The 288,358-nt window shown below is 37.2% G+C and overlaps 3 long non-coding RNA genes across 4 annotated transcripts; 2 read left to right on the top strand and 1 right to left on the bottom strand.

The window, feature by feature from the left end:
- Positions 1 to 108,350: 108,350 nt before the first annotated feature.
- Positions 108,351 to 197,639, bottom strand: LOC139357017 (uncharacterized). 2 transcript variants are annotated; one of them, XR_011609620.1, is made up of 3 exons: positions 197,489 to 197,639; positions 108,968 to 109,030; positions 108,351 to 108,679 (listed from the first exon to the last, which is right to left on the bottom strand). It is a non-coding gene; the product is annotated as an uncharacterized lncRNA (long non-coding RNA). The 2 variants fall into 2 exon arrangements; XR_011609621.1 differs by lacking the exon at positions 197,489 to 197,639 and adding an exon at positions 116,147 to 116,174.
- On the top strand, positions 129,561 to 255,265 carry LOC139357018 (uncharacterized). Its single transcript, XR_011609622.1, has 4 exons — positions 129,561 to 129,705; positions 233,709 to 233,892; positions 249,790 to 249,900; positions 255,039 to 255,265. It is a non-coding gene; the product is annotated as an uncharacterized lncRNA (long non-coding RNA).
- LOC139357016 (uncharacterized) lies at positions 157,989 to 168,550 on the top strand. Its single transcript, XR_011609619.1, has 4 exons — positions 157,989 to 158,092; positions 162,013 to 162,116; positions 163,114 to 163,195; positions 168,502 to 168,550. It is a non-coding gene; the product is annotated as an uncharacterized lncRNA (long non-coding RNA).
- Positions 255,266 to 288,358: the final 33,093 nt, after the last annotated feature.

Raw genomic sequence — 288,358 nt, 5'->3', positions numbered from 1 at the left:
TTTAGAGCAGCTTCTTCCAAAGTAAATATAGTCATGCAGTTGTTTTACTAAGGGAAAATGCTTTTCTCACAGTAAAAGTCATCCTTTATAATTATGGTGTGGAGAATAAGGGTGGTGGTATACTGATGTTTTTAAAACATCACAGGGCATTCTCCCTGTCTGTGCCAAGGACAATTACACTCTCTTCTACTAAATGAAAGAGATTCACTGGCAGAGAAAGATAACTTCATGTTATCTGAATATCATAGATAATGAATTAACTGTCTTCTCTGGTGTTTCAAAGTGGATATAATGACAGTTTGTTACTTTTCATGGTAAACTATATAATATTCTGGAGTACAAATAATGTTCAAATTATAAAAAGGCTATTTAGGCCGGGCGCGGTGGCTCAAGCCTGTAATCCCAGCACTTTGGGAGGCCGAGACGGGCGGATCACGAGGTCAGGAGATCAAGACCATGCTGGTTAACACGGTGAAACCCCGTCTCTACTAAAAAATACAAAAAATTAGCCGGGTGAGGTGGCGGGCGCCTGTAGTCCCAGCTACTCGGGAGGCTGAGGCAGGAGAATGGTGTGAACCCGGGAGGCGGAGCTTGCAGTGAGCTGAGATCCGGCCACTGCACTCCAGCCTGGGTGACAGCGAGAGACTCTGTCTCAAAAAAAAATAATAATAAAAATTAAAAAAAATAAAAAAAATAAAAATAAAAAGGCTATTTAAAACTTGCTGTAATATTTAAAATTAAATTATGTTTCACTGGTGTTATTTTTAAGTTTTTCACAGATGTAAGGGCTATACTTGCATATGTATCAATATCATGTTTCAATATACAAAAAACTTTCCATCAAAAACCATTAACATGTTTTATGTATATCAAATGCCCTATATATGTCACTTCTCCTCTCCTTTTTTGTATTCTTTTATGGTTCATATTTACGTTCACAAAAGTAACATTTATTGCCACTTATGGAATTTTATGTCTAACATATTAGAAAAAAATCTACTTAGAAAACTACTATAAGCCTTTACTTTTACATTTCGTCTTTCTAGTTTTTTGCCATGATACCTCACTCTCTCTCACCTGTCTCTACCATAACTAATGGCCTGAAAGCTTTTAATTAGAAACAGCTCTCCAACTTCCCCCTCCCTATGGCCTTCCTCAGTTGTGTGGAAAACAGTCTCTCTTTCGGAAACATACAACGGTGTACGTGCATCCTAGATTCTGAAAGAGATCAGCTTTGAATTCTAGAATTTTTATTTCACTTTAGTTAGCTTGGGGTCTGACAGAGTGGGAAAGATTATTTGTAAATCTTACTCAAAGTGGTCCCTGAAATCAAAACAAGCTTAATATTTAGAAGAAAAAAATAACTTAAAACTAGGAATGTGAAATGAGAATGAAAACTTACTGGAGTGTCCTGTGGAAGTACCCAGAATTATAGACAATTCAAAATGCTTTCAAAGTTCATTAAGAATGTGTGCATTCAAAATCTGGCAGGACATGTACTATAACGTATTTGCAGTTCCAATGATATTTTTATAAAAAACTTTGTTGGGGTGGGGTTCTCAAATTTTATAAGCAACAGAGTAAGAATTTCTTACATCTCCAATATGCAATCTCTCCAGTCCAAGAGTTATCCAAAATATTTAGGTAAATAAAATGTCTTCAAGAAATACGTAGTAAAATGTCAACCTGTACTACAATCAAGCAAAAGCCCTAAGAAAGATGAAATCACAGGACCATCACTTTTTCATGAGAACCAAACTGCAGAATTAATCTTAGACTCCAAGTAGGAACCAGGGAGCATCTAGAGCCCTGAGATCTCTGCTCGCCGGTTGCTTTCAAGACAATGAACATTTAGGTTTCTGGCTCCAAAATGGTGGCACGGAAACAAACTGGCTTCATTACCCACACCCTGCCACGAAAAGCAAAAACAAATATACAGCTCCAAGACTGTCACCAGAAATGTCCCAGAACTCAAATACGAAGAGGAGACAGTACCCAGGGCCAAAGAGAAATGAAAAAACTGAGCAGAGAGTAAGAGAGCAGGACTTCCACATCCATGGCATTGCCGCCGGTATCCTGCCTGATACCAAGTACATGGAAATTTTTTCCCCAAGTAGACGCTTTCTACACCAGAAAAAGTGAGATCAAGGTGGACAACCAACTTTCCCACCACCTTTAATTCCATGGTAAGAGCTCTGTTTCTGCCTTAAACCACAGGACACATCACAAGTGCCCAAAGGGAGAAATATCCCTGAGGACAGGCAGAGAAAAAGGAGGGAAGCAGGACTACTATCGTACCTCTGGAAAATCTTTGTAACTCAGCCATAAGAGATGCCTAATCAGAGTGGCTGTACAGCAGCACCACGCTCTAGAAGGTTCATCCCACAGGGCTTCTGAGCACAAACCCCTATCCAACCATTGCACACTGCAGAAATATCCGCTTTGGGGAAGGAAGGAAGGAAGGAAGGAAGGAAGGAAGGAAGGAAGGAAGGAAGGAAGGAAGGAAGGAAGGAAGGAAGGAAGGAAGGAAGGAAGGAGGGAGGGAGGGAGGGAGGGAGGGAGGGAGGGAGGGAGGGAGGGAAGGCAGGCAGGAGAGAGAGAAAGGAAGGAAGGAAGGAGAGAGAAAGGAAGGAAGGAAGAAAGGAAAGAAGAAAGAAAGAAAGAAGGAAAGAAAGAAAGAAAGAAAGAAAGAAAGAAAGAAAGAAAGAAAGAAAGAAAGAAAGAAAGAAAGAAAGAAAGAAAGAAAGAAAGAAAAGAAAGAAAGAGAGAGAAAGAGAGAGAAAGAGAAAGGAGAGAGAGAAAGGAGAGAGAGAAATAAAGGGCATTCAAGTTGGAATGCAAGAAGTCAAACTAGCTTTGTTTGCAGATGACATAATCTTATACTTAGAAAAACCTAGAGACTCTACCAAAAACCTGTTAGAATTAATAAAATAATTCAGCAAACTTGCAGGATACAAAATCAACACACAAAAATTAGTAGCATTTTATACACCAACAGTAAACAATCTGAAAAAAGAAATTGAGAAAGCAATCCCATTTACAATAGCTACAAAGAATATAAAATACCTAATAAATACCTGTAAAATAATGATGACAGAAAATTGAGAAGGACACAAATGGAAAGATATTTTATGCTCATGGATTAAAAGAAGTAATATTGTCAAAATGACAATAGTGCCCAAAATAATTTACAGATTCAATGCAATCCTTATAAAATATACCAATGACACTTTTCACAGAAATACAATTTTAAAATCCTAAAATTTATATTCAACAACAAAAGACACTGAATAGCCAAAGTAATCCTGAGTAAAATTAACAAAGCTGAAGGCACCACACTACCTGACTTCAACATTTACTACAAAGCTACAGTAACCAGATCAGCCTGGTATTGGCATAAAAACAGACACATAAACCCATGGAACAGAATAGGGATATAAGTCCAGATATAAGTCCACACATTTAGGGCCAACTCATCTTCAACAAAGGTGCCATAAGCATACAAAGAGGAAGGGACAGTCTTCAATAAATAGTGCTGGGAAAACTAAATCACTATTTACAGAAAAATGAAATTAGACCTCTCTCTCTTGCCATACACAAAAATCAAATCATAGACTTAAGCTTATGACCTAAAACTATGAAAACTACTGGAAGAAAACATTGGGGAAATGCTCCAGGACTTTGCTTTGGGCAAAGATTTGTGTGTTTGTGTAAGATTTCAAATGCACAGCCAACCAAAACAAACAACAGACAAGTGGGATTACATCAAGTGGAAAGCTTCCGCACAGTAAAGAAAATAATCAACAAAGTGAAGAGAAATCCACAGAATGGGAAGAAATTTTTGTGAACTATCCATCTGACAAGAGATGAATAACCAGAATACATAAGGAGCTCAAACAGCTCAGCAGCAAAAGTCCCAAGGAATCCAATTAAAAAATGGGCAAAATATCTGAATAGATATTTCTCAAAAGGAGAAATACAGATAACCAAAAATATATACAAATAATTAGAGAAATGTAAATTAAAACTACAATAAGATATCACCTCACATCAGTTACAATGGCTCTTATCAAAAAGACAGTCAATAACAGATGCTGGCAAGGATGCAGAGAAAGGGGAATCCTTATACACAGTTGGTGGGAATGTAAATTAGTAAAGCCACTATGCAGAACAGTATGAAAGTTCCACAAAAAAACTAAAAATAGAACTACCATATGATCTGGCAATTCCACTACTGAGCATATATTCAAAAGAAAGGACATCAACATATCGAAAAGACATTTGCACTTACATGTTTATTGTAGCACTATTCACAGTAGCCAAAATATGAGTCAACTTAAGTGCCCATCAACAGATTAATGGATAAAGAAAATGTGGTATAATATACAATGGGATATTATTTAGCAATAAAAAGTAAAGAAATTTTGTCATTTTCAGCAACATGAATAGAACTGGAGGTCATTTTGATAACTGAAATAAACCAAGTACAGAAGAGACAAATGTCACATGTTCTCACTCATATACAAGAGTTTAAAAAAAAAAAAGTGAATCTCGTGAAGATAGAGATTAGATTGGTGGTTACCAGAACCTGGGAAGGATAGGGATAAGAGGGATAAAGAGGTTGGTTAATGGGTATAAATATATGGTTTGATAGATCAGTAGGATGACAATAGTTTACAATAATCTATTGTATATTTCAAATAGCTAAAAGAAAATTCAAATGATGCTAGCATTAAAAAGATAAATATTTCAGATGATATAGTAAGTACATTGATCTGATCTTTACAAATTCTATAAATGTATCAAATTATAACATATACTCTGAAAAAATTTTCAAAATAAAATCTGAAAAGATACTTATTCATAATTCTATAATTTCTAGGATAAATTTATTTAAGTTTAACTTCTGGTTTCTATAAAATAAAGAACAGCAAAAGGGGTTCAATGGGAACTGTAAATAGCTTAGTTCAATGGGAAGTATAAATAGCTTAGTTCAATGGGAACTGTATTAATTAGGAGTCAAAAAATTGTGGAAGTAGAGATGGACAAGGTCTTTGATGCCAGAGGCAGGACATTTAACCCTGTCCTGTTCTCAAGTCACATGAAACCACCTTCCTTTCATATCCACAGTGATTAATTGTAAATAAATTTGGTTTCCTAGATGATATAAAATTTCCATTTTTACTAATTATTTTATTTCTTCTATGTTCTTGGTAAAGAAATTTTTTTAAAAAGTACCATCTCACAGTGGAATATGCAATATATTGCACAATTATTATATGAGATTAGGGTCTCTAATTTATGTTTGACATAAATGCTGACATTTTATAGTGAAATGGAGGGATATATTATATTTTTTCCAGTTAATTCTGGTCTAAATATGGGTGGGAAATTAAAATACACCACCCCAAAGTACATTTCTTTGGCATATTTTGAGATGGTTATTCACAGAAACTGCAGACACAGAATGAGCTCTGAAAAGCTGCCCTATTATAAAATAAATGTACACCTATAAAGAAAATCCACGTTAGTGAAGTAAACGGCTAATGCAAACTGGCTTTCTGTTAGGCTCCCCTTATCTGCAATTTATTTTTGTTTATAACACACACGATTTCCATCTTGCTAAATTTTGTAGCATAGAACTTACCTTCTCATTCACTATCCTAACCCCATTGTCCAGAAGAGAAGGCAGCACAGAAAGGAAACCATGCAACAAGTATTTGTTGAATGAATGAAATACAGAAATAAGAAAAGTATGGAAAAATTCTACACGCTATTCACTGGATAGTTCCTTATTGCTATAAAACCACTTTAGCTACCACTCTCTCAAGTCACTAGAACATCCATAATATTTCAGAAAAGCAAAAACATGTATAGGGGCAAAGATAATTTTTCTTTCTCTCCTTCTGAAGGTTTGATAATTTGAGTCTATAAAACACATTGACAATGGACAGATTAACAGAAGGAAAGCCATGCAAATTTAGTATGTGCATATGAGCACAAGAGCCATACAAAACACGGGATTCAAAGAAGGGCCTAAAGTTGTTACACTGTAGAGAAAGAGACAGGCTTTGGGGGTTCCTTGGAGGAAAGTGAGAACAAGCTTGGGATGCTGAGGGGAGAAAACGCAATGAGAACAAAGGTTGTTTTCTTGTTATGCAGACGAAGTCTCTCAAGTAATAGCTTTTAGAAGAATATATGACGTTCTGTGGCAATCTCTGGGGAGGGGGGAGGGTCTCGACATGATCTTTCCTAGATCCAGACAAGGCAGATAACCTACTTAAAATACAAGATTAATGTTTTAAATTTAGTTGGAACAGAGTTCATTTTTAGTTATGACTAAGTAGCTTGAATTAAACCAAGATTCCTAATGATACCATTACAAAATGTGGACATAATAGAAAAAACAACTTTTGAAGGCTCTCATGATTAATCATAGTAAATAAGAACTGGATGAACGGTAGACTGTAAAAGTAGGAGAGCATAAGATATGAGCTCCACATTTTCCCATCTTTTCCCTGAGAGTATTTTCTAGTTCATGACAGCAGGCGGAAATGGAATCCAAGCTGAAAATAGTCTGACTGGACTGAGGAGACACAGACATAGGTTGGACTGTCAGAGTATCCAAATTTTTTTTTTTTTTTTTTTTTTTTTTTTTTTTTTTGAGACGGAGTCTCGCTCTGTCACCCAGGCTGGAGTGCAGTGGCCGGATCTCAGCTCACTGCAAGCTCCGCCTCCCGGGTTCACGCCATTCTCCTGCCTCAGCCTCCCGAGTAGCTGGGACTACAGGCGCCCGCCACCTCGCCCAGCTAGTTTTTTGTATTTTTTAGTAGAGACGGGGTTTCACCGTGTTAACCAGCATGGTCTCGATCTCCTGACCTCGTGATCCGCCCGTCTCGGCCTCCCAAAGTGCTGGGATTACAGGCTTGAGCCACCGCGCCCGGCCAGAGTATCCAAATTTTAAGGAAGGAAGTCATGGATAGGAGGGTCTGGAGGGGTGGAACAGTGAAGACCAACTATATCAGCAAAAAAAAAAAATTATTTTCAAGCTAAGGATGGACTCCTAAGATATGCATATTAACAGGATAAGACTCCAGGAAATGCAATAGAAAGCAAAACTTGGAAAGCCATAGAGCTAAGCAGAAATTTTGCTAGCTGCCTGATGGTAGGGAATGAGAATTTAAGTCCATTTAAGATGATGGTATCTTAGTCTGCTTGGGCTGCCGTACAAAATACCATAGACTAGGTGGCTTGAACAACATAAATTTACTTTCTCACAGTTCTGGAGGCTGAAAGTCTAAGATCAGGGTGCCAACATGGTCAGGTTTCAGTGAGCTCTCTTTCTGACTTGAAGATTTCCACCTTCTCTTTGTGTTCCTACGTGACAAAGAGAAAGAGAGAGAGAGTAAGCTCTCTGGTGTCTCTTCTTACAAAGGCATTAATCCCATCATGAGGTTCTTATCTTCTTCATGGCCTCATGTAAACATCATTACTTCCCAAAGTCTCCATCTCCAAATACCATTACACTGGGGGTTACACTTCTAACAGGAATTTGGGCAGAGGGGCTACACAATGTACTCCATAGCAATGGTCTCAGTTTCTCACTGCTACTGTAACAAATTACCACAAATGTAGAGATGTAACACATTAAAAATCATCTTTTAGTTCTGGAGGTCTGAGGTCTAAAATGGGTTTCACTGAACTAAACTCAAGTTATCAGAAGGGCATCATTTCTTACTGGAGGCTCTAGGGAAAAATCCATCTTCCTTCATTTTCCAACTTCTAAAGGCTGTCTATATTATTCAAAACCAAAAATACCCAGTCAAATCTTTCTTGTGCTTCTCTCCATCTCTGTGGTCCCTTCTTCCCTGCTTCTCTCTTCCACTAGGAACCCCTGTGATTTCACTGAGCTTGCCCAGAAAATTTAAGATAATCTTTCCATCTTGAGGTCAGCCTATTAACAGACTTAATTTCTTTCTTTTTTTTTTTTTGGTTGTGACTTCCTTTATTATACTGTAAACATTTTTCACTGTTGCTACAGTTTTCATAATTATCATTTCAATGGTTGCATGAATTGGCCATTAAATTAATGTTCTTTAATTTATTTAAACATCGCCTTTTGTTAGAGGTTTAGATTGTTTTCTGTTTCTGGATATTATAAATCATGTTGAACATCTTTTGGAAGCAGTCATTTCTTTCTAAGGAATTATTTTCTCAGAAGAAGTGAGATTATTGGGTCAAGGAATGTGGGCATTTTTATGGTATTTGCAATGGTAATGCCAGACTGCTTTTGAAAAGATCATTTCCTGTCTGTGCGCAAGAAGATCGGTTTTACCACAACTCAACAAGCATTTGATGTGGCAATTAAGCCTTTGTTTTTCTTTTTCTGCTATTTTAATAAATGTGACTTTCCACTGGATTCCCAGAGAGGTGGATTCTCCTGCGTTTACTAACAGCACCTTCCCATGGGTGGATTTTCTGCCCAGCCTGTTCCTCCGCTGGCATCTGGGAGTTTTGTTTTGTATAACCATTTGTGTGAACTCCTTATATTATAGTTATCAATGCTGCCTGACACACTGCTACAAATGTTTTTCTTTTTTTATATATTTTTTATTTTTCTTTTTTATTATACTTTAAGTTCTAGGGTATATGTGCACAACGTGCAGGTTTGTCACATATATATACATGTGCCATGTTGGTGTGCTGCACCCATTAACTCGTCATTTACATTAGGTATATCTCCTAATGCTATCCCTCCCCCCTACCACCTCCCCACGATAGGACCCGGTGTGTGATGTTCCCCTTCCTGTGTCCAAGTGATCTCGTCCAGTTCCCATCTATGAGTGAGAATATGCATTTGGTTTTCTGTTCTCGTGATAGTTTGCTGAGAATGATGGTTTCCAGCTGCATCCATGTGCCTACAAAGGACACAAACTCATCCTTTTTTATGGTTGCTTAGTATTCCATGGTATATATGTGCCACAATTTCTTAATCCAGTCTGTCACTGATGGACATTTGGGTTGATTCCAAGTCTTTGCTATTGTGAATAGTGCTGCAATAAACATGCATGTGCATGTGTCTTTATAGCATCATGACTTATAATCCTTTGGGTATACACCCAGTAATGAGATGGCTAGGTCAAATGGTATTTCTAGTTATAGATCCTTGAGGAATCACTACACTGTTTTCTACAATGGTTGAACTACTAGTTTACAGTCCCACCAACAGTGTAAAAGTGTTCCTATTTCTCCACATCCTCTCCAGCACCTGTTTCCTGATTTTTTAATGACTGCCTTTCTAACTGGTGTGAGATGGTATCTCATTGTGGTTTTGATTTGCATTTCTCTGATGGTGAGTGATGATGAGCACTTTTTCACGTGTCTGTTGGCTATATGAATGTCTTCTTTTGAGAAGTGTCTGTTCGTATCCTTTGCCCACTTTTTGATGGGGTTGTTTGTTTTTTTCTTGCAAATTTGATTGAGTTCTTTGTAGGTTCTGGATATTAGCCCTTTGTCAGATGAGTAGATTGCAAAAATTTTCTCCCATTCTGTAGGTTGCCTGTTCACTCTGATGGTAGTTTCTTTTGCTGTGCAGAAGCTCTTTAGTTTAATTAGATCCCATTTGTCAATTTTGGCTTTTGTTGCCATTGCTTTTGGTGTTTTAGACATGAAGTTCTTGCCCATGCCTATGTTCTGAATGGTATTACCTAGGTTTTCTTCTAGGGTTTTTATGGTTTTAGGTCTAACATTAAAGTCTCTAATCCATCTTGAATTAATTTTCATATAAGGAGTAAGGAAAGGATCCAGTTTCAGCCTTCTACTTATGAGTAGCCAATTTTCACAGCACCATTTATTAAATAGGGAATCCTTTCCCCATTTCTTGTTTTTCTCAGGTTTGCCAAAGATCAGATAGCTGTAGATGTGTAGTATTATTTCTGAGGGCTCTGTTCTGTTCCATTGGTCTATATCTCTGTTTTGGTACCAGTACCATGCTGTTTTGGTTACTGTAGCCTTGTAGTATAGTTTGAAGTCAGGTAGTGTGATGCCTCCCCCTTTGTTCTTTTGGCTTACAATTGTCTTGGCAATGCAGGCTGTTTTTTGGTCCCATATGAACTTTAAAGCAGTTTTTTCCAATTCTGTGAAGAAAGTCATTGGTAGCTTAATGGGGATGGCATTGAATCTATAAATTACCTTGGGCAGTATGGCCATTTTCACAATATTGATTCTTCCTATCCATGAGCATGGTATGTTCTTCCATTTGTTTGTGTCCTCTTTTATTTCACTGAGCAGTGGTTTGTAGTTCTCCTTGAAGAGGTCCTTTACATCCCTTGTAAGTTGGATTCCTAAGTATTTTATTCTCTTTGAAGCTATTGTGAATGGGAGTTCATTCATGATTTGGCTCTCTGTCTGTTCCTGGTGTATAAGAATGCTTGTGACTTTTGCACATTGATTTTGTATCCTGAGACTTTGCTGAAGTTGCTTATCAGCTGAAGGAGATTTTGGGCTGAGATGACGGGGTTTTCTAAATATACAATCATGTCATCTGCAAACAGGGACAATTTGACTTCTTCTTTTTCTAACTGAATACCCTTGATTTCTTTCTCTTGCCTATTGCCCTAGCCAGAACTTCCAACACTATGTTGAATAGGAGTGGTGAGAGAGGACATCTCTGTCTTGTGCCAATTTTTAAAAGGAATGCTTCCAGTTTTTGCCCATTCAGTGTGATATTGGCTGTGGATTTGTCATAAATAGCTCTTATTATGTTGAGATACGTTCCATCAATACCGAATTTATTGAGAGTTCTTAGCATGAAGGGCTGTTGAGTTTTGTCAAAGGCCTTTTCTGCATCTATTGAGATAATCATGTGGTTTTTGTCTTTGGTTCTGTTTATTTGCTGGATTATGTTTATTGATTTGCATATGTTGAACCAGGCTTGCATCCCAGGGATGAAGCCCAATTTCAGAGCCTGTTATTGGTCTATTCAGGGATTCAACTTCTTCCTGGCTTAGTCTTGGGAGAGTGTAAGTGTCCAGGAAATTACCCATTTCTTCTAGGTTTTCTAGTTCAGTTGCGTAGAGGTGTCTATAGTATTCTCTGATGGTAGTTTGTATTTCTGTGGGGTTGGTGGTGATATCCCCTTTATCATTTTTATTGCATCTATTTGATTCTTCTCTCTTTTCTTCTTTATTTATTCTTGCTAGCGGTCTATCAATTTTGTTGATCTTTTCAGAAAAAACCAGCTCCTGGATTCATTGATTTTTTGGAGGGTTTTTTGTGTCTCTATCTCCTTCAGTTCTGCTCTGATCTTAGTTATTTCTTGCCTTCTGCTAGCTTTCGAATGTGTTTGCTCTTGCTTCTCTAGTTCTTTTAATTGCGATGTTAGAGTGTCAATTTTAGATCTTTCCTGCTTTCTCTTGTGGGCATTTAGTGTTATAAATTTTCCTCTACACACTGCTTTAAATCTGTCCCAGAGATTCTGGAATGTTGTATCTTTGTTCTCATTGGTTTCAAAGAACATCTTTATTTCTGCCTTTATTTTGTTATGTACCCAGTAGTCATTCAGGAGCAGGTTGTTCAGTTTCCATGTGGTTGAGCGGTTTTGATTGAGTTTCTTAGTCCTGAGTTCTAGTTTGATTGCACTGTGGTCTGAGAGACAGTTTGTTATAATTTCTGTTCTTGTACATTTGCTGAGGAGTGCTTTACTTCCAACTATGTGGTCAATTTTGGAATAAATGCGATGTGGTGCTGAGAAGAATGTATATTCTGTTGCTTTGGGGTGGAGAGTTCTGTGGATGTCGATTAGGTCTGCTTGGTGCAGAGTTGAGTTCAATTCCTGGATATCCTTGCTAACTTTCTGTCTTGTTGATCTGTCTAATGTTGACATTGGGGTGTTAAAGTCTCCCATTATTATTGTATGGGAGTCTAAGTCTCTTTTTAAGTCTCTAAGGACTTGCTTTATGAATCTGGGTGCTCCTGTCTTGGGTGCATATATATTTAGGATAGTTAGCTCTTCTGGATGAATTGATCCCTTTACCATTATGTAATGGCTTTCTTTGTCTCTTTTGATCTTTGATGGTTTAAAGTCTATTTTATCAGAGACTAGGATTGCAACCCCTGTTTTTTGTTTGTTTGTTTGTTTTCCATTTGCTTGGTAGATCTTCCTCCATCCCTTTATTTTGAGCCTATGTGTGTCTCTGCATGTGAGATGGGTCTCCTGAATACAGCAAACTGATGGGTCTTGACTCTTTATCCAATTTGCCAGTCTGTGTCTTTTAATCGGATCATTTAGTCCATTTACATTTAAGGTTAATATTGTTATGTGTGAACTTGATCCTGTCATTATGATATTAGCTGGTTATTTTGATTGTTAGTTGATGCAGTTTTTTTCCTAGCATCGATGATCTTTACATTCTGGCATGTTTTTGCAATGGCTGGTACCTGTTGTTCCTTTCCATGTTTAGTGCTTCCTTCAGGATCTCTTGTAGGGCAGGCCTGGTGGTAACAAAATCTCACAGCATTTGCTTGTCTGTAAAGGATTTTATTTCTCCTTCATTTATGAAACTTAGTTTGGCTGGATATGAAATTCTAGGTTGAAAATTATTTTCTTTAAGAATGTTGAATATTGGCCCCCACTCTCTTCTGGCTTGTAGAGTTTCTGCTGAGAGATCTGCTGTTGGTCTGATGGGCTTCCCTTTGTGGGTAACCCGACCTTTCTCTCTGGCTACCCTTAACATTTTTTCCTTCATTTCAACTTTGGTGAATCGGACAAATATGTGTCTTGGTGTTGCTCTTCTCGAGGAGTATCTTTGTGGTATTCTCTGTATTTCCTGAATTTGAATGTTGGCCTGCCTTACTAGGTTGGGGAATTTCTGCTGGATGATATCCTGCAAAGTGTTTTCCAACTTGCTTCCATTTTCCCCGTCACTTTCAGGCACACCAATCAGACATAGATTTGGTCTTTTCACATAATCTCATATTTCTTGGGGGCTTTGTTCATTTCTTTTTACACTTTTTTCTCTATACTTCTCTTCTCACTTCATTTCTTTCATTTGATCTTCAATCTCTGATACTCTTTCTTCCAGTTGATCGACTTGGTTACTGAAGCTTGTGCATTTGTCACATAGTTCTCGTGTTATGGTTTTCATCTCTATCAATTCTTTTAAGGACTTCTCTACATCGGTTATTCTAGTTAGCTATTCGTCAAATCTTTTTTCAAGGTTTTAGTTTCTTTGCGCTGGTCACATAGTTCCTCCTTTAGCTCTGAGAAGTTTGATCGACTGAAGCCTTCTTCTCTCAACTCATCAATCATCTGCAAACTTAATTTTCTTTTGCAGTGTAACCTAAAGTATTCATAGCTCCTTAGGGCATGGGTATATTTGGGGGCCATTATTCTGCCCCCCAGATATATATAATATTCTGCTTGGTAAACAATTCAAATTTTCTCTTGAGCCCTTAGAAGGGCCATACCCTAAGAAAAAGTAAAAACTAAAACAGCCTATTCCTACCCACACCTAAAACTAACCTTTCACAGGATCAAGTTGATTTACTAGATACTAGACTTATATTTACCATTCAACAGAAAATGAATAATTTTTGAAGGAATCACTATAATTTTTACTTGTTGTTTCCAGCATCTAAAAAAATATGAAATATGCTAAAATACAGAGCAACAAACTGGAGACAAAACAGAAGTAAATAGAAACAGATCCATATATGGTTTAGATATTGAAATTTTCAGATAGTATATTTAAAATAATTTGGATTAAGCTGTCAGGAAAATGGAAGAAAAGATGAAGAATTGCAGGAGAGACTCAGAATCCATCAAAAATTTCAAATGGAAATTTGAGAACTGATAAAAACAAGACTAAAATTAAGAATGTGTTAGATGGTTAATGTGTTAGATAACGAAGAAACATAAAGAGTATGGAAAGGACTAGTGAACTTGAGGACAAGTCTGCAGAAAGGGTGCATGGTGGATTAGATCAAGGAAACATGATACATATACACCATGGAATATTACATAGTCATATAAAATAATGAAAAAATGTCCTCTGAAGCAACATGGATGGAGCTGGAGGCTATAATCCTAAGCGAACTAACACAGGAACAGAAAACCAAATACTATGCATATTCTCACCTATAAGTGGGAGTTTAATATGGACATAAACATGGCAACAATAGACACTGTGAACTACTAGAAGTAGGGGGAATGGAGGAGAAATTGGTTGAAAATCTATCTGTTGGTCACTATATCAGTGTAACATACCCATGTAACAAACCTGCACATGTACCCCTACTACATATAAAAAGTTGAAATGTTAAGAAAAAAGCATATAGACACATCTGGGACACAATGAAAATGTCTAATAGATGTATAATAAGGATTATGTGAGAGAATGAATAGAATTAATATCTGAATCAGGAAAAGTGGCAAATCAAATACATAGAAAGTAAATGGAAAATGATAATAAATATAAGCAAAAATTATAGACAAAGCAAGCACACAATAGCAAAAAGAAATATTTTTAAAGATTAATAAATTTGTTAAATCTCTAGCAAGACTTATTAAGAAAAGAGAAGTCACAAATTAACCATATCACATACACTGCAAGCTAATTACAATTTTTTTGGTTCATTGGTTGACTGTTATAAAATAAACCATCTCAAAACTCAGTAGCTTAAACTAATATTTCTTTATTTTCTTTCACATGTCTGTGAGTTTGCTGGATCTCAACTAATTAGGCTGTGCTCAGTTAGGTGGCCAAGACAAACATATGTATTGAAAGAATTGGGACCATAATGCAATCTACCATAATTATCTGCAACTTTATGACAATAAGTTTTGTGACATAGAAGAAATGGACAAATCACTTGAAAAACACAGCTCAAAACTGAAAAAAAGAAGAAATAACAAATCAGTGTTCCTATACTATTAAAGAAAATGAATGTAAAATTAACAACTCTTTCACAAATTCCTGAAACGGCTTCACTGGCTAATTTTTTTTTTCAAATATTTAAAGAAAAAATAGCAGAAATGTTATAAAAACTCTTCCAGAAAATAAGATAAGATATAAGATGGCCCCATTCATTTTTGAGTTTTGCATGGCCTTGATAGTAAAATCAGAAAAGGACATTAAAAGAAAAATTGCAGGCTAATATTTCTTGCGTACACAGGCAAAACTCCTACACAACATTACAATAAATCAGATTCAATACTATATTTAATGGATAATACATCATGCTCAGTTTCATTTATATGAGGAAACTTTGAAAGATCAGTTTAACATTCAAAAATCAATAAATGTAGATCCCTACATTAACAGAATGCAGAAAAACACCATATGGCTATCTCAATAGAGATTCATATTAAAAATGAGCAAAGTAGAAACAGAAGGGAGCTTTTTCAATCTAATAAAGTATATCTACCCAAAACCTTTAGCGAATATCACATTCATTGTGGAAATACTAAACTCTTTCTCCTTAAGTTTGCAACCAAGTTGAAGATGTTCATGAGTAGTTCTATTCAGTATTGTCCTAAAAGGTTTTGCAGTGAAATTAAAAAAACACATAATGTGTCCCAAGCTTAGACCAGAAAACATAAAATAGCACTCACCAATGACATTGGAAGCATCAATATTTTAAATGTAAATTAAATGCAACCCAAATTTACATATTTTTGTGATATATAGATATACATATCTATATACATATCTATATATCACACAGTATAGAAATATTACATACAGACACATATGCCTATTTTAAGTGTGAGACAAATATAGACTTGACAAAATAGTATCAAAATCTTATCTTGAAAAATAAATGTGGGAATTGGTAGATTTCTAGGAGAAAGAAAAAGAATGAGAAAACAAATTATTGGTGACTAGATCTAATAGATACACTTTCAAGGTAAAATAATTAAAATGGTTTATGAATGGAAAGCTTTCCCAGATATATTATTAAATTTTAAAAGGTGCTCTTTCCTTTTTTTTAAAAAAAGATATGTTTTTGTCCCTATAAGCACATTCATACATGAATTAACTGTATTTGTATAGTGTTTCTTTTTTTAAGTGCACAATTCAGTATTGATAACTGTAATTCTCAGGCTGTATGTTCATCAAAATTGCTTACAGTGTTACTGTTGGAAAACAAGGATGGAAATGGATGGGAAGTTTCTCTACTTTGTACTTTACTGTGAAATGTTTGCATTTTCTAACAATGTACATGTTTTACTAATTTCATTGTTACTTTTAAGAAAGGTTCTTATTCTTACATAGTGAAATTATGAAGTATTATTTTATTTGCTTCCTTATACAACTCTAAAAAAATTACACATTTTATAATAAAAAGAGGGCCTAGAGAGCTGATCTGGAATGATCTTTAACTGACATGTCTGCTTAGTCTGTAATTACAAGGCTCTAGTAGCAGGTGTTAAAGACATATAAAAAACACTGAGTGAAATCAATGGCTTTTGTTTTGTTTTGACTTGACTTTTAGTTTTCATAAAAGGAATTTTATTCAAGGAATCTTTTATCGCTCCCCTAACCTGAGTCCTTTGAAAGCTTTTTTTCAGAAATTCTGCATTTTCCTTAAGTACTGGCAGCAGGAGCTGAGAGTTCTTTGCACCCAATGTGAATGTTCTTTTTTTTTTTGACTAGTGTGTAACTGGAAAACTTTTTGAGGTTTTTAATTTTTTAACAAAAAATATTAAATTACTTCATCGTTGGAAGGCCCCTGTATACTTTAATATTTCAACAAATAGCCTGGTAACCTCACAGAAGCAGGAAATGAATTAAAATAATAAAATGTAATAAACATTTTAAATGAGCTCACATCTCTGTGCTCAGCTTAAGGCAGTGTGGAACCCTGGCAGCTCATGCCAGAAGTTACATGACTCAACCAGCCTCCTGGCTACTAGGTAGGAAAGTTGCTGGAATGAGAGACTTCATGGAGTTCAAAACAAAAACTTTTGCAAATGGTTAGCAGAGAATTCTGGAAAGTATGCAAAGAATGCAGTTCTTTAGCTAAATTACCTAAATGGAAATTACTCACCAAGGAGCATCATTCTTCTAGAAATTCTTGGTCATTCCACTCTGTCAATTGTTTCCTTTGCTGTGGGAAAAAATTACAAATTTTGATGTTTCAATTATATTGATTTGTTGATTCATATTGCCCTGAAGTCTTGTCAGGGTTCATGGTGTATTTAAATATTGTGTCTAATTTTGGTATTCATACTTTTTAAAGGATACAGAGTAATAGAGACACCTTAGGAAGTATTCCACTGTACAGTAATTAAAAGAATAGAAAAATGTGTACCCTATTTTAAAAAGATGAAAGATACTTGTTGATGAGAATGTAGAAAAAGGAAATTTCTGCACATTGTTGACGGAAATGTGAAGTAGTTCAGCCATTATGGAAAACTGTATGAGGTTCCTCAAAAACTAAAAATGAATTATCCTACAATCCAGCAATCTCACCTCTGGGTATTTAAACAAAAGACTTGAAATCAGTACGTAGAAGAGATGTCTGCTCTCTCATGGACATTGCAAGCACTACTTGTAACCGCCCAATGAGTTTTTCGTGACCACTGCCCAGATACAGCCAATTTATCAAGACAGCGGAATTGCAATAGAAAAAGAGCTTAATGCAGACAGAGTTGGCTAGACAGGAGGCTTGAGTTTTATTACTTGAATCAATCTTCCTGAAAACTCAGAGACTGGAGATTTTTAAGAATAATTTGGTGGGTAGGGGGCTAGGGAGTGTGAAGTACTGATTGGTTGGATTGGAAATGAAATCACAGGGAGTCGAAGAGGATTGTTTTTTCTCTCTTCTTTACCTGGGTGGGAGAACATAACTGTTGAGTCAGATTACTGGTCTACATGGTGCTAGCTGGTCCTTCAGAATCCTGGATCTGAAAAAATATCTTGAACACCAATCTTAGGTTTTATAACAGCAATGTTACCCTTAAGAGGAATTGGGAGGTAAGGAATCTTGTGGTCTCTGGCTGCATGATGCCTAAACCATAATTTTAATCTTGTGGCTAATTTGTTAGTCTTACAAAGGTGATCTAGTCCCCAGGCAAGAAGGGGGTTTGTTTCAGGAAATGGTTGTTATTATCCTTGTTTCATACTTAAACTATAAACTAAATTCCTCCTATAGTTAGTTTGATCTACACCTAGTAAAGAACAAGGGCAGTTTGGAGGTTAAAGGCAAGATGGGGTAAGTTAGGTCAGATCTTATTCACTATCATAATTTTCTCGTTGTCATAATATGTGCAAGGTGGTTTCATACTCACAATAGCCGAGTCATGGAGTTAACCCAAGCATCCATCAACAAATGAATGGGTACATAAAATGTGGTATATATGCAAAATAGAATACTATTAGCCTGAAGAAGAAATAAATTTTTTCATTTGTGAGAACATGGATGAATGCAATAAGGAAACACTATGTTAAGTGAAATAAGCCAGGCACAGAAAGACAAATACTGCATGCTCTTACTTACAGATGTCATCTAAAATAATCAAACTCAAAGAAGCAGAGAGTAGAATGGTGTTTACAAAGGCTGGGGTTTGAAGAAATGGGGAGACTATGGTCAAAGATTACAAAATCTTATACAGAAGGAGTATATTTTTTGTTCTTTTAAATATATTGGCCAGCATGATTGTTATAGTAAATAATATTGTATTGCACATTTCAAAATTACTGACAGAATGAACTTCAAATGGGGTCACTAAAATAATAAGTGAGTTGATGGATTTATTAATTACTTTGATTTAATTATTTTACTTGTAGTACATTTACTCCCATAAATACATACAACTATAATTTATTAATTCACAATAAAAAATTAAAAAATAAAATGATAAATTCTTGTTCAATCTGTAAATAAATTAGTAATTACAAAAACAAAAACAAAAACAAAACTTCAGGCTGAACATTTTTTACTTCGCAAATGTTATTTTCATGAAACTAGAGGAAAAGAGTGGAGCAATCCTTCAAGAATTATAATAAATTTTTCTTTGCTTTTTTGTTTCCCTTTTACAAACATTTTCACTACCATTTTAAAAAGTTCTAGAAAAATATCAGTTGAGTCAGTCCAACATGGGCTTCCAGAGTAGGGATAGAAGCATTAGCTTTACTTCTGATGTCATTTATAAAGTAAAATGAAAAGTATTTGTGCTTGTTTAAAAGGGAAGCAGAAATAACAGTAAAAACAGGTAGTCTTCATATTTCAAAGACAAGTTCTGAAAAAATACATATGAGTCACTGAAACTTAAATCAGTTTTTCTTATAAAAGAATGTGAAGCTATGTGAAGATTCACAGAAAAAGCAGTGTTTTACTATTACCATTACCTATCTTGTATTTTAACATTTGGGAAAATATATCTTGGGAATCATAGTCAAGATTCTTTATGTGCAAGTAACAGAAACCAGCTAGCTCGCTGACTGTGAAATGGGAATTTGTTGAAAGGAAACAGGGTTTTCTCTCAGAACTCAGGGATGCAGACTGGCTGCCTAGGTGCTAGGGCTGGGCACTAACTATAAAACCGTCATGGTGACACCTCCGTCTATTGTCTCTGCCTCCCTGACCCCGCAGACGGGCTTCTGCTGCTCCCTCCACCCTGTAGGGCAGGCATCATTTGTTAGTCTTACCTAAAGCTTCTGAGGCTCATCTAGTCGCTTTGAAGAATCCATATCAGCCTGACCAGACTGACTGTCAGTTCTAATTCCAAATACCCATTTAATTGGCCTACTTTGGATCATGTATCCATCCAAAGTCCAGTTGGCTGTGAGGATATTTGTCCTATGGAGGATACTGTTCTTAGAGAAATAAAGAGTTAGGTAGTGTAAAAATCCAAACTAGCACAGCATCCAAAAATGCCACCACAGTCCAAGATGACTCCGGGTGATGCTGGTGCTGTCGGAATGGAGGGGAAATGTCAGGAGCGCTTGGGACAGCACTGTGTAACTACAGCAACACCTTGTTCACTCTTCCTGTTTACATCAGAGACAATATAATACCTCTCTACGCTGGTAGCCGCACAGGTCAGCCTAGCTGTGTTGAAGAACAAGGGACAGTTGTCCTACAGTCATGGGAAAACTGAAATGGTTTCTAATACCATCTCATTTGCTTGTGCGTATGTAGACATTCTCTTTAATAGCTGAATTCCGCTAAGGCTTTCATAAAAATCCTTTATATGTTTTCAGACTTTACTGAGCTAAGCGAGTTCATTGGAAGCCTATATCTATCTTACAATGGCAGCGATTTTTCTCCTCACTTTACAGGACAGAACACGGAGAGTCCGAGTTTACCGTGCCGAGATTCAGAAACCCTGATGATAGAATCACGACACTTTGTATAACTTCTGGGAAATCTCATATATGCTGAATTAGTATTTTCTTGCTTTAATGTGACAACCGTTTTGGGGAACAGCAAAGTGATATCAGAATGGCAGTTATTAACAATTTTTACAAGAAGCATACACCCAATAGAATGAGAAAGCAGTCCTGTGAAAGATGGCATTAGATAGTAAAAATCTAACGTTAGGCAAAGTTGGCTGTTAGTGTTCTTCCTCCTACTCCATACTCCTTATTCCTAAACCCTCATTCTTAATCCTTAGGTGTAGAACTTCTGCGGCAAGAGTTCTGGGGTGTGAAAGAAAAGTTCATAGAGTTTATAAAGGCTTCTCTAACTTGAAAACTCTTACTACTCCAGACTCAGTCTCCCCAGCATAGGTGACTAGTAAACTCTCTGATGTCCATTGTAGCCTACTATCTGCTCTTTCCTTCTATATATTTTTGACTCTCACCTTATATATCCATAGCTTAGAAAGCAGCCAACAATTTGAGTGGAGTATGTGTATAGATTTTACAGCAACTTTCTCTGTGATTCTCTTCTCTAAGAATGTTGGCTCTCAATTCCCAGCTTTCGGCCTGAGCTCCATTCTCTTACCCCAAAGCAAACCGAAATTTTAATTTCTGAAAATGTACGTTTAAAAAGAAAGCCTTCTGGATGATTTGTAGGTGAAGTAAAATTTTAGAACTACAGGCCTAGAGTCTAGACCTAGATATACTTTGTCCCAGTCTCATGGGAACCTACCCTGGCTCTATATTAAAACCCCATCTTTCCCAGTGAGTAAAGCAAGACTACAGTACCTTGGTGAGTGCTGGGACATGTACATTAAACATGCTGTTTTGTTCCACCCTTCACAGAATACACAGGTGCTTACTTCATATGATTAAGCTTCCAGGCTTTTCTCCTGGTTCCTACAAAGCTTTGTTCTGAATTTATGCCCCTATGGGAGCCTGGGGCTCTAACAAGCTGCTTATCCTGTATCAACTCCATTTACTTGAAAATATTAATTAGGTTGCTTCAATAAGAGTCACTCAACATTCCAGAAGCAAAATCCTCTCCTTTACTGACTACAAGAATTTCAACAGCCTAGAAACTCCTCCAGTTTTCCTTTAGATACCAATGGAATCCTGGACTAGACTTTAGTATATCCGACCAGATTGAAAATGGATGTGATTATTGACCATCCCTGCTGGGATGCTGCTCTGTAGCCAGGTCATTCTTCCCAACCAAGGCTCTCAAACTTTCTGTCTTGTCTTCTCTATTGTGATCTCAGAATACCCTGCTGCAAATTCATATATATATAGGAAAGAAGCATAAAGGAATATTGAATTTGAAGAAATTTTATCTAATCTCCTCATTTTATATATAAGAAATCTACATGCTTAGCAACTGACAGATTCAGAGCTAGAATAAAGTCCTCCTTTAGGGAAAAGGGAGTCTTTTCCACAGTCTCTGTATTCTATTACCTAGAAGGCCGCCTCTACTTCTATGGGGGTGTCTGCTCACACAATATGCCATCTGAGGGCTGAGGAACAATGAGAATGCAGTAAAAAGATAACCAACATTCCTACAACTTATGCCTTTAGAAAAAAAATTAAGACAGTGAGGACACAGGATGCTAAAGTAGAATAAAAATACAAATATGCTCTAGTTAAGTGTTTGTAAAATCTATGTCTCAGGGCTACAGTGGGTGGGTTGGGCTAAATGAGGACCCCAAGGCAGTGCTCCATTTCCTGCCACCCTGCTTCAATTGCAGTGGCTCCTCATTTTCTGTTGCTATTTATCTTATTATGGAGTTATTTATATCTACAGATGGTACAAAATAATAATATTAAGTTTGTGTATTTAATGCTTAACTTAAAAGTAGAATGGAAGTCCCCTAATGTACCTTTCCCTAATCTTTTCTCTCATCCTCTATCCTGATAAAACTCCATCCTTTACTTGGTGGCTACCATTCTCATTCATTGGCTCTACTTTATATGTACATATATAACTATATACACACACTTGAAGACCTAAATATATACATCTATATATGCATATATCCACATATAAGGTTATCCCTCAGTATGCATAGGGATTGGTTCTAGAAACTTCCAAGGATGTCAGAATCCAAGGATGCTCAAATCCCTGATGTAAAGTGGCATAGTATTTGCATATCACCTATGCACATCCTCCCATATTCTAAGATTTACAATGTCTTCCATCTCCTTAAGCTTCTGCCTATGTTCCATCTGTCTCACATAAATATTCTTCTCATTTTCTTCTGCCACATTTATTCTTACTCTACATTCAAGATCCAACATTTCTCCTCCATAATGGGTGGCAAAATTTTTCTTTAAGATTCAATGTAATCATTTTCTTATCTGTAAAGGTTTCCCTTAACTGCCTTAGGGACTGTTAGACATTTCTTCCAAAGGAATGAACTTACTTATTTTCAGGTCTGTCCTCCTCTAAATACTACAATACTGGAAAACAGAGTTTGTCTGGTTTGTTTTCCCAAGGACCAGGCATACGACAAGTTTGTAATAACTGTTTGTTGAATGATGGAATGATTGGTAAAATGATAGAAAAGTGGGGGGTTAGATTCTATTCAAATAGCTATATATTCCAGTATGATAAATGTGGTACATATGCTTTAGATTACAAAGCATGCTGCCCTATGCAAGTATAGATAAAGTTATTAATGGAATGATTGATTCTAATTTCAGAGCCTTGCAACTACCCCCTTCCCAGCTCCCATCGTGAACCTGTCACCTTTTAATATGTTTGGGACAGATTTATAATGACTAGATCTGTGACCTTTTGTCCTGTTGCCACCAATATAATATGGGAGACACTTAGCTCTGAAAGATAACCAATTACTTAAAACTTGCTTTCAATGTTAGCACTTAGTCTAATTTGACCAGAGGTCCTTTCAAAATGCCTTCTCAGCAAAAATGTTAAACACAGCCCTACTCCAGCTGAAGCCACTTACTCCAGCTGAAACTACATCTTCCAGATGTCTGGAATGGTAAGAAAAAAGTGAAATTCATTACTCAGCTTTCACAATTGTACTAGGTGAGAAAGTGACGAATAGACCCCCCAAAAGATTGTGACACTCTTGATACAGATAAACCTTTTTAGATTGCTTTTCTGGTTGAGAGGCATTCAGAGCATTCTGCTATCATTTATTGTAAGATCAGGAGTCACTCAATAACTTCAAGGCCAAATTTGCTTCAATTCATTTATTGCTTTCATTATATCTAGTTGAATGCTGCTGAGCATTTTAAGTAGTTTAGGAATTATAAGTGTTTCTACCAGAATATATTAACTGGAAATCATTTTCCCTCACTCCCTTCCTTGTCAAATTGTAGACATCACATAAACAATTCACTAAAATTAAAATAATTGATTTAAATACATTGTGCATCTAAGTATGAGTCAGAGCATCCTAATATATGAAGCTAGGACTTGCTTGCAAATTAAGCTCCTTAGCTTTTTCCCTGAGTAAAACTTAAACTCCAGAAGAAGTAGTATAGTATATACTGTTCTCTGCTGTATCCTTAGTACCTGAAACAAGGCTGAGAATTGTATGCAATATTTCAAGAGGCAAGAATATTATAAAACACACATTTGAGTGAAGAAAACAAAAGTCAGACAATTTAAGTAATGTGTACAGGGTCAACCCCTGAGATTTGTTTTATTAAGCCAAAACCTGCACACCTGCCAATCCTGCAATCTTTTGGGTTTCCTTTCATGGCTCCTTGAGGACATAGATTCTATTCTAGAGTAATCATCTTGGAGTGTTTTTCTTTTCTTAGAGATGGGGTCTGGCTCTGTTGCCTAGGCTGGAGTGAAGTGGCACATTCATGGCTCACTGCAGCCTCAACCTCCCGGGCTCAAGCTATGTCTCCCACCTCAGTCTCCTAAGTAGCGGGAACCACAGGAATATGCCATCATGTCCGGAAAAAAAAATTGTAGAGACAGGGTATCACTATGTTACCCAGGCTGGTCTGGAACTTCTGGGCTCAAGTGGTCTCCTGCCTCAGCCTCCCAAAGTGGTGGGATTACAGACGTGAGCCACTGCACCCAGCCTGGGAGTTGTATTTTAAAGGAACATCTTTTTGTACTTCCAGGTTATTTCTCATTGCTAAGACAGTGAGCAGTGACAAGCATTTACCTAATGTAAAGGGCCAACAAGTTGACATTAGTGTTCTAATTATTCAAAATAGCCACCAGACAGTTATGACTCCCAGAAAAGACAAGAATCAACTTGTTCATATTATATCACTCCTGTTTACTGTAGCGTAATGCTGGGGTTTCCTCCTGGGTATGTACCATCTTCATTAATTCTTGTAAATGCCTGTTTTTTGTTCTTCTCTGATAATTCTTATCACACTCATGCATTCTGCTTTGTCTTAACTGAAAACCATACACTGTTAAATATTTGGAGCTTAACAGGCAAAATTCAAATTATAGAATCACAGAAATTTCTATCTGGAAAGGAAGGGAAAACTATACATCTATATCTAGTCCAACCCTTTAATTTTACTTGCTTAGAACTGAGGCTTGAAGAGGCAAAGAGAGCTATGAAACAGTTGTATTTTAGAGTGTATTTAACTGTGTATTACGAGTTAACAAGTGCTAAGGTGGGAGGTGGTAGTATTTAATAGAAGAGGAAGGACTCATTGAGAAGGCAGGATGAGCAAAGACTTTAAACTGAGGAAGTTATGTTAGAGGTGATCATGGGTAAAGCAATGCAGGCAGAATTAACAGAGCAACGACCCTCAGCACCAGCAGGCCTGGGTACCTTTCAGGAACAGCAAGGAGAATTGTAAGTATAAGCCAAGTGAGCAGGACTAAGAGCTGTTGCAGAGGAGGTTGGAGAGATGAGCATGGGGTCGTAAGGAAGATCATCTAGAGCGTAAGTACTAAAGTAGTTAGAAAAAGGAACACAAAATATATTCTAAGAAACTGCAAGGTGAAAAAGGACTAGGCAGATCAACACAACCAAAAAGTTATTTCTTTTAATAGATTAGTAATAACCAAACCTCTGGTAAAACTTACTGAGAAAAAAGAAAAAAGTTACAAATATATAATATTATAAATGAAACATGAGAAAGAACTATGGATAAGGTGGACATATAAACTAAAACGTGAAAATATTACCAATAATTTTTAACTAATAAATATCAAACCACAGACAAAATAGATGAATTCCGAGAAAACATGTCTCTCCAAAGTTGGCACAGGAAGAAATAGAAAATCAAAATAATTTTAAAAACATTAAAGTAATTGAAAAAATAATATGGTTGTTCAAAATAAATGTCATGCCCCAGTGGTTTTATAAGTGTTTTCAAGTGACAGTTATAGGTTCAGATCATTCCCTTCTGGAAACAGAAAAGAGGAAATTCTTTCTATCTCTTTTGTCATTTTGTCATAACCTTGAATCCAATCCAGAGAATGTAGTTTGAGAAAGGGAAATTATCAACCCATGCAACTCTTGGATATAGCGATAAAATTCCTAAAAATAGAGCAAATCAAACAATGCCTACAAAATATAATAGCCAACCCCAAATTAGTTATGACTCAGAAGGTAAGACCAGGTTCAGTACTTTTCATTCATCTGTGACTTTTCCTTCCACTTTCAACCATGAAAATCTCTGAAGTCGTCTACACATGACCATTCACCAAATGATTCACCAATCTAATTCCCCAGCCCTCTCTTCTACTACTTAAAGGTGAAAGCTAACATTTATCTGGAGTCTTATAATATCAGAGTGCATGTATTACTTGACTTATTACTCTTAAAATCATGAGGCTGAAATTTCCCATTATTCCCAATTGCCAAATGTGAAAGGTGAGTAATTTGCCAAATGCCACAACTCTGGTAAGTGGCATGACCAAGAGGGAAACTCAGGCCATCTCATGCCAAATGCTCTTCTTTTTCCACTATCACATGATGATTTCTAGCAGCCTGCAGAGCTGCAGTCATGCTCCTCTATCTCCCCTTACAAATATTCTTACAGATGCACTACCTAGTAAAGCAAGTGCTATCTTAAGCCTCTTTTGAAATGATTCTCACAATCAATTATTTCCATAAAAAAATGTTCTCATCTCCAAATCTCAGATGGATTGATGACTGCATTATGCAGGTCCTTCTTCACTGAAGGAACCACTTCCTGTTGAATAAAGACAGCTCTGTCCACACTGCATTCCAGGAATATAGGACACATTTATGAAGGGTTATTTGGGACTTGACTCCATTCCTGTTGTAGTATTCAAGTTCAACTTTTGGAGCTCTTTATTTCCCACCGAAAAGAAATGTGTTGTAGAGCTTTGACCATTCCATATGCATAATAAATTTTTGTGGAAGAAACCACTACTTAATAGGCTTTCAGTTTCTCATTAAAATAGTTCAGAAGTTTTCATTTTTATGAAATATTTTAGACATGCAAAATGTATAAAATGATATAGTGCACTTCCTTCACCATGCTATTTAGCTTAGAAAATAAACATTACTGGCCGTGTGCAGTGACTCACACCTGTAATCCCAGCACTTTGGGAGGCCAAGGTGGGGGGTCAGGAGTTTGTGATCAGCCTGGCCAACTTGATGAAACCCTGTCTCTACTAAAAATACATGCAAATTAGCTGGGCATGGTGTTGGGTGCCTGTAATCCCAGTTACTCTGGAAGCTGAGGAAAGAGAATCACTTCAACCTGGGAGGCCAAGATTGCAGTGAGCCAAGATAGCGCCACTGCACTCCAGCCTGGGTGACAGAGTGAGACTCTGCCTCAAAAATAAATAAATAAAATAAACATTACCAACCAAAGTTCTTGTACATCCCTACCCATGCACCTACTCCATCATTCTGAATTTAAGGTCTCCCATTTTCATTCGCTTTGTTTTTATTTGTTCTGTTTATGAATGAATCCCTACATAGCCATACAAATACATTCCCTAGTTAAAAGCAGAAGCAGAAAGGCAGATGATACATTTTACTGACTCTTTTAGATCTGCAGTTAGATTTCCCTCAGGGTTTGTTGGACTAATATTCAATTGAAGCATCAGGCTAATATTTATTTTTAGTCTGGAAAAACATATATGGTCAGTATCTCAGTTCCCAAGAGGAAAAACAGGAAAATGTTTAGGTCGCCAGCTGTTTCATTGAGTCTGAGAAGGTTTACTTAGACTTCATTGCTTCTGTTTCTCACTAATATATTTTTATCCAGAAACGAAATATTCTATTGTCATTTCTTCCTCCCTGAGAAATTAAACAAGCTAAATACAATAAAACAAAAACTTTTTTTTCTTTTTTACTTTCAGGATAATTTTTAAAGACATGGGGATTTATTTCATGGAATTTAAAACACAATTTAAAAAATTAATTATAGTAATATTAAGACTTTGTGATATATAGAATATAATGTAATTTGAGATATACAATTCATCTCATCTAATATATATTATTTTATTATGTCTTTTATTATAATGTATAAGATAATACATATGAATTTATATAATTTATATAACAACGAGAATTTTAGATTTTGATGTTTTATTTATATAATTACTTTTATGTATTCCTTTTTCATTTAAAATATTTAAGGTCATTTTAAGGAAATATTTTAAAAAGAATAATAAAATGAGTATTCATGAACTAACTACTCAGCTTAAGAAATGATTGTTATAATATATCAATCTGTGAGTTTCTTCTATATGATATCTCTTTCTCACCCATATTTCTTGAATTTTTCATTAATATGTTTTCGTTTTTACAGTTTAATAACATTTGTATAAACTTCAAAATACTATATTGTGAAGTTTTGTTAGTTTGAGGTTTTACAGAAATGTTATACCGGCTAATTACAGTGGTTCACACTTGTAATCCCAACACTTTGGGAGGCCAAGGTGGGAGGATCACTTGCTGACAGGAGTTGGAAACCACCCTAGGTGAAATCTCTACAAAAATAAAAAAAAAAAATTAAAAAATTAGCTGGGCATGGTGGTTTGCGCTTGTAGTCTCAGCTACTCAGAAGCCAGAGGCTGGAGGATGGCTTGAGCCCAGAAGTTCTAGGATGACATCAGCTATGCTGGTACTGCTGCACTCCAGCCTAGGCAACAGAGCAAGACCCAATCTGAAAAAAATAAATAAATAAAAGTTATACTGTAGGATGTCATCTACAACTTCCTTTTGTCACTAAATGTTAAGTGCTATAATTCAATTATTATGGCCCTATAATATTTTACTTCATTTATATAATAACTCATTGCTTTATTATTTTGCATACTTTTTGATACAATTTTAATGTTTACGCTACAATTAGTATTTCTATGAAAATGCGTATAGATGTCTTCAAGTCCACATGTGTAAAAGTTTCCCGTGAGTATAAAGTAGAGATAGGTTACTGACCTATAAAGTATGAAACTATTTAAATTTACCATATAATGTATTCAAAAGTAGCTATACCATGTCATAACCTCAATAGAAATGTGAAAGAGTGTTTATCCACACCCTCATGAGTGTACACTAGTAGTATAGTATGGTTTAAATTTATAGTTTCTTTATTGTTAAAAGTAAGGCATAACTTCATTTATTTATGGGCAATTCACATTTCCTTTTCTGTGAAATATATGTTCATATCTTTTGACTCCTTTTCTGCTGGGTTGCTTGCTGTCTTTTCTTAATGATGTTTAGGAGTTCATTACACATTTTTGGCTCAATGACTTGTTAGTTTGAAGTGTTACAGTGGCTTCTCCCAATTTGTGAACTGCCTCTTTATAGTGTCCTTTGATTAATGGAAGTTCTTAATTTTAATATAATCACATTTATCAAATTGTGACTTCATGCCCCCAAGTCATAAATATTCTCCTGTATTTTCTTCTAAGAGCTTTGAAGTTTCCCTTTCATTTCTAAGTATTTATTACATCCATACATACATACATTCATTACTGTCTATGGTGTAAGAATGCTACTACATATTTTCCATGTATAATTAACTAATGTTCCCAGCAGAATTTATTAAATTTATGTTTTTTTCTCATACTCTCTAGTGCTACCTCAGTCATTCATCAACTTTACATATGTACTGGTCCTGTAGCCCCTCTCCTATTGTGCTGACCTCTCCTAATAGAGCTCCCAGTCAGGTTCCTATTAGGTAATTTGTTTCCTAAATAAGGTTGGCGTTTCCTCTGTTTCTGTTTTGGGATTTCTGTTTATTTGGTTGAACCACATAAAACTGCCAGTATGTGACTGTTTTTGATTCACAGAAATAACAATTTCATCTGGCTCAAACTATAATAGAATCCCTGCAACAGTCTATTCTAATATATTTAGATCTAATATCAGTATTGATCCACAAATATACAATTATTCCCTAATATTGCTTCTTAACTTTAAACCTAAATTTTCATTTTATTGCTGTAGGGTACACATAGGTGCCATGCTGGCATGTCATATACAATATGTTCAGGCTTTAACCCATTTTTTTTTACTCCTTTAGGGTTAGCCAATATACTTGTTTTCTTTTAAATACTCTCAGCTTGATCTGTACCAAGAAATTACTTGCTCTTTTAACTTAAAAAACAACTAGCTTCAGAATTATTCCTTAGCCTTTTGAAAATAAATTTTTGACAAATTCAATTGATTCTTTTTATATTTCCAATTTACCCATTGTTTTGTTCTTCTTGAGAATGTTTCAGCTCAATCCCATTCTCTCTTATAATTGTGACTCTATCTTAATATCTTATTTTAATGTACTACTCAAAAAGGATTAGAGAGATAGAGAAGCCAAGTAAATGGAGATCAAAATATCTGTCACTACAAAGAGTTTTCTCTTAATTTGGCCAAATAAATTCTTACCAGACTGATCCTACCACAGAGAAGAACCACAAACTCTAGAAATGAAATATTTTTAAAAAGCTTTCTGAATGCATGAGGGAGTGCACAAAAGTAGATAAATCCAAGAAGAGAGCCAATATGTGAAAGACATGGGATGCATTTCCCACTGTATGGCTTTGTTATTAACCTGAAGGCAGGCTACAATCAATTACATGTGGAGTAAAAAGAAATGTTTCTAAAAGAGCAATAATCTTTCTGGCCTGAAAAAACAGAGGATAAAGCTCAGATCCAACAACAGTGACTAATAAGTGAGTGAGGGATATCAGTAAGGAGCAAGCTGGAGAAAGGGAAGCTCAAACTTGGTGTATCAACTCCAGAAGAATTTGTGGGAGAATTTCACATACATGGAGCTCTTTCTTTATGTATGTGGGGACAGACATGGAGAAAACTCCAAGCAGCTCAGCTCAGGATGAAAGAACTGAACTGACATTGGAACTGTTAACTAAATGGCACATAATTCACATTTGAATCCAACAAAGTGAATTTCCTGATAAAACAAAACAAAACACTCTTGAAGATTATCGCAGAATTCAATGTCTGGATGCAATCCAAAATTATTTGAAATAGTAAGTCCTATGAAAATGCGAGTCATTCTCAAGGGGAAAGAGAATTAACAGAAACAACTACAAAGTGATTGAGATGCTGGAATTAGCATTTAAACATTTTATGCAGCTATTACAATTATATTAAATGAGTATAATATAGAATATACTGTCTAGGTGTGGTGGCTCACGCCTGTAATTCAAGTACTTTGGGAGGGTGAGGCAGGCAGATCACCTGAGGTCAGGAGTTTGAGACCAGCCTGGCCAACATGGCGAAACCCTGTCTCTACTAAAAATACAAAAATTAGCCAGGTGTGGTGGCACAGGCCTCTAATCCTCGTTACTCAGGAGGCTGAAGCAAAAGAATCACATAAACCTGGGAGGCAGAGGTTGCAGTGAGCCGAGATCACGCCACTGTACTCCAGCCTGGATGACAGAGCAAGACTTCATCTCAAAGAAAAAGAAAAAATGCTTATACTGAATAAAGAGACAAACTTTAGCGCAGAAACAAAACTATAAAAAGAATCAAATGGAAATCCTGGAACAGAAGAATAATAGAGTAGTCATTAAAACTTAGAATAGGCTTATCAGGAGAATGAAGTCAAAAGAAGAAAGATTAAAGTGAACCTGAAGTTGAGGAAATATAAATGATCACATCTAAAGATAACAGAGATAAAATATTGCAAAAAAAGTTGACATATTCTCTCAGATCTGTGGGGCAATATCTAGGTCTAACATACATATACAATTGCAGTTATTGAAAGGGACAAGAGAGAATGATGAAGGAATTATTTTAAAATATTAAGGCCAAAAAACTGCCATATATGGTGAAAGTAATAAATCTACAGATTCAAGAAGTTCAGTAAACACCAAGCAAGAAAATGGTAAAAAAAAGAACAAACATGCTTAGTTATGTCATATTTAAGTTGCTAAAAACTAAAAATAAAGAGGGATCTTGGAAAGAGCCAGAGAAAAGTGACACAGATATAGAAAACAATTTTTTAAATGAGTGCTGATTTTGCAAAAAACTACAATATTGAAATATTGTGGAATATATCTTTAAGTGTCGAAGGAACAAGTCTGTCAACTCAAAGTTCTACATCAAGCAAAAATATTTTTCACTATAAAGTTAAAACAAAAACATTTTTAGCTAAAAGAAAGCTAAATAAAATTTTCTTCAGCAGACATACACTACAAATATACCTAAGCAAGTTATTTGCACTGAAGGAAAATGATACAAAATGGATACTTAGGTATTCAGAAAGAGTAAATACCACCAAAAATTATAAAATTATGAATAAGTATAAAAGACTATTTTCTTTTCAATTTATTTAAAGGGCATGACTGTCTAAAAGGGAAAAATTAGAATATTGTCACATGGGATTATACGGTATGCATTTTAATACATGAGACAAAGATAGCATAAAGTATATGGTACCACATGGGCTTATGATCTTGTAAGATTCCCACATTTATTTTAGCATAATATAATATTAAGCCCAAATGGTCTCTGTAAAGCAAAGAATTAAACATCAAAAAGTAATCTAAAGGAGCATGACTAAAGAGCAAATTGGTTAAAGTAAAATTCTAAAAATGCTCAAATAATTTAAGAGGGAAAACCAAAAAAGAGAGAATCAAGAAATAGAGGGAGAAGCAGAACACACAAAAAAAGCAGTAGATCTATATCCAATCATGTCAGAAATGGCAATCATTGTTTTAGTCAAACAGTTCAATTAGAAGACAGGAATTGTCAGAACTATGTGCTGTCTATAAAAATACACTTTAAAGATAAACACAGGTAAGTTAAAAGTAAATGGATGGCAAAAAATGTAGCATGTAAACAGCTTAGGAAAGCTGAAATGGCCATATAAATTTCAGAGAAAACAGGCCTAGAGGACAAAAAGTATTTTCAGATATAAAGAGGGACACTTCATAATGACAAAAAAAAAAAAATTTATTTTTTTACATTTTTTTGAGATGGAGTCTTGCTCTGTCACCCAGGCTGGAATGCAGTGATGCGGTCTCAGCTCACTCAACCTCCACCTCCCGGGTTCAATCAGTTCTCCTTCCTCAGCCTCCCGAGTAACTGGGATTACAGGTGCACATCACCACTTCTGGTTAATTTTTGTATTTTTAGTACAGACAGGGTTTCATCATGTTGGCCAAATTGGTCTCAAACTTCTGACCTCAGGTGATCTACCCTCTTCAGTGTCCCAAAATGCTGGGATTACAGGCATGACCCACTGCACTCTGCCTAAAAAAAATTAATGTTTTAGGAACATATCATAATCATAAATATTTATGAACTTATGTATTATGTTTTCTTTTTTTTCCTTATGCCAGTTTGACAAGTGGTGTTCTTCAAGGAATGCGTTAATTTTTTGTAGATTTTCAAAATAATTTGAATGAACCTATGTATTAGGTTCATACATATTTATGCTCCAAAAATATGAAGCAAAAATTGACAGAATTCTGTGGAGAAATAGATAATATCACAAGAGACTTTAATTCCCCTATCCTGGCAACGGACAGAATAAATAGAAAAAATTAGATAAAATACAATAATCTGGATAATGCTATCAACTACTGTATCCTTGGTATTTATAGAACATTAAACAACAATTACAAAATATATTTATAAACCGAGCATGATATGTTCACCAATGTAGACCATATGCTGAACCATAAAGCATGCCTCATCAATTTAGAATAACTGACATCACCCCATCTCACATAATCTCTTAGCAAGATGAAATTATATTAGAAATATATAATAAGATATTCAGGAGAAACAATATTTTTATGTTGAATTATAAATGATATATATTGTTTGACTTAAAAAATAAGTCAGAAAAAAATCAGAAAGGAAATAAGAAAATATTTCTAACTGGATAATAGTGAACATACATTTTATTATTTGTGGGATGCAGCCAGCTAGCTACAAGGAAATGTATAGCTTTATTTGCCTGTAAGATAATATTATAAAGAACTTCATGCCAATAATTTTGAAAATCTAGAAAAAATTAACACATTTCTTGAAGAATACTACTTGTCAAACTGACATAAGTTAAAAAAAAGAAAACCTAAAATATCTCTGTATGTGTTGAAAAATTGAACTCATTAAAACCTTTATATAAATAAAATTCTAGACTGAGAAGTTTTCAAAAGTGAATTCTATCTAAGATTTCAGAGAGAACTTAATTTCGTTTAAAACACATAGGCAGAGGGAATGCTTTCCAAATCATTTTATGAAATTAGCATAATACCCACACCAAAATCTGACAGACATTACAGATACCCACTAAAATATCTCTCCTAAACATAGATACATGTAGTTTAGCGTGTAAATATTATATTTCATGACCAAGTAGAGTTTCTCAACACTGCAATGATGACATCAGTTTAAGCTACCATATCTAAAGCACAAAAAATAAAAACCATATGATTATGTCAATCATTGCAGAAAAACCATATGACAAAATTCAACACTCAATTTTGATAAAAACTTCCAGCAGACAAGAAATACAAGGAAACCTCCTCCCTCTGCAATAATAGCTATTAAAAATCTACAGCCAGCATCATGATTAATGATGAAACAGTGAATGTTCCTCCTAAATTTGGGAACAAAGCAAAGATCCACACTCTCACTATCTCTATTTAGCATTGTAATGGAAATCTAGCCAGTAATAAAACCCAAATAAATAAATAAATAACGTAAATATCAGAAAGAAAGAAATATATTTGTCTTTAGATGCAGATGACTTACTTGTATATGTATAAAATCCTAAGGTATCTATAAACTACTTCAGAAACTAATAAATGAATTTACTATAGATAATGTACAAAAATCATTTATGTATTTGTATACTAGCAACAAATGAATAATACAATTAATTACTGTATAATAGCATCAAAATATTAAAATTCTTAAGATTACATCTCACCAAGAACACACAAAATTTCTAACCTGAGAACTGAAACAAACTTGTAGGAGAAATTCAAAAAGACCCAAATACATACAGAGAAAAACCATGAGAAGACTTGATATTGTTAAGATGTCATTTCTTTCCAAACTGATCTACAGGGTAAGCACAATCACAATCATTTTTTCAGAAGGTGATTTTTTTTTTTTGGTAGAAGTAGACATGGAAATTCTAAAACTTACATAAAAAGGCAGAGAACATAGATATCCAAAACAATACCTTGAAAAAGAACAGATGTGAACATTTACACTGCCTGATTGTAATACTTTAAGCTATAATAATCAAAGGAGTGAGATACAGACATAAGTATTGGCAAAATTTATCAATGAAACAGGATAGAGAGACCAAAAAAAAAGACACACACTTACGTAGCTATTTGATTTTTCAATGAAGTTGCCAGTGGAATCCAAAGATGAAAGGAAAGTATTTTTAGCAAGTGATGCTGAAATAATTGGATATCTATGTGGGGAAAAAATGAACATTAACCTATTACTTTCACTGCATATAAAAGTAAGTAGAGATAGAACATTGACCTGAATGTAAAATCTAAAACTATAACGATTTCAGAAGAAAACAGAAAAGGATATCTTTATGACTTGAGCGTAGACAAATATTTCTCAGATCACAGTTAGAAATAATCATAAGAGAAACATTGAAAAACTAGGTTGTTTTATCCAACGAAAAAAAATCTTATCAAAAACACCATTAAGAAAACTAACAGGCAAGGCATAAGCATGGAGAAAATAGTCACAGCATATATCTGACAACGTACTGGTGTCCATGATATATAAAGAACACCTAAAACTCAGTCATAAACTTGCAAGTAACCCCATAAAATATGGGCCAAGGATTGAACAGACATTCACAAAATGACATACAAATGGCTAAGAAACTCATTAAAAAGTTCTTACCATCATAGTCATCAAATACACTCAAATTAAAACCACAGGGAAATGATACTACATAGGCAATGGAATGGCTAAAAGTACAAAGACTGACAATATTGACTGTTTTTGAGGTTGTGGACTGACTGAAGTTCTCATATTTTTTTGGTGGGAATACGAAATGGCGTAACTCGTTTATATAGTGATCTGGTAATTTCTTATATAACTAAACATAAACTTATTCTACCTACTCATCACTTGCAGTCCTATGTGGTTGCCCAAAAGAAATGAATATACAGGTTCACCAAAAGACTTGCACAAGATTGTTTATAGTATATTTATTCCTAATGGCCCTGATTTGGAAATAACCTAAGTGTACACCAATAGGAGAATGAATAAACTCTGGTGTATTCATACAATAATATACACTTCATCCGTAACAATACAATGAACTACTGACACATAGTTAAATAGGTGAGTCTCAAAACTATTATGCTTAGTGAAAGAAACTTTACACACAAGAGTCCATCCTGTGAGTATGGTACCATTTACATAAAGTTCTAGAACAGGCAAAAGGAATCTATAATGGGAAAAATCAAGACAGAAGTTGATTTTAGGGTGTGGGTGTGGGGTAAGGATTTTTGGGAAGTGGAATTAGATAACTTTCTGGGATGATGGTAATGTTCTACAACTTGAAAGGAATTTGAGTTACTTTAGTGTATGCATTTGTCAAAATTCTACTATAAAGACACATGCACATGTATGTTTACTGCGGCACTGCTCACAATAGCAAAGACTTGAAACCAACCCAAATGTCCATCAGTGATAGACTGGGTAAAAAAAAAAAAAAAATGTGGCACATATACACCATGGAATACTATCCAGCCATAAAAAAGATGAGTTCATGTCCTTTGCAAGGACATGGATGAAGCTGGAAACTATCATTCTCAGCAAACTAACAGAAGAACAGAAAACCAAACACCACATGTGTTCACTCCTAAGTGGGAATTGAACAATGACAACACATGGACACAGGGAGGGGACCATCACACACTGGGGCCTGTCAGGGGGTGGGGGGCAAGGGAAGGGATAGCACTAAGAGAAATACCTAATGTAGATGATGGGTTGATGGGTGTAGCAAACCACCATGACACATGTATACCTATGTAACAAACCTGCACATTCTGCACATGTAACCCAAAACTTAAAGTATAATAATAATAATAATAATAATAATAATAATAAAAGAATTCCTTATTATTTGGTCAAAAACTTAACTTTGCTCAGTCTATCTAAAATTAATTATTTGCCTAACAAATAAATACAAAATGTTTAGGGGTCATCCTCAATTCACTTAGAAGAACAAAGTATTTTTAAGCACTAATGACTTGTAATTTTAATTACTTGGTAAATGTACTTAGCCAAGATCAAATACTCTGCTCTGTGTTGTTGATGTCAAACTTTATTTTTTTCTGAAATGATTCTTACTTTAAATAAATTTAGACCGATTTTCTTAAAAAAAATCAACATATGTATCCTTAACATTTGTGAATTTCATGAAATATTTACTTTAATCTCAAAACACAAATTAACTCTAATGATATACATGCTGAAGTACATAGGGGAAAGTGAAGCATTATTTTCTTTTCTGAGGCATTGCATTGAAATGCCTCAAACAAAAATGGCTCAATGGATAGACAGGGATGATAAATGGACAGTTATGTGTTAAGACATGTGTAGTAAAATGTTAATGGTATATGGGTATTCATTACAAAAAAATTCAACTTTGATGTATATTTGGAATTCCTCATAATAAGATGTTGGAGAAAAAATGAAAAACAAATAAAATTAGAAATGAGATGCCTAAAATAGAAAATTAAAAGTTAAATCACCTGATACAAATGTTGAAGAACAAGACTTCAGCATGTTAGCCAAATGGTATTGCTAATAGTATCCATTTGTAGACACTACTCAATCTATCAAGCTTCTCAGGACTTCTCAGTAGCGTCTTCCTATGACAGAGTTTAGTACTGGGCTGAAAAGAGGAAGTGGGTGCTAATTTACATATTTCCTATTTTTTTAATCTAAATTCAGATACTCCTCATCCTCTGGAGAGGATGCTGTGAGGCGGTAGAAAAGGGCCAAGAGATTGCTCAAAATAACTTTCATCAAAGAAAACAGCAGGAGTGAGGAATAAGTTTCCACAGAAATACTGAAGGCTTCAGATTATTAAAGAAGAGTTTTGGTTTAAGGAAACCAAAGTCATCACTGGCATTTTTTCTCTGTTTTAGAGACTAATGGGTTCTATCTGGGCTCACCCATGATATACCCACTCTGAATAATGTCCATTTTCGCTACTATGTATACACTTCTTCAGTTTGTGTGCTTTGGTCACACAGCTGAATGTACGTGCACACACACAGTTGGGCACACAATCCTAAGTAACCTTATGATAATGGCCATCATAAGATTTTGTGGATCTCAGGTTTAAAAACTGTGCTTTGAATAAAGAGCTTCATGCTGCATTCCTGAGAGGATTATGTCCACTTGAAATTAACCACTGATTTTGAATAGAGAGTAGGAAAATTGATTCATAATTCATAGACAATTAGCAAAATAGGATTTCAATTCAGATATGAAATGTTGAAGATATTAAATGCGAATGTTGTACGGATTTGGAAGCCATGAAAGTAATTTCCTGGCTGGGCACGGTGGCTCACGCCTGTAATCCCAACACTTTGGGAGGCCGAGGTGGGTAGATCACAAGGTCAGGAGATCGAGACCATCCTGGCTAACACGGTGAAACTGCGTCTCTACTAAAAATACAAAAAATTAGCCGGGCGTGGTGGCGGGTGCCTGTAGTTCCAGCTACTCAGGACACTGAGGCAGGAGAATGGCGTGAACCCGGGAGGCGGAGCTTTCAGTGAGTAGAGATCTAGTCACTGCACTCCAGCCTGGGCGACAGAGCGAGATTCCGTCTCAAAAAAAAAAAAAAAGGAGTAAATTTCTGATAAGGAGTAATTATACCAAAACTAAGCCCGAGGAAGGTTATCATTAGGTGGTAGAAGGTGTAAAAGGATTCAAAAGCAAGAAGAACCAAAGAGGAGAATGTTGAACTGGAAAAGACAGGAGAGATTTAGAATTGAATGTCAAGAGAGATCAACTAAAAAGGGTAAAGCAACATTGCTGGATCAGGTGATCAGAGGGTCCTTGGTTTCTTCCAGTTTGTGCTTTCTGGCATGGAAAATACCAAAGGGCAGAGAGTACAAAAGGTGACTGGTAGACAGGAAATGAAGAGCCAGATGTTGATTACCTGGAGATTTTGCTCAAGAAGTTAAGTTAAGCTAATTCCCCAAATGCCCAAATCTATCGCCCAACAGTCCTTAATGAATGGTGAAGGAACACAACTTTCACAAGGAAAGTAACCTCCTGACACCGTGAAGAAACTTTCTATTTAATAATGTTGCAGCAAAGACACCTTATTATGTGCTGCCTACCCAAAGCCATCCTTTTGTGAATGGAAATTTCAGGGGTTCCATGTGACTCATTAGGGAGCACATGCTCCTGGAATTTGGGAGATGCGTCCCCTACTGTTTCAGCAAGTTGTGTTCAAAGGAAAAGCAGTCCACAACTAATCTCTATTTGCCACAGCTGCCAAAACATATTACAGTAAATAAAGGAGGCAGTCATCTGAATAAGTGGGTTCCTTTCTTGGAAAATGACATCCCAGCACAGCCTGCTAAAAGAGCTGCAGAGACACGAAGTCATGCCAAGGAAGGAAGAATGAGGAACAGAAGGGACATCCTTCCTGTGTGAAGGCAGGAGATTGCAGCAGTCAAGGGGTTAACCTGAATTTGTGTGGGGGTTTTTCATCAGCACAATCATGCCTAAGCAAAGAAAGTGTAGACTTTCTGTCCAACACATACATATGTATGCTTTAGGGGAAGTGGAGGATGGCTATGTTAATAAAAAGCAAAAATGATGTATCCAAAGATGAATTCTGAAGCACAAGATATATGAAAATGGAATTCAACAAACCCTTCATTGAAAGGTTATTATACACAATCCTTGTGGGCCATGAGGGAGACTTGGTCTCTACCTTCTAGTCATCATTTAATCCTGATGTTGGAGTCCCAGCACGGGTCTCACCCTCTTCAGTTAAGGACTGGTTTAATTCATTGGGTAGATAATACCTGACACAGGAAATAGGTGCTGAGACCAAGTTAGGAAGGCAAAAGTCTTGTGGAGGAGACACACGGAAGAAAGAAAAGGAACAGCAACAGGGAAGCCACCAGGCTGTGATGCAGGCTGACAAAGTCTCCGCCAGCCCAAGGGGCTGCTCTGCAGGCAAGCTGGCCCGTTAGCGCTGAGTTGCTTTGGGCCGCAATGAGGCCCTTGCTCATTTTCTGGAGGCAGCTCTGAGCATGAGTTGGGTGGACCCTGAAGGAGCAAACAACTTGGGGTTGTCAGTCAACCAGTCCTATGAGCACAGCAGTACTAAGGGGATCTGAAAGGCACTCCTCTGTGTCTGAATAACGCCAGGACACAAACAAGTGTCATCTGCCTCAGCTCCCACAGAGCCCAATGAGAGAGATATGAGGCTGCAGTAGGGCTGTTCACATCAGAGACAAAAGGAGACGAGGGCTGGTCTCTGGGAGTCAGAAATGAACATGAACTAAAAGGCTCTGGAAGACTCTCAGATAAAACACTGGTTCACCACCACTGAGAAGGTAGGCATCCACGTGCCTAAGGATGATCTGAGGGTGCCCCGGGGGTTTGAGGAGGAAGGGATGGACTAACTCTTCACTCTGAGTGTCCCTGGGCTTTGTAGATTCAGGGAAAAGAATTCTAGGAACTAGAGACTTATGGTTCAAAATGTGTAGGCGTCACTCTTGTCCACTTGTGTGAACAATGTGATTGGTGCATCTTCTCTGGAGAGGTTATTAACTCTAATGACACCCCTGGGATATGCAGAGTTCAGATAACTCTTGAGGAATCAAGGACACCAGTCCACAAATGCCAAAAAGAGTTTCCCTTCTCCTCAAGTAAGATTTCCAGGGATCCTTACTGCTAGGAAACCTTAGGGGCTGCCTAGATTAAATCATTTGCATAAGGTCAAAGAAGCAACTTTCCTTGTAAAACTCATTATCTAGGTGTATAGAACACCTAACAATTATTTGCCTTTTGGTGTCTCTTAAGGGTTGAAACAAATTCTTACGTAGTTTCATAGTTATTAGCAAAATGATATCTTGATCTTTAACATTCAACCATATTTAAGAAGACTGTAATAGTTACTTTGATATGTAATATTTAGAGATAAGATGGATGGAAAATCATAAAAAAGGAATATTTTGGGTTGAAATAGCTAAAATATAATAATTATATTACCATTTTTCTTACACAATCATTAGTTTAATTCTTTTTCTTTATATATATTTTCAAAATCATGAAGGAAGAGAAATGAGCATTATATGTTGTGCCTGTTCTTTTGATTTCAGAAAATGATTCTTAAAAAATCACCTAGGATCCCATGGCCAGGAGACTCTCTAAAAGGTAAATACTTTTCTACATCACACCTATCGAGACAGTCTCGTATCCTGATGTGATGAAACCCTGTTCTCAGGAACAACTTTTACTTTAGGTCACAGCAAAGTCTCCTCCTTCCTCCTACTTCTGTATCTTCACTCCTGTTCTAGAGTTTTCATCTTTCTCATCCTCTTTCTTGTGATTTTTCTTCTCTACTTCTTCTCTGTTTCCTTCATTGCCATTGAGTGCCTTCAATATACATCACATAAGATGTCTAACCATGAAGAACTTGGAATGTCGTAATAGTATCCCCATTTCAGAGATGAAGAAACTGAGGCTCAAAAATTCAAAGAGGTATGCCTATATCTCTTCCCATCATACATCATCACCCTGTTTTATTTTCCTTTCTTATTTATCTCCATTTATAAAGTGAGCTATTTAGTATTGGGCATTTTTAAATCTTACTCTGGCAACTTGTTTAAATGTTTTCCTGACAAATTTTTTTTAACTTGGTGATGGACATTAGTGATGTGACTGGTGAGTAATTTTTAAAAAATAAAAATTAAAGGCAATTAAAAACTAGTACAATGCATACTGCTACATGAAAAAAAGTCTGAAAAGACAATATATTGTAAGATTCCAATGTTGTAATATTTATAAAATGAACAACTATAGAGGCAGTAAAACCTCTCAGTGAACCCCAGGGGTTGGGGCAGGACGATGCATAGGTAAAAGACAGGGGATCTGGGGGCACAGTTAAACTACAATATTTGTTTGTGAATTGTAACAAGTGTACCACACCAATCTGAGATGTTAATAACAGGGGAAGGTGAGGTTGGGGGAAGGGAGTACACAGGAGCTCTGTACATTCTGCTCAATTGTTGTATAAACCTAAAACTGCTCTAAAAAATAAAGTCTATTTTTTAAAGCTTTCTTTAAAAAAAAAAGTTGGTTCAGGGAAAAGATTGGCCAACGTCCAGATGTCAAAATAGACCCCAATTTTAGAATAGATTTTAAAGTTGTTAGATAGGTTGCCTGTTAAATGTCTGAATCTTAGTGAATAGATGTCGAGTGGCTTTCAATCATGAACAAAGAACAAAAAGGAACTATTCTAATATAAATTTCCATTTTTCTCATTCACTACAGACAGCATTTTCATGCCTTTAAGTCATGGACAGATGGCTCAGTGACAGGCGGTGGGTATTCATACGTGCAGGACTGCATCTCATTACACTGTAACAAGAAGATCACAATGGAAACCATCAAAACCAAGCCTGGCTAATCACAGGCAACAGACACTGATTTTTTTTTTTAAACTAAGGGCAAGGACATTTCCATGCAATCTGAGAAATCTGATGATGGATGTTATTTTCATTATCTTTTATTTCCTTTGTATTTTGAAAAGCTAAGTAAACCAATGTAATTTAAAAATTAATTTCCAATTACATTACAGTTATTTTTATTATTGTTTTCCCACAATATTACTTTGGAGCAACCAACTCTTTTCCTTGATTACTATTTTTATTATCTTTCTAGAAGTCCTTTAAAATGTCTATTGTAAACCACTTTCTGCCCCTTAAGATGTGTGCAATCAATAAAGAAGAGTCTTCCAGCACAACCTCCCAGTATTCTCATCAACAAAGTAAATTTCAATAGGTAGCAAATACACAAGTCTCTAGTTTATAATGTAAAGAACATGATACCAGCCAGACTTTACCTATAAGTATAGTAAAGAAAACCAGCAATCTCATATATTTTGCAGAACTCATTTAATTAAAAATACACATCCTGCAAGGTGCAGTGGGCTCATGCCTGTAATCCCAGCACTTTGGAAGGTGGAGGCGGGCAGATTGCTTGAAGTCAGGAGTTCCAGACCAGCCTGGCCGACATGGTAAAACCCCATCTCTACTAAAAATACAAAAATTGGTGGGACCTAGTAGCATGTCCCTGTAGTCCCAGCTACTCTGGAGGCTGAGACACAAGAATTGCTTGAACCCAGGGGACGGAGGTTGCAGTGAGCCAAGACTGTGCCACTGCACTCCAGCCTGGACAACAGAGTGGCGAGACACACACACAGACACACAGACACACACACCACACACACACACACACACACACACAAAACAAACAAACAAAAAATGCATTCATGCAAGACCCTTTGGTGAAAAATGTTAGTTTTTTTTGTTTTTTGTTTTTTTTTTTTAATCATTAAAAACTTTAGAAATCCGTGACTATTTTAAAGTGATCATTCTGTGGCCTGTAACCATCCTGGGGACAGGTGAAATATCAAGAAACGCTTTCATCCATAACAGGGAGCAAGTTTGGTAGCACTCTAAGTGTAATAAATACATGTGAAAGAAATTGAGTCAATAAGCTATGAGGAAGGTAAAAGAATGATGAATGTTTCTCTGTGTAACTGAGGGCTCCAGCAACCTAGCAGGGGTTGATGGAGTACTGAGGCTGAGTAGACACTGAGATCAAAGAGCATTTTGGAGCATCTGTTATGCACAATGTGTTCAGGTGGGATAAGAATGGGACGAGGGTGAGATGATCAAGAAGATAGACTCATCTGCAAAGTCCCTTGAGAGAAACCCATAGAAATGTCAGATAAAGTAATCAGAAGATTATTTTCAATGCATAGTTGAGGTACCAACAAAGAAGTGAAATCTTATAGCAGAAATAAACCACAGGGCAAATAACATGAACTGAGATACAGCTTTCCTGGAGGGGTGTCAGGGAAGAGCAATGATCAAACCAGGGGATTGAGCTCTCAGCTTTTTGTGGAACTAGGAAAACAAACCTTCGGCCTGGGAGAAGCAGGTAATGATTAAGAGAGCCAACACATTTGGCAAAGAACAACATGATCTACCCTTTGCTGGCCGTAGGGGAAAAAATGCTTCTCTGGGAATTCTAAACCCCAGCCCTGTCCACTAAAGTGATTTGAAAAGAGGAGGTATAAATATTCTGCGATTTAGAAACAGAACACCAGAAATGTATATAAAACAGGATTTATAGGGCTGTGGAGATACTGCTGTCCTTTTTGCTAAAGACAAGTCAAAACTCCTTGGATACACGCTGTCAGGATTTCCAGACAGAACTCTGTTTAAGTTAGGTTTGCAATTCAAAATTATAAAACATGCAAGAGAACAAGGCTCAGTAAGCAAGAGACAGTGCACACGAAGTAGGAGGGGTAGATTCCCAAGAATTTCCTATAAAATAATTAGCCATAAAAGCTGTAAAACAGATTTAAAATGATTGAAGGTATAAAAGCAGGTGTGGAAACTATAAGAAAATGGCACTACAGAAAAATAGAAAGATCAATTAAAAATAATAAAAGATGTCTTAGAAATTTAGATCATGGTTGTTAAAATTAAAATCTCAAGGAATGGGTAAAATTGTAGATTAGATACAGCAGAAGAAAGAATTGGTAAGAAGGAAGATAATCTAGACAGTAGTTCTTGATCTTGGCTGTATTTTAGAATCTCCTGGGAATTTTTATAAACCCCATTGTCCAGCTTATACCCCAGACCAATTAGATCAAAATCTTAAGGGAGGAGAATCTAGGCATCAGTATTTTTTAACATTCTGCGGATTATTGTAACATGTGTGGCTGTTCTAATAACAGCTGCCTCAAGAACAGCACACAGGAAATTGAGTAATGGAAATACCATGAGAAAAATCCTCAAAATAACCACAAACACACAAACACTATGTCTTTTTTTTTTTTCCTTCAGACTTGAGTTTCGCTCTTGTTGCCCAGGGTGGAGTACAATGGCGCCGTCTCAACTCACTGCAACCTCCACCTCCCCAGTTCAAGTGATTCTCCTGCCTCGGTGTCTTTTTAGTTCTGTATTTATTGAGTGCATTTTCTGTGCCAGGCACTCTGCCAGGTACAGGAGACCAAAAGACAAATGGAATGCAAAAACGAAGAATTTTAAGATGTATCACAAAATCCAAACCTACTAATGTGCTAATTTTAACAGGAAATTAGATGGCAGTTGAAAGTTAGTTCTAATATGGAGAAAAACCTTGTAATAAAGGTACATTCAGCAATATTACCTTATTGGAGTATGCATGTGCAACTACTGTTTATTTTTTTCCCAATAACGTCCCTCAGGGGTGCTATCCTGAAATCTCACGGGGCTTCAGTCCTCTATAATTTTTGCTCCTTCTGCTGTGGGGTTCCTAGCAGCACCCCAACCATGGCCACTCACCCAAGTCTTCGTAAGTGTCTTCTGCCTCTCCCCTTTTCTGGGGGACACTTACTGCATTTTCCCATTGAGAGAGGAGAGAATAATCCCCCCATGAGGGAATTACAGTGAAGGGACTTCTCCCCACTGAATTCACCATTTTGTTCTATTCCCCGGCTAACGTGTGGTGGTGGAGAGAAAATGTGGGGTAGTGGTTGGTGTTAAGATCTGAAATGGAGCCGCTCAGGAAATCTCTGGGAAGGTGGATGAGGCCCAGTTACAGTGATCGCATGATCTGAGAATGCGTCCTTCTCTGCTTTAGGCCACTGCTTCATCTGGAATCACTGAAAACACAGCACCTCACACCTGCATGGCAATGAGGAAAACGATACATCAACAACCAATCTTTAAAATAAATTAAAAATAATAAATTAATAAACCTTTTCTGCTTGCCCGATCTTTTTTCCACAATTAATAATTCATAATGCCTATTCAAAAAATTAACAATGTACTTGTTATTTTTTCATTAATCTTGTAACATTCTTGAAATATTGAAAAATGCCAACATTTCAGCATTATTATTTGGAATGAATTTCGCTACAAAATGTATAATGCTGGCATTTATTTATAAGCAATCCGACAGTGTTATCAGTATTCTCTAAGTCACTAGTTTGCTATAGTTTATATCGATTAAGTTATTCAAGTTGAAGACGATGTGACCAGACAAAGCACATCTCATTACAGCCAGAGCCCCGATTCCTACCATTTTCTGCATTATACTACCACATAGTGGTTCCTTTCATTGTGGTACACTGACGAGGCTAATGCCTCATTTGCCATTATCAGTATTATTATTTAAAACAAAAATCAGTGGGACAACAGCCCAGACATTAACACATGCCCACCATTATACAACACTGTTTATCTATCTTAACAAAAGACTCATAGTTACTTCAAAAATCATAACAAAAGAGAAAAAAACCCAGTGATTTTATTAACCCTTCTGGATGAGCTCTGTTTAATAAAGCCCAACAATATTATATTTTAAGGTATTTTGATAAAAAATATAAAACCAGAGAGGCAGAGGGTTCATTAGAAAGAATTTCTTTAAATTTGTCATTTTTATGAGAAAACTGAGGCCCAGAAAGGGAAACATATTATGAAGATGTGTTGAAGGCCTCTCAGCTTGTTGGTAAATTCAACTGAAAGCCCCAGGAACTGTGACTCACAACTAGACTTTTTCTGTAATTTGCCTCTATACCTTAAGAAAACTGCCTCACTGATTTATTGGCAAAAGTGTCAGTAAGTCATGGAAATGATTAGCAAAATGAGATAAGCTCGATCGTTATTTTATGGAACAAAATTAAAGGTCACCTGAAACAACATGACGTGTACACCGCGAAGTATGCTTGCCTGAAGAGCAAAAGTCTCCAGGGGCATAAACTCAGGTTAGTGCCTCAGCTCAAAGGGAAGCTCATTACCATCCTATAACTTAATAAAGACATGTTTATTTTCATTAAGACTAAAGAGATATCACAGTTACCACATTTTTCGGTTATATGAAAGATATTTTATAAACCTTAGGAAGCATAGTTAGGTCAAATTATCTTTACTCTTAACATTTAATCCCATATTGAAACAAAGGAAAGCCACTGTCAGAACAGTTTTTACTTTTTTTCCCCTCACATCTTTGTGTACGTTTTTATATTACAACTTCTCAATAGAAAAACCCGTTGGTTACATTTTCTTGCAGTTTTCAAATGTTTTGTGTAGTGTTAAATCATGTGAAATTGACACTTCCAAGTCATATTAAGTATGTGATGTGTGTAGACCCTGTGCTAGAATAATTGAGAAAATATTACTGTAGTTATTACTTTTCTTTAACTGGTTCAGAAAATCCCAAATTGAAAAAAAGATAATACATTTTTAAATGATCAGAAATACAACTGTGTGGGACTGATTTTATTTAAAGATTTCAAACTTGTGCTTTTAGAAAGATCAAGATTGTCTTCTCCTTGTGTATAATAACTAAGTTAGACAAGAACAAAAGGAGCATTCCACTTAAAGTGTGGCCCTGGTCATAAAACTAGGTGATAAAAATAAGAAACTCTTCATGATGATAAATTATCTAAAGGTAAAAGGAGAAGATGGTATCAACATCCCTTAGGAATTGGTAAGAAATGTAAACAATCAGGCCCCATTGTAGATCTCTTGAGTCAGAATTCTCATAATGGGACCCAGAAATCTGTTTACACACCCAAGTGATTCACTTGCATACTTAATTAGCAGCAGTGATTCAGGACCAAGACAGACCTTCCTGCTTTGTCTTCAGACAACTTATTCCTAAAGAGCAAAACCTCATTGCTAACACTGACTGTGGCAGTCATCCATTTATCATCTCTCAATTCCAAATTCACCCTCCATTCCCTATTCTGCTGTAATTGAGATGGGCCCTGTTGATAGTACTCCTTTGTCAGCTGGTACAATGTTGTCAGTAGGTGGTGCTGCTGTACATTTGCTCTAGGGGGAAAGGGTTTATCTTCCTGGTTTTGGTGCACATCTCGCACTATGTTCCTCCACCAGGCACCTTCACCAGGGCCCAGCTCCTGTAGTATAGGTTGGCCAGCATCATGCACAGCCAAGAGCTTCCCTGATATCCCCTCAGGCGTCATCACAGCAGAGTGCCACCATGAATCAATTCATGAATCAATTGCCCAGGAATTCCTCAGGTAGCTTTGCAATGAGTTCATCGTTACAGCACCTTTTTGTGAACAGATGTTTCCTGGCAACCCAAAATATTAGGTTTCCTGCAAGTTGCATCAGCAAAGAGACTGTGATTTCTCTCCCATTCAGTGACCATTGCACACCCTCTCCAACAAGGAATGCAATTTGCCCCTGAAGAGGTGAGAGATGTGGAGGTGGCTCCTTCCTGGGTGCTCCATCTTGGACCTAGAGTGCTGTAGCTGCTTCTAATGTTTGCTACTTCTGTATTATGTTTTTGTTTTGTTTTGATTATTATTCTTAAGTTCTAGGGTACATGTGAACAACATGCAGGTTTGTTACATAGGTATACATGTGCCATGTTGGTTTGCGGCACCATCAACTCGTCATTTACATTAGGTATTTCTCCTAATGCTATCCCTCCCCCAGCTCCCCACCCCCTGACAGGCCCTGGTGTGTAATGTTCCCCACCCTGTGTCCATGTGTTCTCATTGTTCAACTCCCACCTATGAGTGAGAACATGCAGTGTTTGGTTTTCTGTCCTTGTGATAGTTTGCTTAGAATGATGGTTTCCAGCTTCATCCATGTCCCTGCAAAGGACATGAACTCATCCTTTTCTATGGCTGCATAGTATTCCATGGTATATACGTGCAACATTTTCTTAATCCTATCTTAAGTCTATCATTGATGGACATTTGGGTTAGTTCCAAGGCTTTAGTATTGTGAATAGTGCCACAATAAACATATGTGTTCATGTGTCTTTATAGTAGCATGATTTATTATCCTTTGGGTATATACCCAGTAATGGGATGGCTGGGTCAAATGGTATTTCTAGTTCTAGATCCTTGAGAAATCACCACACTGTCTTCCAGAATGGTTGAACTAATTTACACTGCAACCAACAGTGTAAAAGTATTCCTATTTCTCCACATCCTCTTCAGCATCTGCTGTTTCCTAACATTTTAATGATCGCCATTCTAACTGGTGTGAGATGGTATCCCATTGTGGTTTTGATTTGCATTTCTCTAATGACCACTGATGATGAGCATTTTTCATGTCTGTTGGCTGCATAAATGTCCTCTTTTGAGAAGTGTCTGTTCATATCCTTTGTCCACTTTTTGATGGAGTTGTTTGTTTTTTCCTTGTAAATTTAAGTTTTTTGTAGATTCTGGATATTAGCCCTTTGTCAGATTGGTAGATTGCAAAGATTTTCACCCATTCTGTAGGCTGCCTGTTCACTCTGATGATAGTTTCTTTTACTGTGCAGAAGCTCTTTAGTTTAATTAGATCCCATTTGTCTATTTTGGCTTTTGTTGCCAGTGCTTTGGGTGTTTTAGTCATGAAGTCTTTGCCTATGCCTATCTTCTGAATGGTATTGCCTAGGTTTTCTTCTAGGGCTTTTGTGGTGTGAGGCCTTACATTTAAGTCCTTAATCCATCTTGAGTTAATTTTTGTATATGGTGTAAGGAAGGGATCCAGTTTCAGCTTTCTACATGTGGCTAGCCAGTTTTCCCAGCACCATTTGTTAAATAGGGAATCCTTTCCCCATTGCTATTTTTTTGTCAGGTTTATCAAAGATCATATGGTTGTAGATGTGTGGTGTTATTTTTGAGGCCTCTGTTCTGTTCCTTTGGTCTATATATCTGTTTTGGTACCAGTACCATGGTGTTTTGGTTACTGTAAACTTGTAGTATAGTTTGAAGTCAGGTAGTGTGATGTCTCCAACTTTGTTCTTTGTACTTAGAATTGTCTTGGCTATGTGGGCTCTTTTTTGGTTCCATATGAACTTTAAAGTAGTTTTTTTCCAATTCTGTGAAGAAAGTCAGATGGGGGTAGCATTGAATCTATAGATTACCTTGGGCCGTATGGTCATTTTCACAATATTGATTCTTCACATCCATGAGCATGGAATGTTATTCCATTTGTTTGTGTCCTCTTTTATTTCATTGAGCAGAGGTTTGTAGTTCTCCTTGAAGAGGTCCTTTACATCCCTAATAAGTTGACTCTCTCAGCAGAAACCCTACAATCTAGAACAGAGTGGGAGCCAATATTCAACATTCTTAAAGAAAAGAATAAACATATGAATCAACCCAGAATCTCATATCCAGTCAAACTAAGATTCATAAGTGAAGGAGGAATAAAATCCTTTACAGTCAAGCAAATGCTGAGAGATTTTGTCACCACCAGAACTGCCTTACAAGAGCTTCTGAAGGAAGCACTACACATGGAAAGGAACAACTGGTATCAGCCACTGCAAAAACATGCCAAATGGTAAAGATCATTGATGCTATGAAGAAACTGCATCAATTAACGGTCAAAATAACCAGTTAACATCATAATGAAAGGATCAAATTCAAACATAACAATATTAACCTTAAATGTAAATGGACTAAATGCCCCAATTAAAAGACACAGACTGGCAAATTGGGTAAAAAGTCAAGACCCATCGCTGTGCTGTATTCAGGAGACCCATCTCACATGCAAAGATGCACATAGGTTCAAAATAAAGGGTTGGAGGAAGATCTACTAAGCAAATGGAAAACTAAAAGAAAGCAGGGTTTGCAATATTAGTCTCTGATAAAACAGACTTTAAACCAACAAAGATCAAAAGAGAAAAAGAAGGCCAATACATAATGGTAAAGAGATCAATTCAACAAGAAGAGCTAACTACCCTAAATATATATGTACCCATTACAGGAGCACCCAGATTCATAAAGGAAGTCCTCAGAGACTTACAAAGAGACTTAGACTCCCACACAATAATAATGGGAGACTTTAACACCCCACTGTCAATATTAGACAGATCAACAAGACAGATGGTTAACAAGGATATCCAGGGCTTGAACTCAGCTCTGCACCAAGTGGACCTAACAGACATCTACAGAACTCTAAACTCCAAATCAACAGAATATACATTCTTCTCAGCACCATATTGCACATATTCTAAAACTGACCAAATAATTGGTAGTAAAACACTCCTCAGCCAATGTAAAAGAACAGAAATCAAAACGAACTGTCTGTCAGACCACAGTGCAATCAAATTAGAACTCAGGATTAACGAGCTCACTCAAAAGCATGCAACTACATGGAAACTGAACAACCAGCTGATGAATGACTACTGGGTAAATAATGAAATGAAGGCAGAAATAAAGATGTTCTTTGAAACCAATGAGAACAAAGATACAACATACCGGAATCTCTGGGACACATTTAAAGGAGTGAGTAGACAGAAATTTATAGCACTAAATACCCACAAGAGAAAGCAGAAAAAAATCTAAAATGGACTCCCTAATATCACAATTAAAAGAACTAGAACGATTAATATCACAATTTTCTTTTAATATCTTTTAATATCACAATTAAAAGAAAAGAACTAGCAAGAACAAACAAATTCAAAAGCTAGTAGAAGGCAAGAAATAACTAAGATCAGAGCAGAACTGAAGGAGATAGAGACACAAAAAACCCTTCAAAAAACAAATGAATCCAGGAGCTGGTTTTTTGAAACAATCAACAAAATAGATAGACTGCTAGCAAGACTAATAAGGAAGAAAAGAGAGAAGAATCAAGTAGATGCAATAAAATATGATAAAGGGGATATCACCACCAACTCCACAGAAATACAAGCGACCATCAGAGAATACTATAAACACCTCTACGCAAATAAACTAGAAAATCTAGAAGAAATGGATAAATTCCTGGACACATACACCCTCCCAAGACTAAACCAAGAGGAAGTTGAATCTCTGAATAGACCAATAACAGGTTCTGAAATTTAGGTAATAATTAATAGCCTACCAACCAAAAAATGTCCAGGATCAGATGGATTCACAACTGAATTCTACCAGAGGTACAATGAGGAGCTGCTACCATTCCTTCTGAAACTATTTCAGTCAACAGAAAAAGAGGGAAACCTCCCTAACTCATTTTATGAGGCTAGCATCATCTTGACACCAGAGCCTGTAGGGACACAACAACAAAAGAGAATTTTAGGCCAACATCCCTGATGAAAAATGATGCAAAAGTCCTCAATAAAATACTGGCAAACCAAATCCAGCAGCGCATCAAAAAGCTTATCCACTATGATCAAGTTGGCTTCATCCCTGGGAGGCAAGGTTGGTTCAACATACACAAATCAATAAATGTAATCCATTACATAAACAGAACCAATGATAAAAAAACACATGATTATTTCAAAAAAACACACGATTATTTCAATAGATGCAGAAAGGCCTTCAACAAAATTCAGCAGCACTTCATGCTAAAAACTCTCAATAAACTAGGTACTGGTGGAATGTATCTCAAATTAATAAGAGCTATTTATGACAAACCCACAGCCAATACCATACTAAATGGGCAAAAACTAGAAGCATTCCCTTTGAAAACTGGCACAAGACAAGGATGCCCTCTCTCACCACTCCTATTCAACATAGTCTTGGAAGTTCTAGCTAGGGCAGTCAGGCAAGAGAAAGAAATAAAGGGTATTCAATTAGGAAAAAAGGAAGTTAACTTGTCTCTGTTTGCCGTTGACATGATTATTTTTTTTTTATTTTTTATTTTTTTTTGAGACAGAGTCTCGCTCTGTCACCCAGGCTGGAGTGCCGTGGCTGGATCTCAGCTCACTGCAAGCTCCGCCTCCCGGGTTCACGCCATTCTCCTGCCTCAGCCTCCCGAGTAGCTGGGACTACAGGCGCCCGCCACCTCGCCCAGCTAGTTTTTTGTATTTTTTAGTAGAGACGGGGTTTCACCGTGTTAGCCAGGATGGTCTCGATCTCCTGACCTTGTGATCCACCCGTCTCGGCCTCCCAAAGTGCTGGGATTACAGGCTTGAGCCACCGCGCCCGGCCTGACATGATTATTTATTTAGAAAACCCCAGCATCTCATCCCAAAATCTCCTTAAGCTGATAAGCAACTTCAGCAAAGTCTCAGGATACAAAATCAATATGCAAAAATCACAAGCATTCTTATACACCAATAACAGACAAACGAAGAGCCAAATCATGAGTGAACTCCCATTCACAATTACCTCAAAGAGAATAAAATATCTAGGAATCCAAGCTACTTCTGTATTCTTAAGAGTTCTCTTTACTTCTCTCTAGTCATTTATTCAATACTCCAATCCCCTGTTTTAGTTATTAATTCTTTGCATTAAACTTTCCTTGTTCAACTTATTGTGCGGTTTCTGTCTCTCTAACTCAATAGACCCTGAATGATACATTTAGCTTTTTCAGTAGATTGTTTTTTAGATTATAGGATCAATTCATAGATAGTATCAAGACACAACTTGTGGAAAGCCTAAAGACATCTAAATCACATCATTATTTAGGTAGATAAGAAATTTTAATTTTTTATAAAGAAAAAACCGTTGTAAGGCTGTGAATCTTGAGCAGCCTTTCACAGCATTCAGAGCTATCCATGCTGAACCCCTCTCTGCATCTAGTAGCAAAGTAATAGCTTACAGGTGTTTAGTGTTTTATAGTTTTCAGGAGTTTTATTAATGGTAATGCTTTAAGTTTATTTCTACAGTAAGAATTACATTCTAAAATCACATAATAAATAGAAAGTGCTCCAGGTGACAAAATGACGAATTACAATCTAGAAGATCATTGGGCTCCAAATACTGCTTATTTCTGTCTTCAGAGTGAAACCCTGACAATGGGATGGCCCCAAAGAGCTCAGTAGGAGTAAGCCACAGTGATTCCCTCTGCCCTGGACAGAGCTCCTCCGCCTTGGGGCTCTCGCTGCAGCTTGGGCTTCTTTCTGTCCCCTCACACTTAATCTTCCAGAGTAGCAGGTCCCCTCTGGGAACATAAGCCACACGCCCAAATTACTTAAGACCTGAGAAGTACAGTCACCCCAAAGGGAAGGTCACAGGCCTGCTGGACATCCTTGTATATCTTATTGGAATATGCATTCCGGGATTTTAAAACAAGCAATGTGAATATACTTGAATAGATAAGAATACAAAATAAGTATAGGAAAGAACAATAAGAAGTCATTAAAAAGAATGCAGTGGAACCGATAGGTATGAAAGGTATTCAAATTTTACAATTAAACTTGTCCTAAATGGATACTGCTGACAATCAAATAACTCAACAGAAAGATTGAAGTCAGAGACTCTCCTAAAAAAAGTCCGCAGAGATTCAGAAACGGGAACAATAAACTGATAGATATGGAGGAGAGAAGTACCAGAATCCAGATAAAATGGTATCTAGAAGGAAAAGAAAATAAGAAAGGCATAAAGCAGATATTTGAATAAGTAATAAATATAAATTATCCAGAAACAAACAAACAAAAAATAACGGAACTGTCTTGTATTGACAACACCACAGGGTGTCAAACAAAAAAGGAAAAGAAAACTGACATGGACAAGCGGGATAGTGAAACTTAAGAATATCTAAGACAGAGAGGAAAATAGTAGATTATGTCATAACGAAAAAGGAATCAAAATGATATCAGCCTTGTCAATAGCAATACTGGATGCATGAAGAAATTAATTTCTTAAGGGTATTGAAGAAAAAGAAGCTGACCTTATAATTTTGTACCCTATTGAATGGACATTGAACTGTAAGAGATTGTCGTTAAATTTTAGTAAGAATATTTTCAAGCATAACAGGAGTCATTTAACAAAGACCTGCAATAAAAATACTCCTGAATCATAAACAAGGATGATGAAGCCAGAGAGAGGCTATAGAAAGTAATGAATTCTCCTGCAAGAGAGAGAGAGAGAAAAAAAAAAAAAAAACACTAAAGAAATGGGAAATTACTTCCAGAACACCGTCAAAGTAAAATCCTAGGGGAAAAAAAAAAATAGTTTTATGCTATCCTTTTCCAGAGTTCATTTGATATTTCCTCCAACCTCAGCCCAAATCTCAGATGATGTTCTGTACCCAGAGAGGTGACCAAAACTCTTGTTCCTAAGGGATCTGGGCCCTTTGGGATGCTTGCTATAGTGGGGTTGCTAAAAACGTCTATTAACTTTTACAGTCATAGTAAGAGGTATTCAGAGGGTTCCCTGGGTTCCAGACCATCCCTCCTTGCATCCATGTTGTAGTAAAGCTCTATGTCTCCTTGATAATCAGGAGCAGTCTCAGTCCAGCCCACACAGCAAGCTTATTGCCCTTAGTTATTCATGCAGATGAAGGGCTCTGGCCTTAACTCTGCTTCCATGGAGGTAGTGATTGTGCCCAAGGGTGGGGAATGCATTCTTCCCTTATGTTGCTTTTGCCAGAGGGTGTGCAGGAGGTCAAGTGCCACAGTACAGGGCCTCTGCTTGTGGTCAGGGTTTCTTCATGAGTCTCCTTACTCTCAGATCTGGTTGTACCAGGTGAGATCTAGTCTTCCGGTGAGGTAGCATGGCTGGTGGGCACCCCCTGTGCGTGTGAGCTGTGTCCCGCTGCTGTGTCTCCCCGGGTGGGACGGCCTAGATAATGAAAGAAAGGCCTGTCTCTTGCAGATGAAGCTCATCTTCGTGATTGCTAATCCCATTCCGGCAGGCTCCCCATGTGTCAGGCAGCTTGCAAGGTGCTTTTCTCTAATTCAGCCTCACAGACACATTCTCAGGAAAGCGCTGTGTCCTTTGCTAATGAGGAAAAGAGTCCAATTTGATGAAGTTGTCTCTTCCAAGGTCATGGAGCTAGGAAGGGGTGAAGCTGTCATCCAAATCGGGGCCTCAGTTTCTATCTGGAAGACTGTGCCAGGTGACATCACTGCGGCAGTGCTTCTCCACCAAGGGCAATTCTGTCCCCTAGGGGACACTGGGCAATGTTTGAGACATTTTTGGCTATTACACTTGGGGGCTGCTACTGGCATCTGGCAGGTGGAGGCCAGATCCTGCTGTCCGTCCTACAAAACATGGGGAGGCCTGCCCTTCCGCTCCCCCGAACAGTTTACCCAGCCAGCATCAACAGTGTGGAGGCTCCACAACTCTGCTGAGAGGGCTCACGTCCTCTGCTTTCCACATCCCCGGCCACTGCCCCGTTCTAGTCCTCGCCTTCTCTCATTAAGATGGTGCTGCGGGTTCCTCATGGACTTCCCACCAGCACCGGGTCCCCCGCCTGTCTTTTCTCCAACCAGAAACTCACATAATTTTTGCAAAACACAAACTGGATTTTATCTTTCCCAGCTTAAAACACTTGCAGGATTCCCCTTTCCTTTGAAATAGAACAGCACTCTTCATCCTGACACACAGGCTTGGCACTCCGGGGTCCCTGCTACCTGTATTGTGGCCTCATCTCTCATCCCTGCCCTTCCTGGAGTCTGTTTCAGCAAAATCAAACTTGTGACAGTCAAGCGAGCCTCTTCCCTCCTCCCGTCCTGGATCTCAGGTCTCTACTGTCAAGTCCACTCTTCCTTCACGCCTAAAGGAATCCTCTCTGCCTCTTCCCAGACTACTTGTAGATTTCAGGGGTTAGAACGGCTTCCTCTGTCGTCAGTTAGTTCTACCCCTAACAGGCGTGTTGACCTTAGGCAAGGCATTTAATCGAGTTGTGCCTCACTTTTTCCATCTGACAAATTTGGGATAACAAATGTGTTCATGTCATGGGGCTTTTGTGACGGTGCAGAGTGATCGTGCCTATGGAACACTCAGCACAGTGTCTGGTATAAGATCTAGGCAAAAAGTAGCAATATATCATTTTTAATGTGGTTAGTATTATTCTAAGGCTATCACTTATTCAGAGACCTGGGCTTTAGGACAATTCTGGGATTTGGCACCAGCGTTGCCATAAATCCAAAGCCTCCCCACTCAGATCAGGCAGGAGCAGGTGAAGGGAGGGGCCTCCAGGAGGCAGGAATGGGCGTGATAAATGGGCTGGGGTCTCCCTCTAGTGGTAGCACGGTGGAAATGATGGAGGAAGGCGCCTTTGTTCTTAGTGGTCTACGGACATGCCCACACATGATCCACCCCAGGCCAGGTCTCTGGGGAGCTCCTAGACCACAGGAAAATAATGGTGAAATATAGTTATAGGACTTTCACTGTGATAGGTAAAGCCTCCAAGCTCCTCCCAAATCACCACTGCCTGGCCATTATTTATTCGTTCATTTAAGGCTGAGTTAAGCCTCCATGTCTCCCTCCCAATTTTACTTTCCCAAGGTGAATTAGGTACATCTCCCCTGTGTTCCCAAAGATGCTGAGGATGCAGTTATTGAAACTGGTGCGCATTTACAGACTCCTCCCCTTGGTGAAGGTTTTGTCCCAGACTCTGGTGACAAAGCATTGTCCTCTCAGACTCAGTGGAAGAGGGAGATAGACACATACCAGGGATGGACAGCTGGAGTGTCAGGCTGTGACACGGTAAGCCCAGGGATCGGGGGAGCCCAGAGAAGGCATCAGGACACCCACAGCATGGCGAGGGGTGCAGAGGAGCAGGAAGGCCTTTGCAGAAGAAGTTACATTGGATCTGTAAGATGAGCAGGAACTGGTGAGTAAAGAAGGAATTTGCAGTATAGGTGGATACGGAGATAAAGGGGTGACCCGACACCCAAGAAGAAGCATATGGCTTCACCAGAGATTGTGAGGCATCTGAGGTGACACAATGCAGTCAGATTGTTTAGCAAATGCACAGAGCCTAAGATGATGAGTTGAGTGTCTGGACTTTCAGCCCATGCTGTGTCACAACAGGCTTTACTCAAATGAGCTGTGGTTGCCTCTTTTTGGAAACCCTTCCTTCCTTCAGAGCTATCCATGTGTATACAGTCATGCGCCACATACTATATTTTAGTCAACAGCAGACTGCATATCCAATTACTGTGCCTTTTCTGCATTGAGATTCACATATACTCTTGTGTTACAATTGCGTACAAAATTCACTACACTAACCCGCTATGCAGGTTTATAGTCGAAGAGCAATAGGCTACACCACACAGCCTAGGTGTGTAGTAGGCTATAAAATCTAGGTTTGTGTAAGTACACCCTACGATAGTCACACAACAAAATTGCCTGATGACACATTTCTCGGAATGTGGATTCCTGTTGTTAAGTGATACACAATTGTGCTCAGTGGGGGAGATCATTCCAGACAGAGTGCAAAACAAGAACAAATGTGGAAGGCTGGGAGTGGACTTGACCTCTTCAAGGAACGGCAAGGAAACCAGTGTTACTGCTGCTGCCGGGTTTTCACTCCCATACAGAGAAGCTTATTTACGGTCTCCTAACTCCCACTTCATTGTTGTTTCGAGGATAATGATTGAATCTGTGAGACGATGCAAGACAAATTATTCAGAAGACCAAGCCAACAGCAAAGAGTAAATCCTACAGTTATTGTTAGGTCACAGTAATAACGAGATCATTTACAAGGGGAGAATACTCATTTGTTTGCTTGTTTTTAATGAGCTTTTTAATTTCTCTGGGTCTCTGACTCTGGACACTAGATCACTGCTCAAGTGTGATGCCTGCAGTTCCTCAGGGTGTGGGTGCCTAAAGGACAGAGGCAGAGAGAGAACCACCGCCACTCTATAGCACACGCTGTTGGAAAACGTGCAACCCTTAGAAGCATTTTCAGAAAGAATGATTTCTTTCACTCTTTATTCTCCTTCTGGTATGGCTATTACACATACATTATACCTTTTGTGGTTGTGCCACAGTTTTGAATATTCTCTTCTGTTTTTTACTCTTTTAATTGCTTTTCCCTTTCCAAGGGAAGGGACCCTGTTTTCTTCACCTCTGTAGACACTATATAGTTGGCTACTGTTTTGTTATCCACTCTGACAATCTCTGTCTTTTCATTGGTGCATATAAAGCACCGATATTCAAAGTGATTGTTTATATAGTTAGATTAGTATTGATCATATTTGTTACTATTTTCTATTTGTTGCCCTTCCTTCTCCTGCATTGCTTTTGTTTTTTTTTCTTTTAGAGACAGGGCTTTCCTATGTTGGCCAGGCTAGTCTCAAACATCAGGCCTTAAGTGATTCCCCTGGCTTGACTTCCTAAAGTGCCAGGTTTACAGGTGTGTGCCACTACACCCAGCTGCATTCCTATTTTTGTCTTCCACTCTTTCTACCTTTCATGTTTTTTGTTTCGTTTTGTTTTGTTTTTAAACGGAGTCTTGCTCTGTTGCCCAGGCTGGAGTGCAGGAGTCCAGTGGCGCAATCTCGGCTCACTGCAACCTCTGTCTGCTGGGTTCAAGTGATTCTCCTGTCTCAGCCTCCTGAGTAGCTGTGATTACAAGTGCGCATCACCATGCCTGGCTAATTTTTGTATTTTTAGTAGAGACAGGGTTTTGCCATGTTGGTCAGGCTGGTCTTAAACTCCTGACCTCGTGATCTACCCACTTTGGCCTCCCAAAGTGCTGGGATTACAGGTGTGAGCCACCACACCCAGGCCATGGTATTAAATTGAGTATTTTCTATAATGCTCTTTTTTTTTCTTTCTTTTTTATCAGTTATAATTCTTTGTTCACTTTTTTTTTAGTAGTTATCCTAGAGTTTGCAATATACATTTACAACTAATCCAAGTCTGGTTTCAAATATCACTAGAGTAATTCATAGAGAGTGCCTGTATCTTGGTAAAATAAACCCAATTTCTCCCTCTTGTCTCTTAGTTCATTTATGTTATTGATTTCATTCATGCACACACATATGTTAAGTATAAAATACATATAAGACATGTATATAAGCACATGTAATTGAATTCATTGTTGATGTGATGATTTTGAACAAATTGTTTTCTGTTAAATCAGTTAAGAATAAATAAAGTTTTTATTTTACTTTCAATTATTTCTTCTTCAGTGTTCTCCCTTTCTTATGTAGATCTGAGTTTCTGACCTATATTATTTTCTTCTCTCTGAAGAACTTCTTTTGACTTTTTTTGTAAGAAAAGTCTACTGGCAACAAATTTCTTCGATTTTTGTTTGTTGAAGAAACCATTTATTTTTTCTTTTTCAGTTTTGAAGGGTAATTTCACAAGGTATAGAATTTTAGGTTGGCATTTTTTTTTTTTGTTTTTCCTCGACTCTTTAACTATTTTACTCCACTCTCTCCCTGCTTGTATTGTTTCTGAGAAGTAATCTGTAATACTTACCTTTGCTCCTTGATAGTTAAGGTGTCTTTTTCCTCTGGCTTCTTTTGGGACTTTTTCTTTTTTGTTTTTGATTTTCTGTAGTTTAAAAATAATATGCCTACGCGAAGGGGTTGTGTGTGCGTGTGTTCTAATTTACCCTGCTTGGTGTTCTCTGAGTTTTGGGGCCTGTGGTTTGGTGTCTGACATTACTTTTGGGAAATTCCCATCATTATTTTTTCAAATATCTTCTGTTTCTTTTGTTTTCTATATATATTTTCTACTTTTATATATTAAGGGGGTACAAGCACATTTTCTTACAAGCATATATTGCATAATAGTGAAGTGTAGGCTTTTAGTGTACCCATCACCCAAATAGTGAACATTGTATTCAATAGGTAGTTTTTCAACCCTCACGCTCCTCCCTTCTTCCCACCTTTTTTAGTCTTCAGTGTCCTCTATTCCATTCTGCATGTCCATGTACACTCATTATTTAGTTCCCAGTTTTGAGAACATTTGGTATTTGACTTTCCGTTCCTGAGTTATTTCACTTAGAATAATGGCCTTCTGTCCCATCCATGTTGCTGCAAAAGACATGATTTCATTTGTTTTTATGACTGAGTAGTATTCAATGGTGTATATATGTAACGTATATAACGTATATACATATGTTATATATAAAACCTATATATATACGTTTTATACATTACATATATACACCATGCTTTTTTTCCCTTTCTTAACGTATCTTTATTCATATTTTTCTTTATCCAGTCCTCTGTTGATGAACACTTTGATTCCATATCTTTGCTACTGTGAATAGTGCTGTGATAAATGCCTGAGCGCAGGTGTCTTTTTATATAATGATTTCTTTTTTTTTTTTTTTTTTTTTTTTGAGACGGAGTCTATATATAATGATTTCTTTCACTCTTTCTTCTCTTTCTGGTATGACTATTACACATATGTTATACCTTTTGTGATTGTGTTACAGTTTTGAATATTCTCTTCTGTTTTTAATTTTTTTTTTACTTTCTATTTTTTCCTCAGTCTCTTTTTCTGTTTGCTTTACAGCTTTGAGAGTTTCCGTTGAGGAACCCCCGAGCACAGGGATTCTTTCCCTAGCTTGAGAATATCTACTTTCCCAGTGTCCAGTCTACTAATACGCCTGTCAGATCATGTTTCATGCCTTGTATGGCATTTTTTTTTCTTAATCTCTAGCATTTCCTTTTGGTACTTTCTTAGGATTTCCATCTCTCTGCTCACATTGCCCATCTGTTTTTGCATACTGTCCACTTTATCCACAAGAGCCCTCAGCATAATCATCATAATTGTTTTAAATTACCAGTTTTATAACTCCAATGCTCCTGCCATATTTAACTCTAGTTCTGATATTTGGTCTATTTCCTCAAGCTGAGTTCGTGTGTTTATTTGCCTTTGGGGATGTCTTGTAATATTTTCTTGCTAGCTGGACATGATGTGGTGAGTAAAACAATACCTGCAGTAAATAGGCCCTTATTAAGGCAGTGGTAATGTATGGGAGAAGGGAAAGTCCCCTATTATCCTATTATTAGGTGTCAGTCTTTTGCTAAGCCTGTGTTTCTGAACTGTGACCTCACAAGAGCTTCTCAGTCCCCTACTGTTTGGTAGGACAGGATGGCTAAAGTGAACTGAAGTTGGGTATTTCCCATCCCCCAGGTCAGTTAAGTTCCAATGAAACTGCAGCAGGTTAGGGTCTGGTAAAACAATTCCACTTAAGGGCAGGCCTGGTTAGGAAAAATAGAGGGTTCTGGCATAGTTTAAAATGGCAACTTTCCTCCCCCAACCTACAGGAAGCCCAAGGGAGCTTTTCTCTCATCATCTCTGTGAGAACCTGGTCAAGCTCCTGGAGGTAAAACCCCAAACAGTATTGGGGGCCCTTATGACTGAGTCCCCTGGAGTGTTTAACCCTCATACGTGTCCACACGAAGCCTCCAGCCATTCATCCATTCCAGTTCACATTTCCCTACCCTGGCACGAGTTCTCACCGTGGTTTCTGCTCTTGTGTTTCTGCTCTGGTAAGTTGTGATTTTCTGTTTTCAACTTTTTGTTGGTCCTTCCCATTTTGGAGGAAGCAGTTTTCCCTATGATGAGCTGATTTTTCAGTCTGTTCAGCTTTCTACTTTTAAGATGGAGTGGCCGCTTCTAGCTTCTTACAAGCTAGGAGTCCTCCGCTGGGTGTGCAGAGCCCAGCAAAATGTCTGGCACATACGGAGGCTCAATAGATTTGAACTGAACTGACCAGGGTTGAAGCAATAAGGACCCTTTTGTTAACCCAAGATGAGGCAGACCATCCAGCCACGAGTTTCCAGTTAGCATGTCTCGGCAGGGCATCAAGGGAGCTGGTTTGTGGCACCCCCGCCTCTTCACAGAAGCCTCCAAATGAAGCTGCATCCTTGGCCATCACCAAGCTGTGCAGTTGGAGGTCGAAGCCTGGAATTCTTGCCACACTGGGTCCTCACCCACATCCTGCAGCCCCAGTGGGTTCAGCTCTCAACCTGTTCCAGTCCCCACTGCTAACCACCAGCACATGCCTCAAGAAGAGGTGGCTTGTTTAGTTTGGTGGTAAACGAAATTGATTTCTTAGCTTCCTTTCTTTTTCCTCCCTTCTCTCTTCTCTCCCTCAGGAAACCTGAGAATTCAGTTATGTATTTTAGAAAACAAGTGCCGGCAAACTGTTTGCAGATATGTGGTCTTTGGTCTGAGCTACCACAGAAGAGCTTCCCACAACCAAATGAATTACAGACACTCAGAAAAAGAAACTCTTTGCAAGTGTGATTACTGTAAGTGCCAGATCCAGTTCACACACTCACTTCTGGAATGACAGAAATGTCACGACACAGGTTTTATGTAGTTTTTTTTATTATGGAGTCACACATTCATATAGTAATACATTCATTTTTCCTTCGAGTTGTTCATCTTGGATGCTGACATTTATTGGGTGCTCCACGTGGAGTAATGGAAAGATCAGGAGGCTCCACTGCCCTCATGTTGTTTGCTGTTCACTAACCATGAGCAGGTGCTTGATCCTCGAGCACTCACTTTCCTCACTTTATCTTGTCTGGAAAATGGGCATAATAGACCCTCTCCTAACTTCTTCCCAAGGTGATATTAACGATCTATGTGGACATAGGAATTTTTTTTTTAATGGAGTCTTGCTTGGTTGCCCAGGCTGGAGTGCAGTGGCACAATCTTGGCTCACTGCAACCTTTGCCTCCTGGGTTCAAGCGATTCTCCTGCCTCAGCCTCCTCCCAAGTAGCTGGGACTGCAGGCACCCACCACCATGCCCAGCTAATTTTTTAGTATTTTTAGTAGAGATGGAGCTTCGTCATGTTGGCCAGGCTGATCTTGAACTCCTGACATCAAGTGATCCACCCACCTCAGCCTCTCAAAGTGCTGAGATTACAGGCGTGAGCCACCATGTCCGGCATGAAAACATGTTATCAAATAAGATTAAAGTTTTAAATTTGTGAAATGAAATACTATGATTAAATATTTCTCTAGCCTTTCTGCATTGTTTAGTTTAAATCGTTCTTGACTTTAGACTTTTGGTCATATTTTCATCATTCATTAGTGCCCCAGTGTTTAATTAAACAAATACATCAAGGAAAACAAAACAAGGTTCCACAGATCTTTTGAAGGCTATATTAATGTTAAGTTGTATTTATAATTCAAGTTTAAGTTATATCATTAACGATAAAGCTAAATTTTCTTCAGGTTATTTCCTCTCTTAACCTTGATCATCTATTGAAATGTAAATAATGTTGAAGCCAGTTTTAATCCAGGTCCCAAAATTAGCCAAAATGGAATGTCAGAGCATTTCCCTCTATTTTCTAAAGATGAGAACTTGTGGGCTCACCAGGTCTGGGAAGATGGGTGGAGTACCCTTCTCTCACGCATGCAGTCCAGACATCACCACTCTAATCTGATGTCAGAAGATGGGTGGAGTACCCCTTCTCTCACGCATGCAGTCCAGACATCACCACTCTAATCTGATGTCAGAAGATGGGTGGAGTACCCCTTCTCTCACGCATGCAGTCCAGACATCACCACTCTAATCTGATGTCAGAAGATGGGTGGAGTACCCCTTCTCTCACGCATGCAGTCCAGACATCACCACTCTAATCTGATGTCAGAAGATGGGTGGAGTACCCCTTCTCTCACGCATGCAGTCCAGACATCACCACTCTAATCTGATGTCAGAAAATGGGTGGAGTACCCCTTCTCTCACGCATGCAGTCCAGACATCACCACTCTAATCTGATGTCAGAAGATGGGTGGAGTACCCCTTCTCTCACGCATGCAGTCCAGACATCACCACTCTAATCTGGTGTCAGGACACCCATAGAATGGTCCCCTCTGAGAAAAGCACTCGAGCAGGCCCTTCTAGTAATAGGGCTTCCAAGGTCACTCCCTGGTCTCCAGCCCTCACCCCCACACACTTTCTCTTTCCTGATCCTGTCGCCTCAGGGGCAGAGCCAGCTCAAGACCTGGGTTTCTGTTTCTGGGGAAACTCCCAGCCCCACCACCTTGGCCTCCTTGAGAGTAACCACGCTTCAACTTCTGAAGACATATGACCCCCGAATTACCTCTCTTCTCCCTTAATGACACCTATCCCATTGTATGGCCCCAAATCCCCTAAACTAAGGTCTGAGCAGGTTTTAAAAACAAAAACAAAAGCAAGTATTACTTACTAGGAAGCAATTCTTACAAAAGGGACTAGAAGGAGACGAAAGCAAGGAGTAAACCAGCTTTTGTCCCATCCGCACCGAGGGGTGACAGATTAATCTACTCCTCCCCAAAAAAACATGTGCAAAACCATCAATGCACGATTCATATTCACAGTGAGCTCCTTACATCAACCTTTGCCTAGAACTAACCGGTGGTGAGACGGGTAGTAGACACTGCTTAAGAAGGCATAAGCACTATTTTTTTTCTGTTACCTGAAATCTCCCAGGGCTGTGTTTGTGGCTGCATCGTGAGGTCTGCCTCTGAAGCTGGACTGCCTTCCCTTCCTCATGCAGTCGCTATTCGTTGGGGTGGATCTGGCAAGCCTCCTGGTTTTCTCTGTTTTTCTTCCCTCTAGTGTTTAAATCAGGTACAACATACCCAATCCTTCCTAGCATTAGGCAACTTGAATTATGAAACTAAAAATGCTAAATGTTATCTGTGCTATCATTCAGTTAATTTCTCATTTTAAGATGCCCCCAAACCTGAAGTGACTCATTTAGGAGGCAGGTCCTTTTGGACTAAACAGAGAACTAGTGTTTTATTTTAAAAGTCTACCCCTGGTTACACTATCTAGCTTATGTCTAATTTCAGTAATGATGTTTTCTCTTTTGCTTCAGTTAAATTTAACCAAGGTTTGTTATCATATTTTCTTCAAAACTAGCTGTTGAGGCTACTTGTCAACACTGCTCCTTTTATATTTAGGAATTCATAAATTTAAACATGTATCTTCATTTTGCTAGAATTTTAGATTATTTTCAAATTTTCAGAGATGGATATTTAGTTTACATTTTTAAAAAGAATAAAGTCTACTACTAATAATAATGGTAATAATTTATCTCTGAGCTCAGCTTGGTGATCAGAGCCTTTGAATCTTTATGCAAGCCACACACATAAAAGTCAGACAACTAGATATTCACAGTTTTTAAAAATCTGCAACTCATATGGTTTTCTTTGTTTATATATTCACTATAATAAGCATTTCTATTTCAATCACATTGCGGTAAAAAGTATGTGGTATAAAAATGGGAAAACTTGGAACTTTTGAGGACTTACTCATGATCTAATGTCTTCTATAAATCACTTGTAATTTTTAAAAAATATTTGGTGATGGAAGGTTTTTATTCTATCAACAAGATCCAAAAGTTGATTCCTGTAGGATCAACTTTGTAATTTATATTATAGAAATATTTCATGTCCTTGTTTATCTTTCATGAGCTTGCATCCATAAGGACTATTACTTGGGAATTATTTTTATTGTTTGGGGAGACCTGGTAGCTATTGACAAACACAAAAAATAAAATGAATTACCTGTAATATAAGAAGAAAAGTCAGCCATTCAGAAATTTGAGTATTCCGCTTCCCATCTTTTAATATCTATATGTATACACACATATATATGTTAATATACGATAGATGGCCTGATGCCATATAAAGTGTATTTATTCTAAACAAGAGTGAGTAAATTTCTTTTTCTGGTTTTTAATATTCTTCAATTGGAAGGTCAAATAATATGAATATTTTGCAGTTCTTTAAATATATTGCCAAATTGCTTTCTAGGAAGATTGTAATTATTATACTTCCACATAGTATGTATAAAGTGTCTATTTTCCCACATCTTTAATTCAACAGGATATTATAATTTTTAAAAGCTTACTAACTTAATTGATAAAAATTGTCATTACCATTTTCATGGGCTTACTTTTGATGGATAGCGAGGTTTATTTTTTTAAATCTACTTACTGTGTGTTTTCATTTCTTCATATTTATTGAATAAATTTACTTTCTTTGTCACTTTTTCTATTAGGATTTTCTTGATTTTATTTTTATTTATTTATTTTGAGACGGAGTTTGGCTCTTGTTGCCCAGACTGGAGTGCAATGGCGCCATCTCAGCTCACTGCAACCTTCATCTCCTGGGTTCAAGTGATTCCCCTGCCTCAACCTCCAGAGTAGCTGGGATTACAGGCACCTGCCACCATGCCCACCTAATTTTTTTGTATTTTTAATAGAGACAGGGTTTCACCACGTTGGCCAGGCTGGTCTCAAACTCTTGGCCTCAGGTGATCCGCCCGCCTCGGCCTCCAAAAGTGTTGGGAATACATGCATGAGCCACCGTGCCTGGCTGATTTTTTTTTTATTATTCATTTATAGGTGCTCTTTGTGTATAAAATATACTATGCCAAATATTAGCAGTGAAATCTATAAAGCCGAAGCAGCTAGAAGTACAGTCAAAAAGGGATCAAAATCACAACCACAGTGTATTTATTACATGTACTCCATTCAGTCTTTAACATATCTTGTAGCCCAAAATAATGGGGTGTGGTGGATTTGAAAAGTGATAATAGAACTAATGAGTTTTATTTTTATTTTCTTGTTCTTTCTTCAGAAATATTAGCTATCTGTATACCAGATCTCTGTTGCCTGATTAAGAGCCGTTTTATTCTTGTTGTTGGTTTTCATGTCTTTTTTCTTCTTCATCTTTATTTTGAAAGAACCTTTCTACCTTGTTCTTTACCTCATTGTTTGAATTTCCTGCAGTTGATGTCTCAGAAGCGTCTAAATGTTTATAATTATATTATGCCACTTTAGTGTTCTCAAGTTGTGCCTTCCTTTTGTTCAATTCCTCTTTCTTCTCAGTTTGCTATAATCTCTCTTTTTTGTTGTTGTTGTTGACATGGAGTCTCACTGTGTTGCCCAGGCTGGGGTGCAATGGTATAATGTCGGCTCACTGCAACCTCTATCTCCCCAGCTCAAGAGATTATCTTGCCTCAGCCTCCATAGTAGCCTGGATTACAGGCGCCTACCACTATGCCTGGCCAAGTTTTTTATTTTTAGTAGAGATAGGGTTTCACTATGTTGGTCAGGCTGGTCTCGAACTCCTGACCTCAGGTAATCCACCTGCCTCGACCTCCCAAAGTGCTGGGATTATAGGCGTGAGCCACTGCGCCCAGCCATCATCTTTTATGCCTTGATGGATAAAAACCATGTTTGATTTTACTGCCTTGAGATGGAAAGAAAATCTTCCTATTTAAAGCGCCTAGACCTAAACCTAAAAGTGTTTTTTCTTCCCTGTAGTAATTTCTATTTCTTCCTCTATCTTTCTCATGCTAAGTTTCTCTCCTTTTATGTTGTAAAATATTTTGACATTCTTTTTTGTGGTTGCTGTTGTTTATTCCTGAATAAAGTCAGCTCTATCTTTGCCTACTGCTTGGCCAAAAGTTAGCATGGTTCTGCCACTGCTTTGTGGATTCTGTTAGATCATTTTCTTACAGCAAGTTTAAGAAACAGATGATGCAAATTGCTATTACTAATCCATTGCTCAACTAGTCTAAGATGTACTAAAAACAGGAAATTCATCTTCGTTATATAAAATATCTGTGCAGAAACATCTGTGTAAGAGGCTAGGTTTCCCAGATCTGGACTTTTGTTGAAGCCTGACCTGTTCTCCAACTATTGGTTTAGCTGTATCTGGAATCCCTGCTGATGTTAGTACCAGCCAAGGTGTCCGTGTCTCAATCTATTAGGGAAGTTCCATTAAATCTGAGGAATAAATGTCCCCTGGTGGATATCAGCCTGGTAAGTTAATGAGAAACTGAATAAGCAAGTTGAATCCATAGCCCAGAGGATGACATGTGGTTGATGCACATCCACTCTCAGCCTCCTTACAGATGCCCCTGCAGTCTGTTAAACTTTGAAAATCAAAAGCTCCAAGGAAAACGGCATTCCTTCCTGCCGTGCTCCTCTGTGATCTTGGTTCCCTGCAATTGCGCTGGTGTCTTACTGGCCCTTTGGTATTTCCATGCCTTTGCTTTATGCTGCAGCATCTCTCTTCATTAGACAAAGCTGACTTTCTTGTGTGGCTATCGTTTATCTTTCTTATCAATTTACTCCAATGAGAATGAAAGAGATGCACCAGGTGCCATTTGTCGTTTCATCACTACACAGTGTGGGCGGAGTTTCTTTATCAGTACTATAGTTCCCTTGGCTGTTAGAAGTTCCATGTCCTAAGATCAAAATCTGAACAGTCATGTTAATAACAGCCCTTAGACCAGGTGCAGTGGCTCACGCCTGTAATTCCAGCACTTTGGGAGGCCAAGGTGGGTGGATCATCTGAGGTCAGGAGCTCGAGGCCAGCCTGGGCAACATGGTGAAACCCCGTCTCTACTAAAAATACAAAAATTAGCTGGGTGTGGTGGTGCGCGCCTGTAGTCCCTGCTACTCGGGAGGCTGAAGCAGGAGAATCGCTTGCACCCAGGAGGCGGAGGTTGCAGTGAGCCAAGATTGCACCACTGCACTCCAGGCTGAGCAACAGAGCGAGACTTTGTCTCAAAAATAAATAAACAAATATTAATTAAATTAAATTAAAAGCAGCCCTTAGTACCAATGTTCATGCCCAGGAGGTCTTCACTCCTCTAGGGCAAGTCTGTTGCTCTAACAGATACTCTTATTCTGATACTTCAGTTCTCTGATGGATTTAGGAAATCGCTGTGGTTCCTTTCTTAAGACTGTTTTAAAGGATGGCCCTGCGATGGCCAAATACAGCTCCGAAACTGAATCCAAACATTGGCCTAACCCCACAGTGTACTGTAAGGTCAGGCACCTCCTTGCATCTCTATCCTAACACCTCTCTCCTTAACATTTTTCCTCACATTTCACTCAGCTAGGTCCTTCTCATTTCTCAAGGTCTTGGCTGAAACATCACCCTTCTTAGAGCAGAGTCCTCTAATCACCCTATCTAAATTAAGCTTTTCATCCTGTTATTAACGATAGCAACTCATTTCCCCCCTTTGTGGCATCGATTGCCACAGGTATCCCTAAGTACAAGATTTGTTGCTATTTTAACTTTTGATATCAAAATTCAGATCCCAAATATATTTGAATAAATTTTATATCTATCTGTTGCATCCAAACTTCTTTTCATTATTCGAAATATAGAAACCAATTAAATTCAGATAAAATAATATTTTTCACTAAATATCTCATGAATAGAATAGGTTTGATAGTAAAAGATACTTGTATTTATGATTTTTCCTTACTTCTTTGTCTCACCACTGTGAGGACAAGATCTCTCTCATTTACTCTTGATTACCTAGTATCTTGCAAATAAGTATATGAAATAAACATCTTTTATGTAACCCACAAGCTTTGGTTGCACTATGCATCTATTTTTCTTAATTCTCTAAGATTAAGAATTTATCTTAGAGATTGGTTGATTTTAGTGTTTGCCCCTGTAGTCTCTGAATGGATGTGTCAAGATGGACGCTAATGGGAATATGAGTGGAGGTCCAGGTGCATGGTTTCAGAATAAATTTAATGTACATTTGTATGAGAACTAGCATACAAATGATATGGTCAAGTTATCCTGCTGTTAGAATAAGCCGAGCTAGGAGCAGAGGGGCTGGAATGAAGTCCTTTTACCTACCTGTTTGAGGCTGTTTTGCTTGCTTCAAAGTCTGATGCCTGTAGCATGTTGTTCAAGAATATCTGGCCGGGCGAGGTGGGTCACATCTGTAATCCCAGCACTTTGGGAGACCGAGGCAGGCGAATCACCTGAGGTCAGTAGTTCGAGGCCAGCCTGGTCAACATGGTGAAACCCTGTTTCTACGAAAAATACAAAAAGTAGCCAGGCATGGTGGCAGGCACCTGTAATCCCAGTTACTCAGGAGGCTGAGGCAGGAGAATTGCTTGAACTCAGGAGACGGAGGTTGCAGTGAGCCAAGATCATGCCATTGCACTCCAGCTTGGGGGACAAGAGCAAGACTCTGTCTCAAAAAAAAAAAAAAAAGGAAAAGAATATCTTTCTTATCCCACTCCACCAATATTTTAACTAATAGAAATTCCCTCTCAAATTTAACATATAGACTTCACTTACCCTTATAATGCTGCCAGAATTGGATTTGCCATTTGTCTGGAAGAGGTAAAGAACAAGCTTGGAAGACATAAACCAGGCATCGACCAGCAAACTAGAGTTTGCTGTCATGCCAGTCCAAAATCCCAGTCTGCATTGAACTGGACTGTGGAGTGCTTTTTAACTGTGACCTTATAAATGATTTGGCCTTTCTTATTGTCCAACTGAATTTAAATATTTTTCTAGATTTAATGTGGAAAATGCGATGACATGATTTACTGCCGAGGGATACGGCTGACCACACAGATTAGAACTTTTTGTGATGTGAAGGTAGACATGCAGATGTAGCTTACAGGCAGCTGTGGAAAAGAAAATGCAGGCCAGCTGGCTTCTCCAGAAGACCTAGAAAAAGGCCAATTGTCTTCTCCCATGAAAGTTTCTGTAAGTTGAGGGCTATTTGCGGTTTCCCTAGAAAATACTGCCAGGTAGAAAAAAGAGTCCAGACTATCAGATCCCAGTGAGGGGTGAATAGAATTTCACTAAAGAAAAAACTGAGTCTTGAGAGAACTGGCATCCTGGTAGTCTTTGTGTTCATACAATGGGGTTCCGGAGTGGTGTTCAGGCCCCAGAGCAGGAAAGCCATTCAGACAGGAAGACCAGCTGTAAAACCAAAGTGACTTCACTTGGGTAAACACACATTTTAGGGAAGCGTTGGGTGGAACTCACTAGATGTTTTTCCATAAAGCAGTAGCAGTAGAATGAGGCAGATCTGCAAATCTTCTTATGTGACTCGGTGTGGGACCATGGACCACATTACAATGGTTGGAAAGGTTTGAGGCCACTGAGGCGTTCCAAGAAATATTACAACACAGCTTAAAGTTGAGTAATAAGATAGTATCACGAGAGAAAACGGGAATGCAAAAGATCCCCGATTGGCATCTGCTTAATCAGAAACAATTTTGAGAATTTGGGGGCTCCCAGAAGACAATCTAAAGCGGTTTAGTCTACATCTGGAATGTGAGAGCCTTTGGGTGTGTGCAAGTTACCTGAAGAGATTATTTAAAAACACATATTTCTCTGTCCCATCCAGACTGACTGCATAAGAGCAATATGGGTTGTTGCCTTGTTATCTGCATGTTTTGAAATTTAAAATGTACAGCATGATGAACATAGTTCAAAATAGCATAGTGTATACTAGAAATTTGCTGAGAGTAGATTTTGGGTGTTATCTGCGTTTGTTTAAAGTTCTCCAGTGATTCTGTTTGACAGTCGAGTTTGGGACTCTGCTATAGGATATAGGAATACATAAGAAAGTCTTTAAAATGGGAGCTCATATTTTCCCAGGGCATTTTAATGCAAATATTTTGAAATATTTACATTAAATTGTAAACTCATTGAGGTCAGGGATTGACTTACACTTCTTTGTATTTTGTCCACCATTTTCAAGCCCATCTTCTTAAGCTATTGCTTTCATAATACAACTCACCTTCTTAAAAGCTTATTATGTTTATCATGTTGATTTATTTTCAGGCCATGATGCTTGGACCAGACTTATGCTTTGCTGTAAACAACTAGAAAGCAGAAAAAATACATAAAATAACTGTTTCCAGGTATTGGATAACAAGAATCACAGAACTGAGCCTCTGAGAAAGGACACCAATGAGGTGACCACTGTCATAGCCATGGATTTCTGCCTGTGTACACACTCCACATCGTGGCGCATGAAAGTGACTCCATACAGAGCACATTTGTCCTGTTGAGTGGAGGAGAAAGAGCTCAGTGTTTAGTTAAGCTCAGGTGACTGGAAATGTGGGGGCAGAGATTAGGATAACAGGGAACTAGACAGAAAAATAGCACCAGAAAGGTCCACAAAGTTCTCCTTGAGTCTTTGGCTAAATATCAAGCCACACATACTTAAGGTAAAATTCCCTGAGCCCAAGCATAAAAGGACCAGGACGCTGTATGCTGAAAAATTCCCAGAGCTCACATAGGATGTATTTATATTTGAATTCTGATGACTCAAAACAGACAGAACTTTCTAATCTTTAGAGTATTCCGCAGAAATCCTAGACAGGCCACATTTTAGCAGTAGGGTTAAATTATCCCTAGAGTAACGGCTACCCTAGATCCAAGCTATCAGGGTTTAAACATGAACCTCAAAACATTTAAGCTATTAAGTAATGACAATCTTCCAGAAAAACATGCAACATTCTATTCAAAATCAAAGTTCAGATATGCAGACACACAGTATTTGGAATGCCCAGCATGTAATAAAAATTATAAGACCTACTGAAAAACAGGGAAATGTGAACCATAACCAGGGAAATAAAATCAGTCAATAAAAATTGACTAAAAATGACCCAGATGGTAAAATTAGCACTCAAAGACTTTAAAATGGTTATTATAAATCTGCTAAATATAATCAAAGATTTAATGGAAGATGTGAATATAGTGATGAGAGAAATGGAAGACATAAAAAAATTAAGAAAAACTTCTGAAGATAAAAAAATATAGTATCTGAAATGGAAGAGTTCAGTTCATTGATTATTTAGCAGAAAATTAGGCACCACAGGAGAAAATATCAGTGAATTAGAACATAGCAATAGCAACTATCTAAATTAAAAGGCAGAGGATAAAAATGTTTTAAAAGTACCCCCTCAAAACCCAAATAGACTTCTGAAATGATGATGTTGATGGTGTGAATAGCACCATTGATCCTCACCCCAGTGAAACAATCATAACTGGTTAAAATTATTTTTAAAATGTTATAACTGTCACTAGAAATTGTTCTAAGTGTGTACAGCAAATGGGGAGGTATTTATAAAAAAAAAACACTACTAAATTTTGATAAGAACAGTAAGGGTTATGGCATTTAAGCCATGGCCCACTCTTTATCCCCTGTTAAGTGTGACAGTAAGTGAAGGGTGTGGCCAGGAACACAGGGCTCCCTAAACCCCAGCTCTTGGTCTAGGACCACAGTTATCATAACAGTGTAGTACTGGCATAAGAATAGAAGCATACATCAATGGAACAGATTTGAGAAACCAGAAATAAATCTTTACGTTTAAGACCAATTGATTTTGACAAGTGCACCAAGACAATTCGATGGGGAAAGATAAGTCTTTACCAAAAAGAATGCTAGAACAACTGAATATCCTCATGTTAAAGAATTTAGTTGGACCCTTTCCTCACACCATACACACAAATTACCTCAATATGGATCATAAACCTAAATGTAAAAAAAAAAAAAAAATTACAAAACTCTTACAAGAAAACATAGGAATAAACTGTGACCTTAGATTACACAGTGGTTTTGTAGATAGGCTCCAGAACTACAAACAACAAAGATAATAAAGATAAATTGGACTTCATTAAAATTACTTTTGTGCTGGAAATGATACTATCAACAACATGAAAAGGTAACTCATATAAGAAAATATTTGCAAATCATGTATCTTATAAGAGACTTATATTCACAACATATAAACAACTTTTACAAATCAATAACAGAAAAATAAGTTTTAATCAAAAATGAGCCAAGGATCTGAATACACATTTCTCCAAAGAATATATACAAATAACCAGAGTACATTAAAAGATGCACACTGTCTGTGATATTTAGGCTTTATCTGTCACCTAAACTGGCATAAGGGATGCCCAAATAGCTGGTGAAACATTGTCTCTGGTGTGTCTGTGAAGAAGTTTTTGAAAGAGATTAGCTTTTGAATTGGTAGACTGAGTAAAAAGATTGTCCTCACCAATGTGGGTGGACATCTTCCAATCTGTTGAGGGCTTGAATAGAATAAAAAGGAGGAAGGGTGAATTCATTCTTTCTTCTTGAGCTGGGACATTCATCTTCTCCTGCCCTTGGATATCAGCAATCCTGGTTCTCCAGCCTTTGTACACAGATCAAGACTTATCATTGACTCTGCTGGTTCTCAGTCCGTCAGACTTGGATTTGAATTACAATACCAACTTTCCTGGGTCTCCAGCTTTCAGATGGCAGACCTGTGGAACTTCTCAGTCTTCATAATTGCATGAGCCAATCAATCATTATCTATCTATCTATCTATCTATCTATCTATCTATCTATCTATCTATCCATCCATCCATCCTATTGGTTCTGTTTCTCTGAAGAACACTGACATTAGGGAAATGCGATTCAAAACCACAATGGGATACTACTGCACACACCCACTAGGATGCTTAGACTAAAAAAGGCAGGCAATAGCAAGCACTGGCAAGGATGTGAAGAGATGGAAACCCCATATACTCCTAATGGGAGTGTAAAAGGGTACATCTACTTTGGCAAAAAGAAAAAAATTGGCAAATCCTTAAAATGTTAAACTTATTGTTTCCATATGACCTAGCAATTCCATTCCTAGGTATATAATCAAAAAAAGTAAAAACACATCCACACAAAACCTCATACATGGATGTTCATAGAAGCATTGTTTACAATTTCCAGAAATGGAAACAATCCAAATGCCCATTAATTTATTCAATGGGTGAATAAAATACGGCATATTCATACAATTGAATAGTATTTGTCAAGCAAAAGGAATGAAGATCCAACACATGCTACAACTTGGATGAACTATGATAGTATTATGCTAAGTCAAAGAAGGCAGTCACAACACATTACATATTGTATGATTCCGTTTGTATTAATTGGCTGGAATCAGCAAATCTATAGAGTCAGAATGTAGTTAGCATTTGCTAGGATGCAGATGGGGGTAGGAGATGACTATTTGCTAATTGGCATGGGGATCTTATCAGAGTACTGGAAATGTTCTAAAAGTAGATGATGGCAATAGAAGCATAACTCTGTGAATTTTATCTTTCAAATCAATGAATCGTATAGTATGTAAACTGTATCTTAATAAACTATGTTTCAATATATATCTTAATAAATGTATATTGCAATAAACTCTAAAAAAATTTAGGTTGCCAGCATTATGTTAAGAGCTTTTGGTTTATTATATCCTTTTGATTGTATCTGTTTTTCTAATTCTTGTATCAGGCTTTTTTAATAAAGTGAGATAGATCTTAGGGAGTTTGTATAAAATAGTTCTTATTGGCTAGCAACTTTCAGGAAGTAATAGGTTTTCAATAAATACTGTAATTTAATGAAGTATCTAATCTGATTTCAAATTCCCCTAAGGTTAAATTTGATAATTTGTGTTTTTCTAGAACTTTCACTTTTATCTAGTTTGCAAATTGTTAGTAAATATTTTATAACTTTTCCTTTAGGTTTTAACAGTTTTCTACAGTATCTTTAATATTTTCCATGTTAATTTTTAATATTGTATAATTTTGTGTTCATTCTGGATCAATCTAGTCAGAGACTTTAATTTTTTAAAGAAATGGTTTTATTGATTATTTCAATTATTTTTTCTTAACTAATTAATTTTTACTCTTTTTTTCTTCCTTTTAAGTTTTTCTACTTATTCTGTTGTTATATTTTCCTTAATTTGAATGTCATGTTTATATATTTTTAATCTGGAAAAGTAAATAAAGACTTGACCATACAGAAATTTTCGGGCCATCATGCTCCAGAGACTTCAGAATCTCAACTCTGAAATTTCAAATATTTATAGCATTTATCCGATTCTCTTGCATTTGACTTACTTTTTGTAAAGATGTAAGCCTTTAAACAAATATCACACCGATTGTTTCTAACCTAGAAAATGTTATTTTGCAGAATATGTTGTGGATAATTAGTCCAATAATTGAACAAGATGGCAGGTATTTGGTATAAAACATTCTTTCCAAAAAGCATTTTGAGTAGTTGCAATAAGTACTCTCTTATTTGGCAGCACATCTTCTAAAATAGCTTAGAATAGGTCCTGATCCTTTAAGAAGCTTTATGATTTCCAGATTATGAAAACATCATGTTTTGAGAGTTGGCATAAATGAGTCATCTTTCATCCAGCTGTTGGTAGAATGCAGGGAGACGGGAAAAGGAAGGCATGCATTTAGTGAGTATCCGATCCACTGGTGTGGAAAGGTTCACCAGGTGTTTGGAAGCCACTTCCAGTTCCAAATATTTTGGAAAGACTGGCTGCCAGATTAAAAATGGAATTGAACTCAGTGAAGGAGGCAAGGATAGCTAGGATTTATTTACTCCAGTTGCGAGTTTACCAATACAGAAATTGTGTCCTAATAACTGTTGATGATGTATTAAATATTTCAATGCTTTCTCATTTAGAGAAAAAAAAGCAGAACTCTCTGCCAGTGCTCATTTCTGGGGGCAAATGGGAAACGGGTTATAATGAAGCTTGTAAATTATGTGGTCCTGATCCAAAACACTGGAATTGTCCATAGAGAAATAAAGCATTGCATATGAAAATCTTTGTAAAGCAACATGATTTATTAAGAAGGTTATGGAGTCTGAAGGGGGCTAGGTAATACTAGTGTTTTTATCTCTGTCAAATCCTCATCTCTCTACATTTCAGTTTTCTCATCTCTAAAATGAAAATAACATTTTACGAATTGCTTCATAAATTGCCTTGCAAGTGTCATGCAAATGTTAGTCAGGGGAGGTAAGCAATTTTCAAAACTGTATTACCCGCAAGCCGTACATGTTTTTACTTATGCTAGAGGGAGGATTCAAACCCAAAATCTCAGAAAGGACCCCATTTTGCTATGCTACTTTTCAATATATTCATCTGCATTCAAGAAACCACTCTTCCATTGTTTGGCCTCAGTTTTCTTGGTCTATGGCCTCTTTCATAAAGTCCTTTCCACCATGCAAAGGTGGTTATTACAGTATATTTACCTTCCTGTAGAACTGTTTTGGAAGATCGGTCAAGGATGTTTTATTGCCTAGATATAAGACCAAAGAGAAGACAGAGAGAAGCTCAGCTCTCTGGCCTATGCCTAAATTTCTGCCTGTCCCTCCCCCATAATTCTTTGGAAACATCACACTTGTGATTTTGTTTTATTTTCATATGCAAGTCACACGACACTTCCTACACCTTCAAATTTAGCTTACAGGCCAATGAGGTCAAAGCAGTCTGTTTTGCTGTCACCTGCCTCATATTTTTCATTCAGCAGACAGAATATCCTCCACTTGCTTTCCTAATTGAAGCAGCTGTCTTAATTAGCAGCTTTAGCATGATGGTTTGTCCAGGTCAAACACTTTCGACCTGCCACCTTCTGTGGCAATATTTGATTGATGTTTTAAATTACGGGCTATAAAGAAACACCATAAAATATTAAGATAGTCTGAGAGATGTTGATGTTCTATTAATATCCAGATGGTTTTCTTCTTTCCCAAGGTATCTCATAACTTTTGACTCTACAAATTAGATTTTTAGGAACTGATGAAAAGGGTCAGATTCTAGTATTTTCTACCATCAAAATATCTATTACCAACTAAAAGTCCAAATTCCAATCTTAAAGCTACAAAATATTTTCTTTCTAAAGGAGTAGGAATAATGTATTTTTAGGCTTGAAGCCGCCTTATAAAGGGTGCAATGTTGGGTGAACATGTCACTCTTCATTGGAATGTAAGACATTAATCCTGTTCTAACTCAAACAGTGATGAAGACCCTATCATGGATGTCTACATATTGTGGCTTATATCCTTGATTATCAAAATGGGGTCCGAGGTCCAATATCATCAGCATCCATGGGAACTGGTCAGAAATGCAATCACTAAAGTCCTACCCCAGACCTACCGAATCAGAACCCGCATTTTAACAGAAGTCCTGGGACTGGTATGCACATTAAAATCTGGGCCTATAACATAGAGGAATTCTGTGCAAGTGAGATACCACAGGGAATTCTCAGAAATTCAGGGGTAGTAAAGGATACTTTGCAAGAGCTGAAAGTCTTGAGATCGCTGGTGGTAATAGTCACAAACCATTAAATATGTGTTGTTTCAATTAATGTGACTCAATTTTAAAGCCAAGTGCTCAGAGTGTGCATCTCCGATAGGGAGGACAACCATGAAATGTGCCATTCAGATATTTCCTGACTCAAACTGTGGCCAATTTACTTACTTTTTAAAATTAGAGATTTTGATAAAAATGAAAAAGGTAGTATTTTATTAATGGAATTTATTCACTTATTAAGAAAAAAATTGAGCTTTTGTTATGTGCCAGATAGAATGTCAGGCATGGATAACAAAAAGATGAACAGAATATGAACTTTGTCTATATAAGACTCATAATTTAGTTAGGAAGTCAGGAAAACAAACCTATAATTATAATATCAGTGTCCTTCTAGAAGGAACCCCAGGCAGATTTGCAGATTTAAGGGTATAGATCCTGCATACATTTTATAGATTATCCCTAACTATATCAGTTTTCTTTTGAGGCTATTGAAATGATATTTTCATTAATATTGCTAATATTTGTTGTCAATATATGGGAATACAACTGATTTTTGCATTACGACTGTTAAGGGGGTCTTACTAAACTCACTGTTACTTAGAATAGCTTTTACATAAATTCCTTAGGATGTCATCAATAGATGATCAATTGGTCTGCACTCACAGAGATCGTTTTATTTTTGTGTTCAGCAAGTCTTTTATTTCATTACCCTTATTTACATGGCTAAAGCCTCTAGAAACTATTCAATAGAAGTAATAAAAGTGCACATTCTTGCTTCGATTCCCGTCTTAGACAGGAAGGTTTTAGTTTTCACTATTAACTGTGAGGTTAGCTATTGGTTTTTAAATATCCTTTGAGAATGCTCTGTTCTAGTTCTTGTTCATAGTGAGTTTTATGAATGAATATAGTGTAGAATTATTTTTATATGTTGTTGGATTCATTTTCTAGTATGTGTTTTGATTTTTGGGGCCACATTCATAACACATATTGGTCTTTAGTTTTCTTTTTTGGTGATGTCTGCTTTGCATTGGTATGGGAGTAGTATTGGCCTGGTAGAATGAATTTGAAAATGTGTCCTCCTCTTCTATCTTATGGAAGAATTGAGAAGAATTCAAATTAATTGCTTTCTGAATGTTGGCTAGAGTTCGTAGGAGAGCTATCAGGCCTCAGCTTTTCTTTTTTGGAAGTATTAAAATTACCAGCTAAACATTTTTACTTGCTATAGGTCTATTCAGGTTATTCATATCTTCAAACACTTTTGGTAGCTTGAAATTTTCTAGAAACATTTGCGTTTTATATAGGTTACCTAAAATTGTTGATATTCTCTTGTTCATAGTTTTCTCTTACAATTCTTTTTATTTCTGTATAATTGGTAATGATATACTATCTTTCATTTCTGATTTTACTACTCAAGACTTTTTTCTTTGTCACATAAAGTTTTATTAATTTTGATCTTTTTGGAGAACCAACTTTTGATATTGTAGATATTACTGTTTTTCTATTCTGTCTCATTTATTTCCATTCTTATTTTACTATTTCCTTTGTTCTGCTTATTGTAAATTCAGGTTGCTCTTTTTATTCTTGTTTCCTTATGTAGAAGTTTAGGTTATTGATTTGAAATGAGTTTTGTTTTTTAACATAGGTGTTTACAGCTATAAATTTCCCTGTATAGCATGCTCTAACTGCATCCAATGTATTTTCATGTTGTGTTTTCAGTTCCATTCATCTCAAAGTGTCTTCTAATCTCTCTCATCATTTTTTCTTTGACCCATTGTTTTATTTAGGAGTAACTTGTTTAATTTCTACATGTTTGTAAATCTCCATAATTTTCTTCTGTTATTTATTTCTTTTTTTTTTTTTTTTTTTTTTTTTTGAGACGGAGTCTCGCTCTGTCGCCCAGGCTGGAGTGCAGTGGCCAGATCTCAGCTCACTGCAAGCTCCGCCTCCCGGGTTCACGCCATTCTCCTGCCTCAGCCTCCTGAGTAGCTGGGACCACAGGCGCCGCCACCTCGCCCGGCTAATTTTTTTGTGTGTTTTTAGTAGAGACGGGGTTTCGCGTGTTAGCCAGGATGGTCTCGATCTCCTGACCTTGTGATCCGCCCGTCTCGGCCTCCCAAAGTGCTGGGATTACAGGCTTGAGCCACCGCGCCCGGCCTCTGTTATTTATTTCTAAGTTCATTGTTTTGTTATTGAATTATACCTTTTGTGTCTTTGCAATCCTTTTAAATTTATTAAAGCTGATTTTATTGATTAGTATTTAATCTATCTTCAAAAATCTTCCATGTACCGTTGAGAATATGGACTCATTTGCTTTGAATGGAGTGTATTAGAAATGCATGCTAGGTCTAGTTTGTTATTAATATAATGTTGCTCAAGTCTTCTAAAACTTTGTAAATCTTTGTCTAATTGTTCTATTCATCATCGAAATTGTGGTATTGACGTCCCCAACTCATATGTTTGAATTACATATTTTTTCCTTAAATTCTATGAGTTTTTGCTTTGGGTATTTTGAGCTCATGTTTAGGTGTGTATATGTTTGTAATTGATATATTAGTAATATCTTCCTGACTGATTGACTTTTTGTCATTATAAAATGTCTCTTTCACTCTCACTAGTAACTTTTTGTTATTGCTTTTATTTGTCTGGTATTAGTATTGTCACTACAGTTCTTTTATGGGTACTGTTTATATATTTTTTCATCCTTTTCCTAGCCAAGATTATGACCAAAATTCAACAGTTCAAGTGAACATATCCCATCTTCCATGAATCTGTAGAGAAAAAAGGTTTGGAATCAGTAAGTTTGCATAACACTTGATTTATCTTGTTAATTTACCTTGAGTAACAATGTTGGATGTATACTTTGAAAATCTCATTTTGACAATCAAAAATCTTCCAAGCTAACCAGGAGAGGAAGAGAGAGTCATTAGACGAAGGAGAAAGAGACAAAAAGAGTATGGCAGTAAGTGACTCCTGGCTTTCAGGATTTTTGATTAAAAAGTTTTGATTGAAAGTTGTCTGTGTCCAGCAGTCTGCTGCTTGACCTGAATTTCTAGAACATTTTTTCTCTTTCATGATTCTTTCTGCTTCTAGAGAACCCAAAAGATTTAATTTTAGATTATCCATTGGTACAGAAGCCTAGGAAGTTGTCATAAGATGTCTTCATTAGGGAAAAGTAGTGTGAAGGTCTATTTCCTGGAGTTTTACTACAGTATTTATGTTTAAAAAGTCACGAATACTCTTTCAACAAGTCATTTGATAAGGTCACTTCCAACAAGGTTTTAAAAAAGGCTTACATTCGTGGCATTTAGAGTAAAGTCTCAGGGCTAAAGGCTATGCAGTTTTTCCTGTGACTTGTCTTTAATTGGGATAAATATTACAAAGGTTTGATGCAGCATACCAGCTTATTACCAATCTGTCCAGGAAAGCCACTTGGACAGGTGGGTGATAAGCTGCTATGCTGCATCAAACCTTCATAATATTTATCCCCATTAGCCTATATAAAAAAGTCAATGTCAAGGGTAAGAGCTAACATCTCTAGACACTCATGGTATGTCGTGACCCTCTCATCTGGGGGTAGTCTCTGACTTCACACTAAAGTGAGCCTAAAGGATAGGAGAGCTAAGAGTAAAATTCCAAAATATTTGAAACTAAATAACACGTTTCTAAATAGCCTAAGGATCAAAGAAAGCAAGGAAATTAAACTACAATAATGATAGAATTTAAAATAAAAATAACATGTATCAAAAACCTTGTGCCAATAAATTTAGCAACTTCAATGAAATGACCAAATTCCTTGAAAAACACAAATTACCAAAACTGATAGAAGAGGAAATAGAAAATGGGAATATTCCAATATCTATTAAAGAAATTGAATCTGTAATCAGCAACCTCCCCTAAGATGGCTTTATGTGGGAATTCTACCAAACATTTAGGCAAGAAGTAACAACAATGTTACATCCTACATAAAAGAGAAAAAAATCATATATCATAAAAGTCTGCTTTCCAAAGACAGAAATAGGAAGATGAATACACAAACTATAGGCTGCGAAATAGTATTTGATATAATCCTTTGCAAAATATGTGTATATATCAAAGAATACATATGAGATATATATAGGATATCTTATATATATACATAAGTGTGTGTGTGTGTGCACGTGTGTGTGTGCATAGTCTTACAAATAACTGGCACCCTGAATATGTAAAAAAATTCCTGCAAAGGTTTGATAGATTTAATCTGGTCTTGGAGTTTTTCTTGTGGCTAGCTTTTTGACAGTTTCTCATAAAGTTAAATATATGCTTATCATATGACTCAGAAATTCCACCTCTATGTGTTTATCTGAGAAAAGTAAAAATACATAGCCACAAAAATTTTACAAGAGTGTTCAAAGCAGCCTTATTTTTCATAATAGCTCCAAACTGGAAATGATACAAATATCCAGAAAGAGAAAATGTATAAACAAATGGCGGCCTATGTATAGAATGGAATAGGACTCAGTAATAAAAAAGAATACATTAGTAATATACAGAACAGCAAAGATAAATCACAAAAACATCTTACTGAGCCAAAGAACCCAGACACATTAGAAAAAAATAGGACATAGTTCCATTTATTTGATGTTTGGGAACAGATAAACTAACCTCCAATGCTGGAAAAGAGTACAGTAATATCCCACAGCAAGGAAGGGGTAGAATGGAACTTTCTGGGTTTACAGAAATGCCCATTATCTTGTTTTGGCTGGTAGTTACATGTTTTGATACAATTATCAAAACTTATCTAACTTAAGAAGAATTAATTAACACTTAAGAAGAATTAATTTTATTAGATGCAAATTAAACATCAAGAAAGAATCATAATTTCCCTTTGTCTGGTATAAAATCCCTTCTTTTTCATCAACAAACCACTTCCTCCTCTCCTCTTCTCTAATGAAATTACATAATTTTTTTAAAAGGTTCTAGTAGTCAACCATGGCATAATCCATTTTCAGAATACAGAGTTGACATATTTCTGTATCTGTATGGTAATTAACAGGTTTTGAGGACTTAATAATTATACTCTCTTTATACCATGAGCCATAAAATGTTAGTGATCCTGAATTAATAACCACTTCAAAGGCTACCTTTCAGCTATCTATAGGATAAAGCCCAATGAGATTTTTTTTTTTTTTGGGAGGGGGTCACTCTTTGAAGTTCCACATCAAAACCTCAACCAGAGGACTGGCAGGAGTATCACATGGCAGGCTCTGTCCACTAACATATTCACTCTCTAGTTAGAACCTATGTTTGAGGTGGACAATTCAGATTCTGGAAGGCCAGCATCAGTGGGCTTTTAAATGGGAACTGTAGAAACAAAAGTGTTATGTTATGAACATTATGAGAAAACTAATGTTTCTTCCCGTGTGTTTCCTTTCATCCTTTCCCTACTGGAAATATTATCATCAAACCTCAAGGTGGAGCTATCATCACATAGTTTCTTGCTGGCTTTTCTCTCTGCAAACAACAAAAAAATAACATCGCAGTTTCCATGTGTGTTTCTTCTTTGATTCCTTCCCCTAATTATACTTATTATTTTATAAACGCTATGGAGCAAAAGTAAACAATTCATACAAAACACATTTTGCATTTTGACCAGGTAATCATTTTTCTCTTTCCTCATAAGTAAGCTTTATAAAATAACACATTTGCTATGTGTGACAAACTTTCACAATATCTGTATTCCTATAGGTCATTTCTTTAAATGCTGACATAAAACATTCAACTGTTTTCAGAGTCCATTAGTTCATTTCAACTCACAGTTTTAAAAACATATGCTAAGGATTTGCTACTCAATACGATATGCAGTAGTCAAACATGGCTACTTATATTCAAATTAATTAAAAGTAATTAAATTAAAGACTCAGTTCTATAGTCCTGTTATGTGCATTCAGGTACTCCATAGCTACATGTTGGTGTCCATATTGGGTAGCATAGAGGTATTTATATCATCACATTCTCCAATTCAGCTTGATCAGCAACAGTGATGATAATTTGCTTCTCATCCATTTGATTCCACACTCAAGAGCTTGACCCTCTCAAGCCCTAACATGTAATGGTGTAATAGCCAGAAGCCAAACCCAGATCAATTGCTTGGAAGGCAGTACACTCAGCTCTGCACTTGGTCTATTTGACATCTATCTGTCCCCATGCACACACATACACTACCACCACCACACTCACACACCACTGGTTTATACACGTGATGGAAGGAAACTTTATTGTTTCCTTCCTTTCTCTCCTTGAATTGGAGAAATGTACTTGAGGGATGGGTGTGTGCTGCTTCTGGTAAAGGAAATATGCTTTGAAGTGTGGAATGAGTATGGAATGGGGAGTTGGGAAGAGAAGACCTCCCCAGAGAGACCCTTGGACAGGCCCTCAGTTCACTCAGCATGGAAAGAATTGTCTCCCATCAACCTTCAAGTGATAGAGTGGGCTCGTCATGTTGCTTTTCAGTGTTTTACTTATTTCTTTGTAGAATAATATGTAGAAATAGTAAAAGAATGTAAGAGAACCCTACTGGTCAGTAGCTTGATATACCCACCTGCTGGTTTGGAATCCTCTGTGACCAAATGGCATCCAAAGAAACTGTGGTTATGGTTGTTTGTTTAAATGTGTGTTCATCTTATAATGTGTGTATTTATTTTGGGGAACAAGATGAGGTAGATACAGAGAGGTGAGAATAAACCATATTGGTTTGGAAAAACTAAGAACACCAGTAAAAAGTAAAGAAAACAAAAACCAAAAAACAGAACAGAAAAACAGAAATCACTGATGTGTTATTTTCAATCATACACAATAATTATGTTGAACAACATCAGGATTTAAGATAATAGATGTGTAAACATTCTCAAGATGATAGCCAACTATTCAGCCTCAACTTCTGAATTCTGGGAGATGAAATGTCTGGGTACTTCTCTTAGTTATGAAGTGGTGGTAACGAGTCACAATAAGGCAAACAGTAAAATAAGGAGGGAATCCTACGGCCAGGATGTGATGGACAAAGGAGAAAAGGGGGAGGACATAAGCAAGGAGAGAGAGCGAGGGAGGGTGTAGAGAAGAGTATTAACTCCACGTATTGTGTTTTAACTACACCCCCCTAGTGGAATCCAGTCTTATTCTGATGTGTGTTTGCAGGGAATGGACATGAATGAATACCCAAAGTTCCTTCCCACTGGTGGGGTACATGCAGATATAGCTGAGCCAGTGAGCATGAAGCTCATATGAAAGATTTTCAAAGGACTCTCACCGTTCATGGGACCCCATGTTACCACTGTATGGTACCACTTTCAAGAATGAATTTCAATTTTTAAGTAAACTAAACCTCTTGTTTAAAGGAACACATCTGCAGTAGAGAAATAAGATTAAGGCAGCAACATTGACGTCTATTCTGAAACCCGAACAGTTGAAGAAATTTATAAATAAACTAAATTATCCAGGAGAGGATGGATAAGATGGTGAGGGAATTCAAAATCATGTTTTCTGAAGACCTTTTTTTTTTTTAATTTTTAAGGGATGTGGAGGTATTTTCCCTTAAGAGAAGGATCATGGGAGATAGAAGGTGTTGCCTTCAAATACTTGAAAAACTGTCATGTGGAAAGACTAGATTTGTCATCTGTGGTCCTAGCAGGTGAGCTAATACCTGTGGTAGGAGTTATGAGGAAGTAAACTTTGGCTCAGTATCAGGAGAGGTTTGCTCACAGCTAGTTTTCAATTCTTTGGAGCAGAATTTGTCATTGGTGAATATCTTCTAAGCTTTTACATCCGGCCTTTATCATTTCACCTCTTAGCTCTTCCTACAGACTGCTTATGGCATTGGTCAAAATAAGAGCCTATTCCCAGAGCAGTTTGAGTTTCTAACTTTCCAAAGAACACCACACAAATAAATACTATGTACTTAATCAATCACATGGAACACCAAGCACTTTTTTATCACGAAGACAGGAGTCTTATGCCAACCTGGTAGACTTCTAGTATGCAGCTGAAAAATACAGGGTTTTTTAGAAGGTCAAAATCTCCTTTCTTGGACTCCTCCTCCTGGAGTAACATTTCTTGTACCTCAGACCTTAAACCACTTTGCAGTTCAAAACCCAAATCTAGGACAGCATTTTAACAAAAGGTTGACATTGGGTAGTTGTTAAAACCACGTGGTTAAAGTTCTTCCTGAGAGTAACCATGTATTTTCAAATGTTAATTAATTCAACTTCTTATGAATCCTGACAGAACAAAATAGCCAGCACGGAAAGAGCCATCACCACCCTCCACCTGAAAAGTTTTCCGTGGGATAGTCTAAAAAGGATTCATATTATAGCCGCCAGTCCTTTTGGTAGGGCTGTTTCGGCATTATTCACAATGTGTATATTTTTAACAGCAGCCCAATAGCCCAACACAAGAGTCTGAATGCTTTCCGTAACAGCACCGACAAGCCGATGGCCCAGAAAGTACACACAATGCTTCTCACTTCTTGTGCCCTTTAGTTTATCAAGATTTATCAGATGAGAGCCAAAGCCCTTGGAGGAAGGCCCTTGCATTATTTGCCTTTTCAGCAAGAAAAGTCATAGTCTATAGCAGCAGAAAGTTTCACAGAGCTTATCTGATTTTTGGCTCAGGGACTCATTATAAAAAAAGAAGGACATCAATCAATCCATTTTGATTAAGGTCAATATGGAACACTGACAAGAAGGAAATGTTGGGTAAAGAGATTAGACTTGAAAATTTAATTGAAAGCTCCAAGTAGGGAATTATATAACACAGATGTAAACGTATAGTTTTATGTCATAGCTACATGACACATGTACAAGTTACAAATACAATTTACATGTGTGTTTTATTCAGTGGCCTAACAAATGAAGCAATTTCGCACCTAATTTTGAAAAATGCCACAAGTGATCTCGGTTGCTTTTTTTCTTCACTTTTAAATCCCAAAACATTCATCAACACTCTTTCCCTCAACACCACCTGAGCCCACTCACACCTAAAATCTCAAATAATTTCCAACTTGAAGAGATTTTATAAGGATGAGAAGAGGCAAAGGTGTAAAACACATATTCAGGTTGGATTAGCACCTAACACATAGTAGCTAAGCAATAATTGTACATTTTAAAAAAGTATCTAATGCCAAATAAAAGAGATATCCAATATCAAAATAAATCCATATTAGGCCACCTGGATAGAAAAGAATATTTTCCATTTAAAAATGTCTTTGTAGTTGGGCTTCTGAAAAAGACTCAAAAGTGTTTTGTTTGCACTATATAAATCCAAAGTCTGCTATAGTTTCATGACTTATGATAATAATTTTCTGTTATTATATGCCTCATATAATGACCTCATAATACAATAATATTATATCAATTACTTTTAAAAAATCTCCCATTGAAAAACTATGAGGCTAAAATTCAGGGATGGTTCAAATGTGATGAATGTGGGTGGGCACAGTTTTTAGTTACCTCTAATACAATCCTGAGATGTTTTGTTCTAAAACCTATTTGAATTCTATATTAACAGTAATTATTTTCATTTCCACTAACATAGATTTCACCAATTTATAAAGGAGTTAAAAAATTGCCTTTTTTGGTTTTAAAACATCATGAATATCTAATTCATGAATATCTAATAAAGTTATAGCCCAAAAAATATCTAATAAATACAGAATAGGGCATCTTAAAAATAGGTTCCAACCACCGAAATGAGTCAATATTAAAATAGGCTTCAGCCATGGCCCAAAACAAGGCAGCTCTAAGGGAAGCCGTGGGATACACAAAATTATCTTTCTGATCTGTGCCTTTCTCCCATTCAGAGGATCTCTCCTCATTCCAGGTTCTCAGGTGCTTATACTCCGTCTTTCCAGCCACCACATCTGTTCTCAGTGAAGGATCAGGATTCCTCTCTACTGATACGCACGTTTCAGTTTAGAAGTATATCTAAGGCTCAGTAGTAAATTCCTTTCTACTAATATGCACATTTCAGTTTAGAAGTATACCTGGTAGTGGTTAATTGCCCTGAATTATAAAAAATTTAGCTTCAAATCCTGGAAATTCCACTTATTATCTGTTCTACTTGTGTCTTTTCTGATTATTGAAAGAATGCACAGGACTCTTCAATATATATTCACACAAGACCCACTTGTAATACCAGGCATATTATCTCATTACGTGTTATTGAAATTGTGCAAGCCACTCTTCATCTCTTGTCAGCCCTGCAATATGGTAAGTGGGTACCGTGTGAGTGATGAAGCACTCTGATAAATTCTCTGTATACACGCTTCAGACAACAAAATATTATATATATCCTGGCATCTGCAGGAAAATGGATTTCTTAATCAGATGCTATCTAACCTGGAGGTCCAAAAGGAACAATATTTTTTGCTTTAGTTTGATCATGTTTAAAACATTTGTTACCATTACAGGGGATGAAAATCTAAATTCAGAATAAATATCTATCCCAGTAAAAACCCATCAGCACCCCTCCACAGGCAATGAGCCAATGTAATTCACTTACCACCTAGGGGCAGGCCTGGATTCTCTGGGTATGCAAGCCCACAACATCCTTCAGTCTTTGATGTCACTCCATGATCCTTTCCGAAGAATGGATGATGGCACCCACTTGTTGGCTCCAGTTCCCCTTCAAATTTGGGAGGGTTTTTCTGACAAGTATAACATACTATCCTCTTTAACTCTCCTTTTCTATGCTTATAATGCTTTTCAAAACATAGTATCATCACAAACATAGTGTCATCACACGAGGTTCTTATTATCTAATTATATAAGGCTTTTCTTTTTCAGAACCTATTACTAGTCCTTTGGCTGTGTCCCAATTATCAGCATAATTCTTAACTACATCTTTCTCTTCAGGCTCTCCTCTACCTCGTCTTCCTATTCTTCCTTTTCCTTCTGTTTCTTCTTCTCCTCCTTCTCACTATCTAGTTCTTCCAATACCCTTAGTGTTCTTAGTACCTCATATTGGTTAATTTATCTTTTCCTTTTTCAGTCAGAATATGGCCATAGATCAGTCGTAATACAGCTGACTTCCAACTCAAGTGTTGACCCTCTATCCATGAGCTACCATCAGAAAACCATGCTAACTCTTTTTTTTTTTCATCCTCTAGTAATTGGCCAAAGGTGGGTTCCCATTCACTTGTGGGATTAGGTAAATCAGAAGGATTAATGGCATGACTTAAAATCACAGTCACTATTCATGTATGCAATGGATATCTCATATAGTTACCTCTGTGTCATGGTCCATATTTTTCTCTTCCCATTTAATGAGGAAAAGCCTTTGTTTTAATTTTTATTTTTTTAAGTTCAGGGGTACATGTGCAGGCTTGTTACATAGATAAACTTGTGTCGTGGGGGTTTGTTGTACAGATTATTTCATTACTCAGGTATCAAGCCTAGTATCTATTAGTTATTGTTCCTGATCCTCTCCCTGAACACCTGCCACCTTTTGATAGGTCCCAGTGTGTGTTGTCCATGTGTTCTTATCATTTTGCTCCCACTTACAGAGCTTTATCTGATTTATAAAATTAATTTATAAATTAATTTTAAATTGTATTTTGTTTTCTGTTCTTCAACAGTTTGCTAAGGATAATGACCTCCAGCTCCATCAATATTCCTACAAAGGACATGATCTCATTCTTCTTTATAACTGCATAGTATTCCATGGTGTGTATGTACCACATTTTCTTTATCTAGTCTATCACTGCTGAGCCTTTAGGTTGATTCCACGTCTTTGCTATTGTGAATAGTGCTGCAATGAACATACATGTGCACGTGTCTTTAAAATAGAATGATTTACCTTACTTTGGGTATATTTACATTCCTTTGCCTACTTTGTAATGGGTTGTCCATTTTTTTTCTTGTAAATTTGTTTAAGTTCCTTATAGATGCTGAATTTTAGTCCTCTGTTAGATACATAGTTTGCAAAAATTTCCCATTTTGTAGGTGGTCTGTTCACTCTGTTGGTAGTTTTCTTTGCTGTGCAGAAGCTGCTTGTTTTAATTAGATCCCATTTGTCAATTTCTGCTTTTGTTGCAATTGCTTTTGGCATGTCGATCATGAAATCTTTGCCCATTCCTATGTCCAGAATGGTATTGTCTAGTTTGTCTTCCAGGGTTTTAATAGTTTTGGGTTTTATATTTAAGTCTTGAATCCATCTCGTGTTGATTTTTGTATATGGTATAAGGAAGGGGTCCAGTTTTAGTCTTCTGCATATGGCTAGTCAGTTCTCCCAGCACCATTTATTAAATACAGAAACCTATCCCCATTGCTTATTTTTGTCAAGTTTGTCAAAGATCAGATAGTTGTAGGTGTGCAGGCTTATTTCTGAGTTCTCTGTCCTGTACCATGGGAAAAAAAAAACAAAACTTTTTTATTGCTCTATTAGTCTGTTCTCACACTGCTAATAAAGACATACCCGAAATAGGGTAATTTATAAAGGAAAGAGGTTTAACAGACTCGCATTTCCACATGGCTGGGGATGCCTGACAATCATGGTAGAGGGCGAAGAGGAAGCAAGACATGTCTTACATAGTTGCAGGCAAGAGAACATGTGCAGGGGAACTCTCATTTATAAAACCATCAGAACTTATGAGATTTATTCGCTGTCACAAAAAAAGCATGGGAAAGACCTGCCCGCATGATTCAATTACCTCCCACCAGGTCCCTTCCAGTACATGTGGGAATTATGGGAGCTACAATTCAAAATGAGATTTGGAAAGTGACAGAGCTAGACTGTATCAATTGTCCTCAATATGTAAAGTTTCAAAAAAAATTATGCTTATGTAGTAAATGCAATTTCAGTCCATAATAAGCCAAAACTACCTCTTGAAGAGACTATAACTGGTAGACGTCTTAGGCATCTTAATAGTTTAAAATCCCAGTGGTCATTGACAGGTGATACATGCCAGTGAGCAGTGAGTGCCAACACTGTTAATACCATCTGAGCATGGGTATTTTAAGCTCTCAATGTGCTTGAGTGAGCAATGACTTTTCAGAGTTCCAATAAAGACTTGCTATTCAGAACACTATGTAATTCAGTTTTTTCTGTGTGACTTTATAAATAGCGGCTAGCAGAATCCTTAAATGTGGGAAATCTTAGTATGGCAGCTAAACTCTTATTTGAAGTTTTGACCTAGAAAGTAAAACAATTTAATTTTGGTTGTTTTGATGGAATGTCACTAGTGGCTTCAGTCAAGCTATTCTTAGGAATTTCTTCTTTGTGCTGACACTTGTAGCTTTTCATTTTTTACAAGGATTCTTCATTTACCCCCAATGATAGTTATATAATTATACAGAACAGTTGTTCAGTTTTAGATTGATTTTAGATCCGAACATTATATCACATATTGATTATATCATCAATGTAATGAATGATGGTGCTTTTCAATTGCACCGAATCTAAGTCTTCTCACTAAACTATACACTAAGCAAGAAATTCTCAATATCCTTGTGAAATAATAGTAAACGTGGTGTTCATCCTACTTAATGGAAATTGGTGCTGACTTTTCTCCAAAATAGTAATTGTAAAGAAAGAATTAGCTGAATAGATCACTTTCTTTAGGTTGTTCTATGGCTTGAATTATTAACTCCCATCTGGTACAGCAGACGCTATTGAAGGCACCACTTTGTAGAAGCCTACATAATACACTGTTAACCTCCAAAACCCACCAGTTTTCTTCCAGTTTTCATATGAGAATACTAAACACAGACTTTGTAGACACTAGTTCAACTGCACTTCATATATCTGCAATTAGGACTGAAATCTCTTGCTAATCCCAGATGTTTCAAATTAACCAGTTGAGTTCCTTTAGGTAGTTCTCATCTAGCATATGCAATTAAAAACCGGACCAAAAACCAATTTACCCACATTCATTTTCATAACAGCTTGGATAAGGAAAGAAATCTCATGCAAACGTTACATCCATGCAAATAATATATTCAGCAAGTGGTGGCACAACTGTCACACATAACTTCTTTTCACAAATTTTCATATAGGCTCATAACTTTGCATTTAATTTTTTTGCAGTAATAATGCTATAATTCCATGACATAATCATATTGATATTTATTTTTTATTAAATGGTTTATTCGTAATAGTACCTTGTGCACCATTGTTTAACAAATACAGCGAAGTTCTTTCATCAGCTCTAAACAATTTAACCCCCACAAATGCGAAGGTCCTAAGTTCCCAGTGGGGGATTTTGCCAATACCTTTGTCATGGCCCCTCAGAACTGAAGCCTTTTTTTCACTTTATACCACCTGGTTTTAAAGGAATTGTGGATTTATTTGCGCATTTCCTTCAGATTTCTTTGATTAATTAAGGCTAGGATAAATTGGGTTGCTATGCCATAGCTCTTTTAATGCCTGAGGAGTTCGCCCAGTCTGGGGCAGTGGTCCATCAATGGCCTTGGAAGGCAGCCTATTCATATTCTCCATTTTCAGTGTCTTTATTAACCATCTAAAGACTTCACTTTACCTAATATATTATTTACCTTTCAAATATGTTATTTCTTCTCTTCCGAATAACTTGAGTCACATGGGTCAGTCCTGCACTGAACTGCAGTTTAGTAACTGCAGTTACTGGCAATACCATGACATACTCCTTCATGTAATGTTTCCCTTTTATAACAAGGTTACATATGAAGCTCACAGCGTATGAGAGGAGTTCCCTTTATTACAGCAATATTAACCAATTCATCGTGGCTTATAGTCTCAACATATTAACATCCTCAGTGGAATATTCCATTTTGAAACCAAAATGGAATAGGACGAGGAAAATTTCTATTCGTGCTTAAGAATGCTTGAATTTCTTCTTTAATCCAGATTAACAAATTAGGGGTAAGATTATGGGAATTTGCATACACAAGCATAATAGTAACCATACCAACTGAGAGTCTTGTAGATTCAATTGTTGTGTATCAAGTTCTTGAATTCATCAAGGCTATGATCATTTGGAACCAAATGTTGTGTCCTACCCATTGTGTCCAGAGACAATAAAATTGCAAACTTTGTTACTATATAAAAGCTATTGCCTTTAAGGTCCCTTTGGGTGCTACTTGTATTTGCCCAGGAAATTAGTCAATTTCCTGATATCTCCTAGTTTCAGTAGTTTCCTGCTTGGAAATTTACACTTCTACAATTATTTCAGAATGATGGGTTAAGTAAGTGCTTGCCACCTTTCTACCTTTCATTGGGTTCATTTCTCTATTCCTAGACTTGCAGTAATCAGCTGCAACTTTATTTTGCACTTCTAATTTCTCTGGATGTGGTTTTATATTTACTATCTTGTTCCTTATCCATTTAGCTATCCCCCTGGCTCTGGATCTATTACCTCTAAATTCAATTGAAAAATCTTTACAGTGAATGATCTCAGAGCTTGTTTAATCTCAGACTGGGGCTGGCTCAGCAGTCAGCTTTGTAACCAAAGATTTTTCATTCTCCTTTTCTCCTCTTCTTTCCTCCTGAGCAAAGCTGTAGTCATTTCACTTGAATTAGGGGGAACTTTCAATGTCAACTCTATCAATTATGACTTTCTGGATTATTAAAAAGACTCATACGACTTCACAAAGTATACTTAAATAAAGCTTTATTAAAGGTAAAGGATGATCAGCAGGAGAAAGCAATCACAATCAATCCTTAGGGAAGTCCAAGGCATCTGGGTACAGCTTCCAAATGTCTTCCTTAGTCACACAGAATATGCTTTGACAATGAATAGTGAGACACGGCACACACAAAAATGCCTGGGTCTCAGGAAAGCAAGTTTCATCCAGGGAGAGGTTTTACACCTTCTGGGTCATGTAGCCAAAACAAGGCTACATGATCAAGTTCAGTAACAGACATTGTGATTACATACATAACAGAAAGCAAACACAAACTATTAATCTGTATATTTCCTATAAGCAAGACTGAACAGCTTGTACATGCCTGGACAGAGGAGAAGTTCAGAACCTAGTGTGAAAACACAGTCACTCTGTGGCTCCACGTGTATCCTGGAGATAAACATAGGATAGAAAGAGACGAGCTGAGATTAACAATGTAGTTACACGCTAGCTTCGTGACCAATGGCACATTTTCTAAGTTTGTTATGATTTAATTATTATATATATAAATTAATAAAAATAATATCTAAAATAATAGTATCATGTTACACTTAAGCGCAATATAGCATGCAAATGCCAAATTTAATGTCTGTCAAATAGTAAGCTAATTTTAGAAATAGAAACAGTGCTGCAATACATATTGTGTATTTGCCATGATCAAAGCAGTATCTTAGGCTGACGATGTCACACACCATAATTTGTCCCAGTGACTCATCAAAGCTCATAATGGAAATCAATCTGTGAGTAAAATCAGAAAGGAAATATACAAGTGTAGCAAAATTCATCTATCTGTTCTCTCCAACTCATTCCTTTTCCCTTCCTTTTTTCTCCTAATTTTATTTTCATTCATTTGCTGAATTTAATTTAATTTCCTATGTACACAGAACTCAGCTTGCCATAGAACTGGAACTCTGTAGAGGGGAAAAAATGTGGTTATATCAGCTCTCTGTTAAAAACAAGAGAATTAGATAAAAATATAAATACATAGTTTTTATTAAGAAATAAGAGACACTGATGCCTGCTTTCAAAAGGTAATCAGATTTAATTTTGTATGATGTACGTGGGCAGCGATAATTTCTAGCACCCATCCCATTCATTTGTTTATTAATCATGATTTGTGTTGAATTATATGCATGACCAACTAGCATTGGCTATAAAATAATGTATGAGTCCTGTCCCTGCTGCTTCTCCCATCTGTCAGATGGGGCCATTACCCTCCCTTATTGGTGTGCACTTATATTTAGGGGGAAATCTTGCAAAAAGAGTGGCTTGGCTGACTTTGTGGTTAATCCCTTCAAGTAAAATAGGAATGAACTGGGCTGGTGCTTTTTCTATGCCCAGCGCTGATGTGTGCCAAGCATAGCAGACCAGGTACACATATGCAATATAATCAAGTTAAAACTGTACTGGATTCAAACATTTAGAGCAATTTTATTGAAAAAGTTATTTCTCTGAACCCCTTTTATCAAATGAAACTTTACGTGGAACCTCTACATGTAAAATATACACAGATGGAAATGCTTCTACATGTAAAGTATACACAGATGGAAATGCTCTTTTTAACTTGGGAGGATGACTTGAGTATTGATTGCTCAAAGTCCAACCTTATTCAGGGCTTTAGTTTAGAAAACTTAACTACAGCTACTCTGTGGGGTCATATTCTCAAAGAAAAAAATATGTAATAATAATAATAACGACATATGACCTTAATTCCTATTCCATAATATCAGAATCACAGAACTGGAAGGAAACTTACCAGTCATAGTCTCGAGGTCACAAACTCACACATCTTTAGCATCACAGGTGTAATATAAACACATCCCATTGTGACATGGCAGGTAGTGGAGAAATCTGAGTCCTAATTGGTGAGAATACTCCCTGACTGAAACCATCCCAATTCATTTTTGTTGGCACACAAACCAAACGTCTGTGTCCCTTATCTAGTGGCCAGTGTGACACCAGATTTTGCTCTATCACTACATTTGAGGACCAGGAAATTGAAATCTGGAAAGATTAAGTCGTATGTTTAACATCTCTCATTTCTAAGGCCACATCCAACTCATCATCTCATGACTAGAGAAAGGAATCTCAAACTATTTGTGAAGAATAATTATTTGAAAAACATATTTTATATGTTTGAAAATTATTTTCCAATTTTAATCAGTTGTAGATTCAGACTTTGTAAAATAAAGGAAAAATAAATTAATTTTAAATTGAAATAATAAAATATTTACAATATGGAAGCCCCAATTTGAAAAAAAAAATTATTTAAGCCAATGCATATAAAATCTCTGCAAATGATTTTGGAAGTTCCTAAATGCTTACTGTTATTGCACTTACCTCCTTAGTGTACTGGAAGAAATAAACAAACACTGGTGCAGGTCTATGGGCCACACTTTAAGTAGCACTGCTACAGGGACTCTGGGTTTAATCATGGGGTTAATTTAGGATTCCTATGAAGGTCTTTGCCTTTGCTTGTCTAGGAGAGCACACAATCAACTATGTCTTTTAAATAATGATCACTGACCTTCATTTTTATCTGGAAGTCCCTGTGGTGGTACCATGGCTGCATTATGAACAAATTTTGTAAGAAAGTCAGCCATAGGCTTCTATTTTTAGAACAGTTATAAATAGCCAACAGATACAAGGTAGACTGGGATATATCCTGTCCCTTGGAAAAAACTGCAAAAATCAGAATGCAGAAACATTTAATTGGGGCTTCGTTCCTGTGTTTTCTTTTCTTTATATCTGGAAACAAGTTCAGCTGAGTCAAAGGTTCTTGCTTAATTAGCTGGTATATAGACAGAGTAGAATCATAACTCAGTGGATTTTCAAAAGCACCAGGTAACCTAATAGCAGTTCGTCTCTTAAGAGCAAAACATTTATTAGTCCCTGTTCGTGCATTTAGAGTTAATTTGGGAACATTCTTTATGGTTATCCGGAAATTACATTATTAAAGTGAAGTAAACCCTTCCCACCTAAATCTTTAGGATTCTCCTGACTTAGAATTTAGTCATTTTAAAATCTCAGTTTTTGTATCTAATGAAATGTTGATTCATGGAAAGGCTTGCAATTTTTTTTTTTTTTTTTTTTTTCCAGACAGAGTCTCACTCTCATCCAGGCTGGAGTGCAGTGGCACAATCTTGGCTCATTGCAACCTCCACCTCCCGGGTTCAGGGTTCAGGGTTCAAGCAATTCTCCTGCCTCAGCCTCCCAAGTAGCTGGAATTTCAGGTGCCCACAACCACACCAGGCTAATTTTTGTATTTTTAGTAGAGATGGTATTTCTCCATATTGGCCAGGCTGGTCTTGAACTCCTGACTTCAAGTGAACCACCCACCTTGGTGATCCACTCACCTCAGCCTCCCAAAGTGCTGGGATTACAGGCGTGAGCCACTGTGGCTGGCTAAAAGGCTTGAATTTTTTAAGGCATGAATATTGAAAAAGAAAAAAGGGATTTGAATATTTGGCAGCTGTTCTATTTGAACAAGAATGTATTGACTTCATCTGAAAAAGTGCTGGGGGAAATAAAGTCTGAGGTTTTATTTCTGAGGCTTGGAAGAGCTATGAACTCCTATTTTTCAGAACTGGTGGTATCTATCAGGGAACCTACACCTAAAAATGTCCCTTTTCTCAAATGAGGCATTGTCTTATTTCTCACTAAGCCAGGCCCTTTATAAAGGTGTATTAAGGGGAGCAGATTGGCATCCAAACAGCATCCATAGAAATTCATTAATATGGATACAAAATATTATCTCAACTTACTAAGGAAGACAAGTATGTCAGACACTTGTTCAAAGTCATGACTATAATATGTGCTGACATCCTACTCGAAATATTACAGTTACTCTTCGTAGAGAGCAAAAATTGTGAATCTAGGCCATGTTGTGTTGGTGCTGCCAGATTCCCCAACACACTCAACTGTGGCGTGAAGACCTTGAGCCTCTAGGTCCAAGTCTTCCAGGCATTCAGCCAAACTGGCTTGAACAAAACTGCCAGACTACTGTGAATCCCACAAGTGCATAGAAATTTGAAAATAATCTTGTTGCATTAAGTTTGGCAGAGCATGCTGTATCACTTATAGGTCACCTCCACTTGACTGTCTCATTATTTGTCTCAAACTCGACACATGAAAAAACTAGGTAAGACAGAAATAATGGTTGTTCCCCTCCACACTACCTGCGTTAGGGTCTGTTTCAATATCCCTCGTGTACATCTAGTGGATATACGCCAAGGCACCCAGATACTGTGACCTGCTAGTGGCCATGTGTTTACCCCAATGCAATCTAACACCAACTCCCCTCATTTCTATCTTCTTTATTTTTGCAATACATACAATTTCTCTATGCCTTTACCTGTAGTCCTTTCTCTTATGTTTGAATTGCCGTGAAAACACATATACTGGACTCAAGACTGTCCTTACAATTAATTCTCACGTCACTGCCATATCAATTTTTTCTAAAATTTAGATTCCGATTTTGTCATATTACTTGCAAAATCCTTCACTACCACCTCCTGTAATTGGGAACTACAGGGTGAAATCAAATTCCCTTAGTAAAGAATGGGAGAACTTTCTTTAAAGGAACACTGGTTTCTGCTCCTGCCTACAGTAGAAACTCATAACAAATCTCTGTCTAATTCACTGTATGAACTCAGTCAATATCATCCTCAAATAAAAGGCCTTTGTCTTATAGGCAAAGACTAATGAATGAATAAATTTACATGACTTAAGAAAAATTAAAATCTTCAATGTATATTTTATGTACCTTTCCAATGAACTGACTAGTGAATAGTCCTGGTTACCTTGCATGAGAAGGCTTCTAAATTTCCTTTACACCCATCTTTTAATGCATTCTGTTTTCTCTGCTTAGAGTATTTGCCTTCCATGTGTTTGTCCTTCTCCTTGTCCTCTGCTTCTCATCATTCACAAGTTAGCACAGTCATCCATTTATCCAGGGGAGACCAGTCATGTCATCAAATCATGCCACTTCTTCCTGTTTGCTTATAATAACATAATTCGATAGATTCTTATTTAAGAATACTTTAAAAGCAAATGAGCCTTTTTATTGTTGTCCATTTATTTTATTTCTACAGTACAATGCAGGAAAACATATATGCATTTGTATATGTATTTTGTGCGAGTCTTTTTAAACAGTGTATTCATCCTTTCTAGATTAATTAATTCTCCCAACCAAGTCAATATCCAAATGCCCAACAGAGTTTGGTAGGAGAAACAAGCCACTACATACTTTTGTTTAACAATCCCAAGTTGCAAAGAGGCTCTCCTAAATGAGGTCAGAGACCTTCCTAAGAGAAGACAATTAACTTGACCCTGGACGAGCATTGTGAATTGTGAATGACAAGACTGTTAACAATCATGAAAGGGCTCAGGAGTCAAGTATGTCCACCCGCCTGTACAATATTTCTTAACTCAGCTTTTCAAGCCCTGCCAGAACGTCCCTGGGCATGACAAATTCCTTCATCCCCAAATAAGTCTTGGTTGTGGCTTTGATCCCACAAACGCTTTTTTGCTTTGGGGAGTTAAATACAAAACCATTTCACTGAAATAACAGAATAATAGTTTATGCTTATATAGGTCTTATGATTTGTTGGGTGTAAGTGCTTCACATAAATTAACACTGTTCAAGAGCAAAAACTGATAAATCATAGACAAAACACAATGAAACAAAGCACAAACTAACTTTAGTCTCCATTTTCAGTGAGACTTTCAATCTTCTAGGCTATTTATGACCCTTCCCTGGAAGGCATGTTGAATAAATCACATAGATTTTTAATGTCACTCTTGGAGAATACAAAGTCCCGCAGTAACTTTTGGGCCCAAGGATAGTCTCAGCTTAGTAATTAAAATGTATATTCCTATTTTAACTTTAAAAAAATCTACTAAATTTTATTTAGGGTTAACCCTTCCCTCTATCAGCTTCATTCGGGGAAGGCCATGTTGGTGCAGATGGCACTGTCAGCTTCTTTTCTCTTCCCCACCTAGTATTCCCCTTCTCTTCCTCCTGCCTCTTCTTGCAGTTCAGCTTCTTCTTTTTTTTTTTCTTTTTTGAGACGGAATCTCGCTCTGTTGCCCAGGCTGGAGTGCAGTGGCGCGATCTTGGCTCACTGCAACCTCCGCCTCCCAGGTTCAAGTGATTCTCCTGCCTCAGCCTCCCGAGTAGTTGGGACTACAGGCATGTGCCACCACGCCCAGCTTATTTTTGTATTTTTAGTAGAGACAGGGTTCCACCATGTTGGCCAGGATGGTCTCCATCTCCAGTCCAGCTTCCTATCCATATATCTGAAACTTTCTCTGTAGCCCACAGTAGAGTAAATTTGGGATAAGAGAATGGAAGACAGGGCAGGCTGTTCTCAATTGCATGGCACAACTGTGAGCTGAAGTTGGTGCGCTCTGCTGCAGGAAGAGCTTTTGGTCAAAGTCTCCTTTAAATTCATCTCCTGGTCAGTTCTATAAAATGTACACATCTGGCTATGGGAAATACGAATCTCTGTCTTCCATTTCCGTCTTAATGCTGTTGGGAGCAGCTTCTTATCCTTTAGATTTTAGATTTTTTTTTTCTTTTTTTGAAATGGAATTTCACTCTTTTTGCCCAGGCTGGAGTGCAATGGTGCAAATGGTACAATCTTGGTTCACTGTAGCCTCCACCTCCCTGGTTCAAGAAGTTCTCCTGCCTCAGCCTCCTGAGTAGCTGGGATTAGAGGTACCCGCCACCATGCCTGGCTAATTTTTATTTTTGTTTTTATTTTTTGTATTTTTAGTAGAGATGGGGCTTCTCTATGTTGGCCAGGCTGGTCTCCAACTCCTGGCCTCAGGTGATCCGCCTGCCTCAGCCTCCGAAAGTGCTTGGATTACAGGCAAGGACCACCATACCCAGCCTCTAGATTTTAGATTTCTTAGGGCTAAGTGTTTGACAGTGTGTTCACAGGATCTCCCACAGTCCCGCAGGCAGGTGTCAGGCACGTTAAATAGTTTTCTTGAAGTCCCTCTTACCCCTCCCACTGTACCCTTGCTTTTCAAGGCATGCATGGTGGCCTAACATCTTTTCTGGACATTTATATATTAGCAACGATCTAGTTGACCTACCTAGAACCTAAAGTAATACAGTATTGTAGGAAAGAGCAGTTCAGAGCCCAAAGTTTATGGTCAGAGACCTGGATTCGAGTCCCTGTTCCATTACTTGTGAGCTAAGAGACTTTTGGCAAGTTATTTAACCTCTCTGAATCACTGGGTTTTTTTCAACAGTAAAATGTAAATAATCATAAGGCCTGTTTCATAGCAATGGTGAGAAGAATAAATTAGATAATTTGGATAACACAGCTAACACAGGACTTACCAAGTAGCATTACTACCAATTTTACTTATCAATGAAAATCATCAAACTAATTATTGCTCCCTAGTCTCGGGGATGCAGGCTGTCATCCTGAGTGTTGAACATCATATTCAGGTAGTTATTAAGCTTTCAGGTAGCTGGCAGTTTCAGGCAGCTGGCAACAGCTGTTGAAGTGAAATGCAGAGAATAAATGCTGAGACATGCATCTGGGTACCGTAAGACCTATTGCCTACTCCACCCTGAAATAGCCACATTTCTACAATTTTTTTCTGACCTAAAGAGGAAATACAAGGGGACTTTCTTTCCCTAAATGTTGACTCCAAAATCATTCAAAGACAGGCGAAACTTGACACCTCCAGAGAGAAAATAGACAGGTATTCTCTGAATCTCTTTTTGTTTTCCAAAGTCTATACCTGTAGCAGTTCAATTTAAAAGTCTGCATTCCTAGACAATATATCATATAATTACATTTTCTGTGATCTATGGTAATACATTTTTTTCCCCCATGGAGTCTGTATAGATCTATACAGAGTATGCTCCTTCGTGGTACACCTAATAACGATTTCCTTTAATCCATTATTAGGCAGGATTCAGAAATTTAGCTTTGACTGCGGCGATTTCTTATTTTATCTCAGTAAGGCTTTTCTTTTATTTTCTTGCATTTCTATTAACCTCCTATCTTTTTTTTAATGTTGTTTTTGAACTAGTGGTGCTGTGGCTGACTGCAGAAGACTGCATTTGGTACCAGCACTAATTTAATGTTCTGGATCTCTTAAAAAGTGAAAGCTTGCCTTGCAGTCTAAACAGTGCAGAGGACTGTGAGAAATAAACTAGCTTGATGAGCTCAAGTCCTTCATGGGAGATATATGGTTGCCTTGTCCTTCAACCACCCTAATTTGATCTTCAGAGACTAGTTTGACGTATTGACTGCTATGGTCCCAGGAAGGCCAATGGATCGATGATTTTGCCCCAAAAAGTCCTAGCAGTAAGGACTATGAAAGTCCTCAAACAGCACGAGTTAAATATAGGTTTATCGCCAACTTTATATACAATAAAATATTCCCAATTTTATTTCTAGAGAATAGCATCAGGAGATGATCACATCCCTCTAAGGTTTGTGTAAGACAGAAAAAGAAAGTAAAGAATAAAAATCTGAGACTTACCCCTAAACTAAACTAATAACTATCTATTATTAGAAATATTGCCTTTCTGACTTGCTAATTACAAATGAAGTTGACTTGAATATCAAATAAAATAAATAATTTGCTATTAGAGATCCTTTTGCTTTGTGGGGAGCATATAGCTCACAATTTTCAATCATAAAATCATAATGCTGTGCACTTTTGGGAAAACTTCAGATTGTTTTTCTACTTTCCAACTCCCAAAGTGAACATTCATCATTGTATGGGAACTGCTATTCATTCTGTGAAATTTATGACACCTTTTAGGAAACATCAAGATACTTAAGATGCATGAACAACTACAGATAAAATATAATCTATATGATGGCTGATTCAACACTCAATAAATATTTCTGGATAGCTACTACATTTCAAAACCTTAACTATGTTTTAGAGATATACGAGGAAAGATGTATTCTCTACCTGCCAAGAAATTCTTACTATTTTTAGAGAAATAACAAAACAAAGGTTTTCATGTAGTCATCGTTCATTACAAAAATGATACACACGTTTTATTACTATTATACTTTATGTATTTATTTTCTTCATGAGATTGAAAGATTAAAAAGGCAATAACTGATTCTTATTAGTTCTATATCTGCCTATCTACACATATGTATATTGTAGCACCCAACCCCCACCCACTGTGTTTTTGCTTTCTACACATTCAGTTATCGACAGTCAAATGGGGTCCAAAACTATTAAATGGAAATTCCAGAAGCAAACAATTCATAAAGTTAAATTGCTTGCCTTTCTGAGTCTCATGATATAATCTTTAACCCTCCCACTCCATTCCACCTGGGACATGAATCATTTCTGTGGCCAGTGTATCTACACTGTACGTGCTACCTGTCAGTTACCAGTTAGTCCCTTAGTAGCCTTCTTGGTTTTCTGATCAACGGTTTCTCAGTGTATCCCAGTGTTTGTGTTCAACTAGCCCTTATTTTACTTTTATTACAGCATATTGTTATAATTGATATATCTCATTATTATTGCTGTTAATCTGTTTGTGTCTAATGTATAAATTAAACTTTACCATAAATATGTATGTATAGGAAAAAATGTAGTATACATAGGGTTCGTACTATCTGAGGTTTCAGGCATCCACTGGGGATCCTGGAATATATAAAGGAGCATTACTGTACATGTAGGCCTATGTCAAATTATTCATGTCAAATTAAAATGAAATCAAAAAAGTTTTAAATGACCTTTTGAAAATTATTCGTAAGGCCAGAATAGTAAAACTACTGTGTTCCTAATTTGTTGGTTAGTGATACATTTCTAGAGGCTAAACCTTGACTATATATAATGTTAATTCAGCTTCTTTGAGAAAAATAATATGATTAAAAGCTCAAAAACATTTTCCATAGGGTAACAAAATTATTCCAAAATGAGTTAGCTATAATAATTTCTATGAATAGCTCATTATGAAAATATTTAACAGTTCATTTAAAAACATGTCCAGAATTCTTGAGCTATGTAATAAATATATCCATTTGCAATTATTGGCATAGGTAAAGATTCATTCTGAGGCAGCCGGTCATGATGGGAAGAACAGTTGTTCTGGAGCCATGGTGCTCTGGGTTCAATGCAAGCTGTTAGGCCTTAGACAATTTACTCAACCTCTCTCTGCCTATACTTTCACAATTAGAATATGGATATTATATTAGTATCTAACTCCATGCAGTTATTATGAAGACTAAACGAGCCAGTTTATGTACAGTGCTTAAAGGTACACCAGACATGCAGCAAATGCTCATTGTATTAGCTGTGATTATTATCATCACTAGTAATAGAAGTGAAAGCAGTGGTAGAAGAAAAGTAATGGTGCTAGTATTAGGAGTAATAGCATTAGCAGATGGAACAACATTCACAGTTGTAGGGTACAATTGGGAAGAAAAGAGATGATTCTGTATCTTCACTTTTTGTGTGTAATTTTCAATGTCCACATGGATAGACCAATGAAAATGAGCTAATGTTGCCTTACAAGAGAATCCTATTTCATTTATAGGAATGCCTTATGATATGGTTTGGCTCTATGTCCCCACACAAATCTCATCTTGTAGCTCCCATAATTTCCATGTGTTGTGGGAGGGACCCAGTGGAAGATGAATGAATTACGGGGGCAGGTCTTTCCCATGCTGTTCTTATGATAATGAATGGGTCTCACAAGATATGATGGTTTTAAAAACGAGTGTTTCTCTGCACACGTTCTCTCTCTTTGCCTGCCGCCATCTACGTAAGATGTGACTTGCTCCTCCTTGCCTTCCAACATAATTATGAGGCCTCCCCAGCCACGTGTAACTGTGGGTCCAATTAAACCTCTTTCTTTTGTAAATTTCCCAGTCTCAGGTATGTCTTTATCAGCAGTGTGAAAATTGACTAATTCAGTACATTGGTACCAGTATAGTAGGGTGCTGCTGTCGATACCCACAAATGTGGAAGCAACTTTGGAACTGGGTAACAGGCAGGGATTGAAACAGTTTGGAGAGCTCAGAAGAAGACAAGACAATGTGCAAAAGTTTAGAAATTCTAGATACTTGTTGAATAGCTTTGCTCAAAATGCCAATTAGTGATATGGACAACAATGTTCAGGCTGAGTTGGTCTCAGATGGAAATGAGGAACTTATTGGGAACCAGAACAAAGGTGACTCTTACTATGTTTTAGCAAAGAGACTGGTGTTATTTTGCCCCTGCCCTAGAGATCTGTGAAACTTTGAACTTGACAGAGATGATTTAGAGTAACTAGCAGAAGAAACTTCTAAGGAGCAAAGCATTCAAAGGTGACTTGGGTGCTGTTAAAGGCATTCAGTTTTAAAAAGGAAACAGAGCATAAAAGTTTGGAAAATTTGCAGCCTGATAATGTGATAGAACAGAAAATTCAATTTGCTGAGGGGAAATTCAAGCCAGCTGTGGAAATTTGCATAAGTAACGAGGAGGTGAATGTTAATCACCAAGACAATGGGGAAAATGTCTCCAGGGCATGTCAGAGACCTTTGCGGTAGACCCTCCCATCACAGGCCTGACGTTTTAGGAGGAAAAAGTGGTTTCATGGGCCAGGCCCAGGGTCCCTGTGCTGTGGGCAGCCTAGGAACTTGGTGCCCTCCATCCCAGCTTCCCCAGCCATGGCTGCAAGGGCCAACATAGAGCTTGAGCCATGGTTTCAGAAGGTGTAAGCCCCAAGCCTTGGCAGCTTCCATGTGGTATAGAGCCTGCAAGTGCACAGAAGTCAACAACTGAGATTTGGGAACCTTCGCCTAGATTTCAGAAGATGTATGGAAATGCCTGGATGCAAAGGCAGAAGTTTGCTGTAGGGATGGGGTCTTCATGGAGAACCTCTGCTAGGTCAGTGCAGAAAGGAAATGTGGAGTGGGAGCCCCCACACAGAGTCCCTACTGGGGCACCACCTAGTGGAACTGTGAGAAGAGGGCCTCCATCCTCCAGACCCCAGAATGGTAGATCCACTGACAGCTTGCACCATGCACTTGCAAAAGCTGCAGACACTCAACACCAGCCCATGAAGGCAGCTAGGAGAGAGGCTGTACCCTGCAAAGAAACAGTGGCAAAGCTGCCCAAGACCATGGGAGCCCACCTTTTGCATCAGTGTGCACTGGATGTGAGACATGGAGTCAAAGGAGATCATTTGGAGTTTTAAGATTTGACTGTCCCTCCAGATTTTGGACTTGCTTGGGGCCTGTAGCCAATTTGTATTGACCAGTTTCTCCCATTTGGAATGGCTGTATTCAACCCAATGCCTGACCCTTCATTGTATCTAGGGAGTAACTAACTTGCTTTTGATTTTACAGGCTCATAGGAAGAAGGGACTTGCCTTGTCTTGGATAAGACTTTGGACTGTGGACTTTTGAGTTAATGCTGAAATGAGTTGAGACTTTGGGGGACTGTTGGGAATGAATAATTGGTTTTGAAATGTAAAGATATGAGATTTGGGAGGAGCCAGGGGCAGAATGATATGATTTGGCTGTGTCCCCACAGAAATCTCATCTTGTAGCTCACATAATTCCCATGTATTGTGAGAGGGACCCAGTGGGAGATTATGGAATCACGGGGGTGGGTCTTTCCGTGCTGTTCTCATGATAGTGAATGGGTCACATGAGATCTGATTGTTTTACAAACTGGAGTTTCTCTGCACAAGCTCTCTCTCTTTGCCTGCCGCCATCCACGTAAGATGTGACTTTGTCCCGTTTGCCTTCCTCCATGATTATGAGGCCTCCAAAGCCACATGGAACTGTGAGTCCAGTTAAACCTCTTTCTTTTGTAAATTGCACAGTCTCGGTATGTCTTTATCAACAGTGTGAAAAGGACTAACGTACCTTACTTATAACTTTTTAAATGAGGCGACTTTGGTAATTTATGAAAAATGAGCTTCTCTGATATCCAAATATTGATTTTCAATTATTTGAAAGCACAGTGGCTGTGCTATTTTGCTAGGTCCAGCAGGACAATGATTATCTCATGAAAGATAATTCTTAATTCTATTGTCAGAAACAGGGTGTGAGACTGGATTCCATCCTAAATGGCAAATCACATTTTTCTATCTCACAGATGTTTACCTCTACTCTGAACAAAAGGCTTAGTTTTGTTTGCAATTACAATCACTGAACTGAAGCTTAAAATATAGTAGAAATGCTTTAAAATATAACTATTAACATCTGAAAGCCAAACAGTCAAATGATGATATTTTCCATGTCATTACTTTGGTGTCAGGAAAACCCAGATGAACTCCAGTATGAGAGCATGACTTTTAATATAACAGTACATTTCAGGAAATTGATAGATATTAACTACTAGATTTAGTTTTCAAGGGAGAGATTGTGTCATTGAATTTAATGGTAATGGAGAAGGGAGATATATTTTTGACATGTTTTCTATAACTCCCAGACTAGCCACTTTTGAGTCTCTGAAATAATAAAAAAAAAATAGTAATTTGCTTTAAGGTATAATTCCTATTAGAAGTTGAAATTGGTCTCTATTATTATACTATAGATTGCTTAAACACTTGTCTTCATTGCCAGAAAATGAGCCCTTCAAATTAAGGATCATGTCTTCATCAATATTGATGTTGCAAAAGGTATGGTTTCCTTAATCCCTCCAGCAAGGAAGTTTATTTCATGGAGAAACACATGAGCAAATGATGCAATTAAAACATGGAACATGGCCGGGCGCGGTGGCTCAAGCCTGTAATCCCAGCACTTTGGGAGGCCAAGACGGGCGGATCACAAGGTCAGGAGATCGAGACCATCCTGGCTAACACGGTGAAACCCCATCTCTACTAAAAAATACAAAAAACTAGCCGGGCGAAGTGGCGGGCGCCTGTGGTCCCAGCTACTCGGGAGGCTGAGGCAGGAGAATGGCGTAAACCCGGGAGGCAGAGCTTGCAGTGAGCTGAGATCCGGCCACTGCACTCCAGCCTGGGCGACAGAGCCAGACTCAGTCTCAAAAAAAAAAAAAAAAAAAAAAAAATGGAACATTACCAGTCTTTCTTCTGCCATGTTATGCCATCTCTCTGTCTTCCTAAGCAAAGTGAAGTGGAAACCTTGATTGTGATCTTAACAACCATAACTGCTTAACAGTTTGATCTCCTGGGCTCAGTAGAGAGTGAAAAGAGTTTCTGAAATCCATATTGTGCATGTCTCTAAATATCCTTTCTGTCAAATCTTTCCTCAAAAGCTAAGCACATACCTGGTTGTCTTTGAGCTACAATACCTACATACTTCTCTGGGGTTCTTGTAGTACTTACCATAAAGCCAGATTGCTGAAGAGATTGCAGAATCAACAACAATGAAAAGGGAGTTATTTCAACATGGTCCAGCAGCTTGCAAAAAAAATTGGAGAAAAACTCCTTATTCTTTCATGAAAATATCAAGCCAGCTCCAAGAAGCAATAGCATGTTCTCAAGCTGTAGAATTTTGTGTTTATTGTCTTCCTGCCAGTCATTTTGTTTCGACATCCCACATTTTTCTAGGCAGAACAATATGAGAATATGAAAGACATACTTTTCCAATTTGCACACCACAGAACTCTCAAAGGTCATGAACCTGCAGGATTTCAAGACAGGGATCCCAAGGAATATTGGCAGACAAATAACACACTGACTCTAACACAATTGAGTTGAATAATAATAACTGAAAAATTCCTCATTCACATTCAAAATAAAATTAATTTCATAATTTTAGAATTAAAAATAATCAAGCGTTACTTGAAGGTTTACCTGTCTCTCACCTGATTAGGAAGGTATAATATATTTACCTGAGATGGGGTAATGTGAGAGAAAGAAATTGGCCATGGGTCCCGTAAATGCAGCCGTATTATCTGCAGCAAAAAAAGAGATAACTAACTTAAAGCTGATCAAGCCATGAGTGAAGAATATGCATTGATTTTTAGCATAAAGATTAGAATAAAATATTGACAAACTGGAATTTATGTGGTTTCGAGCTGTCCATGTGGAGATGGAGAGGAAAATGCCAAATGACAATTGATGGTGGAAGTGGGAAGACTTAGCTTAGAGATAAAAGATTTTGGAGGAACATAGCTTTGTTCTTAAATATGTGATGAAAGGATCAGACTTGTTCAAATGGTCCCAAAAGGAGGAAGCAGAGCCAATGTGAAGTTGATTTTGTCTCATCAGTGGAAGGTTGAATGTTTCAATCTACATTAATGGTAGATTGGTATAATAATGGAAGGAACTTTCTTGGTAGTGGATTAATTGTGAGTTCACCTACAAGCATTTCTGATGGTGTGAAAAAGTTTTAAGTGTACAATGTGCTGTTAGCTTGGTTTATCATTAATCAAACAGAGCTGCTTTAGAAAGTCTTGGGGGCAATATTAATGATGACACTGGGTCAACAATTGTAAATGAGACTGTCTTGGACAACTGCGGATGAATGGGCATCCTGCCCATGAGGTCTCATTCAACTCTGCTTTTCTGTGAGAATGTTGCCAGGGAGTTTCTCTTACAGACCTTCCTGATTTTCTAATAAAAAGGTTAGCAAATGTGATCTGGTCTCTTAAGAAAGTGAGCAGTGAGAAAGACAAACTTAAACATATAGATAAGCAGTAAGTTTTCATTTTTGTCAACCTTCCTAACTCTGTATTACCTGAACTCCTCCCTGCCACCCTTTTCCTATTTTAACTTCTCAGATCTGTACACTTGCTGTTCAAATCCCTACCCCTACACACACACACACACACACACACACACACACACACACACACACACAGAGCAGTGTGGCATCCGCAGCCAACTTTCTGGTTTTTATTTTTTATTGTTTAATTTTATCTCTATGTGACAAGATATCACACAAACACAGACAGAACTTGCTGGACACTTCTCTTCATCCCAAAGCATCTCATGTTCAAATTCCTATTATTCTAATTTAACTGATTAAATAAACTATGAATTAGAAGCAAAATTATGCACCTTATACAGCTGATAAGTATCTCTATCAACTGTCTATTTTTCTCTCTCTTAATCTTTTAAGGGTTTCTAGCACCTGAAAATGATGCTTCCTCTCACCCTAATACAATTCCAATAGTTTGCATTTCAGCATGCTATCTAGTGGTGGTTCAGTCTACAACAAAATGGGGATAGAAAACCTGTCAACTCGCCAGGATAGAGAAGATAACTGGGGGATAGTTAGGGACCAATACCAAATAAGTGGACAGTCTGCATCAAAGAAACTGGCAGGAAGTTGCTAGAACTTTGCTCTAGGGAACAGAGATCTGGGGATGGGTCCCCGAGAAGCCAGATCACTGAGCATAGAACTGAGCCAAGAAAAAAAACGCAGAACTCAGCCACTAGAGTTAGAATTCCAACTGGAATGCAATCCTTAAAAACAAAGCAAGAGTCTAGACAGTTGAGCTGCCAACAAAACAAATCAAAAACAAAAACAGAGTTGGACAGGTAACAAAGTGAACACAAAGCTAGTGAGGAGAACTTGTCCTAGGAATGCCTGTGACATCATTCCTGAGGTCAGGGCTGTGGCCGTGTCTGGAGTAGGCCGCTGCTGAGTTTGGAAGTTCAGTGTCCCCAGGTTCTAGGATGAAGCAATGCAGAAGAAGGGAGATAGTGAGTCAACGTGGGGCATTGACTAGTCTTGTCTCTTGGCTTCCCAATGCCTGGAATCTAGGAACCTGTTTCAGAAGTTTGAAGATGCTTTCTGTCTTTCCCAAAAAAATTAAATTCTTTTTAAAATTTAAAAATATTTAAAAGATTAATAAAAATGGTATTTATTCATTGTGTAAAATGTGATGATTTGACATACGTGTACATTATGCACTGATTACCACAGTCCAATTAATTAATACTACCATCATCTTTCATCATTGCCATTTAGTGTATGTGTAGTGAGGAAACTTAAAATATGCTCTTTTATTATATTTCAAGTGAATAATATGGTATTATTAATTACAAGAACCATGCTGTACATTAGAGCCTCAGGACTTTTTTTTTTTTTTTTTTTTTTTTTTGAGACGGAGTCTTGCTCTGTCGCCCAGGCTGGAGTGCAGTGGCGCAATCTCGGCTCACTGCAAGCTCCACCTCCCGGGTTCATGCCATTCTCCTGCCTCAGCCTCCCGAGTAGCTGGGACTACAGGCGCCCGTTACCACGCCCGGCTAGTTTTTTGTAGTTTTTAGTAGAGACGGGGTTTCACCATGTTAGCCAGGATGGTCTCGATCTCCTGACCTCGTGATCCGCCCGTCTCGGCCTCCCAAAGTGCTGGGATTACAGGCTTGAGCCACCGCGCCCGGCCAGGACTTATTAATCTAATAACTGAAAGTGTATGTCTTATGACCAGCATCTTCCTGTTTCCCAGAACCCCTAGCCCCTAGTAACAATCATTCTATTCTCTGCTTCTATGAGTTTGACATTTTAGATTCCACATATAAATGAGATTACATAGAATTTCTCTTTCTGCGTGTGGCTCATTTCACGTATCATAATGTCTTCCAGGTTCATCCATGTTGTCCCAAATGCCAGCATTTTCTTCTCTTTTTAAGGATGAATAGTATACCATGTGTGTGCATGTGTGTGTGTGTGTGCACTGCCACATTTTCTTTATCTGTTTATCCATTGACACTTAGTTTTTTTCCATATTTTTGTTATTGTGCATAATGCTGCCGTAAACATGGGAATGCAGATATCTCTTCAAGGTTCTGATTTCATTCCTTTGTATATATACTTAGAAGTGGGATTGCTGGATCATATGTTAGTTCTGTTTTAATCTTCTGAGGACTCTCTATACTGTTTTCCAATACAGCTGTCTCAGTGTACATTCCCACCAACAGTGTGCAAGGATTCTTCACTTATCTCCATACCCTCACAGCTTTTATCACTTGTCTTTTTGTGGAAATGCTTTCTTCATATTTGCACAGCCCTACAAATGTTCAGTATTTAAAATTGATGAGGAACTCACCGAACAATGACTCATTTAAAACAATCAAAAAGTAATTTTTTTGATAATAAGAGAGCAACCAAAACAAATGAAGAAATAATATTTTAAAGACAACAATACATGTATTTTTTCTTCAGCAGACTTCAGATAACACATCCTCCTTCGGCTCCAGCTCCAAATATTAATTGTCAATAACATCAGGAAAGCAAGTCACACAGAAAGGTATGATGACTTTTTTCATCCTAAAGTTTTTAATATTGCTATTTGCCTCCATCTTGCACTGCTTATTTCTGCTTTTCCCACTATTCATTTACAATAGGAATCTGAGTTTTCTGCCTGTCCTGGGCCAGTTTTGCCCTTTTGCTCTTTAAGCAACAGAGGGCCTCCAATGCAGGCAAATCGAAATACCATAAATATTTTGCCACTCTGTTGTCCATAAGATCCGATCAGCACAGATATGGCAACAGAGTCTTTTTACATCTCTGCTTCTTGCAAGCTTTCTTTGACTTAAAACATACCTTTCAAGTATAGGAAACATATGAGAATGTAGAGAATGTCTATCTGTCAAACTGTGGTAGGTAGACTCATGGCTAGCTATGATTTATTGTGTCTACTATTTGACACTTGCCAGATTTTCCATGTGATCTTTACGGCAACCCTAGGACGTAACTGTTATATCCTCTTTCTACAGCTGAGGAAACTGAGAACTGTCCAGCAGTTAGTTTGCAGCTGAGTTTGGACTTGAAGCCTGATGCATCTATTTTTCCAAACCTGCAAATTCTTAATACCTGTTAGTTGGTGTATTTGTTTCCAGTTGGCCTAACACACATTTATTATCTCACAGTTCCGGAGGTCAGAAGTCTAAAATGTGTTTCATTCTATTAAAATCATGATGTCAACAGGGCTGTGCTCCCTCTGGATGGCTTAGGGAAGAGTCCGTACCTGGCATTTTTCCAGCCTCTGGGGGTTGCTGGCATATCTGAGCTTTCAGCTATTTCACTCCAATCTGCCACCTTCTCCATATGCCCTTCTGCTCTATATATCTATCAAGTCTGCCTCTGCCACACTCTTTTTTTTTTTTTTTTTTTTTTTTTCCGAGATGGAGTTTCGCTCTGTAGCCCAGGCTGTAATGCAGTGGCGTGATCTTGGCTCACTGTAATCTCCTTCTCCCAGGTCCTGGTTCAAGCAGTTCTCCTGCCTGAGCCTCCTGAGTAGCTTGAATTACAGGTGCATGCCACCATGCCCAGCTAATTATTATTATTTTTTTTGTAGAGACAGGGTTTCACCATGTTGGCCAGGCTGGTCTTGAGCTCCTGACCTCAAGATCCACCCACGTCAGCCTCCCAAAGTGCTGGGATTACAGGTGTGAGCCACTGCGTCTGGCCCCTCTGCCTCACTTTTATAAAAACATCTGTCATTGGATTTAAGGCCCTTCTGGGTAATCTAGGATAGACTCTTCCCATCCCACTTTGTTGCCAAGGCTGGAGGACAGTGGCATGATCACAGCTCACTGCAGCCTCCACCTCCCAGGCTCAAGTAATCCCCCCGTGCCCTCAGCCTCCTGAGTATCTGGGACCACAGGCACGTGCCACCATGCCTATTTTTTGTAGAGATGGGGTTTCACCATGTTGCCCAGGCTGGTCCCAAACTCCTGGGCTCAAGCCATGTGCTGGCCTCGGCCTCCCAAACTGCTGGAATGACAGGCCTGAGCCACTATGCTTAGCCTCAAAATTCATAATGTATCATATAATTTGTCACGTAAGGAAGCATTCCCAGGTTTCATAGATTAGAGCATAGACATATCTTTCTAGGGGGTTACAATTCAGCCCACTACGGTCGGTAATTCAATAGGATGTTTAAGTGTATAAAGTTTTATTAAGAAGGTAAGCCTCGTGTGAAGTGTTCTTAGCATAATAAAGAAGGAGAAGGAGAAGAAAGAGGGGAGGAGAGGAGATTAAGATGGTCAGAAGGAGACCCGGCACATGTGCACAGAAGTGACACCACATGAGAACATGTGAGAAGGTGGTGACCTGAGCGCAAAGAAGCAAGGCCTCAGGAGAAACCAAACAGCCAACACTTTCATCCTGGACTTCCAGCCTCCAGAACTGCGAGAGAATACATTTCTGTTGCTTGAGGTACTCGTCAATCAATCAATCTATCAATACGGTCTTAAAAATTTTCCTGCTACCTGTCTTCACCACTTTAAAAAATGATACATATTTTGTCACATAAGGCAGCATTAACAGATTTGGAATATAAAGGGCAATTTTTTGTTGATGTCCCTGGAAGTCCCCACCATGTTAGTAGTAAGATCTCCATCAGTGGGACCGACACAAATCACGTCCAGTGTCAGACACATAGGTGCCCCGTGGACAGCTGTGCATTCCCCAAAGACCTCGATTGTGACCCTTGCTAAATCCCTGTCTTCCCATGGGTGTGTTCTGCCTTTTATTTTGTTGGGACTTGGAAGAAATGTGAAGTATTCCTCCTCCTCTATTACAACCACTTTTCCAGATTTTGTGTTTTGAGTTCTAGATGCCTTATTTCAAGAGAGTAACAAATCTCCTGTTGGCGTGCCAGAAGTAGTTGCCAGGCACTAGAGCTGTGGCCCCCATCCAGAATACTTTATTAAAATGCATTGGCTGTAAAAAGTGGAGGTGATTTAATCCAGAGAGAAGAGGGGCTTGGGAAGGTTTCCCACAACATGATGAGACAGGAGGTGCTAAGCTATAAGTGTGAGCATGTGTCTAAGTGTGAATTTGTATGTACATTTCACCAGTATAAAGCAAAGGACGGTGTTTCTGGGACTGGCCTCATAGGCAAGGAATCTGTGAAGCTGTTAAAGCTATAGGTTTCTAAGCTTTTACCCAAACATATCAAATCTGAGTCTTTGAGAGTAAGTTCTAGGACTCTTGCTGGTTAACAATTTTGTGAGATATCAGAGCAAACTTTGACACATGCTGCCCTGGTGAACAATGGGATGAGAAGGATCAGATCATGAGCTTGAAGGTGTTTGTATTTGGAAGCCCAGGCTGTGGGGAGCAGAATCAACCAATAATGTGGGAATCAGGTTCCTCTTTACTAGGGGCTTGTTATTTTCAAGGGAGCAAATCTTTTCTTCTGTTTTAGGTAACTTGATTTATACTGGAAGTTGATCAAATATAGATAACAAAACTTAAATATTGAGAGAAGATTTCTGGCCCAGTGAAGCTAGTCTTCTGTATCATGAGAGTCCTAATCCTTCTGCACTCTTCTTTCTCTTCCCTCCCAGGGCAGGTACTTCTTTTCCACTGGTCTGCAGGCTTAGGTCACTGCACTTTGGGATCTGACTTTATACTGCCGGAAACAAAGGGTACTATTGACAAACTTGGCCTTAATATTGTGAAAGAAAAATAAACCTTGGGGCCCCAAAATCACGAAGCTAAAGGGAAAAGTCAAACTGGGAGCTTCTTAGGGCCATTCTGCCTCTCATTCTATTCGGTCATCCTTCTGCTCACAGATAAATGCATATCTGGTTGCCTCCTTCGGAAAGGTTAATCAGAAACTCAGAAGAACGCAACAATTTGTCTCTCACCTACCTGTGACCTGTCCCTGCTTGAGTTATCCCACTTTTCCAGATGGAACCAATGTACATCTTCCATATATTGATTTATGTCTCATGTCTCCTTAAAATGTATAAAACCCACCTGTGCCCCAACCACCTTGGGCACATGTCATCAGGACCACCTGAGGCTGTGTCACAGATGCGTGTCCTCAACACTGGCAAAATAAACTTTGTAAATTAACTGAGACCTGTCTCGGATATTCGGGTTCATGATATTATGATCATGGCACGCTGGGGACCATGAACACATTTGTTTCACTGCTAGGCTGGCTCAACTTTGACTTCCGTGGACACCAGATTTCTTCATATTCCTTAAATGGTGGACGATCCACTGATCTGGGTTACAGAGCTTCTTCCTGATAGAGACGCAGATGTCATTGCACATTCTTAGTCATCAGATAAAGTGCTCATTATGCCATTCTGCTACTTACAAGCTGTGTACTGCAGGGCAAGTTACCCAGTCCGTCCAACCTTCCTTCCTGAAAAAGCGATTATATAACATCATGGTGAAGAGTGAAAGAATTAATGCATATAAAGTGTTTATTATAAAAGCTGGCAAATACAAGTGTTCAATAAACATCAGGTATTATTTTCATTGTTGTCATTATTATTCATTTGCCTGAGGTAGCAAGCAGTGACGCTGAGCTGGTTTGTTTTCTGTCTGATTCTAATGCCTGAGTTCTTTACGCTCACTCTACAAGAAGGGAGAGACGGGGCTGCCCCTTCCCTTCCAACTAAACTCGGATGATGGTGGATGTCTGTTCGTAACACAGTCAGCGTCAGGTGCATGAAGGGCTGTTTGGTGTGATAATAGATTCTTAACTCTACAATGTGGGAGGAGGCATTGCCTATAGTTGCTGTAGATTAACAGGAATCTTACATGCCCAGCTTTAAATATCTACCATTATTTTCGTCTTCCTTGTTTACTGTAGCCTAAGTTAGGCATTTTATCCAGTAAAGAGCTGGTGGTTACCATTTAACTCATGCCATCTATCTTCTTTAGAGAAGAAAAGGAAAAAAGGTGGTACTATTAAAATGCTTCTAACCAAAATGTCCTTCAATTTGATGTTCCCTTAGGAAAAAAAAAATGGCTAAAATCTTTCCAGGAAATATGTAGTGAGAAAAAACAAAAAACAAAAAACAAACAAACAAACAGCGCGATGTGTTTATTATACTCCAATCCTAGGGGAAATGTTGAAACCCATTCTAAATTGAGCAATGATTCTGCAATGCTTTACAAATGCTTCTGGAGCGGGAAAATCTACAGAAATGCCTTTCAATAAACAATGAGGATAGCTATTTTAAAAATTCTATATTAAGCAGCCTATTAATGTTTCATTGTAGCAATCTTTTTCCAAGGCAATTGACTCTTCAAAATATCTCATGATGAAGAAACGTCTTTTATTTTAGTAAAGAAAAAAATTAATGTCTACCCAACTGATAACTAGTTCCAAAAATTATCAGAGGGAAAAATAACCATAATAATTTCTCCCCTGCCAAAACCATTTGAAGGAAAAAGATAATGTGCTTAATGCCTCTAGCGTTTCAAATAGATGAAAGCTTATAACTTATTTCCTCCACATAAGAAGCATGTCCTATGAGACGTAGAAGGATCTGGACTGTATCCCTCTGCTATTCAACACTTCTCTCTTTGTTGCTCCATTAAGGAAGGACTGGGCACTCCTTGGTAGGGACATGTCTTTATCCTATGAGGAAACATGGCCTTCCCTCTTTGTCCTCCAGAAAACAATATCCGGACATTTTGGTAGAAACTTTGTCAAAGTTTACCAATCCAGGATGGATCAATAAAGATATGCCATGTAGATCCAGAACATGCAGAGAGCAAAAGTCCATGAAGGAAAGTTCAACACTAATCTCATTTCTTTGTGTTCCTAGACCAGCCTCAGACTTCAGCTGCTCTTGTGAGCCTGGGACTCACTCAAAGTGGTGGGACTTTCTTGGTGTTTCTGTCCTCTCTCCACTCCCACCAAACTGTGCCTTTGCTCTGGGACAAGCTGGAGGCAGGAGAAAGTGTGCAGCTTTCCCTCAGCTTTCTATCATGGATAACGTGTCCAAGGAGGTTTCTTGGTCTCCCTCATGTGTAGTTGACCTTGTCATCTACCCTCTCTTACAAAGCAGTGAATCTTTTTCTGGGCTTTGGAAGCGGGAGCATTTTCTGTCCCTCTCGCAGTGGCTCATGACTTTTGCTGGCAAGAGAGAAGGGTCTGGGGAAGTAGGCAGGGGCTCTGTCATTTCCCCCAGCAGCAGCTTTTGACAGCCCAAGGAGAAGCAAGAGTGCTCTTTATTTTTAAACAGCTTTATTAAACAAACTTCACATATGTGACATGTACAATTTGATATGTTTGACATATGTATACACCTGTAAAAGTATCACCACAATCAAGATAATGAGTGAATCCACCACCTTCATGTTCCCTCGTGATGTTTCTCTCACCCTTCCCTATCTCCCTTCCCATGCAACCAAAGATCTGCATCTGTCAATATAGATTAGTTTGTACTTTTAGAATTTTTGTATGCATGGAATCATGCAATATTTACTCTTGTATGTATGTACATGTAGGTTTTCTGGCTTCTTTTACTCAGTGTAATTATTTTGAGATTTATTCATGTTGCATGCATCAATGTTTCATCCATGTTTATTGTTTAGTAGTATATCACTGTATGGATATACCACAATTTGTTCACTCATTCTTCTCTTGGTGGAAATTTGGGTTGCTTCCAGTTTTAGGCTATTAAACATAAAGCTTATGTGAGCATACACATCTCAATTTAAATAACAGAGGGAAGCTCTTTGAAAAAGTAAATAATATTTATTTGTGACTACAGCATTGCAATGGGAATACATATGTTATAGTAAATTATGTGTGTATTCAGGGAAATAAAGAAAGACAGAGTTCTTTTAAAGGAAAAAAGCTAGTAGGATTACATAATTGTTTTTGAAATAATTATCCTTAACTACAAGGATTAATAAGAAGGGTGACACTAGTCCCAGGTTAGACGGGCAGTTGCTGGGCAAATGTCTTTGCAATTTTTTTTTTCTTTTTGTAAGGTTGCAATGACCTTTGTACAAGATTGTGGTTTTTATAATCTTTTTCTTTATCAGGCATACAAACATGAGAACTCCCTCTTCATAGCCTTCGCTGGCTCTATTTGTCAGGATTTTCCTGACATTAGTGGCTTGATTTTGATTCTCACAAACTGTACATATATGCAAGTCTTTTCATGCCTGCAAGCTTTCTTTCTCTTGGGTAAATACTGAGGAGTGGTATGATTAAGTCATATAATAGGAATATGCTAACATTTTTATAAACTCCAAAAATATTTTCCCTGAGGTTGTAACATTTTACCTTTCCACCAGCATTGTATCAGTTTTATTTCTTTCCTATCTTTACCAACACTTTGTATGAAGAAAATCTCTGTAACTAGGGTTAAACAATGAGTTCTTAGATATAATACCAAAAGGGTCATCCAACAAATTGAGCTGTATCAAATTAAAATTTCTTCTTTTTAAAAAACACTGGTTAGAAAATGAAAAGCCATAGGCTGAGCTAATATTTGCAGAACACATATTTGATAAGATCTTTTCAACAGATACATTTTTTAACTATCAAAACTCAAAATAATAAGAAAACGATCATTAAAAATTGGATATAAAATCTGAAGACACTTTACCAAAGAAGACATTTAGAAAACCAATAAGTGCAAGTTACACAAATTAAAACCACATGACATGTCACCACACATGTATTAGAATGGCTAAAGTGAAAAACTGGTCTGTATTATTTGTTTTTAACTTTGTAATTTTAAGATAATTATAAATAAACATGCAGTTACAAGAAAAAAAAACAAAAGAATTCCCTGTACCAGGGGTTCCCAACCCGTGGGCCGTGGACTGGTACTGATCTACAGCCTGTTAGGAACCTGGCTGCCCAGGAGGAGGTGAGCGGCCGGTGAGTGAGCATTACTGCCTGAACCCCGCCTCCTGTCAGATCAGTGGTGGCATCAGAGTCTCATAGGTGTGTAAACCCTATTGTGAACTCTGCATGTGAAGGGTCTAGGTTGTGTGATCCTTCTGATCATCTAATGCCTGATCTGAGGCAGAAGTTTCATCATGAAACCACCCCCTCAAGCCCCTGGTCCATGGAAAAATTGTCTTCCACAAAACTGGTCCCTGATGCCAAAAAGGTTGGGAACTGCTGCCCTATACCATTCATCCAGTTTTCCCCAATGGTAACATCTTGCAAAACTATAGTACAGGCTGGGTGCGGTGGCTCACGCCTGTATCCAACACTTTGGGAGGCCAAGGTGGGCGGATCACTTGAGGTCAGGAGTTCAAGACCAGCCTGGCCGATATGGTGAAACCCTGTCTCTACCTAAAATACAAAAATTATCTGGGCATGGTGGCAGGCACCTTCAGTCCCAGCTACTCGGGAGGCTGAGGCAGGAGAATCGCTTGAACCCAGGAGGAAGAGGTTGCAGTGAGCCAAGATCACGCCATTGCACTCCGGCACAAGTGTCATAGCGAGACTCCGTCTCAAAAAAAAAAAAAGAAAAAAAAACCCCATAAAACAAAACAACAACAACAATATAGTACAATATCATAATCAGGAATTTGACATTGATACAATCCATAGACTTTCTTCAGGTTTCACCAGTTTTCATACATTCCTCTGCATATGTATTTGGTTCTGTGCAGTTTTAGCATGTGTATAGGTTCATGTGAACACCACTTCAGTCAGGGACCAAAACAGCTCCCTCAGCAGACCTCACCTGCTACCCTTCTATGACCACAGCCACTTATTGGGAACCACTAATCTGTTCTCCGTCTATAATTTTTTATGTTGTCATTTGTATTCTTTTTAAAATCCCTGTTTTTCTCTTCCCGTGATCACACCGCAGCCGCCACAATCCCTTGAACTTTGGTTCAGGTTCTCAGCCCTACTAAAGCTGCTAATAGAGTCACAGAGAAAGCTCTTGAGAATCTTTCCTTTGGAGAAATTGCCAGTGAAAATTTAGCAATGCATGGGAAGTGAGATCCAACCTGACAACTTTGCTATTAATAAGCAGACTTGTTTCAAACGCACAAGTCAAAAGACTATCAAAACTAAACATCTGAAACCATGTCTTATTAAATATACTTAGCTGAATTCAATACAATTATTGAATAGAATTAAATAGCATGCAAACCTGGAGAAACATTATTCCTGCAGTATCTCACTTTCCTAAGCTCCCGCTTCAATGTCTCCTCCCTGGACAGACACTTGCCTGCATGCCGCTTTATGACCACCTCTGGTTTATTCTCTTCTTTAAAGCTGTTGCCACATACTCTTTTGTGTCATTTCATTCCCAAACAATTGACTGATTCTCTTTTTTGGCTGACCCTACATGCAAGAAGTTTGGCGCTTTTCTACCTACACCTTATCTTCTTTTTGTTAAATAGGGCACCAAATGCTGAAGAGGCATTTTCTCCTGCTTTTAGATACTTTGGGTTTATAAGCAAGAAGTTGTTTGCTTGGTGTCTCCATTTATATCACTTAGGATGTGGGATAATGATGTTTTTATATCCTGATGCAAATAGCTCGTCATCACTTGAGTTCTGAAGGCTGTGTCTTCATAAATCCAACACTAGAGGTTTCTGCTCAGAAAACTAGGTCACTCCATAACATCTACAATGTGCCTCACTTTACAGTATAGTCTTACCCACTCTTACAACTGGGATGCACATATATTTATTTCATAAGAAATGAAAACATCAGTCAGTGATGTACTTTCTACTTGGCTGAGAATCAGCAACCTCTCACCACCAATTTTTATACTGATTTGCACACTTTTAAGTAAAACCTCTATCCATATGTGAGGAAAAGTAATAATTAAAAGCTAATCTCAAATTTTATCTAATCCAGCAAACTATACAATGTGGATTAGTTTCCAAAGCAAAACTGAATTTCTAAAAAGTGCAAATTAGTAAAATGTAACGACAGTTTTCAAAAGACACCAGTGCACTGTTCCTCACTATTCTCCCTTGAAAGTGAACAAATTTTCTCTATCACACTCATGGGGTAGCTTGAAAGATTAAATGAAAAACAAAAGGGAGATGAAGGAGTCTAGATGTGTCTGCAATAAATGATGCTTTATACGAAACTATGATATTTTGTGGGATTAGCAACAATTCATTTAATTGTTTCAGAAAGGACCATTGTCATTTATTACATCTGTGTTCTGTATCTATGCAAGCATCCATCTCACCTTACTTTCTAACATAGGTGATTGCATGTATGTGTATATGTATGTATACCTATATCTATCTATCTATCTATCTATCTATCTATCTATCTACAGAGATTTAAGGAATTGGCTCACATGATGATTGTATTTGTCCAGGTTCTCTAGAGGGACAGAACTAATAGGATAGATGTACAGATGAAAGGGACTTTATTAAGGAGGATTGACTCACACAATCACAAGGTGGAGTTCCACAATAGGCCATCTGCAAGCTGAGGAACAAGGAAGTCAGTCCCAAAACCTCAAAAGTAGGGGAAAGCTGAGAGTGTAGCCTTTAGTCTGAAAGCCTGAGAGCTACTCTTGGTGTAAATCCAAGAGTCCAAAAGCTGAAGATGTTCAAATGCAGGAAGCATCCAGCATGAGAGAAAGATGAAGAGCAGAAGACTCAGCAAGTCTGCTCTTTCCACTCTATCCTGCCTGCTTTATTCTAGCAGCGCTGGCAGCTGATTAGATGGTGCCTACCCAGATTGAGGGTGGGTGTGCCTTTCCCAGTTCACTGACTCAAGTGTTAATCTCCTTTGGCAACACCCTCACAGACACACCCAGGAACAATACTTTGCATCCTTCAATCCAACCAAGTTGACACTTAATATTAACCATCACAATAACAAAAGAATTGGCTAACATTTACACATATTATATATGTATTTATACATATATAAATGTATATATTAGTATATATATTTGTATGTGTATAGATACATTTATATAAATGCATATGTATATGTATGTCTTGGTGAGTCCAAAATCTGATGGGGGAAGCTGGTAGGCTGGGTATTCGGGAAAAAAGTTACAGTTTGAGTCTAAAGGCAGCCTGTTGTAGAACCAAGGAGAGAGCCAATGTTGCAGACGAAGTCCAAAGGGCATCTGCAGGCAGAACTCCCTCTTGCTCAGGAGAAGTCAGGTTTTCGTTCTAGTCAGACCTTTAACTGATCGGACGAGTCCCATCTACATTACAGAGGGCAATCTGCTTTACTCCAAGTCCACAGATTTGAATGTAAAGTGGATCTCATCCAAAACACCTTTGCAGAAACACCTGTAATAATGGTTGACCAGATGTCTGGGCACCATGGCCCAGCCATGGTAAACATAAAATTAATTATCACACTGATCATTATATTCTCCTTAATGGTTACATGTTTCAAAGTCACTGGTCCAATGAAACAATGATGGAGAGTAAGCTAGCTTGAAGACTTTTGGAAGAGCTTACTTGATTCTGGATGCCACTGGCCACATATTCTCACCCAACTATTCATCTGTATCCTGGCAACTCTATGGTGCCTGTTATCTCTAGGCTGGCTAATGTCACCTTAAATTCAAGCCTATAAATATCAAGAGGGAGACTCAAAATTCTCTACAACCCAACTATACTTTCCAGGATATTTGCTACTATAATCTGTTTCTAGACACAGAACTCTTCTGACACCAAATGTGGTAGGAACTGTTGTTATTTCCATAGCAACCAATTCTCCAACACCAACTGGGCATCCTGCAATTCAATTCTGACGCTATATATCTGGAGTTAATGTCAGGTCCCACAAGTGAAGGGCTCAGCCCCACAGGACTGCTCCCGCTTCAGATTCCAATCACAAGGCCAGGGCTTCCTGTACTTCTGACCAACTGGGTATGAATCGAGGGTTCCCAGATCTTTTTCTTAGGTTTGATAATGTCCTAAAATGGCTCACAGAACTCAGAAAAACCATTTACTATTACTGGTTTGCTCAGTATAGTAACTCAGAAACAGCCAAATAAGTGAGATGACAGGATAAGGTATATGGGAAGGGGTGTGGAGCTTCCGTGCCCTCTCTGGGCGAACCCCTCTCCCAGCACTTAGATGTCTTCACCAACCCAGAAGGTTCCTGAACTCCATTGCTGAGGGCTTGTATGAAGGCTCCATGTTATAAGCATGATTCATTAAATCACTGACCATTGGTGATGTACTCAATCTCCAGTCACTCTCCCCTTCCTGGAGGTCAAGGGTAGTGCTGAAAGTTCCAATCCTCTAAACATGCCTAGGTCTTTCTCACAGCCAGCCCCCATCCTGAAGCTACCTAGGTGGCCCAGCTACCAGTCATCTCATTAGCACACAAAAGACACTCTCATGACTCCAGAGATGCCAAGGGTCTTAGATGCTCTTGCGTCAGGAATCTAGGGAGTAAGACTAAATATTATAACAAATGATGCTTCTATCACCCCATCCCTCAGAGAATTACAAGGATTCAAGGAGCTTTGTGCCAGGAACCTAGGACAAATAACAAATTTATATTTATCATTATGTCATGATTTCACATTTGCCTAAGTACTCTCTGAAGGAACCGTTTCATGCCTTCTGTCTTGCCCTTTGTCATATCCACCGATGATCATTTCCCCCTAAACTGAAACTATTAACCGAAATATCCCACAACTTCCAGCCCCCTCAAACTACATACATACCCACAATGGAACTCATTATTTCCCCTCTTAAAAGCCTAAATCCATTATCCATAGAACATAAATCCAAAAACATTTTTTACAACAAAAATCAGAGCAAATCACTTCTCTGCTTAAAATACTCCAGTGACTTTCCATGCTCTAAAAATAAAATTTGAATATGGATTTTCAAATTTGACAAGAGTAAACCTTTGCTTGCCTTTCTGTCCTCCTCTCCCACCACACTGCCCCTCAACAACTATATCCCAGCCCTGTGGGTTCTGTTTGGTTTCCTTCCACATGCCAAGTGCCTTGCCAGCTCAGAAACTTGGAACAGCTTTTCATTGTGCCTGGCTAGCTCTTCCCTTCCTTGATACGACTGGCTCTGGGCTCTGTTCTTTTATTTTTTATTTAGAAACAGAGTCTCACTCTGTCACCCAGGCTGGGGTGCAGTTGCTCGATTTTGGCTCACTGCAACCTCTGCCTCCTGGGTTCAAGCAATTCTCTTGTCCACTGTTCAAGCAATTCTCCTATCTCTGCCTGCCAAGTAGCTGGAATTACAGGCATGCGCCACCACACCCGGCTAATTTTTGTATTTTTGGTAGAGACCGGTTTCACGATGTTGGCCAGGCTCGTCTCGAACTCCTGACCTCAGGTGATCCGCCTGTATCGGCCTCCCAAAGTGCTGGGATTATAGGTGTGAGCCACCACACCTGGCAGGCTCTGTTCTACTGTTTAGATCTCAGCTTAAATTGAACTTCCTCAAATAGGCCCTTCCTAACTACTCACCCTCAAGCAGATTCCTGGCCATTTTTCTTGCTGTATCTTTCACAACTGAATGTTGTAACCAGTGTTGTGTCAAACTATATGGGAACCTGGGCCAAAAGGGAAAATCAGTACTGTGACCCTGTCTTTATTACAAATTTTGATATTTTGTTCATCATGGATTTTTTTGCATTAATTTCAATTGTTCTTAAATACTGCATTAACACATTATTTACCTTAATTACTGAGTTTCTTACCATCTCCTTAAATTTTGTGTCCCAGGTAAGTGACTCACTTGCTTCACCTGAGACCTGGCCCTGTTGGTAACCCAGGCTTCTCTTTACTGTTAGACCAGTATGATGATTTTCAATCTGCAAATCCAGTCTAACCTGTAAGATTGTGCAGAATGCTGTCAAATATCACAGGGGTGACAGGGATGATCGTCCATGACTTAAAACTGTAAGAGATAATAGATGTGACAGGCAGAGGCAGAATAAGATGGGAAAGGTGGGTATCTGGGGTGGGAAGAAGAAGTATCCCTTGCAACCAAAGTGGGAGCTGAAACCAAATGCATAAGGATTAGGTCATCGGGGGAGCTGTGTGAGAAATAAATCAAAATGGCATTCTCTCCGTTTTCAGGGAAGTACAGAAATGACTCTCTGAAGTGGGTGGGCCCCATGTGACACACGGATAGCCACACAGGTTGGTCAGGTTGATGATGCCTGTGGCAGAACAGTGCACATTATATTCAGAGGAGACAATGAGTCATGCATCTCAAAGATCTGTTAGTGCAGGCTCTTTAGAAATGCATTAGACAAATATTAACACTCAAGACTGTAGAGTTCCTTTAGCTGATTTGATCATTATGTTTAAATCCTTTAAAGACAATATACATCCTTATTGCCTATACTTGAGCAGGCCATGCCTTCTACTCTACCCTTGATATTCCACTATCATAACGTTAAAGAAACAAGGAAGATTATTTTTAGGCTCCAGGTAACTAAACAATAAGAAAACTGAAATTTAACGTATGGGGAAGAAATCAAATTAATGAGAAAATCTTGGCCACACTGATAACAATGGAAAAAACGAAATAGGTAATAGTGACTGTGGTGGTTAATTAATACTGCATCTGGCTGAAGTAACCTCATTCTCAGTTAAAAGGATGATGTCCTTTGGAGGAAGAAGGGATGAGAGCAAGTGATGTTTACATACTTTATTACGGGTAATTATAATTATAGAAAGAATTTGAATGTTTTAAGAATTGTTTCAAAGTTAAAAAATCATAAAAGGGTAAAATAAATTTTAAAAGAGCAGATGGGGAACAAAAACAAAGGCATTTTAGAATAGTGATAGTGATCTTCTTTAGAATGACACAGATAAAAGGAGAATACTGAGTGCTAAGTATGCATCAGAGGAAGAATCACTGGAGAGGAGGAGGGGCCAGGCACCAAGGTTAGTTAGAGGAGATGAAAGGAGCTAGTCAGCATCTTCAAGTCAATCAGAAACCAGGGCAGAAAAAAATGATATAAGAAAGAAAACAAAACAAAACATGTGGAAATGTGCAGTGGTCTTCATTAGTTTGAAAGCTTTGCTTGTCTTAAGGTTTCTGTTTTAATGTTAATGCTGGACAGCTGTACCTAAATTCCAACGAGAAGATGGTATAATGAGGCATGTTCAACTCCTACTTCCTATCATGGCCTTAAGAATGTTCTAGGATGAGAGGAAGGATGCTTTTAATTGGCTAGGGGGCTTAGAATTTTATTTTTGGTTTATGCTGCCATCACCCTGCACTGTTGGGCTGCATTAGAAAGGGAGGTGGGAAAAGGGGGAAGATTTACGTGACCTATAGTGTTCTCATAAAGTTTAACAACCAGATCTCCCTTCAGCGAAAATTTTTTAAAGTAAATAAATAAATATTATCTGATTTATAGCATTAGCCAATGTCCATGTTGTAAGCACTACTGTCATGTCCATTTCAAACTATTGACGTGTAATCAATCACCAAAAGCAGGGTTTGGAAGCAATGCATGCAATTGGCCCTCACAAACTTGTGCAAGCACATGTTTGTACTGGAGTCCATTTTAATTCTCTACATAGCACTAAATAACTCACATTGCTCTTGTTTGTGCATTTATTGCTTCTCTTATGTAAACACAATCACCAACATTGAGGTCTTAGTCACTGCAAAATGTATAACAATATTGTCACTTAATAGGTACTCAAGCATCGTTGTGTGTACATTTATTGCTAACAGCAGCACCTAACACTTATAGAAATGCTTATTAGATACAGAGAATTGCTTTAAATTTTGAACTGGATGGTATAATTTGTTCAATTATTCACTCATGGCTCACTCTTGCCTTCTTCCCGGCAGGCAGAGCACATGTCACTACCCTATTAATTGGGGACTGAGATTGATGACTTGCTTTGATGATGTAATGTTAGTGGGTGTAAATATACTTTGCCAAAGTAGGAGCTTTAAATGAATTAATGAGGTTTCTTGCTATCTCTGGGCTTCTGCCCTCAGCAAGAGAACATTGAGGCCCAGTAGTGTTTCTCTTTCAGATTGGGACTGGAATAAAAAGACATGTGATAGTGAGTCAAGCCCAACTGAGTCAAAGGGAGCCTACTTAGGACCCAGCCAGCCCACAGCCTTCCAATAATGTAAGCAAGAAATAAATGTTGTAAGCCACTTAGATTTGGGGCTCTTTGTCACCACAGCGAAAGTTGAGTAATGCCGTGACAAACACAGTACTCATTCGAACTTTGTAACAACCCTCTGATGTAGTTTTTGTTATTACCATTCACATTTCATAGACGAAACTGTTAGAAAACGAAGAGGTCAAATGACTCAGAACTTTACGTGTCTGGTAAGTGGTATAGCTGGGAATTAGACTCAAGCTGACAGGCTCCAGAATCCACTCATTTCATAACATCACATTAAATAAATATGGTTAGGAAGAGGCACTGTGCTATTTTAATTTTAGCTCAAGAACTATATTTTGATAGATATTTTCAAAAGTTAAAAATGAGGTGACCATATGTCCTATTTTGCCATGGATAGTACTGGTTTACACCTGTTTTCCCAGCATAATTATGAATAGCCTCTTCTTTATCCTCAACATGTCTCAATCTGGTAAATTATATATCCACCCTATTTAAAACCTGCTTTCTTCCACAGCAGTGTTTTTGCAATCTCCTTCCACTTCATCGCTTCTCCTCACCAATCATCAGGCTAATACATGTCGTGACAAAACAACTGAATATCTTCTTCAGGAGAGGCTGGCTCTTATGTGGTTCACCTGCCAGTGTTGTCTATGTCCCTTATGAAGAGGTTGCCTTTGGTGATAAGAACCTGGGAACAATTTCTTCTTTAGGTGAACTCTAGGGTTTTTATTACATATGGAAATCCCCATGAACACAGAAAAAGAAAAAAAAACAAAGCCCAAGATGGATCTGGTTTACAATCCTAGTACAAAGGAACATTCGTGTTCTCTCCTGTTGAGTTGGTGAATCAGTCAAATAAGCAGATGCTAAGGTACACACATTTAAGGAAATATGTACGGGCAAATGTTCCAAGGAAAAGAACATGCAAGAGATTATTATATAGCAATGTATAGCATTATTTATGTAGATAAAAGCAAATTGAGGGGCGAATAAACTTAAAAGAACCAAACACCTGCAGAAGAGAGGGGCCGGGGGCAGGGCCTCCATTCCTTAGGTACAGCTCGCCTTACGCTTAACATCAATTGTTTCTCCTTTCAAACCTCTCTAACAGATCTAAACTAGAATGTTGATGAAAAAATTACAAGACCTTTAAACCACATTCTTACTTAAAAGGATCGTCCAAATTTTATTTTTTAAAAGCCAGAATAGTATCTCATTTCACGTCTGCATTGTGTGTAATTTCACAGCACCCAGTTTCACAAGATGCCATTTATTAAGGGCAGTTAGAATAGAATTCTTAGACTGTAGCCATTTCAAACAAACTATTACAGCAGGGAGTTTTATAGTGAAAAGTGGTTTGTTTTCTGTCATTTTCTTGGCGCAATGGATATCTTTTAAAGAATTACTATATCCTCCCTTTCTTATATTCATTTTCTGTACTGTAATTATAGATATATGTATAACGATTGTCAAATACTGGTTAAACATATGGAGGTCATATTTACTGAAACCCAATATGTTCCAGAATCTGTGTTTTACTGAATCATCTCATGTCATCTTTTTAATGACCTTGTGACTAGGTCTTACATCACTCACGCTGACAGATGAGAAATAGGGACTGAGGGGGATGAAGCAACTTTCCCTGAAGTTCCAATGCTTTTAAGAGTCAAGGTCTTTCCGTCTCCAAAAGCCCTGTTTTTTCCCTTGGTTTGTGATATTCATTTTGGCTCCTGCTGTAATGTACACCGAAACCTCAGGCTGCTGAGCTAATATTGGTGGTTTTAAGAAGAAAATCTGGTGCCTTTACCTGTTAGACAAGTCACCTAGGATCCTGTTGTTTAAGGTGTTTTATTTTGTGCTTTCCGTCTACTAAAGCATACATGATGATATTCACATAGGTGGTGTTCATGGATTTTCATATTACACTCTGAGGAACAAACAAGATGAATGTGTGTTACGGAAAAGAAGTCATTGCTGTCTCTATTAGTTTCTCTTTGAATTTCTTCTCAGCTTGCTCTCTCTCAATGCACTGTGGTTGCCATTCCTAGTGTTTTGTTAATCTGCATGTCTTCCGCATCTTTTGTAATTTTCTCATTTTATTCTTGATATGGATCATTTGTGCCTTCTCATTTTTTTTCTTACTTGACCATTGTTTCTAGAGAGTTACCAGTTATATGGTCTTTAAAAATTTGCTTTTATCTTTGTCCACCCTGTGTAATATATGCCGGTTTTCCATTTTATTAATATAGTGTCTATTTTTTTCTTTGGGCTTATTTTACTCTTCTTTTTTAAGTGTCTCAACACAGATTTCCAGCCTTTCTTCTTGCTCTGTCTACTGCTTTAGCTGCTTCCCACACATTTTGATATATTATATTTCCAATTTTTTTCTGATTTTCTTTGTGACTGCTTTGGCCCCTGGCCTGAATTTTTTTCTAAGCATATAGGGATTTTTTTAGTTTGTTTCTTATTTCTAGTAATTTAGTGAAATAAGAAGACATATGCTCTATTATTTTAGTTATTTAAAAATTTTGACACTTATCCTTAAGGCCTAGCATATGGTTAATTTTTGTAAATGTTCCAGAAGTGCTTGGGGGAAAAAAAGTATATTATGTACTTATAACATGCAGTGTTTTATAGTCCAGTATGTTCATTTGGTTACATTTGTTAATTGTATTATTAAAATCTTATAAATTCTTACTATTAACTTTGTCTGTTTCTTCTATCCATTACTGATAACTTAGGTTATGATTTCCCCCTATGATTTGGGTTTGCTTATTCCTCCTTTTGGCTTTGTCATTTTTATAGTTCTTATATTTAAGGTCACGTTAATAACTATGTACAGATTTAGAATGTTTATTCTTCTTCATAAATTTTATTATTATCATAAAGTAATCTTAATCATCTGAATAATAATTCATCTGTCCTTTAGATCTTTTGGTCTGAGGTAGGAAAATCACCTCCCTAATACCCAGTATTACTTGTATGATATCGTCTCCTGACATTTTATTTTAAAATTTTCCACAGGTTTTAGGTGTGTCTTTTATAAACTGCCTACAGACGTTTCCCCCTCTCACTCAGCATGAAAATCCATGCCTTTTAATTAGACCAGTTCCATTCCTCTCAATATAATTATTGTTCTTTTTGAGTTTCAAATCAACCCTCGCATTTCCTGCATTTTATTGTTCATACCTGGTTTTATCCTTTTAATCATTATACTAGAAATTGTAACATTCTTAATTAACTTGTCAAAACTATTGTTTTCTGCACCTTTTGACCCTCTGTCTGAAATAATTTTGTTTCTGCCCGAAATATATCCTTTGTAATTTATTTTAATAACAACAGAACAGCTCTATTAGGTGTGGTTCATATTTGATGATAATTTTTCATAAGTTTTTGTTCATTTGAAAGCTTCCTTATTTTGTCTTATTTAAAAAAAATAAACTTTACTGCGTATATAACCATACATCATAAATTCTCTTTCTCACCACTTTAAAGCCACAGTGTCATTGTAGTTACTGAGAAGGTAGCTAACAGTTCTGCTGTTGTTCCTTGTAATGTGTCTTTTCTCTCCAGCTACTTTTATTTTATTTTATTTTATTTTATTTTATTTTATTTATTTATTTTATTTTATTTTTTTTTCTGAGACGGAGTCTCGCTCTGTCGCCGGGGCTGGAGCGCAGTGGCCGGATCTCAGCTCACTGCAAGCTCCGCCTCCCGGGTTCCCACCATTCTCCTGCCTCAGCCTCCTGTGTAGCTGGGACTACAGGCGCCGCCACCTCGCCCGGCTAGTTTTTTGTATTTTTTTAGTAGAGACGGGGTTTCACCGTGTTAGCCAGGATGGTCTCGATCTCCTGACCTCGTGATCCGCCCTTCTCGGCCTCCCAAAGTGCTGGGATTACAGGCTTGAGCCACCGCGCCCGGCCTCCAGCTACTTTTAAAATTGCTTTCTTTATGTTTGATTTTCTGCAGTTTTACTATAATGTGTGAATTTTTAATTTATCTTGCTTGAAATCTGCTAGTTTCCTTGCATTGTGAATTGGTCACTTCTAACAGTTGTGAAAATTCTCACCCATTATTTCTTCAACTATTGCCTCTGACTCATTCTTTTTCTCCTTCCTTGCTAGATTTCTGATTTAAAATATGGTAGACCTTTTCTTTCTATCCTCTGTCTTTTAACTTCACTTTATTTATTTACTTATTTATTTTCTTTTTTAATTCTTTATGCTGCACTCTGGATAATGTCCAGTTCATTAACTTTCTCTGCAGCTGTCTCTAATTTGTTGCTAATTGCATGAATGGAGGGTTTTTAAAAAATATATTAATGATGGAAATGTTTAAACATACACAAAAGGAGAAAGGAAAAGAATCATAAAATGATCCTGATATGGTTGTAATTCACATACAATCATTATTTATATATGGCCACTATTGTTTTACTTATAGACTCCTATCCCCTTATTATGCATTGACTTTTAAATTTCAGCTATTTTTTTATTCCTGGATAGTCTGTTTCTTCTTCAAATCTATTCTGTCATCTTTTATGGCTTCATATTTTTTACTAATATTGTCAAGTTTATCAATTTTATTTTTTAAGCACAGTAAGCATAGTTTTTATAATCTATTGTGTATTCCAATATATGATGTATTATACTTCTATTATTTGTACTTCTATTTTTTGTTCATTTATTATTTCTGCTTATTATGTCATATGGTACCTATTTGTGCTGGCAAGTTAACTTAGAAAAAAAAAAAAACAAAAAAACGAGCTTGATATTTTAAGATTTAGGGTAAGGGTACATTCTTCCAAAGAGGATTTTCATTTGTTATTGCCAGGCTCTAGGGCACAACTAGTTAGGGACCACCTTAAGTAGAACTCTATGCTGAGGTTCCTTGGACCACCAAGGAAGCGCAAGCCTGCATTGCTCATGGTCTGGAACAGCTCTATTAGGTATGGTTCACCTAGGTATGGTTTATTTTGAGAGATTAGCACTTTCAGATTCCAGTTTATTTGGGGATTAAGTCTTTTACTAGACTTTCTATGTTAGGTGTGCTCTGGGCTTTGATTTGGTTCTTTTGCTCACTCCATAAGGCTATCAAAGTAAAATGTTAAGTTTACCAAAACTGTCACATTCTCTCAGGGCAGAAGTTGCTGCTCTGCTAGTTACCTCCCTGTTTTCCTCTTGATAATTTGTCCTAGTAATTCCTCACTTTCATATTTATGAAATTTAAAATATATATATTTTTTATCCTTTATGTATAGTATTTTTCAGCAGGAGGTTTGGCTAGAATACCTAATTGACCATAATCAAATTCAGAAAAGGGATATACTATTTCAGGTACTTACATAAAGGTCAACCAATTCTAACCCAAAAGCCATCCAAGTCATTTTTCTTTTTTTTCTCCTGTCTCATCTACTCTCACTCCCCAAATTACAATGTGTAATTCTAGTTTTTTAAATACTGTAATATAACATATTTTAAAATACTGTAAGATATTTATGTTTTTAAATACTGTAATATAACATATTTAAAAAGATTTAAAAAGTGTTCATTCATGTTATTTGGATTTTTTTCTCATAAAAGAAAAAAGAAAAATGTATTTTTATAAGACAGTTTTATGGTAAGAATTTTCTTTGACTTAGGTTATTTCTTGATGGAAAGCAGCAAAGTATTCAGAATGTGATGAAATATAAGTATTCAAAAAGTATTCAGCAGTATGGTTATTGATATACTTATTTCACAGTCATTGTTATATGGAACAGTTATTGCTATATTTATTTCAAAATAAAATTATTGAGTATCAATCCACATTTCCAGTAGGCATAGTACATTTTAAACTGACATTATTTAAACAATGCTTTCAGTGTCAAACTTTCTTTTAGTTTCAAATTGTAATTAATAATTAAAATTCTTTTTCAGTTCATTTTTCCTGGAACTGTTCTTATGCACACAACAGAAAGGAAAGAGTGTTGGGATTTGTTTAGTGTCTAATATGATCAATAGGTTTTATTTTGTGTCCTGACTATGATGAATTGCCTGAGGAGTCCTCTTTAAAATAATTTGTATGTTCGTGTGTAAATAATTATATAATATATTGACAAACAACTTCTAGCTACAAGAGAAGGGAAATAACCTGTGTGTTATTTTCACTATCCATGGCCTACTATATGCCAGAAAGACTGTTAGGTGCCTAACACATTAGTCCTTGGATCACACCCGCAGGTGGATACCTCCCTCACCAATCTCTGTCACACAAGTTATTTTTGCTCATGTCACACAACTGGTAAGTGATAAAATGAAATTTTATCCATTCCACACCAAAGAATGTCTCAGTTAGGGTTTGCATTCAACTGCAAGGGAGAGCCCAATTAATTTGTGAATTAAAAGATTCAGGGACATTCTTTTTCTCATATAACAGTAAATTCAGTGGTAGGAGCACAGGTTAAGAGCGGAACCCTCTTTACTTCTTTTCACTTTCTCTCACAGATCCATGGAAACTATTGAAGACCCTAACATCACATCCTCATTCTAGACAGGAAGGAAGATGGCAATTCTATACTTGTGCTTGTGTATCAATTATTGTACAGAACTGAATTATGTGGCCATACCCAGCTGGAAAAAACTCTAAGAAGGATAGTTTTTAGCTTTCCAGCCTCATGAGTTGAGATGCAGAATCCAGAAGGGGGTTAGAGAGTGGGTATGTGTGTGTGCCAACCCACATTAAATGTCGTAAGGGCTGTATCTTTTTCCCATTAAATCAAGCTACCTTAGGGATAATGCTAAATATCATAATTTAATCAAAGAACTTTCTACAGTAAAAATCAATAAAATAGCATTTTACAGCACTTCAGTGTTTACAAAATACAACAATCCATTGAGATATTTATCACCAACCCCACTGAAAGTTGAATCACGTCTTTATTTTAAATCTCATGCTAATTATACTTCAACAAACCAGCTCCCCAGTATTTATTTATAATCCTCTCATTTAGACGAAAAGACATTTGGGGCTTATAAAAAAACTCTGAGAGATATTTTATTACCTTTTCACTCATTATGTAATTAAAACTATGATTATAAACTTTATTAGCTTTTATCCCCTTTTTCACTGTCGCTTTTACATTTTGGCTCAAAGAAAATTGAAAATAAATCAAGAAAAACACACCAAATAATAAATTGATATACTGTGATGATTAATTAGAAGAAATAAGCATTAATATGACTCTAATAAACAAAATTATTACTAATGAAATTTAAGTTGATTATTTAAAAACTAAAACTTCATACATTGATTTACTTATTTAACAAATATTTACTGAGTACTTAATTTGTCCAGTTACTAAATATTGGTATGAAATGGTCATCATTAGCTTTTTTTTTTTTAATGACATTTCACTCTTGTTGTTCAGGCTGGAGTGCAATGGTATGATCTCGGCTTACTGCAACCTCAGCCTCCCTGGTTCAAGCGATTCTCCTGTCTTGGCATCCTGAGTAACTAGGATTACAGGTACGTGCCACCACACTCAGCTAATTTTTGTATTTTTAGTAGAGATGGGGTTTCACCATGTTGGTCAGGCTGGTCTTGAACTCTTGACCTCAGATGATCCACCTGCCTTGGCCTCCCAAAGTATTGGGATTACAGGCGTGAGCCATCACACCAGGCCAGTAGCTCTTAATTGCATCAAATCACTTAGAGGTATGACAAATTTATCCACTTATTTTTTAAATTCAGGCAAACATTCTTTTTTTTTTTTTCAATTTTCTAATATCATGTGACAAACCAAAATAATAATAGATCACTGCTGTTGCAAGTCCCTGTAGACCAGTCCATCGGGAAACATGCACCTGACCCCCTACTCCAGGAGCTGCGTATGTGACTGTGTATGCTTCCTGACAGCAACCCATTCATTCATTTTCTCTCCAATTTTCACTTCTGCCTTCTGGGCATTTAGCTCCACTGTCTGATGGTCATGTTTGAAAAGTCTATTATATTTTTTAAAACTCACTTTTGATAAACTATAAAGAAACTTATTAGAAGTATGTAAAACATGTTTAATCTTAGATATATTTAATTACTCTTAATTGGTTACACATACACTAACAATTATTTAAAGTTCAGAAATGATTTTAGGTTTTAGTTAAAATAAGTATCTAGTCTCTTGTGCAGTATTTCCTGTAACAATGATGGTCATAATGTCTTTGCAGCATTCTCGCCATGTGGTGAACTACCCTTCAAATATACAAAGCAAAATCTAACTGTCAAAATATAGTAAGTAAGGTAAATCATTATATTTTATTAAATTACTAACTTCATGGATAATTTATCACAAATCTAATTCAACTCAAAAAACATTTGTTGAGCTTTTATATTTTTCAGGTGCTAACCACTGTCTAAGCTCTATATGGGGCACTTAGCCCCATCGTGAGGGATGCAGAGAGCAGTGACTTATGCCTGGAAGAAATAATGACTAAGATGGGTATCGCAGGATGAGTAGGAGTGTCTTCCGGGAAGAAGGAGCAGCATGATCAATGGCATGAAAACTTGAGTTTACGTGATGTGTACAAGAAACTGGAACTCAACCCCATTTTATAATGAGAGTCAGTAGAGGATGATAATTAAGTGTATAGACTCTGGAATCAGACTGTTTAGATTTCCATAGCAGGCCTAATACTTACTGGCTTGGTAACCCTGAAGTTAAATCTTCCCATGTTAAAAAATGGGAATACTAGCATTATCCACCTATAACGGTTAGCATTTTTAAAGAAACAGAAGCAAGAGAATGTGAATATAGAGAGATTTATTTAAAGGAATTGGCTCATGCGATTACGAAGGCTGAGTCCAAATTCTGTAGGATGGGCCAGTAGTCTAAGGATTAAGGGAAGAGCTGATGTTGGAATTCAAGACCAAAGGCCATCTGTTTTACTCAAAATCCATCAATTTAAATGTTAATCTCATCCAAGGAAGCACACTCACAGAAATTACCCCGAATCATATTTGGCACCATGGCTCAGCTAATTTGACACATAAAATTGACCATTGCACCATCTCAAAATGTTCTAAACATTAAACAACGTAATATACGCAAACAATTTAGAATAGTGCCTAATATACTGTAAGCCCTCAATAAGTCTAAGTTGTTTTATCTGGAATGTAAAGAGTGTTTGCAGTAATAGATGAGACTAGAGAGGGATCCTGGGTTCACACCATTTAAAAACAGTATGCCATGCTATAGAACTTTTGTTTGTAACTTATAGGAAACCATGAATGCTGTGGTCATACTTGTACTTTAAATAGATTACTCTGACAATAGTTTGTAAGGTAGAATTGCAGAAGTACGAACCTAAAGACAACATATGTCAGATAGAACATCAGTATCATATTCTACCTTCCTTCTTGCTGCCAAGCCTCAAAAGCCTAAATGATATTTCCTAGACTCTCCTGAGGTAGCGTTCTGGATGCACAAGCCGCACCACTAATTAGGTGCATCAAGTGGCCATGTGACCTAAGATGCTTATTATGGGATGATTGTTATCTGATTCTTCAAGCTGTCAATTTTGGTGTGTTCATAAGTCCTCCATTATCAAGTAGAAAAGCTAAAATAAATTAGTGGGCTCCAGTAGGTTCTGGAGGAATAAACAAGTTGCATGAGCCAATGACTCTCAGTATTGACTCTGGATATATTGCCACTTCTTACTCCACCCACTGAGGAATTTACAGGACTGTAGACTGAGGAAGAAAAAATTAAACCCTGAAAAACATATGATTTAACAAAATATCCTATTCCATCTGGAAATGGAATCCTAAAACAATATTGTCAGACTTAGGGGTGGCCCTAAAGGTCAGTGGAGAAAATAATCCTCGCATTGAGGAAACCTACAAGAAGTTCATTTTGTTTTCCTTTTATTTCTGGGAAAGAAAAATATCTAGATATGTAGATCTATACCAATGAATTAGAAGCTGATGGCTTGGCAAGATGGTTGGATGTTTGGAAGAAACAAGGTTACCAACAGCAAAGTCTGGGAAAGTGGCATGTAAGTAGGCTTCTCAGAATGACAGCAGAGTGAAAGCAATTTGTGTTGTTAGAATTTTTGTCTCTAATGTACACTCTGAAGATACTTAGGACTCAGTACTCAGAATAGGTGCACCACTCTCTGGTTGTCAGTGAGCTTCTTTCACCAGTCACGCCAGTGTTTTCTTAGCGGGACATACTGGCAGGTGTGGTGATGCCATGTGAGTTCAACTATATGCTTAACCAAGGTTGGTCTGGTTAACACAACTGCTGACTTTTCAGTCTCCAATATACAGACCAATATTGAGCCCCTAAAAAGGTGTGATATTCCAGGGCAACAACCATTCACCTGACAGAAAATTTATTACATGGAAACCTTTTCCCTCTTTAGGCCAAACAATTATTTTCACATAGATTGGCCTCTATCTATTCCTATAATGCTCTGTTCAAAACCATCATTTGAAGAGTCACTAAATGCTTATTCACCATCACAATATTCCATGCAATATTACCTCAGACCAAGGAGTTCAAGAAGCAAGAGAGTCATGTCTATGTGACTCACTGATCTTAATATACACGCCATCCTCCAGAAGCAGTTACTCATATAATATGGAGGAATGATCTACTAAGTAGTCAACATCATATGGGAGAAAATGTATCATGAGAGTCAAGCATTGTTGTAAAAGCTGCAGTAAATGTACAAAATGAGCAGCGAATATATGATGTTGTTCCTCCCGTAACCAGAGTATAGAGTTCTAGGAACCAAAAATTAGAAAGGAAAATGATTTTATTCACTTCTACTATAGTAGTTTTTATTTGCTCCCATTATAGTAGTTTGCTAGAGCTGTCATAACAAAGTACCGCAACTGAGTGACTTAAACAGGAGAAATTTGTTGTCTCACAGTTCTGAGAGCTAGAAGTTCAAGATCAAAGTGTCATCAGGGTTGATTCCTTCTGAGACTTCTAAGGAACTAATATGGTTTAGCTCTGTGTCCCCACCTAAATCTCAGGCTGAATTGTGAGCCCAAGTGTTGGAGGTGGGACCTGGTGGGAGGTGATTGGATCATGGGGGTGGCTTCTAATAGTTTAGCACCATCCCCCCAGTGCTGTCTCATGAGTGAGTTCTCACAAGATCGGGCTGTTTAAAAGTGTGTAGTGCTTCCCCTTTCACTCTCTCTCTTCTGCTCCGTGATGGTAAGACATGCTTGCTTCCCCTTCTCCCTTCCATTATGATTGTAAGTTTCCTGTACAGCCTGCAGAACTGTGAGTCAAGTTGATATAGTTTGACTCTGTGTCCCCGCTGAAATCTCCCCTTTAACTGTAATAATGCTCATGTGTCTGGGAGGGACCCAGTGGGATTCAATCAAATCATGGGGTTGGGTTTTTCCTGTGCTATTCTTGTGATAGTGAATAAGACTCATAAGATCTTATGGTTGTATAAAGAGGAATCTCCCTGCACATGCTCTCCCTCGCCTGCTGACATGTAAGGTGTGCCTTTGCATCAGCATACACTGGATGTGAGACATGGAGTCAAAGGAGATCATTTTGGAGCTTTAAGTTTTGACTGTCCTGCTAGATTTCAGACTTGCATGAGGACTGCACCCCTTCATTTTGTCCAATTTCTCCCGTTTGGAATGGATGTATTTACCCAATGCTGGTACCCTCATTGTATTTAGGAATTGACAAGCTTGCTTTTCATTTTACAGGCTCATAGGCAGAAAGGACTTGCCTTGTCTCAGATGAGACTTTGGACTATGGCCTTTTGAGTTAATGCTGAAATGAGTTAAGACCTTGGGGGACTATTTGGAAGGCATAATTGGTTTTGAAATGTGAGGACATGAGATTTGGGTGGGGCCAGGGTTAGAATGATATTGTTTGGCTGTATTCCCACCCAAATATCATCTTGAATTTTAGCTTCCAAATACCCATATGTCATGGGAGGACTGTGGTGGGAGGTAATTGAATCATGGGGGTGGGTCTTTCCCATGCTGTTTCGTGATAGCAAATAAGTCTCACAAGATCTGATGGTTCTATAAAGGGGAGTTCCCCTGTACATGCTCTCTTCTCTTCTACCATGTAAGATGTGACTTTGCTCCTCATTCACTTTCTGCCATGATTGTGAGGCCTCCCCAGTCATGTGTAACTGTGAGTCCATTAAATGTCTTTCCTTTATGAATTACCCAGTTTGTGGTATGTCTTTATTAGCAGCATTAGAATGAACTAATACACAACTACACATCTTTTTCTTCATAAATTACACAGTCTCAAATAGTTCTTTATAGAAGTATAAAAACAAACTAATGCAGAAAATTGGTACCAGAGAAGTGGGACATTGCTATGAAGATACCTGAAAATATGGAAGCAACTTTGGAACAGGGTAATGGGCAGAGATTGGAACAGTTTGGAGGGATCAGAAGAAGACAAGAAGATGAGGGAAAGTTTGGAACTTCCTAGAGACTTGTTGAATGGTTATGACCAAAATGTTGATAGTGATATGGACAGTGAAGTCCAGGCTGAGGTTGTCTCTGACGGAGATGAGGAAGTTATTGGGAACTAGAGTAGAGTTCACTCTTGGCTAAAGCAGTATGTTTGCTTTAGCAAAGATACTGGCAGCATTGTGTCCCTGCTCTAGAGATCTGTGGAACTTTGAACTTGAGAGAGTTGATTTAAGGTATCTAGTGGAAGAAATTTCTGACCAGCAAAGTGTTCAAGATGCGGCCTGGCTGCTTCTAAAAGCCTATACTCAAAAGTCATTACTTTGACCTGAAACTAGAACTTATATTTAAAAGGAAGGCAGAGCATAAAAGTTTGGAAAATTTGCAGCCCTTCCACGTGATACAAAAGAAAAACCCATTTTCTGGGAAGGAATTTAAGACTGCAGGAATTTGCATAAGTAAAGGAGAGTCAAATACTAATAGCCAAGACAATGGGGAAAATGCCGCCAGGGTATTTCAGAGACCTTTGCAGCAGCCCTTCCCATCTCAGGCCTGAAGGCTTAGAAGGAAAAAATGGTTTCATGGGCTAGGCCCAGGGTTCTGCTGCCCTGTGCAGCCTTGGAACATGATACCCTGCATCCCAGCTGCTCCAACTCCAGCCATGGCTAAGAGGGGCCAAGATAGAGGTTGGGTCATTGTTTCAGAAGGTCAAACCCCCAAGTCTTGGTGGCTTCCATTTGGTGTTGGGCTTGCAAGTATGCAGAAGGCAAGAATTGAGGTTTGGGATCCTTTGCCTAGCTTTTAGAGGACGTATGGAAACAACAGGATATCCAGGCAGAAGTCTGCTGCAGGGGAAGAGCACTTATGGAGAACCTCTACTAGGGCAGTGAAGAGGGGAAATGTGGGGTTAGATCCTTCATACATAGTTCCCACTGAGGCATGGTCTAGTGGAGCTGTGAGAAGAAGGCCACCATCCTCCAGACCCCAGAATGGTAGAGCCACCAATAGCTTGCACCGTGCACCTGGAAAAGCTGCAGGCATTCGATGCCAGCCCCTGAAAGTAGCCATGGACACTGTACTCCACAGAGGACACTGTACTGCCCAAAGCCCTGGGAGCCCACCCCTTGAATCAGTGTGGCCTGATGTGATACATGGAGTCAAAGGAGATTATTTTGGAGCTTTAAGTTTTAATGACTGCCCTGCTGGGTTTCAGACTTGCCTGCGTAGCCCCTTTGTTTTGGCCAATTTCTCCCATTTGTAATGACAGCATTTACCACGTGCCTGCACTTCCATTGTATCTTAGAATTAACTAACTTGTAATTTATTTTACAGGTTTATAGGCAGAAGGGACTTGCCTTGTCTCAGATGAGAGTTTGGACATGGACTTTTCAGTTAATGCTGAAATGAGTTAAGAGTAGGGGAACTGTTGAAAAGGCATGATTGTGTTTTGAAATTCGAGATGAATGTGAGATTTGGGAGGGACTAAGGGTGGAATGACATGATTTGGTGTTCCCACTTAAATCTCATGTTTAATTGTGATCCCGAATATTGAAGGTGGGGCCTGGTGGGAGGCATTTGGATCATGGGAGTGGTTTTTAATAGTTTAGCACCATCCCCCTAGTGCTGTCTCATAAGTGAGTTCTCACAAGATCTGGTTGTTTAAAAGTGTGTAGGACTTCCCCTTTCACTCTCTGTCTCTCTTGCTCCATGATGGTAAGACACGCTTGTTTCCCCTTCACCCTTCCACTGTGATTGTAAGTTTCCCGAGATCTCCCAGGCATGCTTCCTGTATAGCCTACAGAACTGTGAGTCAATGAAGCCTCTTTTCTTCATAAATTACCCAGTCTCAGGTAGTTCTTTATAGCCATATGGGAATGGACTAATACAGAGAGTAACTCTCTCACTTAGCTTATGGCGATTGGTGGCTAATTTGATATTAGCCTTGAATATAAATATCCTAAATCCTATACTAAAAAGGTACAAAATAGCAAATTGGATTTAAAAAAAAAGCCATCCTCTGTGGTGTTCAAGACACCCATCTCACATGTAATGACACGCACGGACTCAAAGTAAAGGGTTGTAGAAAGATCTATCATGCAAATGGAAATCAAAAAAGAGCAGGGGTCACTATTCTTGTATCATATAAAACAAGTGTTTAAATCAACAATAAAAAGGAGACAAAGAAGGGCATTACATAATGATAAAGCTTTCAACTTAACAAGAGGATTTAACTGTCCTAAATACCTCTATATTGAATATTGGAGCACAAATACTTCTACACCTGGGAAAAAACATAGACAGCCACACAATAATAGCAGGGTACTTCCACAGCCCACTGGCAGCATTAGATAGATCCCTGAGGAAGAAAACTAAAAAAAAAAAAATTGAAATTAAATTAGACATTTGACCAATTGGATCTAATAGACATCTATAGAACACTCCATCCAACAACCACAGAGTATTCTTTTCATCTGCACATGGAACATACTCTAAGATTTACCACATGCTCGGTCATAGGACAAATCTCAATAAATTCAGAAAAATCAAAATCATACTAAGCATATTATTATATGACATTAGAGTAAAAATAGAAATTAATACCAACAGAAACTCTCAAAACCACACGATCACAAGGAAACTAAAAAACTTGCTCCTGAATGACTTTTGAGTAAACAGTAAAAAAGGCAGAAATTTTAAAAAATTATTTGAAACAAATGAAATTAGAAGCACAACATACCAAAATCTCTGAGATGCAGAAAATTCAGTATTTAAGAAGGAAAGTTTATAGCACTAAATGCCTAAATCAAGAAGACAGGAAGATCTCAAATTAGCAACCTAACATCACACCTAAAGAAACTAAAAAAAGCAAAAACAAATGAATCCCAAAGTTAAAAGGGGAAAAGAAATAACTAAAATTAGAGCAGAACTAATTGATATTAAAGTCCAAAAAAAAAAATTACAAAAGATCAATAGTATAAAAAGCTTGCCCTTCAACAGGATAAACAAGATGGATGGACTGCTAGCTGGGTTAACAAAGTAAAAAAAATAGAGAAGATCCAAATAAGTACAAAGAGAAATAAAAAAAGTAACATTACACCCAATCCCACAGAAATACACAAAATCCACAGGGATACCACTATGCACACATATTATAAAAACTAGATGAAATGGATACATTCCTAGAAATACATGATCTCACAAGATTGAATCAGGAAGACATTGAAATCCTGCACCGATGAATAATGAGTTCTGAAATTGAATCAATAATAAAAATACTACCAATAAAAAAAGCCCAGGACTAGATGGATTCACAACCAAATTTCATCAGATGTGAAAAGAAGACCTGGTACCAACCATACTAAAACTATTCCAAAAAATTAAGGAGGGATTCCTCTCTCACTCATTATACAAAACCAGTATCATCCTGATCTCAAAATCTGGCAAAGCACAATAAAAAAAGAAAACATCAGACCGATATATGTGATGAAAATAGATGAAGAAATCTTTGACAAACTACTAGCACACCAATTCCAGGAGCACATGAAAAAGTTAATACACCATGATCAAGTGGGCTTTATTCCTAGAATGCAAGGTTGGTTCAACATATGCAAATCAATAAATGGCATTCACCACATAAGCAGAATTAAAAACATAAACCATATAATCATCTTAATAGACAGAAAAAGCATTTGATAAAATTGAATATCCCTTTATAATAAAAACCCTCAATAAACTAGGCATTGAAGAAACATACTTCAAAATAATAATACTTCAAATACTTCAAAATAATAAGAGCTGTGACAAACCCACAGCCAACATCATACTGAATGAGCAAAAGCTGAAAGCATTCCCCCAAAGAATTGGAACAAGACAAGATTGTCTAGTCTCACCACTTCTATTCAATACAGAACTAGAAGTCCTAGCCAGGGCAATCAGGCAAGAGAAAGAAATAAAAGGTATCCAAATAGGAAATGAGGAGTCAAATTGTCTCCCTTCACTCATAATATGATTCTATACCTAGAAATCCCTAAAGACTCTGCCAAAAGGCTCCTAGACATGATAAATGATTTCAGTAAAGTTTTCAGATACAAAATCAATGTACAAACATCAGTAACATTTCTATATACTAATAACATTTAAGCAGAGAGCCAAATAAAAAATACAATCCCATTTACAATAGCCACAAAAAAATTCAAAATACCTAAGAAGACATTTAACCAAGGGGATGAAAGATTTCTACAAGGAGAACTACAAGACAGTGCTGAAAGAAATTATAGATGACACAAACAAATCAAAAACATTCCATGCTCATGGATAGGAAGATTCAATATAGTTAAAATGGCCACACTGCCAAAAGCAATCTACAGGTTCAATACAATTCCTATCAAATTACCAATGCCATTTATTACAGAATTTGAAAAAAAAAAAAAAAACTGTTCTAAAATTCATACAGAACCAAAACAGAGCCCGAAGAGTCAAAGCAATCCTAAGGAAAAAGAAAAAAAGCGAGTGGCATCACATTACTAGACTTCAAACTATTCTACAAGGCTACAATAACCAAAACAACATGGTACTGGTACAAAAATATTCACATAGACCAGTGGAACAGAATAAAGAACCCAGAAATAAGGTCACACACCTGCAACTATCTGATCTTCAATAAAGCTGAATAAAAACAAGCAATGGGGAAAGGTCTCCCTATTCAATAAATGGTGCTGGGAAAACTGGCTAACCATATGCAGAAGAATGAAACTGGGCCCCTTCCTCTCAGTATATAAAAAAAATTAACCCTAGATGGATCAAAGACTTAAATGAAAGATTTCTAACTATAAAAATCCTAGAAGAAAACCTAGGAAGTACTTTTCTAGGTATTGGTCTAGGCAAGAATTTGTAACTAAGTTCTCAAAAGTAAATCCAACAAAAACCAAAATTGACAATTGGGACCTAAATAAACTAAAGAGCTTCTGCATGCACACACACACACACAAAATCAAACTATGCATCCAACAAAAGACTAATACCCAGAATCTATAAGAAACAAATCAATACTTAACAAATAATCCCATTAAAATGTAGCAAAGGACATGAACAGATACTTCTCCAAAGAAGACATATAAGCATCCAATAAACATATGAAAAATTGCTCAACATCAGTAATCATCAAGAATTGTAAATCATATATCTCATAATCGTCAGAATGGCTAGTATAAAAAGTCAAAAAAGAACAGATGTTGGTGAGGTTGTGGATAAAAAGGAATGCCTATATACTGTTGGTGGAAATGAAAATTAGTTCAGCCCCTGTGAAACTGTTTAGCCCCTCCAATAGTTTGGAGATTTATCAAAAAACTAAAATCAAAGCAACCATTCAACCCAGCAATCCCATTACTGAGTATATACCCCAAAGAAAAGTCATTCTACAAAAAAAGACACTTGCCCTCGTATGTTAATTGCAGCTCTATTCACAATACCAAAGACATAGAATCAAACTAGGTGCCCATCAACGGTAGAGTGAATTGAGAAAATGTGATACATATACAGCATGGAATACTATGCAGCCATGAAAGAATAAAATCGTGTACTTTGCAGCAACATGGATACAGCTGGAGGTCATTATCTTAAGTGAATTAACCCAGAAACAGAAAACCAAATATCTCATGTTCTTACTTATAAGTGGAAGCTAAACATTGGACATAACACAGACATAAAAATGTAAACAATAGACAACGAGGACTTCAAAAGTGGGGAGGGAGGGAAGGAAGGGGGAAAAGGCTGAAAATCTTCCTATTGGGTGCTGTGTTCATTATTTGGGTGACAGAATCAATAAGGCTCAAACCTCAGCACCACGTAATATACCCTTTAAAAAACATGCACATGTACCCTCTGAAACTAAAATATTTTTTTTTTAAAAAAAAGAAATAAAAGCTTGGGTCATTCCAAGAAATTAAACTTTACTAACCCTCTGAGGTGCTGGCTGAAAGTAAATAGTGGAGAAAAGTTATACACGCCTAGTAAGGTTACTATTATTTCCTTGTGAAAATGAGGGCCATAATAGGCACTCATATTTATTTTTGCTGTGTATATACATACACACCAAACTGTCCCTCACCTCTATTATTTACATAGAGCATTATAATGTCCACTGACTTTATTTATGTAGAGCACGATAATGGCCACTGACTTTATAACCTAGTCTATTATGAAGACAGTAAGATGAGATTGTAACTGAACTAAGAGACAAATGAATAGCAATGAAAAAGTACTGATGGAGACCTAGATCTTCCCTTTTGGGATAGAATGGGAATGTTTTGTTTGTTCAGGAGGTGGTTGAATTATGTTAAGTGGGATCATGTGTTTGGCTACTTTTGTTTTTGTTTGGACCTTTAATATTGTGTATGAATTCTGGACAACCTAAGGAGGCATTAGGACTTCCTTTTAGTAGGAGAGGTTAGCAAGATAAAGTCCACATTTCCCAGATTCCCTTGCAGCAAGGTTTCTGACTGAAAGTGAATTGTGCGGGAGATTTGGCTCACTTCCTGTTCTCCTGTCGGCTTTCTCCTGTAAGTGTTTCCTGTTTGCCTTTATTCTTTGGATCTCTATTGAAAGTTTGCAAAAAAAAGTCCAGGATCTTCTCCTCCTTGTTAGGTCTAGAGCTCTGACTTGTATCTCCTCATCAACGTGAAAATGCCAGTTTCCTTTTTTGCGTTTTTGGTTTCTAAGCCGTCGTTTTCTGCTTAGTTTCTCTGTCTCTCACTCTGGGTTTTTGCAGTTGAGGGTCTGACAAATTCAAGGGTACTTTTTGTATGGAATACTGGACTTAGTTCTTTTAGTTCTCTGGGACCTTGGACCCTCGCATTCTGGCTGCCTTGTAGCTCTGAGCTCCAATTTGTTTCCTTTCTCCAATAAGATAGCTGTACAGTCTAGGCTGGCTCGTCTCAAATTTTACTTGTAGAAAATGTCTTATGACCGGGAGCAGTGGCTCACGCCTGTAATCCCAGCACTTTAGGAGGCCGAGGTGGGCGGATCACAAGGTCAGGAGATCGAGACCATCCTGGCTAACATGATGAAACCCCGTTTCTACTACAAATACCAAAAAATAGCCAGGCGTGGGGGCGGGCGCCTGTAGTCCCAGCTACTCGGGAGGCTGAGGCAGGAGAATGGCGTGAACCCGCGAAGCCGAGCTTGCAGTGAGCCGAGATTGCCCACTGGCCCACTGCTTTCCAGCCTGGGCAACAGAGTGAGACTCCGTCTCAAAAAAAAAAAAAAAAAAGTCTTATTTGTCCCTACATAGCACTTCCATAAAATACAGCAAGTATGAATTACTGAAAAGATTTACTGAATAAAAGACATAAAGGACATAAAAATATTCTTGTTTTTAAAATTACTAGATAAAATGCACCCAAAATTACTGTTAAATTATGACAAATATTTCGAAATCTGTCACATACTCTAATTATCTCAATAATATATATTGGTGTAAACAGTTTACAGAGGCCCTCTGCACCACACTTTGGTAGCCTTGTCTTAGGACATTGCCTACTGTTTAGTTGTCTGACACCACAAAGAGAGACTAATAGGAACCTATGGCTCACCTGGATGAATTTCCCCCGCTCTGGGTTTTGTACCCCTAAGTGCTGGCTGCACTTGCTGCTTTCCAATCTTTTCAAACAGCAAGGGTTTTGTTGTTGTTTCTCAATACAGCTTTCAGTTTCTTTCAGTAGGACTATGAGCTGAATATCACCTAGTTGGAGAAAAAATCCCTTTTCATCCTAGTTGGAGAAAAAAAAACTCCCTCCCAGTCGTGCTTCCTGTATAGCCTACAGAACTATGAGTCAATTAAACCTACTTTCTTCATAAATTACCCAATCTCATGTAGTTTTTTGTTTGTTTGTTTTTGAGACAGAGTCTCGCTCTGTCGCCCAGGCTGGAGTGCAGTGGCCGGATCTCAGCTCACTGCAAGCTCCGCCTCCCGGGTTTACATCATTCTGCCTCAGCCTCCCGAGTAGCTGGGACTACAGGCGCCCACCACCTCATCCGGCTAGTTTTTTGTATGTTTAGTAGAGTCGGGGTTTCGCTGTGTTAGCCAGGATGGTCTCGATCTCCTGACCTCGTGATCCACCTGTCTCGGCCTCCCAAAGTGCTGGGATTACACGCGTGAGTCGCTGCGCCCGGGCTCAGTCTCTTGTAATTCTTTATAGCCATATGAGAATGGACTAATAACTGAGAGAAACTCTCTCACTTAGCTTATGGTGATTGGTGGCTAATTCAATATTAGCCTTTAATATAAATGGCCTAAATCCTATACTTAAAAGTTGTAAAATAGCAAATTGGATTTAAAAAAAGCAAAAGCCATCCTTCTGTGGTGTTCAAGAGTCCCATCTCACATGTAATGACACCCACAGACTCAAAGTAAAGGGTTCTAGAAAGATCTATCACACAAATGGGATACAAAAACTAGGTGAATGAAACACAGAGAATTTTTAGGGTGGTTAAACTATTCTATATGATAGCATAATGATGGATACATGATATTATGCATTTATCAAACCCCACAGAATGTACCACAGAGTAAACCCTAATGTAAACTATGGACTGTCTTTCAGTAGGACTATGAGCTGAATTCCACCTACGCCATCCTAATTGAAGCAAAAAATCCTTTTCAGAGGTTTGGTATTTGTTTTCCTATTTCCTTCACTTACCACACCTAAATGAGGACAATGACCAAGTTTGTTCTATTTAGGGTCAGTAAACTACAACCTACTATTTACATCTTTATTTTGTAAGGAAATTTCTATTGGAAAACAGTCATACCCATTCATTTAATTATTTATGGCTGATTTCTCCACAATGACAGAATTGTGTATGAGAGATTATATGACCTACAAAGCCTGAAATGTTTACTATCTCTACAGAAAATGTTTGCCAATCTCTTCCCTGTATCATTTGCATTTTTCTGTAACTCTTAGAATTTCTGACATTCTGCAATCACACACTATGAAACAAATATTTATTAAAAACTGTGAGGCACTGGGAACTGAGCAATATTCCTGAGATTCAGAGATAAAATGACATCATCTTTTTATAAGTAGTATGGAACAAACTATGTGCAATGATTTCTATTGACTGAGTTTTAAAAGATAATTCTGAATGGAGCATTTATCATCCTGAGTTGGAAACATTACTAGTCCATTATTTGAGGGCATGGTGCCATTATTATGATTTTATTTCTGATACTCTCAGGGATAGATGATATCTAGAGCATACAGTTTGCTCATTTGGTCATTCTTAGTCAAGTCCATGACTTCCTTTTGTCATGGTGGTCTTTTACTCAAAATACATTTATATTTTTTTATTGAAACAAAATATTTCAGGCTGGGCATGGTGGCTCACATCTGTAATCACAACACTTTGGGAGGCTGAGGTGGGTGGATTACCTGAGGTCAGGAGTTCGAGACCAGACTGGCCAACATGGTGAAACCCTGTCTCTACTAAAAATACAAAGAAAAAAAAATTAGCCAAGCATGGTGGCGTGCACTTGTAGTCCCAGCTACTGGGGAGGTTGAGGCAGGAGAATCACATGAACCTGGGAGGCGGAGCTTGCAGTGAGCTGAGATTGCACCACTGCACTCCAGCCTGGGTAACGGAGCATGACTCCATCTCAAAAGAAAAGAAAAAAAGAAAAAAAAAAATTCAAAGACTGCACATTTTTTGTTAAGCATCATGAAAAAGAGCTTTTGTTTCTATCTCACTGTTGAAAGTAGAAGCCATTTTTCCTTTTCAGATGAGATCCAGCACGTTCAGGGTGGTATGGCCATAGACATTGAGTTCTCATACTACTAATAAACATTCAAGTAATAATTAGTTGTGATGAAGCAGAACACTCCCCCTTCTAAAATTGCTTCTCATTTGCATGGCATGTTTGTTCCCTCCATAAACTGTTTTGAGTTGAGAGTATATCATCATCGAAATGCTCCATTCTTATTTTTCTTTTTTGAATCATTTATTTTATTCACACTCTTTAAGTAAGATGATGATCTGGATCTTAAACCTGTCTGTAGTCAGATCACAAAATAATAAATGCTCTCTGAAGCACAATAGGACCAATCTGACACTGCATAACCCAAAAAGAGACACCTGAATCGTGTTTCCTCTGGAAGCATTTTATTCTCTGTCATTGTCTACAAAAGCTGCCGCCTAATAAATACACACAACGGAAGATTCCTGAATCACTGAGGCATGAAAAAAGTGTTTTTGTAGCAGCAGAAATGCAATTAACTGCAGCTTTGGTAACATTCTAGAGTGAAAAAAACTGTAGAGCCATTTCTCAGGCAATGCTAAATATGTATGAAATTCCCAACTTTTTAATCTCACTTTTAAATGATTTCATAGGCTCTTTAAGAGTCTCGCTCTTGATGCCTTTAACATCAGAATGTCTATTCTGCTTGCTTTTCCAGGTAGCATTTTGATGCTTAGCTGATTTACTATTAACAGCAATGTTTTACTAATACTTATTAATATTTGGAGTTTTTTAACAATAGCATAGAAGCTATTCAGGAGCTTGTTAGATATTCATAAGCACATTAAATTTTTAACAGATTTTGAAGCTCATGAAGCATGAAAAAATGTCCAACGATGTCTGGGGCATTTCTAAGATGTGATCTTCTGGTGGAATGGGATCAGTGGCTCTGGGAGGGACATGGAGAGTGGTGAGCAGAGAGTAGGGGGCATTGGGGGATGGTGAGAAGTGAGTATGGCTGGTGTTTGCCAAGAGGGTCTTCACTTGCTCTGGCAAAGTTCTCCTAGTTGAATAAAGTGCCCTCTGTTAAGAGAATGCAGAAGATGAACGCTTATTTCTGTGCTGTATTTTACTGCAGCGTGTATTTTCACAGCACTGCTAGGGTACAGGCAATTCCAGAAAGTTTACTCAGGCCCTAGGGCACTTCAGTTCTCTTATAGTTAAGTATATACAGGTCAAAACTCCCATACTTGGTGGATATATTGCCTGAGGGCATCTAAAAAATCTCCGCATGGCCAAGGATAATATCTTAAACAGAGTAGGTCCTAATTAGCATATGTCAAAACCAGAAAGGAGACATTTAGGAAAGCTACAAGACTGGAAGGCAGGCAGGAAAGGTCGCCCTTGTAAGAGTAATGGAAAGTTAGATCCGGATAAAGAATTTTACAAAAGTGTCAATATAACTAATAAAATGACCCTAAAGAATACTTAAAACTATGATTTATTGAGCATTTATACTCTGTGAAGGCACTGTGCTTTTATTTTTATTATTCCATTATTATCCACACTAATCCACTGAGGTGGGTCCCAGCATCAAAGTAACCTTATGAGACTGTTAAAGATAGATTCCAGGGCACAACACCCAGACCTTGGATAATTCAGTAGATGTTGGATGGGACCTACGAGCCTGCATTTTAGCAAATATCCAAAGTGATTCTGATGTGCCACACATTACCTAGACATTAAGTTTCTATTTATATAATCTAAGAAACCATTAACATTTCTGCCAGCCACATCAGTTTTTTCATATTAATCTTACTGTCAGTCAGAACCCTTAGGTTCTTTTTACACTAATTACTTTAAGACAGACAGTCTTCCTTCAGTTCCATATTTATAGAGTTCAAAATGAGAACTGCAATGAATAATTTTAAATCTATTCTTATTCCATTTCATGTGACGAATGCTGACTTCTAGTCCAGCCTGTTGAGAATGTTTTGGATATTTATTTGGCTATGCCATGAATTGTCATCCTATCTCAAGTTTGAAATCAGCCACACATTTCATAAGTGTGTCCTTTATTTGTAAGAGGGTCAGAAACCACTAAAAGAAAATGACAAAGGGCAGAATGCTGTCAGTTCCCTAGAGGCTTTCTTAAAGTTAGATTGCCAACTTGTTAACTGAAAATCTTCAGCTACGTTTTTTCGCCAACTACAAATTCACCTATCTCAACTTCTCTCCAGTCTTTATTTCTCCAGAGTCAATTAGAAAAATTTCACATTTTATTAAATGCCTTACTGATCAATTTATTATATTTCTATTTTCTTTCTCTTTTGTGCTAGTACAGGAAATTACAATAAAGGGAGTTTGTATTCATCAGAGCATATGTGTGTGTGTGTGTGTGTGTGTCTAGGGAAAGATTAATTATAAAGTACTGACTCTGAGGATAATAGAGGCCAAGAGTCCCACAGTCTGCCAGCTGGAGACCCTGGAAAGCCAGTGGTATAGTTCAAATCTCGGAGAGCCAGACAGTCAGTACTATAGACTTCTGTTTGGGTCTGAAAACCTGGGAACCAGAAATGCTGAGGGCAGAAGATCGATATTCTGAATAAGTCGGGCAGAGTTAATGCAACCTTCCTGTACCTTCTTGCTGTCTTCAGACCCTCAACAGAATGGATGATGACCATCTAGTTTGGGCAGAGCCATCTGCTTTACTCATCTATCAATTCCAACACTAGGGTCTTCTGGAACCACCCTCACATCTATACACAGAAACGTTTAACCACCTATCTGGGCACCCTTTGATCAATTTAAGTTGACACGTGAAATTAACTATTTGAAGATTTGTCTGGTGTTTAATTAAATGTACACTTTTTGAGTACCCAACTATGTCTAGGCACTGTCTTTCATTTAATGAACATGCACTAGTCTTCATGGGATCTTGCTTTCTCTCCTAATGGGTCATAAAGCATTCATTCTAGAATTGAGTAAGACAGTGCATATAAGAGGAAACACCATGCTTCCTCTCCATACTGCTTTCCAATCAATGCTGCCTGAGTTTTAGGGACTCCAAAGACTTCGAGATCACTTTGATTAAAAAATGTCGTAATAGAAATTTTTGTGGAAGCTCAGATTATGTAGTATAGACAAATTCCTTTTGATCTAAATTAACAGAGGGATCAAATGAAAAGGGACTTTGCATATCAATCATGCTTATCTGTTGATATCTTCTCTACTGTCTTCCACTAGAATTTATTTTATTCCTATTTATGTTTTATAAACTTAACCAATAGCATTTCTTCCCTATTAGGCTGTCAATTTCTTGAGAAAAGAGGACATGTTTTATTCTCTTTTTAAAACTCTAGTACAATGTTTTGCCCAATGTTGGCAAACAACAAAAATTATTTTTGGAGAAATTACTTTCAGCAGACACCTAGAAGGTCATAGAACCGAAAAAAAAAAAAAAGAAAAAGAGAGAGAGAGAAAATTGCAAAAGAAAATCATATTGTCGCCCACAATTTTGCCTATGATCCATCTTGGATTCCTTCTACTCATAAAGAAATTGGGGTATATTAGGTCACCAAAACTGACTGGTTTTCAGGCTTTTTCAAAGGTGGCATGGAAGCAATGGAATGAAATTCACAAATTAGAATTTGATTCAATGGTGAAATTAATTGCTTGCTCACTTCTGTACCAGGCACTTTGCATGTATTATCTCATGTTTAATGCTCAAGCATCTTGTGAGGTAATTTTTACCATTACTCCTCTTCTACAAATGAGGAAAGGAAAGCATAGAGAACTTACTACTTTTCCCAGCCTGAGTGGTGGAGCAAGGAAATTCCAGGTACACTGATTCGAAGACTATAAACTCTTACATTTCTTAATCTGTATATTATATTGCACCTAGGATAGAAGAGTATTTCATATTAACCACCTTTAATACAACATCACAGTGAATTTATGCTTTACCCCATGTAGCTGCTGAACCTTTGGCTCAGCCTGCTTTAGGCTCCTGTGTGCTGCCTGCACATGGAATGCAGAATTGAGATCCTTTCACTATGCAGAAAACTTTCAAGCCTGTTACAGTAAAACAATTATATTCACAAAGAGAAAAACTGTGTTGCAGTTTACAATCAATCAGTCCTGCAAAGTCATTATCCTAGTAATTGGATTATTATAATTGTATGTGAAAAAGAGAACTACCTGAGATACCTTTGATGAAAATGACAACAAAATTTATATCCAAATGGGTAATTTGGGTATAATTTAACTCAATGTGTGGTAGCAAAAAAAAAAAAAAAACCTTCTTCTGGATATACATGTTGAATATTAATTAATATGTTTTTAAAGCAAGTTTTGAGAAGTCTAATCCATGCTATCATGCCTAAACAGAATGTAGCTTTTTACTTTACCAAAACAGCCCGTTTATGAAGAAGGGCAGTAGGGACATGGGTGTAGCCTGACTGGATTTTTCATACAGTTAGACAAGGCTCATATTTCAACATGAAAGTTTGGTTTGAGATAGCTACGTCAAAGAAATTAATTTGCTCATTAATAAATATCAGTTAACCTTGGGGAACACTATGGTGTTATCTTGGATCCATGATATAAGTATAGGTTTCTAATATTTAAAAAGTGTAAAGTTTTCATCATTGTCATAAAGGTTAAAGAGAAATATGCTATTTGCTTGTATCTTTTTATTTGAATTCCAAATTGTATTTAATTAAACAAGGAAATCAATGCTTAGATCTCTTAGTTATTATTTAAACATTTTCTGTTTTAATTTTAACAAGGTAAATTTCTATGGTTGATAGGTTGATAATTATATTTTATAATTTATAGATACTTTTAATATGACATATACCCCGTTAATAGGTACTATATGAAGAAAGCACAGAGTCCCATTATCATTATATGCCAATATTATCATTACAGCAATAAACAGAGATAGAAACTGCTACTTGAAATAAAGAACACAAAATATGTGAGCTGATATAGCATTAAGCATCCCTTATATGTATAGAACTGGACTGAGAGTAAAATATAAAACAAAAAAGACATTAACTCTAACTTCAGCAAAAATTATATAACCTTTAAAATAGTACTTCAAGTTTATAAAAGCCTTTCCTATATTACTTCATTTCATTTTACCACAATCCTAAAAGTAGATAGGAAAGACAGGTTATTTTCATTTTCGGGCAAGGTGTTTGGATAGAAAGAGGTTAGAGGCTTGTCCTAGGTTATAGAGCTAATGCATGGCAGAACTGGGGCTGGAACTTAGTGCTTTTAATTCCTGATGCAGATATACTTCTTTTGTTTTAGTTGTCTTAACCTACATTGTATTAGGTATGGATCGGTAAAACTGAAATGTACTACAGACTGGTGCCATAGGGATGGTTAATGACGTGGCATAAATAGTGGTTCATATTTCTGCTTAATGGGATGTTACATTTTCATTTTGGACTCCAAGCATGAAGGATTTCTTTCTAACAAAAAGGGAAATGAAAAACTTCTCCAGTTACAAAAGAATACAAAGAAAATTCTAACCTAATAAATAAAATGTAGCAGCTATTCCTTCCTCCCTCCCAGCTTCCCTCACTCCTTCCCTCTCTCCCTTCCTACTTCTCTCTCTTCTTACCTCTAAATAAATCTTATAAATACAATAAAACTTCTAAATGCCAAGCTCCGTGTTGACAACAGAAATACAACATTAAATAGCAAACACATAATCCCTACAATAATACAACTTACATTCTCACCAGGAGAAGGTGCCAAGGGAGGGGAAATAAATAAAATACATTATCTATAAATTATAGCAAATGCTATGAAAAAAATCAGAGTTCAGACAGAGAGAAAAACAGAGTCCTGCTTTATATAGGGGTGGTCAGGCCTCTCTGAAAAGATGATATTTATGTCAAGCCTGACGAGTGAAAAGAAAACAGCTTAGTAGATAAAAACACAGAAGGAGACAACAGCACAATCAAAAGCCTTAAGAAATACCTAGTTGACTACTTCAACCAATTGAAATAAATACAGTGTTGGCTCAATGTGAGCTTTGATGAGAGAAGCAATATGACTTTGGAGAGGTGGGGAAGGGACAGAACATGCAAAATCTTTTTAGCAGTGGCAAGGAGTTCAAATTGTTTTCTTGATGTATTATGAAGTCATTAGAAGACCTAGAGAGGGAAGTGACGTGAGTGAATTCTTATTTTAAAGACAACTTTTGCTACTACTTGGAGAATGAATTGGAAGGGTTGAGTGGGAGGAGAGAGAGTGTAAATGTGAAGATCAATTAGGATTCTGTTGTAATAGACTAGGTGAGAGTTGATTGGACTGCGGTGGTGGGAGCTAAGATGGAGAAGAGTCGGGAGACTTAAGTATTTGGGGAGTGTAAGTATTCAGGGCTTGGTAATTGATTGGATGTAAGGATTGAAAGAGGAATCAAAAATAATTTCTAAACTTGGGGCTTTACCAGGCAGATAATTAGTTATGCTGTAATTCAGAGATATTGGGAAATTGAGGTGGGAAGATAAACCTATTGAGGAAGTATAGAACTAGGGGATTATGCTACCTTAGGAATGGCTATAAACCATAATATTTTCTATATCTAGCTGGGTATATAATTCGTGGTGTTACCTTTATAGAGAAAGTATTTTAGTTCACTGAACTGTTAGTATCTAATGTCATCTAGAGGGTAAATTTCATAGAGATTTCCAAAAACAAAGTCAGGTCAATAAAGACCACAGAGTCAATGGGGAGACTCAGTAGAAATGGACAATAAGGCAGGAGAAACATCATGACAGAACGTAGCATGGACACCAGCAGCATAGAGAAGAAAGGGTTTTGAGAAATAGTAAGTATTCCATGTGGTGGAATTCTACTTGGATATTGTGTAAGATGAGTCAAAAGGAACTACCACTTATCAGGGGAACCAGCCCCCAATCTTTTAATGTAGGTTCTTTTCTATTTTCCCTAAGTGTTGGCTGGTCTGAGAAATAAAGAGAAAGAGTACAAATAGAAATTTTACAGCTGGGCCTCCAGGGGTGACATCACATATTGGCAGTTTCCATTATGCCCCTTGAGCTGCAAAACCAGCAAGTTTTTATTAGGGATTTCAAAAGGGGATGGGTGTACGAACAGGGAGTAAGTCACAAAGATCACATGCTTGAAAGGGCAATAAAAGATCACAAGGGCAGAGAGGCAGAGCAAGATCACAAGGCCAGGGTAAAATTAGAATTACTGATGAGGTTCCATGTCCCACTGGGCACACATTGTCATTGGTAAATATCTTAACAGGAAACAGGTTCGAGAGCAGACAACCGGTCTGACTAGAATTCGCCAGGCTGGAATTTCCTAGTCCTAGCAAGCCTGAGGGCACTGCAGGAGACCAGGGTGTATTTCATTCCTTATCTTCAACCACATAAGACAGACACTCCCAGAGCAGCCATTTTAGAGACCTCCCCCTGGGAATGCCTTCCTTTCCCAGGGATATTCCTTGCTGGGAAAAGAATTCAGCGATATTTCTCCTATTCGCTTTCTGCAAGAAGAGAAATATGACTCTGTTCTGCCTGGCCCCACAGGCATGGTTATTTCTCTTGTTCCCTGAAAATTACTGTTATCCTGTTCCTTTTTAGGATGCGCAGATTTCACATTGTTCAAACACACATGTTTTACAAACAATTTGTGCAGTTAATGCAATCATCACAGGGTCCTGAGGCGACATACATCCTCAGCTTACAAAGATGACAAAATTGAGAGATTAAAGTAAAGACAGGCATAGGAAATTATGAGAGTATTGATTGGGGAAATGATAAATGTCCATGAAATTTTCACCATTTATGTTCAGAGATTGCAGTAAAGACAGGCATAAGAAATTATAAAAGTATTAATTTGAGGAACTAATAAATGTCCATGAAATCTTCACAATTTGTGTTCTTCTGCCAAGGCTTCAGCCGGTCCCTCCATTTGGGGGTCCCTGACTTCCTACAATAACCAATGGATTTTGCAAAAGCAGTTATGAAGGTCAATGGAGTGCTTATCCAGAGAAATTTTATTGGTGAGTAAAGGTAAATACTAGATTGGCATAAATTAAGTCAAAAAATTAGTAAATGAAAAGACCCTCAACAGTATTAATCATCACGCAAATGTAAATCAAAATCACAATGAGATAACACGTATGTCACCTGGATGGCTTTTATAAAAAATACCTATAATTATAAGTGTTGGTGAGAATGTAGAGAAACTGGAATCATCATACACTTTTGGTGGAAATATGAAATAATGTAGTTACTTAGGAAAACAGTCTGGTATTTTCTCAAACTGCTAAACATAGAGTTATCAGATTATCCAACAATTCTGCTTCTAGACACATACCAAAGATGACTGGAAACATAAGTCCACACAAAATCTTGTACACAAATATTCATAGCCACATTATTCTGAAGAGCCAGAAAGTACAAACAACCCAAATGTCCATGAATTGATGGAAGGATAAATAAAACATGGCATATCTATACAAAAAACATACTTTAATCATCAAACGAATGAGGTACTGACATATGCTATAATGTGGAAAAACCATGAAAACATTATGCTAAGTGAAAGAAGCTAGACACAAAGGACTACACAGTGTATTTTTCCATTGAATGAAATGTCCAGAAGAGGCGAAGCTAGAGACAGAAAGCAGGATAATGGTTTCCTGGGATTTAGGAGGCATGGGAGTGAGGAGGAGGTAGAGCGATTAAGAAGTGACACTAAGGAGTCCAGGCTTGTTTTGGGGATAATAAAATGTTCTAAAAATGATAGCAGTTATAGATGCACAACTTTGTAAGCATGCAAAAAACTATTGAATTGTTCACATTAAGTGGGTAACTTTTGTGGCATATAAATTATATCTTAATAAAACTGCTAAAAAATAGAAAAGTAGCAAGTGAAGACAGCACAGGAAGAACAAAGAAAGAAGAAAGGGAGGCAGGCAAGCACACAGTATTCAGTATATTTAGTTTGTTAGGAATGAGCAGGGAATGAGAAGGAAGACCACAAGGTGAGATAATACCAATTTCTGCTTTGGATTAAGGTGTTCATTAACTTATTAAACATGCAGAAATATTTTTTAAAAGATGATTCTCTTCAGTGAACAATTACAATATTGGATCACAGACCAATGATTAATCCAATTCTGTTGACCTGAGAGTCAAAAAATCAAAATTCTTATTTGAAAGAAAGGATAGCAGGAGGGTAGTCCTACTAAACAGGATTTTTTCTTAGAAGATTTTATTTTCCACTTAAATTTTCCACTAATATTGGATCAATCATTCACAATCAAGGCACTAATAATGTACTTAGAACAGTAACCAAAAAAGTGACTTCAAAGCAACTTTAAGGAGTAGTTTTAATGGTCAAAGTACAAATTGAATAGCACAAATGAATTAAATCTCTCAATATCCTCATCAATAAAAGATAATTATTAATCAAATAATGTATAAAATCCACACTATCTCTGTATTTTAATAAATCTGGGCTATCTAAATAAATCTATTCTAGAATCCTATACCTTTATTAAAAAGGTGTTGACCTCTGTGAGTGGAAGGACCACACAAGTGTCACACCAGGTGGTCTCCATCGGCCAACATGCCCTAACATATGAAAATACCAATAACTATGAAAAATCAACTTCATATTTCCACAGATTTGATAAACATCATGTTTTCAAATGTAAATGATTTAACCGTACTGTGATAACTTAGGGAGAAAACCCTTTTGTTCTGTCAATAATAGTTACTTGACTAAATGATAGATGATGAAAGGACACTGAAAAACATTTCGGAAAGGTTAATGTAAAAATGAAGATGAAACATGGAGAAGGAAGATTAGGAAGTCAGACCATTTTTTCTGTAATTACAATTTGATATTCATTTTTTCATAAATGTTGATTGATTTCAAGTAAGAAAGGGAAATCACTGGAATATTGGGTGGCAGTAGAACTAAGATTAAAATCAACAGCTGGAGTGTTGGTGAGGTAGCTGTTTTTCTTGGCACCAATTTTGTTATTCATTTAGGAATGTTGTTTAAAGGGCTGTTAATCAGCTACTCATGGTGTATGGGCTCATTGCAATGCACACATTTCTTCACATTATGATGAGTCTGTTACCAACTAAATACACCATGTGGCCTAATGATTTTATCAGGATTTGAGAAAGAACCTGATTCTTAATTAGGATCAAAAAAGTCTTGAAGACAAAAAAGGTAATCAAATAATCTTGTAGTGTTAGAGTTGGAAGTGAATTTGTCCAAACTTCTCATTTTATAAGTGAGAAATCTGAGGCCCAAACAGGTTAAATAACTTCCCCCTGATCATTTAATGTGGGAGGATCCAGGATTCCAAATGTCCTAATTCCTTGTCGGTCTCATATTTACTATACAAAAAATAATAAACCACTCTAATTATTTGCCCTAATTCTGACTTTAAACAAAGCAAGGTTTTAAACATTTGACAAGTTCCCAACTTTTAAGTATAGCAAAAAGCAACACTTGGAAATGCTGAAGCTAAACTTGATTTTCCCACAATACTGCTTTGTCAAAGAAAAATAGCAATGCGACTCTCCAGGCAAGGAGTTTCTTAGGCAACAGAAAACCAATCCTTTCTTGAACTGCATCTAACTACTGATAATCTCATATGTTGACTTAAAAAATATAAAGATTAAATATATAATTATATTTTTACTCTTCTAGAAGGTGCATTTTATTTTCAACATTTGTTTGCCAAATGGACAAAGTTAAACAGGGAAAAAAAATATTTAAGACTATTGCAATAGAGGAGAGATGCCACAACACTAAAGTCTGAGTTCAGCTCCCTGAAACAAATGAGAGAATTTTTGTTTGTTGGTTGGTTGGTTGGTTGGTTTGGAGACGGAGTTTCGCTCTTGTTGCCCAGGCTTCAGTACAGTGGTGCAATCTTGGCTCACTGCAACCTCCACCTTCCAGGTTCAAGCAATTCTCCTGTTTCATCCTCCCAAGTAGCTGGGATTACAGGCTCCTGCCACCAACCCTAGCTAATTTTTGTATTTTTAGTAGAGACAGAGTTTCACCATGTTGGCCAGGCTGGTCTCGAACTCCTGACCTCAGGTGATCTGCCTGCCTTGACCTCCCAAAGTGCTAGGATTACAAGGCATGAGTCACCATGCCAGGCCTAGAGTTTTGAAGAGTTGAGTTTGGGGAATCACAAGCCATCTGTTTGCCCTCACTCACTGAAAAGTAAACTTTCTTCTATCTTCATGACGGCATAATTTTTCCACTTGGAGCAAGGCACCCAGTAGGTCAGGCTCCTATCTTTCCACAGCAACTGGACGGTAGGGATGCTAGTCTCTTCAGTGATTACATTTCAAAGGGACAGCTCCCAGGTCCTTGAGAGAGACAGTCCTGGGTTGTAAAACTGGCAAGAAGCTTCTAAAAATATTTTCATTTCAAAAAGTCAGAGGAAGAGTTCATAATAAGTTTTCTAAAGTAAATACCCTAAGAAAAGGGAGGGAAGGCTCCTCTGTGTTCAGGCCAACTGGATGCTGCAAGGGCAGGATGAGAAAGAGTTTAGGGGCCTAGAGGCAGGAGGAAGCCTATCTAGAGTGTAGTCAAACTGAGGGACATGCTAGGGCTGACTTGGTCATGCCCAAGGATGGTTCTTCCCAGTAAACTGATATCATTTTAAAAATGCTGATTGTATCAGAACCACTCAAAATCAGCCAAAGTGATTTGATGCATGAACAGAATTGTAATGACATATAAATACTTAGGTGACCAATTTAGACTTCAGGCATTTGGAAGTGTCTATGCCTTCTTCTTACACGAAGAGCCAGCCATTGAGGAGAGACAAAGGATAAAGTGTTAATCCTTCTCTCTTTCTATGTTGTTGTTGTAATTTGTAATTTACACAATCTTCTTCTACAGAGTAATTGTTTTCCTTTTCCCTATTTGCCACTTCAGGTCCCAAATTTATTTTCCTCTCCCAAGACAATCATACTCTTCAAAGATCAAACCATTAGAAGACCTGGGAATGGTCACCCGAAAGAAAGTCATGACCATATTTTGTGAGCATGATTTTAATCTTTCACTTATCTCTATGTTTGGTTAAAATTGCATACATTGTAGTGTTTATAGCTTTGCAAAAGCTCAAATTCTAAATTTCATTTAATTTAGAAGGTTTTGGCAACAAAGCCATTTAGTCATTTTTGTTCTTTCCTCTAAATTATAACTTCATATAATATGATTTTAAAATTATATTTAGTGCCAGTATTTTATTGCTATATTTTAGGTTTTGCATATGAATTTTTGATAATTGATACTAAATTTAGCTTTTTGTAATTATCTGTCACTTTTTTCTTAGAGTTATATGTGAAAGATGATCCATCATTTTATTCCAAAATCATTAATTAACTGATGAGACAATTTAAAAAAAATACAAAGAAATTAACCAACTGTCATTCAATAAAGTATTCTAAGAAATAAATTTTTTGGTAACTTTAGAAAATATATTAAATAAAATCTCGTGCTTGGATTGTCTTTTATATTCTTGATTCCAAATCATTTTCAAGAGAAGAAACAACAGGGTTTTTTTATTAAGTACTTTTATCCCAGACGGGATTTGGCTTCCTGTTCCCAAGATGAATCCAGCTTGGGTTTCGGCTCCTTCTACCAAGCAAGGTGGACTCAATGTGAAGTTCAAGTCAATAACTGGAGCACAAATGTAAAAAACCCCAGGGAGATTGAAGGCACATAGAGCCTGCCATACAGGAAACTTGGTGGCCTGGAGAGGTGGAGTGGAGGACATAGAGGAGAGGTTAGGGGAATAGAGGAGATACACTGAGGACAGAATCAGGGTGATGTGGCTTAGTCTCATTGCCCCTTGAGAACTGTGGCCAGAAGTTTCCACCTGAATGGGATGGGGCAGAACTGCACCTAAACTGTCATCTCTACTACTATGTGTGGGGAATTTGTCAAATGCTGCTGAGCTGGGCCAGGCATACAAGTAGCGCACAAAAGATTCTTGATCCAAATAAGCCACTATCTTAAAACTCTGATCCCCAGGTTTTGCTGCAGCCATGCTATTGGCTGGAATGAGGCAGTGCTGTCCAAAAGGAGAAGAACTTGAGTTTTTGTCAGAACTGAGGTGAGGAATAGGTGATAATAGTTCTGTAACACCCTGAGCATTCCCTCCAGACCCTGTAGACAATGGTACAGGAGGGGACTCATCCCTAGAGCAGAGCAGAGCAGTGCCTGGGACAGGGAAATGAGGTGGCAAGGAGACCCAGGAAAACAAAAGCTGTATATGCTGAATCCCAGAGTTCATGAAGTCAGCGAGGAGGCCCATCCTACTGGACCCACAAATTTTCACAAAGGCTCAGTTCTTGTTTTCCTTCCAGGCTGCCATTCCAAACCCAGTTAGAGGGCAGTTTCAGGGGAATAAAGATGAGCTCAGGGAAAGAGGGACAGAAAGAGAGAGAGCAAAAGAGAGAGAAAGGATATTGATATGGTTCAGCTGTGTCCCCACCCAAATCTCATCTTGAATTGTAGTTCCCATAATCCATACATGTTGTGGGAGGGAAGAGGTGGATATAATTGAATCAGGGTGGTTTTCCCTATCCTGTTCTCATGATAGTGAGTTCTTACAAGATCTGATGGATTTATAAGGGCCCTCTCCCTTCACTGGGCACTCATTCTCCTTCCTGCCACCAGGTGAAGAAGGACGTCTTTCTTTCCTCTTCTGCTGTAGTTGTAAGTTTCTTGAGGCCTCCCCGGCCTTGCAGATCTATGAGTCAATTAAACATCTTTTCTTTATAAATTACCCAGTCTTGGGTATATCCTCACAGCAGCATGAGAATGGAGTAATACAGATATTATATGCAGAGTGAAAGAAATAAGATCCTACACCAGGGGAAGTGAACCTAGTAGCCAGAACAACAATTTAAAACAAACACAACAAAGACCTTTAGAAAGATAAGAGTAACAGCAATGGGTGGTTATGAAGAACTAACTGAAAATATTTAACATGAATAAAATAATTGTTGAGATAAAGCAATCAAGGAATAAAGATTTAAGCGGACACAAAGACAAATTGGTGAGCTGAAAATCTTCACTGAGAAACTCTCCCAAGAGGCGTCATGAAGATATATATATATATATAAAACAAAATGTAAAAATATATATATACACACACACACGCACACACACACATATATGTATAACAAAATGTAAAACAAATTGGGCCAGAAATAGAAATATCAAACCTTTTTCTAATGAGTCCCAGCTATAAAGATGTCAGACTGATGAAAAGAAAGGAATGTATGCCTGAGCAGAGAGGGGATAAAAAGGCAACAAAAGGACACAACAAGCTCTCTGACTAAAATGAGCCTTCTGTAACTGGGACAGCAGTTTCCTGTGAACAAAATTCATAAATCTTATAAATTTATGAATTACACAAAGACTTTAAATACAATATTTTTGCACCTGGCCAAGTAGGTAAGTGGAAGTGTGACAACAAAAACTAATAAACAAAGAAGACATTTGAAGTTTAATTTTTCCCAAAACTGATTTTAACATAAGAATCTGAGTAAAAGCAGCTGACTTGGAAGATGGAAGTATTCTTGAAATTATCATTCAGGACTGGGGAAGCGAGGCAGGAGAACTAGAAGCCAAAAGATGCTGCAATAGGGATCAGGTACCACTGCACACACCTGATGCCCAATTCTGCTGAGGACTCCTGGGAGGTGAGTGAACATACCTCAGTGTTGTCCCCCTGAGGGGCAAGAAGTTTGAGGTATGTGTCCATCAGATTTCATCTCTAATTGCTAAGAATTGCTCACAAAAATGTTAACCCTGAGTAGTTTTTGCTTGTCCTGATAGGGGCTGAACATGGTCCCTTGGCCAGAGAAAGCTCGCAGCTGCAGTCACAAGAGTTTGCTTTATGGGATTAAAGTGAAGCGACAATTCCTGTTACTACAAACAAGAAGAGTGAGACTTAATCAAGGGGATCTTGGGAGAAAAAAAAATACAGTCATTTAAAAAAAAAAGAATGAGAAAAGTTTTACAATGGACTCAGTGAATTAATGAACTAATTTAATGAATTGGAAATTAACACTAGTTTACTCACATATAATGTAGAGCAAAGCAACATTTTTAAAAATGTGAAAAGACAATTAAGAACTAGGAGGCTAGATGAAGAGAAAGCAACATTTATGTAATACAAGTATTAGAAGAAAAGAGTGGAAGAGAATGACAGAAAGGTAGTAGAAGGAAAGATCATTGTAAAGAATTTTCTAGAATAGTAGACATAAATCTTCAAGTTAAAAGCAAACTCTAATTCATAATTAGATACATGGTGACTAGACTGAAATATGAAGCCATCTTAAAAAGTGTCAGACAAATAAGAAAACTGATTTAGAGAATGTCAGTTTATCTGCCAGCCTATTTCTCAACAGCATACTAGATGCTATAAGAGAATAAAAGAATAATCTCAAAATGTTGAGAGCAAAAAGAGTTACACAATTTTATTTTATTCAATTGACTCTCATCCAACACTAAGGGCAAAATAAAAACATTTTCCATCGAGTAAAGATGGTAAATATATTAAAAAGGCGAATAAGAATATTGACAAAATATCACAGTACATGTGATACTATGAGAATCTAAAGATGCAATGTGAACTAAGTTTATGCATTAAAAAAAGGGGCAACTTTTATTTCCAGTAGTATGGAAGAAACTCCCAAATGAAACAGCTAGCATGCTGAATAAATATTTTTAAATGCATATTTTTAAGTGCATTGGTGAGTTTGCAAGTTAGCAAGGGCACAAGCTAAGTGAACACAGTAAGTCAAAGAAGGGAGTAAAAACTGAAACCAGTTTTTATCTTGGGGGTATTTGCTACACTGGATGGATTTGAACCTCAATTATCAAAGCTTCATGAGTTATGAGCATGACAGAAAATGTCCACATGAGGCATCTATTAGGCTACATCCTCGGGGTAAAGAATGAACTAGAAATAACCCTCTCCTTCTCCACTCTACCTATCCATACATTTATCATTCTGTCTTGCAAATACCTATCAGAGGAATGCAAGAAACAAAACAAACAAATAAAATCCCACACAAAAATCCTCACAGGTTACCTCTTAAGAGCTTTGGCAATTAGTGAATGACTGAAGGGATTTTTTTTCCTTTATAATTTGTAATTATAAAGGATTGTAATTTGTAATTATAAAGGATTATAAAGGATCATCTAAATATAAAATTCAGATGATCTGAATTTTGAATTTATAGTACTGAGGTGCTCCTAAATGACTCTAGCCAAGCCTTTAGTTTAAAGTAGTCCTGAACTGGTAGTACCCCAAAGTGCCTAAAGAATAAAAATCTCAACTTCAAAGCTGAATTAAAAGAATTCTCGTGGATTGATTTCCAACAAATATGAATTTCAACGAGAGAGAGAGAGACAATGGAGAGAATGGAGAAATTAAAAAACGGGAACAATGGGGAAATAAAAAAAGTAAAAAGTAATAGAATATTCAATGATATCAAGCAACATAACCATATAAAATAAATATGTTTAATATATTTATAACACTAAAAATGGGATAGAAAAATATAAGGCACAAAAGACTATGAAATGGCAAACAAAAGTTAAGAATAAAATGCAACTTCTAGAAGAGTAAAATATATTTCATATTTACATTTAAAAAATATATTTAATACTTACATTTTTAAGTCAATATATGAGATTATCAGTCAGACGCAGTTCAGGAGAGGACTGGTTTTCTGTTGCCTAAGAAGCTCCTTGCCTGGAGAGCCACATGCCATCCCTTCTCAGTGAAAGGCGTTTCCTCATGACCTTGACTAAAATGTCTAACTTTCTCCACTCTGGAGATTTCATATGTAATTTCCTCTTTTTATTTTTTGTTCTATTTCTCCTACTAGAATGAGACCTCTCTTGGGTAGTGGTTACTGTTTATTTTCTTCACTAAAGTAGTTCAGGACCTATAAGAGTGTTTAAATATAGAAGTAGTTCAGTCAGTATTTGCTGAATGAATAGAATGGTGAACCTGAAACAAATTAAGAAGAACACAATCTAAAAAGTGCGACAGATATAACATATGAAGGAGAGTGAGAGAACAAAATAGGGGAAAAAAAATCATCAGAAAGTTAAAAAGCCTAAGTTATTTAAACTAGCTGTTGCAGAATAATAATGACATAATTATAGGATCCAGTATGTCTAGCAACTAACTAAAAGAAATTTCAGAAAGAGGGAACAGAAACATTAGAGAAACAGAAATGATCAAATAAATAACATGAACAATAAATAACATGACTTCTGATTTATGTAAGTCACCATAATATTCTAATAATGTAAATGATGACTATTACATCACAACAGTGAGAAGATCAGAGCAGAGACACCATGTTCACCATGTGTATGTTTGATGATAAGATAAGGACTATAAAGGAAAGAAAACAAAACAAGAAATGTTACTTATAAATGTAAATGAATGTATCCAGCTGAAATAAAGTGTTTGTCTTTGGATGTTAGTTGAGGGGTACAAAATTTCACTTATACAAAATAAATAAATTCTGGCACTCTAACTAGAACAATGTGGTGATAGTAAAACATATTGTATTGTATATTTCAATTTTGCTAGGAGGGCCGACTTTAAGTGTTCTTGTCACACTCATATACATGCACACACATATACACACAAACACACACACACCCAAAGTAACTACCTGAGGTTAGGGATATGTTAAGTAGCTTGATTGTGGTGACTATTTCACAAGATATACATATAGTAAATGATCAACTTTGACACATTAAATATATACATTTGAATTGTCAATTACCTCCAAAAAGTTGGGAGAAAAGGTGAAATAATAACCACACACAAACAGAAAGTGGGAATCAAAAGTTTGAAGTGGTTGGATAGTTACTACTGTTTTTAGTCATAAAACTTGTGGTACAATTTGGGTTTTAAAATACATATGTGAGTTAATCTGATAAAGAATTAGAATAAGGGCCGGGTGTGGTGGCTCACGCCTGTAATCCCAGCACTGTGGGAGCCCAAGGCGGGTAGATTGCCTGAGGTCAGGAGTTTGAGACCAGCCTAGCCAACATGGTGAAATCCCATCTCTACTAAAAATATGAAAATTAGCTGGGCGTGGTGGTGCGTACCTGTAATCCCAGCTACTCAGGAGGCTGAGGCAGGAGAATTGCTTGAACCTGGGAGTTGGAGGTTGCAGTGAGCTGAGATCACACCACTGCACTGCAACCTGGGTGACAGAGTGAGACTCTGTCTCAAAAATAATAATAATAATAATAAAAAGAATTAGAATAATAATTATATGTTTGAGACTATAGTTGATAGTAATAAAAGTAAATATCCTTTTTTTTTTTTTTTTTTTTTTTTTTTTTTTTTTTTTTTTTTTTTTTACCTAGAAACCTGGAATTCAGAATGTTTGACCACACACATAATCATTTGTTGGTGATGACCTAAAATAATGAAAGTGAATCTACACTTCATTCTTCAAAATTGTTTACAAAATATTTTGTACCTTTGTAGCATATTGAAAAAAATGATTTTGAAATACATATATGTTTAAGGCAAATAAACTCTCATTCCAAGTAAGCTGGTTAAACACACACACACCCCACATCCAAGGAAAACACATATCTTAACAGATATATTAAAGATATTTACAGTATTTTGGAAAAGTTTAATCCTAAATCAACGTATTTTTTTCAAAGGGAAAATGTTTATTTTGGAAAAAAAAAGTTTTCGGGATTAAGGAGGTTTTGAAATTTAAAGTTCACAGAAACAAAGGCTTCAGCCTCAGACCTTTACCAGGGAGAAAGGCTTCATTATCAGCTACTGTCAGTCACATGTGTCAGCTGATACCGAGACCTGTAGTCATTTCGAAAGAAAGGAAAAAAATACCTGTTTTCATTATGAATTCACGATCTATTATATGTGGCACAATAAAACAATTTAAAAATCAGTTAACGAGATATTTGATAAAATATCTGTAGCTGCTTTGCTGAGAGCTATGACAGGGCTTTGCAGCTAGCAGGCTGCCCCAATTGCAAAACATCGTAGCAAAAACAAGCACTGAAATCAAGTCTTGCTTCTGGCAAGTTTCATGCTGCTGATGATTTTTATTAAATAAGATATTTTAGAGGCAGGATAAGGTTTGCCCTTGGTTTGCTTTCTGACTTTGCATGCATTTTCAGCCATTTCAATAAAAGAGAAGGATTTATGTATATTAAACTTTGCCTAAAATGTTTTATGAAACAGTTTCTTTGAAGGAAAGGAATGATTTAAACTTTCACTAAATAATTACAGCTGATGTTTATCCATTGCCTACTATGTGCTATACTTGATATGAAGTGTTTGATATTAATGTTCTCATTCAATCCTCACAAGAGACCTGTGAAATAGGCACTGCCCATGTTATGCCTCAGTGGTGGGGAGAGAAAATATTATATTTCTGGGAGTGTGAGGACTTAAAAGCTCTACAGAGAAATTAGACGGTTCCCATTAAATGCTTCCCTTTTAGACTCTGGTGAATTGGAATGATAAACAGTTAGTCTTTTATTTTAGCAAGCAAAAATTTGGATTCCTCTAAATTCTATGTCTATCAGTGTAGATGGGTTTTCTGCTATATAAATGTCATATTTCCCAGTAGTTACGGACAGTATGTATTTCACAAACATCAACGAATAAAAAAGAATTATGGCTTACCGTGTTTGGTCTAACTTTTTAAATTTTGGAACACAAAATGAAGAGTCTCTGGTTTACAAGGTGAAGAAAGACACATTAAACAGGAATTTTAAAAGTGTTCCATTGACATGAGATTAAGAATTTGACTAGTTCTTAGATTTCGGGGGGAAAGGAAAAAGAAAGGGAAACTAAGACCAAATTCACTCTTTGTTGATGCCAAGTGTTCTTGAAAAGGAGGGTTTAAAGTGAAATATTTGGCACAACTTGAATCTGTATTAACTTGAATTTTGATATTTGACAGGTGACTTTTGCTTTAACTGTATGAATTTGGTGTTCAGTTTTTTTCTAATCTTAGTGTGTGAACCTGCTTTTTTTTTTTTTTTTTTTAAATGTCATTTTCAGGTTAAAATTGAAGAGGTGGCTTATTATTCTTCAGTTGGGCTGCAATTCATTCTCTTACCCCAATCATTTCCACCATTCTTAAGGCAACAATAGCCGATATTGCTGTACACAAAAAAGAACTGACTGCTATGGCTGACCCAAATCATGTAACAACCATGATTTTCCTTCTTGACAGCATTCCCCATCACTATACATCAAAGATCACAATGGCCACTTAATGACAAAAGTCAGAATGGCTGGAGACTGAGAGAAGCAAAAAAAGTTCCAAAACTGTCATTGTAGCAGCATAAAAATTGTGCAGTGGCACCTCATTAAATCTCCAGAACCTCAACATTCTCATACAATTCTATTGTAACTGGTGGTAGAGATCAAGAGACTGAAGGCAGAAAAATGTCACCTATTATTTCTAACGCAAGTCATTAAACTAGTTCAGCATGTCTGGATGTCTTCCGAATGGCCTAAATGCTCCTGACTGTGTGGTTACTAGCTTAACTATCTGCAGTCCTTGACTGACAGCTCATCAACCCTAAATTTGATAGCCATTTTGGCACCATGTGTATAAAAGTGGAATGAACCAAGCTGTTTAGTCACACATCTTAGCTTTTGCCTTTTATGTCATGCTTATTTCTCAACTTATACCACTTACACATTTTGTAATAACCCTATTGCCAACTCAAGAGTGATAGGAGGAATGAAACAAATATTCTTAATAAAGAAAAACATTTCCAAAGTATTTCAAAGTTTAACATACATATTTCAGAATAAATTGTTAACAAATTAGCACACTTATTTGATCAAAAGATGGCTTGTTGGAAGAGAGAGAAAGATAAAAACCTAAAAATCTAAAAGCAAAAGAGGGTTTAAAAGTCACTACACTCTCAAAAATATGGATGAAATTTTTCTTTTTCTCTGAGCAAGTGAACTAAAACTGTCTATGTGCACTACAAGTACGGAGTATTGAACTTTGTGATGTCCCAATAATCTAAAATAATTCCACCCCACACATAATAAATACAATTGCTTTTGGTGAACCTCATAGTTGGTATTTATTGAGTATCACATTTTAAATTTGTCTACTACTTGTGAAACTGGGAGATACATTTACGAGTATATGGTTTTGTGAAGTGGATAGACAGATGATTTTGGGTTATTTTCAAACACTTTACATACCTGTGACAACTCACTACAACTAAAAAGAAAAATGTGTGGGCATTTTACTCACAATAAGTTCTTATAGTTTTTTGGTGTCTTAAATGTTACTTTACCAGTAATATAAATATTTTTACAGTATAAATTTGGATTATTTCTATGACATCTCTACTGCTACATATACGGATAGCTAAGGTTCAGACTACATTTTCACGTAAGAGAAGTACCTAATGGCTTAAAATAAGAACAGCAATTCAAGAATCTTGTGATCATTTTGATAAACGTTCTTTTTTGATTGTTTGTTTTTGTTTTGAGATGGAGTCTCGCTCTGTGGCCCAGGCTGGATTGCAGTGGTGCAGTCTTGGCTTGTTGCAACCTCCGCCTCCTGGATTCAAGCGATTCTCCTGCCTCGACCTCCTGAGTAGCTGGGACTACAGGTGCATGTTGCCAAGCCCAGCTTTTTTTTTTTTTCTATTTTAGGAGAGACAGGGTTTCACCATGTTGCCCAGGCTGGTCTCGAGCTCCTGAGCTCAGGCAATCTGCCTGCCTCGGCCTCCCAAAGTGCTGGGATTACAGGCGAGAGCCACTGTGCCTGGCCCTGAGAAACATTCTCTAAGAAAGAAATATGCTCTTTGTGCTTTATTTTTATAAAGAGCCCTACTAATGGGGAAAATAACATGTTTTTGAAAGAATTCGATAAGGAAGATATACTCTACCCAAGTATGTAACCATTTAGAAAATCAAACATCCTTTTCAGCTCCCACCCCATTTATCCCAAGCATCCTGTCTTCCACTGCATTTATTGTCCAATGGATATTATTACCTTCAGATCTCCCTTTTGCTCAGTCATTTTGTAATAGTAGCCAGATCTGAAAGAGCTGTGTTTATCACACCCACTTCAAGGTCAACGCTGTGCAGTCAGTTTGGTAGAAAGTGGCTTTTAAAATCTGAGCTCAAAAATAAATCTTTTACAGGGAATTTATTCTATTTGCCTAGGAGTTGGTCTGAAGATAAACACTGCTTTGGTAGAAACATTTTGTTAAATTTTCAAATCTCAACATCTCGATCACACACATACTTCAGCTGGACTTTTGGGTTTAAAAGTCTGAATGTAAATATACAAGTGCTTTTTGGTACCTCTGCTTTGGTCATATCCATGGATTTTTCTTTTTTTTTTTTTTTTTGGTGGGAAGGTAGGAAGTAAATAAGAAAGGACGTTAACTGAGCAACATGGAAGTGGCTACATGGCCAGATCCCAATTTTAAATCAGCACATTGAATCCTTCATGCTGGGAACTGGGAATCAACTAAACTTTCCAGGGCAGAATCCTAGAAACAACTTGCCTCCAGTGAGGCTCCATGTGGAAATGATGGTAATTTCTATGAATAGCTGGTATTTCAAGTAAGGTGTTCAGAGTATGCATAGGCTTTCCAGAGAAAATGCTGATGGACCATCAATGTTTGCTCTGCAGTATCGATACAGACAGAAGAAAAATTGGGTAGAAAAGGGTTTATACACTCAAGCTTGAAAGTATCTCTCGCTTCCTCTCTCTCTCTCTCTCTCTCTCTCTCGTGTGTGTGTGTGTGTGTGTGTGTGTAAACTCCATCTTGTCTCAGAGTGAAGCAGTAAGAGTTGAACTGTATAATATGCCCGTGATATTTACCAAAGTGTTATATAACAGCTACAGAAAAGCATCCTACACAAGTGGTGATGCTGTTCCTAGGATTCCCATCTTATCATATTGTGGAGATCTTCCACTTCGAATTGAAATATTAATATTTAGATTAAAATAAAACCAGAGGCAATGTTTAGGATAAATAAATCTGAAGACTAAATGAAGTAATTTATCAGATTCCAGATCCTATTACTACAGGAAAGAGGAAAATAAAGTCTAAGAGAAACTTTTCCTCACTAGATTCTTAAGGATCTTTCCTTTTCTTTCCTTTCTTTTCTTCTCTTTTTATAGTTTCTTTTTTTGTTTTTTGAGACAGAGTCTTGCTCTGGCACCAGGCTGGAGTGCAGTGGCACAATCTCGGCTCACTGCAACCACCACTTCCTAGGTTCAAGCGATTCTCCTGCCTCAGCCTCTGGAGTAGCTGGAACTACAGGCACAGGGCACCACGCCTGGCTAATTTTTTCGTATTTTTTGTAGAGATGGGGTTTCACTGTGTTAGCCAGGATGGTCTTGATCTTCTGACCTCATGATCTGCCTGCCTTGGCCTCCCAAAGTGCTGGAATTACAGGCATGAGACACCACATGGGACTTCTTTATGAATATATATTTTTTTAAATTTATTTATTATTATTATACTTTAAGTTGTAGGGTACATGTGCATAACATGCAGGTTTGTTACATATGTATACTTGTGCCATGTTGGTGTGCTGCACCCATCATCTCGTCATTTACATCAGGTATAACTCCCAATGCAGTCCCTCCCCCCGCCCCCCTCCCCATGATAGGCCCCGGTGTGTGATGTTCCCCTTCCTGAGTCCAAGTGATCTCATTGTTCAGTTCCCACCTATGAGTGAGAACATGCGGTGTTTGGTTTTCTGTTCTTGTGATAGTTTGCTAAGAATGATGGTTTCCAGCTGCATCCATGTCCCTACAAAGGACACAAACTCATCCTTTTTGATGGCTGCATAGTATTCCATGGTGTATATGTGCCACATTTTCTTAATCTTTATGAATATTTTAAACGTAAGTAGAATCCTTGAATCCAATGCTCTCAATCCTTTGAACCCTTCTCAATCTTCTTTGCCTGGATTCTTTGCAGAAAAACATTAATGTCTCTGTATGAGAAGTAGCATGACATATTGGTGACCATGGCCAGTTAAGGGGCCTGACAGCCTGGTCTCTGATCCCTATTCTGCTAAGGGGCAGTCCTGTGACACTAGGCACAAAACGGTAATAACAGTGCTAATCTCATGGGGCAGTAGTGAGAATTAAATTACTTACTATATGAAAATGCTGAGAATGATGAATACTTTCACTGGATATTATAAGGTTCACATAGCTTGACTCATTATTTCTATATGTCGGATTATCATTCTTCACTGGATATATCTGGCCCAGAAACCTAAAACTTTGCCTAATAAAAACAATATATCTTTAACACAAAAATGTGATGAGTAATGCCAGTTGTTTATTTTCTAAGCTCTTAACAAACAATCTGTTAATAAAGCAAAGCTATTTCTTAGAATGGACTGAATGCTTAGCTGTGTCACAGAAGGGGAAAGTCAGAAGGGCACTTAAAGGACTTTGATATCTGAGCTTCTGAGCATTAGAACATGTACTTTCAAGAAGGGAAACTAGATTGGTTAAAGTTTGAAATGTAATATATTAGGATCGATAGGCTTAGTGAAGAGAGGGTCCTGAAGAGAATCTTAAAAACTAAATTGTGCTTTGGTAATTTACGTATTTGCCCAGGTAAGCAAGCTATTGTCTCAGAGAAATAGCTTCCCAGAGATTTTTTTCTGAAGGAAACACTGAAGTCATTTCTTGATGTACAGTCATCAATTTCCTTAGTAATGATTTCTTGGAATAAATAACAAAGTCGTGTTGATCTAGGTGGTCCTGGCTGTTAGTGCTAACGGCTATGTTGTGTTGATGCAGGTGACTGTAGTTTTCAAAATAAAAAAGTTTAAATTATCCATGATATTAAAACTCAGTTGATATTCCTTTGCTGCATTGTCATTCCTCCAGTAATTGTGATATTAAGAGCTAAATAAATATATTTGCATACAGATTTTATTTATTGTTATATTAAATAATTTCAATTTTAATAAAATAATTATATTAAGAAGAATAATATGATTAGTTCACCTTATAACTTTATTTCTTATTCCTTACAACTTATTTCATTATATTCCTCAGAGACATTTAAGTTGTATCATTGATTTTAGACTTTCCAAACTATGCTGTGATTGACATTCTTGTACATTAAACTTTGTGTGCATTATTTTTATTTTGTTACAACAAATTCCAGTTGAAGACAAAAGTTCCAATTCAAAGGGCATGAATAAATTTTATATATTTTCAGATTGCACTCAAGGAATAATGTCAAGAGACTTCATTTAAAAAATAAGATTTTAGAAATGTAACTAAATGACCATACAGCTATGGCTCAGAACATTTTAATAACTTTCTTGGAAAATTGCCTCAGAACATATGAATAAGTCATGCAAGAAGAACCATTTTACTACTGTATAAACTTTCTTAGTTTTTAACCCTAAATGTAATTATCCACCTTTGTCTAAAATCTTAATAAGACTTGGCTTTCAGTAAAGTTTTCATGTTTAAGAGTGAAATCTTTTATCAAAAAGATTAGCAACCACAGTGGGGTTATTTTGAAAAGTATATTACATATTATCAAAACACCTTTCTTAACATCTTGAGAATAATTATTGCATGGTTGAAGAAAAGTAAAACCCACAGGATGATTTTTGAAAGAGTCCTTCTCATTTTAGTTTATGTTTTGAGTTATTTTTGAAATTCTAATATATTACTAAATTAAGCATAAGTCCACTGAACACCTTGGTACTGCTATGTGAGGAAGGTGAATAAATTGTCATTCCAGACATTGGGGTGCTTATCAGCAATGTGACCAAGATGACCATTTGTGTACCAATTAAGTGGAACCCCTTAGAAACAAAATGCTTGCCCTCCTTCCTAATTTTTTTAGCCACTTTATTGGGAAACGACTAGCTGTGAGAAAACTGGGTGAGCCAATTGGCTCCTGGAATCTCATGTTCTACTTTTGTACGGTCAAAATAACTTTTCTCTCATAGGCTTCTTGTGGGAACTATGTGCCATGAAGTATGTAGAGGTAACACAAACGCTATCAAAATGGCAGAAATTTAAGCAACTAGTATTATTTATGAAGAATCTATCTTCACTTTTAGAGGTGTTGATATTTTTAACCTTGTTTTACAAAACCCTGAGATATACTGAAGACTGGAGTGCATATTTTTACCAAACTCCTTAAGTTTATAGGTAATATCATTTAAAAAGAATACGTTTTGCTTTTATTTTAAACTGACGAAAATAAATATTCTATTTTTAAATGCATGTTGATTGTCTGGTAAATTGACTAGCTTCTTTTAACCGACAGGTGTTTGAATGTTTGAGCATATGCTTTCATTACAAATCAGGAAAATCAGAGATGGGAGGGAGTTTTGGAATGAGAGGTCATACCCAGGAGGTGAGCCAGAGAACTAGGGAGACTGAGGAAATAGGACAGAAATGGCAGATATTAACTGTTTTCAGTGAAACAGGTCAGGTTTTTGAGACACAGCAGCTCCTTATAAATAACAATGTAGTATGTTGATAATATCTAAGACTTGTAATGTAGCTGTTTATGAGCTTGAACTGGAAAAATGAATAAAAGATTAAATAAAGTGGACTGAAGACATAAAGATACTGAAGATAGAAACCTTAATTTTTAAAAAAAGCAGGCAGCACAATCTTGATAGTTGGCAGCTTCGTGATACCTGAGGGGATTGGGATAAGGGAGAGAGGGGTGATAGCAGACAGAAAAGCAATGTAGAAATAAAAGATCACAGGAATATGTAAAGCAAAACAATTTTTCATGAGAAGATATAGTTTGGAACTCTATTTCAGATGCTCAAATGCATTGCTCTATATAAATCCCATAAGTACATGTAATGACTCCAGGTAGTTTATTGTACTCATGAATAAAGACACATTTCACTCTGAAAAGGAAGGGATGAAATACTTTTCTTTAGGAAAAGTAATTCCTATTTCATGCCAATGTTTCGAAAACTACTCATCAAATGCATAGGTTTAGCATTCCCAATCCTCCTGATATGATTTGGCTGTGTCCCCACCCAAATGTCATCTTGAATTGTAATCCCTATAATCCCCACATGTCATGGGAAGTACATGGTGAAGGGTAATTGAATCATGGGGGCGGCTTCCCCCATGCTGTTCTCATGATAGTGAGTGAATTCTCATGAGATCTGATGGTTTTATAATCATTTGGCATTTCCCTCGCTGGCACTCATTCTCTCTCCTGCCTCCCTGTGAAGAGGTACCTTCCACCATAATTGTAAGTTTCTGAGTCAGTTAAACCTTTTTCTTTATAAATTACCCAGTCTTGGGTATTTCTTCATAGCAGTGTGAGAATGAACTAATATGTTTCCAGAAAAAAATTGCTGATTCTGTGGACTGGATTTAGCATATTTTTTTTTCAATCTTTCCTTTGTGGTTAAGATGAAAGAGATACTTGGTACTAATTTATCTCCCAATTCCACTCATAATTAAATTAGCTATTGTTTAATTATATGCCTTATCAGAACACCCCTGTTGGCTATGCCAAATAGGTTACATAGAATATTTCCAAGAATTTTCCACAATGTTTCCAAGCATTTTATCATTTCCTGAAGCTCAAGTAATCATATCTGTGGAACCAGAGTATAATCCTGGGTGCAAGAATATAAACTCTCAATCACAAAACTAAATGGATAATCAGTACCTGGAAAAAGGGCCAGAGGTAGAACAAAATCTCTGTTGGCGGTTCATTGATCAGCAGCAGAGGAAAACACAGGTATAAGCACCTCCTTGAAACTGCACTGAAGGAAGACTTTGAAAAATTCAGGAAATAAGTGATAATACACAGCATTAACACTTGATTCTAAAGGACAATGTGTAATATTGCATCGGCACATGTCATTTACAGATGTTGTTGTTTATTTATGTTGTTCTTTGTTGCCTGTTGGAGAGAATGTAAAATGTTTATCAACTTCCACTGATTCATTACTGTCTTCCATATTCCCTCTACCCTACTTTTTCCATATAATTCCTCAACTCTTAATTCTGCTGTGGTGGTGTGGAGAATGAACCCAAGATTAGCAGCCACCTAGAGACCACTGTACCATTAAGTAGCCCTTATAATAAAAAAAAATTCCCTATTCTGGTGGTCTTTCATTAGCTGAGTAAAAGAAACTCTCTGAGCCACATTTGCTGTGAACGTCAGTCATGTTTGACTATGCCACTGTTTCAAAATAATATTCACAATAAGAAGACAGTCATTTAACTATCCCCCACCCCGTCACCTGCAATTACATGTATGTACCCTGGCACCCAAATATTAATATGGAATTTTGCCTTAGGAAACCTGGATAAATACGGCATTCAAGGGAACATTTCTTTAATTTCTTCCCTATTTCTGTACTTTCATCTTTATCTAGCCTTTTTGATGGCCTTGAATGAAACTACATGAAGCTTGTAGATTCCTGTTGTGCTTGACTCCCTTGTGCTCATGTTTTTAAAAGTAACAGACACCAAGTCTGTTTCACCCATTAAAATGATGCATTTTGATAAGCATACTATAAATTATAACTTCCATTGCCATGTGACTAAACAAGGTCAGGGGCCTGGGAAAGAAACATAGGGCATCTTTTGGTTCCTAGTATTTCAAATCATGTTAATTCAAAAGATCATTGATCTGTGCTCTTCATGGGGCCAATATTGAAACCTTTAATGAAGTGATTAAACTACAGAATTTGATGAGTTTGGGTATAATGGGGATTTTTTTTGGATAGGTTATACATTTTCTTCAACCTTTATTACCTATGGAGAGGAACTATTTACCTAATGTTGAGATTGATTTATTTATCCTTCTATTCTATGAGGGATTGTTAGTAATAAATCTCACATTTAGTTCCGAAATTATCAGTAGCCAAAGTGAAACTGCAAGTCACTATGAAAATTTCTCATTATGGAAAAAACGTACTAGTTTTTGTCAAGAGCAAAGCTTTCACTAATTCTGAGACCAAAGGAAATTTGTCACATATTGTGCATTGACATCCTTCACACAACCACAATTAATAACTACTGTTTTCAAACATAAGTTATTAAATAAAATAAAACAATAATAAAGTGCATTTGCCCTGAACTCTGTGACTATGGCTCTCGAACATTAGTGTACCTGAATTGCTGCTTCAACCACAGATGCTGCCCCTCGCCTCTGAGTTTCTGGTTCAGAAGCTCTGAAGTGGAACCTGAGATTTTTTTTTTTTTTAGATGGAGTTTTGCTCTTGTTGCCCAAGCTGGAGTGCAATAGTGCGATCTCAGCTCAACACAACCTCTGCCTCCAGGGTTCAGGCAATTCTCTTGAGTCAGCCTCCTGAGTAGCTGGGATTGAAGGCATGTACCACCATGCCCGGATAATTTTTGTATTTTTAGTACAGACGGAGTTTCTCCACGTTGGCCAGGCTGGTCTTGAACTCCCGACCTCAGGTGATCCACCCGCCTGGGCCTCCCAAAATGCTGGGATTACAGGCGTAAGTCACCGCGCCCAGCAGAGAATGTACATTTCCAACAAGATCCCCTAAGATGCTGATCGGGACCACAGCTTGAGAACCATTGCTCTGTGGGGGTTCCAAGATATTTACTTTTTAAAATAAGCTTTAGTATCTAAGTTCACTTTAGGTGCCTTTTAAATAAAAACTGAACTTGATGAAAGAGCACACTAGAGCCAATGCTAACCTGATACTCTCTTACCCAAAGCCAAAATACAGTCAAACACTCATAGACTGCATCTCCACCTTCTTAGCAATAGATAAAATAAGTCACACTTAGATAAGTGAATTCAATAAAATTGTTCATTGGTTATCTACCAGGTTCTGTGTTCTAACCAATGGCGTTAGACAAAGGCTCCCAATGGGAAAATTTGTAAGACAAAACACTAAGGATGGGAACCAGACATAAGCCAGGATGTGCAGAGAATGACAGCAAAGATTCTCCCCCTCCTCCTCCCTCCAACCTTACTCTTCACCCTCCTCCCTTTTCTCTTCTTTCTTATTATTTTTACTACAAAGTAAAACTTCAGAGGCAATAATATCTTTCTATCTATATATTCCATAAATAATGCAGAGAGATTGTAGTCAAGAAATTTGCAATTGATTTCTTTATTTAGATCTGCACTGACCAACACATGTGTCTATCAAGCACTTGAAATGTGTCTAGGGCAAATCGAGATGAGCTGCAGGTATAAAATACACTCTGAATTTTGCATACTTGGTATAAAAATCAAAACAATGTTAACATCTTACCTATAATTTTGTTTTCATAAATGTTGAAGTAATAATATTTCAGATATATTTGTTTAAATAAAAATTAATTAAAATTAATTTTACCTGTCTATTTTTACTTTATTTAACGTCTCCACTAGAACATTTAAAATTACCTATGTGGCTCAGGTTATATCTTTTGGATAGTTTCAGTTTAGATCTTTAGTCATTGTTACCTATCTCAGTCCAAAGTCATTCCTCACTTTTCCAAATGCCAGGATCACCTTCAATGAAATGCATCAGCATTAGCGGGGTTAAGGCCAATACTGGCTCAAACCATGTTGGATCCTGTGCTTAAACAGACAGCTCTTCATCTTCAATGCACTTTCATCTGCCAGAGGAAGGAGACACAGTGTTTTTTGTTTGATTCATTATTTAGTAGCTTATCTATTCAAGAAAATAAATCTTCTGTAGAGTTGTCTTGTTCTTGATGTTTAAAAAAATATTTTGGAATCGTAATACTTACAATGGGATAATAACTAGATACACAGTTTTAACTTGCTATTATACCAAAAGGTAAAGTCAATGATACTAAAAGTTTCCGAGATTTGGGGTAGGGACACGTGTCATTTACAAACAAATGAGAAACACATTGTCTTCTCACTTTTTGCCTACAACATTGGATGCTGGAAACCTAGTGAGCAGTTCCTTTTAAAATTCTTAAAGAAAATAATTTCTAATTAAAAGTTAATATCCAACTAAAATAAGCATCTATAATGACACATTGCCTGATCTGCAAGGGCATAGAAAAATGTTCTTCCATTTTACAAGGAAGGTGCTTGCTGAAAAATATGATATACCAGGTAAAAAGAAGAAATGAGATCAGACAAACCATGCATCCAGCCCTGGAGATCAGTGAGGAAGACTCTCAGGATGGTGAGATGGTGAAAGTTAAGTGCGCAGACTACAGAAAGGAGCAATCCAAGCTGATAGGGGAGGAGAAATGGTTTTAAGAAAAGGTTCTCCAGGAACAAAGAACAATCAGTTTTAAAATATGATAGAAACAATTTGTGGAATGCCAAAAACAAAGGCTACCTAAAAAGATGAACTGAATACAAAGGGGAAGTATTTTAGGGTTTGGAAGATTTATGTCTGCACTAGAGTCATGCTTATTGTCATCATAGGTTTATTAAAGTCAGAAATAACTTTACACTGCACTGCTCATAGACTCTTAATTTGATTAACTTTTCTGAGTCTTCTTGATGGCAATAATCTGTCTTCTTCACAAACTATAATTCAGTCATAATAAAACCATACTTTAAAAATTGTTTTGGTGTGAGTGTATGCTAATTTTTAGAGTAATAAACTTTACCTCAAAAAATATATAAGACTATGATATCAAATCAGATAGCGAATTAGTACAAAAAATACTAAATAACCCTAAAAATTTCCCACATGGACAAAAAACCCATCATTAACCTTTAGTGAATATTCATTCAACCGCCATGTATAGATTGATATATGATAGAATAGATATATTTATGTGAATAGATAAAATACTTCTATTTAAAGTGTGATTATACAGGCTAAATTTTAAAAACGTGTTCTTCTTACATTTAATTAATTTAACAAATTACTGCCCTAGAAACCGAGTTGCTGGACTAAAGATAAATATTTCTTCCTCCTAGGAATCATTATTAACTTAATCGTCAGCCAAGATTAAGATCTTCATCCTAGCACTTTGGGAGGCGGAGGCGGGAGGATCGCTTGAACTCAGATATTTGAGATGAGCCTAGTCAACATAGGGAGACTCTGTCTCCATAAGCAACTAAAAGAAAAAAATAAATAGCTGAGTGTGGTGGCATGCACCTGTAGTCCCAGCTCTTCAAGGGGCTGAGGTGGGAGGATTACCTGGACCCCAGAAAGTCAAGTCTGCAGTGAGCCATGATTGTGCCATTGCACGCCAGCCTGAGTGACAAAGCAAGACCCTATCTCAAATAAAAATAAAATTAAGATTTTTTTTCAAAGTTTAAAAGACTGAATGGATATATTAGGGACAATAGATTGGGTAGTGATTTAGGTGAGAGGTGATGATGGTTTGTTTGAAGGTGGTCTTGGTGGAAATGGAAAGAAGGGGGCACACTAGAGATACATCTTGGACATAGAGACACAAACATATATAATATGTGAAAACCAACATAGTGACAGCAGCCTAAATCATGAGCCTGGAGATTCATCTAGTGAGTGGTGAATTTCTTAAAAGATCAACAGGTAGCCTGTTAATGAAGCAAAGCTACAATTTATTGCAGGAAGAGACATCCCACCTTGATGGAGTCTTAACAGTGTCTCAGAAAGGGAAGTCAGAATTGCTGCAATATTTACAGCAGTTTCTGGGCTGAGCTCCAGTGGCTTAAGGCAGATCTTTTAAAGCAGAGGAATTGATCAGGAATGAGTCAACTTTCTGATATAATAGTTTAAGACTGCTGGGCACAGAGAAGTAAGGACTTTAAAGTGATTTTCAGTAAGTATACTGTGGTTGATAAGCAAGTTGTTTGTACAGGTGAACAGTACAGTCTCCAATAAATTGACTTGTAGAAATTTTATAAAGCATCTCTATTTTTTTTCTGGGCAAACAATGAAGCCTTCTTGACACAGGTAATCTACTGTTTTATTTAAATACTATTACCAAAGAGGATCTCAATTCTCAAAACAGAATGTGGGAGGAATTGAGAGATGCAGCTAGAACTGAGTCCAAGGGAAAACACACATTTGAAAATAAGATGTGAGGGGAAGTTTCAACAAGAAAACTAACAGTTAAAGGGGCTGGAATGAAATGGGGAGAGATTAATATCTTTGAAGCCAATGGAAGGAACTGTTGAACAGTATGAAGAGGAAAACGAAAATGAAGACAGACAAATTCCAACTGAAGATAAAACATGGAAATAATTGGTAATGTTAGGGAAAGACTTTAAAAAGCTAAGATTAAACTAAGTTAAGAAATGAATAATTGAAGGAGTAGAGAGAGTATATTTGAACTCTAGTGAGAATTTAACAGTTTCAAATAAATTTTTCAAGAGATTTTATATCTCCTCACTTTTGAACATTTATAGTGGCATTAAAAATGTAAAAAAAAAAAAAGTATATCCAAAGAGAATAATCATTCATCTTTTTTTTTCTTCTTCTTGAGATGGAGTTTTGCTCTTGTCGCCCAGGCTGGAGTGCAATGGCATGATCTCAGCTCACTGCAACCTCAGCCTCCCCTGTTCAAGTGATTCTCCTGCATCAGCCTCCTGAGTAGCTAAGATTACAGGCATTAGCCACCGTGCCCAGCCCATTAATCTTTTTACACACAACTAGAGGGGAATGATGGAAGAAAAGCAAAAGGAAACGGTAATAAAATCTTACATTAAATAGTTTCTGCCAAACACAAAGTGTTCATAGAAACAGGTTTACAGGCCAAATAGCATCAAGCAACAGGCTTACTACAAGCGAATCCTGCTAAACGTATTGACCTAAGCCCGTTATTGTTTGCCACTTTTGCAAGCATATTTGGGGGCAAACCTAAATATACACAACTACAAGTTTTCTCCAAGAGTACTAAATGAAATAAATGTATATTTGTTTTCCCTTTTTGAGCTTTTAATTTTCCTTTGATCCTTTCTGTTTCTCCCATTGGTGCTCTGTCCTAATGTCAGCAAGCATCCCTTTGAGATATGACTTCTTTGTTAAAATGGATAGCTTGTCAGTTAATACACTTGGCTATGCACTCAGTTGTATAACTCGTTTCTCAGGAAAGGTGGATTTCTTTTTCTTGGGCTTCTGATTCCTTAGTTTTCCAACTCTTGTCTGAATTGGTCTGGTCCATGAAGCCATCCATAATTCCTGTGCCAGTCACAGCCGACACAGGATATGTGAGGATGTTGAGGATAATTTCCTTCATCAAATGACACATAACATATCATCTGCTTTCCATGAGCTCAAATGGCTTTTTGGTGAGATATGCATGTAAAGAAATACATTGTATTTGACTAGAAAATGCCATAAGCCTATTGGAGTCGCTCTATTTCTTCATCTCCTTATTCTTTATCCTCCATCTTCTTCATAGAAAACCCGAACAGTATCTGTGCTATTCACTAATATACACCTAGTTGACCATTGGATACAACATAGGTGCTAATATTGATTGGACAACTAAACAGGAATGTGATTAAAGCAATATGAGAGAACCTTGAAACAAAGACAGTGACAGTAAAATCCGTGAGGATGTCTTAAAGATGATGGGCCTTCCTCAGGGTGAGAAGTGGGGTGTTCTAGCAAGTGCTTTGTGTGTAATGATTTGAGAGGATGATAGGGCCTGGAGCGCTTGGGAAAAAGAACAAAATACAGGTATGGCAGAAGATGCAACTGGAATGTGGAATGTGTTCCTTATTGGAAGCTCTGGGGAATCTATTTCCAAGCTCATTCAAGTTGTTGACCAAATTCCGTTCTTGTAGTTGTAGGGCTGAGGTTTCTGTTTTGTCGATAGTTGTCAACCAGAGTACAGTTTTGCTCCTACAGGCTGTCATTTTCCTTCTCAAGTGTGCCATGAGCTCCAGGCCTCTACCTAACCTTTGTTCGTGGATCCTACATCTAAGAGCCATAGAGTTGTATCACAGACAATCCTTCTGATGTATCTAACCTCTAATTTTTCTTGCTGTATCTCTCTGACCCCAGCCAGAGGAAGTTCTCTGCTTTTAAGGGCACATGAGATTTAGTGGTTCCATCAGAATGATCTCCTTATTTTTGCTTTTTGGTTTTTTATTTTGTTTTGTTTTGTTTTGAGATGGAGTTTCGCTGTTGTCACTGGGACTGGAGTGCAATGGCACGATCTTGGTTCACTGCAACCTCTACCTCGCAGCTTCCAGCAATTCTCCTAACTCAGCCTCATGAGCAGCTAGGATTACAAGCGCCTGCCACCACACCCAGATAATTTTTGTATTTTTAATAGAGACGGGGTTTCACCTTATTGGCCAGGCTGGTCTCAAACTCCTGAACTCAAGTGATCTGCCCGCCTTGGCCTCCCAAAGTGCTGGCATTACAGGTGTGAGCCACTGCGGCCGGACTGGTATTCTTATTTTAAGGTCTGTAACACTGATTACACCTTCAAAATCTTCTTTGTTATGTAACATAACATAGTCACAATTTTTAGAGATGAAGCATTTATTTGCAGGACCAATACTACCATAGACACGACCGAATGTATGAAATGTTCATAGAGTCCATGATGGTTCACAGTGGCAATAAGAGAGTGAGTGAGAAGCCGATTATCAGGAAGAAAGTTAACAAGTGCCCTGGGCAGAGACACTCAACATTATTTATCACTTTCCATTGGAATCTTCCAACTAAAAAAAAGAAAAATGTTCTTTGTCTTATTTTTTGTTCCTAAAATTCTCTCATTTGTGCTATGTCTAAAATCCATCCGTGTTAGCTTCGTAATGAACACTGAAACAATTTACATGTAAACAATAATTTCACCAGTTTAAGTAGCGCCTCTGGTATTTTGTTATTTTAGAGTCTTGGTTTTAGAAATAACTCGGAATTACCCAAAGTTGAATTCTTTGTATCACTATGTGAAAAGGTGTGATTGGATTATAAGCAATAAGCTCCCTCCATCCCACACTCTCTGACTTACAGATTTGCCCTTTAAAATTGACTGAAAATATATGTCTGTGAATTATGAATAATTTATGAAAACAAGGCAAAAATCTAATAATAAGCAACAGTGTCCTTCACCCAATACACAAGATGAGTTAGGGTATAGTGGGTGTTTTCATCACTGTGTGTGAAAAGTGACTAGAAGATATGACCCACATCTAGTTGTATTGTTTAGGTAAAATATTGTATCTATGCAAGCAAATCCAAATGATTAATTGTGCAATTACTACCCCATCTACACCAATGAGTCTTTGTGGATGTGTTCATAGTCAGTGGAAATAAAATGAGGTGTAAACATTGCTTTATCTCTGTCACATGCGACCATCCCTACATGGAGTTCTCGCAGAAGTGGCAGGATCCCTTCTCATGTATTTTGTGACACAGTTTGGCATGTCAATCACCTTTAGGTTTCCTCTCAAATTCATTTTCTACCATTCCCCTGCTCTCATCTGTGTCTTAATGACATATATTTTCCACGCTTCTTTGTCCTCTGATTTCTAGGTATATCCACCCAATGAGATGCATTTTTAGAAGATATGAGGGTCGAAGAAGAGAAGCCTGAATTTTTCTACTTTTTCTGTTTTCTATGGAATTTCCTTACAGCTCTGGATTCCATCAAATAGATTTCCAGCAGGTAGTACTGGTCCCTGGGCTTGGGCAGTATCATCTCCTTTCTTCTTTGTTAACGTTTAAGACAACAACAAAAAAAAAGGCTGCAAGAAAGATGCTAAAAGATTCATTTAAAGATAGGCAAAGGACTTTAACCAGAGCTCAAGTTTGACACTGGTGTCTGCTGCCATTCCAGAATTATGTCAAATGTGCTCTCTTCATAATACAGAAAAGTCTGATGCATCCTGCTGCTCAGAATAGTTTTGATGTTTTGTTTTGGATATTTAATGGCTGGCCTAAGGGTTCTCAATGAGTATGGAATGAAAAAATAGGAAAAGGTAGCATGCTTGACTTTTTAGTCTATTACTAATTCAAAGGGCCATATCTTAACCAGATGCATACCAATGGAGCATAAATTTTTTCATCTGCTTCCTTAGAAGTAACTAGACTGTCATTTAAAGTCACTTCTATTCACTCACTCTCATCAACAAATGTAAAAATCTATGTTATGATAGGCTAACAAAGGGCATTTTAGAGGTCTTCAAAATGTCACACATTTTCTTCTTACTATAATTAATTTTCTTCTTACTATAATTAATTTCTCCTTAATAAATTCAGTTAGTTTAAATGGTTTAGTTTTGAAATTATGCATTGGGTACTTTTCACATTTTTATAGAAATTTATATTTAGTTTATAGTAAGTATGTGGTATGGAATATCATGTGGTCTGTTTAAAATACTACTTACTGATCTTGGCATGGTGGCTTATGACTATAATCCCAGCACTTTGGGAAGCCGAGGTAGGAGGATGACTTGGGCCAGGAATTCAAGACCAGCCTGGGCAACATAGTGAGACTCTCATCTCTATAAAAAATAATTTTAAAAACTTAGCCAGGCATGGTCCCACCTGGGTAAGGTAGTGAGACCGTGTCTCAAAAAATAAAATAAGATAAAAATATAACTTATAGAGTTGTCTTTACGGTTGGACATTTTCATATCACTTTGGATGTACTGAGAGTATTTTTCAGTTTATTGGGGATTGGGAACAATGCAAATTATAGCATGTCAGTTTGGAAATGAGTGTATTCACTTTTTAAGATAAACTCCAATAATTGCCTTGAAGATGTCAATTTTGCAAGTGTTGTTGAGGTGTGCACATACACACACGCACGTTTATAAAAATGGATGTATTAGTTTCTTTTTGCTGCTATATGAAATTATCATAAAGTTAGTGGCTTAAAAAGCACAAATGTATAATTATGGAGGTCAGAAATCTTAATTGAGTCTTACTGTGCTAAACTCAAGGTGTTGGCAGGACTGTATAATTCTAATGGAGGCTTTTGGAGAAGATATATCTCCTCACCCTTTTCAGCTCCTAGAGTCCACCAGTACTCCTTGGTGTATGGCCCTCCTTCATCTCAAAGCCGGCAATGGCCAGTAAAGTCTGTCTCACACTGCATCACTCTGACACTGGCTTTTCTACCCCTCTCTTCTATCTTTTAAAGACACTTGTGATTACTTTGGACCCAAGGGATAATCCAGGATAATGTCTTCATCATAAAATTCATCTGATTATTCAGCCTTAGTTCCACCTGTAACCTTAATTTCCCTTTGCTATGTAACATGACATATGGACAAGTTTGAGGAAATAGAACATGTGTATCAGTCTGTTCTCTCATTGCTATGAAGCAATACCTGGGACTGGGTAATTTATAACGAAAAGAGATGGGATTGCAGTGGCTCATGCCTGCAATCCCAGAACTTTGGGAGGCTGATGCAGGAAGATCACAAGGTCAAGAGATCAAGACCATCCTGGCCAACATGGTGAAATCCTGTCTCTACTAAAAATACAAAAGTTAGCTGGGCGTGGTGGAGGGTGCCTGTAGTCCCAGCTACTTGGGAGGCTGAGGCAGGAGAATTGCTTGAACTCAGGAGGCAGAGGTTGCAGTGAGTCAAGATCACACCATTGCACTTCAGCCTGGCAACAGAGTAAGACTCTGAAAAAAAAAAAAAGAAGAAGAAGAAGAAGAAGAAAGAAAGAAGGAAAGAAAGAAGGGAAAGAAGGAAGGAAGGAGGGAGGGAGGGAGGGAGGGGGGGAAAGAAAGAAAGAAAGAAAGAAAGAAAGAAAGAAAGAAAGAAAGAAAGAAAGAAAGAAAGAAAGAAAGAAAGAAAGAAAGAAAGGAAGAAAGGAAGGAAGGAAGGAAGAAAGAAGGAGAGAAAGAAAGAAGAAAGAAAGAGGAGAGAGAAAGAAAGAAAGAAAGAAAGAAAGAAAGAAAGAAAGAAAGAAAGAAAGAAAGAAAGAAAGAAAGAGAGAGAAGGAAGAAAGGAAGGAAGGAAGGAAGGAAGGGGATTGAATTGGCTCATGGTTCCATAGGCTGTACAAAAAGCCTGATGCAGGCCACCTGCTTGGCTTCAGGGGAGGACTCAGCAAACTTACAGTCATGGCGGAAGGCAAAGAGGAAGCAGGCCCTTAATGTGTGCAGCAGGAGCAAGAGTGGAGAGTTGGGGAGGAGCTACACACTTTTAAACAAGCAGATCTCATGAGAACTGACTTACCATCAGGACACAGTACCAAGAGGAAAATTTGCCCACGATTCAATCACTGCCCACCAGGCACCTCCTCTAGCATAGGGAATTACATTTCAACATGAGATTTCAGTAGGGATACATATCCAAATGATATCAACATGGATATATATTGTTTTTGAGGAGAGTATATGGACGGGGGTGGTATTAATTCTTTCATCCACAAAGGGAAACTGTCAACTTCCCTTAGAGCAGCTCAGGATTTTTCAGAATAGTTTTCAAAATTCTTACTCAATTTAAGGTAAACCACTTTAAAGTTTATGGTAGTATTTGTCTGCAAAATAATTATCTCTGATTTTGTTTTATTTTTTATTTCACCTCTCCTTTCCTATCCCACAAATCTTTCTTAATATACTTATTTAATGTGCATCCTACAAATACACCCTTTACATATATGTGAATCTGCAAATATCATTTTATTATTATGTATATGTTTATACATTTAAACATTTTATACATTAATTATTATGTATGTATTTATACATTTTATTATTATGTAGGTGTTTATACATTTAAACACTGACCATGTTTGAGAGATCTATATCCACATTGTTTTGTGAAGTTCAAATTAATGTCTTCTCACCCCATATATTATTCCATCATACATCATATTTTACAATTTTTCTTAAGGCAGGGTAGGCAATCAATGAAGTGACCATGTTCTTGGGACACAGCAACCGTGGTGACTGTACAGTAAACACAATAAGCCTCAGCATTCGCATTGTAATTGAGCACATTCAAGCAAAGCTATCTTCAGTAAGGACTTTCCCCTTTAGAGAGCGTGTGAAATTTGATTTTATGTGTCCTCAAATTGACCTTTTGCTCATTTTAATAGCAAATAACACACCCCGGGTAGATATTCCAGATGCTAATGAGACATATGACATATGAACAAGCATGTACAACTACTGCACATGTGCACCTAGCTTTCTAGTAACATCTTCCCACCTCCTTATGAATAACCACGTAAGACTCCCATAAAGGGAGTCTCCCTTGTGCCAGTCTGTGCTGTCTCATCCTTACAAGTAGCCAGCCCTGAATCCTCTCTCTCTCAGGGTACACTGTTTATTCTGCACTTAACTTCTAAAATATTCTTTTTCTTTTGCAACAAATTACTCTTTTTTTGTAATAAAACACTTTTTATTTTGCAATAAATTACGCTAAAAAAACGAAACAGCTACATTTCCTTTGCTGTGCATCTCTTGTTGAAATTTTAACTAAAAAGACAAAAACTGAGGTATCACATTAGCCGTCAACAATCCTTTATTGGTAGGTAGGTATTGATATCACTTGACTATGATCACCTTTCTCATACATATGTCTTAATGCATCTGTGTGAAAGTGTTTCTATGGTAAACATCCAGGCTAGGGACATAATTAATTCACTAAATACTATTATATTAACTTTTAAAATGGCTACACAAATGAATATTCCTATCTGTAAAGTATGAGGATTTCTATTCCTTTTTTGATAGAGTCTTTAAGAGAACAACTAAATAATAAGTTGAAATTAACTACATAAAAAGAGATGGAAGGTTAATTTTATTGTAGAGCAGCCATAGGATATTTTTTACCTGCAACCTTATGAATATGTACATAGGATACTCACATTAACTTATTAGTTCCTTCCCAGTGACTCCCTGGCTATATCTACTGAAGCAAAAAGAACCAGTTCTCTGTTTTTCTTTTCTGGACTCCTCTTATCTCTGATCCTACTGGTCCTCTTTTGGACTTCACACACAGTTCTTGACACGAGTCTGCTTTAGAATCTTTGATGCATTTGTATCCACATGTCGTCATCACCTGTGACAGATCTTGTTAACGCAATAGTTTAAAGTTTAGTTCAAATCTTTATTGCCCGAGTTTAATAAACATTTGTTTCTTTTCTGTGTTTTTCTAATGCCATGTTCTCATTCCTTTATAATACCAAAAGGTGCTTTTTCTAATCCGAGTGTTCTCTCCTTTGCTTATGTTCTGTCTTTGACTCCGTCTTTTTTGATCTCTGCAGTTGCTTCTCAGAGCTTGCTTCTGCCTGTCAACAATACAGGGACTATTTACGCTCCTTTTGGACTCAGTTTCTGAAAATGGAATTTCCCACATTGACTCAGCATGATGCTTCTTCAGTATGGCTATTAAACACCTCATCCTGCAGACTTCACTATGTCAGCTCTTAGAATGTATTTCCCATAAATGTACACACTACAGAAAAAGTAGATACTGATATAGTATTATGGAAGACCTCAATTGTATGTAAGGAAGACCTTATTTGTAATAAGCTCTGTGTTAATCTATTCATACTTATAATACCAACTTTTGCTGAAGTTCAGAAGAATATTAACCACTGAAAGTGAATTTTAAAAACATAAAGCAACATTTTGTTTTAAAAGCTTACATTTGTCCATCTGCTTTGTTGAATTCTTTCATAGTTTTCGTTTTTTGGTGTCTTCACTACATATATAGTAAAGACACAACATATATGTAGAGTTTACAATTTGCTCCATAATAATTGCAAGAATGGCCACCTTCCTTTATTCTTCTATATAAACAGAAATCACTAATTGCCAAGGTTAAAGAGAATGCTACATCCTTTGTTCTTTAGGGATTCCCCTACTTCTCTGCATGTAAGTCACATAAGAGGGCTTATGGCTCCTGTGTTTATTGTTAAAGGAAAACCTCACTGGACAGGATGAGCGAACAAAACTTGATGTTATTCCCTTACTATGGGGAAATAGGGGAGAAAGCACAGACCAAGTCTAGATGCTTAGTTCCCCTGAAATAAAGGATAGGAAAGATTTTAGCAGTTTGAGCAGGAGTGGCATCTTAGATCACCTGTGTTTGTTAATTGGCTTTACCTTAAAAAAGCTAATTTTCTCCTATCTTTGTGACAAGTGGTAGTCTTACAACTTGGAGCAGGGCTTTCGCTAAAGCTAGGCTCCCCACTTACGTATTAGGTCATTCTTGCATGGCTATAAAGAAATACCTGAGACTGAGTAATTCATAAAGAAAAGAGATTTAATTGTTTCATACTTAGTTTTGCAAGCTGTACAGGAAGGATGGCACTGACATCTGCTTGGCTTCTGGAGAGGCCTCAGGAAGTTTCTAATCATGGCAGAAGGCAAAGGGTGAGCAAGCATCTCACATGGAGAAAACTGAAGAAAGAGAAAGGGAGGTGCCACACACTTCAAAACAGCCAGACCTCATGAAACCTCATTCACTGTAGTGAGGACACCACCAAGGTTATGGCGCTAAGCCATTCATGACAAATCCACCCCATGATCCAGTCAACTCTCTCTCTCAACATTGGGATTATAATTAAATGTGAGATATGGGCAGGGACAAATATACAAACTATATCACCTTCCCGCGGAGACTGGGAGAGAAGGGCATCATCAATCTTGATGACTACATTGAAAAAGGATGACTGCAAGGTGCTTAAGAAAGACAGTCCTGGGTTGCAAAACTGGCAGAAGCCTTCTAAAAATTTACACCACAAAGGGGCAGAAAACGAATTTACAATGGCAGGTGCCTAAAGTAAATACTCTAAGAAAAGTCAGGGAGAGACCGCAGGGGTTACGGCAACTGGATTATATAAGGACAGGGTGAGAGGGAGGGCAGGTTCCTAGAAGTAGGAGAAGCCCCTCTGGGGTGTAGTCAAACTAAGGAGAACATGAAGGTTGTCTTGATCAGTAGCTATAAGGAACTGTTCTCTGTGTGTTTGCCCGTCTGCTATTTTTTCAGCAGCCTTCTCTGCTGCAGGAAAATTTGGGCCCTTCCTCTCCTCTCTGCTATGATCTCAATGTTTGTGTTCCCCCAAAGTGTATATGTTGAAATTGAATACACAGTGTGTTGGTATTAAGAGGTGGGATCTTTGGGAAGTGACCAGGTCATGAGGGTGGAGCCCTTGTGAATGAGATTAGTGCCCTTATAAAAGAAATCTGAAGCAGTTCCCCAGCCCCTTCCACCATGTGAGCATGCATAGAAGGTGCCATCTAGGAGGAATGAACTCTCACAAGACACTGAATCTGCTGGTGCTTTGATCTTGGACTTCCCAGTCTCCAGAACTGTGAACAGTACATTTCTCACAGTTTATTTCTCTTGCTTCTCTCAAGAGCAGCCTTAGGTATTTTGCTATAACAGTCTAAGATATTTTGATACAACAACACAAATGAACTGCTTTCTCTTCCCAGCATGCTGCCCTTTCTGAAAAAGTCCTGACTTCCTGGACATCTGAGAGGCTCAGAGCCCCGTTTCCCCGACAATCATCCTCTAAGCTCATGCCAGATCCTACCAGAATTTTGAGTCGCCCAGGACTCAACAGTTCATCTGACCCTGTGAGGGAGGATAGAGAATTAATCTTCCATTTATTGGCTGATACATGTACAATAGCACATAAAGGGTATCACCATTAAATTCCTCAAAGTTTCTCTTGTTACAGAACTTAATGTAGGTGTGAAACTTTGGACGGCAAGTTCTTGTACTTACAATCTCCCTAGAGTTCACCAGACTCTCTAAAGAATGCATTTCCGAGAGGTAGCAGGAATTCTTAGCCTGTACTGGTTTATCCCTCCAGGTTACACTTCCCTGTGCTCCCCTCACAGAGAGCCACACACTTTCCTGATTTAGGCAGATTATGGTCACTTCATTTCCAGACTCCTGGGAATTAATCTACTGGGTGACAGATGCTGGCTGTTCCTCTGAAGAGCAGCCTTAAAAAGCAAGATGTACCCAGGAACTGTTTCTAGTGCTGCTGTGGATAAAATGTAACCCCTTTCCTGGGAGTTGCTATCTTGCATTGCCATTGCTAGGTTATTTGCTCTCCTGTTCAGGAAGGCCATGCACTTGATCCACTGGGTGTTCAGTCTCCTTGCTGGTCTTAGACTTTTAAAGCTTCTTTAGTTTACATGTAATAATAAATCTCAATTCACATTAATTCATGTTCATGTTCTTACCACAAGTAGACAGCAACAGCAACCCCTGCCAAGTCAACCAAACAGCAAAAACAAGAAACACACTCAAAAGAACACAAGGAAATGTTTGGAGGTGATAAATATGTTCAGCAACATGGTCATGGTGATGGTTTCATAGGCGCATGCTTATATCATGAAATTATATACATAGAGTATGTGCAGCTTTTTATGTATCAATTATACATCAATAATACTTTAAAAACAGTCAGACCATTCCATTATCAAGAAGGTGGAGGGAGAAGAGAGATAAGTAACCTGGCTGTCATGGAGCTACACAAAAAAAGAAAAAAAAATGCCTACATTGGAACCAACAAACCACATACCCTCCAAAGGGAAGGAATTGTTTTTCCGAAGACAGATTTTTACAGATTACGTTCCTTTCTGGTTGAATCACAACACTGTCATTTTTTTATGAAAACATCCCCACCTTATTTTTAAGCAGAAAAACAAATTTAAAGCAGATAAAAAGCTCAAGCACAACATTTTTGAATTAAAATTTGAAGACACTATTTTGGATAGAAAGCAAGTGAAAAAATTTGCTTTTAAATTCTTTCCACCAGGCACAGTCTAGTCAACTTGTTTGACCCTTTTACAGACTTCAAATTGCACAATATTTTTAGGACTGCTGGAGGCTAAAAGGAGAAAGGACAAATTCATCCTACCAGTTAATGATAATTTTGATTACCTTGATCTCTTACATTCTGTGCTGTACATGCTAAATAGTTTTGCTATTGTTTAAGCTAATGGTCAGGAAAACAAGAGTCTATAACCAATATTAAGTTTATGTCCTAATGAAGGCAAATAGTTTAAATTAGTTTAGTGTTGGAATGAAAGAATGTATTTTAAAAATTATTTTAATTATAAAACACTAAATATATATAATGCTTATTAATTCAGTATCTCTATTTAATTGTAAACTTAATTGCCGAATGTGTATGTCCCTTAGTTTGAAATGCTGCGACCAGAACTTGAAGTTTGTTAATTAATATTAGAGCTCAATTAAACTTCTAATATATTTAATCTGGTGGTAATAATGGAGTCAAGGTGAAGGAGAGTGATACACCAAAATGTCTATAATCAAAGTGGATTAGAAGCTGTTACTAGAGTTAACAGCTTTAGGTAAAAGTTGATAATGGCCTCGTATTTCAGTCTGAAAAATGTCACTAGTCAGCATGGTATCACAGGTCAGCATGGTAGCACAGGACAGTGTTGTGGCCTGGTGACGGCTCTCCAGAAGGCCTAATCAGGTTCTCAACATTTAATTGCATTGAGGCAGGTACACATGAAAATAGTGGGGAAAGGAATAGCAGGGCAGTGGGTATCTGGAAATGCTGCAGCAGAGCTTGCACAGGGCAGCAAGGTGGAGTCACAAACCCCTGGATGATTTGCATTTGCTGAAGATCAACAAGGATGCTTTGACATAAAACCTGAATGGTAATTTTTTTTAAGTATATACGGTTGTGCCCTCAATGGTAATTTAAACATCAAGTTTTTTGGGTCATCTTCTGATTAAAGAGTAATATGTGTTTATTATTGGAAATGTGGAAAATACACAAAACATATTTATTTTGTTTAATTTAAAAATTAAATCATAACTAAGACCTGAAGCATTATTAAGGTTTGGGGTTTTATGTTGAACTCTGTTTTTCTTAGTTCGTCCCCATCTGTACATTACCTCAGGTATAAATTTCTCTATATGTTCTCTATATGGTAGCAACAACAAAAAAAAAAACCCAAAAAACAAAACAAAACAAAAAACAACAACAACAACAACAACAACAACAACAAAAACCTCCCCAGCTGGAGAGAAGTCCTCAGTCAATACCACAGGCTCAGCTTTCTCCACAGCCCTGTAGGCCATGTGCCTTTTTCCCTCTACCTTTTCTCTTTGTTTCACAGGGCCACTTCCAAACCATATCCTGTCTCTTTCTTAAAACTCATAACTTCATGTTAGGAGGCTTACCAGGCACCTTCCCTCCTTATCACAGTCTCTCTTAACTCAAGATCACTCCCCTGATTCTCTGAAGATTAGTTCCTGTTTCACAGTCATTCTTCCAAATCCAAGCCTGTTCTTGGTGATTTCAATTGTTATGCAATATGTCCTCTTTGGCCTCCTCTCCTTTAAGGAGCTAATACTTTTCACTTCTCAACATCTTATTCCCATAATTATACCTTAGAAACCTTGTCTTGCCTATATTTTTATCCCATACTATGATCACCCCCTCCATTTTTCCCCATTCTATCCCTCTGATACCCCAATGTCAACAATTCTTAGCTCCCCAGTGGGCCCTACAAGTCTTTAAGCCTTTCACTATTTCACCATCCCTCATCCCTGTCATGTCTTATTCCTTACTCGCTAAAATTCTGTCCATCTGTCCATTCATTCATTTGTTCATTTCTTCAACAAATATCATTGCTTTATTAAGTAGTCATGTAGAGCAAAGATAGGATGTAGAAGGGAAACTAGAGTAAAGAACTATGTCGATGAAAGACAAATATGTCTACTCTGATTGAGCTTACATTCAACATAAAACAATTAACAAGATAAATAAGACAAGTGAATTAAATTGATACTCAGGTGGCGAGGCTAATGGAAAGAATAAAGCAGACATGGGATGTCAGGTAGAGTGGATTTTCTGTAAAGTGGCCAGGAAAGGCCTCAGCAGCATGTAACATTTGCATGACAACTTAAAGAAAGAGGAGGACAGGGAGGGGTCCAGAGAGATACCAGGCAAAGGCAAGAGTAAATGCAAAGACCCTGAGCTGGGAGCAGGCCTGGAGGCCAGTATGTCTGCACTGAACTGAGCAAGAGGGAGAAGGGAACAGCTGGAAATGGGATCATATTGGACATGAGGTGGTGGTAGGGCTGGAAGTGATACAGAGTCAAGTTTTATAATAAAGACTTTGAATTCATAATCAGCTCCGTTTCTTCCCATCCTGCTCAACTCATCCATAACCCTGGTTAGATACAGCTCTTTGTCTGCACTGCATGAAGCTGTGCGGCCAAACTCAACTAGAATAGTGTGCTTCACCATAGTTACTGGGATTACTTTAATTTCATGATAATTCACCTCGAGAGAGCTCTTCATGTAGTCAACCATTCCCTTCCTCTCCCCACACAGCACCATGTGCCACAGCACACAAACACACATGTATACCACACACCACACATGAACATACTATCTACCACACACACACATGCAAACACATACGCCGCACACAGATACACTCGCACCAATCAGTCCAAATCAGAGGCTATTCAATACCTTCTCTTTCCTTAGCCGAACATTTCTTCTCAAACAGAAATAGGTGAATTCTGGGTCCAAGTGCATGTGAGCAAGTTGACATGGTGGCAGCTACTTGTGGAGTTTTCTGTCTGATATCTTCACTACATTCAGTCAACTAAAAGGCAAGGTTGTCATCTGAGAACAAAAATGGGAAAGGAGAAGAGAGAGGTGAGGAAGAACAGCACTAGAAGTTCCACTGCTCTAACTTTTAAAATCCCTATGAGCACAATAATTTCTCGTTCCTCTTCTACAGGAAAAGAGCATAACTGCTTACCAGAAAGTGCTGAGCTTTAGAAATGAAATGCTCCTTAGCCCCAGGGACATAAGAAGAAAATAACCACATTACACTGATTCAGGTTGCGTCACTTCCTCAGTAAGAGATGGTGTGATGAGAGATCGTTCATGGAAGTTTGCCACAGATGCAAAAATCTGTGGACTTTTGATTCAGTCCTGACAGAATTTTAATCTTGGCCCTCTCACTTCAAACTGAGTAATAAATCTCATAACCCCTCTGAGACTCAAGATTCTCATCTGAAAAATGGGGATAATCTTGAATTGTTTTTGTAAGGACTAAGTGACTAGCACATGTAAATATGTTACTATAGTTCGGCACACAGAGGAAACGTAATAAATGGAGCTTAGCAGGAACATATTCCTCTAGGTACATACACAGCATAACATTTTTAAACCATCAAATGAGTAGTCTATATAATATAGTTTCTGCTTCAAGCTTCCGTATGCCTCATGGCAGAAAGTGCAGCTTTTATCAACTCAGGGCAAACATAAGTTTTGGGAGCAATGGATTTCCCTATCCACTTTCTCCCTGGAGTGATGGCCTAATTTGACAGACTTAGGTAGTAGCATCACAGCACTGGGGAAGAAAACCCTGACCTGTCCACAGCAGCAGGATCTGAAATGCATCAGCTTCTGGTCTAGTCCACACGCACAGACACTTCTCCACACTAGCATCTGCTGGGCTCTCTGCCCACCTGTCCCTTCTCCAGTCAGATGGTCCATCCTTTTCTTCTCTGAGGAATTCTTGAGCCAAGAATCTAGGTGTTTTCTTAATGCTTCTTCTTCCTTTCCCCATAAATCTATCACTACACCCACTTAACTGCCTTCAAAGCAATACTGCAAATGCATCTACTTTTATACACTTCCCTGCGCACCATCCTAATAATGCAAGTCGTTATCACCTCCTTGAATTTCTACAGCATCCTCCCGCTTGGCTGTGCTGATTTCATTATCCTTGTGTAACTTTCCAGTTCACCACCGTGCAGTCACAGTAATCTTTTATAAAGCATAAATGAAGTACATTATTCTCCTGCTTAAAAATCTCCCAATTTCATCTCATTTCATCTAGTATCTAATATTCTTTCCCTGGTGTAGACAACCTTACCTGACCTGGATCCTGCATAATCTCTCTGACTTCATTAAGTATCAATCAACCTATCACACACATTTGCTCTCTTGTTCTTAACACTAAGCTTTTCCATAATGTATGCACCCTGTATTAGCATTCTCTGAGTGGAAGGTCCTCATTTTGATCTTTCCAACGCTGCACTTTCAGCCAATTTCTTCATTCTGCTTTAGCCTAAATGCCACTTCAGAGAGGCTGTTCTTCATTATCCAATCTAAGGTAGCTGCTCTCATCACTTTCCATCACTTCTCAATATTTTACTCTCTGTACACACATTTTTTCACTGATCGATGTTCATCTATTTAGTGTCAATCTCACTATATAATGTATATAGCACATAATACATGCTATAGTTTAGTGCAGGGACATTTTCAGTTTCATTGTTAAATTTCCACCATATGAATGGTGCTTCTGAGACTTAAGTGTTTAACAAACATGTGGTGGAAGAATGACTGGAATTCTTTTCCTGATAAGCAATAGGAAATTGATCAAGCAGAGATATCATATATGTGAAATATTTGTCTGTCTGATTGGCTACAATTGATAAAAATAATTTATAGAGTCATTGTCAATTTGGCAAAGGTAAGTAGAAATATTTTCTTGTTCTAATATTCATTTCTTTTATTAGTTGTCTAATTTTGTCTGTATTTTTATAGATATTTGCATTTATTCCTTTGTGAATCACCCACTTTTCCGTTTCACAATTCTTCTATTGGGAAGCTAATAATTTTTAATTATAAGTTTAAATCTATAGCTAATTTCCTATGTTTGTAAATGTTTTTCACTGTTATGTTTTCTTAATTGTCATGATATTTGACATAAAATTTTGAGATTTTAGAAACTTTTAAAAAATTGTCTTTTCTCTACAATATTAGCTTATTCCTTAGCCAAATATCTATTGGCCAGATTTTGTATGCCAGGCATTTTAGTTAGTGAAGCAAGCAATAAAAATTCTAATCATGATAATAGCTATAAAGAAAAACAGATAAAAGGAAAAGAGGCTGACTTGGTCATAGTGGTATGGGGGAATTGGGTAGTAAGCAGAAGTGCTGAAGAGTTGACATTTGAATTGAAGATTACAATGAGACAGCCATGGCCAGCCATGGCGGCTCACACCTGTAATCCCAGCACTTTGGGAGGGTGAAGTGGGTAGATTGCTTGCATCCAGGACTTGCTTGAGACCAGTCTGGGCAACATAGCAAGACCCCATCTCTGCAAAAAAATAAAAAATTACCCAGGCATGGTGGCACATGCCTGTAGTCCCAGCTACTCAGGAGGCTGAGGTAGGAAGATTGCTACTTGAGCCATGATTGTGACACTGCTCTTGCAACAGAGTTAGACCCTGTCTCAAAGAAAAAAGAAAAGAAAAGAAAAAAGGGAAAGAATAAGGCAGCCATGTGCTTGGCATAGCATTCTGGGAAAAGAGAAAAGCAAATTTATGCATAAAATGCTTGGCAAATTTGAGTAATAAGAAGACTAATGTGTGTGACTGGTTGTGAAACAATATGTACTAATTATTCTAGGATTATTTACTACATGATTCATCTTTTTTTAAACTCATTTGACAACTTTATTATCAGTTAAATTGTTATATGTGCTTGGGTGCAGTTTTGGACTTTCTTTTCTGTTTCATTTTTCTGTCTATTCAAACACCAATAATTATCTTTCACTTGTGGTAAAATTTTAATATTAAAATAAAATTTTAATATTTTTATTATCTGTGAAAATTCTTAATTATTGGTATTTTACAAAATTTTCTCAGTTATTCATCTTAATTTATTTTTTAAAGTTAAATTTTCCCATCATCTTGCAGTTTGTGAAAAAGCACTTCCTTATATTTTTAAATAGTGTTACTTTATTAGTATAAATTACCTCTGAAAAAGCCACATATTTGCAATGTTTTTCTTTCCATAAGAAATCTGGTTTGTTTCATCTTCAAGTCTTTTTAAATGTCCCTCCAAAATACTTAGTCCAATTCATGTAGGTCCTCCACACCTAATTTTTATTCTTTTTTTTTTCTCATTCCTAGCTTTTTGAGGTTAATATTATGTAATAAAACAGCGTTATACAAGGCCGGGCGCGGTGGCTCACGCCTGTAATCCCAGCACTTTGGGAGGCCGAGGCGGGCGGATCACGAGGTCAGGAGATCGAGACCATCCTGGCTAACACGGTGAAACCCCGTCTCTACTAAAAATACAAAAAACTAGCCGGGCGAGGTGGCGGGCGCCTGCAGTCCCAGTTACTCGGGAGGCTGAGGCAGGAGAATGGCGTAAACCCGGGAGGCGGAGCTTGCTGAGATCGCGCCACTGCACTCCAGCCTGGGCGACAGAGCGAGACTCCGTCTCAAAAAAAAAAAAAAAAAAAAACAGCGTTATACAAAAACCACTCTTGGATATCATAAGAGACAAACTAAAGAGGTCTCTTCGGTATGGCGTTTTATAAAGTCTTAGCATGTGAAGCGGCTCTAAGACAAAGTACGTTTGTGTTGTTATAAAACATTACCATAAAAAAGCCACTCTGTATTATGAACGCTGAAAATCTGAGACCTGTCTCAGTTAATTTAGAAAGTTTATTTTGCCAAGGTTGTGGACGCATACCCACGACACAGCCTCAGGAGGTCCTGATGGCATGTGCCCAAAGTGGTCAGAACACAACTTGGTTTTATACATTTTAGGGAGACATGAGAGATCAATTAACATAGGTAAAATGAACATTGATTCAATCCAGAAAGCTGGAACAACTTGAAGCAAAAGCAGGACAACTTGAAGCAGACAGGGGCCTTCCAGGTCACAGGTAGGTGAGACACAAATGGTTGCATTCTTTTGAGTTTCTGATTAACCTTTCCAAAGGAGGCAATCAGATATACATTTATCTCAACAAAGGGATGACTTTGAATAGGATGGGAGGCTGGTTTGCCCTAAACAGTTTCCAGCTTGAATTTTCTCTTTAGCTTAGTGATTTTGGGGGCCCAAGATATTTTCCTTTCACATTTCCCCCCTTTTGTTTTTAAAAATCTCTTGGAGAAAGCATTTTAGAAGAAAATAAATCTCTAGTGCCAGGTTTTGTCTGATCTCTTATGGCTAGGATGGTTTATTCCTAGACAGGTAGGTCCCAAGTTATTAGGAAATCTCATTTTTAAAAGGTTTTGAAGTCTCATGTCCTGTGAAGAGAAAATAGGGGGAGGAAGAACGAAAAACACAATGAACAAAAGAACAATCCTGGAAAATTGATATAGGCTACATTACTCTGAAGTCCATACATTAGTAGGCAGGTATGAAAGTGGCTTATTTATGTAAATAGGTTGTGGTTATATTTTTCTGAAGTTTAAGTTGTCTAGCTTCAGCTCACAGGGCTTTATGAAGGCATAGCATAGTTTTCACTGACTCTAAATAAGAAAAAAACGGGAAAAAAGAAGGAAAAGAATTAAAAACATTATTTTTAAGACTTGTAGCCAAGAAAAATTAGAATTAGGTCCAAACGATAGAACATAATAAAAATGGAAAAACATCAGGCAAGACTAGAATCTAACAACAAATGTACTATAGTTTCGGAAACATATTTTTTCTCTCCAGTTTCTCATTTTTACAAAAGAAAAATCATGGTAGGACTGGTTTGCTTTATTATACTTGGCCTAATTATTTCTATATAGTAAAGCAATAATAATTATATATCTACATAGGCTTTTTAATTGGCTTTGATGAAACTTTGTTCCATAGAAGGAATATCAGATAAGACTTTTTTAAAGCCTAGCCAAGTCATGGATTTGTGCCATCAAATAACTATGAGTTGGGTGATCCTGTCCTCTTGAGGTTCCAAGATAAACTTGAGGCTCCTGGGCCTTTCAGAAAGTGACATTCTTTACTTACCAGAGGTCAGGAGCCCTCTATAGGGGCTGTGTAGACAAAGGTAGGAGGCAAGTTTTTAAAGGGACTGTTATTGACTCCATAAGTCAAGTTTGATTCCTTAAAGGAAAGCACACCATTCCAGTCAAAGCCTTGGCAAAATAACCAGCTTCTCCAGTTGTGTCCTGTAATAAATGAAAACAGATTCTTATGCACTTATGTAAATAACTGTATTGTCACAAGTTAAGAATACTCACAAATGGTTTCCAAATTCTGGAGAAATCAGGTAGAGAGAAATAAATATGCTCCAAAATTTGTTCATAGGAGTGTACTTTACTCAATTGTTAAAAGTGTAAATAGCTTAAAAGAAAAGTCTTCTTGGCTCTGAAAAACAAAACAAAGGATTGCAACTTTTTAACCTAAAAGTTAAAAAGATTAGTCTTCTATTAGTTCAGTTCATGCAGTTAACTCCTGTTTTGCCTGACATTCATGATCATTTTAGCTCTCTGTGAGAGTCCTGAACATTTTTTTTCTCTATTCTAATGTTACAATCTCCAAAGTTATCAGAAACCTGAATTTAAGACAACCTATTAGAGTTCCATAGCTGATTACAAAACCACCTTCTGTGGAGGACTAAAACAAGACAACAATTGTCTGTGGATGACAAAAGGTTCTAGGACAGCCCTAGTCAAATACACAATTAACAAGAAAATTTGTTACTGCTGTGGTACACAGTAATTTAACAATTATAATTATTACTGATAATGTACACTAAGTCATATCAGAATTATAGGAGTTTCCCATGATTTTGGAATACCAATAACATATTTACACAAATACAGCCTAAAGAAAACCAAACACCATTGCATATATGACAATGTTTCCTGTATAATTTTTATACCAAGTAAGCCAAATTATGTCATTTTTGGACTTTAGGGAACCTAATATTTTAAATGATTAATTAGATAAGAAAAAGACATAATTTGTAATTTGATTTTGGAAACTTTGTCAAATATTAAAGGTTTAAAACACTTAATATCACAAGTCATTGTAAATAAGTCATTCATTTGACCAAAGTGATAGCTCAAGGATTTTTGAATAAAAGGTGAAAACCTTCATTTTTTGAGAGAGAAGACTTAATTTTCCAAACAATAAGCTCTGATAAAAACAGCATAAAGACAATTAAATTTGTTTTTTAAAATTTTGCATACAATCTATAAAATTTTTATCCAGAACATAAAATATAACTCTCATAAGCTTTTCGTAACTTTTACAGCCTTTTTTTGGGGTCAGTTAATGCTTCAAGAAAATCTTGTTAATCTGACACAGGTCCCTATGCTGGTCTTGCATGAATGTGCCTTTGACATTAATGATTAATTTATAAAGAAACTGAACTTATTTTATCTCTCAAAATCAGCCCTTATAATCTCACACCCACTTCTTCCATGCTAGTGACTGGGCCTTGGGGAGTTGAATAGCTTTAATTTCTGCCCCAGTGTTTCAGGAATGCAGTTTATTTTTATTGGAATTTTCTACTTGGCATAAAGATGTGGTTTTAGTTGCTGAGTTGCTGTCATTGTTTAACATTTAGCAGGACTTGGTGTTCATTTTTAGACCCAGGAGTCAAAGCCCTGTAAGTCAATGTAACAAGCCCTTTTAAAGTGCATACAGAGAGATACATGGATGTAATAACCTTAATTTTAAAAAGAAAATTTTAATCTCAGTTTTTTTCCTAAGCAAATCAAAGCTTAATAATAATATGAAAACTTGATCATAAAGAAGGTTTTTTTTAAATGAATCCTCTTATTTTGACATACACAGACCATTCATGATATGCTTGGACTTTGTTTTTTCCTGAACATCCTTCTTTCTTAAACAACCAGTCATATTATTCTAGGACAAAATTTACTATATAATTCTTTCTGATACAAAATTATTTCTCTTTAAGCTTTCTTACCACAAAAAAACCCTTTATTTTTTATAACTTTCTTTACATCTGTAATAGCATGTTTTCAAACTATTGATCAAGATGTACCTGAGACTAGGTGATTTATAAAGAAAAAGAGTTTTAATGGACTCACAGTCCTACATGACTGGGAGGCCTCCCAGTCATGACCCCCACAACATCTCTTTTATTTCCTTGTTCCTTTTCCCTTGTTTTATACATGACCTTTAAATAAGCCTTGAAATAGACAAAAATTGTTCACCTTTTTTAAAAGGACACACTTTTTTTTTAAGAAAAAATGTTTTCTTACAAATATATTTTTATTGGAAATATACCCAAATAATGAAATACTTATTATTTAATTTAATATAACTTTAGATTCTAAATTATGAAGAGTTTATCTACAAGTATTCATCCTATACATTTACCTAATTATTTACTTAGATTATTTATGAAAACTGAGATAGTCATCATTTAAAGTTATGAAACCACCATTGCAAAATTATAACTAAGACAGTGAAAAAGATTTGACTTACCTGACTTCAATCTTGCTTTTAAGCTCTAACCTGCCCTTGTTCATTCCTGAGCATAGGCTGAACTAACTTTGAGAACAACTTAGTTTATAGTTTAGCTTTGAAACAAAGACATTAACAAATCTTACTGCCTGTGGGCTAGATCACCTAAAGTCACAAGATTAGAAGTTACGATAATCTTACTGAATTTAAGATGCAGTTATTTTTATTAAACTAATATCAATGTCTTATTTATTAAAGATTACACGAAGATCATTCTGCTTTGGGCTAGATTTATAGTTTTTTAACCCCTTTGCCCAGTTTTGACACCTTATAGCATTTGGCAGGGATAAGTATAAAATTTCTTGATTAATGAATGCAAACAAAAATGTATGCTGGCAAATTCTTAAGACATTTCTAATGTTATTTTAGAAATAATTTTAAAGTCAGCTTATTTATTAAAGATTTTAAGTCACATGAACTTGAAATAGCATTTGACTAGTTTTTTTTTTCTTTAGTATCTGATTTAAGCACTTTTATTTATTTTTTAAGCCAATTAATTAGAGGTCTTTTATATACTTTTTAGTAGTGAAACATTGTGTACACAACACATAAATATGTAGATGTACTAGGCCTGCTGAAAAATGTGTATCTTATAGATTAATAAAGATCTTTTTTTTCCCTTCTTCTTTTTTTTTTTTTTTTTGAGATAGAGTCTCACTTTCTTGCCCAGGCTGCAGTACAATGGCACAATCTTGGCTCATGGCAACCTCCACCTCCTGGGTTCAAATGATTCTCTTGTCTCAGCCTCCCGAGTAGCTGGGATTACAGGCATGTGCTGCCATACCTGGGTAATTTTTGTATTTTTAATAGAGTTGGGGTTCCACCATGTTGGCTGAACTGGTCTCAAACTCCTGACCTCAAGCAATCCACCCACCTTGGCCTCCCAAAGTGCTGTCATTACAGACGTGAGCCACCATGCCCAGCCTTCTTCTTTTTAAGTCTTACCCTAGGCAGTTGTCAGCTAAATTTTCAACTGAACATAAAATTTTTTTTTTTTTTTTTTTTTTTTTTTTTTTTGAGACGGAGTCTTGCTCTGTCGCCCAGGCTGGAGTGCAGTGGCCGGATCTCAGCTCACTGCAAGCTCCGCCTCCCGGATTCACGCCATTCTCCTGCCTCAGAGATTTATTATAAAGGCCTTCAAATATATACACACATGCATATACATACACACATACACACACAAAGGTTCTATAGCTTTTACTTCAGTACTTTAGCCATGATATAAATACAAATTTGCTGGTTTGCAAACAAATAAACAAAAAATGGTTACATCCAAACAGTGACTTTTATCTCAGTAGAAAAGTAACAGCAGGTACAAAGCAGGCAAAAAAGAAAATAGAAAAACAGGGACTCTAGGAACTCTATAACTTGCAGGTTGACCTTAGGGCTCTTTTTCCTTAATGTAGATGTGCATAAAGACCATATGACTTCCATTTTACTCTGGCAGGTAGAGGTGCCTTAAAACCTATGGAGTGGCTCAAAAAAGGGGTCATTCTCTTTGTCTTCTCTACATTCTTCGTTTATTTGTTTCCTGCTTTTTTTTTTTTTTTCCCCATAAAGTAGGGACTGAGCTGTGGCCTAGGGTTTTTGTATGGTGGATTGATGTGTGCTGCTTGTGGGCAGGACTCCACAGTCTGTCACCACTGAGTTTTTCCCACCCTCTTATGTGTGTCAGTTTCTCTCTCTAGAGGCCTATGACCTCTGAGAGGGCTCAAAACACTGGGTGATCAGCCCTTGCATGCGTTTTCTGGATGAGACATTTTTAAAATTAATTTTTGTTGAGGATTTCCCTGCAGGGCCGCTGCATGCTGTTGGGGGTCAATGCCTCAGACACTCCCACAAGGCCCCCGTTCACAAAGGGGTACCTTTCAGCTGGGAGGAGCAAATATCCTTTCTCCTCAGAGCTGAGGAAACTCAGTCTCTCATTTACCTATGAAAACAACAATTCAGTTCCTCATGCAAATGTGCACAGACGAACAGAATTGAGATCAATTTAGGGAGAAAAAGCAATACAGAAGACTCCTTAGAATGTGTCTCCTAACTAAAATTTGGATTCTTAAACAACAGCTTCCTAAAAGAGAGAAAAAAGAAAAAAAATAGCCAAGACCACTTCCTGTAAATTGTACTAGGCCACTCATAACTTTGTAGCTCTCATCCACCATTATACACGTCAAGTTCAAATCCTCTCACAGTGCAAGGACATTTCTGTTACCCCCAAAGCCAAAAAGGTCAGGTCATGCAATACAAGAAAACAGAGCTTTAGACCTAAGAAGAATCTGTACATGGCTCTTGGAATTCCACAAAGAAACACCCAAAATAGGTGAGTGGTGCCTTTGTTCTGAATTCTTTAAAGGGGTTCAAGTCATTAGATACTTTGTATAGATATTTTTTGGTACTGCAGATGGCAAAGGGAGAAGGAGGTATAGGGTGGAAGAAAAGTAGCAAATGAAAGAATTTTTTTTTTTTTTTAATACAGGAAGCAAACACAGAAACCAAGCACTTGGTTTTTTGATATTTTTCTTTTGGTTTCTTCTTTTGTGGCTGTGAGGAATTTTGGTCAGTTTAGAGAGGCTTTGGTACCTTAATTTAGAATTCTCACTCAGATTTGACCAAGTCGGATAGAGTTGGTCAAATCTGATAGGAGAAAGACAAAACAAACAAGAGCAACAAAAACCCCAACAACATGATCACTGAGCACTCTAACGGTAAAGAGAGATTAGGACCTTCTGGTTGTTAAGTGTTAGCCAAGACAAAACACCAATTCAGCTACTTACCTAGGAATGGGTCTCAGGCTGAAGACTGTTTTCTATCCTCCTAGAAGGAGGAAAAGACTCAAACTGCTCTTCCCTGCTGGGAGCGAGCTCAAACTTCATAAAGGAGTTACCTGCCTTCCATCATCATGGCAACAGGAAATCGTGTCTTCCTTGTTGAATGCAAGTAAAACTTTAAAAGAAAAAGGAGTTGTACAGCAAAATATACTTTAGATCTTGACCAAATTTGGGGAGATCAGGGATTCTCTGGAAGGGGTGCTCCCAGAATTCAGCAAATTGTCCTATTGGTATGAGCCATCAAGTTAGCTCATGCTGGTACCAAGCACCAGTAGGTGATTTTTCAAAGGTCAACATCTCCAGAATCCCTTCATGGTTACCAAAATGTAACCATGAATCCCTCATGGTTACATTTTGGTAATGTAAGAATCCCTTCATGGTTACCAAAATGTAAACTCCAAATCAGAATCCCTTCATGGTTACCAAAATGTAAACTCCAAAAATCTGAGACAGGTCTCAGTTAATTTAGAAAGTTTATTTTGCCAAGGTTGAGGACACATGCCCATGACACACAGCCTCAGGAGGTCCTGACGACATGTACCCAAGGTGGTCAGAGCACAGCATGGTTTTATACATTTTAGGGAGACATGAAACATCAATCAACATGTGTAAAATGAACATTGGTTCAGTCTGGAAAGGTGGGACAACTCAAAGCAGGGAGGGTGCTTCCAGTTCACGGGGAGCTAAGGGGCAAATGTTTGCATTCTTTTGAATTTCTTATTAGCCTTTCCACGGGAGGCAATCAGATATGCATTTATCTCAATGAGCAGAGGGATGACTTTGAATAGAATGGGAGGCAGGTTTGTCCTAAACAGTTCCTAGCTTGAATTCTCCCTTTAGCTTAGTGATTTTGGGGGCCCTTTCACAGCATAATAATATGTGCTTTGATACCAGTTCCCCACAATGGTTTTCAGGAAATGCCACCAACAGCTATGTGACCAGGGCAATAAGTTTACCCTCACTCAAAGCTTGTTCCCTTCCAAGCAAAATGAACATAATTGTGTGCCGGATAGTGTTGTTGTAAACTAAGCAGAGTAATGTATGCTAAGCAAGTTGTATGGAACCTAGCACAGAGTAAGCACTCAACAAGTGTTCGTTCCTAATATGGGAAAGCTTCTCTGGGACATAATTAGGGCAAAAATGAACTAGAATGTTGAAAAGCATAATTTTTCTTTAGCTGTAATTTTTTCTCCTTGTCTTTAACTTTGCACCTTCAAAAGAATACACTTTGTTTGTTTGTTTGTCTGTTTGTTTTGGAGACAAAGTTTGGCTCTTTTTGCCCAGGCTGCAGTCTTGGCTCACTGCAGCCTCTGCCTCCCAGGTTCAAGTGATTCTCCTGCCTTAGCCCCCGCAGGTAACTGGGATTACAGGCCCCCACCACCACACCCAGCTACTTTTTCTATTTTTCATAGAGATGGGGTCTTACCATGTTGGCCAGGCTGGTCTCAAACTCCTGACCTCCGGTAATTCACCCGTCTCGGCTTCCCAAAGTGCTGGGATTACAGGTGTGAGCCGCTGTGCCCAGCCAAAAGACTACATTTTGAAGCATTCCTTTTTTTTTGAAATGGTACTTTATTATTTTATTAGTTTCCCTTGGTTGCTATAACAAATTATCACAAACTTGGTGACCAAAACAAAAGAATTTCATTTTCTCACCTGTGTGGAAAATGGAAGTACAAAATCGTATCACTGAGCCAAAATCAAAGTATCAGAAGGGCCATACTCCCTCTAGAGGCTTTAGTGCAGCAGCTCCCAGCCTTTTTTGGAAGGCAATTTTTCCAGGGACCAGTGGTTGTGGGTGGGGGGTAGTTTCAGGATGATTCAAGCACATTACATTTATTGTGCACTTTATTTCTATTATTTTTACAGTGTAATATATAATGAAATAATTATAACTCATTATAATGTAGAATCAGTGGGAGACCTGAGTTTGTTTTCCTGCAACTATACAGTCCTATATGGGGGCGATGGGAGACAGTGACAGATCATCAGGCATTAGATTCTCATAAGGAGCTCGAAACCTAGATCCCTTGCATGTACAGTTCACGATAGGGTTCGTGCTCCTATGAGAATCTAATGCTGCTGATGATCTGATAGGAGGTGGAGCTCAGGCAGCAATGCAAGCAATGGGGAGCTGCTATAAATACAGATGAAGCTTCACTCGCTCGACCACCACTCACCCCCTGCCGTGCAGCCTGGTTCCTAACAGGCCAGGGATTGGTACCAGTTCATGGTCCAGGGTTTGGGAACCCCTGCTTTGGGGGACAGTCTGTTTCTAGCTCCTTCCAGCTTCTGGTGGCCATGGCATTCTTTGGCTTACAGTCATATCACTCCAGTCTTCGAGGCCAACATTTAAAAATCTCTCTCTGTTCTATTTTTACATTTCTCTTTATGTGTGATCAAATCTCCCTCTGACAGGTAAGGATACCTGTGATTACATTTAAGCCTCAACTGGATAATCCAGGATCATCTCCCAATGTGAAGATCATTGACATATTGGCAAAGTATTTGACATAGAAGCCAATATTGACAGGATCCAAGGATTCAGAACTTTTAGCCTGGGGGTCATTATCCACACTACTACAATCATGTTCTGCTAAAGATAATTTAAAACAATACAGAAATACTGTTATACATTTAAAATAAATTGGAAAAGTCCTTGTCAAAAATAGAAATAACTTTTTTTCATAGGTGATATGTTTTCTCCATTTCAGACAAATCCTTCTAAAGTTTAAGGAAATTGCTGAACAACTTTGTTGTTCTGGCTGCTTCTTGAGGGTGTTGTGATAGGGCAGGAATCTTGAATACTGCAGGGCAGATGGATGCTGTGCTCAAAGAAAATCGAAACCTGATACCTCAGGAGTCCATGTTTTAATATTTTTCAACTCCAGAGACTCTGGAACAATCTATTCAGAACCTTTGAAACACAGCACAATAGGAACAGCAGAAGGCAGACACAGTGTGAAGCATGACTGAGGTCCAAGGCTTAGCCTAGATTATGATTATTCTACCACCTGAAGCTTCTAACTTAATAGGACATATAGAAAAATGGTTTCTTGCCGGTTTCCTTTGTGATATTGGAAATAACAGAACAGCCTAAGCTTCCGTGTTATTGAATTACTTCTGGAGACTTTGGACACATGTGGGGAGAACTGTGCAGTGTGGGAGGCAAGTTGGGAAACAATTTCGTGTTTTATACCAACTGAGGGACATTAGCAAGGATGATCCAAGAAAGGTAAAGGCTCCAGGGCTGTAGAACGTGAAGTGAAAAGACCCTTAGAAAATAGTGGTACAGAGAAAAACCAACCTGGCTTTTAGTATTTTTGTCAAAAGAGTGGTAAAAATAATAATGGTTGAAAAAATAACGAAACCATGTCCCTCTTGCATACAGCACTCTCGCTTAAGGGGTTGAATGAGTTTGGGGACGCCTATGGCTCTAAATTCTTGTCACTGGGGAAGGGATCTGCAGTTGAAAGGCTGAGTGACCAGGGACCAAGGAAGGTAGGATGCCTGGTGCTGCTAACAACTATGTATGCAGCATAATGCCCACCACCGTGGACACAAGGCAAAGCTTCCCACCACCTTCACATCTGTAATCCTGTAGGGTTCTCAGACAATGCCAGGGAAAGGAAGGAACCACCCCTTGCCAGACATGATTGGGATTGAACAATTTTCTCAGTTAAAATAAAGTTTTAACTTTATTTAAAACAGCATCAGCAACAACAACAACAACAACAATGTGATGTGACTTCGTTTGCACTTCAGTATTATCACTTAAGCTTATACACATTATACAGGCATATAGTAAAAGTTACAGAAATTGAACCAAAATTGATTATGTTTAAAAAATGCAGTTTCTGTATAAAAGAAAGAACCTGCAACTTTCTATTAAATAAGTTTTAGTAAAATTAAAACTCTAAAACATAGCCTCTTAACAAAAGCAACAAACAGAACAGTTTGTACAAAATGATTCTATTTGTGTAAAATAGGAGGAAATATTTATACGCATAACCTCATGTGTGGACAAAATATTTGTTGAAGGACACTCCCATCACCTTTGTAACACTGGTTTCTCCCAGGGAGGGAATCTTGGTGACTGGGGCAGGGACTAGAGGGAGACTTTCCCAGCCTGTGTGAGCTAATAGTGACAAGTATTTGGGAAAAAAAAGAAGGGTCTAGACAGAGAAGATGGTGGATCAGAGAAGAGTATGGCACATGGGAGGGTGGACATGATGAGGTGGGAAACCAGGCGTGCCCCACTGCCGGAGCAGGACTTTAAGGGGCTGCTGCAGACACACATGGAAAGCCACTGCCTCTGAGCCTTTGCATTTGCTGTTCCCTCTGTGTGGAACAGCCCTCTCCCCACCTCTCCCCAGACATCCTTGTTCCTGCCTTCCTATTTCACCCAGGTGGAAGCTTCTGGGGGTACTTATTTAAAATTGTGACCCAATCCTCCCACTTTGTTGTACTTAATTTTTCTTAATGTCACTTATATTCTAAAATACTCTTTATTTTACCTATTTGTTTTGTTTATTTTCGATCATGATGACAGGACTTTGCGTTTTGATTCCTGATTTTTTTTTTCTGCTATGCCTGGAGCAGCCTCTGAGATAGTGGCTGCTCAGGAAGTGTGGGCTGACTGTGTAAACAACGAAGTTATGCAAATGGCTCTTGGGTAGTCGATATTCTTAAAGACAGAGAAGGGTCTATCTCCACAGCCTTCTAAGGAAAACAGGCCATGAGTAGTTTTGATAAATTCCCTAGTTTGTACCCAAAGGTACATAATTTGCCCCAGATAGAATTAACAATTATTTTAATCAGCCTGAGACTTTGTTACATTTATCATCATCCTTAGATAGAAAGTTCCAGCAATGATCTCATTATATTATGACTTATGATGAGTACATACTTAGGACAACCCCTAGGAGGATAAAATGATTATGCATGACCCATATCTTATTTATTTATTTATTTATTTAACTCTCAACTTTAAGGTTCTGAGAAAATAGAAGAAAAACTGCCAGAAGGAAGAGAAGCTTGACTTCTCTGTGGTTCAGTCTGCATAATTGAATTGCCACATCTTGTCTGGGAGTAGGATAAGGTATAGAAGTGTCTCTTCTACAAATGAGGATGTGGGCACAAGGGGATCCATTGGTAATTCAGCAGTGGGCTGGGAAGGTGCTCAAATGTTGCTGGCTTGTGTTTTCATTTTTTTCCACAATATTCATTACACTGGATATATTTAATCTTAAATTTTATCATATGGCTTGTCATATGATACATTTTCATAGTATCAAGCCTGGGTAGGCAAAAGGCAATTTGTACAACTCAATCCAATTTCCTTGCTGTGGGCTCAGGCAGAATTCTCTCCAACTTTCTCTTCTCATTCCCTGCTTGTCCACCTGCAGTCCCTGCCGCAAAGGTCCCTGGCTCCACACCACAGTAAGCTCAGGTGGACACAGCAGGTTGCTCTCCCTGCCTCTGCATGCCTTTGCTGGTATGTTCTGTTGTATATCCAGTGGCATATTTCGAACCTAGAAATTATAAAGCTGGCATTTTTGTTGTTCTCTGGGAACTGATCACTCCTAGTCCACAGGTGCAGATGATGGTGGCCCAGCAGCTCACAGCTTATCTGGAGGAGGTTGTGAAGCAGTTGGTTTATTTCTCAGTCATTCCAGCACAGTGGTTATGGCTTTTATCCACCCTCCCCAAATCAGTTTTTCACAGTGATGGCAGCGAACTTTAGAATGCTTAGAATCACCTTAGGCTTCCCCATAGTGCCTGAACTCTACACAAAATACTACATAACTTTGTGGTTGTGATCAATCCAGAAGGGGAAAATGGGGGGCAGGGACAAATTAAACCCACAGAAACTGTATGGATTATGGAAATATAATGTATTTTTTCCTCAAATCTCATTTTCTCATCCTGAGTTGGGATTTTTGTGGCCGCTTTACATAGAGGAAATAGTGGAATCTGTTGTGTCAACATCTAAAATTGTGATGATAGCTTTAAATTGGGAAGATCTGTAACTAATTGACTCTGTGTCTGATTTTGTGGTTTATAGAATAATGTGGTTAGAGAATTTCGGCCTCAAATCCTTACTCTTTTTTTCACTGGCATTGTGAACATGTCCAGAAATGCTTTCATCTACACAATAGGGATATTTTTATTTTGGAGTATTGTTGAGATACTACATGTAAATCATTTAGAACAGAATGATTTAGTAGAGAAATAGTCTCTGAGCTCAGGCCATATGTTGCTTAAAAATAGTCAAATGAATATTCAAATGACGATTTGAATATTTTAAAAATTATTTGTTTCTGAAAGCATGAGAAATGAGAAAGGGATTTTAAAAACAAGCAAACAAACTACCACCAACAATAACAGCAAGTGGGCAATGCAAGGAAAGAGAGTAAAACAGGTTATTTTCTAGGTATGAAGTGAAACTGTGAATTAGATTTGTTCATACAACATTGGCAATTATTCTTGTTCTATAGAGCCATTTCTAATAGGCAGTATTTTAAATATTATTATTAAAAGTAACATTAAATATTTAACAATAAATATTTAAAAATAACTTAAAAAATTGTATTTCATGCTCTACTATACTTCAATTTTACAAAGCAAAATTCATAAATATTATATTCCTCTTGGCTATTGTGAGGATAATTTTGAACATCAACTTTCTTTCTAAAATAAGATATGTGTATATGAAAAACCAGGATTGTTCAAATTTATTAAGAAGAAGTGAGAAGCAAGCTAGAAAAACTAAACAGGAGAATGAAATGTTTTCTCCCTGAGTTACCTCACTACTTCAGCAAACATTTAAGTGAGAGATGTAATAACATGTACCTAATATAACCAGCAGGCATGTTAAAATTATAAGAGGCTTTCATAAAGTTCTTGTATACAAGAGACTTACAATTTCCCTCGAAAGGAATCAGAGTCAAAAGATACACCAACACCTCCCTCCTCCCTCTCAATCTTAAGCCCTTTATCTAACTTACATGTACTCATTTGGAGTCAATTTGTTTTCAGTACACTTTACTTAGGTAGCAAACTATCACTTTCAGTTCATGGTTTTTGTTCTGCCTTAAAATGATCAGCTCTGTGGTCTCCATCCATTGCACGTATCTTAAAAATTATGAAAAGGTCAAGATTTACTTTCTGGTAACATCCATGTGTGTATCCACTATCCAGTGTCTAGAACTCTACAGGAGGGGGTTTTGGTGAATCCATGTGGCTCCTTCCATGGTTCCTAAGGATGAATCTTCTTTTCTAAGCAGTGTATCATGGGTTCATCTACACTGTATCTTTGTTAAATTCAATGGTTTTTCAGGCATAAAGATATATCTTTCCCTGGTTTCTTAAAGATGTGATTTCTCCTGCAATGTGATCCTTTAGTAATTTCAATGGATATTTGAATGATGGATAGGGGTTCAAAATATAATCTCAGGTCACAGGTTAGACTCACACCCAGAAATTAACATATAAAAATAATTACCTTCTTTTTAAAATTGCTAATGAATATGGCAAAGCTTCTCTGAGGAAGCTTAACTGAGTCTTTCCCACTCAATCTTTTTGTTTTAAATGTGTATACATGGAGTACAAATGCAATCTTGTTATGTGGGCATATTGCAAAGTGGTGAACAGTGTAACCATCACCTGAATAGTGTACATTGGACCCATTAAGTCATTTTTCATCCCCCATCCCCTTCCACCCTCCCATCCTTCCCAGTATCCAATGACTATCAGTTCACATTCTATGTCCATGTGTACCTCTTATTTAACTCTCATTTGTATGTGAGAACATGTGGTATTTGACTTTCTGGTTCCGATTTGTCTCACTTAAGATAATGGTCATCAGTTCCATCCATGTTGCTGCAAAATAGATGGTTTTATATTTTCTGTGACTCAATAGTATTCCATGGTATATACATTTATACTACAGTTTATTTATTCAGTTGTCTGTTGATGGATACTTAATTCCATCTCTTTGCTGTTGTGAATAGTGCTGCAATAAACATACAAGTGCAGTATCTTTTTAATATAATGATTTATTTTTTTTAGGTAGATACCTAGTAGTGGGATTGCTGGATTGAAGGATGATTCTATTTTTAGTTCTTTGAAAAATCTCCATATTGTTTTCCATGGAGGCTGTACTAATTTACATTCCCACCAGCAGTGTGTAAGTGTTCCCTTTTCTCCATGTCCCCGCCGACATCTGTTATATTTTGACTTTTTAAAATAATCATTCTGACTGATGTAAGACAGTATCTCATTGTGGTTTTAATTTGCATTTCTCTGATAAGTAGTAATGTTGAGCAATTTTTTAGGATGCTTGTTGACCATTTATGTCTTCTTTTGAAAAAATCTATTCATGTCTTTTCCCCACATTTTAATGGGGCTATTTGTTGGTTTTTACTCATTTTTAGTTCCTTGTGAATTATAAATATCAGTCTTCTGTCAGATGCAGTTTTCAAATATTTCCTCCCATCCTGCAAATTGTCTGTCTACTCTGTTGATTATTTCTTTTGCTCCTTCTACTCAATCTTTTGTCATTGTTTTGATACATTTTTATAGTGATATGCTTAAAAACATAGGAACTTTGTTCATTTAAGGGCAAATAATGCAATATTAGCAATAGGTTAATACCTGGAATTACAAGATAAGATATTGCCAATATTTCTAAATTCTTATGTTAAAAATAAACCTTTCTGGCCAATAAAAGCACAATATTTTTAATTACTTCAATGCAAAAATTAAACATGTTTGCTTTTCCTTTTTTTAATTCTAAAATACAATCAGTCACTATGGTGGATTATCACAGTCATAGCCCCTAGTGGATCTTGCTTTCCTGTATTCCTGCACAAGTGTAGTTTGCCCTCTTGACTCTGGGCTTGCCCACGTGTCCTACTTTGGTTAGTGAAACATCAGCAAATGTAAAACAAGAAGAAACTTGAAGAGCATTTGCTCATTAGAGCTTGAGTACTTGAAAGGCCTTTTGGAGAAGCCAGGTATTACAAGAGATAGATGCTCCAGACATTAGTGCAAGGCAGCATAAACCATAGAGCTCCACTTGAGCCAACAAATAACTGCAGCCATATGGTTGCCCTAAGTAAGATCAACAGAAAACCACCCAGCTGAGCCCAGCCAAAGTTGCTAAGCCACAGTATTGAAAGTAAATAAGGGCCGAGCATGGTGGCTTATGCCTGTAATTCCAGCAGTTTGGAAGGCCGAGGCGGGCAGATCACAAGGTCAGGAGATCGAGACCATCCTGGCTAACATGGTGAGACCCCATCTCGACTAAAAATACAAAAAAATTAGCCAGGTGTGGTGGTGGGCACCTATAGTCCCAGCTGCTCAGGAGGCTGGGGCAGGAGAGTGGTGTGAACCTGGGAGGCAGAGCTTGCAGTGAGCCAAGATTGCACCACTGCACTCCAGCCTGGGCTGGAGACTGTCTCAAAAACAAAAAAGAAAAAAAAAAGACAGTAAATAAGATGGTTGCCATTAAACTAATACATTTTGGGGTAATTTGCTATATGAGTTTACATAATGAATACACTCTTTAAGGTAAATACTTGTCAAGGGAAACTTCATTTTTGAATGGATACATGCTTTTAAGAATTAACATGCTATTATGAGATATAATTCTGTGATTCGTATTGTGGCAGTAATGAGAATGTACTGCCTAGATGTCTTTTAAGAAAAAATTTACTGTAATGGAAGAGAGAGAGCTTTCAGTTTCCAGCTGCAGCAAGTTCAGGATACACCATAAATTTCTTGCAGCTCTCTCTGAGTTACTCTCAGCTGATGACTGAGCACAATGTGTTTAATGGAGCCAGAGCATTCCTATCCAATATATAACTCTTCTAATGGGCATTAATCACTCTAAGACTCTTCATTTGCCTGGTGGATAATTTCTCTGAGCTGTACTAATGATGCATCATCACTCTTCATATGTCTTTCATTTTACAGGTTTAAATACTGTATATAATGATCTAAAAGCTCTCCTTGTCTGACCATTTTAGTTTTTCTTTATGTATCTCCAAAATGGTGTTCCATCCTCTTCTGTTGCTCTTGACTTCTGATAAAGACTCCATTGTCATTTGAATTTGGAATTGTTCTTTCTTTGTATGAAGTGTTTTGTTTTTTTCTGCCTACTTTCATGACTTTCTCTTTAGCTACTTTCTTAATTTTATCTTTATCTTTAGTTTTCTGCAGTTTGCTTATATGTCTAGCTATATTTTCCTTAGAATATATTCTGTCTCACTAAACTTTAATTGTTACAGTTTTTATATTTTCCCACAGGTCCTTGTGGCTGTGTTCATTTTGTAAAATTTACCTTCTGTATTCTTCAGAATTGATTTTTAAAATCCATCTTCAAGTTCATCAGCTCTCCTCTGTCATAATCATTCAGCTCTTAATCTCATGTAATAAATTATTTTATTTCAGATATTTTTTAGTTATCAAATTACAATTAGTTTCTTTAAATTTTTTTTCTTTTTGTTGAGGTTTCCTATTTTTTAAATTAATTACAGTCATTGTTACCTTTACTCATAATAACTCATAAATAGTCCATTTTGGATAATTCAAAATTCAGGGTAATCTTAGGGTTAGGCCCAGTTTGTCTTTTCTCTTGATAATCATCCATACATTTTGTCTCTTAAGTTGCATAAATTTGGTTTGTATTATAAACATTGAAATACTATGTTGTGGGGACTCTAGATTCTCAGAGTTATCCGAAAAGTGAGGATGATATTTTGCTTTAGTGCACAACAAGTTTGGTTAGACTCAAAGTGCTCATTGTCTCTTGTCTGTGGTGATAACAGCTCAAATATTTTTTAAAATAGCTTCCAATCTACCTGATACACATGTAGTTCAAGGATGAGAGTGCAGTATATGCACAAAGTTGCTGGTTTTCTTTAACTGGATCTCTACTTTCTACTTTTCTCTTACTCTCTGTTGGTCCTAGTCACCTTGGTTTTGAAATCCTGATATCAATCTTTTTAAATATATACCCAGAAGTGGGGTTGCTGAATCATATGATAGTTCTATTTTTAATTTTTTGAGAAACTTCTATACTCTTCTATACTCGTTTCCATAATGTCTATAACAATTTACATTATCACCAACAGTGTGTGCAAGTATCCCTCTTTATCCACATCCTCACCAACAACTGTTATCTTTCATCTTTTTGATAATAGACATACTGACAAATGTAAGGTGAGATCTCATAGTGGTTTTAATTGCATTTCCCGGATCATTAGTGAAGCTGAGCACCGTTGCATACATTTGTTAGTCATATGTATGTCTTCTTTTGGAAAAATAAAATGTATTTTCATGTCCTTTTCCCATTTTGTAGCCAGATTATTAGTTTTCTGTTTTGTTTTGTTTTCCTATTGAGTTGTATAAATTCCTTGTTCAAAAGTAAGTAAACTATTTCAAGCACTTCATTGCTGCTTACCTGACTGTTTTTAATCTTCCTCCAACCTCTCATCTCTTTTACTACTGCCTTCACAATGCATAACTATGCTTACAATATTTTACTACAACTAAAAATGTAATTGTTCTTCTTTACCCATAAAACATTTTTTTTTCTCTCACATGACATTCAAAGCTAGTCATGTGTTGGAACCATCTTCCATTTCCCCAGGTTTCTTTCTTGCACAAATCTCTATAACTTATTTTAAATAAATTTATTATTTTTTTCAACATTCCTATTTATGTAACATCATTTTATAAAGCTGATAATAGAAAAAAGCAGAAATATAGTGCAACTAAATTAATGCAGGATGAAATGAAAATCAAAGAAATAAAAGAAATGAAGAAAAAGCTATGGTAAAGAAATCAGGTCTGAGGATAGGTAAGGTAATAGAATCCAAAATGTAACTCAGTTTTTTATCAAACATGCTAACAAAGGAAATATGGTAGATCATATAGAAGTCTTATTGGTTAATAGTCGGAAGATTAAACTTTACATATACCATGATTACTTTTTTTCTCAAAACACTCTTTTTGCTTTCTTGAATTTGATTTTCTGAACTTTTACTTGGAGTCTCTCTCTCTCTTAAATCACTATTTATCAAGAACTAATCAATTCAGGCCCTGTTGGAAATCTTCTCCATGAAGCTATACCCATCCCTATCAGGATAAATCTCTTCTTTCTTTTTCCAATTGTGTTTGTTTTTGCGCTTACTCAACTGTTGCCATTTTTGGTAGCACGTAGTGAATGCTTTTTTTGTCTTTGTTGTCAGCCTTTGTAGGAATTCTCTTAGGGATAATCATAATGCTTTAGATAATATTGTTTTCATTGAATTCCCTCCCTTTAAATGTTAAAATCCTAAACAGATTCAAAACAATGAATATATGATTTATTTAAATTTTCCAAATCTTCAGGACTAGAGAGAATTAAAGAGAAAGAAGTTTTCAAATAAGTCAAATGGTGTGCAAGGCATTTCAGAGAAATTTTGTGTTCCTGAGATGGCATGCTATCTCTCTGAAGAATCATCTCCCACTAATCTGCAGGCTCCTCTGTGGTGGTGGGGTGGAAGTGGAGAACAAAGGACATCATGATTAGTACTGCCTAAAAATAGACATATTTTGTGAAGGTCTGGTGACAAGTAATCCAAGATAATCATGCCAGCAATATTTTAAAAGACTAGTTTTCAGCTAGGGAGAAGGACTAGTGTTATGAGGTTGCAGACACAAGATGCTAAAAAGGAATATCTACCTATAATAACTTATATTTCCAAATCTACCTATGAAATGTTTCTAATCAAAACTCAAACTTCAGTGTCTGGGAAGATAATGATACATTGTTAGAAAATCCACGGAGCTTCTTGAGACGACAGCCTCATCACCACTAGTTGATGTCTGACAGGGACTAATTTCATTTCCTGCCAATCTCCTACTCTGTTCCGTTTCATTCTTGGGAGGGTAGATCTTGGCTTAAAGAGATTGTGTAGAAGCTCCTTCTTTTCATCTACAGGGCTCCCACCTATGCACTGCCACCAATATCATTTCCATCAGTCATATAGTAAATATCTACAATGTTTAAGGCCCTTGGGATTCAACAGACACTAACTGGTAATTTACCAATAGGAAATTCACCATTCATTATACCAATTAATGTTACAATTAGTAATTTATTCAGGAGTTTAGAGTGAGTAGGTCTTAGCTAGGTGGAAGGAGGAGAAAACATTCTGAGAGTGAAAAAAGGGAATAAATGACTAAGTCAATATGCTGAATCCAATTTCATAGAATTGTCCATCTAGAGCAGTAAAGGAAGACATCAATTAAAAACAATTAAAGGTAACATTTTACATAAACTTGGATTTTAGGTAAAGGGATATAGATTTCATTCTGCAACAGGGGGATTATTAAATGTTTAAGGAAGGAGGTGGTATATAGAGTCGAAGTTAAAAATAAGGAAGGACACAAATTTATTTATTTACCATGTATTGAACAAAACATGGCACCAAACTTCTAGAGATAGAAAAGTGAGTAGATTCACTACCTTCTATATGAAGTTGGCATGGCAGAGAATTATAAATTGTCACAAAACAGCTATAACACAGCATGTTTAGTGATACAGAAAAAATATAAATATATTTTTCTCGGTCCAGAGAAGTAGGAATGATTTATTTTACTTTAAGGAAAGCATGTCAGGCAAGGCAATTATAAGTAGAATTTCTTTAGCCTAACCAAGAAGAGGATAAAGGCAATTTCAAGTGCAAAGAAAAGTGAGCTTAATGACACAGAATCCTAAATGGTTAGAAAATATTCAGTAAGATGTGGCTGGGCACAGTGACTCATGCCTGTAATCCCAGCACTTTGAGAGGCTGAGACAGGTGGATCACCTGAGGTCAGGAGATCGAGACCAGCCTGGCCAACATGGTGAAACCTCATCTCTATAAATAAATAAATAAATAAATAAATAAATAAATAAATAAATAAGAAAATACTTAATAGGATGATATGATTGGAGCTGTATGAAAAGAGCTGAAACTCCCAGCACTAAAGCACAATTTTGCAATATATTGAAGGAGTTGAGGAACTGAAGGACTTGAAATCTTGGATATAAAGTAATTGATTGCAGAGATTAAAAGCAGATGGTTTTGTCAACTCTACTCAAGTATAGAGTACAGTTAACCTACATATCTGTACAACTATGGTTGAATTAAGCCCAACTGAAATAAGAGTTATTGTTTGTTGCATGCACTGTATGTGTCTGGCTCCTTGCTGAGCCCTTTAAAATTATTTACATTCTGGGAAAGCCAGTAGACTGAAAGCTACTTCATTCTTTTTACAAAGATGTATTGAGAACTGGCTATATACTAGGCTGTCTTAACAGCAGCGCAGGAAAAAACATTCCCTTTCACGAGTGATGCCTCCATACTTGATGGGACCATCTTCCTCACTTTAAGGGCTATGTACAGGGTTTAGTGCATGACAGTCAGCCATGCACCTCTAGACAAAGACCACCTGGAACATACCTGAAGTCAACAAGATGGGTTTCTTATTCTTTGCAGTGAGAGAGATTCCACATAATGGAATACCTTGGGGCATCTCAGTAAGAGAGTGAGTCTTTGTAAAAAGGAGTTACTATCAGATTGGCCCTTGGGATTCAGATTGGAGTGCATTAGGTCATCTTGGGGACAGTTCAAGAAGCCAAGAATTTGTTTTAGATTAGATGCTGTCAGCAAATGGAAAATTCTATGGAGGAGCATCTCAGTAAATTTTACCTAGATGAGGATGGACTACAACAAGGCTGTAGCATAATCGTACAGAGACAGCAGTTCCTCATTTCGGCTGGGAGAGATTGACACTTGGTATTTTGGTGGTTTGTACCATTAAGAGAGCTTTTTGTGTGCACTCAGAAATTTTTGTTTGATTTTTGTTTGTACTAAAAAAAAAAATTATGATGGGGTCTTGTTTTGCATCTTACTTCATGATAGTTGCAGAGTGACCTTGTCTGATGTTGGTGTTTTGTGAAATTATTTATCTCCAAAAGGAGAACAACATGATATAGCTGTTAGCACTAGATCAGCTCCTAACAACACCAAGACTGATTTTTCCTGGATGTCAGAGGCTGCTCTCTCTTTCTCAGAATTTACTGTCAAGTTAAGATCTAATGTAATCATCCCCAAACTCCTGTCTCCTGATCACACCGGAAATCACTTTCTTTTCTAACCCTGTTTAATTTCAGGCCTGGTATTGCTATTTTTCTGTGTCAAACTCTAGACTCTGTGGTGGTTTTCAATGGTATTGGTTGCCTTCTAGATGTATATTTATATGGTTTGGATCTGTATCCCCACTCAAATCTCATGTTGAAATGTAATCCCCAGTGTTGGAGGAGAGACCTGGTAGGAGGTGATTGGCTCATGAGGGAGGGCTTCTCATAAATCGTTTAGCACTATCCTTTTGATGCTGTTCATGTGATAGTGAGTGAGTTCTCAGAAGATCTGATTGTTTAAAAGTATGTGGCACCTCCCTTTCTCTCCTCCTGTTCTGGCCATGTAAGACGTGCCTGCTCCCCATTAGCCTTCTGCCATGGTTGTTTCCTGAGGCTGCCCAAGAAGCTGAGCAGATACTGCCATGTTTCCTGTATAGCCTATGAATCTGTGAGCCAATTAAACCTCTTTTCTTTATAAATTACCCAGTCTCAGATATTTCTTTATAGCAATGTGAGAATGGACTAATACATATATCAACAAAAAGTGTAATAGTAATAATGGTATTAGTATTTGTTCTCATCTGGCCGACCACAAGACTTGTCTGGTTATCCTAGAAAAACCTAATTCTTTATAGTTTCAATTCCTCTCCATTGATAGTTGAAACTATTGTTATTTTATTTTCAGGGATTGCCTTTGCAATTTCATATCGCAGTTTCTCATCCTAAGAAGGCGTTTGTTTCATCCTCAATGGCAAAAAGCAGGTATTTTTAAATCTATTTTTCTTCCTGCATTAGCCCTGTTCAGCCCATGCTGAAATCACACAAACCTCTGCAGCTCCAAGGCTACCCTCTCACCTGGACTGTTGGTGACATGAGGTTTGGGACCTCCTGCTGTGTGAGATGTCTGCACTAAATTGGCTATGCTGCCACACAGAGTCCTCTCACTCCTTTACCCCCTAGGCTCTACTGGCAAAAACACAGAGCACATGTTCAACCAGTAGGACTTCCCATTCAGTTGCTTCCCATTCCTCTACCTTTTTTTTCCCTACTTACCTTTCTTCTTCACTCACGCTAGAGAAAGCCATGGATCCTGACATATTTTTTTTTTTTTCTGAGAAGAAAAATTCATATTCTGGGCATGCTTATAAGATTGTCTCAAAGAGCAGAATCTTTTTTAGTGTTTATATTTCTGTTTTTTGCAACCATTATCTGATTCTCACACACTTACAGATGCTGTATTGCTATAAAATGCTGTTGCATTCTTAGCAGATGATCCCTTCTAATAATCTGCACATTCCTGAACCCTTTCTTGCCCGAATACATGTCAGTTTATATTGGAATTTGCTGCACTGAGTAATGGCATTTGAATTGGTGTATATTGGTTTTGGTGGGGTTTTTGGGCATTGCTTTTGTTGTTATGATGGTGGTTTTCTGGAGAGACAGGGTTTTACCATTTTCCCAGGCTGATCTGGGACTCCTGGGCTCAAGTAATCTGCCCACTTCCACCTCCCAAAGTGCTGAGATTACACAGTGAACCACTGTGCCCAGCCCCAAATATTTTTTAAATGGAAAACCAAACGAGCTTGTGTTTAGATATTTTTTAGAATATTGGAGTGTGTGCACACACAGACACACACACACACACACACACCGGGAGAGAGAGAGAGAAGCCCCAGAAGTTACGTGGCAATAACTCAATATTACGTGTGATTTGGTGAATGTGGTGCTAGCCTACTGTGTCTTTCTGAAACCAAGCAGATCATGTGCATGATCTCAGATATTCTCCAAGTCCTTAATTCCTTGAGGCATGTAGAAATGATTAAAAGTCGTGTGACGTTTTAAAGATCCCTGTGACATTTATCACAGATTCTCACACTGCTCGTATCATGACTAGCTGTTTCAGTACGTACTGTTTCAGTTCTTTTAAATAATATATATATTTTTTGCCTCCTGCCTGGTGTGTTTTATGTAGTAAATGAGTATCTTCGTTATTTTAAAATATACTGATTTGCAATTGTGAACACAACTGCTCTGGAGATCAGTTGATGCTATGTTTGCAGAAAAAAAAAGTAAAAAAGAAAAATTATATTACTAAAAATATTTAAAAGCCTCAGTTTATATCTGATTTTGTTTATTTTGTCCACTTTTCTGTTTGTTTATATTTTCTATAACTGGCTATTAACACCACTCCCCTGGAACAAGCATGTTGGCTATTTTCTTACAGACAAACACTATGAACCCTGAGGATTTATTAACCACAAAACAAAACAAAAAGAAAACATGCTGCCTAGATGAGAAACTGCTAAATTGGCTATAAAAACTATTCAGAAAAACCCAATCTAACACCAGGGGCTCAGAAAATGCAAACAGGAAGCTCATAGTTCTATTTCCCTGTCTCATTTCACATTGAAAATTGCGTCAGAAAAGACATTGGTAGCAGGTTAGGAATGTAAAAAATATTTTCTACCTTCTGAGACCAAAGATAGTCTTAACTTCTTTATTACAAGAGATTCAAGTTTCATGGTTTATGTTTCTGTTGTCTTAATTCTGCCTTATAAAAGATGCTGAACACCAGAAAAAAGGAAATGATCATCCTGGCATATGATACTTAAAATGTCCCTACTGAGCTTCACGTCCTTGCTGAGTGCAGTATTACAGTGTAGTCAAGGGTGTGCAATAGATTTTTTAGCCTAAGTGTAGCATATACCAGTGGACAGAGATTGGAAAGGAAACCAAATTATCATGGTGATTAAAGGTGGAAAAGGCTTTCACTGGCACAAGGAAATGCCAAAAGCAAATAGTAAATATATGGGAAAAAACAACAACAACAACTCAAGTTTCAAAGTACTGTGGCTCTCTGGTCACAAGATGCCCTTTCTGTACACATCAATGAGAAATACAGTTTTTTTTTTTTTTTGAAGCTTTAGACAGACAATCCTAAAAGGGAACAGACAAAGAAAAGAATTTTTTAAAAGAATGAGCAATTTTTATTATGTAATATTGTGTAAAATGTATATCTAACATACAATTCAAAGATCAAATACATTTTTAAAACAAAACTGAAAAGCTTTTTAAAAATTCAAAGATACAATTTAAATTAGAAAAACTATTTTAAAGATGAAAACCATTGAAAATTTGACTTTTTATATAAATAAGTTATGAAATAAAATTTAAAGTTAAAGAAAGAAAATAAAGAAGCTAAAAAATAGAAAATATATATTCAGATCACCTATCGGCATTAGTGTTTGGTAGAGTTTAACTATTCGTTTTTGTGTGTTTTGTTACTTGTTATTTAATTAAGATGCATTTATTTCATTAAAAGATATTGTAACTTTGCATCAACATTTTGAGCATATACTGCTTTTGCTTTCAGATCACATTTGATCTTATTTGCTATGTCTCTTGTCTATCAGATTCCTATTTTTATCTTTTCCTTACACTCAAAGTCAGACCAGCTGTAAAATCTGAGGTTACCATTTCCACGGAAGACCTCTCTCATCAGTTGCAAGTTTAGAGGTGCCCCAAACCACTCTCAGTTCTGATAATTCACTACAAGTTTTCACAGATCTCATTGATAGCTATTCTCTTCATGACTATAGTATGTTACAGAGACAGGATAATTAAAACCAGCCAAGGGAAGACAGAGACACAGAGGACAAGATACAGGAGAGTTTCAAATGCAAAGTTTTGGTGGCCAGAGTTTTTTGTTATGGATTTATTACATTGGCATAATTGACTGATTGATTGCTCCCATGGTAAACTCAGCAACTAGATTACTGATACTGCTTGACCTGAAGCCTCTGCACTCTAATCACATGGCTAATCTTTCTGGGATGGCCAGCTCTACCCTGAGACTGTTGGGCATGGCCAACCCCATCCTCAGACCCCGTGTGGCAAGCCCCCACTCTAAACAAAGATATTCGTATCAGGTATAACATACATTATCTTCCAGAAGCCAAAGGCAAAAGCCAGATCTACTCTTTGGCACATTGACAAGGCCAAACTTTTTTTTTAAGAGACAGCATCTCACTTTGTTGCCCTGGCTGGAGTACAGTGGCGCAATCATACTTACTACAGCTACAAACTCCTTGGCTCAAGACATCCTCCTATGTCAGCCTCCTGAGTAGCTGGAACTACAGGTACACATCACCTCACCCACCTAATTTTTAAATTATTATTTTAGAGAAAGAATCTCACTACATTGCCCAGGCTGGTCTTGAACTGCTGGTCTTGAACTGCTGGTCTTAGATAATCCTCCCACATTAGCCTCCCAAGTAGCTGGGATTGCAGGCACAACTCATCATGCTGGGCTCCAAGGCCAAACTTTTAACTAAACCAGCCAATGCTCTCTTACAGCCAAGTAACATATGTCCAACATTTACAAAAACTAATATGTTCTAGGGGTAGGAGGATTTTACCTCAATTTTCCAATACATTTGACCGTCAATAGTGGTTTTATAATCTTACCAAAAACACCAGTGTTATATCATGTCACAGTGTGGTTGATGTGACCTGAAAGATGAGATAGTGGTGCATTACCAGAGCCCCACTCAGTCATCAATAATTAGTCCAGTCCATCATCACATAGAACCAAAATGCCCCAGAGAGATTTCACTTAGTTTCGTCAGCTTTCTTTTGAACTTGTCAGATTGTGAGAGCAGATATGATCTTGACAACATATGGTTTCCTCCTTTCCGGCATCTAGTATCATTGAGCTGAGAGATAACATTATCTCTTGCTCTGAGTGGCCATGTAATATTGGATTTCCCTTAGTGCATAATTCTTTTATTAATTCCTTTACCTTCAACCAATGTTCCTCCTTCTCTCCACTTATCATTTTATCCAAACTTTTTCACCCTTTAGAAGGAATGTTAAGTTTGGCTACTATGCTAGTCCATATTTCCAACAGTATTACTAGTTTACTAAGTGTCCCTCCCCCCATTCAGTCTTTTTCCATTTAAATAAAGGAGGGCTACAGACACACAGAACCAGTGAGTTTTATTAACCACTAGACAATCAACTGCATTCACTGTCAACTCCAATTCAGTGGGGTGAATTGTGTCTTCACCCCATCAGGCCTTTACAAATTCTGACTTAAAGGTTTAACAATATAGTTATACTTTCTTTTGTAGAGATATTCCTGATTCTTGGACCTATAGTTGCAGTCCTGGCCTTGAGATCACTAAATCACGAAAGAAAAAGAAAAGTTGAGGTGATGTGGGGAAAAGAGGAAAAAGAATAGTCATACCAGCATTCTTTTCTACCCATTCCTCCCTAAATCCTCCAGTTAAGTGGAGGAATCTATCTTTCGGGAATTTTCCCTTGGCCACTCGCATGTTGAGTGTAAGCCTATGCTCATGAAGGCAAGTTAGCCACCCCTCCTTGCCTCATCTTCCTTTCTTTTAGACAACAAATGTTCCATTTGTCTTTTTCAAGTCTATATCAAACTCTTGCCCTAAGGAGGATATCTTTCCATGCACTGTTGGACATTATGGACTGAAAAGTGTATGTCTTAGTCTGAAGAAATGTGACTCAAGAGTTCAAACTGGTGCAATATTTTCTGCTCTGGTGCTTTTATAGTATTTTGAGAATTTCTCTCTACCACTGGCTATGACAAGCCCCAGTTTACACTACGTTCCTGCCAGGATGCATCTGTAGCCTCCTAGAGCTACCAATATCAGTCCCAGTTGCCAGCTATGTAATGCCTACCCACCCAGGGAACTTCCCCCATAGCCATTTGCAGTCTTTGTCTCTCCAAATGGCAAATAGTACAATTTTTATAGGCATTTTGTTTGTCAGAGTGTGGAAGAGAACTGTGTCTAGATTCAGCTCATTTCAGCATTGCTGTGGCCCCCCAATGTCCACTCATTTAGTGGACCAAGACGTCTACCTCCAGGGAGCACATCAGGATATCTATTCACTGGTCCTAATCATCTTCCAGTCTTGGAAGGAAATTCTTCTGATGGGCATTGACATGTCTAATGCACCCTCTAAATCCCCACAATGATTTCCGTAGGGCCAAGCTCCATGCAAGCTTTTATTTAATAGGCCAGTTTCCCCTTGTCTTACCACTACTCATGACTTGGTAAAAAACAAACATAGGGACAAATAGCATACAATTCAGCCCCCTGATCTGATTTGCTTTTATCTTCTTCTACCAGAGCAGTGGTCTTTCAAACAGGATACTGTCCATTCACTTTGGAGCTGCTCATCCATATACCAAGTGAGTTTTTGTTGGTCAGTTGAGAACTGGTCACGGAGCACTGAATAAATAGCAATAAGCTCTGGCAGCTCTTCAGCTGATTCCAAAGTCATCCCCAGGGCAAAGGAGGCTGTGTGCTCATGAGACCTCCTTGCATTCTCCTGGTAGCATGTTCCTGTACAAACCATTTCCATTTTGTCATAGAATTTTTCTTGGCACTGTCTTATCCATTAGAATGTTTCTCTGACATTGAGCAAGACATTATAGGTATTTCAAGTTTCAAGACTAGTTCATGTCCTTCAGTTATAGGAGCAACTCAATTAAAGGCCAATAGCAAGCTGTTCATGGTCTCTCATTTGGAAATTTTCAAGTTCAAATTCTGACAGTATTCAGATGCTACAATAGAAAATGTCAATAGTTTCTATTTACATTAAAATTATTTTTATTTCTCTTATTAAGTCAGACTTCTTTTTTTACAGAAATGTTTCATTGGAATTTTTGCAGGTTTTGAGTCAGCTGCCTTGGACTATAACTATTATGAATATACAGTATAAATCTCAGATGTCAGTCTAATTATGTCACCTGATGAATCCAAATAGATCCCATGGAACTTATTTAAATTAAAGTAATCATACAGCTTTAAGGAGTTATGTGTAGCATTTTAGGGATCCAATGTACTCAGCAGAGTTTTTACAAATTAAAGAAATTATATAACTTTAAGGAGCTATGTGCAGCACTTTAGGGATCAAATGTACTCAGCAGAATTCTAAAAGCCTTGGTATACCCTGGCATGAAGTAGGCAATAATCTAACAGCATCCTCCATATTCTTTTGTGGTGATGACCTAGAAGGCTGAGGGTACTGTCCATGCTTAGATAATGTTAAGGTTACTTAACCTCCCTTCTTTCATAAAGCCAGGCTCTAGAATGTAAAAATTCATTCTACATCCAGATTTTTTTGGTCCTAAGAGATATCCTGATTGTTAAAGATGAGCAAAGATTGACAGAGTCAATTTTAAGACCTCAAGAGATTATCACCCACACTATAAAATCTATGGCAAGTGCAGTCTGCATTATAAAGAAAATAAATTAAAATTTATATTTATAAATCACATCTCTACCAAGATACTTTGTATCCGTTTTCCAAGGACTGATCAAGCATTCAATCTAGAATAAAGACCTAAGCCAGGAAAGGGGCTAAACCAGCTTTAAGGAGAAATGACAGGTTTCAACATCTAATAAGAAATGCTAATTAATTACTAATTATATTTTGAAGAAAGCTACTGATCAGATAGTACCAAAATTGCAACTTATGTAACCGTAGATAGTAGGTGAGTAGCTAGATAATTGATAGGTAAATAGATGATGGATAGGTAAGTATAACAGTAAATGTGTGATTATATTTCTTACTACTTTTCTCCTCTTGCAAATGCTATAAGATATGGAACACTTTTTATCAAGCTTGATGTTGGGAAGCTGGACCCTTGCCTGAGAAATGATGAAATACAAGGATAAAAATGTTAGGAGACTCTCTCACAAAGCAGTCCATGCAATAACACAAAGAAAATCCAGGTCTTCAGATTACTCTCCAGGGTTAATGAGAGTTGTCTGGTTTTATTTTTCACCATGCAATCATTTTTTATGTCCCGAGAGGTGGAATACTAGTGCTTAACTTAAGGCTGTCATGTCTGGATGCGAGACTCAGCTTGAAATCAAAGCCAGTTCTACCATTCATTCACTGCATTGCCTTTTAAAAGTTATTTAATAACCCCATTCCTCATTTTCCTCACTTGCAAAATAAGTGTATTAGTAGCAATTACCTCATTTGGCAGTTGTATTCAGAGTTAGTATAGCGTAAGTTTTATATTCCTAACACAAAATAAGTATTATATTGGTTAAAGTAATGCTATTAATGAAAGATGTACTATTGACTATGCTCTATCAATACTATTGACTATTGATTATACTCAAGCCATGTTATAATTCCCTAAAGGTCATCTATAAATATATAACACAGTTCAGAGTACCTCTTTATTGTAGCTTTATTGTAGCTCTCATCCTGGTTTTAGTTAAATTACTAATTTAAAATTACTCTCAGTTGTTTCAGATACTATATAAATTCCAACAGGGTAATGATTGTGTGTGTGTGTGTGTGTGTGTGTGTTTGTGTGTGTGTGCACTCATAGCAATACAACAACAGTGACTAGTACAGTAGTTGAATAAAATAGATGCTTAATAAATCTTTGTGCTTAATCATTTACAGTTGAGGAACTGCAGGTTAAATGAGCTAAGTGACCTCCCTAAGGTCAGAGTTAATGATAAGTTAAGCTACATTTAGAAACCAGGGCAAAGTTGTAACAGACACTATCATCAGGCCTAATTTCATGCTTCTGTAGCTTGTGTAGTTGTACAGAACCCCACACTCAGAAGGGGACTGTGCTTGACTTCAAACTCAACTGTTGCTACCTTGAAATTCCTAACACAGCAATTTTTGAATAAGAGACCCGCTATTTTGTTTTGCCCTGGGCCTTGCAAATTATGTATCTGGCCTTGACCATCATGCAGTCTCCTGACTCAGCCTTCAAAACAGATTTGAGGATACTGGATTGAAAAATGCCTGCTCAGATTAATGCAGACTTTGGCCTACTCCACAAAATCAGCAAGACAAAAGACTTCCTCTCCTTCCTGTCAGCTCATCCCAGGGCCATACGCATTCCTCTTTAGAGAGCTGGCAGGAAAAAATTGGGCCAAATGACAATTGCATTGCACTTGAAGGAATTACATTAGCAACCCCACCTCCAATGTGAATTGAGAGCACAATTGCTCTCATCAGACACCTGAGGTCATATGTGCCATTGTAACAGTCAGATAATAAATAACATCATCCTGCACATAAAACTCAGAGTGACCTTCAGAAATTGTGGCACCCTCCGGTCTCTAAGTCTCTCTCCCCGCTAGCATAAAAATGCTCTCTGGTTTCCTAGGGCCTCCTTCCACAAAACTTCACCAGGATTTGTCCATTTTGGAGAGTACCCCACACTCCAGCTTTCTGCTAGCTCCCTCCCACTGGTGTGATATCCTACCTTGTTTTAACCTAAATCGACTCTCCCTTAGCTGAGAGAGCCGGACAGACTCCATTTTGGCTCCTTTACTTGCAGCCCCTTACCCACCCCACTTCCTCAAGGACTTAACTTGTGCAAGCTGACTCCCAGCACATCCAAGAATGCAATAAGAATTACTGATAAGATACTGTGGCAAGCTATATCCGCAGTTTCCAGGAATTTGCCTGCTTGATAGCACCCAAAGCTCCCGCGTCTCTCACCTTGCCATAGATTTAAAGCCCCTGCACCTAGAACTGTTTGTTTCCCTGTGACCATTTATCTTTTTAACTTTTCTGCCCGTTTTGCTTCTGTAAGATTGCTTCAGTTAGGCTCCCCCTCTCCTTTCTAAACCAAAGTATAAAAGAAAATCCAGCCCCTTCTTGGGGGCCGAGAGAATTTTGAGCACTAGCTGTCTCTTGGTTGCCGGCAAATAAAGGACTCCTGAATTGGTCTCAAAGTGTGGCGTTTCTCTATAACTCACTCGGTTATAATGCTGATACATCAAAATATTTTCCAACTGCTACTGAAAGTCTGAGAGTTACTGAGTAAGTGAGAAGGTAAACTGATAGACTAGTTAAAATTCAAGAGTTAATAGCTGGAGACAAACCTGGCCTTGAAAAAGAAGCACAAATAACTGGCTGCATCTGCTTCTATTTCTGCCCATGTGATGTGTCAATTCCTGGGCCACAGACACTCTAGTTGACATGCCCACCCCAAATTTCTCTCTCAGAATTTCCCACCCCAAATTCCTCACTGATATTTTCACAACCAGGAGTCTCTAGAGGGCCCATAATATGAACCCCTAGTAAAATACAAATTTTCAGAGCAAAAGAGCAGGCTAAGTTACACACCACAGCAGTCTCTTGCACTCCAGTGTAAGTTTATCAGATGTTTTCTGTAATCTAAATTTTGTAATGTTTGCAATGCTCTAAGGAGCAGAGGAAAGAAGGGCAGGAAGGAAGAACTGAGTTCGCAATGCTTCACTAGCAATTTGATTAAGTCTTTGCAGTTAGATCATTCCTCTTCTCTGAATATCTATTGCAAATCTCCTATAATTTCCTTGTATCACCCACCCCTCCACCATGGCTTCCTCTCCTTCATTTTCAGCAGAAGACTGTGTTTCCCCACACCCCCCACTGGCCAACCCAGGGAAACGATAAGCTAACAGGCAGATCTTCCTGTCACCAAACATACAGACCTACCTTCAACTTCATCCTTCCAATCCAATGAAGACTTCACCTAATGTCTCTTCTGTGTGAGTGGATGCTTCCTCCCTGGAACCTTCATAGAGGCAATTAAACATTTCGAGCTTTTCATTTTAAAAACGAAGTACTCATGGTGGCAACCATACCCTCACCTCGTAATAGATGGTCCTAAGACCACACTGTCTTTTACAGTTAAGCACTCTAAATATATATGTCCACCCACTTTGTCCACTTTATGCCTTCCCACTGACCGGGTTCATTTGAACCTCCACCACTGGCTCTGCCCTATCTTCCACGAAGGTGGCCTCCGTGTGAGTCAATATGATGGACACTTTCCAGTTTCCATTTAACCTGATTTCTGGGCACATTTTGACATTGACTAGCAGACTCCACTTTTGACATACTTTCTTCCTTTGTTTTTCCCTTACATTATTCTGGCCAGTGATTGAGCCCCTTTTTCTAATTCTGCCTCCTTTACACTAAAGTGTGTGGAATTTTTCAGGGCTCAGCCCTAAGCATTATTCTCTTCTTATTTTATTTTTTTCTGAGTAACGTTAGCACATATGCTCCTATGATTTTATTCACCATCTTTATTTATTTCTTTTCTTTTCTTTTTTTTTTCTTTTTTTTTTTTTTTTTTTTTTTGAGACAGAGTCTCGCCCTGTCGCCCAGACTGGAATACAGTGGCATGATCTCAGCTCAATTTAAACTCTGCCTCCTGGGTTCAAGCGATTCTCCTGCCTCAGTATCTGGATATCTCCCCCCGAGTATCTGGGATTACAGATGCCCACCACCATGCCTGGCTAATTTTTGTATTTTTAGTAAAGCAAGGTTTTACCATGTTGGGGTTGGCCAGGCTGGTCTTGAACTCTTGACCTCAGATGATCTGCCTGCCTCCGCTTCCCACAGTGCTGGGATTACAGGCATGAGCCACTGTGCCTGGCCCAAATATTTCTTTTCAGAACAAACCCATCTACATTCTAGGCTCATATGCAACCTTATTGATGTGCCCACTGAGAAGTCTCCAGAAACCTGAAACTTAGTGTCTAAAACTAAGCTCTTTCCCCAAATATCTGTTCCTCTATTCCCTGCAGAATCACTTATTTCAGTAAATAATGCCACCATTCACTTCATGGCTCATGCCAGAAATATAAAAGTGACTCTTAACTCTTCCCACTCCTTCAACCCTCACTTCTAATCTATCACTGAATCATGGTGACTCTGACTTCCAAGTAACTCTCAACAAGATTATACCATTTCTGTATTCACCATCGCCACCTTAGGCTGTGCCACCATCATCTTCACTTTGCCTATGGCAATAGCGTCTAACCAGCATCACACACCTGCGATTTTATCCCTCCAACCCAATCTTTACTTACAAGTCAGGTACATCCTTTTCAAATGCTAATCTCCAATACTTCTCAATTTAGAACCTAACCTAATTTAGCAGTATCTTGTTACTTTCGGTAATGGTCTCAAACCATAATCCAGGCTGTAACTCCTTGCATAATACAGACTCAGTGCCTGCCTCAACTTGTGCCCTTGTGGCCCTCAATGCTCCAGAGGGTGCAGCCTTGCAGATCACCTGCTGCTCTTCACCTTAGGGACTTTGCCATGCTCTTCTATTTGCTAAACAAACAAACAAACAAACAAAACTCTTCATCCTAACTTTCACCTGGCCACATCCTATACATCCTAAAGAATGCCACTTAAATATCACATCTGATAAGCCTACCTAGTTCTTCCTATCAGACTCATGCTATATATTTTTACAATACCTTGTGCAAAGTAGTACCTTGTACTTCTCCCTTTATTACTTACCACAGTTTTAATCATTTGCATAACATTGACCCCACCTACTGTCCTTAGACAAAAGCTCCAAGAGACAAAGATTATGTCCATCTCGTTTATTTCTGACAAACTTTTACTTAGCCTTACATCATACACAAGGAAGAAATTTACTAAATATGTGTTAAGTGAATGAATGGATAACTGGAAACTGCAATTATTAAAATTCTACTCTTCGCCAGGCACAGTGGCTCACTCCTGTAATCCCAGCACTTTGGGAGGCTGAGACTGGTGGATCACCTGAGGTCAGGAGTTCAAGACCAGCCTGGCCAACATGGAAACTCTGTCTCTACTAAAAATACAAAAATTAGCTGAGTGTGGTGGCACATGGCCGTAATCCTAGCTACTTGGGAGGCTGAGGCAGGAGAATGGCGTGAACCCAGGAGGCGGAGGTTGCAGTGAGCTGAGATCACGCCACTGCACTCCAGCCTGGGCAACAGAGTGAGACCTTGTCTCAAAAAGTAAATAAAATAAAATAAAATCCCGGTTTTGAATTTTGTAAGGTAAGTCCTTACAAAATTGGCTTCAGACTGAGAGTTGAGCTCCTGGAAATAGCAGAGGGAGGATTACATATGCCTAGGAAAAATGAAATATCTGGTTTTATAAAATTTTGTCAGCTTCGAAATGGCCCTAGTTTCACACTTTAAATGTACAGAGCTGTGCTGAGGGATCTCTCCAAAGACCTGACTATAATAAGGCTACATGGATCAGGCAGCCTCTGTGATGGCAAGTGTTTTGTTTCTAGGATGAATGGGCTTGCATTACTTTTATGCATGCCATGAAATTAAATCCCAAGACCTCACAAGCTCCGAATTCACCCTGTCAAATCACACACAAGTCTGAGGAGGCTGAGTTTTCTTATCCACAGTGCTTTCACTTTTGATACATATTGAAGTTAGTTATATATATAGCTTTTCCATTAATTTGCTATTACATTTCTTTTCTTTTTGTTGTTGTTGTTCACTCTTTTTCTTTGAAATTAGAGACAGCATCACTTTCAAAGTGTACTAGTAATAAAAGAGTTTTCATTTTAAAAAGTAGAAATATTTCATTTCATGAGAATAGATGTTTATAGCATTGACTTCTCCTTTACATTTATTATACTATTTTCCTTCAGATCTTTCTTAGAGGATTAATTTACATGGTGTGGGGGATTTGCAAGTTTAACTGCATCAACCTGCTTTCCATGATATAATGATGGCAAAACAATGGTAGGGAAATATGATATTTTATAGTATTGCTTTACCTCCAAAAAAGGAGAAGGATATGCAACGTATTTCTTGGTCCTATATATAAAATGTCTCTGTTCCCAAATCAGTAAACTATAAATTAATGAAAATATGGGACCAAATTATGTGCGCTTATTAATTTAGATCACAATGCTTGTGTCCAGGAAAGTGCTAATAACTATTCTTGACAGACATAAATACTCAGATTATTGTTGTGGAACAGAACAAAGCAACATAGCTTATTAACACCATTTTTCCAATGTTTTTCTATATCCTTGCTTATTTCTCCTTTTATTTAGTGGACTGTTGCTTGTTTATGGTCATTTTTTTTTACCATAACTCTTGTTTGTTTTACAGTTGTACTTACAAAAACTCAGGCAAAATTATCCCTTTCTGGCAAAATTATCCCTTACTCGTATCAGTGGTTCTGATCTTATTAGAAATACTTTTAAAAAATTAGTATTGACATTGACCCATTCAAAGTCTATAACACTCTCTTGCTTTCTTCTCATTTCTAGAAAGAATTGAGAAGCCACACATAGTCTCAATTATGCAGGCATCTGTCTGCTTCCTGCAAGGAAGATTGAGACATCTTAAGATAATTTTCTACAGCATTGAAAGCACTTAGCATTTAATTATGTATTTTGTTGTGCTTTTCTTTGACTTCATAGATAGCAGAAAATTGAACTATAGACAAGAGGACGCAATTTATAAAAGGAACACAGAAAAAAATTGTATGTATTGAATTGATGACTTCCCCAGTAATGAAGAATTATTAAGACAAATTTTATATCATTTTAAGGTATTATATTGACAAATCTTAATGCAAATTATAAGGAAAGAACTTAGATAAAAGACAGAGATTCTGGAAAACTTTGGAGAAAGCGTCATACTTTCTCTTCATTCTAAACAGGAATACCTCTGGCTCACCCGTCCAAATGGCTGAGAAAGGCAGTAGATTCCCAGATCAGAGAGAAGTCCTTAGCTCTGCGGGTTGAGGAATCCTTAGAAAGAAACTTGTGAAGGGCTTTCCTTCCATGGGCTTGGTTAGATCATGGTAAGAGAGCCTCTGAAAAAAGACTGTGGGAATATTGGAAAGGACTTGGTCTACAGAAATGTGTGAACTGCTGGGGAATTGGGAGAACATTGAACCTGAGTGTGTGTGTGTGTGTGTGCACGCACATGCGTGTACATGCATGCATGGGCCTTGTTTCCTTGGCCTTCAAAATACAAATCAGAGCAGAAAAGTTGAATTGAGTTATCCCTACTCCAGAGGCTAAGAGAGTAGGAGGAAACCATGTCATAGGAATTTTCCTCCTGCAGCCCTTCTACTGTTATAGGTTTAGCCACGGAAGAAGATGGTGATTTAACTTCTGTTTCCTCTGAGAGTTCTTCCACTTAGGATGCTTCAGCAACCAAAGGTGATTCCTAAAGAGATCACAGGAAAACATTATAATCATACATACTTGGGAAACAAGCAGCCAGCAAGGGGAGGTTAAATAGAGCCATCACCAGGCAAAAACCAATCAACCAATTCACCAACCAACAAATAATCAACCAACTCACCAACCAACAAATAATCTCTGATGGAGACAGTCGAGGTTTCAAACAACAATGTATGACAACAATATAGTAAAAAAACAACTGCAATGATTGTAGCCCAGTGCAAAATAAGACTTTCTAGAATAAAAATTTAATTTTTATTCATTTAAGGATACAAGTACAGTGTGTTTCATGGATATATTGCATAGTGGTGAAGTGTGGGCTCTTAGTGTACCCATCACCAGAACCTTATCTATGATACCCAATAGGTGGAAAATTCAGTAGGTGAGTTGAAATATGGAATGACTATTGTTAAGACTAAAACTAGTGGCCTGAAAAGGTAAACGAAATAATATTATCTCATAGTACAGGCCAACAATATGAAAAAAGAGAAAATTTGAAGGGAAAGCTATGAAATCTGGAAGATCCATTTCAGAAACTTAGCATCTAAATCACGAGAGTTTTAAAGGTGAAAAGGAAACATTTTACACAAAGGAAACTGTGTGATGGGAGATACACAATAACTATCTTAATGACTGAAGGAGGCTTCCATTATCTGGAGAAAGATTGGCTTCTCCAGAATGAAAAACTGCATTAAGCTTCTTGAGGTAGTAATGAGAAATATATATGCTAACAAGATTCTTGACCTCTTAAGGATAAAGAGAAAAATATGTGGGAACTTCCAGATAGAAAATGTGAGCTCCTAAAAATAATTCGAATGGAATCAGACATGTTTTTGAAATATTGAAAAGTAAATGACAGCAAATTCCACTTGCAGATTGCTGAGAGAAAATGATAATATCAAAAAAAGTATATCTATTAAAAGAAGGATATGTACGTGTGGTTAGATGTTGATTTCAACTAAACCATTTGAGAAAAATACTTGAGAAAGCACATCAGTGAAAAGAGAGGTAATTCACAGCTGAGAACTCAAGCTATCAGTAACTGGAGAAAATGGATTGCAGTGACAGGGAGATTATGATGATAGTCTAGAACATATTGAACTATCTTGGGGAGAATTAGGAGTTGGGTTAAGGTGGAAGAGAAGATTTAAAAGTTTCACAGATCTCATCAACAGTAGAGAAGATGAGGTGGAGTAAGAAAGAATATTGTAAGGCATCGTCTTATTGTATGGGGTTAAACTGTGGTTTACAAGGAGCACTTTGTTGGTGCTCCATGACACAAATAGGCAGCATTGTGTTTTCACATAATACCAGAGAACTGTGTGTATGATTACAAATGATGGGGAAAGTAATTTCACTACTAAAGAAATGAAATAATAGAAGAGAATATACTAATTAAAAAGAGGAAAATAGAGTGATTGGCCACCACTAGAATGTAAGTTCTATAAAGGCAGATATTTTTCTCTTGTTTGTTCTCTGATATATCTTAAGATTCTGGAAAATCTTGGCACATAGAGGAGACTCGATACACTTTTTTTAAAATGAAAAAGGGAAACTACAAATTAAGCCATGAAATAAGATCAAATGAATAAAATTAAGCATACTGTTTATTAAATTCCAATGATATATATGTGTATGCATATGTACACACACATACAAACACACACACACAAACACACATGAGACAAATGGATTGACCGTAACCATTAACCCAGCATTCTATACCCAGGAAAAGTAAAACTATTTTTATATAATACAAGGTAAAATATAATATTTTTAGATAAAATAACACTAAGGAAACTTTTCCTGAAATACGTACTACAAGAAGTTCCAAACTAAGTTCTTTAGGGTGAAGAAAAATATTGCCAAATGAAAACTCAGATCTTCAAGAAGTAATGAAAAGTATCAGAAATAATAAATATCTGGCATAAATTGTTATAGGCATCGTTACTATTCAGGTAGGCAAATTGATCAGTCTTTCCCTTATTATTTCTTCTATTTTTATTTTTATTTTTTAATAGATTCCATTACCCAAAGATGTTTTAATATTAACTACACTTGTATCTTGAACTTTTGTGTCCATTTGGTAAGTTGTGTTTTTCAGGGAGCTTATTTCTTTCATCTGCATTGTTGAATTTGTTGGCATACGTTTGTTTTATAATATTCCTTTATTAACCTTTTATAATGCATGTAGTTACATCCCTCTTTCTTTAGTATTGCTAATCTGTGCTTTTTGTCTTTTTATTGATATTTGGCTAGAAATTTATCAGTTTTATCAATTTATGTAAGAACCTACATTTAGTTTTGTTCATGTTGCTATTATTTGTCTGTTTTCTGCTGAATTTTATTTGTTCTTATTTTTTTATTTCCTGTCTTTGATTGAATCTGTTTCATTTCTTCTTGAGGTGGAAGCTTAGATAAATGATTTTAAACATTTTCCTTTCTCAAATATGTGCATTTAAATCTATGTATTTGTTTTTAAGCACTGACTTAACTTCATCCCATACATCCTAAAGTGGTTTGCCTTTTTTATTTTTCAGTTCAAAATATTTAATAATTTTCACTGTGATTAAAACAACAATAGCTTTATTAAGATATATTTTACTCAGAATAAATTAATCCTTTTTGGTGTAAAATGCCCAGAAGTACAACCATCATTAAATCTAATTTTAGAATATTTTCATCACCCCCAAAATAAATCTTGTCCCAATTAGCAGTCATTTCCTATTCCTTCTTTCCTGCAAACCCTGGCAACTGCTAATCTCTTTCTGTTTCTATGGATTTGTCTATTCTGGACATTTTATATTAATGTAATCATACAATATGCACTGTTTTGCGACTGGCTTCTTTCACTTAGCACAATGTTTTTGAGGTTCATTCATGTTGCAGCATCTATCAGTACTACATTTTTATTGCCAAATAATAATGTATTGTATATAGATAGCTCACATTTTCTTTATTCTTCAACTGGCAGACATTTGGGGATTTCACTTCTTGACTTCTATAAATAACGCCACTATGAACATTCATACACAGGTTTTTTTGTGTTTGTGTTGACCCATAGTGTTTTAGAAGTGTGTCGCCTAATTTACAAGCATCTGGGAATTTTTTTGATTATCTTTTAGCTACTGATTTCTAGTTTAATTTCATTTTGATCAGAGATCAGATTCTACAAAACTTAATATTTAAAATGTATTAAGTCTTAGCTCATTTTTTAATTAATTTATGTGTGCCTGAGATTAATGTTTATTCTGTTATCTTTGAGAGTAGGGTTCTATAAGCATCAGTTAGTCCAAACGCGTTAATAGAGATGTTAAAATCTTTTACATAAGTCTATATTTTTTGTCTACTTGTACCAATTACTCAAACAAAATCTACCTTTTTCTTCAATTATTATTAGAGATTTCTTTATATGCTTTTCTGTTTTTCTCAATTAATTTTTAGTTTTAGTATTTTTAGACTTTGTCACTAAATGTATAAAAGCTTTTATTATCATGTCTCCTTTATAGATTGACCTTTTTGACATTATAAAATGATCATTTTGAGTAATAGTCTTTATCTTGAAGTCTACTTTATCTGATACTAACATAGTCACACTGGCTTTCTTATTATTAGATTTCCCCTATGATTAGCTTTAGCATGTTTTTTTTTTTTTTCATCTTTTTACTTTCAACATATCTTCCTCTTTCTAGTTAAAGTGCATGTCTTGTAAACAGCCTTTTTTACAAGGCTGCTAACTCATTTTCTTTTAAACGCAACCTGACAATCTCTACCTTCTAACTGAAATGTTTATCTACGTACACATGTTAGTAATAGATTGCTGCCTAACAAATTACCACAAACTAGTAGCTTAAGACAGCACACATTTGTTATCTATGTATAAGGAGTTTGTGCATGGCTTAGTCTGGTCTTCTGCTGAGGGTTTCACAAGGTGGCAGTCAAGGTGTCAGCAATGTTGTGTTCTCATCTGGAGGCTCAGTTGGGAAAGAATCTGCTTCCAAGCTTTCTCAAGGTGTTTGCAGAATTTGTTTACTTGTAGTTACAGGAGAGTTGTGGTTTTTTGCTGGTTGTTGATTGGAGGTTGCTCTAGCTCCTAGAGGTTTCTATTGGTTCCTTAACAAGAGAGCCTCCCAGTATGGTGACTTAGTCTTCAAACCTAGCTAGGGAGAGAGAGTCTGTAGAGCAAGTGTGCTAACAATAACAAGGTGGGTTTTTGTGTCACATAACATAGTCATGGGAGTGGTAGCTCATCATCTTTGCATATTCATTAGAAACAATGTATAGGTCTCCCACACTCAAGAAAGGGGTGGGAGGATCATACCAGGGCATGAACACCAGAAAGCAGGGAACATAGAGGTCATCAGAGAATCTACTATCACGTTAATGTAGTTACTGCAGTGACTTGTTTCCATCAACCACCTCACAAGTCGTTTTCTCTTCCATCTGTTCTTTCTTCTTTTCTTTCTCTTTTTCTATCTTTTTAGAATTTATTGGAAACTTTTCATATTTCATTTTATTTTCTCTATTGCATTGTTAGCTCTATTTCCTTGAAGTCTTTGTTCAGAGATTATTTATGCTAGATATTAAAATTTGTATTCTCTGTGGATAGCAGCAGGGCTCACCAATTCATGCCTGGACATAATATAGGGCTTGGGCACTCTGTCTAACTCCTTTGGGTTGGAATCCACATCTTTTTGGTGTGTTTCAGTGGGAAGTATAAAGCAAGTATCTTGATTTCTAAACCCAGGAATTTTAGAATTGACCCCTATGATCGAAGAATTTTGGAGCTTTATAAGATCTTTGGCAGTGGTGATCTCAAATCAATTATGAGCTCCAAACTCCCTTCTCAGGTAACTGTTGGGAGCAATGGCATCCCAGTTTGTCCCTGCAATGGCTGGAAGGGGTAAGATCTTGTGAATAGATCACTTTTTAAAAAGTGTATTATTTGCTTATTAGCCCTGTATCTCTTTAAATTTTGTTTGTTTGCAATGATGTACTTTATTGGCCACAAATTATTCGTGTGATGTTTCCTGACAGTACCTTTAGTAGATTATTTTACAATCTATCCATCAGTATATATGTTATAAATATATATTATATATTGAATCCTGAGTTCATCACATTATGCCTTGAATTAATAGTTTACCATTTTACAAATAACGTAAGAATTGCACAAAAGTCATCCTCCATTTAACCCCTCTCACTCTTTCTGTGAAGACTGGCATATGTCTTTCTTCTAGTTATATTATAAGCCATACAATATTTTCCTACTACTTTTTTTTTTTTTTTTGAGATGCAGTTTCCCTCTTGTTGCCCAGGCTGGAGTGCAGTGGTGCAGTCTCGGCTCACTACAACGTCCACCTCTGGGGTTCAACTGATTCTCCTGCCTCAGCCTCCCAAGTAGCTGGGATTACATGCATGCACCACCACACCAGCTAATTTTTTGTATTTAATAGAGACAAGGTTTCACCATTTTGGTCAGGCTGGTCTTGAACCCCTGATCTCAGTTGACCCACCTGCCTTGGCCTCCCAAAGTGCTGGGATTACAGGCATGCTATATTTTCTTTAAAGAATCAATCATCTCTTAATGAAATTCTTAGAAAGCATTTTTACATATATTTATTACTACTTTGGCTCTTCATTTCTTCTTTCAAAATTACTCTTCTGGAATCATTTCTCTTCAGACTAAACTTCGTTTAGTATTTATTATAGCGCACATTTTCATGATGATGAATTATTTCACCTTTTTTCTGAAATATATTTTTTCACTTTTATTTTTAGAAGATAATTTCACTGGTTATAGAATTCTAGTTACATGCTTCTTTTTCAGCACTTTAAAAACTTTATGCTGTTGTCTCCTAGGGTTTTGTAATTTCTGATGATAAATATTCTTTCTTTTGTTTCATTGAATGGAATTACCCTATCTGGCTAGTTTAAATATGTTGTCTTTATCTTTGAGTTTCATTGAATGGAATTACCCTATTGTATCTGGCTAGTTTAAATATGTTGTCTTTATTTTGTTTTCTGCTGCTTGACTACAATGTAGTAAATTGTAGGGTTTTAAAATGTGTATTTGTTCTCCTGTCTCTGTGGCCTGATGGATTTTGTTAATTTTGTGAAATCTTCAGCTATTATTTCCTAAATATTGCCTCTGGACTATTCTTTTTTTCCTCCCATTTTGGAACTCCCATAGAGCAAATATTGAAACACTTGATAATGTTTAACAAACTTCAGACTGTTTCTGTTTTTCTATTTTCTATTTTTTTCTCTTTGTGTTTCATATTGGATAATCTGTGCCACGCTTTACTTAAATTCACTGACTCTTTCCTCTGCTGATGCAATCGGTTTTTAAGCCCACCGACTGAATTGTTGTTCTCTGTTTTATGATTCTTAAAATTTCCATTTGGTTCATTTTTATGTTACTTCTTTCTGCTGAAAGTCCTCTGTTCACGCTTGTTATCTAACTTTTAAATGGGTTATTTTGAAGTTCTTTTCTGGTAATTTCAATAGCTGAGCCTTCTATACATCTCCCTATACGGGTGGTTTCTTTTTATGACTATCGGTTACAATTCCTTGCTTGTTCACCTACCTGATAAACATTTTATTTTATGGTAGACACCACACATTTTAAAAAACAGTAGAGACAGAAATAAATACCTTTTTTACCCCCATAGGCACCTGTATTGAGGAACTTTTCTTTTGAATCTTAGCTGGAGTTGAGCTGGGCGGGAACTAGAACACAGCTTTAATATTTTCTCTTTTCCTCTGATTTGAGCTATGATGAATGTGAGGTCAGGATCCTTCCTCCCAAAGAGTTCTTAATCCCATGCTCCATGAAAATACAAGATGTCTTTCTGCTTTCTGGCCTCATCGCTAGCAGCCACTGACCCTAGTTGGTAGAATTAACTTTGATTAATGTATTTGCCCACACAGTCCTTAAAAGTTTGACTCTACATATACATATGCATATGCATATGCATATACATATATTTCTAGTCTTAGAAAAGTCTCCCTAACTATGGCAGCTGCTTTTATACCAATATTGGACCACTGGCCCATGGTACAAAAATTGCTATTGGTCTTTACTCACCTAGAAGAAGCACATGTCTTTCTGGAATTTCTATACTCATCTATCTTTATGCTTGCACTGCTATCATATTGCTCAATGGTTGTAGTTTTAAGATAGTTTTAAATAACCAGTAGGCCATATTTCTTCTTTTCAAGATTATGTATATTGTTAGTTTCATAGTCTACTTTTTCTTGGGGTGGGGGGTGGTCAGGAAAAGTCCTGATTATCTTATTCATATTATATTAAGCATATAATAATATAAAATGGCATTCTAATAATATTGAGTTATTCTGTCTAGGAATATAGCATTCTGTATTTGAATATTTTTGATTTCCAGTGTAGAGAAACATCACATGGTATATGTGACTGTATTAGTACTTGATGAGAATTACTACAGCACAATTGTAAAGGACGCAGACTCTGGAATAAGACTGAAGGGATCAAATCCCACCTCTACTTCCTTGCCACTCAATTTTGGATCATAGTAAGTCCTTCCGTCACATCACTGATAGGTTCTTGGAAACTGCGACTTTAACCAAAGAATGTACACCCCATCCTCAGATAACATTGTTTCCTTTCATGTTTTTAGTTATGACATAGATGAGAAAAATCATTGGTTGCATTATACCTCATTTCACCTCAAGTTGCAATTTCTGAGAGCCTATCAGTGACATGAAGTAAAGTCTTCACAACCTGACTATGAAGACTGAGTTAATGTATCAACAGTCACATATGATAGCACCAGGCACACAGTGAATGGTCTGGTGAACATTTGTTTTTATCATTATTACACTTTTTTCCAATGCATTATCATCAAGAAAATGAATCTTTTTAGGTAGCTTTTGAGGAAAAGAAATGAACCTTCACTTCTAAAGTCCTCAGCTAATGTCTATTGGGTCTCATTGGCCCAAATTGACTTATGTATTTTTCCCTGAATGTGATATGTTTGTTATGGTCTGATCTTTCTCATACCTGTAGTGAATAGTGGAGTTAGCTTAACTACAAGTCTTAAGTTTCCTCTATTTGCCCAAGGAAAATATTTATAATTGTGCTTGTATTTATATCATCTACCTAGAGTGTGCATATGTTTTTATATTTTCTTACTTAATGTCTTTTTTTTTTTTTTTTTTTGAAATGGAGTCTTGCTCTGTCGCTCTGGCTAGAGTGCAGTGGTGCCATCTCAGCTCACTGCAACCTCCACCTTCCGGGCTCAAGAGATTCTCCTGCCTCAGCCTCCTGAGTAGCTGGGATTACAGAAGCCTGCCACCATGCCAGGCTCATTTTTGTATTTTTCGTAGAGATTAGTAGAGATGGGGTTTCACCGTGATGGCCAGGCTGGTCCTGAACTCCTGACCTCAGGTGATCTGCCAGGCTTGGCCTCCCAAAGTGGTAGGATTACAGGCATGAACCACCGTGCTTGGCTTTTATCTTTATTTTTTTTCTGACTGCCGTTTATATCATCTTATTTGCAGAACTGTTTTCTGAAAATCTCATAATATAAAATGAGGAGGCCTTGTAATATGACATTCTGAATTGCTAAAATACTTAAAATATTAGCAATTAAGTTTCTATTGAGACAATACTATTATTGAATGAGTCATTTCAGTGACTGTCTCATCCAGATTCTGACAATGATCTTGCTGCCTCATGTTTTCTCCCCATAGACTAAAAACTTCTTCATAAAAATGCATGTTTCCTATATAAAAGAGCTATATAGGTTATGCATCAATTTTATTGATGTTATCAAAGAACTAACTTTTAAAAAAATTTGTCACTGATTTAATGTTTTTAATTTTTTAATTTCATTGATTCCTGTCCTAATTCTTACTATTTCTTCAGCTTGCTGTAGGCTTATATTGCTCTTCATTCTCTAGTTTTCTAAGGTGGGCATTAGACTACTGATTTTAGGTTTTTCTTCTTTTCTAGCTTATGCATTCAATGCTGTAAATTTCCATGTAACACTACTGCTTACAAAGTTAAATCATACAATTTGTAAGTATGGCATATCTGTTAGTTCTGATCCATAAATCAGAGTTTTCCAAATTGAAGCATTCTCTCCTGTTGTGCAGTGTGTCTATTACCTGTTAAAATCCTTAGTCCCTACGTTCATCATTTAGAATCATAAAATCTTAGAAATATAAAGATCCAATCCTTCCTATAAATATATTCCAATAATTAAACTAATACCCAGAGTAGTAAAATTACTTGCAGGGAGTTATCCAGTGGCTCCATCCCTTCCTACAGCTACTTCTACTGAGGACAATTGATGCATAATCATTCAGTAGATAGTGAGCTTCATTTAGAACCCAGTCTACAGGTTGCCAACTTCACAGTACCCAGAAGCTGTATGGAGCTTAGTTACAATTTTAAAAGGTATGGCTCTCAGTAACTACAAAATGCCAGCCAAGCCAGTGATGAAAGTGAGGATGGAGATAACTATATTGAATGAAAGAAAGAATTTTTCTAACTCATCATTCTGATGCCATTTCTTCATAACGTAGCATAAAATAAATAAAAATACATTAAATTGTACAGTGGACTAATGGATGCGGTGAGTTTCTTTTCACCTTATTTATCTCCAGGAACTTACCTCTGTACGTTTACAAATTCAATGTTCTAACTGAGAGCAGGAGTTCTAAGATCTCTCATGGAAACATTGCCAAAAAGAAGACTAGGTGCTTGGGGACCCGGAGACAGCTGAAAAGACAAGTCAAGGAAATGGGATGGCAGAAGGGAATCCTGAATGCAAATTTCTTCTAACTGATTTTAAAATAAACTTCTATTAATATTATATATTATCTGTATAAAACTTGGTAAAGGATAGAATGATGAAACATTTTTATGAACCATGACATTTAAACAGTTATTTATACAACTTTCCGAAGTACTGTATCTTCATTTACAGATCAGTCCCACAATTTCACTAACAAATGTGTTATTGATTTGCTAACAACAGTAATTAAAGTATATCATATCACACTGATTGAACTTGAAAGTGCCTTATCTAACACGACATTTTATAAAATATCTTTTTTTTTTAGAGGGAGTCTCACTCTGTCGACCAGGCTGGAGTAGAGTGGCAGGGTCTCTGCTCACTGCAAGCTCCGCCTCCCGGGTTCACACCATTCTCCTGCCTCAGCCTCCCAAGTAGCTGGAACTACAGGCACCCGCCACCACGCCTGGCTAATTTTTTGTATTGTTAGTAGAGACAGGGTTTCACCGTGTTATTCAGGATGGTCTCGATCTCCTGACCTCATGATCTGCCTGCCTCAGCCTCCCAAAGTGCTGGGATTACAGGCGTGAGCCACTGCGCCCAGCCTCTAAAATATCTTGTCTCATTGCATTGGTGGAAAAATTCTTAAGAATGTGTAAAATGTATCTTTTTATCCTAATGCATTACACAATTTAATAAAAGGAAATAAAATATCTCCAATACTTTAACTTTTTCACATATATATCTTTCAATTCTTGTGTAGAAATTAAGTCACTCTCTTAAAGGAACACTATGTAGTGTTTATGTGAATTATTTCGGATACTTATGACTTGCAAGTGAAAAGAGAATCTCAAACTGTAGAAAAGATAGTTTTCAAAGTGTAAGAATGATGAGAACAGTAAGATCACTGATACTGTAAATGCAACCATAATTCTTTTTTTCACAGGACTATTTTCATAATAGTAGAATATCAAATAATCTCCATTAGGATTCAAAAGGATTAGAGAAATAAATGTTTGGTACAAAATGACAGTATTTTAAAACATACTATACTTTATAGTCAGCAAAAATACAATGTTAGTGTAAAATTCACGTAATGGAGACGTAACCCTTTTTGTTAAAAGTGAGCAGTTGCTTCTAATTCTGCTTCCACTTTCCATAAATTGTAACTTCCATCTACTCAACAGAAATACTGTTCAACAAAGAGTTTAATTACTTCTTCTTTCCCTCTCTGTGTGGATTTGGGAAATCAGTCTTATTTTCCTGGACATCACCCCTTCCTTTATAAAATGGTAACAATAATAGTTTCTTTGTGAGGACTGTTAGAGACAGTGTCAGTGCAGCACTTGAGACCTGGTACTTTGCAAGTGATAAAAAATTGGCGGTCATCATAATCAATGCCATCATTTTTATACATACGTGGAGAAGAGACAAGACCAAGGGGTCAGAAATAGACACAAATGGGTTCAAATTCTTCTGTGCCTCCTATTATCTTTGTGGTCTTGTAAAAATTAGTTAATTTATCTCAGTCTACATTTTCTTATTAATAAATGATAGGCTAATGATCGCCTCTTACAGTGCTGGGTGAGGGTTAAATGAGATTAAAAGTGCAGAACACTTAGTAACAATTAGGTTAATAGGAGAAACCAATACATGTTTTCTTTCTTTATTTTACCCAGAACTACTGAACACTATATGTACTGATCCATTGTGGAATTATTAAGGAAAATACATTGAAATAGGTGGTATTCTTGTCAAAGATATATACAGATGGCTAGATGGATAGATTGGTAAGTAGATAGAAAGATTTCACTATTTGCGTATAATTGTACTTTGCTTTCAGGACAAACTGCTACAGGAAAATATGTATTTATAAAAGTCCAAAAATGACAAAATCATCAAAGATATATTTTGCAAAGAGAATAAAAACTAAGAATATAACCCCTGCTTGATGTTCAACGCTCCTACTGCACATTTCAAGGTCAAAGATGGCATGTGGTTTCCTATCTGAAATTGACAGTCACCCTGTTTTCCTTCATTGACCTCCTTTTATAATATGTTTGATCCCTTTCAATGGATCACAAGCCCTTATCCAGTTCACTCCATAGACAGGTAGCAACAAGAGGAACTTTGTATTTAACCTTTGCCACTCAGCAAACTTTGACATTTTATTTTATCTTGAATATAGTATCTAATAAAGTGGGTAGTGTTACTAATGCCAACATTTCTTTTAACACTCACTACTCTCACTTTATATACTTTCATGCCACCTTTATGTTTTTCGTTGTAATCTGCTATGGAAAATGCCTTCACTGAGGTATTTTTGTATATTTACAACTTACAACATAGAGTACAATTTTAAAAGACAGCAAAATACAGTGTTGGGAATTACAGAAAAATTAATATTTTTGGTTTTGTATTTTTGAAGTCTCAGTGCTCAATGCCAACTGTAGATACAGCATCCTTTGACTGCAGATTTCTGGGAGAAAAAAAATGCAATCAAGTTGTGCTTGGCAAAGCATTTTAAATCCATCTTCTACCTCTCTTGCCTAGCCAGAGGTCTCTCAAGAACCACTCAAATGGTTCTTTAAGGGCATGGAGAAGACTGTGAGATGGCAAATGCAATATTATTGGATCAAATAAATGTCAAGATTAGTGATCTGCACTAGTAATGATCTGGATCACTGGAGAACTCTGTTGCAGCCTAAGAGGCAAGCCAATTAAAAAGAATAATTGGCTTCCCTTCCCACTACCAGTTAGGGAGACTCCACACTGTGCAGAATTAAGAGGCAAAGAAGACAATGGGGAGACAACGAGTTGTCACAGAGCTAACAACCCACACCCACTTACAAAGTCACCAGAAAGAGCTTCGGCATCACTATTACATATGTTGACAGCCATGAACAAGAAATAGATTATTTAAATAAATGTAAAAGATCATTTTTTTTCTACCCGGAAGTTAACCCAGATTGTATTATAAATTCATCCCACAAATAAGCTTGCTTACATGCATGCATGCAAATTATAAGTGTAAAATTCACTGAAACTTTGTTGATAATAGTAACTTAGTCAAACACTTTTAATAAGCTATATAATCCACGAATAGTTGACTAGTGAAATTAGAGTACATCATAAAGAGAATGTTATGTAGCTACTAAAAAGAGCTACATATATATATGTGTATATATATGTATGTATATGTATATGTGTATATATATATATGTATGTATACAAACACACACACACCCCAAGATAAATTTAAAGATTTTTTAAGGAGACAAAAAAAGTGTAGAAATTTGCAGAGAAAATGAAGACTAACAAATATAGGCATTTACTTTATTTAAAAACACACCTCTAAAAATTGGTAACAGTGGTCATTTCTCAGGAGGACTTAAGGTCAGAGTACATGGTGTTTGACTGGTTTTGTTAATTTTGAATTTTAACTCATACAAAAGGCCCATTTCCAGATGGAATTCATATTCATGAATGAATCCAACATTCATGTCAAAAGATGTTACCAAAATTGCAGTACCATTTATCTATAAAGTTATTTTGAACACTGAATATTTATACTTTCTTACAAATATATCAAAATAAATATTCAACAAAAGAAATATTAACAGATAGGCTCTTTATGCTTGTATAATCTTCTTTCTCTTCTTCTTCTTCTTCTGCTTCTTCTTCTCCTTGTACTTCTCCTGTTTAAACCTCATTTAAAATTAGGAATTTAATTGTGTTGTATGGAATACTTACACTATCTTCTTTAGAAAAAAAGAAAAGTAAAACAGCAAGAAAATGCCCGTCGAGGATAGAAACAAAATTTGAGAGAAAGTTTTCAAATAATTATTAAGATGGCTAAATTTGAGGGCGTTTGCTTGTACTGCCAAAAGAATTATTTAGTACGCTGACCAACTCTGCAAAATGGAACTAAATTAGCAGTGTTAAGAAGAAGTCCGCACAGGATACCTTTTGCTAAAATTGCATCAGAGTGTAAAAGCATCTTCAGAGAATTCTGTGCTGTATCAGTTCTTCTGGGAGAATTTGAAACAAAAAAGCTGTTTTATGAGGCAGGATAATGTATTATAGTAGTAGTTAGGAGTGTGGCCTCTAGAGTCGTACTCCCTGGATTCAAATTTCAGCACAGCCACTTCTCTCTACAGAGCTTTGGACAATTTCTCAAATGTTCTGCGCCTGTTTCCTTATCTGTCATAGTCAGATAATAATAGCAGATTCCCTGCAAAGTTGTGAGGATCAAGTGATTAATATAATGCACCTAAGCCATGCCTAGAAGATAGTGTTTTGTAAACATTGATTATTTATGTCTTAGTATTATTGTTTTTATCTGCCAATAAAAATACTTACTGAATTATCACGTGTATGTCTTTCTAACACGCAGACATAGCAAGTAAAAAACCATCAATTTATCATCATTAAACCTGTGTTTTATTCTGACTCTAACACTTATTGGGTATGTGACCTTGGCAATGTCACTTCATGTCTCTTGGGGTGATTAAGACACCCCAGTCTGACTTCTCTACTGAAAAATGGGGTTCACTCATCTGATTGTCTTGAAAATCTAATGCAGTTTTCTGAGAAAGTAAATTTCAATATTGAAATGTTATATACATATGAAATTAGTAATGACAGGAGAAAGTATAACAGTAGAAATAAAAATAAGAGTAAGAAGAGTAATTTATGGTAATCATAGAAAAAAGAAATAAACAGAAAAAATAAAAGAAAAATAATATTTCACAAATCATAATATTCATGTTTAGTCCTATTTTTGCAAGTATTTTAAAACTTTGCATATGCTTTATATCATATATTTTGAACAACTGCACAAATGGTATGTTGCTGTATATAACCTTTTGCAAACTTCTTTTGTACTTATGACAATTCTTCAGGCTTATTAACTTAATACATATAGGACTGGTTCATTTATTTTAAATTGCAAATAAAATTCCATTATATTAACAAACTCTATTTATTCCTGACCTTCCTGAGGGATAGAATTTATTTTGCTGTTACAAATTGCACTTCAATTAATATGTTCATACAAATATCTTTTGCACATGTGTATAAATTTTATCATGAATACAATCTGAGAAATAGAATTACTGGATTTCATGGCATATGTATCTACACTTGTGTTAAATTTTGTCAGATTTCTCTCTGAATTGGTCATCTGTCTTATTGAGTATAGCAAGCAGAAATATTTGAAAACTCTCTATTTTCCCCTGTATATTTATCCTTAAATGGAAGGTCACTATCAAGGGCATAGAGTAGAATATTGTATCTACCACCCTTCATTGTTCATTTGAATTTTGGCAAATTTCTCTTTTAGACTTACATTCTGAGTATACATTGACTGTCATAGACTCAAGCCCAATCTCCAAATTCCACATCTCTCAAAACTCTTACTGAACTAACATTTTATTAAAGATTAATTAAAAATACTGATTATAAATTCCCTGAATTTACACCTTAGTTGTCTAAACCAGCATTTCTCGAATCTGTTGGCCTCAAGACATGTTTACACTCTAAAATTTACTGAATACACCAAGTAGTTTTTATTTGTATAGTTTATTTCTTTTGATATCCATATTGTCTTACGATATTGGAAATTAAAGCAGAAATTTTTTAAAATACGTATGTATCAATTCATTCTTAAATAGGAAAGATAAATCAATTATATGCTAACATGAGTAATGTACTTTTATAGATAAAATAATTGTTTTCCAAAGCAAGATTTAATGACAAGCCTGATTTTCTCTTTTGCAAATGTCTTTAATGCCTGTCTTAATGGAAGAGAGTTATATTCTCGTGTCTGCTTCTGAATTCAATTCTCTATGCTATGTTGTTTTCATTGAAGTGTATGAAGGAAATCTGGCCTCACAAAGATGTCTAATTGGAAAAAGATGAAGTATTTTAACAGTTTTTGCAAATAATTGTAGATATTCTTCTTTGAAACGACATCAAAACTCAATAAGCATGGTTTCTTAAAGGTTAACTTCAAAATGGAGTCTGAAACCCTATCACAAATTGTACATTGTGTGTTACATTAAAATCTATTCTCTATCTTGTGCTCAGAATGGATTTTTCACCTGTTTATTACTGTGTAGCACTATTATGCAGTAAGGAGTTAATACAGCAGACCTGGCTTGCTCCTATTAAAAAGGCTTACTTTCAGGGTTGGGCCTGGGTTGGGGTCTGGAAACGTGGCTTTCGGAATGCTCCCTACATTAATAAAACTGTTTTGCCCACCTAGGACACTGAACAACTGCTTTCCTTCGGGGAGTCTGGAATTTTAGTAGCAGTAGCTCGTCATTGTGCCTACGTGCCCAGCCTCCACTGAAAACCCTGAACTCTGAGTCTCAACTAGGCTTCCCTGGGCAGAAATACTGCACGTATTTTGTTGCATTTCAGTGCTAGAGAAAGAAGTGAGTTCTCTGTGAACTCTCCTAGAAGAATGAGAACTTCTGAAGCCTGTCTTTGGATTACTCCAAACTCCACCCGATGTGTTTTTTTGTCATTGCTGATTGCTATTATAAGCTACAGTCTGTCTTTGAGATGTGTGAGTCCCTGGAATAATGACGCATCAGTCATTTGGAAATGTTGATTCAGTGAGATATTCAGATCTTCTAAAAGTTGGCATAATTCATCATAGAACATCAAAAAGCAATCACTATTGTTAACGTCTCCTTCAGTCTCTTCAGAAAACTGTTCATGTATGAGAAGCCATCAGTTTCATAGTTGCCAATAAACATTTTACAAGGTTCTAAGTTTTACCGGGAAGTTGAAATTTTCCGTTGGCAATAAATACTATCATTTTTACCCTTGACAGATACCTTTGGTTTGTTTTCTAGAAAATTTCTGCTGGATATCCAATCCTTAATAAACCTAGTTTGTCTCTGTGTTACTTTTTCAGGTGAAAATCATGTTCCACGAAAGAAGGGTTAGTTTGGCCTGCAACTCAAACAAGTACAGATATTCTTCCATGGAAAGACCATCACATTTGGATTGTAATAAAAATGCTTAAGACAAACTTCTCATTTCATCCTTGGAGTATTAAAAATATGCATGTTTAAGGCTTGAAATTTAACACTGCATTTTAATGTTTTATTAAGGTAATTCTGAAATAAAATTGGCATTTTTTAAAAAGTGCCTGAAGTTTCATGTTGAAGAAACTAATCGTAACTAGTACACTTGCTACTAAACACTCCCTAAGATTTAAATTTCAACAAAGTGATATTATTATTTAAATGATTTCGACTTCATAGATCCTGGAAGCATTTTGGGGAGCCCCAATGGTGGATTACACTTTGGGAACCACTAAACTCTGTTCCATTTTGCCCTGTTTACTCACTGAAATATACTGATGGGGGTGGAGTGGTGATTGAGGTTACAGTGTTAATGCTACACACCTCAAAAAGCAACTTTTACATAAAAAATAAATCCTTAATTTGCTTGGTGTTTCAGATCTTGCAACTCTAAGTGAGGATGATGATAAAATAAATGAACACATTTTCATTCTTTCTTGTCAGGTTGTCAAATTGTCTTCCAAAGGGATGAAAAACTCATAAGCTTGAGGCTGGGGGTGATGGCTCACACCTGTAATCCCAGTATTTTGGGAGGCCGAGGTGGGAGGATTTCTTGAGCCCAGGAATTCAAGATCAGCATGGACAACATGGAGAGACCCCCATTTCTAAATATATACACATACATATACGTATATACACAAATATATGTATATGTATGTATATTTTAAATTAGCTAGGTACAGTGGCATGCTCCTATGGTCACAGCTACTCAGGAAGCTGAGGCAGGAGGTTCACCTAAGCCAGGGAGGTCTAGGCTGCAGTGAGCTGTGATCATGCCACTACCACTCTGCCCTGGGTGACACAGTCAGACCCTGGCTTACATATATGTGTATATGTATCTCATATATGTAAATGTACATATGTGTATATATACACTTATATGTATATACATATGCATACACATATATGTATATATGTATACATACACATATATGATATATACACATATGATATATATCACATATACATATATGATATATACACATATGATATACATATATGATATATACATATATGATATACACACATGACATATACATATATACATATATGATATATACACATATATCACATATATGTATATGCCATATATGATATATAGAGATATATGGTATATGATATATGTCATATATATCACATATATGATACATATGCATATATCACATCTATATCACATATATGATATATATACATATATAATATATGTAAGATTGATTGTGTTTCTCCTCCCAGACTCATCAGCAATAAGTAGAAATAGGCCCAGTGCCTCTAATATATTTGTTTTAATCCTTTGTCTAAAGTGTGTATTTTTGCCTTTCTTGCATATCATTAATAATATATAAATGAGAAAGAGAAAGAATACATGTAAAGGCCTATGTTTGTTAGTGAGGTACTTTAAAGTGTGAATAACATTAGCAGATGAAATATACACAATGTTTAGAATCTTTTTAACGTCAGATAAGATTTCATTATTTATTTTTTTATAAAACAGTCTGATAATTTTAATTTCCACAAAATTCTGGCTTTTTTAGAAAAGCAGAAACAACCAAACAAAATAAAAACATCAATTAGCTATTTAAAACTTGCTCAGAGAGTTTTATGGGAAAGTGAGCACAGAGTACAGCATTTCACTGAAAATGAGATCCATTTATTCTCCTCACTCTCTCTTCTTACCCTCACAGTCAGCTCTCCTCTTTATCTAATTGTCCTCCACTGAACACATTTTCCTTAGATCTTGCCTCTCAATTTTCCTCTTCTACTTATAGAGATCAGTTGTGCTCCTTCTTGTCTCTTGTTACCAAGTCTACTCACCTAGCCAACATTTACCACAACTGATAAAGCAAAAGTGATTAACTGAGGAAAAAAATGTGTTTTTCTTATAAATAAAAGATTGTTCAGTCAAAAAACAGGATGGGATTGGTTATAGATAATGAAAGTTATTTTTGTCACATATGCACATTAAAAATAAGGCAATTTGTCACATACACTGCTAAAGGACTTTAAGTAAATGATGCTGGAAATGTAAAGCAAATGTTGCTGGTGATGGAAAGGAGGTGGTGTTGGTGATGATTGAAAGGAGATGATGCTGGTGATGATGGAAAGGAGATGATGCTGGTGACGGGAAGGAGATGGTGCTGCTGATGGAAAGGAGATGGTGCTGGAGATGATGGAAAGGAGGTGGTGCTGGTGATGATGGAAAGGAGATGATGCTGGTGATGATGGAAAGGAGATGATGCTGGTGATGGGAAGGAGATAGTGCTGCTGATGGAAAAGAGATGGTGCTGCTGATGGAAAGGAGATGGTGCTGCTGATGGAAAGGAGATGGTGCTGGAGATGACAGAAAGAAGATGGTGCAGGTGATGATGGAAAGGAGGTGATGCTGGTGATGGGAAGGAGATGGTGCTGCTGATGGAAAGGAGATGGTGTTGGTGATGATGGAAAGGAGATGATGCTGGTGATGATGGAAAGGAGATGATGCTGGTGATGGGAAGGAGATGGTGCTGCTGATGGAAAGGAGATGGTGCTGCTGATGGAAAGGAGATGGTGCTGGAGATGATGGAAAAGAGATAGTGTTGGTGATGATGGAAAGGAGATGATGCTGGTGACGGGAAGGAGATGATGCTGCTGATGATGGAAAGGAGATGGTGCTGCTGATGATGGAAAGGAGATGGTGCTGCTGATGGAAAGATGGTGCTGATGATGGAAAGGAGATGTTGCTGATGATGGAAAGGAGATGGTGTTGATGATGGAAAGATGGTGCTAATGATGGAAAGCAGATGGTGCTGCTGATGGAAAAGAGACGGTGCTGATGATGGAAAGGAGATGATAATGATAATGGAAAGATGGTGGCGATGATGGAAAGGAGATGATACTGATAATGATTATTCCTCTGATTTCTATTAGCATTCTTTATGGTTTAGTGCCCTAGTCAAGTGATAGATTAGCCTCTTCTTAATATAGTCTTTATACAAACAGATTTTCTCTCCTATCTCAAGCCGATGGAAAATATTTTATTTTGCCTTATGCATTACATCCCTTTTGTGCTCATTATGCATTGAAGAGCTGGAACCACCAATAGTGCTAGCAATTTCTTCTCATAATATTTCCTTCTCGTGTAGAAAACTATAGTTTCAAAATTAACTTGAATCACAAGAGATCAAGTGCTCTGAAATTTTATTGAAGATGCATCCAGATGAGTCAAAATCATTTTAACATTTGTATATATATATAATATATATATAATTATATATTATATATATATGGTATTCCTGGGTGTAGTTTTTAAATTCACTTTTGTATTTTTAGAAATGTAATTGGCCTGGAGCAGTGGCTCATGCCTATAAACCCAGCACTTTGGGAAGCTGAGGCGGACGAATCACAAGGTCAGGAGATAAGAGACCATCCTGGCTAACACGGTGAAACCCCATCTCTACTAAAACTGCAAAAATATTTAGCCGGGCGCGGTGGCGGCGCCTGTAGTCCCAGCTACTCGGGAGGCTGAGGCAGGAGAATGGCGTGAACCCGGGAGGCGGAGCTTGCAGTGAGCCGAGATCGCGCCACTGCACTCCAGCCTGGGCGACAGAGTGAAGACTCCACCTCAAAAAAAATAAAAATAAAAAATAAAAAGAATACAAAATTAGCCTGGCATGGTTGGCACATGCCTAGAATCTCAGCTACTTGGGAGGCTGAGGCAGGAGAATTGCTTGAACCTGGGAGGCAGAGGTTGTGGGGAGCCGAGATCGCAGCATTGCACTCCAGCCTTGACAACGTGAGTGAAACTCTGTCTCAAAAAAAACAAAAACGAAAACAAAATGTAATTAACTTGCTCCCTAATAATTGCTTCTAAGTATACCTAGGATACTAGGATACTTTTTATAAGTATGAGGAAATGCAACATTAGTGCCAGGCTCTTACTCTACAGAAAATGATTCCTCAAAACAAACCAGAGATGCAAATAGAAATACATGACCAAATACCATTCACTGAAGATGTAATAAGTGTGTCAGAGAAAAGACTAGTGTTGTTTAATGCATTATACTGTTGCTCTGTTTATTAGAATCATGTTGGTTTCTTAATGGATGTAATATTTTGTGATTATTTTGTGGCCCTTTCAATAAAATAAGTTGTGAATCCCTTTGAGACATAACTTTCTACTGAAACACTCTTTTATGAAGAAAACAAGCTATAACTTGAATCATTTCACTTTATCATACCTTTCGTTAAGAGATTTTAATCATCTTAGGTCTGATAAATTTATGATGCTAAAAATAATCTAGTGAATATAAAGAATGCAAAATAAGTAAAGATAATTACAAGTTATTAAAAATTCATGAAGAACACATGTGCCATTAAAGCAAATGAAACTTGAATTAAAAGTTCAACGATTAAACCAAACATAATAATACTTAAAAATAAACAATGGTATTTTCCCTTTTTCCTAGATATAAAATCTTCTGCTAATGCTATCTTCTGTTCCAAGATAGCTTGTTAATTCTTGATTAAAATGGAACCAATCAAAATCCACCACTACCCCTCAGTTCCAAAAGCTATTTTCCTTTCTATGTAACTGGATTCTGTATACCTGGAAGATATACTGATGGATTTCATATGCATAGTAATCCATGTACAGGGGAGTTCTACCAGGAAGCATCAAACTCATCAATGTATCTGGTTTTGGAGCCTATGCAAAAGAAACTCCTTCAAGGTGAATCTACCTAATAATATCTTTTCTTTTTCTTTTTTTTAATAGGATACAACTGTCACAATGGGTTTCAAGATGGATCATTTTATAACAAAAACTTCTTTTTAGTGAGTACTGATTTTCATTTTCAGGTTTTGTTTCTATCCCTATAGAATGACAAAAAAGAAAAACATGCCTATTACACATCACATTAGAGTATAACAGTCAGGATCCCAGCAAGAAAAAAATGTCACATTTAAATGGGTTAATTGATACGAACTTAATTACGAAACCACTGTATTTACTAAAATGGATATAGAGCCAAGAGAACCAACAAGGGATTGTGAATCCAAAAGGTGGTAATACCACACCTGAATGGGCAAGAGGGGAGAGTAGGTACCAGCTGCAGTTGTAGGAGATGTTGAGAGCTACCACTCAACAGGAGGTATGTCCTTCTTTAGAGAAACACAGCCAACCCACAGGAAGAGAGCACTGGAAATGGATACCTCAGCCTTTCTCTTCTCATATGCTACAAGCTCCCACCAACATCTCTGATTAGCTGAACATACTAAGAAGTTAAAAGAAAGCCTGTTGATACAGACTATAAAAGTCAGCAGGTGGCCAAAATTCAAGTACGTGTCTGGGAGTTCAAAAATATATATTGCATAAATATTTTTAAATTACTAGAATTTTTGTCCCTAAAAATCCTTTCATACATTTTTATTTGTCAATGACATTTTAAGGATAGATAGAGTAGCAATGAAGCCATCTAAAAATGTTCTTTTTGAAATATATTTACCAAATGATCCTTGGCTATATAAAAAAACATAAAGATTGTCTGATTAAGCAAACACCCTTAACAATGGCCACTTAAAAAAAAAAATCCTACTTATATGCTAAAGTGCACACAAGGCACAGAAGGAAGTAACCTTGTCGAGAATGGAAAGCAAGATTCAAGTGATCGTTCTCTTCCAAAGCTACTATAACTAAAACCATACCCTTTTATTGCCTTTAGCTTATTTACAACTCATCCTATTTTGGTAAGCTAGGAATTAGTTTTACTTATTTGACCTTGGGAGAAATATTTAGTAATATTAAACATAGCTGCAGCCAGATCTTGCTAAGGTCACTCCATTTTATCTAATTCATTCATAATCTAAGCCAAAACTTACTCAAGAACTGAACTTAAACTTAACTTAACATGACCTTCATCTTATATGTATAAAAGATGACATAAAATTAACAGTGCAATATTAAAAAATAAAGGTATACAATTACTTTAATGTGTGATTGAACTAAGAAAAGGGCAAATGAGTCATTTGATATTAAGGTCATGTACATTTCTTGAAATACGTCCTTCAAATACCATTTATGTTTAAAGACTTATTTAATACCTAAGTCTTTTCATACTCATCCTTAAGTAGGAAGTGTAAGTTGTTCCAGCCATTCAAGAGAATAATTAAATATAACTTATAAAATGTCATAAAATTGGCATTACTTTTAACCAACTATTTTCACTTTCAGGGATTATCCTAAGAAAATAATTAGACTTTTTAACTAAGTTTTATGTACAAGTTTGTTAATGCATAGAGAAAAATGGATGGGAAGAAGTTATTAAAGAAATAATACAAGAGAATTTTAAGTAGCTGAAAGTAATCCCAAATTGTCAAATTGAAAGGAATGCTGAACAGGATGAACAACAAAGACCATGATGCACATCAAAACATGATGAATTTTCACAGCTTCATGAATGAAAATCAAAAAAAGATTCCAAAGAGGAAAAAGTGCCGTCACCCACAGAAGAATGAGTTCACACTTCTCACTAGAAAGCACCAAAATGCTTTAAAAGAATGGATGAGTAATTTGGAAAGTATAGGGAAATGTAACTCTTAACCAATTATTATATAAAAATACCTAAAGTTTGAGGTAATATGAGTATAATTGGATGACAGCATGGGAAATGCCTTTCTCTACTTTCTGACACCCAAAACCTCGAATACCACTACAGGGAGGAAAAAGAATGGAAATCATTCTTTGACTTTAAACTGGAAATAAGTAAGAAATTCAGAAGTGTCTGGGTTTATTTGGAAATGAGAAGATCAGTCTGTCGTCACATACGATAGCAATTTATAAAGGAAGTTAAAAACTGTAAGAAGTTTTTTTTTTTTTTTTTTTTTTCACCTCTGAGTATGTGGCTTGGGACTTTCATAGCTATTATTATGATCATTACTAACAGCAATTATTTCTGAATGCTTATTATCTACCAGCTACTTTGTTTTATCCTCCTCATATAAAATCATATTGAGTACTCATAAATCGGATGGGATGTGGGTATTATTATCTTCAGTTTTTCAGTGACAAACTAAGGCTTGGGAATGATCAGTAACTTTCCCGAAGTCATACATTTTGCAAGTGGTAAAGTTAAATTACAACCAGATTTTCATGACTCATTTAAACCCATTGTCTTAAACATTATTTTAAAATCTAACAACATCCAACTAATTATCCTTAACAAACAATACACAGACCTTCCTTGACCTCTCAACAATTCAGTGCTTGCTTTACTATTAACATTTTTTTGTTGTTGACAGAAAAAATTAAAATATTTTCAATCCTGTATATCCAGGACCTTCTTGGTATTATCCTTTTAAACTCCCTCCCTGAAGCTACATGACTCATCTCTTCAAAATCTCCTCTTCGATGAAACCTAGAGGAGAGAAAGCCTATTTTCAATTAGTCCTAGCATTCCCTGTTCTCTGCTGATAAAACTCTACTGAATAAGTACCTGTGTAGGGGCATTCAGCATTGGCTTAATTCATACCCAAGGGCACCTTACACTGCCAAAAGCTTCCAAAATATTCTGGAAAAGTGCCTGAAGGAAAATTTTCAGTACTGGTGGAAAAATCATAAAAGGATAGTTCAGGGAAAGAGAAATAATTGTTATTTTCTACTATAAAAGCAAACACTGAACTTGATGGGGTTCAACATGTGTCTAAAATTGATTATGGGCCGCTCCTGGCTTTCATCTTGATGAACCATTTACCTTCTGTGAGAATTTAGAATACTTTCCCTTCCCACTTTTATTCACCTCCCTGCACTCCAACTGCATTTTCAGCATAGTGTCCTAGACTCTAGCAGGATTCTGGAGCCTGTAAGAATGTTCTTTAAACTGAAGAAGTCATATGCCAGAAGTATTTCAAAGCTTGGTTTTATTGTTCGTTTTAATGTAGTCTGGATGTCTCAGTACTAAGTCTACAGCTGAAGTTTCCTTATTCATTGTCCATCTTATCTATTTTTAACGTAGGAGATGTAAAGATTTTTTCTATGCATAAATAAGCTAATATTATGAACAAATGCAAATCCTTGTAATTGTATGTAACTGATATGGGAGTTAAAAAGAAATTACTTAAGCAGATAGTGAGGGTCAGGAAGTCCTCAGTAAGGTTTTCCTTTTAACGAAGAGCAGCACCCAAATCATTTTCTTTTCTAACAAAGAGCAGCCTGTAAACTCGAGGTGCAGACATAGATAAGCGAACAGGAAGCTTGCACGGGTGAATGCCGGCAGCTGTGCCAGCAGGAAAGGGGCTACCTGGAAGCTAGGCATATTCAACATGGTGGCTCCATCTTCCTTTCTCTTTGCCAAACCACATGTATAGTAAGGAGAAGACAACATGGCACTGACCAAGTAAAGACTATATTTGCATAATGGAAGATTAGGGTGGGGCGACCATCTTCCTCATGCATTATGTAAACATCACACCTAATCCAACCAATCCTTGAGCCCTATGTAAATCAGACACCGCCTCCTCAAAGTAGCCTATAAAATCCAGTGCATTTTACTGTGGACCAGGAGTCCAAGTCAGCACCCTGTCTCTTGCAGGAGAGAGAGCTATTCTTCTTTCTCTTTCTTTGCTTTTTTGTTTTTTAGACCGAGTCTTGCTCTGTTACCAGGTTAGAGAGCAGTGGTGCGATCTCGGCTTACTGCAACCTCCGCCTCCCAGGTTTAAGGGATTCTCCTGCTTCAGCCTCCAGACTAGCTGGGACCACAGGCACACGCCACCACACCCACCTAATTTTTGTATGGTTTTTTGTTTTTTTGTTTTTTCCAGTAGAGATGGGGTTCAACCATGTTGGCCAGGATGGTCTTGACCTCTTGACCTCGTGATCCACCCACCTCGGCCTCCCAAAGTGCTGGGATTACAGACAATGAGCCACTGCACCGACCTCTTTTGCCCGTTAAACTTCTGCTCCTAAACCCACTTCTTGTGTGTCCATGTACTTGATTTCCTTGGCGTGAGATGACAAACCTCCAGTACTTACCCCAGACAACGAAGCAGCTTCATAACAAAGAGAGAACCAGTAATTTTTATAGTTTAGTTAATTCCGTATTTAAATTTTCAAAGCACATGTCAAACACAATAATCTTGACATTTCAGTGGCCCTCTATTTCTTTTCTTCAGTTATGGAGACCACAGAGCACTTTACAATGTGTTTTACTGCTTCTGTTTTGTTTACTGTTTTTGTTTTGTTTTGTTTTGTTTTTTTAACAGAGCCATGCTCTTTTGTCCAGGCTGGAGTGCAATGGTGCGATCTTGGCTCACTGCAACCACCATGGCTCAGGTTCAAGCCATTCTCCTGCCTCAACCTCCTGAGTAGCTGGGACTACAGGTGCACACCACCACTCCCAGCTAATTTTTGTATTTTTAGAAGAGACAGGGTTTCCCCATATTGGTCAGGCTGATCTCGAACTCCTGACCTCAGGTGATCTGTCTCCCAAATCTTGGTCTCCAAAGTGATGTTTTGTTTACTTTTACATTTTCTAAACATTTACAGTCACTAAATGGGAAACAAATTAAACTTCCTTTCACTTGGGCAGAAATGGTTTGATCCAAGACATTTTCTTGTCTGATTTTGTCAGAAAAAAAAAATGTCAACTTTGTTTCTAACTTAACTTCTGCAGTATCTTGTAACATCTGCTAAAGGACCTGCAGAGATGTTCCAAAACAGCGTCTGGAATATCCTGGAAATCTCTCATGTGTGCTCTGAAATGAGACCAGTAAGCTGTCTGCTCCCCATTCCCTGTTCCTCTGGCCTTCATCCATGTTTTCCAGCTTGATTATCTCTCTAGAGTACCCCTGTGGCCTTCAGGGGCTTCCCAGTCATCCAGTAGCCTTACCTCTGCTTGAAGTATTACCATTTTTGCTGATCTGTTGGTTTGCAACTGTTTATGGAGTACCTACCAAGTGTCCAGGACTGGTGTATAAGTTGGAAATGATAGCAAATGCCCTCACCCTGGTGGAGCTTACATTTTAGTGAAAGAATGTTGGGGAAATATAATTATAAACAAACCCATTACCTCCCCCAGAAAATCTCTCTACAAAAGTAAAAGAGAAACAAAACTGTTTTATTTTTGGAGAAGCATTAAATCAGATGTGATGCACATCACAGCCAATCTGTTAAGAGACTGCAAAGACAGAAAGAAATTTCATTCTTTTAGGGAGTTAAGCAGATACAATCACTTACATGCATGACATCAAGATAAACAATAACTGTTTCTCAAGTAAGAGGACTTGACAGCATCATCTGTTGTATATAGTCTAACCTAAATTTACTTGGCAATTAGGGTAGCCACCTGTGTTTGTTAATTGTCTTTAAAATAAAATAATTATTTTCTCATATATCTGTATCCTGTGGTAGGTTTGCAACTTGGAGCCAAATCCCAGCTGAAGTTAGAATCTTATCTTCCCTGAAAACTGGGAGATAGAGGCACTATCTTCCTTGATGATTATATTTCAAAGAGATGGCTCCCAGAGCCTTAAGAAACATTCTTGTGGTATAATTGGCAAGGGCCTTATTAAGCTTTTAAAAAACATTTACATACATTTTAGGAGGCAGAGAAAGAGCTTCCAGTTGCAAGTGTTTTAAAGTAAACGCTTTAAGAAAAGAAAGAGGGGAAGTATTTTTCCTCATTTTCAAGAAATTGAACTAAGCATTTTATCTTAAATTTGTATCTTATCTTTAAAAGGACACAGACCATCAACAAGTTGATAAGAAATGAATGAATAAATAAATAAATAAATAATAAACATATTTTATAATAAAAATGCAAAACAGAATGTTCTATAAGGAAAACAAAATAGGTTAATGCATTCAGGGAGTACCTTAGGTAGAATATGAAGTGTACACTGTCTAAGAAAGTGATGTTTAACTTGAGATGTGAGAAGACAATGTGAAAACTCCAGGCAGAGAAAGGAGTGCCAAGACCTTGAAAGAGGATCAAGACTGAGTTGTTCAACAGACATAAATAGGCAGGAATGACTGGGGTATAATAAAATTTGGGGAGAATAGAGACAGATGGAGGTGAAGAGGAAGACTGGGGCAAGATTGTTAAGACTTTGTAGGCTAGAAAATGGAGTTATATTTTATTCTGGTTGCATGGAAGTATTCCAAGTGGTGAAATAACATAATCTAATTTATGCATTAGAAAGATGTTCAGCTTCTGTGTGGCAGATGAACTATTTAAAATTGGTGATGATCATTGTGGAAGCATATTGGGCAAAGTGTGGAGGTAGAGAAACAAGTTAAGAAGTAGGTTTGTGACTCCAAGCAAGAGCTAAGTTTGCTAGGACTAGGGTTGCAGTAGTAGAGGTGCTGAGCAGTGTCATAGGTTTGCAATATAATTAGAATAAAAGAAAACTCATTGAGGAATGGGATGCATCCTGCATCATGTTGGATACGAGGATAAGAATGGAATTAAACATGATTTCAAAATTTCTGATCTTAGAAAGATGGTAGTGGTGCCATCTATTAAAATCATATAGACTCCTAAAGTAGATTTGGGAGAAGAGAAGAATCATGGCTGGCCTATTGGGCATTCAGGCAGCAATATTCAGGGGCAAAGAGTCTGGAGCTAAGGGGGAGTGTGCATCTGCATTTCCTGTTCCGTGTCAGCTGTGGCTTAGTAGTCCCACTGAGCATTGCTAACTCTGTTGGACACCTGTGCACTCTAGGTACCAGGGTGACAGGATATTCCACTGCCTAGTGGATACGGAAAATTTTTTCTATTTTTGCTCTTATGTTTTAATTATCAGGTTCCAAAGCAGTGTTTTTATGTGCTCCATTACATCCATAAATCTTAAATACAGCATGTAAGCCAAGTTCAGTCTCACCCCTCCTGATCACTGAGCTTCTGCCAGGATCCAGCTTTTGTTACCATCGTTTTTTTACTTCTTTCACATTAGTTTTTACACCAGACACAGCCTGGCTCAGCTTGATAACTGTCTTGGAGATCACAGGACAGAAAGCAAGATGTGGGCAGGACTGTGATTCCTTATGGAAGTTCTAGGGATGAATTTGTTTCCAAGGATTTGAGTCATTCAAGTTGCTGGAAGAATTCAGTGCTATGGGGTTGTAGGACTGAGGTCAGTTTCTTTTTTCACTGTCAGCTTAGAGGCATTCTCAGCTTCTAGAGGCAGTTCACATTTCTCAGTTTGTGGCTCCCTTTCTCCATCTTCAAAGCCAGTAATTGTTACAGTAAGTAATCAGGTAGACATGAGCAGGGCAGGAGAAGGCCCCTGCCCACAGGAATGCCAGGCAACCATTAGGTGATGGGCAAGTGGTTGGTAAACCATCCCTCTACAATAATAAGTTGTCACAGCTAGTATCAGGGAAAGGCAATCTCCCAATAGACAGACAAAACCTGAAACTGGTGATCAGTAGCTTCCTGATAAGATGTCAGGAGTTGGGCAAGTGGGCTTGAGCATGCACACGAAGAGGAAAAATGGTGGAGTTTAACTGGTATATGACCTTCCTCTAGGAAAGGAAAAACACCTCAAGTGAGCATAAACACAACTCCAGTAAACACGCTGTGAATGTGGCCCCTCCCAAGTGCTGGCAGGCTACCGCACAGGCAGACAGCCCACTCTAAGGGAAGAATCAGGGGAGAAGAGAGGCAACCCCCCAGAAGCATGCCAACATATGAGACATCAAGTCAAAGGTCAAACCGGGCAGTTGACTCTCTCAAGTCTTCCTCTTGGCCCTCTTTCAAGTGTGCCTTACTTCCTTTCATTTCTGCTCTAAAACTTTTAAATAAACTCACTTCTGCTCTAAACTTGCCTTGGTCTCTCCTTCTGCGTTATGGCCCTTGGCTGAATTCTCATCTCTTTTTGAAGAGGCAAAAATTGTGGTGGCTGCAGACCCTTCTGGATTCACTGCTGCTAATATAATGAGGTCTTTCCTGTTCCGATATCTCTGATATCTCCTTTGACTTTACCTTTCCTCTGCTTGTCTCTTCTGACTTCTTGATCTTCAACCAGCCAGAGTGCACTCTCTGCTTTTAAGGTAGCATGTGATTAGATTAGGTGCACCTGGATAATCCAAGCCACTCTTCCTATTTTAAGAACTCATATAAAGTAACCTAAATTACTGCACAATCTACATAATCCTTTCAAGGGAACTAGATTCATGTTTCATTGCATACCTAGAGGATGTAAATCTCAGGGAGAAATCTTTAGAATGCTACTTACCCAGTTCCTCAGTCTTAAAGAATCTTTTTTTGAGCTGACACACCAGTTCATCAGTCTTACACAGATGAGTTTTAATCCCAGTAACTGACAGCTCAACCCCAAATTAGTACAGCTGCTATAATAACGTTCATTTATTTATTTAACAAGTACATACTGAGCTCATTATATTTTGAGCACTAGAGATACAGCAGGAAACAAGTTAAACAGAGCTTCTTATGGCACATACATGCTAAAGATACATGCTGATGGGCGGGGCGTGGTGGCTCACTCCTGTAATCCCAGCACTTTGGGAGGCTGAGGCAGGTGGATCACAAGGTCAGGAGATCGAGACTATCCTGGCTCACATGGTGAAATTCCATCTCTACTAAAAATACAAAAAAAAAAAAAATTAGTCGGGCATGGTGATGAGTACCTGTAGTCCCAACTACTTAGAAGACTGAGGCAGGGGAATGGTATGAACCCGGGAGGCTGAGCTTGCGGTGAGCCGAGATCACTCCATTGCACTCCAGCCTGGGAGACTGAGCAAGCCTCCATCTCAAAAAAAGAAAAAAAAAAAAGTTATATGCTGATGGATGTTATATGATGTCTTAATGAGACTGGAAGCCTAAAAATTGGGAAAATTTAACTAAGCATCAGAAATTCCAGCCTACTTTTAGATCATTAGTCTGAACATGATCAAATCAATATGTTGATCACTCTGGTCTCTCATCTCTCTTCGCTATTATCTCATCAGTAATAGCAGAAACAAAAATCTCCCTCTCTATAATCTTCTTTTTTTATATACTTAAAGTCTACAACATAGAGTTTTTCATTTGCAGAATAACTGAGACTAGAAAATATTGTGTATTCCAAAGGAATTTGGCCCTTCAGATATCCAGCAGGCACCTAGAAGGCTTATTCTGCAAACAGCAATTACATCTAAGAGTCTCAAAGATAAAGATAAGTGGATTCAGAATGGAACTATTGGTCTGTGAGGTCATACTTGGACTACAGATAAAGCTAAATGAAGGAAATTTTAAAGAGCAAAGACTTACTTGGGGAGGAGTAAGCAAAGAAAGAAATTTTGTTCTGACTTGCTTGGTTGTGAGGGCCCTGGTCTGCATCTGGAATTGGAGCACATTTCCTGCAGTGGCTATTCTTAGTTCATCCTATTCTCCATTTGACCCTCAACTGTTCTCCTTTTGTATCCAAGCAGTACCATAAGCCTCTCACAAGACTGACATGTAAATGAAAAATGTGTAAGTAAATCCACTATCCTACCTCAAAGGGCAAACAGGTTAAGAACAAATGGAGACCCTACTTCATTGCCTAAGGCCTCAGTAAGGTGGATTTGCCTATATAATTTATTTTAAGAAATTTATTTTGTTGAGTTCCTTAAAGTCACTCACCTTACCAATAACAGTTGTACAGAAGGGGGCCCAATAAGTCATGAGAACAGATTGAATAATCTGATTTAGATTGGTTGTGTAGTTTTGTGTTGCTAATGCTGCAAATACTAAGCATAATTTAATTTATAGTAAAGAGGAGAGGAAAGTGGAGGGGTGCGTGCCAAAGAGGTGAAATATCTTGAGGTTCTGGAGGCATATTGCTTTAACAACGAATGTCTGGGATGTCTTTGCTGACTCTCTGAAAGGTAAAAGTTGGCAGGGTGTCATAGTTTTGTCAGTTCTGACTGTGCAGTCATCTTTTGAAATGATGGGCTGTTGACAACATAGTTAGAAATCCCAAAGAACTTTCCTACACCCTTTCACCCCAGTCCTTCAAAATCTTTTTGAAATGAAGACAAGTACCAAAGTCTGATAAAAGCAATTGTCAACTCATCTGAGCAAACATTTATCCCGTCTCTATTAAATCCCAAGTACTAATGCAAAGTTATGTTAAATCCTCAGATCATTCCAGCGAATTACGGGAAGAGTCTGCACTGAAAAACAGAAATAATACCTAATGACAACTGCCCCATTTCTGGATGTTCACATTAACACTGCCTCTCCTTCCACGTTTCTTTAGAAGCCAAACAATCCCTCTAAAAATGTCAGTAGTATCCAGATTTTATAAGAGGCAAGATAATTCCAGGGGTAAACATAATGTTAACACTTGTTTATGGTGGACCAGCATGTGTGCTTATTGTATTTTCATTTCTTAAATACATGGGTTTATTTTTAAATGGGTGGAAGAGAGTTATGCTATTCTTCATCATAAGCGTTCAGTAGAATATGTAATTATTAGCTGGAGTTCTCTCCCTATCACAACTCCATGATAAATGTTTGCAATCATTCATGTACTATTGATTCACAATCCAAGCTCAGGGAAAGTCTTGTGTTCCCAGATTAAAATAAAATATCTCTCTCTCTTTTTCTCTCTCTCTCTGTCTCTCTCTCTCTCACACACACACAATCATGCGCACACAATGATTTGCCTACTTCCATTTCTCTCCGTTTTTCTTTTGCTTCACTATTTATACAAGTCAATAAAAAGAAGCTAATCCAATTACTCTATGAGAAATAGCCAGGCATAAAAAGACAAATACTCTATGATCTCACTTTATGTGGAATCTAAGAAACTGGAGTTCATAGAAGCAGAGAGGAGAGTGGTGGTTTCCAGGAGATGGGCATTGGGGAATTGGGGGAAATGTAGCTCAGAGGTTACAAAGTTTCAATTAGACAATGAACAAAGTCTGGAGTTGTATTGTGCAGGATGACTACAGTTAATAATAAGTATTGCATACTCTAAAATTGTTAAGAGAGTAGATCTTTAATATTCTTACCACACGCACACAAAGGATAACTATTTTTTAGGTAATTAATATGCTAATTAACTTGATTATGGTAATAATTTCACAATGCACACATAGATCAAGACATTGCATTGTACACTGCAAACTCATGCAATTTTTATTTGTAAATATACCTCAATAAATCTGGGGGACAAAAGGAAGCAGGTTGTATAACATATGCAAGCATAGCGCAGGTTATCCCCTGGGGATTTGACTTAGACTGCATTGAGACGAGCTCATAACTTCTTTGGGAAGAGATAAACAAACAAAACAAGAGCAACGAGGAAAGGCTGGTTGTTTGGTGTGTGTGGGTGGGTTTCTTTTTTTTTTTTTTCTCCCAGTGCTGAACATTCCTTCAGCAGTGGAGACAGATGTAAAATGACAGAGGTGAGTGCGATGCCTGCTCTTGTGCTAAAATATCTGAACACACATCACTCACAGAGAGTGGAGCACACTCACCAGCTTTATTCATATGCAGAAGAAAGAAACATTTTCTAATATCCGTTTTCCTCTTCTTAGCACCTGTGTAAAACCTTAAGGATATGAATGTACCAGCTCATGCTTACTAAGTCAAAAGAAAGTGTTCCACCCCCAAGCTCAGGCAAGGAACTTGGCACAACCTCAAGACCTCTGCCTGCAATTCAAGATGCAAGATAATAACCAATAACTTCTCATGATAATCAAATTCATACTGGGTTTACGCCTTTATCTTGTATTTATTGACTCCTGACTCTACACAATGTAGTGAACATCTGACTCTGCATTTGTTCCCTAAGATAAACAAAACAAAATGTGCTCCACTCCAGCAGGATAAACCCCACTGGAGGAAACACACATGCACATCAGTGACTGGAATCCAAGCCATGATCTGAGAATTGCTAAGGTAAAGTGTAACACTGTAAGAGGATGAAGAAGTTTTGATGACTTAAATTTGGGAAGGCCAGAAAATATTTCATGAAAGAGGAGACAGCAAGTTTGAGCCTTTTTAAAATAGACAGACTCATAAGATTCAAAAGACTAGAAAGAAGGTATTCCTAAGATAAGTGGTATCCAACATTCAGAACTGTTAAAAGCACATCTAGTGTTAGGAAATGACATGTTTCAGTTGCTGTGAGGGTTAATTTTACGTATCAACTTAGCTGGGCCACTGTACCTAAATATTTGGTCAAACACCAGTTTAAATCTTGCTCTGAAGGAATTTTTGAGTTCAGATGAACCTTTAAATCTGTAGACTTGGAGTAAAGCTGATGGCCCCCAGTATTGTGGGTGGGCCTCATCCAACCAGCTGAAAATCTTAAGAGAAAAAAACCTGAAGTTTCCCTGAGGAAGAAGCAATTCTGTGAGTAGACTGCTTTTAGACTTAGAGCTTTAACATCAATTCTTCCCCTGGGTCTTCAACCTGCCATTCTACCTTGCAGATTTTTGACTTGTCAGCCTTGACAATCATGTAAGCCAATTCCTTAAAGTAAATCAGTCACTCTTTCTTCCTCTCTATCTCGCTGCACACATACACACACACGTGCGCGCACCCACCCACACACACACACACACACACACTTTTATCTGCAGAAATCTAATCCAATTAGAAAGTTTTCAAGTGGGAAAGGGGAACTGTGGACAGTGGGTAGGAAAGGGAGAAATTATTCCAGACCTCTATCATGTATGACCTGAGATTGCAGCGTAAGAAGCCTACTGTTTATTGTTCAACATAGTAAAGCCAAGCAGAGATTTTTTGAACAGGAGATTGTGTGTGTGTGTGTGTGTGTGTGTGTGTGTGTGTGTGTGTGTGTGTGATGAACACCATTGCTATTGTAAGAAACTATTTTTAAAGGGGCTGATGGAAACTAGAAAGATAAGTAAAAGTATGGTTATTAATTGGTAGTTAGTAATAATTTCATTGGTTATGGGCCTGGAACAGTATTGACCAGTTGGGAAGAAAAGTTAGCATTGGAATTTCCAGAATTTGCGGGCCTCTGGTAATACCTTGTGGACCAGAGTCATTTGATGGCAGACATCAGTGGAATGTGGGGATTTAGGATTACATTGAAGGGACCTGCTGTGAATGCATGACTAACTTTGGCAGTCCCACTATTGGAGTCCAGATGTTTATGACTTTGATTGCTCCAACTTACCTAACAGTAGTAATTCAACATCTTGAAATTTTCATCTAAATCTTTTTCACTGGGCCTAAAAGAAAAATAGTTAGAACCAGAGGCAGCTTCTACTTGCCACTCCTCACCCCGCAACTTAATTCCCACTTCTCTTTCATCCAGCTTTCTCACTTACCAACTCCTACTCAAAAGCTCACACGGAGAAGCCAAACTAACCACTGCAGAGTTTGAAAAGGCTCACATGTGTACCAAGGCTACTACCTTTGGATGTTGCCAATTTAGAATCCTTGTGATGCCAATGCAACATGAGGATTCCACCCCAGGAATCAAGGGGTGGAAGTGGAAGTGGCACCACTCACCATCACCCCTCGTGATCCACTAGCAACATTTTTGCTTCCTGTTCCTGCAACATTACGTTCTACTGGCCTAGAGGTCTTAGTTCCAGAGGGAGGAACGCTGCCACCAGAAGACACAACAATCCCATTAAACTGGAAGTTCAGATGGCCACCTGGACATTTTGGGCTCCTCCTACCTTTAAGTGAACAGGCTAAGAAGGGAGTTACAGTGTTGGCTGGGGTGATTGACATGGACTATCAAGATAAAGTAGGTTAACTAATCCACAGTGGAGGTAAGGAAGAGTATGTGTGAAATATAGGAGATCCCTTACAACATCTATTAGTATTATCATGTCCTGTGATTAAGGTCAATGGGAAACTACAACAGCCCAATCCAGGTGGACCACAAATGGCCTAGACCCTTCAAGAATAAAGGTTCCAGTCACTCCACCAGACAAAAACAAACAAACAAACAAAAACTACCTACTGAGGTGCTTGCTCATGCCTCAGTCTCCCAACTAGCTGGGACTAGAGGCGTGCTCCACCATGCTCAGCTAATTTTTGTATTTTCAGTAGAGATGGGGTTTCGCCATGTTGGCCAGGCTGGTGGATCAACCTCAAGCGATCCTCCCAGAGTGCTGAGATTACAGTTGTGAGCCACCACGTCCAACCACTTGACTTCATTCTTAGTTTTTATTTTTAGCAAATTAAACATGAACATAGCTTAAAAATTCAAGTAGTTGAATAGGGCTTTTAATGAAAAAATCATTACTGCCCCCCTCTTCATAGCCCCAGAGATATACTCCACAACAGTCAATAACTTTAAATTCCAGCTGTTTGCTATGGAATATAAATCCCTGTTTTTAAATAATCTGCCTTTAGAGTTATTATCATTTTAGATTTAAATATTGACCCAACTCTTTACTATGTAAGATTACAATTTAGGTTTTTATACCCTTACCATATATGTTGTTTGGATGAGTATTTGGTTTACATTAATGACAGCACATTTAGTGATTCTTTGCCTCTACCTCTCTTTTTATATGAGGCTCTGAACTGAGAAGACGAGATAGTGGTTATTCACAGTCAAACAAGCACCTGTTCTCGAGATCTGATAGTCTCATAGGGTGTCTCGGGTGGACACTGTGGTCTAAAACATCTCATAATAGGGGATACCTGTTTTACACTATTGTTCTTAGGGTGCTCTAATATTTGGGAAACTACTCTGTGTCCTTCACTCATCAGCTTTCTGCAAGGTATACAATGGGGCCCTAGGCAACAATCAGAAGCAATGGAGAAAGGAGACATTGTCTCCCTACCCCCAGTCAACTGTAGATGACATCAGGATGAATAATGAGCCTGAGGGGAGTCAAAGGAACTTGAAATGAGTGTGAGAAGACAGGAGATATATGGGTAGAAGTAATAATAATAATAATCATCATCATCATGGTAATAATAATGTTAACTTCTGTCATTGTTTTGACTGTCTCTACACGTTGAGATGCTCTAGACACAATACAAGGAATCAGCACTGGGTTTGTAAAGTCCCTTTGCAAAAATATATAATAAGAATAATAACAAAAACAAAATAAAATAACAAAATAACGAAACTGCCAAATAACAACAACAAAAAAATGAGAACCAGATAATTGACAACAAATTTTGATATTGAAGATTTATTTGGATAATTCAGTTACCTCTGCCTAAGGAAAATAATGCAACCTTTTGAAATATCAGTAATTCAAATCTCATGTGATGAAGTAGGAGAAACAAAGATGTAACCACTAATTAAAAACTATTCCAGCTGGGCACGGTGGCTTATGCCTGTAATCCCAGCACTTTGGGAGGACAAGGTGGGTGAATCATGAGGATAAGAGTTCGAGACCAGCCTGATCAACATAATGAAACCCTGTTTCTAATAAAAATACAAAAATTAGCCAGGTGTGGTGGTGTGCGCCTGTAATCCCAGCCACTCAGGAGGCTGAGGCAGGAGAATCACTTGAACCCAGGAGGCAGAGGTTGCAGTGAGCTGAGATCATGCCACTGCACTCTAGCCTGGGAAACAGAGCCAGACTCTGTCTCAAAAAAAAAAGAAAAAAAAAAGAACTATTCCAGAAAGACTGTTTTGAGTTGTTCAGTGGTGACAACATCGTGCTGTACGTTACTCAATCAGCATGAGACAGTAGGAAACCTTAGCTGACTGTCTACAGGGCACGAGGTGCAAGTGGGAACTGAAGGCACAAAATTGTCATTGAGCTTATTGATTGCCAAACTTTTGTGATTCTATCTGTTCTACTATTAACGTTTTATCAAATGGTCACAAACTGTGTATTATTTTAAATGTTATTTTCTTCATAAAAAGTATTACTTTTTATAAAGAGTATTTTCTATATCAGATTATTAAATAATTACTGGTGGAGAAGAGATTGAAGACCAAAGTTACAAATGATTAGTTTTTTTTAAATTTCAAAAGTGGTGAAGGGAGAGCCAAGGCAAGATGGCTGACTGCACAGAGCCAGGAGAAACATCTGCCACCAAAGGACAAGGACTTCAGGAAGACTGGTGCACTCCCAGGAGATATTCAAAGTGAAGGCATTGAGAGTGGACAGATGGAAGATACAGACACTGGACTGAAGGGGGAGGAAGCTGGGAACCCTGCATGGGACGACCACACAACGAAACTAGTTCCTGACCCCCAACGATTCTAGGGAAACGGGTGAGTTGAGCAGGCAAGGAGTGACCTGCTCTTGCCTCAGACATCTAGAATCCTGGCAGCAGGAGAACTCATGACTCTCATGGACACTTGAGCTGGCAGGGAGAGTTGATTAGAGAGGTGGTAGTGGCAGTACTCCAGCCTGTGTAAAGCCCACAGTGTTTGGTGTTGGAACATTTGCAGTGGAGCACAGTAAGGGACACTCACCCTCCAAGGCTCCCCGTGCTCCCTTAGGAGACTTTAGTCTTAGGGAAACTGTCATACCTGAACAGAGAAGGAAAATCTTGAATGTTAGATGCGGCCAGTTTGACCTGAGCACTCCCCTGTATGCTGGCCTCTCCTGGGCCCCCAACCTAACTGTGCCTGTTTGTGGTACAGCCTCAGATGTCCAAGTGGGGTGCCTCCTGCATCATAGCTCCTACACTGGCAGACTGTGCCTGACCATTGGAGAACTCCAGCAGAGTGGTCCCCGCTGACACACACAAGCCCATCCACACCCTAATCCTATGGCAACCTCCCCCATGACACTTTGCTGGCACACACTTGCCCATGCCCACCTACTCAATTGCTTTGCTGAAGCATGAGCATGCAGATGGACCTTGCCTCCTCTTACCTGCCAGCATGTGTGTGTGCATGCACCCCAACATGCTTCTGTTGCCAGTGTGAGTACACCCCACTCCCAGTCATCCCACCATTGCCAGTGTGAATGCATGCATATAGAGGTCAGCAACCCTTCCCACCTTCCATGCTGCCACTGCTGTGAATGCCTGCATAAAGGCCAGCAATGCTGTGCCCACCAGTGCCCCACCCCAGCCTATAAGCCAGCACCCCACCATGCTGCTGCTACTGGCACAAACAAACAAGCACAGATCCCACTGCCACTGCCTGATACAATGCTTTGGCTGGCCCTACCCATTAGAGTGTTGTGGCCAACAGTCCTGGAACACCTCAGCCACTCCAATGCACAGGTTCCTAACCTTGAGGGGCCAGAGAACAAAGCTTGCCATCCAATACCAGTCCCCCAGGGTTAAAGCATGCAACTTAGGGATGCTAACTTGTGCCTTGGCCTCCTAAAATCTTCCACAAATGAAGCCAGTTGACTAAACCCACCTTATACCACAATGAAACCTCCAAGGGCATTGAAGATTAAAGCCAAAAAATCTCATTCAAAGAATAACAACATCAAAGAGTGAAGGAGCATGAGATCACAAAGATGAGGAATAACAAGGCAAGAACTCTGACAACTCAAAAAGCTGGAGTGTCTTCTTACCTCTAAATAACTGCACTGGTTGCCCAGCAATGATCCTTAACCAGTCTGAAATAGCAGAAATAGAATTCAGAACATGAATAGGAATAAAGATCATCAAGATTCAGGAGAAAGTTGAAACCAAATTAATGGATTTTAAGGAATGTAATAATATAATACAGGAGATGAAAGATGAACTGATTGTTTTTAGAATGAACTAAACTCATCTGATAGAGCTGAAAAACTCACTTCAAAAATTTCAGAATACAATTGCAAGTCTTAATAGCAAAATGGACCAAGCTGAGGAAAGAATCTCATAGCTCAAGACTGGTTCTCTGAAATAACTCAGTCAGACAAAAAAAAAAAAAAAAGAAGAATGTTTAAAATAACACGTTTAAAATAACAAAACTTCCGAGAAATATGGGATTATGTAAAGACACCAAATCTATGACTCATTGGTGTCCCTGAAAGAGAAAGAGTGAAAACAAGCAACTTAGAAAACATATCTCAGGAGATTGTCTATGAAAATTACTCCAACCTCTATAGAGAGGCCAGCATTTAAATTCAGGAGATGCAAAGAACTCCTGTGAAATGCTACACAAGAATACCATCTCCAAGACACATAGTCACTAGATTCTGCAAGAAAAAAATATTAAAGGTAACTAGAGAGAAATATCAGGTTACCTACAAAGGGAACCTCATCAGGCTAGCAGTCAACCTTTCAGGAGAAACACTACAAAGCCAGAAGAGATCAGGGGCCTATATTCAGCATTCTTAAAGAAAGGAATTTACAACCAAGAATTTTATATCCAGCAAAATTAAGCTTTATAAGTAAGGGAGAAACAAGATCTTTTTTAAGACTAGCAAATGCTAAGGAAATTTGTTAGCACCTGACCTGCCTCACAATAGGTCCTAAAAGGAGTCCTAGATATGGAAAAGAAAGACCATTACTGGCAACTACAGAAACACACTTAAGTACATAGACCAGTGACACTATAAAGCCACCACACAAACAAATCTGCATGATAGCAAACTAACAACACTATGATGGGATCATATCCACACACATTAACACTAACCTTGAATGTAAATGGGCTAAATGCCCCAATTAAAAGGCACAAACTGACAACTGGATGAAGAAGCAAGACCCAATGTTATGCGGTCTTCAAGAGACCCACTTCACATGCAATGACACTCATAGACTCAATGTAAAGGGATGGAGGAAAATCTACCAAGAAAATAGAAAACAGAATAAAAGTAGGAGTTGCTATTCTAATTTCAGACAAAACAGACTTTAAAACAACAAAAGTCAAAAAGACAAAGAAGGGCATTACGTAATGGTAAAGGGCTCCATTCAAAAATAAGGCCTAACTATCCTAAATATAAATGCACAAGAAAAAAGAGCACCCATACTCATAAAGCAAATTATCAGAAACCTACAAAGTGCCTCATATAACCATGCAAAAATATTGGGAGACTTCAACACCCCAGTGACAGTATTAGACAGATTATTGAGGCAGAAAACAAAAGATATTCAGGACCCAAACTTGACACTTGACCAAATGAATGCAATAGACATCTACAGAACTCTCCACCCAAAATGACAGAATATACATTGTCATCTGCACGTGGCACATACTCTAAAATCAACCACACATTCAGACATAAAACAATCCTCAGCAAATTCCAAAAAACCAAAATCACTGGTATTTGAGTCTTGGATCACAGTGCAATAAAAATACAAATCAATACTGAGAAAATAGCTCAAAATTATATAATTACATATAAATTAAACAACCTGTTCTAATGAGAACAAAGATATAACATGCCAGAATCTCTGGGACACATATAAATCAGTGTTAGGAGGGAAATTCATAGCACTAAATGCTAAAAGTAAAAAAATGAGACAGATCTCAAAATAACATCCTAACATCAAAGCTAGAGGAACCAGAGAAACAAGAGCAAATCATTAACAAAACAGAGGACAAGAAATAACAAAAATTAGAGAGATACTGAAAGAAATTGAGGTACAAAGAAACCATGCAAAAGATCAATGCATCTAGGAGTTGGTTTTTTGAAAAACTAAAAAAGATTAAAAGATACATAGACCAATAGCTAGGCCAAAGAGAGAGGAGAGAGAGACAGAGAGAGAGATAGAAAGAGACAAAGGAGATGTGACAACTGACACTGAAAAAAAAAAAAAAAAAAGCTCTCAGAGACTACTATTAACACTCTATGCATGCAAGCTAGAAAACCTAGAAGAAACTGATAAATTCCTGGAAACATACAGTTACCCCAGACTGAACAAGGAAGAAATTAAATTTCTGAACACACCAATAATGAATTCCAAAATTGAATCAGTAATAAAAAGTCTACTAATCAGAAAAAGCCCAAGACCAGATGATTTCACAACTGAATTCTACCAGATGTATAGAAGAGCTGGTATTACTCTTACTGAAATGACTCCAAAAAAATTGAGGAGGAGGGACTCCTCACTAACTCATTCTATGATCCCAGCATCATCCTGCTACCAAAACCTGGCAGAAATACAACAAAGAAAGAAAACTTCAGACCAATATCCTTGATGAACTTAGATGAAAAAAATCCTCAACAAAATACTAATAAACTGAATCCAGCAACACATCAAAAAGTTAACCCATCACATTCAAGTAGGTTTTCTATAAGGTATACCAGATTGGTTCAGCATACACAAATCAAAACGTAATTCATTACATCACCACAACTTAAAACAAACAGCACACAATCATCTCAATATATGCAGAAAAGGCTCTTGATAAAATTCACTGTCATGTCATGTTAAAAACAGTCAACAAACTAAACATTGAAGGAACATACTTCAAAATGATAAGAGCCATCCATGACAGACTCACAGCCAACATCATACATAGTGGAAAAAACTGGAAGCATTACCCTTGAAAACCAGAACAAGACAAGGATGCCCACTCTCACCACTCATCTTCAACATAGTACTGGATGTCCTGACTAAAGCAGTTAGGCAAGAAAAAGAAATAAAAGGTGTCTGAATAGAATGAGTGGAATTTAGACTATTCCTGTTTGCAGCTAATATGATTCTACACCTAAAATACCCATAGTCTCTGCCCCAAACTCTGAGACCTGATAAACAACTTCAGCAAAATTTCAGGATATAAAATCAATGCACAAAAATCAGTAACATTCCTATATACCAAAAACATCCAAGTTGAGAGCCATATCAAAAATATACTTCTATTTATAAAACAGCTTGGTACTTTTACAGAAACAGGCATATAAACCAATTGAACAGAATAGAGAGCCCAGAAATAATGCTGCTCACCTACAACCATCTGATTTTTTACAAAGTCAACAAAAGCAAGCAATGAGAAAGACTCCCTGTTCAACAAGCGGTGCTGGGATAAATGGAAGATTGAAACTGGTCCCCTTCCTTACATCATATATACAAATCAACTCAAAGTGGATCAAAGACTGAAATGTAACATCTAAAACTATAAAAACCCTGGAAAATAACCCAAGAAATGCTATCTGGACTCAGGATCTGGCAGAGATTTCCTGATGAAGTTGACAGAAACACTTGCAAGAAAAACAAAAATTGACAAATAGGGCCTAGTTAAAGTAAGGATCTTCTACACAGCAAAAGATACTATTAACCGAGTAAACAGACAACCTACAGAATGGGAGAAAATATTTGCAAACTATGTACTGACAAGGGTGAAATAATCCAGAATCTTTAAAGAACTTAAACAATTTAACAAGCAAAAACCAAAAACCTTCATTTAAAACTGGGAAAAGAACATGAACAGATAGTTTTCAAAAGATGACATAGACATGGCTAAAAGAATATGAAAAAATGCTCACTAACCATTAGGGAAATTCAAATCAAAACCACAATGAAATACCATATCACACCAGTCATAATGGCTATTATTAAAATGTCAAAAAATAACAGATGCTGTTGAGGTTGTGGAGAAAAGGAAAAGCTTATATAATGTTGGTGGGAATGTAAATTAGTTCAGCCATTGTGGAAAGCAGTTTGGCAATTTCTCAAATAACTCGAAGGAGAATTACCATGTGACCCAGTGATCCCATTATTGGGCATATACCCAAAGGAATATAAATCATTCTATCATAAAAACACATGCTCATGACGAGTTGATGGGTGCTGACGAGTTGATGGGTGCAGCACACCAACATGGCACAAGTATACATATGTAACAAACCTGCACGTTATGCACATGTACCCTAGAACTTAAAGTATAATAATAATAATAATAAAGAATAGAAAAAAAAAAACACATGCTCACGTATGTTCATTACAGCACTATTCACAATAGCAAAGACACAAGATCAACTTAAAATGCCCACCAGTGATAGACTGGATAAAAAAAAAAGGTAGTGCATATACATCATGGAATAGTATGCATCTATAAAATAAAACATTGACCGTGTCCTTTGCAGCAACATGGCTGGAGCTGGAGGCAATTATCCTAGGAAAACTAACAGAGGAACAGAAAACCAAATATTGTATGTTCTCACTTTTAAGTGGCAGTAAACATTGAGTACATATGGACACAAAGAAGGAAAGAACAGACATGGGGGTCTGCTGAGAGTGGAAGTAGGAGGAGGGTAAGAATTGAAAAACTACCTATTGGATACTATACTTATTACCTGGGTGGTGAAATAGTCTGTACACCAAACTCCTGTGTCATGTAATTCACCTATATGAGATACCTGCATATGTACCTCTGAACCTAAAATAATAGTTAAAAAGAAATAAAATGGCGAAGTACAAAAAAGTACACATAAAGGAAAGAGAAATAGCATTTATAAAACAACTATGTTAACAATATGGAGAATTAAAAGATAATCTCCATTTTACAAATAGAAAACTGTGTCTCATAGGAAGATAACTTAGGCCAGGTGCAGTGGCTCAAGCCGCCCATCGCTTTGGGTGGCTAAGACAAGAGGGTTGCTTGAGGCCAGGAGTATAAGACTAGCGTGGACAACATAATGAGACCCCCATCTGTACAAAAAAATTAATGAAAAGGAAAACAAAAAAAGGGTGACTTTTTTTTTAGGTTTCTATACTACTTAGTGGCCAAGATAGAATTCTCACCCAGTATACTTTAGTAAAAAGTTCTTAATTTTTAAAATAAACAAAGTGTAAAATGTCCAAATCCTTGTTATTTGCATCGATGGCAGTTATGGACAACACAGTTCTGTATTTACAAACACATGACACAGATGTTTGCAAGGCTGTGGAGAAAAGGAAATGATTATACACCATTGGTAAGAATTTAAATTAGTTCAGCTACTGTGGAAAGCAGTTTGGAGATTTCTCAAATAACTTAAAAACAAACAAACAAACAAACAAACAAACAAAAAACTACAACTAGACCCAGCAATCTCACTACTGGGATATACCCAATGGAAAATAAATCTTTCTACCAAAAAGACACATGTACTCATATGTTCACAGCAGCATTATTCCCAACAGCAAAAACATGAAATCCACCTAGATATCCACCAACAGTGGAATGGATAAAGGAAATGTGGTACATATACACTATGGAATACTATGCAGCCATAAAAATGAAATGAAATCATGCAGCAACATGAATGCAGCTGGAGGCCATTATCCTAAACAAATTAACAAGGAACAGAAAACCAAATACCAAATGTTTCCACTTAGAGATTGAGTATACACAGACTTGGAGATGGGAAGAATAGACACTGGGGACTACCAGAGGGAAAAGAGTGGGAGGGGGTGAGGGTTAAAAAACTTTCAGGTACTATGTTCTCTACCTAGGTGATGGGATCATTCATACAGGCAACCTCAGTGACACACAATTTACCCATGGAACAAACCTGCACATGTACCCTCTGAGCCTGAAATAAAAGTGAAAAAAAAAAAAGAAAAAAACAAATCCTTCACAAACACTTGAAAATACAGAAGAGGAAGAAAAATAGCAATTTATTTTTTGAGGTATTACCCAGATTACAAAACCAGACAAAAGCATCACTAGAAAATTACTGTACAGACCATTATCCCTCATGAATATAGATACAGAAATTTAAAATAACTCTAGCAAACAGAATCTAGCAACACGTAAAAATGTTAGACAACATAACCTAGTGGAATTATTTAACAAACACAAATTTATTTTAACATTCAAAAATTAATTAACGTAATATACCATATTAATTTGTTAAAAGGTACAGTATCTCCAAATTCAATGAAACAATAGCTTCTGATTCATTTCTCAAACAATCTTCATAAACTGGGCCATGCCCAAAGCAATTCATACAGGCTATTACAAGAAAATAAATTGCAGCCTTTTGGGATTTTCTTAGAATCAAATGAATCATCTGTGGCCAGGCACACAGACAATCTGTGCTTGGTATGAACACATCAACATTGCAGGAATAGAACCAGGAGTTCTGCTTATACATTTTTTCATTGGATGATGAAAATTATCTTATGAGAAAAAGTAAAATATGTATGACAGCTTTTAAAATATAAACTGAAAACTTATTCACTTTGTTTAGCTGCTCATTGCATACTTGAGCACAGTCAACCAAAGAGATTCTTTTCAGATTCCCTTGGATCTAAGAGTGCCCATGACAGCTAAGGGAGTCTCAGGGGAATATAAGCAGCTATATGCTGGAATTTCTGGGAAGAAATATTTGCTTTTCTTATTTAGACACCACCCAATCTTTCTTGCCTTGACTTCCTGAAACATAACTATGATGACTGAAAGAGATGCTACAGAGCTGTTGTAGTGGCCCTGTAATATCTACCCACAGGTCTTTTAATCAAGAGTTAAATAAGAATATAGGCTAGGGACAGTGGCTCACACCTGTAATCCCAGCACTTTGGAAAGCCAAGGTGGGCCATGGCTTGAGTCCAAGGGTTCCTGACCAGCCTGGGCAACATAGTGAGACTCTGTCTTTACTAAAAATACAAAAATTAGCTGGGCATGGTAGCATGTGCCTATAGTCCCAGCTCTTCAGATACTGAGGTGGGAATATCTCTTTAGCTGGGAGGTTGAGGTTACAGTGAGCTGTGATCATGCCACTGCACTCTCAAAAAATTTTATTTATTTTTGAGACAAGGTCTCACTCCACATATATATACACACACACACACACACACACACATATATATAAACACATATATATGTAATATACCATATTAATTTTTTAAAAGGTACAGTATCTCCAAATTCAATTGAGTATACACATACATGGAGATGGGAATTTTATATATATATATCCTCCCTTCCTAAAGGGGGGATATTTTTTCTAATATGGAATTAGAGTGCAGGCACATAACCATGATGTAATTGAACTTTGTTGATTTTTGGTTCGCCTATACTTTTAGGGTGGGATGCAGCCCTCTAGATGTTCCTATTAAAATTCTGAACTCCTCCTCATCACAGCCCTGAACTCTAATTTTGTTCTTCTAACACCATAATACTGTTCAAACTCTGCTTCAGTATGAAGCCACTTAGCATCTACTTTCTATTTCTTTCCTGAGCATTTCTTCTCTGATGTTTTATTTCTTCTTACATGGACATCTTAGGAAATTTCATATAATTCAATGGCAAAGTGTCTTATAAGAGTTATTCACTTCTCTGTGGATTACGTTTTTCTACTTCACCACTTTATTTTGTGTATATATATATGTATATATATTTACATATTACATATGTATGTATATACACACATACTATATATACATATATGTATATATACACACATATATGTGTATATACATATGTGTGTATACATATATATGTATATGCATATGTGTGTGTATATATACATACACACCATATATACTAGTATATATTTTATATATATATATATCACTACTATTTGACTATTTGAGTTTTATCTTATTTGGAGTATAGCATAGTGGTAAAAAGCATGGCTTCTGGAGCCAAATTGCTCAAATACAGCTCTGCAATTTACTAGATACGTGACCTTGGGCAAGTTGTTTATACTCTTATTTCTTTATTTCTTTAGTTTTCCTGGTCTGCAAAATGAAGACAACATTGTGATAACCAAAGGGTTTAATGTTATAAATGTTTAAACAGTGAGAAACTTTCATTTTAGGCTTTGACAGAGCAGTTGATGTCATATCAATACCCTTGCTGAGAGAAACTATAAAAGCTGAATAAAATTAATTTTGAAACTATTGGAATGTATCAGAATGCATTAAAGGAAGTAAGATCTTTACCAGCCAACAGCTTAAATAAAAGAGAAACACACTGATGTGAAGAAGACTGCTAACATTTGGGTATTGGCAAATTCACATAACAGGACACAGAAGCTAAAAAGAAAGTACTTCTCTGGAGTTTGTGACAGTCACACTGGACGTTACAGACAAATGTTGGATTTCCGGACAACCAACATAGCCAGATAAAAGAAAAAGAAATAAAGCTGTGAAGTAGAAAAAAAATGTAATCCACAGAGAAGTGAATAACTCTTATAAGATATTTTGCCATTGAATTATATGAAATTTTCTAAGATGTCCATGTAAGAGGAAATAAAACATCAGAGAAGAAATGCTCAGGAAAGAAGCAGAAAGTAAATGCTAAGTGGCTTCATACTGAAGCAGAGTTTTAACAGTGTTATTGTATTAAAAGAAGAAAATTAGAATGCAGGGCTACCGATGAGGGGTTCAGAATTTTAATAGGAACTTCTAGAGGGCTGCACTCTAAAAGTATAGGTGAACCAAAAATCAACAAAGTTCAACGACATCATGGTTATGTGCCTGTACTCTAATTGCATGTTAGAAAAAAATATCCTCCCTTTAGGAAGATAATATCCTCTAGGTCATCTCCAAGTTTTCACATACATTATTCAGGATTAAATAAAATACTAACAAATAACACATTCTCTGTATTAGCCCGCTTTCCACACTGCTATAAAGAATACTACCTGAGACTGGGTAATTCATAAACAAAAGAGGTTTAATTGACTCACACTTCTACATGGTTGTGTGGAAACCTCAGGAAACTTACAATCATAGTGAAAGGTAAAAGGGAAGCAAGGCATGTCTTACGAGGTAGCAGAAAAGAGAGCGTGAGGAAGTGCCACACTTTAAAACCATCAGCTCTCAAGGGAATTCACTCACTATCATAAGAACAGCATGGGGAAACCACACTCATGATCCAATCACCTCCCATCAGGCACCTCCCTTGACACATGGGGATTATAATTCGAGATGAGATTGGGTGAGGACACAGAGCCAAACCATATCAAACACCATGCAAGGAAATGGAAACAAAAAATAAACACCAATAAAGATAAATTACAGATGTTAGAAACAGCATTGTAAGTTATTGACATATTGCAATCATCCTACATAGACTTTAAAATATTGGTAAGTAATACTTTTAAAACTAAGTAAATATAGATAATTTTACCTCCAAACTATAATTATTTTTAAAAATTGCATTCCTGAAACTTAAACAAATTAAGAATTCAATAGATAGCTTTAAGAAGAGAGTAAGTACAGTTAGAAAGAAAATCAGCAAATGGAAAACATAGTTTACTAGGGCTACCAGAGCAAAATACCACATAAATACCACAGACTGGGTGACACAGACAACAGTAACTTATTTTCTCACTGTTCTGGAAGTTAAATGTCCAAGATCAGGTCTTAGTAGGTTTGGTTTCTTCTGAAACCTCTCTCTTTGGCTTGTAGATGGTCATCTTCTTTCTGGGTCTTCACGTGGTCTTTTCTCTACATGAGGCACTTTTAGTGTCTCTTTGTGTGTCCAAATTTCTGTTTGTTATGAAGATCCCAGTCAGGTTATATTAGGTCCCATCCTAATGGCTTCATTTTAATGTAATCACCCCTTTAAAGACCTTATTTTCAAATACAGTCACATTCTGAGGTTATAGGAATTAAGTCTTCAACATATTAATTTTGGAAGGGACACAATTTAGGTCATAACAATAAATCGATAGAAAAGATTGAAGTACAAAGAAACCAAATAAGGTAAAATGATTTTTTAAATGAAAAAGAACATAAAATACACACATGGGACATAGTGAAAAGTCTACTGCTCAAATAATTCCAGTCCTAGAGGAAAAGATAGAAGAACCATGGCAGAAGCAATATTTGAAGAAATAATGGCCAATATAATTTTTAAAATTCATAAAATATATTATACGGTAGTTATACAATTTCTAAACTATCCAAACAGAGTGAAGTCAAAGAGAGGCACTCTTCATCGTCTCATAGGAAAGCTCATCAAAACTAAATAAAAAGAGAAAACTATAAAAGCAGCCAGGATACAGACACACACACACACACACACACACACACACACACACACTTCCTTGACAATATCTTCGGAGGGATGACTACAGCCAGGATACACACACACACACACACACACACACACTTCCTTGACAGTATCTTCGTAGGGATGACTACAGCCAGGATACACACACACACACACACACACACACACACACACACACACACACACACAATTCCTTGACAATATCTTCATAGGGATGACTACAAGACTAAGAACTGACTTTTCAACACCAACAATATAAGCCAGAAGAAAACGGTATACCAATAGGCATTTCATAATTTTGGTACACCAAAATTATGTTTCTAGCTTCTGAAAGATGTTATAAAACACTGATGCATTTCTAAAATGGAAAGCAAATATAATAGAAATAGAGGTAGACAGGTAGGTAGATATATATGCAGTTAGG

Source organism: Macaca nemestrina, chromosome 11 (genome assembly GCF_043159975.1).
Source record: "Macaca nemestrina isolate mMacNem1 chromosome 11, mMacNem.hap1, whole genome shotgun sequence".
Taxonomy (NCBI): Eukaryota; Metazoa; Chordata; class Mammalia; order Primates; family Cercopithecidae; genus Macaca; species Macaca nemestrina.
Note: the sequence above shows the minus strand (reverse complement) of the source record. Positions and strands in the feature narration are given on the sequence as shown.